The sequence below is a fragment of the Stenella coeruleoalba genome (assembly GCF_951394435.1).
Source record: "Stenella coeruleoalba genome assembly, chromosome: 10".
In the NCBI taxonomy this organism is placed as follows: Eukaryota; Metazoa; Chordata; class Mammalia; order Artiodactyla; family Delphinidae; genus Stenella; species Stenella coeruleoalba.
Genome location: NC_137156.1, coordinates 89,501,055 through 89,759,309, shown reverse-complemented (window position 1 = coordinate 89,759,309; position 258,255 = coordinate 89,501,055). Strand labels below are relative to the sequence as shown.

The 258,255-nt window shown below is 38.0% G+C and overlaps 1 protein-coding gene across 6 annotated transcripts; it reads right to left on the bottom strand.

Moving 5' to 3' along the window:
- Positions 1–14,714: 14,714 nt before the first annotated feature.
- Positions 14,715–227,452, bottom strand: CHL1 (cell adhesion molecule L1 like). Of its 6 annotated transcripts, none has more exons than XM_079934247.1 (27): positions 227,369–227,452; positions 98,826–99,006; positions 92,888–92,993; positions 89,770–89,957; positions 78,784–78,906; positions 77,557–77,727; positions 76,556–76,603; positions 74,410–74,530; positions 69,693–69,877; positions 63,000–63,131; positions 55,212–55,352; positions 54,782–54,893; positions 53,232–53,398; positions 48,682–48,847; positions 42,465–42,589; positions 38,717–38,818; positions 38,342–38,539; positions 36,734–36,804; positions 31,757–31,979; positions 30,394–30,509; positions 30,054–30,258; positions 29,691–29,813; positions 26,887–27,066; positions 23,403–23,564; positions 22,631–22,762; positions 20,898–20,970; positions 14,715–18,359 (listed from the first exon to the last, which is right to left on the bottom strand). In XM_079934247.1, exons 2-27 carry the CDS (start codon positions 98,914–98,916, stop codon positions 18,143–18,145), a joined length of 3,678 nt encoding a protein of 1,225 aa, XP_079790373.1. In that variant the 5' UTR covers positions 98,917–99,006; positions 227,369–227,452; the 3' UTR covers positions 14,715–18,142. The 6 variants fall into 6 exon arrangements, with proteins under 6 accessions (XP_079790373.1, XP_079790375.1, XP_079790374.1 ...); XM_079934249.1 differs by lacking the exon at positions 227,369–227,452 and adding an exon at positions 219,176–219,268; XM_079934248.1 differs by lacking the exon at positions 227,369–227,452 and adding an exon at positions 217,740–217,860.
- Between the last annotated feature and the right edge of the window lie 30,803 nt (positions 227,453–258,255).

The following is a 258,255-nucleotide window of genomic DNA, read 5'->3' as shown; positions in this document are numbered from 1 at the left end:
CTTTGATATTTTCAGTGATCTCTTGGTTATTAAGTAGTGTATTGTTTAGCCTCCAATGTGTTTGTAATTTTTACAGATTTTTTCCTGTAATTGATATCTAGTCTTATAGTGTTGTGGTCGGAAAAGATAGTTGATACGATTTCAGTTTTCTTAAATTTACCAAGGCTTGATATGTGACCCAAGATATTATCTATCCTGGAGAACGTTCCTTGAGCACTTGAGAAGAATGTGTATTCTATTGTTTTTGGATAGAATGTCCTATAAATATCAGTTAAGTCCATCTTGTTTAATGTATCATTTAAAGCTTGTGTTTCCTTATTTATTTTCATTTTGGATGATCTGTCCATTGGTGAAAGTGGGGTGTTAAAGTCCCCTACTATGATTGTGTTACTGTCGATTTCCCCTTTTATGGCTGTTAGCATTTGCCTTATGTATTGAGGTGCTCCCATGTTGGTGCATAAATATTTACAATTGTTATATCTTCCTCCTGGATTGATCCCTTGATCATTATGCAGTGTCCTTCTTTGTCTCTTGTGATAGTCTTTGTTTTAAAGTCTATTTTGTCTCATATGGGAATTGCTACTCCCACTTTCTTTTGATTTCCTTTTGCATGGAATATCTTTTTCCATCCCGTCACTTTCAGTGTGTATGTGTCCCTAGGTCTGAAGTGGGTCTCTTGTAGACAGCAAATATATGGGTCTTGTTTTTGTATCCATTCCGTCAGTCTGTGACTTTTGGTGGGAGCATTTAAGCCATCTACATTTAGGGTAATTATCGATATGTATGTTCCTATTACCATTTTGTTAATTGTTTTGGGTTTGTTATTGTAGGTCTTTTCCTTCTCTTGTGTTTCCTGCTAGAGAAGTTCCTTTAGCATTTGTTGTAAAGCTGGTTTGGTGGTGCTGAATTCTGTTAGCTTTTGCTTGTCTGTAACGGTTTTAATTTCTCCGTCAAATCTGAATTAGATCCTTGCTGGGTCGAGTAATCTTGGTTGTAGATTTTTCTCCTTCATCACTTTAAATATGTCCTGCCACTTCCTTCTGCCTTGCAGAGTTTCTGCTGAAAGATCAGCCCTTAACCTTACGGGAATTCCCTTGTGTGATATTTGTTGTTTTTCCCTTCCTGCTTTTAATATTTTTTCTTTGTATTTAATTTTTGATAGTTTGATTAATATGTGTCTTGGCATGTTTCTCCCTGGATTTATCCTGTATGGGACTCTCTGTGCTTCCTGGACTTGATTAACTCTTTCCTTTCCCATATTAAGGAAGTTTTCAACTATAATCTCTTCAAATATTTTCTCAGTCCCTTTCTTTTTCTCTTCTTCTTCTTCTGGGACCCCTATAATTCGAATTTTGGTGTGTTTAATGTTGTCCCAGAGGTCTCTGAGACTGTCCTCAATTCTTTTCATTCTTTTTTCTTTATTCTGCTCTGCAATAGTTATTTCCACTGTTTTATATTCCAGGTCACTTATGCGTTTTTCTGCCTCAGTTATTCTGCTATTGATCCCTTCTAGAGAATTTTTAGTTTCATTTATTATGTTGTTCATCACTGTTTGTTTGCTCTTTAGTTCTTCTAGGTCCTTGTTAAACATTTCTTGTATTTTCTCCATTCTATTTCCAAGATTTTGGATCATCTTTACTGTCATTATTTTGAATTTTTGTTCAGGTAGACTGCCTATTTCCTCTTCATTTGTTTGGTCTGGTGGGTTTTTATCTTGCTTCTTCATCTGCTGTGTGTTTCTCTGTCTTCTCATTTTGCTTAACTTACTGTGTTTGGGGTCTCCTTTTCGCAGGCTGCAGGTTCGTAGTTCCCGTTGTTTTTGTGTCTGTCCCCAGTGGCTAAGGTTGGTTCAGTGGGTTGTGTAGGGGACTAGTGCCTGTGTTCTGGTGGATGAGGCTGGATCTCATCTTTCTGGTGGGCAGGTCCCTGTCTGGTGGTGTGTTTTGGGGTGTCTGTGGCCTTATAATGATTTTAAGCAGCCTCTGTTCTAACGGATGGGGTTGTGTTCCTGTCTTGCTATTGTTTGTCAGAGGGTGTCCAGCAGTGTAGCTTGCTGGTCGTTGTGTGGAGCTGGGTCTTGGCGTTGAGATGGAGATCTCTGGGTGATTTTCGCCGTTTGTTATTACGTGGAGCTGGGAGGTCTCTTGTGGACCAGTGTCCTGAACTTGACTTTCCCACCTCAGAGGCACAGCCCTGACGCCTGGCTGGAGCACCAAGAGCCTGTCATCCACACAGGTTTAGATTTATGTTGAGTGACTGGGCACATGCAGTTCAGTTGAAGGATATTTTATCTGTGTGCTGGTGTAAGCTTTAGCGGGTCCAGTCTCAGTCCTGTAGACATTTCTGAATCCCAGGGTAAAAGTCACTTACAGTGTTCAAGTAGGGATCCATGCCACGGTGGCCAGGAAAAGGCCCTGACCTTCAACCCGGCCTCCATCCAGGCTCTCCCACTCCCTCCTGGCTGCCATTCCCTGCTCCTCCTCAAACATTTGTTTTAGACCTCAGTTTCTTCTTAAATTAAACGTGGGGGTGACTAGATCAGGAGTTCCTAAGAAAGGTGAATAAACTGGGCTTGAGCAAATTCTCTAAACCCCTGTTTAAATGGAAAATTGAGCATCTGAGCAGCTTTGGGCATCTGATGAAAGCTATTACAGATTTTTCCCAGAAAATAGACATGTGCAAATAGATTCCAGGCTTATATATATGTCAGAATAGTAACTCCTGGACTCTGAACTCCAAAAGTTTTCATTGTGACATTCTATCACTATAAAGTGCTCTCTTCATAACAGGTTTACTTGAAAATGACTGCTTTTAAAATTTGAGTTGTATTGCTATTTTTTCCCTTACAGTTGAATATAAATTGTAGGAAATACAGTGTTCTTAATTATATTTCTAGAGTATATTTTGGGACTTCTTCTACATTTTGATACATACGGCCAAATTGCTCTTTTAAAATGTTTTACCAGTTAGTGTTACCAGGAGTTATCAACAGTTGACCATCTATCTCCCTTGCTAACCCTAAATACTATGATCATTCTTCCTCTTTACCTATCCTGTGGAGACTAATTGTGCTCTTTCTTTAAATTTTACTGTTACATTTTTTGCACCCTGTTTGCATGTCTCAGATTTGAATTTGCCACAGCCACAGCCTTGGTTGTAAATCAAGGCAAAATCTGAGAATGAAAAATGTTACCCTCTGAACAGTTATAGTTTCAGGAAGAAGTACGAACATAGTTGCTTTCTCTCTGGAGTAGTGGGCTCTTGTGTAACTCTAGGAAAGTTCAGTGTTGGTATAATATGCATGTTTATTTTACCATGTACACTAGGCATCCCCATTAACTAAAAAACTTTCTAAAGATCTGTGAAGCAGAGGCTTGGAGGATCCTGGGAAGTAGGATAATTTCAAAATGGTTTACAGTAATCTGTTGTAGGCATGCACTTCTGCAGCCACTGGGAAGATAAAGAAATGGCCGAGAGAGGGGGGTAGAAACTGATTAAAGGTTTGGAAGGATTTAAGAAGTGTTGCTTATTCCAGTGCAAAGAGACTTTCTGCTCAGACTTGGAGAGAACCAAGAACTGTGAGATTGCTCTGCCACAGAACCAGAACAGACGCTGAAGCAATTTTCCAACCATTTCATAACTTCTCAGAGTCCCTCAAGAGTAGCTGTTTCATATGCTTAATTAAAAATATATATATATTGGGACTTCCCTGGTGGCACAGTGGTTAAGAATCTGCATGCCAATGCAGGGGACATGGGTTCAAGCCCTGGTCTGGGTAGATCCCGCATGCCGTGGAGCAGCTAAGCTCACATGCCTAGAGCCTGTGCTCTGCAACAAGAGAAGCCACCGCGATGAGAAGCCCACTCACCGCAACGAAGAGTAGCCCCCGCTCGCTGCAACTGGAGAAAGTCTGTGTGTAGCAACAAAGATCCAACAGAGCCAAAAAATAAATAAAACAAAGTAATTAAGTTAAAAAAATATATATATGTGTGTGTGTATGTGTGTGTGTGTGTGTGTGTGTGTGTGTGTGTGTGTGTGTGTATGTACGTACGTATAATAGGAAGTTGTGCAATTTATCCTAGAGCAGCATTTCTTGGGGTAAAAAAGAAAACATCTGTCAGCTATCCCAAAACATTGAAGATTAATATTACTTTGTTGTGGATTTTAGTCCGTAAATCATCAAGGGGATATGCTGTTACTTCTCATTCTGGAAGTTAATTTACTACTTGTGTGAAAAGAATATTCAGAGAACTGATGGAATGTAATTTTGTTCTTTCTAAATTTTTCTTTATTTTAATGGATTGTTTTCCAATATCGGCATTGTTGTAGGTCAGTTGTTCTCTAGGTGCCATCACCTGACCAGCAGGGGAAGCAGCAACATCTGGGAACTTTTAAACATGCAGATTCTTGGGTGCAACCCCAGATCTACAGAACCAGAAATTCGGGATGGAATCCAGCATTCTTGTGCTAACAAGCCCTTCAGGAGTTGCTGAGGGTGCCAAAGTTAACTTTTATGTACTGAAGTGAAAGTTCAACTTGAGTTTGAAGTTAATGTTTTATTTGTATTAGATGTCAACTCAGATTTCACCGCCTCACTTTTCTTAACAAGATAGTTTGCTTCAAATGGCACTCTTTTACTGCAGAATGATCAACATGATCATAACTACATTTTTTCTGTTAATAGGTTTTTTTGTGTTTTCTTTTGCGGTACGCTGGCCTCTCAATGTTGTGGCCTCTCCCGTTGTGGAGCACAGGCTCCGGACGTGCAGGCTCAGCGGCCATGGCTCACGGGCCCAGCCGCTCCTCAGCATGTGGGGTCCTCCCGGACCGGGGCACGAACCCGTGTCCCCTGCATCGGCAGGCAGACTCCCAACCACTGTGCCACCTGGGAAGCCCCCAGTTAACAGTTTTTAAAAAGTGTTTCATTAATAATGTCATCATGTGTGATTAGCACTTTGCATATGGCTGAGTTATTCACATATTTGAACTCATTTTCATCTTTACAACAGGCTGATGATACACATGTTACTATTAATTTAGCTATGCAGATGTTCAGCAGAACATATTGTATCTTTGTACCTCTCGTATTTATAAATTACAGATAAAAGGAAGAATAAAAGGAAGATAAAAGGATAAAAGGAAGAATTATCAATTTGTTTAGAAATAGATAATAATATAAACAAATTGGAGGTCACTTCTGTTTCTACCAGAAAGGAAAAGATGAAAAAGAACATATTTTTTTCATGTCCTATGTATTATAGCACAATTTCATCATATATTGAGTTGAAAAATCCTGATCCCTTAGAAAAGACCTGTATAACTGACAAAACTTGAATTAATGAAGTTCAATAATGACACAACTTAGAAGTGAAAGAGTAAGGGTAAAAATCTCTAAGTAATATATACACAATACATGCTTCAATCTCGAAAACTGCCTTCAAGGAGAAAAACACCTTGACTGTAGAATGCTTTCTACAGGGTATAATATTGTGAAACACTCCCACCTGGTGGTTGACTCTTTTAATTACATTTTTATTAAAATAGCAAAATTATAAGATACTTATACTCTTTAACTTCATCAAAGAGGCATGTGTTGGTATTTTAAAAATTAATTGTAAAACAGTAAATTTTTATACTCTATGATGAAATGTATTATCGTAGAAGTATTTGCCCTGTGAAATTATAAACATAAATTATAAATATTTAGTTATCAAAATCATTCTAATATACATTGTGCTACAGTTAACTTCTTTGTATGTAACTTGCTGAAATTTACCTCCCCCCCCAAAAAATGTGTATTGAATCTCATAAGTGCTTTAACTGATTTAATTACTGAGTTACATAGTTGTTTTACAAAACATTAAAAACAGCTTCTCCTGAAAGCACAAGACAGGGCTTGGCATCAGCTTTGAAAAAAAATTGTTTTTCCATGGTCAGGCCTGCTGTATGTAGTTTTGTATCTTTACTGAGGCACCTGTATATTCTTTTTTAAAACTGAGATATAATTGACATATGACATTATATTCTTTTCAGATATACAACATCTGACTTGATCTTTATATATATTTTGAAATGATCACCAAAATAAGTGTAATATAGTCTAAATATATGAATACTTATAAAATGCAAAATTCAGGTCAACAGGTTTTTTTTGTAGTTGTTTTTGAAGCATACTTAGGTAAGTTACAGGTGCACAACATAGTTGTTCACAATGTTTAAAGGTTAAACACCATTTATAGTTATTATAAAACATTGGTTATATTCCCTGTGTTGTATAATATATCCTCGAAGCTTATTTATTTTGTACATAATAGTTTGTACCTCTGAATCCCCTACTCCTATCTTGCCCCTACCTTTCCACAAGGTAACCACTAGTATGTTTTCTATATCTGTGAGTCTGCTTCTTTTTTGGTATATTTACTAATTTGTTTTATTTTATAGATTCCACATATAGGTAATATCATACAGGATTTGTCTTTCTCTCCCTGACTCATTTCACTTAGCATAATGCCCTCCAAGTCCATCCATGTTGCTGCAAATGGCAAAATTTTGTTCTTGTTTTTTCTTGTGTGGTTTTATGGTTGTTTTTTTTTGGCTGAGTAGTATTCCATTGTATATGTATACCACATCTTCTTTATCCATTCATTTCTTGATGAACACTTAGGTTGCTTCCCTATCTTAGCAGTTTTAAATAATGCAGCTACAAACATTGTATGTATCCTTTCAATTTAGTGTTTTTGTTTTTCTCAGCTATGTACCCAGGAGTGGAATTGCTGGGTCATATGGTAGTTCTACTTTTGTTTTCTTTGAGAAAACTCCATACTGTTTTTCACAGTGGTTGCACCAATTTACATTCCCAAGAAGAGTTAGGGTTTTCTCCACATCCTCTCCAATATTTATTATTTGTGTTCTTTTTGATGATAGCCATTCTGACAGGTTTGAGGTGGTTTAGATTTGCATCTCCCTGACGATTAGCGATGTTAAACATCTTTTCATATGCCTGTTGTCCAGAGTATTTCCTCTTTGGAAGAATGTCCATTTAGTTCTCCTGCCCATTTTTTAATTGTTTTTTTTTCTTTTATCTTGACTTGTATGACCTGTTTACATATTTTGGATATTAACCCTTTATTGATGATATAATTAGGAAATCTTTTCTCTACTTGGTAGGTGTCTTCTCATTTTGTCAGTGGTTTCCTTTTCTGTGCAAAAGCTTTTAAGTTTAATTGGGTCCCATTTGTTTCTTTTAGCTTTTATTTCCTGTGCTTTAGGAGACAGATCCAGAGAAAGATTGCTGAGATTTATGTTTAAGAGCGTTCTGCCTATGTTTTCCTCTAGGTGCTCTATGATTTCCAGTCATACTTTAGGTCTTTGATCCATTTTGAGTTTATTTTTGTATACGGTGTGATCCAAATATTCTAGTTTAATTTTGTACGTGTAGTTGTCTAGTTTTCTCAGCACTACATATTGAAGAGACTGTCTTTTCTCCATTGTATATTCTTGCCTCCTTTGTCATAGATAATTGACTATAAGTGTGTGGGTTTAGTACTGGGCCCTCTATCCTATTCCATTGATCTGTGTGTCTGTTTTTGTGTCAACTTTGTGTAGTATACTCTGAAGTCAGGGGGTGTGATTGTTCCAGCTCTGTTCTTTCCTGGTATTGTTTTCTATTCAGTCTTTTGTGTGTCCATACACATTTTAAAATGATTTGTTTTAGCTCTGTGAAAACTGCTACTGTTATTTTGATAGGGATTGCTTTGAATCTGTAAAATGCCTTGGGTGGTATCATTTTAACAGTATTAATTCTTCCAATCTATAAACATGGTATATCTTTCCATCTCTTTGTGTCATCTTCAGTTTCTTTAATCAGTGTCTTACAGTTTTTGGAGTACAGTTCTTTTGCCTACTTAGGTAGGTTTATTCCTAGGTATTTTATTCTATTGGATGTGATGTTAAATGAGATTGTTTCCTTAATTTCTCTTTCTGATATTTCATTGTTACTGTATAGAAATACAACAGACTTCTGTATATTAATTTTGTATCCTGCAACTGTACCAAAATCACTTAGGATCTCTAGTAGTTCTCTGGTGGTATCTTTAGGATTTTATATGTGCAGCATCATGTCATCTGCAAACAGTGACAGTTTTACTTCTTCCTTTTCACTTTGGATTCCTTTTATTTATTTTTCCTGTCTGATTTCTGTGGCTAGAACTTCCAGTACTGTGTTGAATAAAACTGGTGAGAAAGGACATCCTTGTCTTGTTCCTGATGTTAGAGGAAATGCTTTCAGCTTTTCACTGTTGAGTATGATGTTAGATGTGAGTTTGTCATATGTGGCCTTTATTATGCTCAGATGTGTTCCCTGTATGCCCGCCTTCTGGAGAGTTTTTATCATCAATGGATGGTCAATTTTATCAAAAGCTTTTCTGCATCTATTGAGATGATCATATGGTTTTTTATTTTTCATTTTGTTAACATGGTGTATCTCATCACTTGATTTGTACATATGGAAAAATCCTTGCAGCCCTGGGATAAACCCCATTCGATCATGCTGTATGATCCTTTTAATGTGTTGGATTCAGTTTGCTAATGTTTTGTTGAGAATTTTTGCATCTATGTTCATCATTGATATTGGCCTATAATTTTTGTGTGTTATACTTTTGTCTGGTTTTGGTATTAGGATGATGGTAGCCTCATAGAATGAATTTGTAAGTGTTCCTTCCTCTGCAACTTTCTGGAATAGTTTGAGGATAGGTGTTAGGTCTTCTCTATGTCTTTGGTAGAATTCACCTGTGAAGCCACCTGGTCCTGGACTTTTGTTTGTTGGGAGCTTTTAAATTACTGATTCAGTTTCTGTACTGGTAATTGATTTGTTCATATTTTCCATTTCTTCCTGGTTTAGTCTTGGGAGATTTTACCTTTCAAGGAATTTGTCCATTTCTTCTAGGTCATCTATTTTATTGGCATATAGTTGTTTGTAGTAGTCTCTTATTATCTTTTGTATTTCTGTGGTGTCAGTTGTGAGTTCTTTTCCATTTCTGACTTTATTGATTTGGGCCTTCTCTTTTTTTGTGTGTGTGATGAGTCTGGCTAAAGATTTATCAATTTTTTTTTTTACAGGTTTCCTTGATTGATTGATTGGCTGCATTGTGTCTTCGTTGCTGCATGCGGGCTTTCTCTAGTTGCAGTGAGCGGGGGCTACTCTTCGTTGTGGTGCGCAGGCTTCTCATTGCAGTGGCTTCTCTTGTTGCGGAGCACGGGCTCTAGGTGCACAGGCTTCAGTAGTTGTGGCACACGGGCTCAGTAGTCATGGCGCGCGGGCTTTAGAGAGCAGGCTCAGTAGTTGTGGCGCACAGGCTTAGTTGCTTCACGGCATGTGGGATATTCCTGTACCAGGGCTCAAACCAGTGTCCCCTGCATTGGCAGGCGTATTCTTAACCACTGCGCCACCAGGGAAGTCCCAGATTTATCAATTTTGTTTATCTTTTTAAAGAACCAGCTCTTAGTTTCATTGATCTTTTCTGTCATTGTTGTTTTCTGTCTCTATTCCATTAATTTTGCTCTGATCTTTATGGTGTCTTCTACTAACTTTGGGTTTTGTTTGTTCCCCTTGCTCTAGTTCCTTTAGGTGTAAGGTTATGGTGTGTATTTGAAATTTTTCTTGTTTTTCAGATAAGCTTGCATTGGTATGAAGTTCCGTCTTAGAACTGCTTTTGTGTAAGATTTTGGGTTGTTGTGTTTTCATTTGTCTTCAGGTTTTTTTTAAATTTCCTCTGTGATTTCTTCAGTGGTCCGTTGGTTGTTTAGCCTCCATGTCTGTGTTTTTTGCAGTTTTCTTCCTTGTAGTTGATTTCGAGTCTCATAGTGTTGTGGCTGGAAAAGAGGCTTGCTATGATTTCAGTGTTCTTAAGTTTACAGAGGCTTGTTTTGTGGCCTAGCATGTGATCTGTCCTTGAGAATATTCCATGTTCACTGGAAAAGAATGTGTATTCTGCTGCTTTTGGATGGAATGTCCTATATGTATCTATTAAGTCCACTTGATATAATGAGTCATTTAAGGCCAGTGTTTTCTTATTGATTTTCTGTCTGGATGATCTATCTATTGATAGAAGTGAGATGTTAAAAATTCTCTACCATTACTGTGTTACTGGTGTTTTTCCCTTTATGCCCATTAATATTTGCCTTATGTATTTAGGTGGTCCTGTGTTTTCAGATGGTCCAAGGTAGCTGACTGCAGAACCCCAAGGAGCCCCAAGGCTAGTGCTGGCTCACTCGTGGTGGACAGAGTCAGGTTCCAGAAGACTCTGGTGCAGTTGCCAGCCCAACGGTATGTGAAGCCAAGTCCTGGGGTTAGCACTGGCCTACTAGTGGGCAGAGCTGGTCCTGGAGTCTGGTTGCAGGGCGCAGGGGCCCCAGAGCTGGTGTCTAATTGCTGGGAGGGGGGTCAGTTCCTGACACAGTTGGTATGGGGCCTGGGGTGTCTCAAAGCTTGTGCTGGCCCAGTAGTAGTGAGGGTCAGGGCCCAGCTGGTCCCAGGGCAGGGTCTGGCCTGCTGGTGGGCATGCTGTGCCACTTGCTACAGGACTGTGGCTTTCTTATGTCTGCTGTCTGCCCCCTGGTGGTTGAAGCCGGTCCAGAGGCTAAAGCAGCCTTCCTGGAGGGCAGGGTGAGGGCCCAGGGGTTCTGGGGCTGGTGCCTGCCCCCTGGTGGGTGGAGCTGATTCCTGGGTTCTTGGGTGTCCAGAGGCAGCTCAGTGTGTCTGAAGGCAGCCTGTCTGCTTATGGGTGGGGCTGTGTTCCTGCCCAGTTACTTGCTTGGCCTGATGTATCCCAGCACTGGTGGCCTATAGGCTATTGGGCCAAGGTAGGGCTGGATCCTGGGGCTAAAATGCTACAGCAAGGATTCCACGATGGTGCTTGCCAACACCAGTATCCACATGGTAGGAGGAGCTCCCAAGAACGGTTCCCACAGGGTCTCTGTCGCCAGAGTGAGCCGCATCTCTCCCTGAGACTCTCCAGGATCACCAGGTAGGTCTGATCCAGGCTCCTATCCACTTACTGCTTCTGCCCTGGGTTCTGGAGTTCAGGAGAATTTGTGCACCCCCTTTAAGAATGAAGTCTCTATTCCCCCAGCCCTCTCGTTTTTCCAGAAGCAAGCCCCACTGGGCTTCGAAGCAAAATGCTCTGGAAGCTTTGCTTCCTGGTCCAGGACCCTTAGGCTGGGAAGCCTGACATGGGGTTCAAATCATTCACTCCTTTGGGAGAACCTGTGCAATGTAATTATTCTCCAGTTTGTGGATCGCCCACTCAGGGATATGGGACTTGAGTATATCACCAGTCTACCCCTCCTACCTGTCTCCTTGAGGTTTGTACTTTAGTAGAAAGTCTTTTCTGGTAGGTTCTAGTCTTGCATCAAGGGCAATTCTGCGAATATTTGTGATTTTGATGTGCCCTTGGGAGGGTCTTACTACTCTGCCATCTTGTTTGATCTCTCCTTAGGTCAGTAGGTTTTAATAAGCAGACTAATTTGGTTTTTCCCTTACTGTGATTTGTTGTTTCCCATTTGGTGTTTAGCTCATTCATTTACCCAACAATTATCTTTTTGAGATCTATTACAGGCTGGGGCCTATTCTGGGTGTCAGAGCAGGGAACAAGATAGGCAAAGTTGCTTTTCTCACGGAGCTTACATTGTAGTAGGAGCAGGGACGAAAAAAAATGACATAAGGATATAAATTAATACAGTAATGACTGCTTTGAAGAGAGAAAAAGGAATAAAGTAGCAGCCCGTGACTATTGTAGAGTTGATAGTCAGAAACATCTTGTGTGAAGAAGTGACCTTTAAATGGCCTATGAGCCAGTTTATATAAGATTTGGGAGAACATTTCAGACAGAAAAACAGCAATTGCAAATGTCATTAGGTAGAAATGAGTTTTCCTGGGCTCTAGAAACACAGAGAAGGTCAGAGTGGCCAAAGCATAGCTCTCTACAGAAAGAGAGTATGAGATATAGTCAGTATGGTAGGCAGGTCACTAAGATAGCTCGTATGGTCATGTGGTTAGGAATTTGGAATTTTGGCTAAGTTCACTGAGAAACCATTAATATAATCTGATTTATACTTTGTAAAGCTCCCTGGGATTGTTCACGGATTGCAGAGGAGGACAAAAATGAAGCAAGAAAACCAGCCCTAGGAAAAAGATGTCTTTTGCTTGGTTTAGGATGGTAGTAATAGTGGTGAAGAACTATGAAAGGGTTTAAAATGTATTTTGGAGTTAGAACTGATAGGAGGTGATGTGAAACAGTGAGAGAAAGAGCGGATCCAGGAGTGACTTTCAGGCTTTTGGCCTGAGTCATTCAGTGGATACTGGGGTCATTTTTGAAGACAGAAAACCCGGGGAAAGAACAGTTTAGCGGTGCTAATGGAGATTCTTTCATGTTTGTGGACTCGCATTTTTCTCAAGTGCATTCATTAGCTGGGATATGTCCTTGTGACTCTCATTCTTTTATTTATTTAACAGATATTTAACAAATGTCCATCAGATGTCATACACTATACTAGACAGTTGATGTTTCCAGTAAAAACGAAGATGCAGCCCCCTACCCTTATAGAACTGCTAAACTAATCAGAGAAATAGACATGGTAATTAAATAGGCATACTATAAAACTGCAACAGGGATTAGTGCAAAAAATGAGAGGTAAGTAATGTTGTGATACGCTAGAATAGCGTGATTTGACCTAGTTATGGAAGTCTTGGGAGGTCTCTCTTAAGAAATGACATTAAACTTTAAAACAGATCAGTGATCTTGTGAAGAAGGAATAACTGTAAGGGGCTCATGACAGGAAGAAATTGACCAGATACTTGGAGCTGATAAAATATGGGTCTTAGCCTGAATTCCTTAACAGCAGAGCCTGCAGCAGTCAGGATATGGGCTACTAATTTATTAGGGAGTAGAGTCCTCATAAATTAGTATTAGGCATTAAGGGAAAGGGAGAATGATGCAGGGAAAAAGTGAGAAACTATTAATAGAGGATGCACTATTCCACTGGTCACTGTTAAATGCAAACGACTGCTGTAATCCATGGGACCATCCTGTTAAAGGGTGGTGGGAGGGGACATGGGAAAAGAGAAAAGGTTGTAATCTATCCACCAGTTTCCCTGTCTTACTGTGTAAACCTTTTCTCCATGGGGTGTTACTTCCTCCATGAGCAGGGTTCTGTGGTATCTCATGCCATAGTAGGAAGGGAAAAAGCCTGCCGGCAGAGTTTCATCATGAGCACCCCACCACCCCGCCCTTAACCTCCACCTGGTTTTAGCCAGCTGTAGTCCATGCAGAGCCGCTCACTCCAGCAGCGGCTGCTACAAGGCAGACAGCACCCAGAGTATCCGAAGCAGGGCAGAAGAGGCATTTGATACAATCACTGTAACAGGATTGGAGGGAGGAAGGGAAGAATGGTATATGATGGGAGCTTAGGAGGAGTCTGACCATGCTGGGTATTGAAGAACAATTAAAGATTTTTGTCCCTCTCTCAAGGGCACTGGAAAGTCATTTTGGGGGATCAGAATAGGGATGAAAGTGGTCCAGCTAATGTGTTCACAGGGCAGAGCAGGGGGCTGATCCAGGAGAAACACAGGCAATAATCTCAAGAGAATTTAGTGTAGGTTGAGTGTAGGGGAAAGGAGAAAGCTGGGTATGAAGGATGATGCCTAGGTTTGTGGCTTGAGTACTTGGATGGACGCTGTTGCTTGAAATCACTGAACTGTACAGTTGCGGGGTGGGGGGAGGTGGATGGGAGCTGAACAGCTTTGGAAAGGGGCAATTGGCCTTCGCTTTTGAAACACTTCTCCCCCAGTCATCAGAGAGCAGACATCAAAACTTCAGCTATAAGAAGAATTCTGGGATAAAAATACCTTGAAGTCACTGGCCTGCATGTGACAATCAAAGCCTTGGATGGATGTGACACTTCAGGGAGACAGTAGAGTGGAAAACAGACTTGGAATTGAGTCTAGCAAGAACTTCAGGATCCGGTAAGTTAGGATGTCCTATTTTCTTCCTGGAGAATTGCAATGTAGTAAATGTTACCGCTTTTTAGGTTGCATACAGTGAGCTGTTTTCTAGATACAGTTTGGCTTGTTTTCCCCCATTATATGTTCTGACCACATTATCTTAAAACCAAGCAGTTTCTAAACATGATCAATAAGTCAGCTTTAAACTCAACCTCACCTTTCTAAAGCATTCCTAAGAGGAGTGAGGGAATAAAAAATATATACTGTATGTAAACTGCTTAGTACAATTAAAACACTTTTAAAACTCAGTTGTCCACAGATTGTCTGCTGAGCCACAAGCAGTGCCCCAATTACCCACTAGCCTTATTTGAAAGTATAGCATATTGGATGTTTTCTTGCAAAGCAAAACTTCTACAGTGTTCTAAAAGCAATCAGATGAATATACATTCATCTTCATTTTACATTATCATAAACAGAGGGTTTATTGGCATATTTGTTTGTAGACGTGCATGATGTTAGATGGTTTATTTGTAACTATAGTCATTCAGATCAAAATCCTTTATTCATCCCTCATTTACGCTCTACTAATTTATACTTCATTTATAGATATCCCAGGATCAGAGGCAACTGAAGTTAAGGTTGATATGTAAATTCTGATTGTTCGTATCTGGGTAGAAAAGCATACAAACGTTTTTAGAGTACATGAAGGCGAATGTTTATTTGGAAAGTTGAATTTCTTGTATACTGAAAATATTTTTTTAAACCAAACATATTCATAAGTGTAATACAGACACCACCTACAATACAAACACATTTTAAGCAAGTTCTACTATGAATATTAACCTAAGCCAACAGAAAATCAGGGAAACCAGTTTCTACATACCTTTTACCTGTTTGGGGTTGTAATCAAACAATTTAAGATATAAAGAAAGCTTTGGCTCAACCCTACTTATTTCACTATGGGCACACTGGGATAGATACGACCACAGATTACAAACCCAATCCCTTTATAATCAATGTAAAATTGTTACAAGACTCATATCTTAATGACATGTAAACATTTTTAGGGTTTCAATTGGCAATTATGCTTTAAACGCTTAGAAAATCACACCAACATTTTTCATTTTTGTTCTCTCTTGAGCTCATCTCTTCCATGAATATAAAGTAGGAAAAATATTATTTGAGAATGCCAGCATAATTTCATTGTGCTTTACACTTTTATAAACATGGATACATCTAAAATATCAGATGCCTTTACACCAAAAGAATAAATCCCCCAAATTCACATTTTCTTATAAATACACCTGCAAAATTCGTGAAAAACCCTTTTGTTAGCAAAGACCCTGCTTAATTATCTTCGGATTAATAATTTTTGATGGCATGTGCAAATCATTACTGCTCATGGAACAGTAGAGTGCGTTCCTGCAGATTTGGTTTTCTATAAAAATATATTTATGTGTTCACAGGGAAAAAGTTGAGTTGGTATGTGGGGGGTGATTTTCGACATATCATTAGATTATAGGTTTATGAAGTTAGAAGGCATCTTAGCTTTTATCATGTTCAAATTTTTCTTCATAAAAAAGAACACCCTGTGATGGAGAGAAGGTAACTGAGAGAATCATTAGCACTTTAGAGAGACAGTTTGAAGCCAACGGGTCAAGCAACTTGCCTACGGTTTATGTACAAAATCAGTGCTGGAACCAGGAAGAGAACTTGGATTTTCCCAGCCCTTGGACAGCTGTCTAGGAACTGATCCCCACCAACAGGCCTTGAGATTATATACAACCTATTACAATGAAATCCTATTGCCAGGAGACTAGAGAAAGTTAGTCATGGACCTATTCCTTCTGTGAAGCTTCCCGGTAGAAACCACATGCTATTGAGAAAAGGTAATAGAGAGTGATAGCAAAAGGCAGTGTGAAAGCAATCTCATTTTTCAAGTCCCTAAGTTTTGGCCGTTCAGAAAATATGAGCAGGAACATCCTTCTTACTCACGCAGTTAACGGAGAACTCTACGATCTAGGAAAAGCAAACATTTCATGATTTGTGTTTCCTTCTAACTTAAAGGTAATTAAATTGATAATCTAATCCTAATGCACTTCTGAGATTATGTCCATCCTGCAGGATTCCGTTAAAACCTTGTTTAGCTGATGACAAAGAAGAGCAAGTGGAATACTAGTGGGACTAAACTCAGAAGTCCTAACCTTGGCCTCATCGATAGCTGAGTACCCGAAATTCCTCCCAGGTAAGTCAAAACATGATGATTCTTCCTTGAGAAAAGTTGTGCCTTAAAATTAGATGGGGATGAAGCTCAAGGGGCCGGATGGGTGGGTGCGTGCACCCTCAGAGTGAGGGTGAGGCCCCACAGTAGTGTCTTCCCCCTTTGGGAATTCTTACTTCAGGGGTGTGTTCAAGTCCTGAGCCCACAAAGAATTGTTTTAAATAAGACCTTCTTTTGCCGCCTATCCCTTTTGGAGGACAGACAAGGTTTAAAACGATCATTAGATATTCCATGTGGATTATTGCGTTGACCATTATACACACTCCCTCATTTTAGTGCACAAGAAAGAGCGGGCTACATACATCAAAGTCAAGGGTTTAACAATATACACCGATGGGTACAGTTCAAAAAACAAAGTAAAATCTGTGAGTCCATTTCACTTAAACATAATTAAGAAATACACTTAAGAATGTTGAGGTAAGGTTAAAAATGTTTTCCATAAAATGAGAAGCTCCACACTGAATTTTACTGACAGACATGCATGCACCGTCCTTCATAGTATTTCTAAACCGTTTCCATGTATAATTTTAGAAGGACTAGTAGCTCACGTGCCAGGAAATAAATTCCCTGACTTTGTACTGGCTTGGACAGAAGGCGAACATAGAAAACTATCCCCCCCACAAAGATGTTTAAAGTGTGATACAGGCAAAACCTATGTATAGGAATTTCTACTGTAAACAGTTTTCCTTTTGGGGGGCTGGGGTAGGAGCACACTCAACAACAAAAATTTACTTTGAAAAATATGGAATCATTCCCCTCAATATTTATATGATGATATTTTATTTTGAGACGGTGGGGAAAAGCACATAAGAACAAAATCCAAATGCTTTGTACAAAAGTCTTCAGTTTGGGAACCTCATGTGATTTTGGTTGGAGCTTTGGAATGATGAAACATGGTGTATTACTATATCCTCCAGCTGCACAGACATGCCTGTTAATGTTCTTTTTCTCACTCCAAAATAAAACAATCTCTATTTTAAATTGTGTAAATATTAACATCATATTTACAATGCATTCATGAAATATATGGAACATAACATTATACAAACATAGAGAAAAGGTACAGGCAGTCAGTTTAGAATGGAGCTATTAAATAGATACCAGTTGTTAGACCACAGCATCACGGACACCTCCTGCCTGTTCTTTCATAAGATAACCTGACCACTGCTTCTTTTGCAGCTGAATTGAGTCCAAAACAAAAACACAAAAAACAAAGATGTTTTTTGTAGATGTGATGAGTGACAAAAATTACAAATTCACGTTGAAACTGAAAAAGGTAGAATTCTGTCTAAGCATGACCGTCTCTGGGCAAAGAGTTAGGCGCTCAATAAATACTAGTTGATCGTTCACCTAAGACTTCTACTACTCAAATTTTAAATAATAAATTTAGACTGTATATATTCCACGAACTGTTTCATTCTCTTTACATTTTAAATAACCAGTTTGCTTACCATCTTTTAACCTGTCAGGAAGCGAAGTCACTAAGACAGTTCTCCGAGACGGAATACACGTGTGCATACACAGAAAACCCACAAGGTAGCAACATCTCTGCAAACACAATGAAGAGTAAAACCAGGCAAATATGGAGTTCACTGGATGGATACTTTGGATTCAGGTGAGGTGAATCTAAATACAGGATTACATTTTGAGCACCTGAAAAAAAAAAAACAGGCGTGTAGTGCTAGGTGTTTTACTTTTTCAAGGCAGTGCTATTGTTCTCAACACAACTGCAGGAAGTTCGAATTCTGGATAAAGTCTTTTGCCACAATGTTTCTCTTCCTAGAGGAAAAGTTCTTGCTCCCTTGAAGCAGATACATATGGAATGTTGGTGTGCACCGCTGATGGGTTTCTATGCTCTGCGTTTACGCTCGGAGTGGAAATGGTGCTGTAGAACTTCCATTGCTTTCCACTGATCCTTTCTCCTTCGATCCAGCATAGGCGCCAATAAATGACCCATCCTCACTGAATAGACCGTGGTCACCTTCTCCATAATCGACTAAGCTGTCGGCACTTTCTGTGGCCTGCATATCCCTGTTAAGGGAGCGAAGGCTTCCTTTGAGAGGTTTTTCATCGCTGTCACTAGCAAATAAAAAAGAAGAATTCGACAAAATCTAAGGTGAGGTATTCACGTAAAGCAAGACTCATGCACAAGTGCTAATAGGTTTTTAACTTTTCCGGATATTCATATTAGCACTGAAGACGAGACAGGTAAATCCTGAATGACCCCTTTCACCAAGAAATGTTTAAATCGTCATTACCAAATTTGTGTCGTTCTGAGTAACTGAGAAACTCACGACCCTCCCGCTTCCCTTTAAAACTGAGACATGCAGATATCCAATCTGTTGATTACATAGAGAACCAATGTTATTTCCTTCCCTTTCATGAACTTCTGGAACCCTCGTCTCGAACTCAAGTCTCAGTCTTCTTTCTTTACCTTTGATCCTGCATGTTCCTCCAAATCCCTCCAGAAATGTCTCTTTGTTTAGGTTAATCAATCAAATTCTGTTTCTTGTAACCAAAGAACTTTCTTGAGTTCCTAAACTCAGGTTTGTTAAATGAGAAAAAAAAAAGCTGGCATTTATGCTTTGCATTCTATTCAACAAAAGCAAGTCTCAGTTAGTCCAAGGTCTATAAAATGATATAGTTTTCTTAATTTCTAGATGATGGGGTTTTTTTAATATCAACTTCCATCACACTAGAAAGCTGTACACCAAATTAGACGATTTTATAAAATTCTAAAAAAGGAAAATTTGGGAGAAAAATATAATTGCTGTGCTATTAGCACTTGAATGTGGTAGTCCCTGGTGCTGGTCATCCAATAGGTCCATATCTCAGCCTGCTGGAAGCGTGGCAGGATGATACTTCACTGCCCTCTGAGTTACTTAGGCATTGCCATGGGACTTGCTTTGGCCAAAGTGAGCAGAGGTGACATATGTCACTTTCCAGCCAGTACTCCGTTTGCCATGTTCCATTTCCTCTGCTGTGCTGACCCCTCAGTGCTCGCTCACCAGCCGGTGCTCCCAAGTGACCAAGATGGCTCGAGCCATCTGTGTTGCACACGCAACTTGAGAAAGAAAAATATATGGCGTTGTTTTCAACAGCAGCGTGACCCAGACTGTCCTGACTCATAGAGTGACTGGCTCCCGAACTGGGCTGCTACAGTTATAAAAGCAAATACGAAGAAAACAAAAAGACAAAATGTGGCATTACCTTAAGGACCAGGCCACAAATAGCGAGCAACTCTTACCAGAAGCTGGAAAGACGAGAATTCACGTTATGTAACTGTCTCCTTGCATAATTTTCCAGGTAAACATGTAGTTTTGGGGAAAGATGATGGAAACTGTATTAACTAACAGGATGCCAGGTGAAAGCTTGCAGGGGATGACTGTACCCGTCTTTTTACAGCAGCAGCAAAATATGAGGGAATGGGTTTTAAATAAGGCATGTCTTCGTTTTTTCCTCATAAAATCGAACCAGTAATATCTATCTTTCGAAAGTATTTTCAACAGTTGCCATAGGCTCTCAGTGATCCCTGCCTTGTGGGATTTGAGTCACAATTTCCTAAATTTGTATAATTCCAAGCTTTCTTTTTCTCTCTCTCCCTTCAGCCTTTAATGCTCCTTCTCCGTGGAAACTACCTCAGATGGAAGGAAGAAGAATAAGTATAGTGCAAAGTAGAGCCTAGAATGAGGCTCAGATGTACATCAGTTAATGCAGGATGGCTAATCAGAATACTCCACATCCCTGATTCTAGTAATGATCCAGGGTGAGGCCACTCAGAGCCAAGCAAGTCCATTATTTGATATGGACGCTGGTCTTGTGTGCCAACGGCCATATACGCCTGGAAACTGTAACAGCTCCTTTGGCTGCAGTATACAGAGGACCTGACTGAAAACAGTGGCATCCTAGAAAAGAACAGGTAAGAAAAGAAGAGGTACCTACCTCATTCCAGATTTCTTGCAATTTCTCCTACGTGTGACACACTTTTATACCTTCATAAGTTTGCTCTGGTAGTTAAGAGTAACGCAGTCTTTTTCATCCTTTCCTCCTTTGGAATGGACCCTTCCCACAACTTCTCTTAGGCAGAAATGGTTGCTCCCTTTTCCGCTCTCTTATTCTCGTTCATTAATTACAGTTATTTATTTGCATTGATACTTGTTTCCTCTGAAGACTAGGTTCATCTTGGGGACATGCTCTGTGACTCGATCACCTTTTAGGTACACACCGTAGGTGCACAGGATACAAGTTTATGGGTGTAAACTCCATACAACCTGGGTTCACAATGGCCACGGCGAGGAGAGACTACAAGCTGTTTTGGCTACTCCATCTATAGCTACTCAATCTAAATAACAGTAGTGTCCTCTGCATAACACCTTTCAAGAAAAGTGTCCTAGCACACACGCTACCTAGATAGCGGTTACATCCCCACCGCAGCACAGAGAAATTTGATTGGGCCACTTAAGGCCCTTTGTTTTCTTTTCTTTTTAAACAAACTATTCTTTATAGGAGTATTAAAATATAGTCCTGTAATCGTTAAGAAGAAACACTTTTTTTCTATTTGTAAGCTGATGATGAATATGTGCTCTGCTACATTTTTCAATGGAACGTAATGTTTACCTGTATTCACCAAAGGTTTCGTCTTTCACTGACTGAACTTCTGGGTCTGGATGCAGATCTTCCTTTTCTTTTACTGAAAAAAAGGGGGAGGGGAGTAATACAAGTAATTTTTAAAGACATATTGAACAGTGCTGTTGACAGTGAAAGTCAGGTTTGTTGTGGTTGTACCTATCACCCATCAGAGTTATCTCTGCGTTCAAATAAAAACAGAAAAAGGATTCTCTGGCTTGTCTTCATTTGCCATCAGAGTTGCAGGCTGCTGCAGATATGCACACACGTAATGTAGTGTTATGTGGGCAACACGTCGTACTGGAAGAGTCCCTAACTTGGTTATGGTCTCTTAATGAAGACCAAATTACTGTATATACATTTTACTAGCCTAAACTTTTTGAAGATGTCATTGGCTGATTGATAGCAGATCTATGTCATTACAAACGAAGGGGAATTAAGAAAAAGTCAATCATTTGGTGGTTCTCTCTCTCTCTTACTCCAAACTGCCTCAGTAAGCAGAATATTCAAGTCTATAATGACACAGAATAAATTAGATTTATTCTGCATCGTGGGAGACAGGCCCAGGAGGCTCTTGCTTCACTTTACCAGGAAAACTCAAGCTAAAACCCTTCTTCATGGCACCTTTTACTACTACTTGCCGAGACCTGGGAGTTTCTCTTAGTTGTCCTGAAAATGAAATGCTGACTTGTTTTTCTTTTCTGGGCACGATTTGAAGAAGCTTCTTCAGAATTGGGATAGGGCAACATTTCACAAATGACAATTCGTTGGGACACTCAAAAGGAAATGCTCTCTCTCTCTAAAGTTTCCAGTTAATTACCTAGAGCGTTCATGAGTCATTAAAAATCTAATTCCTAACAAATTCAGTCTAAACAAGAAAAAACAGGTATAATGGCATAAATTCTGTGTAACTTGACAATTTAGAAATTATTCTCTTGTTTGATTGTGCAGTATACATCATGGGCTCCCCAAAATATTTTGCTGGATGAATCGTAAGCCAGTAAAGAATTTCACACTGATCTGAACATCAACAAACGAATAGCACTGGGATCTAAATCTTTGCCCCTGTGTAAAAGCATCATGAATGCTAAGCAAAAATATTAATAGTAACAACAGAACATGTATATCTGAAAAAGACAAACGAAATTTGGAAATTCAATGAAATTAAAGCCAAGCCAGATATTAATTAATAATTAATTAATTCAAGAGGCAGTGTATCCGATATATGTCATGGTAATAAAAAGTGTGTTCCCAGCACTGGTTAAGTTCAACACAGTTGACTAGCAGAGCCAGTACTATTAGAATGGACTAATGCAAAACATCTCTGGGTCATGAATGTGTAGAGAGGCGTACTATAAATGGGTCCCTCTTTAGACATTAAAATATATGTGTGTGACTTAGTAACAGGTCTTACCAACATCTGTGATACTTTACAGATAGAAAATAGAAGCTTGGAAGTATTATATGTCTCCCTAGAGCCTATTTTATATACTAGAAACAAGAAAGCAACCAACTAGAGATAATATTCTAGACCCCACGTATTCCCTTCGGTTAGTTAATATAGGAATTTTTTCCCCCTCTCAGTATACTGTACACCTAATGTTCTAATATCAATTTGACTTAAATGTGTAATTAAAAAAAATTAAAGATGTCTCTGAAGACGGCCCCCGAGAAATTAAAGACAATTTAGTAAAATTCAAAGTCATATTAAGAAACAACTTTACCTGAGTACTTTCCACCTTTGTTCCTCTTCACAAAGCAAACAGTCAACAACATTAGGGTGAGAAGAGCAATCGCACACATCAATCCAATAAACCAGCCTTGCGTGGAGATGTCATCATATAAACCAGCATATTCTGTTGTACAAAGAGAAGTCACACGTTGAGCACTAGAAACGGTCTTTGGAATTATGCCCTTCTGGGGAAAATTAAACACCATTTTTAAACGTACAAAATAGCATCAATTTTATTTTTTCCTTGGAGTGACCCTAGAGGGAATGTGATTCGAAGGACATTTCATTGGGAGAATACTGATAAATCATTTAATCATTTTTTAGAAAGGGCCCTCTCAAATTGCGTTCGATTCTGTGGATGAAAACCAAAGACAGACAGTAGAGACAGATGCAGTTAAACACAGCAGCAACAGCAAGCAAGCAAAAGCACAAGCTGCCCCGGTTACATGCAGGTTGCTATGGAGACGCTGGGGTTTTGGTTGTGGTTTACTTTTGGGTTTCTGTTATTAACACACGTTAATTAGCAGCAGACATTTTTAGGCAACTACTCTGGTAAAAACAATAAGGGATAACTCGGACCTTGGTGAAACATTTTTTGTTTTGACAATTTTCAAATGCTATGCCAAAACAAATGGAAACTACTGTTGTTATAGCTAACATACTTCGTATTTTTATCTTTAATATAGGAAGTATGTAACATTAAATAATCTACAGAACACAGATGTATTGTCTAAGATGGCTCCAAACAGAGTCTCATTTCTCACCTCTCCCTCTTGTCTCAATTACATCTTCAAAAATGCTATTGTTATCAACCCAATTCTTAGTCAATAGGCGAACTATATGTTCAGCTCCCGGCTCAAATGTCTCTACTGGGTGAATCTTTTGAGTAAGATTTACTCCTTCTGATATCTTCCCGACACGTTTACCTAAGAAACGTACACAGTTAAATCATACGAATTGTCATCACTGAAAAGTAGGACATGAAAAGTAAAAAAGTATTGTTATTTGAGATGAATAAGAGAGCCCTTTGTAGCATTGTTTTCCTCAGTTTCTGAATTATCAGAAGATGAAGAAAAGCAACGTTTCAAGATTTTCTTTTTTAATATGCTGATATGGAGTAAATGAAATGAACTGATTCATGTCCTTTTAAGACAATGCACTTACTTATTAATGAAGTGATACTATAAATCCACCTGGTCATATGAATGGTTTAAAACCAAACACAGACTTCAAAAAACTATACAATGTCATCAGTTGCAATTTGGACTTTCACAAACCTAGCAGGGACGGAATATGGCAATTTTGGCTTATAAGAAAGCATATGGCATTAAAGTCTTAACTCTGTATTATTACTTCTTTTTGCTTTGGTTGTCTTCATAAATATTGGTGGAATAGCATCACAGTATGCTCATATATTAAATATTTGAAAATTGTAGGAACTTAAGCTGCATAAAAGTGCAGGTTTACAGGTACATTTAAATGAAATGCATTGAGATTTTCAAAGTGAGAAATTTACACGTTTCAAGAGAAACGTGAATATGTCAATATATTAATTGTAGAATATCAGTAGCAGATAAAAATATGACTCAAGTGTCATTAAAATATACATTTAATGTCTAATACTATAACAAAATACCTAAAATATTTTTCCTTTTGATCCATACTTTTGCTAAGAATTAACTCAATTAATGTAAACCAAGAAATGTTAACAAGTTATTTGAAAATGAAATATATTCCATGTTGAGAATATTAGGAGTCATTACACTGTTTTAAGTGAGAATGTGTCACACGTTAAAATTTAGTTACAACTTTTCACCACAGAGTAAAAATTGATTAAATAGTTACTGATAACACAAGGAGCGTTAAAAAATGGCACCATGGGAAAAATAAGACCAGTTATATTAGCTGAAGAAAGCCTTCAAGATTGAGCACCATTGAAACAAAACACAATTAATTTTGCCCTTGAAAAACAGAAATTTAGTGTTACATTAAGTAGCGCAAGCTTTTGAAAAATAGAGCAAAGCAAGTGTTTTATTCAAACCAGTAATGACACAAAAAAGAATATTTCTGATTAACTCCATTTTTTCCCCCAGTTAGATTATGGAATGTGAGCCACCTGAAACTCAGAGTGACAACCAGAAAATGATGGGGGACAAAAATGCTTGTGTATCAAATCCCACTCTCTGATTTAATGCCAGATGACCTTAAAATGTGCCATCTATGCAAAGAGAAGAAAGATACACAGAAATAATTCCAATTTGCACAGAAGTTATCATTTTTAGAGTATTTAGTGATAGCAAGATGGATTTCCTCAATAGAAGTGTATATATATATATATATATATATTATTTTTTCTCTTTTTCTCAAAGATCATGCTGAAATTGAGTGGCAGAAGGAGATTACAGTTTCTTTCCTGTAAATATGGCAAGATAGGCCTATAGAAGAAAAATCAGTGTCAACTAGGGAAGGGGACAGTATCTGAAAATGCAGGATCCTGAAAAAGAGCACAAACATACTAGTAAGAAACATTTTCAAATTACAATACATGAGTGAAGAAATCTGCTGTAAAACACTCAAGCACATTAGTTATATCTTTAATTTGCAGAAAAGATGTAGCGTCATTTATAAAACCACATAAACAGCATTTTCTACCCTCTGAAAAGAGTTTGTCAAACATAAACACAACCAAGCCCAAATTCTCCAAATATTTCCATAGATACTAGAATGCCTAACTATTGTCAGGCAATTTTGTGAATTTCTTTTCTTACATGCTTCAAATTGGCAGGAATGGGATTAGCATTTCTGACACAGACTATGGTCTTGGTCTTAAAAAACAACCACCCTCTCCATGCCCTAAATTCTGATTTAGAAAATACGAAAGTTGCATGTTTACATGACCACTATTCTGACTGACTTTCTTTGTGTTGAACACTTGATATCCGTTTGAACTCTTGAGAAAGAAGAACCTTTTAGTTACTAGAAAGTTTTCAATCACCATCTTTAAATCTACCTCTTAGGAGTAAGTAAATGAGTTCTTCATTTCACGTGGTGTCTAATCCATCCTTGGGAATAACTTGTGGGTTTTTGGGGAGAAACCATTTTGAATATATACATATATATTTTTTCCCCATAAAAGGGAGTTTGGAGTATTTAGGGAGTCTGAGGAAAACATAAGCTCTTCATTATTTAGCTACAGTAGGAACAAAATGAGAGGAAGAAACAAACTGACAATAAAGGTCACAGCATAACCATTCACACAAACCCATTGATTTTATACTGATTCACAAACTTTAATACATTTCCATATGTATCTTTTATAAATGATAGACAATTCAATTTTCTTCATTATTATTTTCTCTTTTTCCATAGTCTAAAAATTGGGAAAGCATCAAGAACACATAAATGACACATAAATGACTTATTTGTATTTCCCTTCCTACCATCTCCCTTCCTACCATCTCCCATTTCCTTTTGCCTGCCTCAGATATCCCTCTAAATCTGATGGACTTGAATTCTACACAAGGCCTTCTTTTTAAACTTATTAGTGTGTATATCCATTCCTCCAATCCATTTCCCTTTCTTGTTCTACCTTCTTATTTTCTCTCCTGATGCCCTGTTGATAACATAGAAAGCTTAGTAAAAATACCGCTAAAATCATAATTGGAGAAATAATTTGGGAAGGGAAATGGCCTGAGTTGGGGGAAAAAAAAAAGTGCAATTGCATTAGGAGAATTGTACAAATGAAACCAGAGATTTATGAGCCATTTTCAAGCTAGTTACTTGGCATCAACCAGTAGAGAGTAAAGTAAAATTGATATATGAATCAATGTATATATGAGTCATGACATGGAGGTGAAATGTCTTAGATCAGCGTTGCTGATCAGTGTTGCAAAATGTCTACCAGTGCAAGAGGCAAATATTTTCCCGTGTGGAAACATTTCCACAAGAAAAATATCCCTCTACTAATCTTACGAGTAACTTTTTGACCTTATATCCCCCTATTTTAATTAAGCAAAATTATAGTTCCTGACCTTATATACACTAAGGCTATAGTTTGATTACTGATGTGTAGAAGTTCATACATTGAGGCAATGTGAACTTTAGAAAGAAGATAAATTCTCTACGTCAGTGGAAAACAGAAGGTCAGACAGATTGAGATCACAATCATTTCTAATTTACAGTGACGAGCATGATGCAGCCCTTTCAGAGCAGTTTAAAACATAGCACGCATAAACCTCCTGTACTTACTCCCTTCTCCTAACGTGGAGCTTTCCTCGGTGATGGGTTTTCCACAGCCCTTTGAAGTGCAAGCCCTCAAGTAGAACTTGTACTTGGTAGTTGCATTGAGGTTTGAGAGACGCCAGCTGGGCTTTGATGGAGTTGTAATGTTGATATCATTTAGTTCTCCAATCTCATAGGTGTCATTTACTAAAGAAATAAACAGGCATATCAACGGCTCAAATTTCACAGCCTTAACCATTCAAGTTATGTTGTCTCTTATTTTTGCTTCTATGTACGCTTGTGGTCTGCAAGATATTATCTTAATTATTCAGAGCTATCAACTTACTTAATTCTCTGAGGTAGGTGTAATTATTATAATGTATTATACATGAGAAAATTAAGGTCTAGCAACAATAAACACCTTGCCTAGACCTAGAGCCACTAACTGGCAAACTGGGATTTGAATCCAAACTACAGCCTTTTAACTCCAGAGCCCATGTTCTTAATCACTATGCCATACTGGAAAATCACTCCAGCTTTACCACATCTATTTAAAAGGATGAACTTTCCCCCATTATTATATTTTCATTGAACCCTTAAGTATTTTTTAATCTCCCTCTGGTGTGATAATTTGGACAATAATCTACATGAGTCTTCTATAGTTTCTGGTTTAATACGTGGCACCAAATCAGTACTCACATATGTAGACTCAAGAAACTGATAAATTACATATTTTTAAATATCTACTGTATACTAAGCACTATGTAAAGTGATATATGGAAAAAGATGATTTAGATAGTGCCTTTCAAAGAATCTGCCACATAGCAAGATCATGATAGTTGTGCAAGGGCACAAAGTACTGTAAGATTGCCGTAAGAATAATACAAGAGATGAAATGGTACCAAAACTGTGCAGCCATTAGTGGTAAGAAAACGACTAGAATAAACACTCTTGACGCTCAGTCCAAGAGACCATAAAAAAATACATTTACTCTTTAACATAAAAATGCCTCCATTGGTCTATATAATGCAACGATATGAATGGAAATGAAAAAGAAACTAATAATCCAAACACAGGAAAGAAGAAAGTAAGATAATCACCATTTGTAGATTATTGGAGAGCATTCCTGTAAAATACCACCAATCAATTGAAAAACTACCACAGTCAACGTAAGAATTCAGGAAAGTACAGAGAGAGCTCTCATATACACACTCGACAACTATTTAGAACATATAAGAGCCACAAAAATATATAAGCCACCTAAAAATATTTCAATAACTTAATATTAATAGAGAGCAGAATAAGTATATAATCATATCATTTTATTAAAAAATCCACATATCAAGTAGTACAGTAACCACTGCAATTGTTACTATTTCAGCCTTTTCTCTATATATTCTAAGAACTTGTTTTAAAAATAAATTTATATATTATATACAGATCAGCATGAAGGTTAGAATTTAATGTTGAGTTTCTTCATTATGAGGATAAAGATAAGGCATATCTTTATCAAGCAAAGTGACATTTGGAAAGTCTTCAAATATTTCTTCAGTGCTTTCTACATGTTTGAAATCCAGTTCATGGCATAGTGTAGGCTTTACAGTTCAGCACCTAGAATGACTGAGCTGGGTCTGAATCCTTGTGTAACACTTATTTTACTGCACAGCTCTCTGTAAGTGAGCTCTATATGCTTCTCGTCCATAAAGTAGTGATGGTACATACCTCATAGATTTCCTCTTTTAATGAAAAAAAAATGCAGGGAGAATTCTTAGTACTTACTGATCCTGCTATATACCAAACACTCAAAGACCCTAAAATGCTGCCTCTATTAGGGTTATGGCTGTATCCATTTAATCATAGGTACCTAAAACAGAATAGGCCATCAGAAGCTAAAGCTGGTACCTGACCTGAATTGCTGCAAGCCTTGAACTGACTGATGGCAGTTCAGGGCTATGATCAAGTTGACTTTTGCAAGCAATGTAGACTGGGTTTCTATAGTCCTGGTGTTTTTTTTGTTTAGGAATTCATGTCTTCAAAGTTTAAATTTTTTCCATGAGCTCAGTCCCCTAATTTCCATTTTGCGATGATGCCTAGATTTGAAAACTATTGAAGATGGGAGGCGTTATCATTAAAATGAGCTGATTTCATCTAAACATGTTTGTTTGATTTTTTTTAACCTAACGGCACAGCAGCATAGGGGGAGAGCCTAGGGTAATGGTCCAAAGACAGCTTCTTGTTTCTCTCAATATTACATGACTGTACCACTGGGCTACCAATAGAGGATTCTCAAATACAAATAGATGCAGGGTTGAGATTGGAAACATGCACCAGAGACAGAACAGGCAGTGTAGTGTGGAAGTTAGTGCGCTTTGAATCTCCACTACGTCATTAAGTTTTTCTTTGCGTATCTCCTAATGCTCAAAGCCTCTTATATATACGTATTAAATGCATGTTTTCTGGTACCTATTAACATACTGCTTTTCTTCTAAAACAGGAATTGGCAAACCTTTCCGAAAAGGACTAGATTGTAAATATTTTAGCCTTTGTGGGCTATGCAATCTTTGTGGCAACTACTCAGCTTTGCCACTTTAGTGAGAAAGCAGCTATAGACAAATTTAAGTGAGTGGACATGGCCGTGTTGCAATAAAACGTTCTTTATACAAACAGGCAGCAGGCTGGATTTGGTCTGCCAGCCGGTTTACAAACCCTGTGCTGTAAAGGAAGTATGCCAGCTTACAAACCATGAATTGGATTCTCAGCATGGTAAACCAAGTACGCAACCAGGAAAAATGAAACATTACTAGGCAAATCCAGTTCAAATATGTACTTACTTATCTGGTACTGTAATAGATAGCCAGTTAAGTTTCCATTTAATTTCTTAGGTAGTCCCCAGGATAAAGTGGCAGTGTCTTTATCAACTTTGATGACCTTGAGAAAAGTTGGCTTTTCAGGTACTGGAAAACACAAGGTCAACAACAGACACTCATAAATTGGTAAATTCCTTTTAAAAAATTACAGTTTATTAAATTGAGAAGCTAACTCATATGACGTAAAGTACAGATTAACTAATAAGGGAGGAAATGTCTTGGCCATTGGGATATTTACTTGGTTATTTATTTTAAATTGTTATTTATTTAAAAATTGGATATTAAATTTATTAAATACATCGTTATTCTACATCGTTATTCTCTCACCTCCTTCTGGTGTTTGAAATATATAAGGCTCACTCTCTGGACCAGCTCCTTTGGAATTATAGGCTAAGACTGTTAAGTGAAATTCACTAAAGGCATCTAGGGAAGGAACCATTCCATAGTTTCTTTGTCCTGAAAATCTCAGAATGTTTACTTCTTTAGGATATGTTCTTCCATCCAACAGACTTTTTGTTTTCCACCAATTTACCTGCAATGAAAATAGGAACGCTTTAACACATCAGCCGTGGTGACACATTCTCTTTTGGCTTCTTCTGGAATCAGTTCTTATTTACAGGAAATCTATTAATTCCACAGTGAGAAGAAGAAAATCTATGATAAAAACCTGATATCCTTTCAGATGTCCATGTACTCTTTCCTTTGGAATTGTTGACCAAGTAACTTTAACTAATGTGCTGTTTATCACATCCACCCCATGGATCACTGGAGCTGTATCAGGATCTGTTAAGCACATAAGAAGGATTAGCTTTCAGTAATCTCCAAGCACGATCATTAAGATCATTTCCAAAAGGTGATCTTTCATGTTTTTTAATCTGAGGAAAACACTTGTCTCAAATCAATTGCAAATGGAACCAAGAGTTTCTCATTACAGAAGAGTTTCAGGGTCCAAATAGGTTTCTAGAGAAGAGGAGAGCCTGGACCACACTGAGAAAAGCCCCCCTTCAGATGGATACAGTGTGGGCAATGTAACTGGAAACACGGGCCAGTAAAATTTTCTGTGGGCATCTGCCTCTGGAAACATGTGAGCTAAATTAATAATATAACTAAAATTACTTGGGAGTTCGATGAATCTAATATTCATAAGAAGAGCTGACATTAATTGAGCATATTCTGTGTGTCAGACACTGTGCTGAGGGCCTATACTGGACTGGCTCACATCATTGTTAGAACCACCCTATAAAGTGGTATTATTATCCCCATTCTACAGGGGAGCTAACTACATGTGAATAAACCAAACCCACCACAGCCAAGACTAATATATTAGTTCACAGTGAGAAGTCCTGTGTAGTGAGAATTTAGGTAGCAGGTGAACTAGACCTTCTTCTATTCTTGGATCAAAATATTACTTTGGATACTGCAAGAACAATGAGAATAACTCCTACCGTGTACAGATTTGGAATGCAGTCTTTCCTTTTTCCAATAATTTATTTGCAGCTGTTATTATGGTATAAATATTTAATAAGATCATATCACCAGTACCTCAAAACTCTGTGTGTGTGTGTGTGTGTGTGCATGTGCTCACGTGAGATTCCATAGGCAAATCTGGGTGTGCACCTCATCTTCATTAGGAAAGCTCCAGCTCTGAGGCCAGGGTGCGACAGCAGACAGCTATTAGGAAGTCCCTGACAAGTAAGGGTAGATGTGATTGGAAACCTTATGACAGTTATGCTGCTTAACTGTAGGCACTGCTGATTCCAAGTCTTTGATTTTCATGATAGAAATAGCTTTTTTGGGAAACTGAATAAAATTAAACCTTTCAACATTCTTCCTTACCACCCTATACTGACTGATCAACTCTCCTGCGGTCAACCCTGGAGTAGAAACCGTGTGTTATATGTCTTTTTATCTCCTACAGCTAGTACATCCACTTTGCATGCAGTAGTCGCTCAAAAATATTCATCGACAGAGTGTAATATACTTGAGAGAAACTATTATTAAGTACTTGGGGTTTCAGGTGCACCACTTACAGTCTTCTCCAGAATACAGAATCACTGACTGAGGCTCAGGGCCAGAGCCCAGGTGATTGATGGCTTGGACCTGGACATCATATGGAGCATAGACAGCAGACGTCATCACCCGCAGGGTGTGGTTTGTGACTGTTTCTTCCTCCCACTCCACCGGGGCTCCCTGTGGTTTCCAGGTCACTCTGTACTCCAGTCCAGGTCCATTCTGCTCCATGGGTTTCAGAGGCTGAAACAGAAGGCCACACTCATCTCGTGTGATCACAGATATGCTGAGTCAGAGACACAGAAGCCACCCTAAGTGGCCCAAGAAACGTTGCAATAAAGGTATCATTTCTTGGGAGATCTTCAGTCCCCCTCTTTGGTTTGGAAATACTTGTGAAAAATGTTGTCATTCTGTAAATTTAACCTTGAAAGTTACTCCCTTACCTCCCCAAGTAGAGACTCTCACAATTTAGATGCCTGGATTATGCCTAACAGTTCACATATGAAAGAATTTACTAAGAGATTCCACAGAGGGTTTTAGCTTTTGTTTACACTTTGTTCTATATTCTGTTTTGGTGTTTTTTCCACTCGCAGAGAAGTTGCAGAAATAAAAAGGACATGGCCATGAATTCCAGGGATGTAAATGGGATTTTTTCCATGGCTTTTCAGTCAGAACTCTTTCTACCTGACTCCCTCCATCCTCCTCCATCTTCCTTCCAAGAAAAGAGAGACAGCAAGTAAATATTTTTGGATAATATGCATTTTTATACATTAGTACCCAGAAGATGTACTCCTCTCTACAATAAAATATTTCCCCAGCTCCTTGCCCATTCTCTTTCTCTTTCTTTTATGAGAAAGCGCTTCCCACCCTCCACTTTATTTTGCTTTATAGAAATATATAATGGAAGAATTTCTCATATAGGAATTGGTTATTTCCACTCCAGTTTTTAATCGAACAGTACTTTAATTCAAAAAACATCAATGTGATTTAAACCATCTGTTTAATATCATAAAAATGGGAATGTTCATTTAAGTGAATCAGTTACACAGAATACATTAAAAATGTGATTTTAGTCATAGATTTATAAGGGTCACTTATATAAATAGTAGTTTTGTCTGTATATGCAAGTGATTCAATAATATCATATATAGTGTTCTTACAGAATTTACAATGCTTCTGGACTCAGTCTGCTTTACTAAAATACTTGTTAGACGGATTGGATGGAATTAAGTTGAAAGTATACACTAAATCAGCAAAATAATTTCAAGTCTATGCTTATTCCAGGGCGAATACTTAAATTAGCTAGGAGGAAAAAATATCAAAACAAAAACTTCCTGAGATTTTCATAGTCATTGTTTATGTTTTGCTTTCCAAGTTTTGCCCCAAGATATCTTCTACTCTCATATAGATATAAATTCACTGGAGGCTTTAGCATTGCCTGGATAAATCAGGCCACAAGCTTTTAGTTCCATACTACAATCTGCAATTACAATTTCCTTTAGTCCCAAGTGACAATAAATGTGTACAAATACTATTATTCAATTTACACGTTTTGCTTCAAGAAAGATAGTTACATTTGATAAAGCTCTCTGGAAAAACTTAAAACTAACTGTGCCACCAGAGGCAACACTTTTAAGAAAAATCTTACCTAAATCGCCAGCCTCCTTGGTGCCTAGGCTCCCAAAGAAACTGCAGGAATACTTCGTATTTGGCTTTCAGACAGTGGACAGCAAAACCTCAGCAAATTCTCAGATAGGTCCCCACTAAAGATAACAGACCAGAGGAGCAATACGGAGCCAGGGAGGTGAGTGGTGGGTAAAGACCACCAGCCTCCCCTCTGCTCATGAAGCTGCTCGGAAGGAAGGAATCTCTATAAAAGAGGTTCTTAACTTGATGGCTAGGCATCTCTAGATGGGGTCCATGAGTGCCCTTCAAAGGGTCTGAAAAGCCGTGAAACTGTTAGGAAAACTTTCTATGTATAACTTTCTAGAGCAAAACTATACTTCTATCGTATTTTCAAAGAGATCTATGAACAAAGCAAAGGTTATAATGACTCATCTAGAAACTGGATGGATTTTCTGTACTGCCTAAATTCATTTGAAAGGTGGTGGACTTTCTTATTATACTTGCAGTAGAAATAATAAATCCTAGGTCCTTTAGGAGTGAAACAACTTGGCTTTGATCATATAATCAGGTAACTGAAGCAGTTCCTATTTCCCGAACATTAGTGAATTGGGTTTTTGTTTGTTTGTTTGTTTTGTTTTTGTTCATCTGTTTTCTGGAGTCTTTGAGATTAGAAATTTGCTATTTTATAGAAGTTCAAATTTAACATAAATAAATTTACATCTAAGAACAAAGGGAAAAGTCAAGCAAGACTCATCATGGTATAATTATTTAACCAATCAGGGTGCAGGGGGCTCTTTTTCTGTTTTGAGGGATAGGAATATTATCATTTTTTAACACTTAAAACATGTGAGTGAGTCATGACCTACCTAATATAAGAGAAGTGAATCTTAGAAGATAATGCTAACTAAAAAGACTAGTTCTATCCGTAAGTTCAAATTTAATACATTAAAAAAATTTTGTATCCTTAATATTTAATGTGACACATTTATAAAGATAATTCATATATAATAGAACATGAGCTAAATAAAATAAACTGAAATTCATTTTTGACTGTAATATAAGGTTCACCCATTCAATGAGTAAATGCATATTCATTAACAAGCTACATACAAAAGTCTGTATATTATTTTCCTCCACTGAATTTTTCAAAATGGTATTGTTTTATTTCTCATGTATTTGCTTATCGTCTGTCTCTCCAACTAGATTATACATTCCAGGAGAACAAAGACTTTTTTTTAATTGCCATAAATAAACCAAGGACCTCATAATACATTGCTTTTATTCATATTTAATGCTAAAAAGAAAACATAAAACAAACAAAAATTAGGGACAACTAGTCTGTTCCTATTTAACCCTTTTGTGAAAGTTTTTTTTTTTTTTTAAACAAATTGGTTCTCTCTGGTCATTATCTTGTAGACAGGAATTATTTTGTGAGTCAGTCTTTGGATGGGATCTGGTAATACGTTCACAGTGTGCGCTTGTCAACTTGGGGAATTATCTGGCATTTAACTCCTTTTTACACGATAATCGATGCAAAACAGTAACTGATGAGTAAATGTACTTAAACTTCACTGGTTGTGCTTATAGTTGTTAGATCTCTGACATTTCAAAATGATATGAAACACAATGGAATATATTATGAATATAATTGTCAACATAGTTCCAAATCTGAGTACTTTCTTCCTTTGGTCAATTAATTATTAAATTACATGTCATTTACTCTTCAAAGACAAATTGTAAACACTTTCATGGTATAATCCTATTCTTCCAAGAAGAGAGCATTAGTAATCAGTCTTATATATCTTTGGGGCGGGGGAGAAGAGTGATTTATGAATAAGATCATCAGTAAGAAGGACTGCAGATTCCTGCCCCCTTTTCATTACTGACTCAGGGCATGGCATCTGGATAAGGTCACTAAACTGACAGTCCCAGCTTCTCTGGACAGAATGTAATGCTGATACCATGGAGCTACTGTAGCCCTCCCAGAGGAGTGGTGAGGATTAAGGAGCTTATGTTAGTGGAAAATGGTATACTTCTTTGAGGATCTAACCTGCTAATGATACACTATTACTGTCATCTAATCAATCAGTTATATTATCTCTCTTACAGAAATTTCCATGGAATTTAAAAGAAGAAGTGATACTCTAAAAGAATAAGATACTACCATAATCTCAAATTCTAAATTAAATAATCATCAGGACAATGTGGTAGCAGCTATTTATGGCCACATATTCAAGAAAATAATAATATTCTTGAATCTATTTAGTCTCTGTATATTACCAATTTTTGTTTCAAATGTGTAAAACTTAATTTCACTGAAATGGGAATAAAGGGTTAGTTCTGACGTAAAATTACTGACTCCATATTTTGCAGGTATGGGCAATGTTGTCATATAAGACCACTATATGATGAAGAAAAAAGGAAATCAAACTTTGTACATTCTAAAATTATTCAGAAAATCACATCTGAAATGAGGTGTGGAAATAAATTAATATATTCCAGCATACATTCAAAAATGTTTGTAAAATTCAATGAATTCAATGTCAGAAAACTGTTATTAATCAGAATCTTTGGATGGGAATCTACTTTCAAGTAAGTTAAAATACTTGTTCATCAAACATGTCAAATAGAAGGGGAAAACAGCTTTCCACTATTACAGAAGAAATTTAGAAATGACATTCAAAAAAATTAAAGTCATCTGAGCAGATATAAGATTTTATGCCAAATTCAAGGAGGAAAGTCTATTTTAATAACTTTTAACAGAGATGTATATAAAGAGAAAATGAGTAGGATTTATCCAAAGATATTCATGTTGAAATCCTAGCTCTGTTGATTTCTAGTTGTGTGGTGATGGGCCAGTCTATCAGCCTGGACCTCAGTTTCTGTATCTAGAACAGAGTATTAATGATGCTCTCTTGATAACACTGTTCTCAGAATTTGAAATGAGTATGCAAAATGCCTAATAGTGCTTAGTAAGTGGTGACTATTCCTTGCGAGTCATCCTTTTGATATGAATAATCTTTATTAGCCTATGTACCAAAATTTACCGAAAGACTTTCAGTATTTCTTTGAATGGGAGACGATTTAGAATATTGGTAATAAAAATATTAGGAACTGTAAACTTTGGGGGATGGATTATAACGAAATCAACCTGTGTAACCTTTCTTCAATTATCTACCACTGTTAAACTCTATTTCACAACATTCTAATCATGATGATCTTTAAAATATACAAATAAAATATTTTTATAAAATATACAAATCTTAGCCCTTTGTTCTTAAAAGATATTATTCTATCATCATACTTAGCATGCGGACCTAAAAAAAGGAAAAACACACAAAGGTAATAAATAACACAGAAAGAATTCTCACCTCCCATTTGATAATCATTTCCTTGGGTTGAGAAGCTTGAACCCTTATGTTTTGTGGATTCTTGTCTGGAGCTGAAAAATTACAAGTATTAAAATTACTTTTTCCCACTGTATGGTCCATAGATAAATCATCATATCATCCCTCCTCCCACAAAAAACAGATTTTTAAAAACTTTGATTATATTTGTTTATTTCTATCTGGCCCAGTTTGAAAAAAGACTTACGGCAGTTTTCTTTTTTTCCCCAGCTGTACTGAGATATAATTGGCACATGACATTGTGTAAGTTAACACTATGTTAAGGTGTACAACATAATGATTTTAGAATGTATATATATCACATATATATAATATTTATATGTGTATATTGTGAAATGATCACCACAATAATGTTAGTTAACACATCTGTCATCTCACATAAGGCAGCTTTGAAATATATATTTTACTTCAGGGAGTAAAATCGTGTTCATGGAGTGATATAGTGATTATTCAATGGAGAGTGGAAGGTTTTCTTTACCTGTCTTCATTTTAACCCTGCTCTTTAAATTTTAAACCTGCTTTTAAAAATCTAAACCCACTATTAAAATATACATTTTTAGTTTTAAATCTGCTTTACTTTTTCTATTAGAATTATTGTTAGAAATTTTGCTGTGAATATTTGCCTCTAAGTGAATAAAATTAAAGATCATGTATTAATATCAACAGCCAAGTTTTAGGGGCATCAAATAGGGAACAGCAGTTAACGTGCCCATGAAATATATTCAGATGGATCCATTTTATAAAAAAGGGCTAAGTATGGAGTTTAGTGCCAAGATGAATTTATACTAAAATCATACAAGTACCTGATTCAGTTATTATCTCCCCTTGATTTTTCTCAATCCTAAAAGGGAATTCTATCCTAGCATATTTATTTCAGCCAGAGGAAAAAAAACCAGGCTATGACCACATTGATAACCAATCCCAATTCAGTAATACAAATGTCAGCGCTGTCATTATTTTTTTGGTTTATAACATTATGTAAGTCTCATTCTTACAATATTATAGTTTGAATTCTGTATACACTACTACAGCATGCTCATTCTTGAGAATTTTTTTAAAAAGCATCTTGGGAATTTAGATAGGTATTAGATATTCGTTTAGCTATTGAGATACAAAAATACACTAAATGGATAAAATTAATGACACTAGATGCAATGAAAATTTAACAAGCTGCCTATAACATGTCAAATGTTTTATTTCAGGAAGTTGAAATGAGGAGAAAAATAAAGAGAGAAAGTTGACTTTCTCCCTATATACTGAACTTCGATTTAGAACTTACTTTATGGTACCTGATTTTAACACAATACTTAGCTATCAGAAGTTACTCAGAGTAATGCTTGTTCATGTACCTCCTTGTAATATCCTGCTATCTATCAAACATTTACATACGACTTTTGAGACTGATGTACTTTAAATTGTGTGCTGTTAAGTTTACAGAACTATTCAAGCTCTCTACTGGGAGAAATCTAAAATCCTACACCAGGTTATCAATCCTTTCCCTCCCCCACCGCATTTGTTCAAAGATGCGACAGACTAAAACTTGTTAGGAAGTTGAGGTGTGAACTTACATACCTGCTGGGGGTGTTTCATGATGGTCTGATGGCTGGCTAGGCTGGCTTCTCCCTACTTCATTCACGGCTATGACCCTGAACTGGTATCTCACATACGGAGCCAAAGATAACATGACTGTTGTTTCCTCTCCTTGGACTCTAGTCAATTCTTCCCACCTTCCAGGTTCCTCTCTGTTTCCTTCAAATTCTATAATATACTCTGGCAGTAGGAACATACAAAAACACATTAGAATGGATTGAGAATGTTTAAGTTATACTAAGATTTATATACAATATTAAACATTTTAAAGGATGTTCTAAGGATAACCCACCCTTGGTGGTATTAATGGCTTTAATATTAACTCTGGAAACTACAGTTATCCCAAGTCTTCCCTACCGCTAATATTGCTGTTGTGATCATCTCCAGCCTCCCATGTCAGCCGAACACTTCTGTTCTGTCTTTCAGACAAGTGAAGGTTTTCTGGCGGATCCGGAACATCTGATTAATAATGAAAAATGACGGTGATGAGAAGGCAGATTATTGCCTTTGTCGATCCCACTTCCTCACTCAGGCACATTGCAAGCCCCCTTCCCCTCGGGGCCCCTGTCTCCACTCTGAACTGCCAAATCTCACCAATCTTTCTGGTTCTATTTCAAATGGAAGGAAGGGTGGGAGGGAGATGCAAGAGAGAGGAGATATGGGGATATATGTATATGTATAGCTGATTTGCTTTGTTATAAAGCAGAAACTAACACACCATTGTAAAGCAATTATACTCCAATAAAGATGTTAAAAAAAAAAAAACCCCAAAAAACAAATGCAGCTTCCTTCACATCTGTACATTCCTGCCCTACTGTATTTACCTCACTCTGTGGTGATTCCCAGTTCTCAAGGGGCCATCTTTGACCATCGGCATCAGAATTTTTTTTTTAGGAGTAGTTATTAATGATGAAGATTTCTGGGACCTATTTCTCTGGCTTACTGAAAGAGCTGGGCCCAGGAGTCTGCATTTCTAAACAAATGTCCTGGTAGATATCATGAACAATGAATTTTGAGAAACATGAACTTGATCAAGGAGACCAGTATCTTCCAGCTCATATGCTTCTTTATATGCCTGGTTCATCTCCTGTATGCGACTAAACGGATCTTCCAGAGTAGGAACCATATTTTATTAATTTTTTCACCACCCACAATGCCTTGCACATAAATGTTTTGTGACTAAATAATTAAGTGAAAAATATATTATCACTTCAACCATGCATCTAATTATCATATTAGAGCAATAAATTTAGGCCCTATGACTACAGGAAAATAAGAGAACATGAACTCAGGCTTTCTTTTCTACATGGTTTGGATTTTTATTTTAATTTGTAACAGTGAGTTATCAGTATCTTATAGCAACTTTTATACTCTGTTGGCCTGGAGTTCAGAAGAATAGGAAGGGCGTTTATACTGGAAGAGGAAGATATGGCACTGAATGTTGTGACAGAGACTAGAAAATTGAGTAGGCGATGACAAATTTTAAGTGCTAAAGTACTTGGAAATTTCTGGTACTTTAAAAATAAAAGGAACAGTAAAAAAAAAGTGATCCCTAATGATCCTAACTTCCAAACTTTGGTTTCAATTCTCCCATGTATTCAAGGACATTCATCTTTTCTCAGAGGAGACAATGAAAGTAGCATCTAATGGGGCCTTCTTATGGGCTCTTCTTTCTCCAAGTGGGAAGCAACATCCATTGCTCCTGCTGAGTATTTGACAATTGTTGGAAGTTTATACTGACAAAAAAATTGTTTTCAATTCAGAGGAGAATGTGTTTCTTTTAAAAATGTGGTCAGTGACTGCGTCCACACTGTAGAGCCTTAAATAAGAATTTATTTCCTTAACAGGCCTGAGGATCTCTGAGCTCGGAGAACTTAGGCTCCTCTTCAGCACTTACTAAGGCCACTCATTTCTGACATTTTCTGAACCAACCAGTGCAGCCTGTTGTGTCTGACATTAAAATCCGCTCTTTCCGAGAATCCCATGGAGCTACGATTGATGGACTGCAATTGAGACCTAAATGAATGATGCTCTTAAAGGATGTTTCTGGCAAGGCTTCTGAAAGTAACTTCTGTTTAAAATGGGTCAAGCATATACTTTAAAAGACTATTTTCCAGGAAAAAGAGTCTTTGAGAAATTATACGTGGATTTGTCATTTGTTACTGTCAGTTATGAGGCTATGCTTCTTAAAATCAGAGGCTGGCCTGAAAATTAGAATGTAAATGCCAAGAAGTGGTTAAGAAAATGCAGCCTATCTCATAGATTTTTTATTCTTTTCATTCTGAAAACATTTGGTAATTACCTCATAAGTAAATAGTACATGTAATCCTAGCCACTATTTATTTAAAATGATCAAAATTGAACAGTTCTAGAAGATGGCAGCCTCATTACAAGACAGATGTATTAAATTTCACAAGAAAATTTAGATGGCATGTACCAAGTGGTAGGGACCCCAGTCCCCTTGCCATTGCTCAAAATACTTGGGGGCAAAGGTCATGGATCCTGACATTTACACTTAAAACTGTCATGCCTGGGATAGACTCCAGTTTACCTTAGGTTCAACTATGTTGTCTGGAGAATTACTACTGGAATGATTACTAAGGATTGAACCTTTCTGCCCCTGAGGTAGCTGAAACGTATCACCTAAAGGTTTCATTCTTTTGAACCAAGTCCATACCACCTACCACCTGGGAGCTACATTTTTTTTTTTTTTTTGAAAACCCAACATGGTGGCCATTTGCTTCGCTTGAAAGATGGTGGTCATTTATCTCACTTAAAATATAGTGGCCATTTGCTTCACTAGGAGAGAACCTGCCTATTTACTCATTTTTCACCAGCCTACCTCAAAAGAGACTGAATTCTTTCCTCTCAGCCTGTACCCATGGTAGGCAACCTACCTGTGAATCCCAGCCACCAAAGCACTAAAGATACAGATACCTGTTAATAATCAGGATTAATCTAGACATATGGTAAAGGTGTTTAGGCCAAATCAAACCTCTTCTAAGAACTATCAGCAAACTCAAAGAAAACTAAATGGTGCCCACTGAAACAGAACTATGAGAGAAAACTGTAAAAATGTCTTTATCAGTCAGGGTCCCAGCACAGCAGAGAGTAAACAGTTCACACAAGTTAGGGTACTTCAAAGAGATTCTAATCAAGACTCTTTCAAAAGATGTGAGCGGGATATCCAGGGTGGGGGGTGAGGGGTGGGCAGGGCAGTTACTGGAATCCCATCAGAGAGAGCTGTGTGGACAAAGCCTCTGAGAGAATCAGTGACTTTGGCAGAGGGACACACACAACCAGCCTGCAGGGAGGGATTATCCAGAAAAAACACACTCTCCCCCAACCGCCTCTGCTGCCAGGGCTCCCCGGTGGCTGAACCGAATGAAAGCTTGAGGGTAGGTGGCTTGTTGGTGTCCACACAGGTCAGGTTTCCAGATTCAGAGAGCTGGTGGACGGTGAATCTGGAAGGGAAACTAGGAGAGCTATCCAACAGATGGTCTAAGAGCTAGCAACATGGGTAACTGCAGGGGTAATTGCATTGATTACACCAGTGAGGTGTGCACATTGTTTTCTAATCAGCATTATTATTTAAAAAAATCAGAGGCCTTTCTTTGCAGAAGAACCCTTGAAGTCCCTCCCTCCCCCCGTTCCTGGGACCCTGGGAGCTGAGCTCGGTCTAGGCCACTGGTTTAGGGCAGGGCCAGTGTTTAATCACCACTGGGCCCCTACCCTGACCCCTCCATGCTAGCCCGTCTCCATTCCTTAGCCACATTTCTCTGTGCACTAGGAAAGTGTAGCTCAAGGGTCCTGGGAACTCAAGCATGCTTCAGTTTTCTTTCTGCTGATAGCATCACCTACCTCCCACCGCTTCTGGCAACATTACCCAAGTAGAGAAAAGAAGTTAAGCGTCAATTAACTTCTTTAGAACCAGAAGAGGCGAAAGCATTCGAAAGTAGGGTCACTCTTTAATTGAAAATTTCAAACTAACAATAAATGTGTACGGGCTTAAATAATCATTGGTTTAATTGCCTAAGAACAGTGGAATTTAATCGGTAATGGAAAAGAACTGAACAAAGATTTCTTTATTCGTTAGTGCACTTACCAAGGACAGTTACTTGAGTCATAGCAGCAGTGCTATCTAGAGCAGTGTGAGCTGAACACGAGTATACACCTTGGTCTTCTACGGTGACATTAGATATAGTCAAATTAGCTCCATCAATAATTATCCTACCAGGAAAAAAGTGAGTCTATGATGAGGATGAAACAAACAGAAACAATAGAAAAGTAATCCTTTCAAAACTAAATATTCCCCATAGAAAGCAATTTAAGGAAGAATTAAAAAAAAAAAACTTGTCCCATAATGTAAATTTTATTAGAGAATGCCATACTTGAAAACTGGAAGTATTATTCAAGCACACACAAATGTCTACAAGCCATGAAAGGGATCAGGTTGGTTGGTTGGTTGGTTTTTAAATTGCCAAATCCAACCATCTGTGATTCATGGGTCAGTGATGGAACCGTCTTGCCTGGTGTGTCTGAAGAGTGTACCATACCTCACAATAGCTAAGATAAATTTGAGTCATTCTTAAGGTATGTTTAGGGAACCACCTACATAGGATCAACTTGGGTGCTTCTTACAAAGGCAGATTCCTGAATCACACCCCAGTTCTGCAGAACCACAATATCTGAGATGAAGTCGGGCAATCTCTATTTTTGACAACTTTCTCTTTTCTCCATCCTTCCACCTCCCACACTGAATGCACTTTAAGATGGGATAAAAAGTGAACTCTGTGACTTATCTGAACAGTAGATGGCAGACTAGTGCTTCTTTTTGCAAATCATTTGGCTTTTTATTATTTGTTCTCTTTTTGCCAATTTGTAATTGAGTTTACTATATGAATTTTTAAAAAATGAATTACACCTTTACCCTATGCTTATGTATTATTAGCATAACTATTCAAGGATTTTTTAAAAAAATAAAGTTCCATTAAATCTGAGATATATTCACAGCAGTGAGCTATTTAATTGAAATAAACAATGTCTTCCTTGTGGGGAGGGAGGAAAAATCTTAAGTAATTTGGTTTCTTAACATAAAACTCATATAGGCTGCTGAAAAGTTCGAGTTATAGAAAACCAATTAAAACTGTAGTAAAGTCAAACATGGTTCTGCCCTTTGATTATAGACAAAGTCGGCCCCTCCACCAATCACTGAATGATTTGCTAATCAATACTACTTGGTATTGCTAGGCAAGAATCTCACTATAATTCTAATGATAAAGCTTTGACATAGTTTCTCAGTTCATGTTAGTTATGTGTCCATTTGGTACAAATATCAGAATATTACGTACACTGACAAGTTTGCAAAGTTTACCTTCTTAGATGAAGAAATACAATTTAACCTCTTCAAGAGGGCTGTTTGTGTCCTGCACATCCACGAGGGCCCAGGGGAGCTGAAATCTAGCCTACAATCTTCTTGCCAAGATTTGTACCCCGGTGTGGGACTGCTTCACGCCAGAAAGAAAGGGCAACTTAAGGGCAACTTTTCTGTAACGCACTGTCTTTTAAAACTCACAAATGTACCTCATTTTAATCAAGGTAGAATGACCCCCTGGTCCTTGAAATCTGGGAGGTATGATGTACCCAGGGAGGTTATTAAAAATTTCCTTTGTTGGGCTCAGTCCAGTTTCCAAATCAGAACTTTTGGGAATAGGACAAGGGCCACTGCATTTGAACATGATACCTAGGTAATTCTGGCTCACATCAAAATCTGACAACTATTTGTGTTAGCAAGGATACACTCTGCTGTGCTGAAGTAACAAACAGCTCCAAATTCTCAGTGCCTAAGACCACACTCTTTATTTCTGTCTTACACTATGTTTCTATCATAGGTCAACTGTATTCTGCTTGAAGAAATCCTTGTTAAGCACATTATACATTTTAAAAATGGTTTCTACTCTGCATAGAACCTGTTCCCTGGCTTCTTCTTCATCTCTGTTCCTCTCAGTCTTTCCCCGTTTTTACCTGCTTAACTACCTCCCTTTGCCTTCATTCTACAACCTCTCATCCCCTTCATCTGAAATATCCAGTTCGCTAGTCCCCAAACCATGTTAACCTCCAGTGTTTTCTTGCTCCATTCCATCTTGTAACAAATTTCGCTCCAGGCAATATTAAAAACGTTGCTTTCTTTGGAGACCTGTGTCTGAGGCTCGGTTTCACCAACTATGACTTGTATAATCTTGCACAAAACTTGGAGCCTAATTCACCTTATTTAAGAAATGGGGATAACAGTATTTTCTTTCTTTTCAGGAGAAGTAAATGAGGGAAAACACATAAAGTGATTTGTGTATACAGCCTGGCTTACTATGTGCTCAAAGAGTGTTACTAATAATATTAATCAAATTGATTTAATTCATTGTTGGCTTGTAACTAATCACATTTCTTAATGCCCCCAACTCCCATTCCTCCTGCCTTTCTGCTTGAACAAATTACCTTAGTTCCTCTTTTCTTAGGAAGAGACCCTTCTCTATCCTTATAATCTCTGCCTAATCTAATGCCTTATAACCTCTGCATCCTTATCCCCCACCCTGAGTCCTACCCCATTCATCTGCTGCCACTTCTGAGGGGAAAAAGAAGCCCTTCCTTGATGCCAAGATAAAGCCCTCGCACTTGTGCTTTTGACACCTTTTCCCTCTCACCTCCTACTCATGGACACGTGGACACGTCCCATATCCCTCTGCCATCCCTCCTCCTTCAGGACTGGGTCGTTCACTCTGTCTATGGTCATGAACAGTCCCCATTACATTTGTTGAGGACAGTCTAAATTTTAAAAGTGGTTTGATAGCATATCCACACTCCATTTCATTTTTCATAACAACATTGTACTGTCTAGAGCCACCTGCAGGTTAGAAATCCACAGACAATTCCTTGAGGTCATTTCAGCCTTTGTAATAGGTTTACTGTGAGCACCATAGAGGGAAAGCATGTGTGGGAGGCACTAACATAACATGAGGCACCCAGCAGGTATAATGGTCCAGGGTAGCAGTTTCCAATACTTATCACACCCCTGTACCTAACAGGGGACAAAAGGGGAGAGAAGAAGGTATTTTACTTCTCATTTTCCTCTATGTGCCTTTGGGTCAGCAATCTAAGCACTTTCTAGGTAAAAGCTTCTGGTTCCCAGCCTAGTGATAAGGAGAAGGTGTCCCGGCAGAAGGTGAGAAATGGGAGCTTACTAATGGTTCTACAGAAGTTTAGCAGATACCTGTGATCTCAACTCCCTGCTACAATTCCATGTCTGCTCCTGGCTCTAGTCAAGACCAGCCTGCAACAGTCATTCCCAGCCCAGCCCACCCCAAATATCACTTCTGTCTTAAGGAAAACTAGAAGAATGTCTGCATTACTTAGGTGACTCAGAGAGCCAGAGGCTCAATTGGGTTCAGCCCCAGCGTCCTGCAAAAGCTATAAAACTGAGTCACACAAAGAGGCTGGTTGGAGAGTCTGGATTCAGGGCCTAAATATGCACGTCACATTACCAACCAGGCATGAGTCAGATTCCCTTCTTGGCTGTAACCCAGAGGTTATACGGAAGACCCCAAATAACTACACGGTTGACAAAACAGGGAGAATCGGGGGGGGATCTGAGCAGTTGACAAATCAACTCACACCTAACCAAAGGCTGAAGACCTCTGTTGCAACGTGTAGCCTGTCAGGTAGCAACAATTATTCTCCTTTTGTGTCACTGACAACTGGTTGCAGTACATATGCTGCCTTTCCACAAGCATAAAATACAGAGGAGGGATGAGATGGAATAAATTAAGTACCCAGGGTGAAACCAATCAATGCCTTTATATAGAAGCGGCACACACACCCACAAATACCAAAAAAGACCAAGCAGGTAACAGAAATGAGACAAGACTACCAGAGAAATGAGGAGAATGAATCATCACAGCTAAACTGGACTGAGTATATTCTAAGTGCTTGGTGTTAACTCCTAATAACCCTATGATGAAGTGACCTTAAACCATTTTTTTGAACTAAACTATGTTATAGAATATAAAACTAAGGCACAGAAAAGTTAGGCAGCTGGTCTAAGGTCACAGACCCAATAAGTGACAAAGTTGGGATTCAATCCCAAGCCCCTGGGTTCCAGTGGCCGTGCTCTTAATGATGACACTGCCACCATCTCGCCTAAGGAATGCAAGTCCTGTCTAAAGATCTTCAGATTTAGTTTTTCAGAATGATGAAGAACAAGACGGCGGGTGAGATTTGGAACAAGGATGGTCAAGTTTTAACCCCTAACTTAGCAACAATGCAAAAGGAAGGGGAATGTCCTCTGCTTCCAAAAGACAGCACATGCATTCATTAAATATTGACTGTTTTCTCTTCCTTTGATACACTTAACAGTGTTTAAATATAGTGCCAGTCAGCGTCTAGTCACACTTACTCTACATTCCCTCTTCTACACTTTTACATATCCTTTACAAAGAAGCTGGAAGGCTCAAAAATATACTTGTCAATAATTATCAATGGGAAGGATCTGAGATATGATTTAGCTTCTACCCATGAGATAAATTCCTATGAGATTGGGAGGTAGAAGAGAAATGGGCACCAGCTCCTCTGGGGCCTTGTGAGCTGACAGTGACTCTGGCAGATATAAGAGCTGGCAGTGCTGGACTCACCAGGAGAACCAGTGGGGTGAGGGGGGGCAGTGAAGACAGCAGCAATTTCCAGACATGTGAATTGCAGCTGCAATGCCACATCACCGAGAACCCAAAAGCTTAGTAAGCAGCACCCACAGACCCATCTCCTCCACTCTTTCCAACGGTTTTGTGAGCACCCAAGCCCATGCAATAAATATTCCTCAAATAACAGGAGCTGTTTCTGTTGCCTGCACTCACAGGACAGTACACGTTACATGAAAAATCGGTAGCAAAAATGAGGAGAGAAACGTGTGGAAGTGAAACAAGTACACTGTTTGACCTTTTAAATACTGCCTTAAAGACTGAAATGTCATAAGCAGTTTTTATATTTTAATTCAGTGTGTATACTTTTACAACTATTTTTCTTTCAAATGCAAGGTTTAATCCCAAGCAAATATTATGAGATACTATAATAGTTTACCATAAATAGGTGTTGTGTTTTGTTAAATTCTTTTTCTGCATCTATTGAGATTATCATATGGTATTTATCCTTTAATTTGTTAATATGGTGTATCACATTGATTGCTTTGTGTATATTGAAGAATCCTTGCATTCCTGGGATAAACCCCACCTGATCATGGTGTATGATCCTTTTAATGTGTTGTTGGATTCTGTTTGCTAGTATTTTGTTGAGGAGTTTTGCATCTATGTTCATCAGTGATACTGGCCTGTAATTTTCTTTAAAGACATACCAATTTCCAACAAACACGTGAAAGGATGCTCAACATCACTAATCATTAGAGAAATGCAAATCAAAAACACAATGAGGTATCACCTCACATCGGTCAGAATGGCCATCATCAAAGAATCTACAAACAATAAATGCTGGAGAGGGTGTGGAGAAAAGGGAACCCTCTTGCACTGTTGGTGGGAATGTAAATGGATACAGCCACTATGGAGAACAGTATGGAGGTTCCTTAAAAAACTAAAAGCGGAACTACCATATGACCCAGCAATCCCACTACTGGGCATATACCCTGAGAAAACCATAATTCAAAAAGAGACATGTACCACAATGTTCACTGTGGCACTATATACAATAGCCAGGACATGGAAGCAACCTACGTGTCCATCGACAGATGAATGGATAAAGAAGATGTGGCACATATATACAATGGAATATTACTCAGCCATAAAAAGCAACGAAATTGAGTTATTTGAAGTGAGGTGGATGGACCTAGAGTCTGTCACACAGAGTGAAGTAGGTCAGAAAGAGAAAAGAAATACCGTATGCTAAGGCATATATATGGAGTCTAAAAAAATGGTACTGATGAACTTAGTGGTAGGGCAGGAGTAAAGATGAAGTCATAAAGAACGGACTTGAGGACACGGGGAGAAGGGGAAGCTGGGACGAAGTGAGAGAGTAGCAATGACATATATATAGTACCAAATGTAAAATAGATATCTAGTGGGAAGCTGCTGCATAGCACAGGGAGATCAACTCAAGGTTTTGTAATGACCTAGGGGGGGGATTGGGGGGTGGGAGGTAGGCTCAAGAGGGAAGGGATATGGGGATAAATGTATACATTTAGCTGATTCACTTTGTTGTACAGCAGAAACTAACACAACATTGTAAAGCAATTATACTCCAATAAAGATTAAAAAAAATAGTTTACATACCTGCCATCCTCTGTGCCATTAATTTCAAAGGCTTCTCCATCTTTACTCCAGAATAATTTTAAACTGTATTTCAAATGTGAGTCACATTTGCTCTCACAATGTAATTCAAGTGTGTGTGATCTGGGGACACGAGGATTCTTAGGAGAAACTCTAAGTTTTGTAGCATCTGTTTTTACAAAATAAAGATACTAGTTAGAGCTATAGAACACAGCTTACTTTGCTCTCAAGTGCCTGCAATTTAATCAACCAAATTGGTCAACACTGATAGTCAAATCCACATGCAATGTTTGTCACACTGTTATTTCCTAACATCATATGTCATTACTATTTTCATTCCTTCCAAGCCAGGGCACCTGGCTAGAAGTATTATATTAATAGCAATTTCCCAAGAGTGTAAGCAAGCAAATGCCTCGGGATATTGAAAATAATATAAATTGTCTGGTGCTTCTGGACATGTGATCAAAATACTATAAAGAGGAAATCAATTAATTTTCTATTACCTTGTTTATTATTAACTCAAATCTGAGGTTAAATGGTAAAGCCCATGCATAGATGAACTAACAACATGAAGGTGTGGAACGCGAACATAAGCACCATGAACGTGGAGGCTTTGCTTGTTTTGTTTCATTCAAGTAACTCCAGAGCCCAGAAGGGAGCCTGCGTACAGTAGGTACTCAATACATATTTGTTGAATGAGTTACAGTGAGTCATATTTGGAAAGTAAATTAGTAATATCAATAATATGAATAAAATACCTAGGAATAAAAATAAAATACCTAGGAATAAACATACCTAAGGAGACAAAAGACTTGTATGCAGAAAACTATAAGACACTGATGAAAGAAATTAAAGACGATACAAACAGATGGAGAGAAATACCACGTTCTTGGATTGGAAGAATCAACATTGTGAAAATGACTATACTACCCAAAGCAATCTACAGATTCAATGCAATCCCTATCAAACTACCAATGGCATTTTTCACAGAACTAGAACAAAAAATTTTACAATTCGTATGGAAACACAAACGACCCCGAATAGCCAAAGCAATCTTGAGAAAGAAAAATGGAGCTGGAGGAATCAAGCTCTCCAACTTCAAACTATAGTACAAAGCTACAGTAATCAAGACCATATGGTACTGTCACAAAAAAAGAAATATAGATCAATGGAACAGGATAGAAAGCCCAGAGATAAACCTACGCACACACGGTCACCTTATCTTTGACAAAGGAGGCAAGAATATACAATGGAGAAAAGACAGCCTCTTCAATAAGTGGTGCTGGGAAAACTGGACAGCTACATGTAAAAGAATGAAACTAGAACACTTCCCAACACCGAACACAAAATAAACTCAAAATGTATTAAAGACCTAAATGTAAGGCCAGACACTATGAGACTCTTAGAGGAAAACATAGGCAGAACACTCCATGACATAAATCACAGCAAAATCCGTTATGACCCACCTCCGAGAGAAATGGAAATAAAAACAAAAATAAACAAATGGGACCTAATGAAATTTAAAAGCTTTTGCACAGCGAAGAAAACCATAAACAAGACAAAAAGAGAACCCTCAGAATGGGAGAAAATATTTGCCAATGAAGCAACACACAAAGGATTAATCTCCAAAATATACAAGCAGCTCATGCAGCTCAATATCAAAAAAACAAACAACCCAATCCAAAAATGGGCAGAAGACCTAAATAGACAATTCTCCAAAGAAGATATACAGATTGTCAATAAACACATGAAAGGATGCTCAACATCACTAATCATTAGGGAAATGCAAATCAAAACTACAATGAGGTATCACCTCACACCACTCAGAATGGCCATCATCAAAATATCTACAAACAGTAAATGCTGGAGAGGGTGTGGAGAAAAGGGAACCCTCTTGCACTGTTGGTGGGAATCTAAATTGATACAGCCACTATGTAGGACAGTATGGAGGTTACTCAAAAAGCTAAAAATAGAACTACCATACGACCCAGCAATCTCACTACTAGGCATATACACCACAGAAACCATAATTCAATAAGATTCATGTACCACAATCTTCATTGCAGCTCTATTTACAATAGTCAAGACATGGAAGCAACCTATGTGTCCATCTACAGATGAATGGATAAAGAAGATGTGGCACATATATACAATGGAATATTACTCAGCCATAAAAAAAAACGAAATTGAGTTATTTGTAGTGGGGTGGACGGACCTAGGGATGGTCATACAGAGTGAAGTAAGTCAGAAAGAGAAAGACAAATACTGTATGCTAACCCATATATACAGAATTGAAAGAAAAAAATGGATCTCATGAACGTAGGGGCAGGACAGGAATAAAGATGCAGACGTAGAGAAGGGACCTGAGGACACGGGGAGGGGGAAGGGTAATCTGGGACAAAGTGAGAGAGTAGCACTGCCATATATACACTACCAAATGTAAGATAGATAGCTAGTGGGAAGCAGGTGCAAAGCACAGGGAGATCAGCTTGGTGCTTTGTGACCACCTAGAGGGATGGGAGGGAGATGCAAGAGGGAAGGGATATGGGGATATATGTATACATGTGGCTGATTCACTTTGTTATACAGCAGAAACTAACACAACATTGTAAAGCAATTATACTCCAATAAAGATGTTAGAAAACAAAACAAAACAATATAAAGCTCAAACGTTGGTACCGTGGCTGTCTTGGAAAATGTCTGTTTCGTTATAATTGTTTCAAAACATATAATCCTTACTCTTAAGGACCATATTAAAGGCAGATATACTTTACCCCAATGTGGCACTTGGTAATCCTCTCAGAAGCTAAATCTCATGAGCTGACCTCCAACTCCACAATCATGTTCTAATATTTGCTATCTATATGTTAGTCAAGAAACTGATTAAAAATTGAGGTGTTAGTAAAATTGAGTTTTTGATATTCCAAGCATGAAATCTGAAGAGGTTATCAAATTGAATTAATTTCAAGTGAATTACTAAACATCCTAGTTCTAAATTTAAAGGAATCCATTGAATACTAATTGATACCATTTAATAAGCACTTATTTCATTTAACTAGACTCTGTGAAGAAGTTTACATTCATTGTGACATTTTACAACAATTCTATGAATATTAATATCTCTACCTTACCGAGAAGATAACTTAAGGCTAAAATGAAATTAAGTAAGGATACTAGTATTTTCTGACTAGTAAGGGACTGAGCTGTGATTTGAACTCAAGGCTGGAAGACGCCAAAGCTCATGCTGCATAGCCTCTTATTCAATTCCATTCCTGACATTCCATTTTCATATGTGAAAAGTATGCCCTTAATTCTCATGGATACGGTTCCTATATAACCCTTACATATACAATGGACATGAGAACAGACCAAAAGTTTATGAACGTGGCCTTCTCTCTGGCCACTAGCAGTTTTGAGGTCCACTTTGGGCCAAGCACTGTGTTGGGCAATAGGAATGTGAAGGTTCATCTGGATTCCAGACTTCACTCTCCTTATCTTTCACCTGGCGGAGTTGCTTATCTTTGATCTAGGTTGGTTTTACAAAGTATAAAAAGAATCATCTTCATTGATGTTATAAGAGCATTTAAAAAATTGCACATACCACTTGAAAATGCAGAGAGACATCCACTATAAGTAGGCATCAGTGAATATTAGTGTGCCTTAAAAATATAGTCCATGGGGCTGGCATGTTGGGTAACTTAGGGTATAGAAAAAAATACGATGGAAGAATAAAAGAAGGAAAGAAGGGTGTGCATGTGTGTGCAGAGAGAGAGACAAATGTTAAGGTAGCAGTGAAAACAGATGATTAAACAAATATGTACCTGTTATCTAAGCAGAGGTAGTAGCAGGCCATGACAGTGACCTGTCACAGGAAATACAAACCCTCCCTCCATTTACTATAGAATCTTTCTATTCTTTGTGTTTCCCTGAAAAGGGTTCTCTGAGCAATTTTAAAATCAAAATACTGCTGATGCCTGTGGATCTGGGTTCCAGTAAGCCTGAATCTAGGTGCTGAGATGCCCCTCTTTGGGACACTGACATATCTTGGCACATACTTAACTATGGGGAGCAATTACAAATGAAACAGGCTGCTTGAACAAGAGAAAAAATACAGAGCTGTTTATGACTCAAAAAGAGGACAAAACTCTGCTCACTTTGTCATGCCGGAGTCTTTACGAAACTGATCCTTTATGAGTTTATTTGTGAAATTTTTAGTTCAAAGAGTTGAATACTGGTGACATTACATTGAGCTGGTTACTGAAATAAAATAGAGTTACAGGAATACACCAAAATAGAGGACTTTTAAATATTGCTGGTCATCCATCACCAGGAACACCTAGTTCCCTCTTACAATTGTATAAAGCCATGGACACATCATCGACAATCCGATAATTCTTGTGAAGGTCGTTTAGATGAAACCCAATCTAGGAGTTTTGAAACAGTCTAAAGAAATTTAACAGATGCCCGAACTTAAATCATATTGTTTCACTTGGGAAAATGAAAAACTGAAGCCATGTGACAATTCATGCAAAGTAAAAACAAAATAAAATTACTTCTAATATCCAAATTGGCTGTGACTGCTGTTTTTCCTTTAGCGTTTTCTACCCAACAGGAGTAGGACCCAGCATCTTCTTCTGTGGTCTCACTGATCTGTAACGTGCCATTCTCATGGAAATGATACCGTCTGCCTTCAAGGGGTTTTGCTTCTTCCACCTTCTGCCTATAGAAAGTATAAATCAGTGTGGGTTTGATAGAATCCTATACTCTTTGGCAAACTGGCGGCTGATGTCATTCAGTCTTATCCCTTCTTCAGGAGCTTAGCAGACCTTATGAAATGTTCCATTAGAGTTCACAATTTTTCCACAAGAGGCGATAGGGTATACATCTTACCTGCCCAAATAGACTGTGACTGGAGGAAATCTGTGCCTGAGCTCTATGCTTCTGCTGTATTTATAACAGCGCTCAGTACCACTTTACATCTGTCCTCAGAGTTTAATAAATACTTTCTGCCTTATTGATGGTGAACCCTCCAGTTAGTCATTGCTTCAGGGTACTAAATGGGAAAGCTGGTAATTGAACGAGATAATGAACATTCTGAACCTCCTGCTGTCCTAGAGGAACGTTGGTCACTCAGAAATACTATAGGCCAGGAAGTCTTTCCTGTCCTGTGGACATGGATAACATTGACCCTCATCACCCAGAGTCATTTTCTCCTACATTCATCCATTTTCCAAGCATTTGCTGCCCAGCTTGATTCTCCCTATGCGTTTCACAGTAAGAGGCTCCCGGAGAGAAAAGATGCAAAGGACAAAGTCTGGCTGCTGTCCACACGAGATTTTCCAGGGCGGGCACTAGGGTAAGGCAAGTGAGGCGCTTGCTTCCGAGACAAAATTTAAGGGTTGCCAAAACAAAAATCTCAGTATAATCAAGATAAATATTTTAATGAGGTATTTCTAAAAATCAAAAATAATACAAAAGAATCCACAATGAACAAAATATCCAAATTTTAAATAAAGCTAGAATCTGACCCTATACTTGGATGACCTTGCCTTGCTCTCCTCATCCTAATCTCAGCCCTGCAGAGCCCTGGGGAAAATTATGTAAGACTAGTTTAACCAAGTTTTTCTAGTGAAGGAACAAATATGGTAGATTCATACAATGGTGTGTTTGAAGTTACTATACCAACTAATATATCGAAATTAAATTCAAAACACATGTTGACAAAGTTTTAAACATAGGCACTTGGAATGAAATGCAGACTTAATTATTTAGATAACACCCAAAACGACAACAGTAATGTATGACCTTAGATATATCCGTAATGGAGACCTAAACTACCTATAAAATTGTCTTAGCAATCACTTCAATTTTTTGCTTTCCTTTGTGAGCAAAAATGGCTCACCATATTTCCCCATGTGAGAGAATACTACAAATCTAGTCAACAGTGCCAGGAAAGGTAGGTAAGTAAGTTTGCTACTTTAGTTCTCAGAGGCGCTCGCTACATGTAATAACTTGACACAGTGCAGCCTGTCAAGTGATGGATGAAGAAACAAGGCACAATCTACAACTGACATTCTCTTAAGAAAACCGTGTAACAGCTTACCAGGACACAATTGCCTCGGGTGAAGCAAAGAACTCACAGTGTAAGAAAGCACTGTACCCCACCACCGTGGCATAATTTTCTTCATCTGCAGTTTGTATCAATGGACGGACATCTATTGGAAAACAATGTAAATGCAGTTTTAAATGTTCATATAATACAAGCAAATGTTTTTCTATACCCCAGCCATATTAATAAGGGAAAATAGTTGAATATCACAGTTCGTATTCCTGAATTGGAAAGTATCCCAATGCAATACATTTTTGGAAGTATAACTTTTAGTACGAGGTCTCATGCTCAAATGTAAGGTGAAAGGTACTTTGATTTTTCCCAACGTTTTATGTGCCAAGAATTCAATCTACTTGTGAGTATGACCGTGAACATTTTCCTGTAGAAAAGAGCAGACAAATAGTCTGCTCCCAAGTATGCTTACCTAAAACATCGATGTTGGCATTGGCAAGGATAGTGCCATGGACGTTCGAGGCTTCACACTGGTACACAGCAGTGTGATTCGGTTGCACATTGGTAAAACTGATTTCCCTGGGGGAGATGACGTCACCAGAAAATGGATTTCCTACAAGAGATGAAAGACTGTCAGTGTGATAAAAAATAGAACCTAAAATATTTATACACTATTCATTAAACGTGTCACACAGTATTTATATTTTAAGACCAGTTTAGGGTGAACAAGAGTTCATTGAAGGCAATTCTTTAGAATTTCTTAACATCAACCATGATTTTTTCTTTCCAGACCCTTCTGCAATTTCAATCGTCCTTCAAATAAGTATTTTTTGCCAAAATATGTGTTGATCTCTAGCTGTCTGCCTCTCCATACCCCCAACCACAACAAAGATTCCACATTTTCTGTTTAGCACTCAAGTCCCACTATGAACTGAATCTCACTTACTCTTGTCATTGAAGTCCTGATACTGCCCAGTGTAAACCACATGATCAACACAGCTGGATCCCCCCAGTCCACCAATATTGAGTGCTATCTTCCCCCTTGACATGTTTTTCCTGTTTCACTTCTCTGCCCTTCTGCGATTTTCCCATCTACACCATTCATTTCAATTGCCCTGCTTTGCTATTTAACCACTTCAGATAAATAGCTCATATATTTCATTTTCCCAGGAGGACTAAACTCTTCTTGAGAGCACAGACCAGGTTTTCTACCTTTTCGGCAATAAATCTTACCCCACTGCTTATCCATGTGTAATTCTGGAAATATCTTTTGCAAGTGAGAAAATCTAATATTTATGGTACTTTATATTTTTTTTAATTTATTTATTCATTTATTTATCTTGGCTGAGTTGGGTCATCGTTGCTGCACTCGGGCTTTCTCTAGTTGCGGCCTGCTGCACAGGCTTCTCATTGTGGTGGTTTCTCCTGTTGCAGAGCACGGGCTCTAGGCGCACGGGGTTCAGTATTTGTGGCACAAGGGCTCAGTAGTTGTGGTTCACAGGCTCTAGAGCACAGGCTCAGTAGTTGTGGCGCACAGGCTTAGTTGCTTCATTGCCTGTGGGATCTTTCTGGACCACGGCTCGAACCCTGTCCCCTGAATTGGCAGGCGGGTTCTTAACCACTGCACCACTAGGGAAGTCCCTATGGTGCTTTAATTAAGGGCCAGTGAACTCTGTTGGATACAGCATATGTGTTATCTCATTAACTCTGCTCAGAACCTGCAAGATCAGCGCCAGTATGGCCAGTGAGCAGGTCGGGGGGACTGTATTTCAGTCAATACCACATCCCACAGCATTTAAAAAAAAAAATTTTATTTATTTATTTATTTGTTGTGGTGTGAGGGCTTCTCAGTGTGGTGGCTTCTCTTTGTTGTGCAGCATGGGCTCTAGGTGCACGGGTTTCAGTAGTTGTGGCACACATGCTCAGTAGTTGTGGCACACGGGCTTAGTTGCCCCGCAGCATGTGCGGATCTTCCCAGAGCAGGGCTCGAACCCATGTCCCCCGCATTGGCAGGCGGATTCTTATCCACTGCGCCACCAGGGAAGCCCCATTCCCACAGCATTTGGCCATGTGTCAAAGCACGTGGCCTGCTCTGAAACTACAAACAAGAAGTGGGAAGAGAAACGTATTAGCTAGGAATGTTGAATAAGGGGCACAAATGTTAAAATTTTTCATTTATGGGCTTCTCTGGTGGTGCAGTCGTTAAGAATCCACCTGCCAATGCAGGGGACAGGAGTTTGATCCCTGGCCCAGGAAGATCCCACATGCCACAGACCAACTAAGCCCGTGCGCCACAACTACTGAAGCCCACGCGCCTAGAGCCCATGCTATGCAACAAGAGAAGCCACCGCAATGAGAAGCCCACGCACTGCAATGAAGAGTAGCCCCTGCGTGCTGCGACTAGAGAAAGCCCGCGGGCAACAATGAAGACCCAATGCAACCAAAAAAAAAAAAAAAAAAAGAAAAAGTGACGATGCTAAGTTTTAGGTCATAGAAAACATTGAATATTACATAATAAAATAGAAGATTTTTTTAACATCTTTATCGGAGTATAATTGCTTTACGATGGTGTGTTAGCTACTGCTGTATAACAAAGCGAATCAGCTATATGTATACATATATCACCATATCCCCTCCCCTCTTGCATCTCCCTCCCTCCCACCTTCCCTATCCCACCCCTCTAGGTGGTCACAAAGCACCGAGCTGATCTCCCTGTGCTATGCAGCTGCTTCCCACTAGCTAGCTATTTTACATTAGGTAGTGTATATATGTCCATGCCACTTTCTCACTTCGTCCCAGCTTACCCTTCCCCCTCACCGTGTCCTCAAGTCTGTTCTCTATTTTATTCATGTCCTGCCCCTAGGTTCTTCAGGACCTTTTTTTTTTTTTTTTTTTTTAATTCTTATACATCATTTTTCCCTCTGGGAGTGAGAAATAAATACATCTTTACACTTAACTGTGAGCTCCATGGGGGCAAGACCTTGTCTATGTCTTGTGCACTATGTTCCTAGTGCCTAAAGAGCAGCTATCACAGAGGAGGCAGTCAGTAAATATCTCTTGGAATGACTGAAACATTTTTGTTGGGTGGCATTTTACCCATGGCCGAAAAATAGCCCCTGAAAGATGGCCACAGTCTAATCTCTACAACGTGTGAACATTTTACCTTATGGGGCAGAAGGGACTTTGCAGATGTGATTAAGGTCAAGGACCTTGAGATTGGATGATTATCCTGGATTATCCAAGGGGGCCCAAAGGAATTATAAGGCTCCTTATAACCAGAGAACGTTTCCTGGCTATGGCCAGCCAAAGAGAGATGTGACTACGCAAGGATGGTCGGAGAAACGCAACGTTGCTGTTTTGAAGTTGGAGGAAGGGAGCCGTGAACCAAGGAATGTGGGCAGCCTCTAGGAGCTGGAGAAAACAAGGCACGGGTTTCTCTCCTAGAGCCTCCAGAAAGAAGCACAGCACCGCTGACACCTTGATCTAAGCCCAGGGAGACTTGCGTTGGCCTTCCAACCTACAGAATTGTAAAATAATAAATGTGCACTGTCTTAAGCCACTGAATTTGTGGTAACTTGTTATGGCAACAATAGAAATTTGATACAATACCGTAGGACAATGTATCTCTTAAGAAGCATCAAGATGAGTAGCTCTTACAAGTTTAACGTTAAAAAGAATTGTGTCTTTGATCTCATCCTGTACTCTCACACCCTACTTCGAATTTAACAAATTTCAGAGTAAACCCCATCATGCTGTTCAGTTCTTATACCATTTGCCCCATGGTAAACTGAGTCTGCATAGCATTACAAAAAGAAGAAATGAGACTATGGCCTCCTGTTTGGGTGACAAGTAATTAAACATTGCTCCAGGATGCCTTCTGGGATAGGTATGGAAACTGCAGAGTATTGTGGCATACAGACTTCCAGGAGCTTCCAGAATTCTAGAAAAATTCTAAAATTCTTTATCACACAAAAACCACTAGTCCTGACATAAGTTGTCTTTGGTCAGCTCAAAGGGCAAACATGCAATATAGGGAGAGAAACTTCAGCTCCGGAATTAATCATTTCAGTTCCATTTATGGCTCTAAATTCACTTGGGTTGTGTCCTCAATCAAGTAAGTAATGTAATCTCTGAGCCTCATTTGCCACATCTACAACCTGAAGAATAAAATTATCTCCTTTGCAGGGCCCACTAGGAGGCTCAGAAATATTGGATGCAAAGTATTTGAAAAAGGGTAGGCTTGTAATCAATAATAGTAATCATTTTGATTTGATTTTCAAATATTCTATGTAAAGGATATGTAATTGCTAAAAATATAAGCTTAAAGAGATTTCAAACCCTTTAGTGATCCACTGTCATCAAACATCCCAATTATAAATGGTTATGACCTGTTGGCAGGGAAGCAAGGAGAGCTGTGGAAAGAACACGGAACATGGGTCCCAAAAATGTGGCTTTGGTTCTAGGTCTGCCATTATCAGCTGTGCTATCTCGCATTAGTTTGTCTTCAGCCTTGATGTGCTCACCCATCAACAAACATGTTGGCTCTATTTTGTATATAAATCCATAACCTACCTGTTACTACTACCAATCTAGCCCAAGGGCCCAGTATCTTTTAGGCAGCTCCTAATTGGAGTCATACAATTGCTTCTCCATTCAGAGGCCAGAAAAATTCTTTGTTAATAAATTAGATCCTGTCACTCTTCTGCTCTGAATCGTCCAAGAGCTGCCTACCTTACTCACAATAATATCCCAAGCGCCCTTCTGGACTTTCCCCTTTACATATGATGTGGTCCCTGCACCTCCGGACTAATCTCTCCCAGCACTGCCCCCTCCTCACTCACTCGGCTTCAGCCATACTGCAGTCCCTGCTTTTCCTCAACACTCCAAACATACCTCAGGTCTTTACACTCACTGACCTCTCCACCCTGAAAGCTCTTTCATAGGTAGTTGCATAGCTGCATCACTCTCCTCTTTCAGATCTCTACTCAAAGGTAAATAACCACAAGGATCTTACTAGTATTATCCTAAAATCGGAGAGCAGCTCTAGGTCCTGGACTCTCCTACACCCACCCCTTCCCCAGCTACTTTTCACTTTACCACATTGATGTGTTTATTCTTCTATTGCTTATCTCTCCCTACTAGGATGTCCGACTCATGAGAGCAGGGACTGTCTGTTTTATTCACTGCTATCTCCCAAGCAACAAGGCCAGTGCCTGGCACAAAGAAGGCATTCAATAAATATTATTGAATGAAATAATCAATCTGTTAAATATGAATAATCGTACTCCCTTTAAAAGGCTCATGTGGGGACAAAGCAGTACGTGAAAGTTCTTCGTAAACAGCCAAGTGCTATTCAAATATAAAATTTTATGATTTTATGTTCCAGAAAATCTGCATTTTTTGTTTTAGCACCCTTAACATTCTTTATAAACAAAAGTTGTTTTCATTTCTGATTTACCTGAAGTCTTATTTTTCATTTCTTATTCTGTTCTCTAAAGAGATGAGGAAAAATGTCTCAAATTGAGGAAACTAATAATGAGGGCTGAAGTGTCATCAACAGATGAATGAATAAAGAAAATGTGAGATAACTGCTGTATTTAACATGGACAACCAACAAGGACCCACTGTAGAGCACAGGGAACTCTGCTCAACGTTATGCGGCAGCCTGGATGGGAGGGGAGTCTGGGGGAGAATGGATACCTGTATATGTATGGCTGAGGCCCTTTGCTGTGCACCTGAAACTATCACAACATTGTTCATCGGTTATACTCCAATATACAATGAAAAGTTAAAAAATAAATAAATAAAAACAAGACAGATTCACAAAAGCAAAAAAAGGTAGAAAATGTGAGATACATATATATACATATATATATCACACATATGCACACAATGGAGTATTATTCAGCCATAAAAATGAAAAAATCCTGTCATTTGTAACAACCTGGATCAACCTTGAGAGCATTATTGTAAGTGACATAAGTCAGACAGAAAAAGACAAATACTGTATGATCTCACTTATATGTGAAATATAGAAAACAAAACAAAACAAGCTCATAGATACAGAGAACAGTTAGTGGTTGCCAGAGGATGGGCCAAATGGATGAAGCGGGTAAAAAGGTATAAACTTCCAGTTATAAAATGAATGTCATGGAGGTATAATGTACAGCCTGGCAGTAATAGTTATTAATACTGTATTGCATATTTGAAAGTTGCTAAGACAGTAGATCTTAAAAGTTCTCGTCACAAGCAGAAAAATTCAGTAACTCTGTAAGGTGACAGACGTTAACTAGACTTACCGAGGTGATCATTTTTGCAATATACACAAATGACAAACAATTATGTTGTACACCTGAATCTAATATAATGCATGTTCGTTATGTATCAATCAAAAAAAGGAAAGAAAAAAATTTTCAGAACTGTTCATTGTTTTGCCAAAGTATTTGTATTTTAAATAAGTAGGCACATTCTTTCTTCTGAAAGCTATAACAAGACAGAACTGAAAGTGATTTTGTGTTGTTATCTGCTGAGAAAGTAGATATGGTCATACTGTTATTTGACAATTTCTAGATTAATAGTCATAAGCTTGTGTGAGTAATAGATATTTTAAAATAACTATCATTTTAATTTTCAATCTCATCATCGAATATGTTCAGTTAGTATTTGCTTATCATTGACACTGTACCTATTGTCATACGAAGAAAAATGAAACAGATGCGTTTCTCAAAAATAACAATGAGCACTAAGGCTTCCTGAGTATTTGCTACGTGAAAACAATAGTAAACAATACTTTGGAAGTGCTTTTTGCATGGCAGTCACTGTGCTAAACATTCTCTGTGTGTGTCATTTAATCTACATAAAAATCCCCAATGGTTGGTGCTATTTTCATCCCCATTTTACTGATGAGGAAACAGGTTTTAAGAGGGTCAGTAATACACCAAATCACACAGCTAGTAAATGGTACAGCCTGAATGCAAACAAAGACCCTCTGGATCCAGAGTTTATAAACTTTCACAATGTTCTACAGATAAGTAATATCCTACTTGGTAGACTCCATCGGTCTCTTTCAATTACAACCAACTACCATTAGTTCCATTTTGCAGTTGAAAACCTAAGCTTCAGGAGATTCCCAGCTGTATGATCTTGAGCTGTTTAGTCAATCTCCCCAAGCTTAGGTGCACAGCCTAGTTGGGACTCCAGGTCTATATGTCACCAGGATGCCTGCCCTGATACGAGTGGGTCTAGGGCAAAGGAACTAATAGAATCAACACACATATGTCTCCATATTATAAATGCTCTAAATCAAGCTGATCAATTGACCAATAAGATCTGTTCTATTATCCTACTTTAACAAAGACATTCAAAATGACCAGGGACGGGACTTCCCTGGCGGTCAAGTGGTTAAGACTTCACCCTCCAGATCAGGGGATGCAGGTACATCTCTGGTCGGGAAGCTAAGATCCCACGTGCCTCGCGGCCAAAAAACCAAAACAGAAAACAGAAGCAATACTGGAACAAATTCAATGAAGACTTTAAAACTGGTCCACATCAAAAAAATCTTAATGAAAAAAGACCAGAGCTCTGGGTTCAAATTGAGGATTTGGGACTTCTTGGAGCTCTATGCTGCAACACAGTGGAGTAGGGAGATTAGGCATTCAGTTCTGGTCCATCCCTTCTTTTCCACGCCCAGCCCATCTGGGAAGGGCTCAGAGCTGACTGCGCAGGGGATTTTTCTGGTCTTGGGTTACTGAAGCTTGGTCGAGAACCTGCAGTGAGCCAGATTCAGGCTTTGCATGTCACTTTGGCCCTGCGGACTTCTCAAATCACGGAGCTAGGCATGCCATAGCAGGTCCTTGTAAAGAGCAGAACCCAGTGAGGAGTCCCTGTTGCCTGGATCCAAGGGAAGTCCTAAATTCCAGTCTGTGCTCTCAACCACTAGGTCCCTGTTGCTGTTTCTTCTCAGGGAGAGGAACCTTCCTCCTTGGATGCATCCTCTATACCACTCAGTTGTCTTATTTTTTAAACCTTATTTTTATATAATTAACATAATAGCCCAACAAATATTATTTATGGCTTTTCCATAAATCTCAGCATAAATCAAATTGCTTGGAAAGATGCAATTTTGGATTCCCTGGTTAGATCTGTCTTGTCAGTCCAGCCACTTACCAACTCCACTTTAGCCATAACGAGGGTGTCTAAACACTGTGTCCCAGCAAACCACTGCCTTCAGCAGTGCCTCACAGTTGGCGTTTTCACTTACTCTCAATTGGGAAACCATTGACTCTCCACTTGATTGCGGGCTCAGGTTCTCCTTCAGACTCACACAACAGGATACCACTGCTCCCAGTGCTGTACACGCCACTCTGAGGTTTCTTTGTCCAGCGAGGGGGCTCTGGAGATAAACTGAAGAGCTCATCAACATTTTCTATATCACAGAAGGTCCAAAAATGTTAAGGGCTGTATTTCTAGTATGCACCAGCAGATGGCAGACACAACAAGGTGTTTCACACTAGCTGTTTTTCATAAATGTTCTCTAAGGCAAGATGGGCATTGTTTTTGCCTGGAATAAGGTTTGTGTGTGGTTATGTGCTTTTATGAGTGTGTGTGTTGCAATCTGGAATCTTAGCATGTGTAATAAAATCAACACACTAAAAGTAGTTACCTACAGTCACTGTATTTAGCTACAACGAGTATCTATCTCATTACAGAAAATGAAGGAGGGGTAAACATGTGAAGTTTATTGAGTGCAAGGCATCTAAAATGGCTGATATTCAAAAATATATTTTGAAAATTTTTTAATGAAATTAAAATGTTCAGCCATTATTTAAAATATTTCTTAATTAATGACTCTATAGCATTTATCTTTCCATATGTAATTATCTATCTTAAGAATTTGGGAGACATTACTTCCTAGAATTTTTTTTTTTTTTTGCAAGGGGGTGGGAGAAGGAATCCTAAAACCAATATTTACCTTTTTGCCTTCAAAACAATGGAGGAAAAGATAGATTTAAATCATACACTTGTATCTTTCTATGCCCTAACGCTCCAATCTTATAATTCTAAGTGGTGTGTCTCAGTATAGAAGGAGACATTCTTTAGTGCAAACATTACTGTCATGTTTTGTCACCTTAAGTATATTACTATGTCAGGAGTGAAGAAAAGATTCATATTAGAGCGTGGATGGTTTGGATAATTTGATTTCAGAGAAAACTGCACAATACCGGTAGGTAGTAATTCCCATCAAGTGTTGCTTATAGTCCAAATTATAAACTGCACATGACCCTCCGAGGTGAAGGGTTTTAGCTTTTGTGTGTTTGTCTGCATTTTTTATGTGAGTGTTACTTTCTTTCGGTCTTTTCATATAACCACAGTGAAATTAAACATTTGAGTTAGAGAAAAAACATGAAATTTTTCCTATTCACAGTAGAAAACTAAGACTATTGCTTTCAGAACAGGTAAAAATACAGGAGATCATGGGGATGTAATATATAGCATGGTGACTATAACGGATAAATAATACTGTACTGTTTATGTGAAAGTTGCTAAGAGATTAGATCTTAAAAGTTCTCATCACAAGAAAAAAATTGTAACTATGTGGTAATGGATGAAAATGACACTTATTGTGCTGATCATTTTGCAATACATACAAATATCAAATCATTATGTTGTATACTTGAAACAAATGATGTAATATGTCAATTATATTTCAATAAAAATATTTCAATAAAAATAATAAAGGATACCATGTAATTATGACCATTCCCTAAATCTTTATGAATAATAAAATCAAGATTTCCATTTCTATTCTCATCCTACAAATTTCATTAATCCTTCGGTACGCGGGCCTCTCACTGTTGTGGCCTCTCCCGTTGCGGAGCACAGGCTCCGGACGCGCAGGCTCAGCGGCCATGGCTCACGGGCCCAGCCGCTCCGCGGCATGTGGGATCTTCCCGGACAGGGGCACGCACCCGTGTCCCCTGCATCGGCAGGCGGACTCTCAACCACTGCGCCACCAGGGAAGCCCTTAAATGACCATCTTATCCAACCATTTCACCTTACAGATGGAGTACTGAGCTTTGGAGAAGTCATCTAACTTGCCCAGGGTCACCAGGAAAAGAAGCTCCACTTTCTGTTCTTGCCTTTCCATGGACCTGCAGACCTACTGGATGATCAGCACCGAGACTCCGAAGTAAACGTGGTGTTATTTCTAACTCATTACTATTTCACTAATTTGGATCACAGGTAGGAACCAAGGCTAAATAGCTTTAACAACTTTCACTCTGTGCCTCGAAATCCACGCTTCCGCAACAGCTATCAACTGACCCAAGAGGTTTTGCGTATCCACTAGAAATCATCGTTAAACTGTACCTGAACCCCTTCTCATAAGCTTTGTTTAGAAATTTGTTTTTATGCTTTTCATCCCTGTTTCTTCTGAAGAATTAATCTGTTCCTGAGCAAAGGTAGAATTGGCCATGCAATGCGAAAGGGACTTCAAGCCTGTCTTCTTCAGAGCATCTTCTTCTTGGGCCTGTCACACCACTGCTCTCAATTCCAGCCCAGACTGAGAACCTCACAATTGGGATCTGTAGTGAGAGCACCTAGACTAGATCACCAGATGAGTGATCTCTGAAGAACCAGGGCAGAATTGCTCTCTTTCTGATGACTCCTCTGCTTTGTATAGGGGAACAAAATCTGCCACCCCGAAATATTTCTTTGGCATGCAGATTACTTTGAGCTGAAAATAATCAAGGCCCAAAAGACTCAGGAAGAAACTCTGACCTCCCCGCTAACCGCCTAAGATAGTTTAGATAGAAGGCCTGTTTCTGGAAGAGAGCTACTACAGAAATATCTGCGAAGAACATGGGCCAGTTGTGGTAGGGGGAGCTCTGCAGGGCCTAGAGATTAGAGTCCACTCTGTGGCCCAGCAAACATCTGCGTACCAAACACTTGCTCTACCACCTCCAGTCTTCCTTGGAGATGCTGTCCTGTCCCCATCTGAAGTCCCAAACATCCTCTTTTGTCTTTAGCTGAAGACGGTATTTAAGATGAGGCTTGGGCCATTTGGGTGAGTTACTCAGTTTTTCTGGCTCTCTCCCATGTATACATATTATTACACTTTTGTTTTATTTTCTCCTGTTAATCTGTCTCATGTCAATTTAATTCTTAGATGAGCCACAACAAAATAGAAGGAAAGAGGAAAATTTCTTTCTCCCCGACACTGGCACAATGAGAACAGATGCTCGTGGGGTAATTTTCAGTTGAACTGAAATGACTGATCCCCAAAGACTCCAGTGAAAAAGGCACAGAGAAAAAGGAAGGGGCCTTGGACAGGAGGGAATCACTGACTTCTGGTCATTCACAATCTCATAATTTCATACCTTGATTGAACATATTTACCTCGTTGCTACTTTGTTGACAATAGGACGCATGGTGAGCCTGAGGACACGGGTACAGGATAGGAAATGTCTGGTGGCTGAAGTGAGGCTAAGGGCATGCAGGGACAGAGAACAGATTTTTCCAGAGGTTGGAACATGCAACCCTATTCCTGACAGGTAAGATCTATTTGAAAGGATGAAAAAAGGGCTCAAGAGAGAAGAATGATTAAAATGGAAAACTCTGAGAGAAAACAACATCACTGAACTCCAGTCTTTTATCTATTATCCTAAAATCTATGGTAACTGATAAGGGCTTCCCTGGTGGCGCACTGGTTGAGAGTCCGCCTGCCGATGCAGGGGACACAGGTTCGTGCCCCGGTCCGGGAAGAGCCCACATTCCGCGGAGCGGCTGGGCCCGTGAGCCATGGCCGCTGAGCCTGCGCATCCGGAGCCTGTGCTCCGCGACGGGAGAGGCCACAACAGTGAGAGGCCCATGTAACGCAAAAAAAAACAACCAAACCAACAAAACAAAAAAAATGTTAGCTATGGTAACTGATGAAAGCAACTTATGTTGAAACTTTACTCATTTAGTCATAATTGTAAATTAAAAAATAAGATGATAAATTTCTCTCACACTGCTCAAAACTGAGATGCAAATGTCTGAACATGTAGAATGTGATAAGCAAGCTAATTAGAGATGTTTTTCACTAGACGGAAAGCAAAATAAAACAGGAAATTTGGTACCTATGAAACATACAACACAGGTTATTTTCTTATAACAGATTTCTATAAAATATCTATATCCTAACAAATCAAAAATTATTAGGTTCAGCAAACGAGTTTCATTGCAGCTTTCTGGAAAAAAATTTATTTGAAAATGAGGCTTTCTTAAATAGACCAGTGACTGAATTGCATTTGAGTTCATAACATCTTTTTAAAATGCAGTAAAATTATGGGTATATAATTATGTATAAATACTTTCCTATTATACTTACTAAGTTTCAAAAGCCTTACATGATAACAATGTTTGTGCTGTAAACTTTCGTACCGTGACTTTATTTAATCAGTGGAAATGCAACTGTGGTCATACTTTGATTTCTGGATTTGGAAAGTTTTAGATGCCATTTTAATAGATCTCTTTTCATTGAATGTGTAATATTATATTTAGACCATGGATTCCTAGAAAGGATAGATGTGCCTCAGCAAGACATCCCGGCTGTTGTTGCTTATACATATTATAGGATTTGAAAGTGCAGTTTGTTTTCCTATTTAGAATGTTGTAACCTAAATTACAGAGTTTGATTGTGTTTAGTAATAAAGAAGAAGTATCACAGATATAGAGAATACAGTAAAATACATGCTTTTACTTAAGCACAATGAGTGTTTTCAGAATGGGCTGGATTTTCAAAGTTCACAATAACATTGCTCTTTTCCTATATGGCTAATCCTTGTTATTTAATTTGAGTTTCCAAGCAAGAGACAAAGAAAGGGAAAGAAGAAGGTGCAGCAAGGCAGAAGAAAATTGAATGAAAGTGAACTCATCCGTCCATATAAATAATGAAGGATATATTTACTGCTTTCACACTTAACAGAAAAAAGACTTCTTGAGCTCAGTTTGCTTTTCACTCGCATGGGTGAAGAAAAACTCCTAAAACATACAACTGAGGGCTCATTTAGTAGTTTCTCATTAAGGATAAAGGATTAAACGTTCCTCATAAAAACATTATTTACATCTCAATAGTGCTAATAGCTGTTTTATGAATAGTGAGGACAATTTGTTCGGGAAACCTATATTCCTTTGGAGTCCTATAGTCAACCTTTTAAATTGTGTAATTAATTTTACATCCTTGATCTATTTTTCCCTTTTGCAACCTTTGCAGTTCTTTTGAAAGCTTCAGTCTTCTAGTCAAGAAAACCATGGCCAGATTGTTAAAATATTCAGCTACCGTAGCAATGTTCCAGCCATCTGGAAGGATTTCTAATAGTCAGCAATTCGGAGTACGAGCAGCTAACAGTGAGACCTGTCTGGTTCCTGGGTATGTGCTGGCGGGGACGGGGGCGGGGTCAGGAGTTACAGAAACACACCCCTGTTGCATGGTATAGCCATATTATGTAGAGGCATCAAACGATGACTAAAATTAGAGAAAAAAAATAAATCTCTCAAACTCTTCCTCTCTGAATTTCTTAGTGAGTAATTTAATGTCAGAGGAATATGTCACTGTTGGCAAATGTTGCTATTTATCCATAATACGAGGCTTTCTCCTATACAGGTTTTGCTTGTGTGGAACTAAGGGAAACGATATTCTCATCTTTGGTTCTTCATTCTTCCTAACTTAACCAATCACACACGTTGAGAGAGGTCTTGGAAATACGCTGCTCTTCCAAACAGCAGCATGATTACAAGTTATCTTAACATTTACTTGTGAATATAATTTGTGTCTGAGTATTTTTTTTTCCACTAATTAAAACTGTGGCCCTTTACTTAGGCATTCCTTGTGCAAAATGAAGCTTTAAGAGGTGAACTTTATTGGAATAAAAATGGAAGCCTTAGAGCACCAGTTCATTAAATGGAAACCTGAAGGAGACCATTCCTTTCAATAGTTAAGCCTACACAGCACTAAATAAGTACAAATGCAGTCATCATCCCATTAATTTGATCAATACAGTCAAGCAAACCATACACAGAAACCTCAATGTGATCAGAAGCACAGAAAATAGCCTGCATCAATCAAATTCACAGGATGACTAGGCAACCTTTATATCTGCCCAGCAGGCAGAATCCTGCTATCTACATATTGGGGCTTACCATCTTTTTAAATGGTGACATCATCACCTACTTATTTCTATGAGTACAACGAACAAGAGCCCAACTTCTATTGCTCAAAAGGCTTGTTTACAGAAAGATGACTTGAATATAACGTGTTTTTCTGGACCTTTTGACAGAGAAATAACACTTACACCATACTGTCTATGTTTCTTTCCCCATTAGTAACATATTTTTTTTCCCATTAGTAACATATTAAACATCATCTGAACCCAAGATATAGACCCCAAAATAAGAAAGAACTAAGACAATAATTTGTCTGACTCCCTCAATTCATTGAAGAAATGGAGGTTCGGAAAGGTGAAGTAAATTGCTCAAGGACACAGGACGTTAATGACAGGACTGGGAAAGTCCAAGGTCTCTTCCAGGCCCATCATCATACTTTCTCCCATGGTAAGGCTTACTTAAGATTTCATATTATGCAGTGTCACATGTATATTAAAATAAATTTTTCTTCTCATAATATGGTGATATAGGAGATTAGGTTTAGTGACTGTTCAAATAAATAATGGAAGTCATCTGTGTTCAGTCCCTAACCAGAGATCTTTTCTTGTCATTTGTCCCTTCTATGTGGTTTTGTGGGGTAAATGACAAACCTGATTAATTGAAGTATAATATATTCCATTGCTTTCTCTAGAATTAAAAGTTGAAACAGCTTACTTGTTTTAACATATATGCATTAGAGGTCGACTACATATGGATTCCTTTTTTTTTTTTTAAATAGAAGAAAAATAAATCAACGTGGGAAACGTACCTTCTACTATAACATGAAAATCATGAACGGCTGATCCCAAGAAATTGTTGGCTGTGCAGCGATAGTTTCCTTTGTCCCGATAGGAGACATTCTCTATCTTCAAAGTTTTGCCATAATTTTCTTTTGTTTCTCTTCCCTTTGGTAAATCACCTCCCATTTTGTTCCAATCAACCTGTGGAGTTGGTCTGTGAAACAATACATAAATGATAAACATTTATTTTAAGTGAAAAATAAAAAGTAAAGAAATCCACAGGACACATCCCTCACTGTGGTGCTTTCAGGTCTGCACTCAGAGTTCCACTGAAAAACATCAGGCTTCCCAGTGCACAGACCTGCCCACCACCATCCATGGTGAACATCAGGGTTGGATCAAGTCTCTTTCATTGCAAGCTCCTTCACTAAGCTGCTTCCTCAGAAAGCCTCTATTTCCTCTACTGAGAGGGCTAACTCCATGTAAGTGCTGAATAGATACGGTTAGATGAATGACAGATTACTGGGCCTGTAGAAATATTACAAGGTATTTTTCAAGTGTGCTATCTCCCTGTGGGTGGTTGGAAAGGGCCAGAAATAACGGCCCTCTTCCCTAGAAGAGTTTGAAAAACACGATGAAGTAAGGCCCAACAGCGAGCAGCGGGAAACTGTGGTACCCCCTTTAATCCTTATGAAGCTGATATTGGACAATAAGACTCAGATGTAGGGGCCCAACGTGCTGTCTGGAACAAGGAATAGCTCATTATAGGGCAAGGTGGGCTCTGCAGCACAGACCTGGCCACCCAGGTAGCTTTCCACCCTGATGGGGAATACACCAATAGAGGAATGAACCAAATCTCCCTTGCTTAGAAAGATTAGATCACCCAATCAAAACAAACAAGTGATAAAAGAACAAATCAATAACCAGACTGATAACTTGTCACACACAAACACAGTAACATTTTTCCACCTTATTTGGGTAGAAAACAAGAAGGAGGAATCAAGCCAGCTGCGTTTAAAACAGAAAAATCCCATCTCATGAAAACCAGACAATTGGGAGAAGTGGGACCCTCTAGACTTTTGTGATTTAAAAATGATGTGGAAAACACTGATGCCTGATTTTAACTGATGGATTTTTTTTTTTTTCTCCTCTTCACTTGGGCTATATGACTGAGTGGAAGACACTTTTGTTGCTTTTATTGATGATTTTTTTTTCCTTCCCACTATATTTCTTTTTATCATTAATACCTGAAAGTTATTGAGTATGTTCTAAATGTGGTCATTATTATCATCATTTTACCAGTGAGGATTCTCAAGTTCAAGAAGTTAATTTGTTTAAAGTCACTGGGGTAATAAATGACACATTAGAACTTGAATTTGCCTGACTAAACTTGTTCTTTTGATCAATGTGTTCTATTTTATTTGTGCTTTTCCAACTTTTTTTTTTTTCCTTTCTAACCACGTATTCTTGGAATATAGGCTTGTAGTGAACTTAGTTACTAGTTAATAATTGAACAATTCATATTGTTTGTGTCAATTATCTTAAATTGTATTGTTAGGCGGTGGTTAAACTAATTCAGTTATTATGCAAAAAATATTAGAGGTAAAGATGAAGGTCTTTTACACACATCTAGTCTCTTCCCCTTCCCTCGAGGCTCAAGTACTTACCAGCCTTACAGATCTGGAACCACTACCTTTTATTTTACCAGGCTTACAGTCCATGGCACACTTCTGCAGCAAACAGTAACGATGCTCAGACAGGCAGTTGTGAGAGTATGTTAGCCGTTGGCTTCCTGAGCACACCACCCAACAGGATGCATAACCCACGCCTCCTAACTGCTTGCTTTGCACTCCATCTGTCAAAATGGCCATTTGCCAAATTACAGGGTGCTCTGGACCTCAGTTGCTCCAAATCAGGAGTTTTTCGTGAGTCCATGCTTTAATAGTACAAGCATCTCACTTGCTGTAAAATCTTTTTTTTTTTTTTTGGTTAGGCCTTGGAAACCAGTCTGATCCTCTAATACCTATTCTTTGAAAGAACAGGATAAAATGATTATCTGTAAGTATCATATGACTATGAGACATAATTCATCTAAGGACACATCTATACCATTGTAAGAACGTCCTGCGATATTCTTGCTAATTTTTTTCTTTTTTTTAAATTTAATAAGCATTTACTAACAGCACTAGAACAATAAATTTTTGAAGGAAAATATATTGCTTAATCCATTTTTATACATAAATATACACCATGTCATCATCTCAAGCTTTTGTTCAGGTCTTTGCCCAGCCAACTTTAATTCTTATACTTCCTTTGTTTGCAAAAGAATCGTACGTAGCTTAAACTCGTGAATTTACAAAACAGAGAGAAAAGAGAAAATTTGAGCCCAACAGTCAGCAGAGGGAATTTGCCTTTAATCCTACTGAAGCTTTCACAGGGTGTGACTGAGTGTGCACTGGCCCATGAATATGGTCTTTTCCACTGAGGGACTCACTGCACTTCTTCTGGGGAGGGAACGCTTTTCTTTTCTGAATGAAATTCACAACATCATTTTAACTATTCTCAGTTTCCACCTTACAGAATCTGTAGAATCTGAACCCTTCAACCTTTCCCTGTGAAAGCCTTCCCATTTTACTTAATAGTATCAATATTTTCATTATTAATAGCCATTTTCTGAAACATCTACTATAACCCACTTCTTTAGATTCAGGGGTAATGCCATCCTTTGTTCACCCTGGCTTTAACTGAACAAAACAGTTCATTTGCTTGAAATATGCCAAAGAAGTTAAATTTAGAGAGAGTTTAGGAGACAAATAGGATCGAATCCCAGCCTCCACTTCATACTAAGTGTAGAGAGGTGAATTCAACTCTCTGGCCTACATTTGCCTAAGCTGCAAATGGGAATAACTGTCATGAGAAACAGTGAGGATAAAATGAGCTAAGGTACCTATGCCAATGCCTAGAGGGGTGGGATAGGGAGGGTGGGAGGGAGACGCAAGAGGGAGGGGATATGGGGATATAAGTATACGTATAGCTGATTCACTTTGTTATACAGCAGAAACTAACACAACAATGTAAAGCAATTATACTCCAATAAAGATGTTAAAAAAAATGAGCTAATGTATGTAAAGGGCAAAACGTACCGTCTGACACATAATAAAGAGGACAATGTCCTCGTTATAATTATATTTGTTACGGCACTTTAAAACTTCTAAGGAGAAAATTTTTCAGGTACTCTAAAAGTTTTACAATGTATCACCTTCACCTGAAAGGCAACCAGATCAGCCAGGATTCCCAACCCAAACCCACGATGAGTAAGAAGAAACCACTTCAGGTGAAACTCTTCTGACAAGGCATCAGGCATCCTCAAGTTCCCAAACACAACACATATTGACATTCACTTTCTTCTTCTATATTGCTTCATGACATTGCATTTTCCAAAAACCACGTGAGAGCCTTTCTATTATACTGAAGACAATTCATGTAGTTGCCGGCACACTCAAGAGGTAAGTTATAGCATTTGTGAGAAATACTGACATATTCTCCCTGCCCAAAGAGTCAACCAAGAATAGTGATGAACCCTGAAGGAATTTAATTTCTACCACTATAAACGCATATGAATAAGAACAAAAGAGTAGGCAGTTACCAACATGATTCAAACTGAACCTGAGTCTTTCATCTCCTCACATAATACAGAGACCAAATTCCCGAACAGAGGCCATGTCCCTGCACGTCTAATTAATTTACGATCATACACTTTGGCAATTTAAGACAGATAAGCAACCTGAATATTTCTGCTGGATGGAAAGAGAAATTTACAAAGCTTAGGAGTTGTAAAACCATTAAAATCTGCTCCTTTTCTTCATAATCCAATTTAAAACCACCCATTCAGAATATACACTGGATTATGAATGAGTATGAACTTCAAACTCTAGTCCATGAACTAGATGCCCAACTATGCAAAGCCCTTAGTTTACGAAATGATTTTGTAAACTTGGGTGCTAGGAAGGTGGAATGTATTTTCTCATGGTATTCCCAATGGCAGGGATGGGTATGTGGTGGTAAGCATAGAAGGATGATGATAGGAAAAAGGTGACCTTGTATGACCAAGTATTAACTAAGATGGTCCCTGTTTACGTTGACTTACGGTAGTTACTCAATAAAGTCACAATTTCAAGAGGTGACCAAGTGAAGACTCCTTAGCCTTTACTTGGAGGATTTGGAAAAGTGTTATTTCTTCAGTCGTGAAAAAAGTGTGGTTCATGAGTTCTGATGTAAAACTCTCTTAAATTGCATGATCTGGACCTGCTTGTGTGCAAAGGACAGGTGGGTGAAATAATAGATAAATAGGGCTCCGTGGAACCTGAAAAGACATTAACAAGCAGGGGCAGGACAAATACAACTGAGAGACACAAACCTTGCACTAATAGTGATGGGCGGACTCCTATCAACCTCATGCTCTAAGGATGGCATCCCACTGCTGACTGAGCCAAGGAGAATGCTGTCACTGACACCTCCATTCACACTTTCACCAACTGACAGAGAGATCTAATTATAAATCAATCTCAGTCACAGCCTGAAATCTGCAGAGTGAAGTGCAGATTACTTTCTCCAGGGATGTAGTAACAGGATTTTTTTTTTTTAAAGAAATCATTTTTAAAGATGCATGCAGGCACATCCTTCACTGCTACCTTATTCTTTACAGAACAGAACGGAAAAAATCAGGAACGGGGTCAAGTTACTCACAGGCCTTCAGCAAAACACTCGAGCAGCAGGGTGTCCCCTTTGAGGATGGTAACAGACGACTCACTGCCACTCTCGGGAGAAGGCAACAGTAGTCTGGGTTTCCTCTGCTTGATTGAATTCGCTACAAAGCAGAACAGAAAAGGCTCAGATTTTTTTTTTTCAAACTAAGAAAAGTAAACTCCTTTGGCACTCAATCTTTCTTAAAAAATATTTAACCATATGGACCTATGTGTGTGTATGTATATTTACACACACATTTTAATTTATTTTCACACATTTACTTCACATGTTTTTCACACATTTTAATATACTCCCATTTAAATAGATTCCACTCATACCACGAAGCATGGGTTGCCCTTCAGATGCATTAAGTAAGTGTTGCATCAAGTTTTATGAAGGTTATGATTTAACCCACATCTTCAAATTCAGAAGTTCAAACACTGTTCAAGATAGTTAGTTTCTTGATGAAAGCCCTTAAGTTAATTGACAGTCAATGGTTTTATATTCTACATTTTAATCATACATGTTCATGTTTGATGGCCATGTGTATTTTTCTAGAATTTAAATGTGCCTAAATATTTGACAAGCTTCCTGGGCCCTGCACCCAGAAATTCTGATTCAGGAAGCCTGTGGTGCACACCAGGCATCTATGAATTTATCAAGCTCTTTAGGTGACTCTACTTGCAGTCTCAGGCCCTCAAAGACAAACACTGTTGTAGGAAAGACTCAGAAGCATTCTCAGTAACTGGGTAAGGAAATGTTCCATTTCTTATTTTCCTAAGAATACTTTCAAATACAATGGAAAATGAGGAAACTTCCATTTTCTTTTTTTTTTTTTTTTTGTGGTACACGGGCCTCTCACTGATGTGGCCTCTCCCGTTGCGGAGCACAGGCTCCGGACGCGCAGGCCCAGCGGCCATGGCTCACGGGCCCAGCCGCTCCGCGGCATGTGGGATCTTCCCGGAGTGGGTCACGAACCCGCGTCCCCTGCATCGGCAGGCGGACTCTCAACCACTGCGCCACCAGGGAAGCCCGAAACTTCCATTTTCAATGCAAACTTTGATTTCATTTCCAAGTGTTCACACAAATTATGTTTCACATCCAATATCAATGTAATTTGACGCGATATGCAAAGAGTAAACAGGTGACGTGCTGTTGTCAGAGTAGAAGAATGAAAATTACTGGCAGCTCTGTGTACCCTGCTGTAGCTTCCTTCCAAGTGTATATTTCTTGAAAAATAATTTTGCACATGCAGGATGTGCAACGATTTTTACTGACTGCTGGAAAGATATGACAATATATGTTTGTGTTATTGACCTCAAAGGAAATGATGTTGGCCATATATACCTAGTCAGTCCATTTTCAAACTGAGGGTGTACCAAGAGGAGCCCTTATCCAGCCCTGCCGATGTTACCGGTATATTAGATATCTAAGCATGGAGGGTTCAATGCTGGTGCCAATTTTAAAAGGAATATTTGTCACATTCAAACAAATGATTCTTTTCTTTACAGAAAAACAGCCTACTATATAATTCAGGTTTACTCAGCCATCTTCCATAGAACACGACTGTGGTAAGTGCTCTGTGGGAAACACAAAAAATAAAAACCTTTTCATAGACAAATGAGTTTGGAAAATGCTGCAACCTATATTCTTTCTCAGTGAGTCACAATGGACAGTTGTGTATTAAGTACTCCAAGAGGTCTTGCACGGAAAATAACCATCTAACTTTCTTACACCCAACGCTTTCCCTATGTCTGTTACACTCGACCAGTCCTTTTTCCTTTTCTTCATGTAACAGCTCTGAACCAAACTGCTGATCAACCAGGAGAGACATTTTGGGAGACCTATAATAATTACTCCATTAAAAATGTGTTATATATGTGTATTTACTTATGTTAATTATATCATCTATAAGTATATAGGTGTATTTATATAGTTATGCATTTATAAATATCACTCCTTTTTACATATATTTAATGGGGATGGGAGGAAATAGAACCCTCTACGCTAAGCAGTTTTCCTTACTAAGAATATTAGTATTTTAATAAACTCACGACGGTATTAAAGGAAAAATTCAAATTCTAAGATGACAATGAGCTACCGTAGGTGAAAATAAATGTCAACATTCTGCACGTCATCAACTTACCCTTGGAACCAATTTCTGTGGATGAACTTGAGTCATTAGCATGCTTTACTGAAATAAAAAAATGGAAGAAAAAAACTCACAAACATAATGGTAGATGCAGATACCAAAACAGAATGAAAAGCCATAGTTTTCTCTTAGAAAAATTACAAAATGAGATATAACCATGCTTCACTAGAAAAGCACCTTTGGGGATATAGTTGAAAAACATTTATAACGAGCTTAATCTTGAACTACTACAGATGAAATCCAGGTGGAAAAGATACAAATTATAGCTCCATTAAAGAGAACTGAGGTTGCCAAAAGGATGCTATAGTGAAGCCCTGGCATAGTGAATCTACACACAATGATGAAAAAATTATGAACCAAATTAGACAATGGAATGGTCATGCCAACTTTTGACTCCACCAGAGCCAATTACTCAGTCAGTGAACTGCTGGAGATTACCTCCGCCCTTTGAATCTATGGTTCTTTCTCCCACTAATAAGGACTGTTTTCAAATGTAGGAACCCAGACTGGCATCTGCAGAATTAACTAGGAAAGAGGAGCAATTCAAATAAGTTTGCCAATTTGGGAAGGACAAAAAAGCTTGATGTGATAAAAATCGTAATACTGCTTCTTTTTATTTTTGACTCTGTTCTTTTCTTCCACGTTGTCAGCCTGCCGGTTTATCCAAAATCACAGAGATCCAGAGCCTGAGACTTGCTTAGAAAGTCCCTGGAATTTCCTCGTGTATTTCGCCCAGGGGAAATGACTAGACCTTCCAGACATCAAGTGAAATACATTTGTACTGTGAATTGAGATTTGATTTTCTGGATGCAGGAGACAGAGCTACCGTCGATGTACAGCTGCAGATGTCTCTTTCATTGGGATGACGTCTCTAGAGTTGAACTAAACACTGGTGGAAAATATCAACCCAGCTCTAACTGGCTTCAACCAGAATAAAATTATAGACACATTTGTATCCCCCATTCATGCTGGCACGAGAAATTATTTGGACTTACAACTGTTAACTGTTAGTTTCATAGGCATTTTCTGCACAATAGTCCTTAATCTTGGGAATGCAGCGAAGCAACAGTAATCATTCCGACTGTCTTTTTCTTCCACATTTGCGAAGTACAGATCTCCCTTTTGGCTCATGTATACTCTTTCATCTTGTTCGATGTGTTCTAATTCTGGAAAAGAAATATCTTGTCATTAAAAGGGGCAACTGTCCTTTATCATGTCTCATCTCCTTTTTTCATTATCCTTTCCTTTATATTAATTTTATTTTATTTTTCATGTCGGCTCTTCCTATTCCTCTCAAGTCCGGTCTTACTATAAAAGCAGTTAGTGAATAAGAAGTAAAATACAAAAAATAACAAAACCCTTGGGAGTGCACTTATCAGTCTGGGCATTCTACCTCCCCTGACCATCCAGGACTCTACCTGTGCTTTATGGGTCTGCACTGGCTTATCTGAAAACTGGTCCAATTCAGATAATGGCCTAATTATCACTCTTATTTTATTAGGATCATATATCTTTAAAACAAATTTCCACAAAAGTGTGTCTGAGATATTAATCTCTCTTCCATGGATGCAGCCTGGAAAGTTCTAAGATGAACGGAATCTGCAACTTGGGCTGCAGCCAAGAGTAGCTTCTTTTGCTTTCTTTCAAATGCTGTACGATTATTATTTTTCTCTGTGGGACACAATGGGAAAACATTTACAGAGCGCTGCTAAGGCACATGCCAGAAGTAGGCTTTACAAGAAACTGGAATTCCAACTCAAGAATTGGTAAACGTTTTTGACAAATTAAACACAAAAGTTAATACTAATTTCTATGTGTGTCACTGTACGAAGTGGGTACAACATTATTAAAAGAGAAATTTAAAGCTAGCAACACAGATACAAGCCATCCTCAGTTTTGACATGGATAATATCCCAAAGGTAAGTAAATTGTTTGGAATACCAAAAGTATTTCCTTCATAGACATACTTTATCACATCAATAAAATAAATCCTCTACTCTTTCCAGATATGACAAAATCAAGAAACATATTTAGTGGTTTTCTAGTGCTTTCATGTGTATTTAGAACTTAGAGAAGACAACAGATAGAAATAGTTTTTAAAATCTACTTGATTTCACATTGACAACCATATATTAATTTTTTATCTTTAATTGCAGTATGTTAGTTTACATGATGCATGAAATTAAAATGTCCCCTTATGGATACAACAGAACATTACTTACCAATATTCATCCAATAAATGTGTAAAGGTGGGAGGCCTTTGGGAGGGTTGCACGGGAGGACAATTGGATCACCCTCCTCCACTTCAAGAGGGTCAATTTTTTCTTTTGGGAATTTTGGAACATCTGGTATAAAAAATCATTTAAAGACATTATTTAAAATTTATGTTACAAGTAATGTTTTAACGTTACAAGTAATATCTTAAAGCGTTCTTTGTAAAAATTAGAGCATTTTTAATAAATTCAACACCCCAAATCTTGGTTCTCGTATCTCTCCTGCAGAGGAAAATACTGTTAAAAATATGTGGTGCATCCTTATACAACCTTAAAAATATTTCTGCATCTGTAACTGTAGACAACAAACGTTTTTGCTCTGACCAATAAGGCAACAGTACGCTTGTGCCTATTTCTCTGTGCAGAGATGTAAGCTGTGAGTCACAGGAGTCGCTCGTTTTAAGTTTTGATAGATAAGGAATCTTTTTTCTCCAAACCCTGTGATTTATTTTTAGGGAGATACTTATTTTCTGTCTTTTGCTTTATTGTAAAGCCCTTGAATGTGATTGGCAAATATTCCATTCAGAGCATAATCGAACTAAATAAACAATTCAAAGCCCACGTGGGGAAAACGGTACGAATGCAATGAAAAGCCAAACATGATCACTATATGTTGCAGAGAGAGTCATTCACATTGAAATCACTCCCAGTAAATGAAATATTAAGTGAAATGGAATTGATGTAGGAAAGGAGAGTTTGCAGTATTTCAGCATATTGTTTCTTTCCCATGCTGGAATCAATTTCCTAAAAATCAATGCATTGGGACTATAAGTCACAACTGGGTAGAAGTTGAAATCTGACACCAATGCTTGATGTTCTTATGAAGTGATTTATAAAATAGTTTTAGGAATATTCAAGATATATTCTTCCTCAACATTATTTGTACCTTTCCACTTCGTTATGGGAATTTGCGTTATAGAATTACTCAGACTCTGATGGACGAAAAGGACCTTAAGAAGGTACTTATAACCTTCCTGACCTGATGGAATTTATTAGCAGGTTTTCCGTCTCTGTATTTCATTCTTAAATTATGGTTCACAAAAGATTATCATTATTCTTGGGAGTCTAAAGATATACTCATTCATTGTAAAATTTCTTCTTGAGAAGCTTTGTGCAGTGCCTGTATATTTGTTCCCTTGAGCCTCACCCCCTAACCTAACTCTTTAGTGATTGAGGGAATTTGCTGACATTTCTTATCGATGCACTAGCTGGTTACAGTGAATTGCTTTTTGTCTAAATTCAAGGACCTTTCAAGGCTTAACACTGCAGGCGGCAGTGTGGTTATTACACTGCCTTTGCCAGTTCAAAAGGCAGGCATCAGTCATGTGACAGTCCTCAGTGGATTCCCTGATGGTCAACTCATTGTAACAGATTTCTCCTGGTGAGTCTGGAAATACATTTGAGATGGTAACTATATTGGAATCATCCTTTTGCTCTAGGTAGCATGAAATTTCCATCAAAAAATGAGAAAGAATGCTGAGTACGTTCCCTACCTTTACCTTGTAGATAAAGTATCAATACCACCTATTTGGTAAAGACTTAGCTTTGACGGACAAATGTTATGCAAGTCATTTTGCAGAAAGTATACCTTATGCAAGTTAAGTAGAGTAACTTACAAAACTAGTATGTACCCTAAGCTCCAAATTCAAATCAACTTTTACTGAAGCTTGCTATAACTGAAGCCCGGTGTTTGCTGGTATTGAAGTTAGCTGTGTTGCATGGCAGTTACTGAATCTGTTTATATACAGATACGAGCAGCAAAAGAGGAAGGGAAACATAGATTAGGAACTGGAAGGAGCATGTAATCCTGTTCTATAACCAGCAAACTTTACAGTGCCAAATATGAATATACAGTTTTCTGGGTGGTATCTATTGTGAAGTAGCTAATGAAGTTGCACAAAGCCCTAATTGGAAAGCCTCCTCTTCAGTAAAAATTTAATAATTCAAACAGAGAGTATCGCCAGTGAAGCACTATCATCCTTGCCTTAATTAAATCTACATTATAGAATTCTAATTACAAAAATGTAACTACGTCATTCAACTGGCTTCCAAGGCATCAATAATAAAAAATAAAATAAAATAAAATTTAGAAGTCTACAAAACCTTTATCACACACACACCATAAATCTTTGGAACAGCTTTAACCAAAGATGAAATTAATACCTGGAAACAAGGAAGAATATTTATATATTTAATAATTTAAGGTCTATGAATAAACACTGTAAAGGACATAAATTTGTCAGGTTTTCTTAAGTCTTACTCTTTGACTCTGAAACTATTTAGCGAGCCTGATGCAAAGCTAAAAAGTGAACATGTTAACATCCACAGATAAATGTGAAATTTAATTACTCCAACTTAACAGCAGGCATGAAGTTAATTCAAATAAAGAAATGAGTCTATTTAAAAATAACTCCAACCAATGACTTTTGCTAATTGTGTTTCTCTGGTATAAACATTAGCATTGTTGAGTCTGGACAGATGCAATACTTTAAAAAATGAATTGTAAACAATTGTTTTTCTTTTGCGTGAGCCAACTACCCTGCTTTAGCTTACCAAAACATTTCAAATAAGTGCTCCATCATCACCAAAAACAAAATAATTTGTGTTTCAGTAAGACTGGACTTTACCATGGAATGGTCTCTTTGCAAAGGGATCAGAACCAACTTCGACATCAGCATCTACCTAAGTAGGGCTTTAAAAATGTTTGGAAATCCCATAATAATCAAGTCTAGATGAAGCTATAAACATTTTGTCCCTATCAGTCTACCTGCATCAGAAAATCAAGCAAATCATAGCACTCATCTCTTTACTGTTCTCCAGTAACTTTCCACATTTATTATTCAATGTAGCAGACAGATTTCTAGTAACAACTCCAAGGGTACAATTTCCTGAAAACCCATGTAGCATGAAAAACCTTTCCTAGAGACAAAGTAGCTGCATGCTAGTCTTCTTATTGGAGCTATCAACGCATGGCAAACCTGCAAATACAAACTCTCTAGCGGCTCTACAACTTGAGGTGCTGACAATTGGTTTTGAAACTCATCATCTTAATTCTTTCAACTTAATATACTGAAAAAAATAACATCTCTGTACTTGAAATACAGAAGACTTCTGAAAAAAGTATTTTTTATCTATAGGATAGCCTACAGGATAAACTAGGCTCTAGCCCAGACACTAAAACTAATGGCTATGTAGCTTGAGACCAATATCTTTACCCTTCTGTGCCCCCTTTTACTTTTCTCTGGCATCCTAGAATCCTTTCAACTCATCTCTCTGGAGTCCTCAAAAGTCTCACTAGGTTAGAAATTTCTTAAGAGCAATCTGTAGAGTCCCACCATTCCAACACACTTAACGGTAAAGAACTGTAATGAAATGGCATCAGAGTAATTTAATTAAATACAAATCTTTCTAACTAATCACTTCAATGAAAAGATACTGGTGACTGAACCACCATCAAGTTATGTAAACTACAGATTATCTTTCTCTGGCACCCAAAGAATAAAATCAAATCTCCCTATATTCTCTACCTCTCTGGGAGTCTGATAATCACTGCCAAGGTATGTTCAACAAAGAAGTATAACGCTTTCTAACTCATCTAGAAGATGTGTCAACAGAATGATCAAAGCATAGGCAACACTGTGTAGCATCGCGTTATACACTGCTCTGGAGCCAGCTGCCTAGGGCTGAATCCTGGCTTCATCACTTACTATGTGACCTGAACCTGTTACTTAATGTGCTTCAGTTTCCTCACTCATAAAATGGAAACTGTCATGACATCTAATACATTGATTTGCATCAAAGTTTAAATAAACAATTTCATATAAATCAATTAACATAGTGCCAGGCACTTAAAAATCACTCAGTATATGTTGGCTCTTATTCAAATGTTTTCACTTTGCATGGTACACCCAGCCACATTGTACAGAGATGAGTTGGGCAAAGAGACAAAGAGCTTTCCTTTGCTGCTGTTTCTGGTTTTTCGTGTAGCCTGTATCATAACAACTTCTGCAATTTTATGCAACTATTTGGAATTAACTTTATTAAAGAAACTAGGGAGGGGGCCAGAGGGAAGAAACACTATATATTTCACGGAGAACCTATGACTTGTTTAATGAATTATTCTGTACTGCCCTTCCTATGCCAAAGAACTTTATCTATTTTGACTTCTCACTGTTTACAGGACTGGCCTGGAGAGTTTTTGAGTGTGTTTCATTTCCCTTGAATGTGCTCGGCAAATTGCTTACAGGCTGGCACCGTTATCATGAATGCATGCTACTGAGCTCACATGCTGTATCACCCTTAACTCCAGTTTCTGTCTGCAAAGAGATTTAATTGATTCCCATTTCCTATGGTGTACCCCATTAACCCACTTAGAAGTACAGAGAAATAACATTGCCTTTCAGTCTATGAATTCACAGTAAGGAAGGACAACCAATTCAGCCCATTTCATTCTAGTCATTCACATACTCTGACGGATGAGAGCAAAATCCTGGGCCTTAATTAAACCTTTAAAACTCTAAGTTGCACTCTCAACTGAACAAATTGATCTTCTTTGGTTGGTTTGCATATATTAGTAGAAGAAGTTAACATATGCTACTGGACCCCTGCTTTTGCTAGCCCTCCCAAATCAGAGCAGTAAATAGCCAAGGTATGTCTTAAGGAAATTGACCTGAGGAATCTGAGGAAGCTGTACAAATGTAGAAACCCGGCACATTAAAAATTCAAGTCGGTTTCCATTAAAACAGTATACAGATGATTTCATCCCTAAGCCTGCCATTTCTTACATTACTTTAATAGTGTGTAGATATTGCATTATTACTTTTATTCATTCTCTTATTCTTTAGTCTATGAACTAATAAGTCAATCACCGATAATATGCATTCATGCAGCATCAAGACAATGTAGAGGAGGAAGAATAAGACAGGATGCTATCTTTCTCACTTCTAAGCAACCTGATTAATCATGTAACACTCAAAACACTCCCCCAAACAGTAAATAATGCTTTTAAAATTCCATCGAATTTACACATGGATATTCCTAACACTACTAATTATTGCTAATGTGTCTTCTTGTAATAGTCAAAAGTTAGAAACAATCCAAATGGCTATCAACTGGTGAATGGATAAACAAAATGTGGTATACCTGTATCATGGAATATTATTCAGCCATAAAAATGAACACACTACTGATTTATCCTACAACATGAACACATCACAAAGAACAGGCTAAGTGGAAGAAGCTAGATGCAGAAGATCATATATTGTATGATTCCATTTACAAGACGTGTTCAGAAAAAACATTTATAGAGGCAAGAGTCAGACTGGTGATTGCCTGGGGCTGGGGAGAGAGAACACCTACAAATGGGCACAAGGAATCTTTTGGGGATGATGGAAATGTTCTAATACAGGCTTTTAATGATAGTTATACCAGAATTTTTTTATGAAAAAAAATCCCCGATTGTGTACCTAAACACATAAAATTTATGATGTTAAATAATACTTCAAAAATTATTTGAAGAATACAAGGTAAGGAAAATTAGTATAGGCTAAGACGGACTGAGAATGCTAAGTGGAGAAGGCTGATCTGTGCCCTGAAGGATGCATAGTACTGAACAGCCAAAACAATTATTTATAGCATCCTTTTAACTCCACCGACGTCTGTCATAATGAAGGCAAGAAAACAGCTCATGTTCTCCCCAGACCCACTCACCACACCCACAGGATTTAAGTTTCTTGGTACAGGCTTTGTTTTGTTCACTGCTATATCTCAAATTACTAGAAGAGTGTCTGCCACATGAAGGGAGCTTAATAAAGATCTGTTGAATAATTCACTAACTCTCCATGCCATATCTTGGAAAATCCATTTAGTTAAATGATTTTCCCCATGTTTGAAAACAGCACGTTGTGTTTGGTTGGTTGGTTTTCTTTTACTCTTTCTTTTTTCAGCAAACTCAACTGCAATTTTGTTAAAAGCAGAAAAGTAAACATTGTGTATAAAGGTCTGTTTGTAGGGAGTAATAACCAGATTTTTAGCTACTGTACTTGTGTTCAAACTTAGGTGGATCAAGCCTTTAAGGTTGGTCTAAAGAAAAGTTTAAGAAATGAGAGATACAAACTCTAAAACTCAAATTACAAAGTTTAATATAAAAGAAGAATCAATTCTTTACAGCTTAAGAGAAGAATCAATTGATAAAGGTCGTAGGAAGCTTTAAATGGTCTCTGACCATTTGTCTCTGACAAATTCCTAAGAATTGGGGTGGCAGTCCTATTCAACATGTAAATGATTACAGAAAGCTGTTAGATGATGAAGTAATTTCAGGAGGGGCTGGAAATGATGCATAAGAAACCTAATTTATTTTGCTCTTTTCTATAGCAGCAGAAAAGATGGAGCAATTACCCACTACATAGCTCAGATTCAACTCTTCATCTCTTAACTACAATACTGGCAGATTCTGAACAGAATTATCCTTATATTGTTCATGTTTTCACTTGGTCTGCTTAGATAATGAGAGAAAACATTTTTTTTAAATCCTCGTTGTAGAATCTTATACTAAAGTGTGCCATTTCCTTCTCTGCAATAGGTCTAGCAACTGCCTTTTTCCTTTGTGTTTCCATAGCAACCACTAGAATTCAGGTTAGGGATCACCCTCATGCCTTGTCTTCTACAACAGATTTTTAACATCTCCCTTTCTCTCCCTCTCTCCCATCTTATTTCAGTCAATTAGACATATATTGTATAGTTACAGTTCTATGTTATAGACTATAGTGTAGTTATATAATATAGACTGTAAGTATAGCTGTATAGTTATATGATTTTATGATTCTCAACCAGTTTTCTGACCCAGAATTCATGAACATTTCCTACTATCATTTCAAACCCAAACTCCAGAGGCCAATTTTCAACACTGTATGCCACTGCTCTGTCCATTATTATTCTATAATATCACACTTAATAACCGAGAATATCTAATTAAGACAAATCAGTATGCTACATACTTATTAATTTTATATATATTAAAAGGTCATTTATAAAATAAATGTAAAGAACAAAAAAATACAACACTCTACCTACCACCCATCATAAGAAAAACATAAAATCACCATTATCTTTCTGTTTGGTGCAGATCCTACCCCTTCCCCATTCCATCAGAGGTAACTACCGTCCTAAATTTTGTTTTCATCATTTTCTTGCTTTGCATTATAATTTTACCACATGAAATGACACTCCTGAACAATATGCTATTAATTTTTACATATACTGACCGACCTTAAATAAATAAAATCACCCTTTTTTTCTAAGATTTACTTTTATTGTTCAACATATTCTTAAGGTTCATCAATTTTCACTGCTGAGTAGTAATTCTTGTATGAATATACCACAATTATTTCATTCTATCACGAAAGAACTTCAGTTTTTTCCAGTATATTTAAAAAATACAAACAATGCTACCACAACTATTGCTGGTGCACGTGGGTAAGGGACATGTGCACGTGAACAAAGAAATGGAATTTCTGGGTCATAGGTGAGAACTTCTTTAATTAAGGAGGCAGTGACAAATATTCTCCACAGTCCAAGCAGTAAACTATTCTCATCAGTGGTGGATACGTGTTTTGGTAGCTGCACATTCCCACCTAAAATTGCTACTCTCAGACTTTGTTATATTTCCCAATTTTGTGGGATCAAATGCTTTTATTATTTGAGTTACAGTAAATCTATTTCTGATTACTAATGATATTAAAAGCATTTTCATATTTTTATTGGTCATACCAGTCTGAGGTGCAAGTTCATGTCTTTTACCACTTCATTTTTTGTTTTGTCCTTAGAGGATGGTAAAATTATTTATAAATACATTAGTATTATCTTTAGTTATATTCATTGGCCATGATTTTTTTTTTCTGGGTTGTGGCTTACCTTTTCCCTTTTGTCCTAGGGTCTTTTGATGAAAAGGGAATCTAAAAATCAAATGTAGTCAAATTATCCTTAATGGAGATTTAATTTGTCTTAAGTAATCTTTCTCTACCCTGATGTCATAAATACTTTGTCCGAATCACTTTCTAAGTTAAAAAATTTTTTTTCCTTGCAAAGTTAAGCCTTTAATCCACTTGGGATGTATTTTTTTATACGATGTGACCTAGGACTTGAAATAAGTGTGTCTCTATGTGGATAATCAGTTGTTCCATACCATTTAGGGGGAGGGAGGGAGGGAGGGAGGGAGGGAAGGAAGGAAGGAAGGAAAGAAAGAAAAGAAAAAGAAAAGAAAGAAAGAAAGGGAAGGGGAGGGAAGGGAAGGGAAGGGAGGAAAGAAAGGAAGAAAGAAAGCCCATGCCAGCTCTTTCACACTACTTTCACATATATGAGGGCTGGTTTATGGGTCCCCCATGCTGTTCCACTGGCCCATTTGTCTAACGCTGTGCAAAACCATAGGCTTCAGTACATTTTACATTGAGTTTTACATTGAGTCTTGTTATCTGATAAGACCAACACCTCCTAACATTCTCCAAGTTTCTACCAAACCTTGCACTGTGTTCCTCAAATACATTTGGAAATCAAACTGGTCACGTTTCACAAACAGACAAAAACCAAACTAGAGAGTTTTGACTTTGATTATTCTATACATCAAGTCATGAAGAATTAAACTTTTAGCTTTACTGAGTCTTCAGATCAGTGAAGATGGTATTTTTTTCCACATCTATATCTTTTAAAAATGTTTTCCAATAAATATGTGTACTTTTAATACCTCCTTCTTGGATTTATTTTCTGCTTCTATACTATTGTTCCCCTTCGCTCTCTTTTGAAGTTTAACCTGTTATCTAAAGATAACTTATTAGGTAACAATATTAAGATGAAAATGAAGGAGATAAGATTATTAATTTCCATCCCTTCTTCTTTTCTAAAGTATTTTGAAGATGAAAAAAATCTCTCTCCTCATAATACTTTAGCTGCCTCAAGTCTGTTTTGTTAAGCATAATTTCTACTATCATCACTTCAAAATACATTCTATTTTCCTTTGCCATTTCTTATTTGGCCTTTGAGTTAGACATGTTTTAATTCTGAAAGATATAAGACTTTTTCTAATTTTCTTTTTAATACTGATTTCTCCATTGTATTTTGGTCATATTTACTTCCTAGCTAATATACCATCAAATATTGAAAAACATTCTGCAGCTTTAGGTATAATGTTCGATACATGTTCATTAGCTAGAGCTCGTAAATGGGTTCTTTAAATCTTCTCTGGGTTTTCTAATGTTTCCTCTGCTTGAGCTACCAAATAATGGAACAGATATGTTAGCATCTCTCATTACTATGGTAGATATTTCTCTTTCCCCTTGTAGTTCCTTTTCCTGCTTCAAACATTTTCGTATTATATATGCCTAGTACATTAATCTCCAGGAAGCCTTTATAAAATAAAGTCTATTTTGACTGATATTAATATAGCCATACCTACTTTTCTTTTGAATAGTATTTACCTAGTCAAGATATTTATTCAAGATATCTATTTATGTTTTCAAAAGATGGGACATGTTTTCCGTCCTTTCAGTTTCAACAATTCTATTTTCTTGTGATTTAGATGTGTTATATGGTAAATAGCTTATAGCTTTTAAAACATTTTGGAGCATTTAGTCTATCTACTTTCACCTTTAATGAGTGATATATTGAGATTTATTTCTATAGTTTTTTCTTTCTTTTTCTCTCCTTTCTTGCCTTGTTCTTCCTCACACCACATAGTTTGATAATCATTCACATTTGCTCTGTACATTTAATGTAATTATTCTGTAAATTTTAAGATGCATATTTTACCTGTCAGAGTCTAAATTTGAGCTATATTCTCTCCTCTAGAAAAATATAGAAAACTTAAAGAAATTTAAACCCAGTTCCCTGTCCCAACTTTGAGGATAACGCACAGACATTTTTCATTATTTGTTTTTCCAAGGCTTGTGTACATTCTGCTCCTCCAGCATAAACTGTCCATATCCTGGAAGGTCTACGACTTTGAGTCTCTTCAGTGTCTAGAACTCTGCAAGAAGAAATTTCTAAATAGCAACTCTTGACAGTTTTATACCTAAGATTTTTTTCTGTAAACGCTTTGGTTAGAATCAAGTAGTGTTGGATACCTTAAAATCTGGGAAAATAAATGACCAAACTTGGAAGTCAGTCATCAGAGATCCCATGCTGGAGAGGCCAGATCTGATAATGAAGAAGTTGCTCACTCTTTGGAATAGTTATTGATAAATAACACTCTTAAGAGTAAAGGAGCTTGCAGTTTTCCATGATCATGATTTATGGAAAATATTACTACAATATACTAATCACTGGTTCTCCTCTCCTAGGGGGCACCCACAATATTGAACTTAAGTGGGCCCATGCCATTTGCTCTGCCCCCACCTAACAAACTGTGAGTAGCAGCTGCCTGTGTAACTTGTTGTTGGAAGCAACGTTCTCTGTCCTCCACTCTTTGACCTAGATGGCACAAGTTTCACATGGTGCTGACACAGGATGATGGGTACCTCCATTAGCTTGGATCGCCCAGTGGCTGCAAGGAGAACAGCTGCCCTGAAGAGCTCCCTGACCCACAGCAAACTGCATCATCAAGGAATAACCTTGGGTTAACACGAGGGCTTGGGGATTACTTGTGACTGCAGTATAATTTAGCCAAATCTAACTAATATATTTAACTTTATCCTATGAGGCAAAACAAATACTATTGTTTTCCCATGTTACATATATTATTACTGAAACACAGCAAAATTATGTTGTTTTCAAGGTCATCCACTTCTAGTGGATGTATCAAGATCTGGAAGACAATTTCCCTTATAAATAAAATATAAGGCCTATATAAGCTGATTAAAGGAATAATCTGTTATTTCACTGCAGCCCAGTATAACGCCTGCTAAACTTCATTAAAACATTAAATGAAATCGCCACTGTAATACTTACTTGGAACTATAAATTCCATTTCTTCTGACATGGCAATTCCCAGTTTATTAGAAGCAAAGCAGCGGTATTTCCCTTGAAAGTGAGATATGTGCCCCTCATTCGGGATCCTGAATGTTCCCGAGTTGTTAGATACAATTATCCGAGGGTCAGAGAGATCAAAAGGCTTGTCATCCTTACTCCACGAAAATCTGTAAGATAAAACTAAAACTAGTAATCCTGAAAAATCGTATTTCTTACTTATAAACAAATGTACAGAAATGAGGAAACAGATCTTTTATAGCAAAAAAAAAAGTAAATATTTACATATTTAATTGAATATAATACAAAAAAGGGTCTCTGAAGAATCTGAGAAATCTTACAAACTCCTACAGACTGAAGGTTTATGTCCCCCTAAAATTCGTATGTTGAAGCCTAATTCCCATTGTAATAGTATTTGAAGGCAGGGCCTTGGAGAGGTGATTAGGTCATGAGGGTGGAATCCTCACAAATGGGACTGGTGTCCTTATAAGAGAGACCCCAGAGAGCTTTCTTGCTCCCTTCCATCATGTGAGGTTACAGGGGAAAGACCGCTGTCTGTGACCAGGAAGCAGGTCATCACCACACACTATATCTGCCAGTGACTTGATCTTGGTATTCTCACCTCCAGACCTGTAAGAAATATGTTTATTGTTTAAGGCACTCAATCTGTGATATTTTTATTACAGCAGCCAGAATTGACTAAGAAACAAGCCATGAAAAAGCTGTGATAACTGACAGGAAAAAAAGGTGAAAATAGGGTTTGTTCTGTTCTTTTTAAAGTTATATTTTAAAACTTTTCCAATTAGAAAGATAATGCAGGATCTTTACTAGTATTTTAGAGACTGCAATATTTGGAGACTAAAAAATATAAATATACAATATGTCACTGTGTGTGTGTGTGTGCGCGCACGCGTGTGAAGAGCTCACTCAAAATTCAAAAACACACAAGCAAGTGCTATTAAATTTGGTCATATATGATCAATATTTTTGGACATAGCTGTAACATATTTGAGAACACAATGGATGTATAATTTTTCCATGTGAGTTTTTCCAATTATTACAATGTTACTAAAGACAGATTTTATTACATTATCTCCTGTCTTACAGTTACTATTTAACTTACTTAACTATTTCCATTTTTCCCTTTTATGAACAATTTTGTTACAAAAAACCCTACATATTTATTTTTGGGGGTACTTATCCAAATATTTCATTAGGTTAATTCCTTAAAAATGAAACTGATAAACCAATAACATAAGAAATATTTTATCACTTTTGATAAACATTGCAGAATTGTATTCCAGAAAAAACATACACAAATTCCTACCCCCATATGTAACAGAGTCACTTCTATGGACAAGGCTGTAAAAAGCCTTTTATTAAATCTTTATCAATCCAACAGATATATAATGACTTCCCAATTAGATTTTGTTTAGTATTTTATATATGAATTACCCATGCAAATTTAGGTTTGCTTCAGGACAACACAGTCTTACATAATCTAACATTCTTTCAAAAAGAATAACAAAATTTCACGAGACACATGTTTTTCTTCGGAGCATGCCTCTCTCCTGACAACAACTTTTACTTCTTTTCTCTCTCCATGTTTTTACTGCTTTAACTTACAAAAGAACACATAGAATCTGTTCTTTAAAATTCCAATACATTGACTAGGATAACTCCACATATTCAAAATTAAGCATTTCCAATTGGTGACATGTTATATCTTTCCATTCATTCAAGTTTTCTTTTACCCTACTCTGCAATGTACATGCTAAACAGTTCATATTACGTTTTGTTGATATTGCTGTTACTATTGAAATTACTGGATTTGCTCCTTTTACTATTGTGATGGGATATTTCTTTCTTGTTTTCTAATATTTTCTGTTTTGTATAGGCATTTAATGACACCTTGAAAAAAGAATAATGATTGACTGCTTAATTCGTATTTGTAAAATCTTGTTTTTTGCCAGTGAATAATGACAATTTAACATGTTAATGATTCACTAATAATTTTTAAAATATCCAATTATCAGGCAATAAAAATGTTATTCACATTACAATTTTAAATAATCCTGATCAGGTAAATCAATAAAGGTATGTAGGTTTGCTTCCCAGAATCATTTAGAACTTTAAAATCTTTTTTTTTTTTAACTTTTATTGGAGTATAGTTGCTTTACAATGTTGTATTAGTTTCTACTGTACAGCTAAGTGAATCAGCTATACGTATACATATATCCCCTCTTTTTTGGATTTCCTTCTCATTTAGGTCACCATAGAGCACTGAGTAGAGTTCCCTGTGCTACACAGTAGGTTCTCATAAGTTATCTATTTTATACATAGTATCAATAGTGGATATATGTCAATCCCAATCTCCCAATTCATCCCACCTCCCCCCCCCTTCCCCCCTTGGTATCCATACGTTCGTAGAACTTTAAAATCTTGAATTCTCCCCACATCGTTTCCCTCCTTAATCTCAATACACGCACATTTCTTTCTCTCCAAACTGGGAGATACTTAGAAAAAACTTCATCAGTGATTACAATTACCTACAGTAATAATTGTTTCACTAATAATAAAATACTAGATAGTAATATCCCATGTCATTTGTATGCTGCCATCTAGGATGAGTCGACATTTCTATGACAACTTAAAATATATCAAGTAACAACCTATTCACTGAATACAATATGGTTACATTAAAAGACATGCAATAATAACTATGTATAGAATATCACTTATAAATATATTAACTTTGGCTTAATAAATGCTACCTTTCACTCATCAGAATAAAGTATCTTCTGTTTTCTAGCTATCTTGTTCACTCATAAGGTAAAGAATTGTTTAATATTTCCACAATGCCAAAGTCTATGCTAAGTATTTAACGTAAGACATTTTATGATAAAAGTAATTTTAACTGGCAAAAGAACATATGTAAAATAACTTTATTTTTATAGACATGGCTATCATTCATTTGGAAATCTTTACTTTCAATCATATGTAGACTTATAGTCCAATAAGCTTATACTGATTAGAGTAAAAATTAATATAAAGGATTGTATACATTTAAACAATTATTTAGTTTGAAGGAAATACTCACGTTGGTTCTGGATTTCCCTTAGCTTCACATTCAATTTGAAAATACTCATCAAAAGGAAAGGCAACTTGTACTTTTGACTGTTTTATGATTGTTGGAACCTGTTGAACTAAATATTAAAATATGTATTTAAATAACATGCTCTCCAATAATTGGGTGAAGTTAGTTTAGCTACAACAGAAATACTTTGAAATAAACACACTTTCTATATTGGTAAGTACAAGGATTATAAAAGAATGAAAATTATCGAACAAACCTCACTTCCTCTTCGCAAAATGTATTTAGTTGTAGGGAATATACTTCACTGCCATCAATTCATGTTGCCATATAACTTATTTAATGCCAGAATAACGTAACAGTGTAACAACTTTAAAACATCTATGTTTAAATTATTGGCATTTCATCTATGTTGATGTGTTTATACAGTTTTACTTGGTTCGGTCATTGACAATTCTGTTTTTTATTTATAGTTTTGTAAGACATTATAGTTAATTTACTACTTCTGTATGGTTTCTTCCATTGGTATTTGATAATTTATTTAATAATTTTATTATTGGACATTAGATTTTTTTCATTCAATAGACAGCCTCAAGCATACAGATTTTTCCTTTATTGAATTAGTGACATGATAAATTTCCAGGCATGGACATAAATGGTAATGACTATGGATAAATGTTAGTATTTCACAAGGGGCTAATTACCACACACATGAGTACATTGGTTTCCCACATCCTTGCCGCCAACGAACAATAGCATTTTATAAATTTTTTTATCTATTTATTTTTGGCTGCGTTGGGTCTTCGTTGCTGCGTGTGGGCTTTCTCTAGTTACGGTGAGCGGGGGCTATTCGTTGTTGTGGTGCGTGGGCTTCTCATTGCGGTGGCTTCTCTTGTTGCGGAGCATAGGGTCTAGGTGCACAGGCTTCAGTAGTTGTGGCACGTGGGCTCAGCAGTTATGATTTGCAGGCTCTAGAGCGCAGGCTCAGTAGTTGTGGCTCACGGGCTTAGTTGCTTCGCGGCATGTAGGATCTCCCCGGACCAGGGCTCAAACCTGTGTCCCCTACATAGGCAGGTGGATTCTTAACCACTGTGCCACCAGGGAAGTCTCAAGAATAGCATTTTAAAACAATAAGATACTTCATTAATAATTAGCAAAAAAACCCAAAACCCTTCTCCTCTTTATTTTTATTTCCATTTATTGCTTTTGTTATATTTTTCCCTGAGCTTGTTTATTTGTAACTTCCCATTTACACACATTTTTTAATATCTTTTTCCTACTTGGAAGCTTGAGGGTACTTTTCCCCCTTATAGAATTTAACACTAATAATCATTAGGATAAAAATAATAGCTAATAAATGATGGTTTCTTTTAAAAGGATTCCACATATTCAAATATTCCCTCATTGTGATAAACATTTTTAGTGTTTGACAAGTTAAGTACCTTCCAGACAAATTTACAAAGTATGGGGTGACTTTGTCTCTCGCCAATTCAAGCAGCTGGATGGCATTGCCGAGAATTATGATTATAAAATAAATGTACTAACGCTGAAGATACAAACTTGGATTAAGTTTTAAAATAGGACACAGATCATGATATATGTTAAGATCTACTGTCATGGAACACTCAACAGTTTTCAAATTAAGACATTACAATTTTAGTACAGTTCTAACAACCTCTGTCAGGGGACAGGATTGAATTCACAAGGAAATATAAATGGCTCAGTAGCAGGAATCTGATTCTGGCAAACATACTTTGAGAAAAGCAATTTGCAGAAAGGCCCTGAGTGTGATTCACATGGGTAATATTCCACAGCGGAGTTACAAATAGGCCCTAAACCCTGTGACATTGAGCCAGGCCCTGAACCACTCTGTTTTCTCATTTGTAAAATTAGAGATTCAAGCCAGGTAAATAGATTTTTTGGTCACTGAATGCCTTGACATTCTTAAAAATTATAGGAAATCCCAAAGTGCTTTTGTAAACGTACATTTAATAATATTTACCATGTTAGAAATGAAAACTGAGAAATCGTCTAAATATTTACTAATTCATTTAATACTATCATTTGTTAAAATAAATATTTTATCAAAAATACTAAGTATAATGAGAAAAGTGGCCTTGTTTTACATTATTGCAAATCTTTAATATTTTAATAGATGGCAGCTGGATTCTCATATCTACTTCTGTATTCCACATGTTGCTGTAAGTTGTTTTGTTGAAATAAATGAGGAAAATTCAACCTTATACAGATATGTACTTGAAAAAGGGTGACATATTTTATAGTCCTTTCTGATTATTGTGGGCATTGTTTTTGGATAGTACACCGAAACTCACCAAGTGGCAGTTTCTTAAAGGTTTACTGCAATATGGAATCTGAAACCATATAGATAAATTTTCATATTCTGCCATTAAAGTGTTTTATCCATGGGTGCTTTTTAATTCGTGCATGATTTTGTAACATCATACAATATTCATCTGGAAAAAAATATTGGTTCACCGAGTTATACAGATCTTCCAAATACTGACACATATCACTATACAATTTAAAAAATTCACATTTGTTAATATCATCACGGATCTAAGAAAAGCCTTAAATGTGGGGAAGCTGTCAATCTCACAGTGTAGGATACAAGTTTTCCACAATTCTCATTTTCGCTTCAACAGCCAAATTTGATCATTGACAACCTATATTATCAGTTGTTTCTCTTGAAGTGACAGGCTCACTTGGTTCGTTTTGGGGAAAATATCCATGAAAGTAATCAAAGTTTGTCTGTCAGTTGTACTTTTAAGTAAAAATGGTATTTGGCTTGGCACTCAAATAATGACACAATCAAGGAACAGAGACTGTCATAGTACTTTGTTACACAGCAGAATTATTTTATGTATATTTCACAGTTCATCCCACAGAATATTAAGACGAATGTACTCAAGGACGAAGATTTTTAAAAATCAATAATGTTTAACTGTTTCAACAAGGACAATCTTAAGCAAAACTTTGCTGTATGTTTTTTAGATGTTTTGTTGTTTTGGTGTGAGTATACGGTCCTGAGGAAACCCATGAGTTCGGTGTCAATGCCTTGATGTGTGCTGGGCAACTGCAGTGTTAGCACCACTGCTTTTGTGACATCAGTGCAAATGTCAACAGGATGGAAAAGGAAAAATGACACTTTAGTATTACTATGAAACATGTGATTGCATGGACTGCCTGAACAAATCTCCGTGACCCTGAGGGGTCCATGAATCACATTTTGAGCACTGACGGCCAGCCTAGAATAATAACTCAACAGCCATTTCCCATTTTAAACTTTTCTTTACTTTTGCCTAGTAAAATTTTACTAGTTAAGTGACAATGCAAGTGCAGGCTTCATATTCAGAAACATTTTAAAAACATGCAAAAAACATTCATATCTTCATTGACATTTACCTTGTTTCTGATTACCACTCTTTCTCAGTAGAGCAGATCTTGAACTTACTGCAAATTCACATACTATTTAAATGTTATTACAGTTATAAATGGTGAGGGATGGTGCACAATAGCAACAGTCCCTAAGATACCAGCTAATAACTTGTGAACAACTTGTTTATTAGAACATTATTCTTTCTTAAATTTGCTAAGGTTGTAAAGTCTCAGCCATAACTAATTATTCAGGGAGTGGAGCTAATAACCTTTGGGTGTTTATGAGAATATGTATCCTACATTATAAATCCTTTCCTCCATAATTAGGCCAATTACAGAGACACCAGACTCATTGACATTCAAATTGAATACCTGCCTTACTTGCATTTGCTAGTGAGAGCTCTAGAGTACTGAAATAAATGGGTAGTATTCAGATGTTCTGAAAACATGTCATTAATATTTTATAACAATTGTTGTCTAACGACATTAGAGTGTGAAAAGGCATAAGTAACTGAGACAACCAGAATAAAAATGTGTCTTATGTACTAATACAAAATTTCCAATCACCACTGGTGAACTAAATGAGAAAAGATGGAGGGAAAATGTACATGCTATGGTCAGAATGTATATTCTATGGTCAAGAATCTGAATCAGGAATCCCAGTGCATCTTTGGTGCTACTGGGAAGAAAATGTAAAATTATTAACCCTTTTTCCCACAAGGATTGCCAAGAACTGTGCTCTTAATTTGGCACTGCATACTCAAAACCCAAAGAATGTACTTAAGATGAATTATTTCAGGCTCTTGACCAGTGTTTGTACAAATAGGCCAAAATATGTGTAGGCTAACAGATTTCACCTTGACTAAAGCAAAAGTTTAAATCTGAGAACATGTAAGTGAAATTCCTTAAAAGGGTGAATATTGACACAGAGACTTGAGGGCAGTAGAGAAAAGATTCTTACCTTGGGGATGAAATACAAATGCAGGGCCACCCAAAGTGTGTCATGTGAAACTGCTACATCAAGTATTTAAAGCAGCCCTTAGAAAATGGTTTTAGAACATATTATATACTCAGAGAATTATTTCCTTTTCTAGTCACACTCAGACTGTCCAAGTACTTCTGAAGAAAAGTTTCAGTTGCGTTAGCACCTCTCCAATAGTTATTCAACTTTCTGACGTCAAGACTAGTCCTTTGAAATTTAGATGATCTGCACAGATCATTTCCAATGCTAAGGTTCTAATAAACATTCTTATCTCTTACATTATAGCTCTCCTAATTAGGTATGGAAGAAATAATAGGGATTAATTCTTCAACTGTATGGATAAAAATACCTAAGTAATCTCTCAATGGTCTTTTTTAAAATCTTATGTGCTTATAAACGAGAAATTCCCCAAACCTGTACATTAGTTAATACACTATTACATAAATTGTGTTTGCACGTGTACTGTTTTTTGAACTAATTACTATAACTTGTTGAAACTGATTTATGATAGAGTTACATCCATTTTACCAATATATGTTAAGATATATCACGACTAACATTTTGATATGAATTCACCCTAGACAATGCTCTAAATTTGCAGAGGTGGTATCATTTTACATTTTTAGTTGTGTACTATGAAAACGGCTTTTTAATATTGTCCTAATTGTTTTCATTCTTAAATATATAATTAAAAAAAATTTTTATTGGAGTATAGTTGCTTTACAATGTTGTGTTAGTTTCTACTGTACAGCAAAGTGAATCAGCTATACGTATACAAATATCCCCTCTTTTTTGGACTTCCTTCCCATTTAGGTCACCTCAGAGCACTGAGTAGAGTTCCCTGTGCTATATAGTAGGTTCTCACTAGTTATCTTTTTTTTTTATTTTTATTTTTGCGGTACGCGGGTCTCTCACTGTTGTGGCCTCTCCCGTTGCGGAGCACAGGCTCCGGATGCGCAGGCTCAGCGACCATGGCTCACGGGCCCAGCCTCTCTGCGGCATGTGGGATCTTCCCGGACCAGGGCATGAACCTGTGTCCCCTGCATCGGCAGGTGGACTCTCAACCACTGCGCCACCAGGGAAGTCCTAGTAATCTATTTTATACATAGTATCAATAGTGTACCATTCTTAAATATATAATCATTTTGAAAATAATACAAAGTTTAATCAGTTCCTTTTTTGTCCTGATTAGTTGAATGCCAGTAACTTCTGGAGTCACATTTCTCCCTAAAATAAACTAATCTGATACATAAAAGTAATAGCTGTTGCTAATATTGCAGATTATCTTACGTGGTGAAATAGCACCTGATCTATAGGTTATATTTCTTGTTATGTGCCAAGTTTGCCTAAGAGGCTAAAAGCTGCAAAATAATTAATTATAGCAAGCGGCCAAATGTAAGTCTTCTGAAAAATTTAAAAGGAGAACATGAATTCTGATGATAGATTGCTGTAAAATCTGTAGAAATATGGTAGAAAAATCACATCCTTAACATATAATTATTCTACTTAAAAATCAAAATGCAAATATGGACTTTTATAAGTAGGTATTGAATGTTGTCACTTTACCTGAAAGTGGTATATCAACAGCTGTTGAGAATTTTAACAAGAAGAAAATTAGAGATGTGATTAATCCTCTTCCACTTAACAGCATCCCCATTGTTCTTCAGGAAGGAAGCAACCCAGAAAGAATGAAAATCCTAATGTCTCTTCTTACTTTTGGTTGAAAGCTGAGAAGAATGTGGTTAACCTGGAAACAAACAAAAGACTAACAAATTCATGTACTGTAGGGATTCTAAGTTCATGTACTATAAAAGGTCAACATAACAGCAATTGAATACATTTTTCTGTTGGTAATAATTTCCTCCTTATGAAAGTGTTCTCAAATAACTCCACACGAATCTTAGTTTTTCCTCTTTGTATTTAAAATAAAAGACAGTTGATAAATGCTATATGGTAAACCAATAAATCGTATTTTTTTGGTCAGAGGAATTTGTACTTGGAAGGTACTCTAGTATACTCTAATGAATGTCGGTGGCTATGAGAATAACCTCATTTAGGTCATTTCATTCAAAAGGTGACTCTTTCAATCAATTCTTTATATCAAGCATTCAACCCCATCTAAGTCATTCATTAAGTATCACAAATTTAACTTTTAATTTTCCTGGCAAAATACCTTTTCATGTTCAAAATTATCACACTAACAGATGGTGAATAGCAATATACAGGGAAGGGATAAAGGAAAAACAAATGGATAAGGACTGGCCATGTCAACTAAAATTTCCAAATCTAGGCTTTACTCAAGCAGAAGATAAGAGCATCAGTTACTTTCCACTTCAGCAGAATGTTTATTCACTCCAATGTTGACATAAATAGAGTAAGGATTAAAATATCAATTTTCATCAAACTACCACTGGCATTTTTCACAGAACTAGAACAAAAAATTTCGCAATTTGTATGGAAACACAAAAGACCCCGAATAGCCAAAGCAATCTTGAGAACAAAAAAAGGAACTGGAGGAATCAGGCTCCCTGACTTCAGACTATACTACAAAGCTACAGTTATCAAGACAGTATGGTACTGGCACAAAAACAGAAAGATAGATCAATGGAACAGGATAGAAAGCCCAGAGATAAACCCATGCACATATGGACACCTTATCTTTGATAAAGGTGGCAGGAATGTACAGTGGAAAAAGGACAGCCTCTTCAATAAATGGTGCTGGGAAAACTGGACAGGTACATGTAAAAGAATGAAATTAGAACACTCCCTAACACCATACACAAAAATAAGCTCAAAATGGATTAAAGACCTAAATATAAGGCCAGAAACTATCAAACTCTTAGAGGAAAACATAGGCAGAACACTCTATGACATAAATCACAGCAAGATTCTTTCTGACCCACCCCCTAGAGTAATGGAAATAAAAACAAAAATAAACAAATGGGACCTAATGAAACTTCAAAGCTTTTGCACAGCAAAGGAAACCATAAACAAGACCAAAAGACAACCCTCAGAATGGGAGAAAATATTTGCAAATGAAGCAACTGACAAAGGATTAATCTCCAAAATTTACAAGCAGCTCATGCAGCTCAACAACAAAAAAACAAACAACCCAATCCAAAAATGGGCAGAAGACCTAAATAGACATTTCTCCAAAGAAGATATACAGACTGCCAACAAACACATGAAAGAATGCTCAACATCATTAATCATTAGAGAAATGCAAATCAAAACTACAATGAGATATCATCTCACACCAGTCAGAATGGCCATCATCAATAAATCTAGAAACAATAAATGCTGGGGAGGGTGTGGAGAAAAGGGAACCCTCTTGCACTGCTGGTGGGAATGTGAATTGGTCCAGCCACTATGGAGAACAGTATGGAGGTTCCTTAAAAAACTACAAATAGAACTACCATATGACCCAGCAATCCCACTACTGGGTATATACCCTGAGAAAACCGAAATTCAAAAAGAGTCATGTACCAAAATGTTCATTGCAGCTCTATTTACAATAGCCCGGAGATGGAAACAACCTAAGTGCCCATCATCGGATGAATGGATAAAGAAGATGTGGCACATATATACAATGGAATATTACTCAGCCATAAAAAGAAACGAAATGGAGCTATTTGTAATGAGGTGGATAGACCTAGAGTCTGTCATACACAGTGAAGTAAGTCAGAACGAAAAAGACAAATACAGTATGCTAACACATATATATGGAATTTAAGAAAAAAAAAAATGTCATGAAGAACCTAGGGGTAAGGCAGGAATAAAGACGCAGACCTCCTAGAGAACGGACTTGAGGTTATGGGGAGGGGGAAGGGTGAGCTGTGACGGGGCGAGAGAGAGTCATGGACATATACACACTAACAAACGTAGTAAGGTAGATAGCTAGAGGGAAGCAGCCGCATGGCACGGGGATATTGGCTCGGTGCTCTGTGACAGCCTGGAGGGGTGGGATAGGGAGGGTGGGAGGGAGGGAGACGCAAGAGGGAAGAGATATGGGAACATATGTATATGTATAACTGATTCACTTTGTTATAAAGCAGAAACTAACACACCACTGTAAAGTAATTATACCCCAATAAAGATGTTAAAAAAAAAAAAATATCAATTTTCCCTTACTTTCTCTTATGATTTTCCTTTTCTTCTGAAACATTATGATAATAGACACCCAAACGTTGTTTATAATGTATTGTTTTTCAATTAAATCAAAGATTCTTTAAGCTCTAGAGTAATTTGCACTTTTTAAAAGTTTCACACACATGATTTCATGTAATCCCTTAATAACCCTTTTATTCCCCTATCCCTAGATTACCCTTGCCCCAGTGATAACCATTACTTTGTTTTCTGTATCTGTGCATTTGCTTCTTTTTTGCTTTATGCGCTAGTTTGTTGTATTTTTTAGATTCCACATATCAGTGATATCATACAGTATTTTTCATTCTCTGCCTGACTTATTTCACTTAGCATAATGCCGTACTAGTCCATCCATACTACTGCAAATGGCATAATGTCATTTTTTTTTATGGCTGAGAAATATTCCATTGTATATACAATACCACATCTTCTTTATCCATTCATCTGTTGATGGATATTTAGGTTGCTTCCATACCCTGGCAATTGTAAATGATGCTGCAATGAAAGTTGGGGTGCATTGTGTCTTTTGGGGTTTTTTTTGGATGTATACCCAGGAGTGGAAAGCTGGGTCCTGTAGTAGTTCTATTTTTAGTTTTTTGAGAAACCTTCACACTTTTCCACAGTGGCTGCAGCAATTTACATTCCCACTAACAGTATATGAGGGTTCCCTTTTCTCCACATCCTCTCTTATTTGTGCTCTTTTTGGTGATAGCCATCCTGACAGGTGTGAGGTGATATCCCATTGTGGTTTTGATTTGCATTTCCCTGACGATTAACTATGTTGAGCATCTTTTCATGTGCCTGCTGAACATCTGCAGTTCCTCTTTGGAAAAGTTATCTATTCAGTTGTTCTGCCCATTTTTTAATTGGGTTGTTTGGGTTTTTTTTAATGTTGAGTTGTATGAGCTATTTATATGTGTTGGATGTAAAACTCTCCAGAAACTGGGCATAGAGGGAACATACCTCAACATAATAAAGGCCATATATGACCATCCCAAAGCTAAAATCATACTCAGTGGTAAAAAGCTGAAAGCATTTCCTCTAAGATCATGTACAAGACAAGGATATCCACCCTCACCACTTTTATTAAACATAGTTTTAGAAGTTGTAGCCACAGCCATAAGAGAAGAAAAAGAAATAAAAGAAATCCAAATTGGAGAAGAAGAAGTAAAACTGTCACTGTTTGCAGATGACATGATAATATACATAGGAAATCCTAAAGACACCACCGAAAACTGAGAGCTCAGCACTGAATTCAGTAGAGTTGCAGGATACAAAATTAATATAAGAAATCTGTCACATTTCTATACATTAACAATGAAGTAACAAAATGAGAAATTAAGGAAACAACCCCATTTACCATAGCATCGAAAAGAATAAAATACCTAGGAATAAACCCAGCTGAGGAGGTAAAAGACCCTACTCAGAAACCTAAGACACTGATGAAAGAAACTGAAGATGATACAAGCAGATGGCAAGATATACTGTGTTCTTGAATTGGGAGAATTAATACTGTTAAAATGACCATAGTACATAAGGCAATCTACAGATTCAATGCAATCCCTCTCAAAATGCCAAGGGCACTTTTCACAGAACTAGAACAAATGATTTTAAAATTTGTATGGAAACACAAAAGACCTCGAATAGCTGAAACGATCTTGAGAAAGAAGAACAGAGCTGGAGGAATCACACTCCCTGACTTCAGAGAATACTACAAAGCCACAGTAATCAAAACAGTATGGTACTCGAACAAAAACAGATACATAGATCATTGAAATAGGACAGAAAGCCCAGAAATAAACCCACATCCTTATGGTCAAGTAATCTACAACAAAGGAGGCAAGAATATACAATGGAGAAAAGACAGTCTCTTCAATAAGTGGTACTGGGAAAACTGGACAGCTACATGTAAAAGAATGAAACTAGAACATTCTCTAACACCATATACAAGAAAAAAAACAAACCCTCAAAATGGATTAAAGACTTAAATGTAAGACCAGACACTATACAATTCTTAAAGGAAAACACAGGCAGAACAATCTTTGACAAAAATAGTAGCAATATTCTTTTGCACCTGTCTCCTTTAGCAAAGGAGATAAAAGCAAAACTAAACAAATGGGACCTAAGTAAACTTGCAAACTTTTGCACAGCAAAGGAAACCACTGACAAAATGAAAAGACAACGTACTAAATGGGAGAGGAAATTTGCAAATAATATAATGTATTCATAAAAATGAATTGGCTTCAAAATGTGATAATTAGTTTCTTCAGGTACATAAATTTTTCCATAAAAATAATTTATTCACTTACAACTAGTAGAAAAATTAATTCCATACAGTCAGATAAGACATCAAATTTATATTTAACTCCAAATATTTTGAGTTTTTTATTTCACCTCAAGTTGTACCTCAAGTTATGGACTGGTACTTTTCATATACTTATGCAAGTAGGTAAAATTTAAAATAGTAACTAATGCTGCTGTTTAGCTGTTTGAAAATTTTGAGAGTCTGAAGAGACAATAATCTCATTTATATTTTAAGAAAAGTTACATTGAGCACTAAGGAAAATACTGCCATCCACCCCACAAAACGTTGTGAATGTTTGTTCTTAAATTAGAGTAATGTCATTACTCTACTTTGTCTGACATCAACTGACCCATTTGTAAAATGGGAATTGGAAAAAACAAAAACAAAAACCTACCCTTGGGCTTCCCTGGTGGCACAGTGGTTGAGAGTCCGCCTGCCGATGCAGGGGACACGGGTTTGTGCCCTGGTCCGGGAAGATACCTCATGCCGCAGAGCGGCTGGGCCCGTGAGCCATGGCCGCTGAGCCTGCGCGTCCGGAGTCTGTGCTCCGCAACGGGAGAGGCCACAACAGTGAGAGGCCCGCGTACCGCAAAAAAAAAAAACCCAAAAAACCTACCCTTGTGTGGTTCAGAATAATTCCTAAAATAACAAATAACTTACATTGGTAATTAAAAATATTTTCAAATGTGTCATTATGTTAAACGACACCTATTTTCCTGGTGAAAGAATTATTCCAGTCAACAAAACAAAATGTGAAAAAAAATTGCTTTCATTATAAAAAGCAGAACATTGCCTAAGGACAAAAACTCAGTTCTGCATATTTGTATAAACTTGGGGGATACTGAACCATTTAGCTATTTCTAAGATGAAAAGTCAGAAGGAAATATTAATGCTGTGGGCTTTGAATTTTCCCTTTCCTTCTCTCTTCTGAAACACTCTGGTAATAGTAATCTAAATTCATTGTTTATAGTTATATATCACTCTTTACCTGCTATCTCTTATTTAATACTCTGTTCCCTTAATATTCAATGCTGATTTAAGGGCATTTCATGTATTTGTTTAATGAGCTGTCCTCTATCTGTAAGGAATAAGGCTTTCAAATGCTATTAGGAGACCGTATGTCCAGATTAATATATCATCCTACCCAGAAATAGAGAAAATACCAGACAATCAAATATGTGAGAACAGGCTTAATTTCAATTAACCTACTGATTTGGGCTAGTGAGCTCAACAGTCCCTAATTGCCATATTAAATAGCTTATAGATATGAATTGTTCAATAGTGATGATATGACTTTTGTAATTTTAATGATTTTTAACTACATGGTCTTGATGCAAGAAATTCTCTCCCATAAAAGTATGTCACATTGAAGCCTTGGCTTAAAATAAGCCTATAAATTAAGCGCCATAACAAACACTGATGACACCAGCAGTTTCCAGAATATGGATAATGGTTAGTTTGATATCTGACTTTATCTCCTGCAGGGAGTAGCTTCAATTTACCTGAGACTTCTATGTTAAGAGGCTGTTATAGAAAAGTCATTGGAAGTTAAAATGTGACCCCCTACAAGCAAGACTCCATTATGTGATGATGATGACAGCCCCAAATAGCTTTCCTATTGAAAAGGAAAAGTCAGTCATAATCTCATTGTCAGAATGCATAAAGGACATACTATTTAGTAATTATGTTTTACAACAGTAAGATAGCAATAAAATTATGGTAGCAATAAAATTATGTTCTCACTTGTCTTTCATCCAAGAATATGAATTTAATGCCTCACACCAGACCTCAAGATAAAAGCTACTATTGGAACTCAGGATGGAGCTGACACTTAGACAAGAAAAAAATGTACTAAACTATTTTTGAGGCACAGTCACATAAAACGGATGTCTGAATGACATTAACTCAGATCCAAAAAAGAATCAATGAATTTTCATGAATCTGGACCAATTGGGTTACATCTTCTTACTATGCTAGCTCATCCTCGGAAAGAAGAAAATCATCCCTGACATCTCACTCAAACGGAAATAGATGTCTTCTTGTCATTAACATCTGACTCTTCCTGATTGCTTCAGCTTCTCCAGGATGACTAGAGTCACAATGATTAAGAACACATTGGTTTAGAGACAGCAACTGAAACATGGACAGGCATGCATACCACATGAGACACTTCCAATACAGCAGTAAGGAAATGAAGCTCTTCGTTTCTCCAAAACAACAGCCTCTAACATACACACATCAACAACATTAGAAAGTGACCTCATAGATCCTTCTCATGTTCTTAAAATAGCTCCACTCTGGTAAATCTAGAAACAACTGACTCCCTTAAATTCATTTTCTGCTTTAAGAAATGGAAGAGAGTTGGCTTAGCCTTTTCATTCCACCTGGCCTCCACAAGTAAATGTCAAGACTGTGGCCTGCTGACCAGCCACAGAAGAGCGTGGTATGTAGTAAATAAGAACATGGAAAACGGAGTCAGTTTATCATGACCTCAAAGCCATTGCTCACTAATTATGTGGCCTTGGGCAGTTCACTTAACCTTTCTCATTCACCTCTATAAATGAATATGAGTTGCTGCCCTGTAAACATACTTATGAGTGTTAAGTGAGGCAATAAATGTTTAGCGTACGTGATAGGAGAAAAAATGAAATTTACTACTAGTGATAGCGATGGTCACTTTGTTGTTAGTGGTACTCGGGATATAGCCTCTAGTAATAATATTCTGATTCAAAGAGTATAGATAACTTGTATGGCTTCTATTTAATAAAACTGTAACGACCAAAAAATAAAACACTTTTCACTGAAGTATTCAATGGTGAAATGATATTAATTGATTTAAAACACTCTAAAAAAAGACTTTTTAAAAGTGTGGGGGGACTGTGATAAATTTTTTTTTTTTGACTGTGATAGATTGATAACAAAAAGTCTTCAATTCTCCTTGATAACAAAAAGTCTTCAATTCTCCTGCATCCACATGCATTGCAAGATGACTTTACAGGTACTTCCTGACTTCTTAAATCTGGCCAGCCTTTGACCAATCGAGTGAGCTCTGAGCTAGGGCATTGCGTGTTTTTATTCTCTCTTTTGGAACTGCTCAGTGTAGACTGCACTAGCCTGCTGGAAGATGCACGACATCACCCATCACCCTCTGAAATCCTGGCCAACAGCCAACCAGCCACCAGTGTAAAAGGACAGCCATCCTAGACGAACCAGCCCCAGATACATCAGTTGGCCACATATGCAAGAGCCAGCCTGACCACTATCAGCCCAGACTGGCTAAGATCAGCAGAACTGCTTGACAGGTTTCAGGACACACTACCCCAAAACGTGATACTTTGGCATACTGAATATTTTAAGCTGAAGGAATTTTAGGAATGGGAAGACTCTTTGACCTTCCCCTGAAGCAAATTCATAAAACCCTCATGTAAGAGTTGCTCTCCCTATACAGAGAGGAAAAGAAGCATCCTTATCTCCAAAGATGGAGGGATGCTGTCAAGAATCTAAATAAACAGACCTTGCCAACTTTCTTGCAGTTTACTATACTTAGCTCAGATCCCTTTTGTTCTACCGTATTTCCCCACGACTTTTCGTTCTTTCCCAAACCTAGCATGAAAAATACTCAGGTGTAACCACCTCTTCAGGTCTTCCTTCACTTCCTTATGAGGGCTCCCATATCACATAAAACTTACATGACATAAAGTTGCATGTTTTCTGTTCATCTGTCTTTTGTTACAGAGACCCAGCCAAGAGAGTAGAAGGAAAAATATATTATTTCCTCCTCCACACACCCAAACAGACAGACCTAGGAACAATAATAAATGGTTCTTGTATGAAATCAATCTGTTTTAGCATGGTTTGCAATGCAGAAAGAGCTAACTGATATAGTGCACATAGAATAAAAAAAAATTGACACAATATTGATAATTGTTGAAGCTATGCAATAGATATACATGGAAGTTCCTTACACTATTCTATTTGGGGGTATATTTTAATATTTCCATAATAGAGATATTTTTAAATGTTTATTCAGTTTGTGGATATCAGAGATTAGCCTAAAATATTCCAACAGCAATAAGGAGATTATTTTAGGCAAAACAAAGTCATGAGAACTTCCACTGGCATACTTCTTTAACAAAAACAAAATCATAGGCAGAAAGATTCCTTTAAGGCTACCATGCTAACCAGACCTCTTTTGTTTGAACTAGATTCAGAAGAATTTGGGTCCCTTTAACATAAGTGTATCTGTTCCACACATCCTGCACAACAAATAAATAATGTAACACAATGTCTGTTCCTTATTGTTTTATGGGTTTGGAATGTCCAACAAAAGAAAATATAAGCCCAATATATATAGTAATTATTTTAATCTGGGTAGCTGTTAGTATATATTTGATGTCTTTTGATATTTCTTTCATGCTTTCAGTCTTACCTCACTGACTTTGCATTGTTTCTGTTGGAGTCTGTTTTAAATTCCATTAATGAAGTATAAGAAAGGCAAAAAGGAATAAAAGAAGTGAAGATTACATCGTCACCTTGGACTATTATATGCTACCTTTCTAAATCAAAGAGAAACACAAGTATTTTAAAATGAAAGGTCTCAGGCTATCGTTAATATATTCTGAATAATAATCGTTCCCTAATAACCACTTGTTTTTTACACTTAACAGTAATGGTGTCATGTTTACTCAAAACATTTGATACTATTGTTCTCCAAGGTCCTGTTGAATTATAAACACTTTTCTTTTTCCTTGAAGGCAATAATGTAACACAAATTCATATACTTGAATTTCAAAATAAAGACATTTCTACCTCATTTTAAAAGGAATACAATCTGACCAGTGAGGTGAATGAATCAAAAGCAGCTTAGCAAGCCAGCTAGTTCAGGATAGTAAAATTTATCTTGGTGGTATTTTTCACATTCTTGGCATTTTCTGTCAATAATTATTCACAAACATGTGCAGGTCAAATTTCTAAACAGAGACTATTATAAAGCAATTCCAAAGGGAAAAAACCCCAGCTCTTACTATCACTGTTTCTAAAAGCCTCATTTCTGCTGCAGCAGTTACACAAAGCAGCCGTGTCAGCGGCAGTCCACGTGCCATTTCTAAAGAAGGCATAGAAGGTAAACGGTCCCAAAAAGTGCTGTGCTGACATTCCTTTTCACTAAGACACAGCATTGAGTTGTTGTAGCCACTGTGATTTCTAGAGATCAGAATTAACTTCGGCACACTAAATCATTAAACATTTTTCTACTCGGGAAGCTTGAAATAGATCAGCAACCTTTATTATAGTCAGCAGGAAGGGATGTATTAGGACACTGGTGTCCAAATTGTGGTTTTAAAAATAACTCATTGGATTTGTGTAATAGTCTGGGACAGTGCCACAACACAGAATTATTTAACTTTTATTTTCTTTTCACACAATAAGGGCTTCAGAATCAGTGAGCTGCAACAGCAAGCGTCTTATATAAGGCTATCTGACATTTTCATGATGGGGTGGATGTCACCCTCACTTCCCTGTGACCTCAAGTGTCCCTTTATGAAACTCCTTTTTACATGCTTGTCAAGCTACGGCCAACTATTCCCCTGATTCAAGAATTAGGTCTTATGGGGAGGAAGTCCAGCGTACTTTGGTAAGACTAAAGTGTGATCTGAATCACTCAACACCTTGAAACTGGGAAAGGATAAACACAAAGAAAATGAAAAGGCTTTTTTTTCACTGGCATGCTTGGCTAATACCATAAATCAATTTACAAGTGGCAGAAACATGTTAATCCCGAAATAACTGCTAATGGCATTTCGCTCTGAAAACAAAGGAAATATTGTACATTATGGCCAGATCCATTCAAATTCTGTTTCATGTCACTGAAGTGACAAGACAAAAGAATTGCTTCGAGTGGTAATTCATCCTCCCTACAGAAGATCAGAGAAATGTAGATTTTTATTATAAGCAAATTGATGTTCTTGGAAAAATGTCAGCATTAATAATTATGTTGAATAAACTAACACCATTAATAATACCAATTGTTTAATTAAATAGCAAAATACTGTGCTTGAGCTCTGACAGGAATATAACTGACTATAATATTTTTTTGTTTTCCCCTTTAGTTACCTACAGATCCAAAATTCTTACCAGGCAGTATTCTGAAGTGATATCTAATTCAAATTCTTTCAACATGGAGAAAAACAATACCACCGTATTTCAAGGTCACTTGACTATAGGGATGGAGAAATTACGCTTCCACATGTAAGTCATGTTCTGAGTCATTTCTCACAAAACTCATGTATCAGTGATGATCACATAGTCAGTTTTTTAAAAACTGAGGAATAATACAGATGTACTAAAATACACAGAACTCAGGTGTACAGCTCAGTGAATTTTTACGTATGTATAAATTCATGTAACCACTTTTCAAACTTTTTAAGGAGTTCTAGGGACACAAGGCATTACATTAGCTTCCTTCCTAGAGGATTCCAGATGGCCAGTTCACAAGAAAGCAAAACCGGTTTGTGTTCCTCTAGCCTACTGGATCCAAATGTGGGTGGCACCTGGATTATGTGTGTGTGCGTAGAGGGGGGCAGTTTTGGTTGTCACAATGACTGGGGAGTGCTGTTAGCATTTTCTGTGCAGGAACCATGGATCCTAAATGACCTGCATTGTTCCATGAAGTCCTGCCCAATGAACAACTGCCTTAGCTGAAAAGCTCCCCCTCCACCCCAAGCTATACTTGTGTTTAGTGTGCTTGGTGAAAAGAAGGTTGTGTGCTCAGTAAATTAGGGATATGCTATATGCTCTATTATATGCACCTGTGAAAATTTTCAGTGCATATTAGCATATAAAGGCTGAGAACCTTATTTTGCTAAATTCAGGGTTTCACAAACTTATTTGACTATGAAAATCTGTTTGTGTATTTGTGTGTGTGTTTGTGAAATTTTCATCAAAATCCACACATGGAAGAAACTGCTTCATGAGTCATCATCAGAATAACTGTTAATGATGATATCAATAATAGCTATCAGCCTTTAAACTTTACTGAGCAGTTTTTATGTCATAATTCCTTTTACGTTTAATTCTCATATCTGCATGATGTAGATATTACAATGACATCTTATTTTATATATAAAGAAACTGAAATACAGAATGCCCAAGTCTTACAACTAAAATGTTGAGTTGAAGTTACAACCAGTGGATTATGTTTCTAGAACCATTATTCTTAACTATTACATCTACAGCCATTTAGAAATAATCTTCAAGATTTCAAGACAATTACTGACTATCAGAATAAAACTAGAAGAAAACACATCAAAATAAGTAAGAAATATTTGGAAAGCTACTATGGAAAGTTTGTTACTGAATAATTCCATCAGGTCTTGAATAATATCGCCTAGAAAAATTGGCTAAAATACACTAATAGAGCATTTCCTTCATAGAAAAAATTATCTCCAACTAGATAATCTACAACTTTATATCACTCTAAAATTATCTCAACCAAGAAGAGTCCATCACTTCTAATTTGAGTGAAAACATTTGTGGATTATAGTCTCATCTAAAAACAAAAATCACTTTTCTAAAATAAGAGAATCGAAATACATAAAGAAATTACAACAGATTTCTGAACTATAATCAAAGATCAACTCAGGATATAAGTTCATAAATTAAAGAAAGCACCCTTACAACTCCATTTCCTTTTTCTATCTCACTTCTAGCCCCACTTCACAATACCTAAAATTCCGGAAGATTGCTAAGAGCTTTTAACAAATAAACTATTGATATCCAGCTGTCAATTAGATCAAAGCTCCATTTAAAAAATTTTTATCCTCCCCTACTTTTCTCCTTTCATTAACTACTATCCCCTCTATTTATTGCCTCTTTATTTACTCGTTATATATTTCAACTTTGCTCGGTATCAATAAAGACATTTTCAAAAAGGAAATGGTCTACCCCCAGGTAAGTTAAAAACTCTCTTCCTTATCATTTAAGACCAATGACATAAACATATGTGAAAATAGGTTTCATTGAGTCTGGAAATCAATGCTAAAAACCAACCATAAGCAAGAATTTTATAATTTTTTAAAAGGATAAATTATATAGATATAATATTTGATTACAACAAATTATTACAATTTTTAAAAAAGAAAACTGATTAAAAAATATCCCTAAGTTTTGGATGGTTTTAATATGGTTTTTCACTTTTCTGTATTAGTCAAATGCTTTTCATGTGCATAGTCTACTTATAAAACTAAAAAACGGTTCTCAAGTTGTTTTTGCACCTGCTTCGTGCACGGATTTGTAAGAGATTGTACATTCCTTGAGGCAGGCACCAGATGCTATCTGCCCTTATTTTGCATGTCTAAAATGTAGGAGAGGGACTCCTCAGATGGTGCAGTGGTTAAGAATCCGCCTGCCAATGCAGGGGACACGGGTTCGAGTCCTGGTCCAGGAAGATCCCACATGCCGCGGAGCAACTAAGCCCACGCATCACAACTACTGAGCCTGTGCTCTAGAGCCCGCGAGCCACAACTACTAACCCCATGTGCCACAACTACTGAAGCCCGTGCACCTAGAGCCTGTGCTCTGCAACAAGAGAAGCCACTGCAATGAGAAGCCCGCGCACTGCAAGGAAGAATAGCCCCTGCTTGCAGCAACTAGAGAAAGCCCGCATGCAACAACGAAGACCCAATGCAGCCAAAAATAAAATATAAATAAATAACTTCAAAAAATAAAATGTAGGAGACACTCAATAAACCTTTCTGAATAAATGAATGAATTTCATACACATGTTCACAAAATATATTCTGCATAAACATGTACAATGTTGATAAAACCCTACACTTTTTTCTTGTTTACCCAAAGACAACTCAGAAATTAAATTTTCTGAATTACTTATTACAGTAAATATGGATTTGTGTATGTAAAACATTGATCTAAACATTGCTAGGCTTGTTCCAATAATAACAGCTAGCAGAAATAGAACTTCCAATGAATATCAATTTTATCAGTGTCAACTTGAGGCCAACTATATTCATAGCTTTTAGTGGCTCTGACCATTGCCAACAGAAGTGAAATATTTTACTTTCTAAAATTTACTATAGAATACTTCAACATAAACTATGTTAGAGCTGCATAGATATGATGTAATTTTAATCTATCCCATGGTGAGTTTAGATAATATTTGAAAGGTTTTAATCATAACTCTTAATTTCTAATCAAATGTAGCAGAATTGGCTACTACAAGTACTTCAGCTGTCTTTGTTTTCTAAAATATCAGATGGCTTGTTAATCACCAGGAAAGATGTTAGAAGAATGTTCTATAGTAAAACAAGTGGTGTTCAAGATACAGGTGGCCTTGCTAGAAACGTTTGTCCCGACACAAGCGCCGTTGCATAAATGGGATACAAAAGTCAAGCAAGCCCTACTCCAGACAATTTCACTGCACTCCAGGCTAAGGATCCTACTCATTCCTGCATTCAGAGTGTTTTCCTCACTCTCCAACTTGAAGGGTAGCTGAATCCAGCAGCTAGAACAGCAACTCAGCTGCCTCTACAGAAGCTTTCTTGCAGAGTTCTATCACAATGCCTCAAAGGTTTAATGGCCAGGACTGCACTGAGCTGAGAGAGCAGAGGGTATAAGTGAGTGTAGTGTGCACGTGTGTGAGCACACATAGGTATGAGCACGTGTATTTCTTTGATGGTTAATAAATATTGGGTTGGCCAAAAAGTTCATTTGGGTTTTTCTGTAACAAACTTTTTGGCCAACCCAGTATTTATTCTCCTGGGAAACTTCAGCCTAAGACAGTCCTTGCCCCATAGCACCTGATAGCCAGGTTACGAGAAAGGACAAAAACCCTCTTCTTCCTCTAAGTCCTGGAAACTATCAGTATCTAGAAAAAAAAACTAATGATGAAAAAAATGAATTGGATTAGGTCAAGATGCTAACATCAAGAAATTATTATATGCTGTAAGCTTTCTATAAGGAGGCACTTTCAACAAAGATACTTATAAGTCTGAAGAAGTTATACACCATTGCCCTTAACCTTATTCTATTTCAAACTCTTTAAGGAATAAATTCCAACAATTGGTACTTGAGTGTGGTCTTATTTTTCTCTAATCTTCGAAAGGCACTTAAGAATCTTATAGTGACTGGGAGGGTCATCACTGTTAACAACTTCTAGTGACTATTAAGCACAGGAACAGGTCACTACTAGGTCTTTCAGGGAGGACAAGGCTGGATGATGAAGGTAACAGGTCCATGATTTGGGGTATCTTCCTTCTGATTTTCTGTCTATACTATCTCACAAGCACTTGTTAATTTTTTCATTTTTTCTGTTTTGTCCCATTTCTTTTCCCATTTTCTGAGGCAAAAGCATCCGAGGCAATTTATTGGTTAAAAATGCTAACGGCCATATAGTAATACTAAAACCTTCGACTTATTTTCTCTCTAAATTTGTAGTTCATAAAAATATCCCTCTTGTCAATTCAAAACTTTTAGGTGGGATATAGTGAAGCAAATCAACTATGATTAATGAGATCTGGGGCATATTAAAGAAATAATATTTTTGCATTATCACAGTCTATGGGTTGTCAAAATGGGATTTCTTTATTTATATTTATAAAAAGGTGTATTTTTTTTGCAAATAGTCTGATAGATGTGTGAATGCCTAGCTATGCTAGAAATTTTAAGCTTGTCCCAAACAAGTCCTAAAAAGCAATCCTATTCAATTCAAGTCATAAAATTCAAAGGATGATTTCTAAGTACTTAAGAGAAATTTATAAATAGGTTATAATTTCCTTTGGCTCATCATTACTCTTTTGTTTCCTTCACCCAAAAGTTAGCTATTTTATTTTAATTTTTTAACATATTTTTTGGAGTATAATTGCTTTCCAATGGTGTGATAGTTTCTGCTTTATCACAAAGTGAATCAGCTATACATATACATATATCCCCATATCTCTTCCCTCTTGCGTCTCCCTCCCACCCTCCTTATCCCACCCCTCTAGGTGGTCACAAAGCAATGATGGCATTAGAGCTAACAAAGTTCATTCATCATTCTTTGTACTTTTATGAGAAGAATTAATGCAGAATCCTGGGCCCATGACCTAGATCTCTAAACCCTTTATATCTTGGACTCACTTTCCATGAATAAGAACAAGAAAGCAATATCACCTTATATGTTGTTCTGAACTGATTACCTTGTTTTATTTGTGCAGTAACCAGTTAGATACAACTTTCTGTGGTAGAGTTATACAGCTTTCTTAATACATATGTTAACAATATGAAACAATCTTATGCCTTTTGATTCTAACACTAATAATACTTTTAAAATTGTACTTGGTATTATCACATACCATTTTACATTTTTTGTTGTTTACCTATTTTATAAAAACATAACCCTGTGAAATTCTAACAGAAAATAACATATTAATATATAATATTAAAATAACAATTAGATTAATATTTAATCATAATAATTAGATTAAAAGATTACATACCTCCCTTCTCCCTCCACCCCACCCAGCCAACAATTAAGGTATGACCACTTCCAGACATTTTTCTATGGGAACATATATACTATAAGGATATAATTTATCTGTTGTTACATAAATGCTATCATATATCTAGGATATTCTGTTAAGTGAAAAAGGCAAGCTGTGAACAAAGAAGAACAAAAGAATGTTGGTCTACCACTCAGTTCCACAAGGGTTAAGTCATAACCCACTGTCTTTGCCCACCCACTGTGTCACCTGAAAGAAATTCAGGATGAAAAACAGGGTGGGGCCCTCTGTGCTTTGGATATACAGGCCCTTAGATAGTTAGATGCATCTCTCAGGAAGAATTTTAATGACCCCAGATTCTTGCATCTCCCCATAAATAGAAAGGCACTAAAATCATTAACTTGAGATATCTGTTCTTTGTGATTAGCAGTAATCATTTACCAAGATGTATTCTTGACTGCATTTATTTCCTAGCCAAAAAAATACATACGTACATACATATACATATGTGTGTATGTATAGATACACACGTGTATATATATATATATATAGAGAGAGAGAGAGAGAGAGAGAGAGACAGACAGACAGACAGACAGACAGACTTCTCTTCTACTGCTTCAGAGCAGCTTTCTCACAGCTAAGTGAGTGGCTGCCTCCCAGGTTACAGTCACCAGTAAGGTCCCTGAATAAAACTTAAATCCACAACCCTTATGTTGTGTGTCTTTCTTTAAGTCAACAAAATTATAGAGTGATATTTATAGAACTAAACAACTGAAGACCATGGGGCTCTTCCTGGGAAAGTCATTTCTTCTCATTTCAGTTTAGAAAAAGAATGACTGAAGGAAAAGCCAACATTTTAAACTTCTCCAGCTATAAATTATAATGAGGACATACGTTGCTGCCAGTATTATGAAAGTTTTTAAGTTCATCAACATTCCCAACATTAATTCATTCGTTGGATATTTCTAAGTACAAAGAACATTCTGTCTACTATAGAAAATTTTCTTTAGTATTACATTTTGTGACTCCAAAGACAATACTATATGCATTGTGCCAACTAAAAATTGGCACTTGCCATCTGCCTCTACAAGGATTAAATCACAAGCTTCCTTGTGACTGCAGGGTGGAGATCAGGAACGAGGCATTCGGTGCTCTGGGAAAAACTGGCAGAACAGGACTTTGGATAGTTAGATATTTTCGGTAGACGATTTTATGAGCCCAATTCTTCATCCTCTCTTATCTAGAAAGGTACTAAAATCATAAACGTCGACATCTGCTCCTCGTGACTAGCAATAACCTTCTGCAAAAATGTGTGCTTGACTGCATGTATCCCCTCTTCACCAAAATCACGTATGCACTGATCTCCCCTCCTCTTTGAAGCAGTTTCTCAGAGATATCTGAAATGCTGTCTCCTGGGCTATGGTCCTCATTTTGCCCCCAATAAAATTTAACTCACAACTCTTACATTGTGCATTTTTTTCAGTCAACGATTGGAATATCCTGAGTCACTCTCAGATGACAGTGACAAAGAAGGTGTCTCCTAAATGTTTTAATGAAACTTGATGTGAACTAAAAGTGACTTTTAGCCATGATAATATCTTCCTTGTTAGAGATCTTTCCCTTGAATGAGAGATCTCAAACTATCATCCTTTGCTACTAACATACCATTAGCCTTAATAAATGATACGCTAGAAGTATGCTTCTTTCATTAATGTTGTGGTTTGTCACACAACCTGAATTCAACAGATCTAAAAGAGTCAAAAAGGAAGTAACATTTATCCATGATCAGGTATAACTACCGTGTAATTTATCAGAGAGTAATTGATAAAGCTGCCATCCAACCACCCGAAGCGGGACTTCTCCGTGCAAGAAGATCCCAGGCAAGGAGGCAATTTCCATATAGTAATCACACAACAAGGGTAACTACTGTAGGGCAATGATGTATCTTTTTACAAGTGATTTTCACAGCATGATTTCTGCATTTTGCTCCTTACACTTTTAACTAGACAATGCTGAGTCTCTGCAAAGAGCTAGGCAATTGCAAAGAAATCCATTCTCTGAGCAACCAGAAATCACCTCCATTATGTATTGAATCATTCAACAGAGGATAATGGTACTCAGAAGATAACTGCTGACTCTGACAAGTCACTTTTGCTTATTTCTTGGGTTACAGTTGCCACTAGAGGCTGGCAATCAATTCTCTGAAGCAGCAAAAAGTGTTCTTTTGCATTCTCCTTATTTTTTGGGGGGGCGATGTATAGCTGGAACAATCTAGTTTCTCCAGACATGTGTCATTTGCCATCTGAAGCACTAGGTGACACAAAAACGTGGTCTGTGGACTAAGCCGGCCATGCCTGTTCGTGCACGCAGAAAAAGCTGTGGCGAAAGCTTCATGAGACTCCCCCCTCTCCTAATGCAGACCCTCTGGGGAGATGATGATTTCCTTCTATTTTGCTCTGGTTCCACAGCACTCCCTACCTGGGCTGTATTATCCAGGTAAAGAAGATGAAGGTTAACAATTGTTTAGATAGGAAAACCTAATTTGGTATCTCACTCTTAGGAGACATATAAAAGTCTTACCTTGTTCTCTCAGGAAACGGTTGACGGAAACCACCTGCCTTGGCCAGGCACGATGGTAACAAATTACATGAGTTGTTTTGCAACAAGAGGTCCCAATGAGGAACAAGGTGCTGCCACCGAAAACTAAGCGGGAGAGTTCAGGAGGGGCCAAAAGGAGGATACAGGAGACAACACATCCTGCCACCTCCCAGAAACCCTCTCGCTGGAATCCGTCTTGGCTGAGAGATGCACACACCACCAAGAAGGACGCTGAGACAGAACAAATACGGGCCAAGCAAGATGACTGGCGAGAGACAACCAGGAAACTAATCCCATTACCATAAAACCTGAGACTGCAAGCCACGTGACAGAGCAGTTCTCCTGGCTTGCCTTACCCTGCTGCTCTCCACCGGGGAGCCGCTTCCCAATAAAGTCTTTTGTTTTGTCAGCACGTGTGTCTCTTTCGACAATTCATTCTGAGTGTTAGACAAGAGCACACTCTTGGGCCCTGGAAGGGGTCCCCCGCCTTCCTGCAACAGTTCCACAAGTTCAGAATGGTCTAGATTCTGCACACATCTCTCACTGCTCTCTCTTTCGCTCCTAACTTCCCAAACACTCCAAACTACCTCTTGCCACAAGCCTCTACCTCAGTCTGGATCACTCTTCACTTCCATCACCTTTTGCAGAGACAACTCTTTATCTTTCATTTCCCAACCCGCCTTTACTTACTTAGAAGACCTTTCACTATCACAGGCTTCAGTTACACTGGGGTTTTTCCCCCCCCCAGAAGCAAGACTTTTCCCATCAGAACATGTATACAAATTTGTAAGTACACATTCACCGGCATGATATCTGATGATATTTATCTCTCACTAGACTATAAACTCACGAGAGCAGGAATCATTCAGTCTTTCTCATTGAATGTGCTTTCCCCTTCACTCCCGCGAAGACAACTGAACCACGTCACTGAAATCCGTGTCTTCTCCCCCAGGGACTCTGCTTCAGATCAAATTCCTGCCTGCCTATGAGCTATCTCCACCTGAAAGACCCAAACCTCAACCTTTAGATTCCTCAAACTCAGCAAATCCAGAGGTGCATTTATTTTCCTCTCATGGCAGTTTATATCTCAGCACCGTCACCCCCCACCAAGCCTGCCACGATCAGAGTTAAAAGCTTGAGTCCCCTCAGTGCCCTAAACAAATCTTATTAGTTTTCGTTTCTGTCAGTTGATCTATGGTTGCCTCTCTAGAGAGGCAACTCTTACTCTTACTACCTTATTGCTGTCCGTTATGGCAGGCTTCTAACAATTTTCTCTAATTCCATGTTCTCTAAGTTTCCCACTTTTTCCCTTCCAATTCTTGACCAGTTTGTTTTTCTGAAACCCAGTAGTGATCCTGTCATTCCCCTACTGAAATCTTCTAGGTAGATGAGCTTAAGCATTTTGTGTTAAAGTGGGACCAGGTGCTGCGACCTGGATGGAAGGCAAAGGGAAGTGGACTTTTTTTTAAATGTCGTATTTCCAAGCAAGCTCACTATTTGCAGGTTTCTGTGTTACCATGGCTGTTCGCAGAGGCACACAGATGCAAACTATAGATGGGGACTAATTGTCGTCCTGAAGCCACCCATCATTGCTGATGCAGTTTCACTGCTTCCCAATCAGGTTAGTACAATGTGCAACCTCCAAGCCTATGGGAGCGCAACATATAAACCCATTCTCTCACCATGTGTAAACTCATTGAAAGAGAATGGGTTTTCACCAACACACTTCTAATTAGCTGTTGGACTAGACTGTCATTTATAAAATCAAGACACTATGTCCTCCAAATATGCTATGAGCATTCAGCGCTGCAACATTTCTACCTAATATTTTACCTGGAACATAGCAAGTTCTCAAAAATTGGTAGCAATATTGGAAATTTTTATTATAATTTATTCCTATCGACATTATTTATCACCTGGCCTAATCTACTTACCCACCATTTTCTCTCCTTATCACCCAAAATGGAACCAATGGTAAATATTTACAATTCCTTGGGCCCACTGCGTTCCCTTATACTTTGCCCATCTCACTCCCCTTCTCCTCCCCCAACCCGCTGAAAGCATTTTATCTTCCTGCTTTACCCCAGCAAGTGCTGATTCATCTCTCAAGATTTAACTTGTACCTTGATTCTGCATTTCTGGAGATCAACTGTGCTGCTCTTCTGAAAGATAACTGATAAATTTTTCAAAGCACCCTTATCATAATGTGTTTTTTTTAAAAACACTTCCATCACCTCACATAATTACCCATTTTTTGTGGGGTGTTAACATTTAAGATCTAGTCTCTTAACTTGCATGTATATAATACAGTATTGCTAATTATAATCACCCTGTTTTACATTAGATCCCCAGAGCTTATTCACCTTTCAACTGTAAGTTTGTACCCTTTGACCAACATCGCCCCATAGCACCCACACCTCAGCCCCCCTTCTACTCTCCATTTCTGTGAGTTCAACTTCTTTAGGTTCTAAAGATAAGTGAGAATATACACAATCAAGTAAGAACAGTATTTGTCTTTGACTTACTTCACTTAGTGTAATGCCACAATGTGTTATTTATTTACCTGGCTATGTTCCCTCCAAGACCGAAAGCTCATGGGAAGCAGGAATTCTGTCTCATCTATCCTCCTATAGTGTCTGGCACATGGGAAATTATTCAATAAATGTCACCAGAATGAGTAAACTTGAAACATGTACCAATTGCGTTATCCACTAAAAACCTTATCCTTCTCACAGTATTTAACCATGTTATAGCACTTCACCATTGCACTGTTCATACTACTTTAAAAAAATCGCTATCTGTTGAAAGACTTGTTCTGTGCCACATACCATGTTTGGGGTTTTAGATTCCTTATCTGTGATGTTAGTTTTGTGTTCCCCTCATTAGATTGTAAAAATATTTGAGAGCAGGGGCTGTTTCATTCATCTCTGTAACCACATCACTGAGGAAAAAATTTAGGAAGAATATGGTTAAACAGCAGGTCCGCCATTCAATACCTCCCTTTACCAAGAGAACACCTCTCAGAAATAAATGAGGTGGCCCAGTCCAATCTCCAGCTAATGGAGATAATGACAGACTTCCTTGCAAGTAAGTCAATGGCACTGACTAGTGAGAGAGTCCTTATCTGTGAAATGTTGACTGTCTAACACTGCCTATGGTAAACGACCCGGGATGTTAAGGTTAGTGGGGCATAGTCTATTGAAAAAAGTGGTGTTATTATCTGAACATAAAATGGAGATTTTTATGATCAAAATATTCCTTTGTACAAGTAATGAGAATGGCACACATCACTTAGAGACCTCCTGTGTGAAACTGGGCAGCATGCATGCTCTGAGGCAGCAAGAAAGGACGTGGGAACTTCACCGGAAGTCAAGTACTTCTCCCTCAGGTAATCACAAGGCACAAGAAGCAGGAAGAAGCCCCCAACCTCCAGTGAAGTTCCCACGTCCTTTCTTGCTGCATGAGAGCATGCAAGGGGCCCAGTTTTACACAGGGCTTCACCTTACCTGTACCCTTAAAATTACTAGTCAAAAGAAAGAAGTCCTGAAACATGCTACAATGTGGATAAGTCTTGAAAAAGTCATGCTAATTGAAAACAGTGGAACACAAAAGTCCATATATTGTGTGGTTACTGTACAATTCCACTTATATGATATGTCCAGAATATTTTAATCCACAGAGACAGGAAGTAGATTAATGGTTGCCCGGGGTGGGGAATGGGGAGGGGGATAGGGAGTGATGCTAACAAGTACAAAGTTTCTTTTTGTGGAGCTGAAAATGTTCTGCAATTAGTGTTGATAGTTGCACAACTCTGCAGACGTATTAAAAACCACGTAATTGTACACTTCAAAGAGTAAATTGCATGGTATGTGAATTATATCTCAATAAAGCTGCTGTTTTCTCTTTCAAGAAGTAAATATATACAAATGTTAAAAAAAATTATTAGTCAAGATATATTTGGGTCAGATCTGTGATTCACAGGATTCTGTTTTTAACAATTCAACCCACTATATTATCTCAACCTCCAATAGATATTGCCTAGAAGAACACATTTTTATGCCTATTTAGCATACCGGGCGGAAATTCTGAGGGAGATCTCATTGGATATATCCAACCAACATTCACAGGCTGATACACTGTTTCTTCCTGGGACTCATAACCACTGAAAACAGTGCAGAAGTTCGGTTGTATACCCTCCGATGGAAGTAACAAGTCCACTTAGGAGTCCATTAACATAATCACAGATGATTATCAAGTGGGCCACCTAATACACGCTACCTCTGGACCTTAGAGCTATAACAGACCTACAGAGTTAGTTTGTATTTTGAAGTCTAATTCAGCTCTATAATCACTAGCCCACTGAGATGGCCGAGACATTTTCTGCATCAGAGTAAAGAAATCACAATATTAAAATCAATTTGGTCTCCTGTTGTTAACCGAGGGTCTGTTTCTTCAGTCCCACAGAGATGAGGCAAGAATGGAGCTCTCTTTGAAGCTAACAAAAGCTTAAGGTCAGATCATCTCCATGGGATACAAAGCAAACCCAGGGAGAAGTAACAGCCAAATGATATTTCAAGCATTCTATCAGAAGGGGTACTGCTATAATGCACAGCATTCAGGCACGACTGGATACAGTTTTGTTCTCTCTTCAGTGTCTGAAGTATTGTAGGATTTTAAAATATATGATGTTCTATCTCCCATTGATTAAAAATAGCACTACTTAAGAATTGTTATTATTACACTGGTTCACACCATATTGAAAGGCATTTTGTAAGTATGAAATCAATGTCACCCACAATCCCCGAAGTATAATATGCCTCCTAATAATGCCAAAATGTTCTACTTGCCAACGAAGAGCAAATGCAAAGATGATGATGAAGATAACAATAATATCACTTTAATTTTCTTACAACAAAGGACACTCTTTTGATCTCTTGTCTTCCCTGTGTCCATCTCTGGTCCTTTTCTCTCATTATCTTTGGCTCTCGCCCTCATATTTATCACCCCATCCTCTAACCATGTCTCTGTTCTAATCCTTTTGCTTGGTACCTCTCCCATCTATGCCCCTCTCACTAACTTCAGAATTCCCAACACCTCTTTCTGTTCTTCCCAATGCACATATTCTCCTCTCCACACTTGCTATCGTTCACCCTGTCCCCCCGACTTCACTATGCACTTTAAGTGCCGTCATTATATACGTATATATTTCAACAAACCTAAAAAAAATCATATGTACGTTGCTTTAACTATTCTGCTCTGATTTAAGTCTATATTTCCCCCCTTACAGTGCTTTTGTCATGATATGATGAACAGCTATTATGTGTCTATAATCCTACCTTTTTTTTTTTTAAATAACTTCCCACGCATTCTGTCCCAGGTGTGGCCTCATGGTCTAAGGTGGGGCATCCACAGCCCCTGACTTCTCCAGGTCACTGTGATATATGAATGTGTGGCCCAAGTGTGAGTAATGATAACGATACCCTGAGAATTCCCAAAGCCTCTTTTCCCCTGTGGTCATGAATTTATGAAAGCATGGACCAAAAACTGCCAGTGACCATGGTTCTAAATTCATGGATAAGTCAATTTAAAGAGAAAGTGAAACGTACACACAAATAGAAGGAGAGACAGATATGAGAGGTGAAAGCATCTGAGTCCTCGTATCAGTATCTGTAAGGCCAGATCCATCCATATTTCACAGTTTTCTTATATGAAATAATAAATTCCATATTTGACATTAACTAATGTGAGCTCAGTTTTCATCACTTGCAATTTATCTGTAAAAATATAAAAATCTATATATTGGAGTACAGATCTGAACTTGATGACAGGCAGGTGTAGTTTTCAGTTTGGAGAAAAACCAAAACATTTATCAAGTAAGGAATTCAGTGTATAATGGGTTGCTAAAATAGAAATTTCAGCTGAGACACCAAGACACTCAAGAAATACCTTCCAAAGAATATGATGGATAAATCATAGCATTCACCAAGAAGGGTCCTAACCTCCTCACCACATCAAAGACGTAAAAAGATGGTGAGCTGATGAAAATTAGACGAGTGTTTCTTTAGAGACTTGTGCAGTGATTCCAACTCCCATCCTCCCCCAGGTAGGAGGCGTGCTATGGGTCCATCTTCTAAACTCAAACCAAATGAGGGAGAGTTAAGAGTTGGCAGATGATTGTACAAATCTACTTATGGTCACCTAAGCCTGGAACAAGGGAACAGAGCATACCTCTTCACTAGACAAGCAGTCTGCCATTCGGTAAAGAGCAAATAGTAAAGGAAGTGCAAAAGAAAAGCCACCGTCATTGCTTTGCTTCATGGGCCCTTTTCATGTGCTTAGCAAATTGTGTTTCACTTGATAATACTTCCAAATTCAACTACATCACCTAGAGGTAGAGAACTGAATTTTTTTCATTCTCTTAGAATAGGGCTAACATTTTCCTTTATGTTTTTAAGGACTCTGGTAGAGATGGATGATTCAGAACAGAAAAAAGCCTTCCTTTTTAAGGGGAACAGAACTTACCAGGCCCAAATATGCCTCTTTGGCATACGGATCATTTTAGGCTGATTATTTTAAGAAACAGCAAACACAGGATAAGTTCTAAAAACTGAGTAGAAGTTACTCTTCTGTGAGAGATAGTTACACTATTTCCATTTATGAAGGTAATCTTCTCATTTCTAGGGTGTCTCCCTCTCTGTACCAGGAAGAGAAGAATGACTGTAAAACTCTAGAAACTCCTATTCATGGAGAAAGCAATGACTTAAATGGACACGATAAACTTACCCTTGTTCACTGTGCTTTTTCCTCATAAACTCACTTAACTGGCTTCCTCTCCTACCTCTAAATATCTTCCTTTTATCTTTGCTGAAGACGGTTTAAGGTTATCACTTGGGCCATTTTGGAGAGTTACTCAGTTTTCCTGGATATCTTCTATATATATAGGAGATATATACATTATTAAACTTTTGTTTCTTTTCCCACATGTTGATTTTTCTCTTTTTTTTTTTTTTTTATTACAGGGGGTTCTCAGCCAAGAAACTAGAGGGAAAAATCATTTCCCCCCTCACACACTTTCAAAGAACAAAACGTGATAATTCTGCATCCATGACCCCTCTCTTCTCATGATTTAATGCTACTTTTTAATATACTTTTTGTTGGTGGTATTATTTTTGTTTTAAGACTTACACATGTAAGTCCCATGCAGTGCTTTTGCCCATTAGTCAAAAGGCAAGTAATATTCAAGCAGCTGTTCCTTTTGTGGCTCTGGGGCACTAATAACTCTTGCAATCAAACACTGTGTGCTCTTTGACTTCTTCCCTAGCTTCTTTGAAATGATAACCATTCATGGAAGGACGGTGATTCTGTATGGACCTTTAGCTCCTTATCACTCTTATGGGCCCTCTCAAGAAATGTGAAATCCAGCTCTCTCTCTAAACCCTTGGGATCTCCAAACTGTTGGGATGCGGATTAGAAGGAAGAGTGTGCTTACAAACAGAAATGACTTGGTGGAATCATATTTATGGCTATAACACCCAAAAAAGAAAGTGTTAAAAACAAACAAACACAGGCCCAACATGGAGTCACTTATGCTAGGCCACGCTGCCTAATTAGAGCTTAATACCTAACCTAACTGAAGCTGAGACCTCCCCCAAAAATGTAGTCCTAACTCGTCAATCAAGAACTTTCTGGTTAGCATCAGTGAGGTAATCTGTCATAGGACCATCTCTAACCCCCAAAGGAAGGTGACAAAATCTGCCACACAGACTGCTTCCCCTATAGGTAGGTTGCCTGAGCCTGAAATCATCTTTTTTGTTTATGACTTCCTTGTCTTGCCTTTAAAATCCTTTCCCTTTCTGTAGCATGGAGCTCCTCTCTACTCACTAGATGGGATGCTGCCTGATTCATGAGTCTTTCATTAAAGCCAATTAGATCTTTAAAATTTACTCAGTTGAATTGTGAAGTTAAAAAGGAAGGAAGGAAAAAAAAAAGTCAAAATTTCATCTATAAATTATCATTTTAGTAAGTAGGATTACAATAAGCGATCTAAAATATCTTAGAACAGCATTACAGTGTCTGGCACAGAGTAAGTATCCCATAAGTGTCTATTAAATAAATAAAAAAGAATAAATCAATGACATTGACTCCCTACCATTTAGACATATATTGTCATGCATTGTCACGGTGAGTAGTTTGAAAGGTGAATTCTGGTCAGCTTCACTTCTAAAGGTCAAAATGTGTTCTGTCCTGCGATGTGGTGAATTGAATTTATTAACTATGTTGATTTAATTATTAGTTCCTACTTGGTGTACTGTTATTATTAATTTCATATTCAGAAAAAAAAATCTGCACCCTCCCCATGTTCACTGCAGCATTATTTACAATAGCCAAGATATGGAAACAACCTAAACGTCTATCAATGGATGAATGGATAAAGAAGTGTGTATATACACACAATGGAGTATTATTCAGCCACAAAAAAGAATGAAATCTTGCCTTCCGTGACGACATAGATGGACCTCAACAGCATAATCCTAAATAAAATAATTCAGACAGAAAGATAAATACTGTATGATCTCTCTTATATGTGGAATCTTAAAAACAACAAGCTCATAGATATAAATATGGAGAATATAGAGAAATGGGTCAACTGGGTTTTCTTTAAAGTTTCAATAAATTGAAAATTTTTTAAAATAAGAATTATTTTTAAGGATTTAATGAATGGCTACCTTTCAAAATACAGTAACAATAGTAACGTGAAAAAAAAAGAAAGAAAATGGACGGGTTTCTCTTAGATGCCTAATATATCATGAAGAATCTTGGTATAATTTGGTTTTGGTCATTGTTTTTAGAGTAACGCTCACAAACTACAATCCTACTTTGCTTTTCTAAGCATATGTAGCTAAATAATATTACATGGGTAATGTGAGTTCTGATAATTTCTTTTTTATTATTAATTTTAGTTTTTTGGCCGTACTGCATGGCTTGCAGGATCTTAGTTCCCAGGCCAGGGATCAAACCTGTGTCCCCTGCACTGGAAGCACAGAGTCCACTGGACCGCCAAGGAATTCCCTCTTTTTCTACTTAGGTCAGTGGACTCAAAAATAACCTCCTGATTCTAACATTTATTGTTAAAAATCTCGTACAGCCTTTCCTCGTATCCATGTTACAAAGCACAATGTAACACACAAACATGAATTCAATGATATCTTCAAGTCAGAGGGGCTGAGAATAATCATTTGGAAACTTTGAGAGGAGCACAGAGGTGAAAGATGAAGAGGAATAGCCAGTATCTCAAACATTAGAACATATCCTGCCTGACCTTTGATTTCTCAACAAATATTCCATATTATTGGCTTCTGTTTATTTTACATTTGCTTTTTTTTTCTTCCAGGAAAACTGGGAAAGATCCAGCTAGTTTAGATATCCAATCTATTTATTTTCCAGCTAAAAAGTTTCCATTTACATTTCTACCTCAGCATTTCTAAATTTTAATAATGCATCAACAGTTCATTATTTAAAGGAAAGATAATGTCTTATAAACTAACCTAAAGCATTATGCTGTATCTATATACTTACATCCAAACAATCAATAAACATTTATTGGGTCTTCCCATAAACCATAAGTCAGGTTGATAAAAATCATTAAAAAGCATTGGTACTTTATTTATGCAAGAATATCAATGTTCCTCCCAACAATATTTATCTCCTGGGGCGTGGTGAATCAAACTTACTAATTATGTTGGCTGTATTAATTTCTACTCTAGTGCTGTAGACAACGTTTCTAATATAAAAATTTTATACTTAGAAAAGAATTACTTTAAAAGGATGTACTGAATGAATGACTTAAAAAGATGACTCTTTATTTCCGTAAGTAAAATAGCAATAAATAAGTATACAGTAGAGGCAAGCAAAACTTTGTCATTAGATATGTGCACATATCACAAAGTCAGTGCCTAAAAGATTAGGACTCATTCAAGCAACATTTTCGCTGTTTGCAGTAACAACACAAGCTTTTACAGTCCTGACTTAAAGCATCTTTGATGAAAATGGTGCGTGTGTCATTTAGATAAGTTTATAGGACTTAACATATGGAGTCAGCATTGCTGGATTGTGAATTCGTAAGAAACACCTTTATCATTTCCAGAGCTCGTACATAGCAGAAAATGCAATAAAGAGTGACACACAAATAATAGTTTTAACATTTATGAAAAATGCAACATGAATCATTGTGAGCCTTTCTTTCTCCTGTTTAACACTGCTATCAAAATAAGAACGTGGATTCAAAGGTAAGTGTAAATACTGCCTCAGGAGTATTTCCAAACATGCAAAGGTTTCATAAGCTGAACTGCAAGAGAATTTCCCTGCTGTGAGGCTCTACAGGACCAGCACAGTCAGCAGGATGTTAAGAATCCTTCCGCAAACATATGTTACCTAAGCTACTGGACTGATCCAAGGCTCATTATGTTTGCTGACAATCATTTTGAAAAGGCATAGGTCTAACACTTCTAAGGCAGCCAGTCATCATTTCAAAAAAGAATCAAAAGGTGTCCTTTAAAAGTCTCTAATTTGGGGCTTCCTGGTGGCGCAGTGGTTGAGAATCTGCCTGCCGATGCAGGGGACACGGGTTCGTGCCCCGGTCCGGGAAGATCCCACATGCCACGGAGCAGCTGGGCCTGTGAGCCATGGCCCCTGAGCCTGCGCGTCCGGAGCCTGTGCTCCGCAACGGGAGAGGCCACAACAGTGAGAGGCCCACGTACCACCAAAAAAAAAAAAGTCTCTAATTTGAAGAATGGTTAATTGAAAATATCAATATTCCAAAAAATTTCATACTTGACTGCTTAAGTAAACCAATTACTTATGTTGTAAGTTTTTATCAGTGCCCTTAAACACTGTTATAAGAAAGTCAAGGGGATGGCCAGAGTGATTAGGCCATCTTTCCACTGCTGGAATATTTAATTCCCTCTGAGGAAGAAAAATAAAAAATAAAACCAAATTCAACATGAAGAAAATTATATAGTTTATTTATTCAACTTGTTTTGCAAGGAACCTCAATAATAAAAAGGTGCAGGTAGAATTTATTTATAAAAATAGTGAAACAGAGTTAGGCTGATATGTATGATACTATTATAAATTTACATTTATGTTTTCAGAGGACAATAGGTTTGAAAGTCCTTCCTCTTTATGAACTGCAAAATTAACCTTTTGTTAACCAATCCTTCCTCCTGCCCTTGCATTAAGGGAGCCACTAATTATTATATTAAACATACATATTAAACAGGCAATCCCTATTTTATAGCAAAAATGTCCTATAATAATGTGTTAAACTGTATATCACTTATAAATTCATCAAGATGCTAATTACCACGTTATTAAAAATCGTTACAATTGTCACCATAGCTAACATTTTTGCATGTGGTTACAGCTACACTCACCTTATTGGCATTTGATGTTAACATCAGTTCCACAAAATTCCTCTTACAATGAGGGAAGGGGTTCATGCAGTCCTTTAAGCATTAATTGAATGCCTGCTATGCTCCCAGAATAAGGCCACGGGTTGGGAAGGAGAAAGGGGTGAAGACATGCCTCCTTCCTAAATTGTATTAGTCAGGGATGGTTAATTAGAATCTGCCCCTCAATTAAGCAAATCAGGAATGAAGAGATGGAAGGCAATACTAAAACAGTCTTCCATGGGCTCATCAAGTGACTAAGGGGAGCTAGTTTTCTCTTTTCTAACCTAAGAAGCATATGCAGGTGGCCCTCATTATTCGCAGATTCTATATTTGCAAATTAACCTAGCTACTAAAATTTATCTGTAGCCCCCAAATCAATACAGTACTTTTGTGGTCATTCACAAATATGTACAAAGCATCAAAAATTTTTGAGTTGCCTGATACAAGTGTTTCCAGCTGCCTTGAACAAGGAGTAGCTCTGCCTTTTTGTTGCAGTTCTCATACTGTAAAGAAGTGTCCTTCTCACGGTCTATTCAGTTTTTCTTGTATTTAGGCCTTTTTTCTTTTTTGGCCACACCACGCAGCTTGCTTGCAGGGACTTAGTTCCCTGACCAGGGACTGAACCCATGCCCTTGACAGTGAAGGCACAGAGTCCTAACCACTGGACCACCAGGGAATTCCCTCGTTTTAATGCTTTTTGTTGGTGATTTCACTATATAAAATGGCTCACTATTTAAAAGTGTGGTGCTCAAGTGCTGTTTATCGTTCCTAAGTTCAAAAAGGCTGTGACGAGTTTGCAGCAAAAACACATGTATTAGGTAAGTTTCATTCAGGAATGAGTTACAGTGCTATTGGCCCTGAGATCAATGTTAATGGATAAACAATATATATAATGAAGCGTCTTAAAACAGAAACATACATACAACAAGGCTATGTATTGATTGGTTATAGAAAATGTTGTGATCAAAAGCTCTAAGAAACCTAACCCTGTGTTTCCCCTTAGGAACAATGGTTCGGTATTCCATCAGTATTTGCGGCAACTTTATAGAATATAACTACCCTAAATAATGAGAATCAGCTGTAAATATTATTGTTTTTAATTATATTTTATAGCATCTCTCATATTTTTGAATTAGTTTGAGAAAAATCTTAATCCATAATAAAAGATTAAACCAAAAATCCAAGGATTAAGTAACCTATTGTCCATAATTTCCTTCACAATATTAATTGTATCAAGTTTCCATGTGTTTAAGGTAAAAAGAAATGAACTTTGCAGCAGTGAATTTTTAATCGCCAAAGTATTACATAAACATTTGTTCCACAACTCCCTTTTAAATGAAAAAATATTTTTTAAGATCATGAAATTAAAGCAAAATAAATGATGCTTATATGTATATACACATATGTAAATATATATATATATATTTTTTTTGCTTGAATTCTAGGCTTTCAGTTCACACATTTCCCCTAGATTGCACTTCAGTGTCATTTAATCTGTGTTCCAATGGAAGAGCTATTGATTAAAGGTATTCAAAAGAATGGAATAGGTATTCTGATAGGTAGGTATTCTAAAATGCTTCTCAGTTTCACAATAAAGCTTATCCCCAGCTCTTTTTAATAACCTGTCTTCTCCATATAAAGATGGTATTCATGGTCCTGTTGATTTTTAAAAAAGTTTAAGGTCCACCCCTGTGAACACAGCCTGACACACAGAGAATGCAAAGATGGAACCCCTCCAACGTGCGTGCGCACACATGCACACACGCACGCACACAGGCGCACACACACACACACACACACACACATTTGTCAGGAAAATGCTGAGAGCCCTAACCAGTAGAGGCGGGGGGTTGGCAGGGAACTGATCACATCCTCCTACATGGCCCCCTCTGGTGACAAACAGCATTTGTGAAATAGCAGCCCAGGGGTCAGGGTAAAATCTGTGGCAATGGAACTGGACCAAAAAATAGACTCAGAGGAACAGTAGATATGTAACCTTGGCCTCATTAGTAGCAAACAGTAACCAACTGCTAATTACCTTATGGCTATATTGTAAACTGATAACGTGTGTATATAAATTGTGTATGTTTGTATATAAATTGTGTATGTGTGTATGTAAATTGGGTATGCTTGGCACCTAAAATTTGCAAGAATTTAATATGATTTAAGTTAGGGAGAGATGGTACTAGATTAACCAACACCCTCTAATGGAAAATGAAGGTTAAATCTTAAAGTAGTGATGAACTTTCTGGTGGAAAACATACTAATTGTACCAAGTATATTCACTTAGTCACATTAATTTAGCTTTGTTCTGTCCTGTATTCTGAGGAGGAGATAATTCAATCAGAATCAAAGTAAAATGAAGCTAGCTAGCTAACGCTTACCAGTAAAATAATACGTATGTTCTTCAAGAACAAAAATAATTCTTATAGTAGGCACATCACAATAAAAAGGATGCTGTAGTAAATGAAACAGTTTCTTAGAAATCCAGCTAGTTCCATGTATTGAATATATAACCTGAAGGATTAATTATATCAGAGCAGAGAGTGGCATTTATAACCTCTACAGAAGAAACTTTAGGATAGATTCTAAGATTACAAAGAGATGTCTCCCTCATCTTCCCCAAAGCACAGTTTTATAGCAACAAATAACTACAAAGCCGCATGTCTTTAATGTCTCCGTTCAAGTTTATACAAGAGACGGTGAGAAAACAACCCAAGATATAAGCCTACCAAGTGGCAATTACGGTTTGAACAGAAAAGGAAAGATCTCCAGCATCTAATACATATTGAGTGTCTATAAGTGCCAGGCACAGAGCTAGCATCCAGAGACACAGTGAAAGACAAGACAGACTTCATCACTGACTTAGTAGAATTTATATTTTAATGATGGCAAAGAGAAATACAAATGAATATGGTCATGGTAATGCAATGGTCATGGTAAGCGCCATGCAAGAGACAAACTGAGTGACGTAACTGAGAATAGGGTAGGCAAGGACCTCTTAGGGGGCTTAAAGGAGGTCTCCCTTGGGATATTTATGTTGGAACCAGAATTGTGAAAATGGGGGTAATGAAATTTATGAACTACGTTCATTGTGAATTTTGTTCACACGTTGCTCATTATTATAATTATATTCAATTATGAAAATGGGGAGGAGAAAAAAAACTGCCAGAGAGACACATAATGAGCAAAACTATATAAAGTTTCATCACAAGTCTGGAAACACTGCCCCCTCTCACTGCAACCATTTTTCTTTCTACCTCAAGCACCAATGCAGAGTCACATAGGTTCATAATCAATAAAGACCACAAAACCAAGAAAAGAAAAATCCCACAGTTTCTGTTGTTAAGTCACTTCCAGAGGATATAGGCTGCTCATAATAAAGCTATTATTTATCAAGCCTTGGCTATGTTATACGCATGCTTTGTATAGTACTTCATTTAATCCTCACAAGTCAAGAAGGCAAGCATTATAAACTCTGTTCTGCAGTTGAGTAAACTAAGAGTCTAAGTAATTTGTCGGCAGGTACACAGCTGTGGAGGAGTCGGGTTTGTATTCCGAAGCACAGTTGGACCTGTCAGACTGTGATTTTTAACTACTATGTTAGAAAGCAAAATTAAGGAAAGAATTGAAATGATTATCTTCTCTGGCTTTCTTTATTCATCCAATCATGTTCCCACTGACTGTACTGAATTTTGCACTCAATTACTTAATTGCAGTATAAAAATAGACTTTGGCTTCTCTGGCGACACAACTTTTACATGCCAGGGATACTTGTAGAGAGAACAGTGGGAGGGACTTCAGATTTCACTGAAATGCCCGAATCAAACAGCTGTAACGATACCTTCCTCAGATAAGAACTATCTTACCTTGTAGTCTGTATTTTTGTTTTGTAGAATTCCACATTTCATCAAGATGCCTGAATGGCAGCTTGATCCAGTTTTGACTTGATCCAGTGTGTAGCATAAAAGATGAAGATGTGATAGTGAAGTCATCATTCTAATTAATATTTCAATCATGCTTGCTAACAGCCTTTTACTTCCAATAGATAAACCAGCTTGCAAAAGGCGAGCACACCCCAAAAGATTTATCTAGGATTTCTCTTCAAACAGGAAATACAACCAGTGTTCAGACTATCTTATTGTGATTGGTCAAAGAGTGACATAATAGATTCTGTGATATTTTATACTTAATTTCATTATCTACACTAATGGAATTATAAATGAATCCACACACTCATAAGTTCATAGTTTTCCATTACCACAACTATATATAATTATCTAAAATACAGCCACCTTATTCAGTTATGCCTGCCTTAAAATGGGTATTTCAGTCCAATTCGAATTTAAAGAAAAATTAGGAATGTCTGATTAATGATTTGGGGTCTAACGAAGTTAGAGAGAAAAGTCATTCTCAAGATAAACATCATTTCCCTGCTTTCTTTTAAATCTATCAGGCCAGGATTTTTTCTTTTTTTTTTTTTTTTTTTTTTTTTTTTTTTTTGCGGTACGCAGGCCTCTCACTGTCATGGCCTCTCCCGTTGCGGAGCACAGGCTCCGGACGCGCAGGCTCAGCGGCCATGGCTCACGGGCCCAGCCGCTCCGTGGCATGTGGGATCTTCCCGGACCGGGGCACGAACCCGCGTCCCCTGCATCGGCAGGCGGACTCTCAACCACTGCGCCACCAGGGAAGCCCCAGGATTTTCTTTCAGCAATTTTCTCTGGTCACCCCCATCTCCCCAGTTATATACAATGTCAAGAAGGTAGAAATCATATTTGTCATGTTCTCTGAATAATGTCCAGCTCTGGTCACAGGATGTTTTAAAGTCTGCATATCTCATGTGTTTTTAATGGTCCAGTATTCATGGCATTGTTATGAGAGTGAATATCTTTACATTGGTAGGATTATACACCGTCATTTAAAAATGAGCCAGACTTCAATTCGTTTGGAACAGTTTCTAAAAATTTCCATACAAATATTCCAGTGTTGTTCACATGTACAGATAAGTCAATATGCCAGCAAACGATCACCTCTTTACACTCCTAACATAAACCTTGTGTGAATAAGACATACGTCAACATGACTGAATAATTCATTCACATCCTTGCTTTGCTGTCCTCGTACTACTCAGGGCTCACATTAAATGTCACCTCAGACAGTCCTTCTTAGTTCACTAATCTAATGTTACCCATCACCCCCTCACAACCTCCTGCTTTATTATTAACAGAATACTTATCAGCGATAACTTTTATTTAGGCGTTTGTTCTTTTTTTTCCCCCTGGTTCTAACCAAGGCCAGTAAACAGCATAAGAACAGAGACTTATATTTCACAAATCATTACCACTACCTAGCAAAGTACTTGCCACATAAGAAGTATACAATAGGGCTTCCCTGGTGGTGCAGTGGTTGAGAGTCCGCCTGCCGATGCAGGAGACACAGGTTCGTGCCCCGGTCCGGGAAGATCCCACATGCCGCGGAGCGGCTGGGCTCGTGAGCCATGGCCGCTGAGCCTGCGCGTCCGGAGCCTGTGCTCCACAACAGGAGAGGCCACAACAGTGAGAGGCCCGCGTACCGCAAAAAAAAAAAAAAAAGTACACAATAAATGCTTGTTGAATGATATGTGAGTGGATGAATCAATGTGTGAGAATGGAAACCTGAGAAACACATATGGAAATACATTCATTCATCCGATAAATACCCCATCTTTAGGCATCATGTAATACTGATTTTTAAGAACTTGCATATTATGATGAAAGAAGAAAACATGTCTTTTATACCAGTGGTTCTCAACTGAGTGCAGAGGGGAAGGACATTTCACAATATCTGAAGATGTTTTTACTTATCACAACTGGCAGGGTAATACTGGCATCTACTGGGAGGCCAGGGATGCTGATGCTAAGCGTTCAACACTGTGTAAGATAGCCCCCTACAAAACAGAAGTACCCAGCCCCAAACTTTAAGAGTACTGATGCTTTATACTATTCTCTATTCCTCATAAGAATTTAACTTAACACATATTTATTAGGCAACTACCATATGCTAGTATCAAATTGAATTTCTGTGAAGAAAAAAAGACATGCTGTAGATGGATTACAAACAGATTGACTAATAGATAGTTGACTTGCTAGATGGAAAGATAGAGGGATATATGGCTGGATGCATGGGTACTTCATAGATAGATATATGCATATATAAACCAAACTACAGCAGTCACAACACTCCGTGTTGGACTAAAATAAACCATATTAGTGATTGCTAATTGCAGGACATTTATAGTCTTGCTATCATCTTATTGTATCTCCATAGAACATGTTCTTTTTAACAATAAAATATTGGACTGCATAAAAAGATGCACATGAGTTTGGGGAGAGACTGTATGGTCATTCTGGCATTATTGCTAATGATATTTGTGAACAGATTGGCCGTAAGTGAGAACCGATCACCAGTTTTTAGTTAGGTGCCCCATGAAGTAAATATAATGTCTTCTTCAAATGAAAGGCATGTGTCTCTTTCCCAAAAACAAGCATCACTGTGACAAGTGAGAAATGTATTAACTATGTAGATGGAATGCTTCTGCATATGATTCGGTAGCAAACTGGAATCTAGGCAAAGACTTTGAGCAGAGGCTTTTCAAAAACAGATGCTCCAATAGTGGGGATTATACTTAGATCACTGGATAGAAAAGAAAAATTGTATTTCCTTGGAGGTCCTACATTTTACATAGCATGGCCCATAAATCAGGTTATGAGTAGCAAAGGCAGGATTTATAAAAAGATAGGGAGTAGAGGTAGCTTCCTCCAAGTCTTCCTCATTTCCACTATAGTATGGAGGGACCCATAGTGTATGCTTTGGAAGCTCATATATTAAAACTGAAATGATACGGAGAAGATTACCATGGCCCCTTTTTAAGGATGACATGTAAACTTACGAGGTCTTCCACATTTATCAGTGGGATGACGTATTCAAAGTGCTGATGATCAACCAAAAATTCTAAGTCCCTCAAGACAATTCTTCAAAATTAAGGAGAAATTAAGACATTCCCAGGTCAACAAAAACTTAATTTGATGCTACCATATCTGTCCCACAAGAAATATTAATGTGACTCCTTCAAGCTGAAATGAAAGGGCACTAGATGTTAAGTTGAATTTACACAGGGGAATAAAAAGCACCAGTAAAGGAAAATATATGACACTGTATATGTATTTTTTTTTTTTTTTTTTTTTTTTTTGCAGTACACAGGCCTCTCACTGTTGTGGCCTCTCCCATTGCGGAGCACAGGCTCTGGACGCGTAGGCTCTGTGGCCGTGGCTCACGGGCCCAGCCGCTCCGCGGCACGTGGGATCTTCCCGGACCGGGGCACGAACCCATGTCCCCTGCATCGGCAGACGGACTCTCAACCACTGTGCCACCAGGGAAGCCCTATATGTATTTTTTATAGCTCTTTTTTCCTCCTGATTAAAAGATAATGACATGAAGCAATAATTATAAAACTGTATTGATGAGTTTACATTGTATAAAGATGTGATTTGTATGACAGTAACAGCACAAAGCAGAGAGGAGATAACAGGAATATACTGGGGCAAAGGTTCTGTATACTACTATTTAGTATTAATCTGATACATTGTTTTAGGTCAGACTAATTGTAATCCTCAGGGCAACCATTAAGAAAATAAAATTTTAAATACAGAAAAAGAAGCAACAAGGGAAGTAAAATGATACACTAGCAATTATTTAACACAAAAGAAGGTACTAAGGGAGGAGTAGAAAAACAAAAAAATTGACAGAAAAGATAGCAAAATGCTAGATGTCAATTCTACTGTATCAATAATTACATTAAATGTAAATGGATTCAACACTCTAATTTGAAAGCAGAGCTTAAAGAAAATTTTCCAGCCAGATGCTGTTCAGAAGTGAAAAACTTCTGATTCAAAAATGTTTATAGGCTGAAAGTTAAAGGAAGAAAAAGTAACCGAAACAGATCTTGGGTGGCTATACTACCATTAGACAAAACAGACTTTAAGAAAAACATTGTTACTAAAGACAAAGAGGGACATTCTTTAAAATGCTAGTAAGTCAACCCATCAGAAGATATAACAATTATAAACTAAGTGTACCTTAAAACAGAGTCCAAATACACAAGATTAAAAATGGACAGAAATGAAAGGAGAAATAGACAATTCAACGATAATAGTTGGAAATTTCAATACTTCACTTTCAATAATGGATAAAATACCTAGGCAGAAGATCAACAAGGAAATTGAAGATCCAGAAGTTTCCATGGGCTTTTGTGGGAGGACACAGGAAGAGCTGAATAGAAAACCACAGAGACACTATACCAGGATGGAGTAAACCTGTATTAGTATGAGTTCTCCAGAGAAAAAGAACCAACAGGATATGTATATACGCATATAGATGTAAATACAGATATACAGGGATTTATTTTGAGAAACTGGCTCACACAGTAGTGGGGTTTCTTAAATCCCATTTGTGCAGAGTAAGCTAAGAGGCTGGAGACTCAGGAATGAGTTGCAGTTTGAGCCCACAGGCCGTCTGCTGGCAGACTTCCTTCTTGCCATCAGGCAAGGTCAGACTCTGTTCTATAAAAGCCGTCAACTGATTGCATGAGGCCCACCCACACCACAGAGGTCAATCTGCTTAATGTTCACCAATTTAAATGTTAATCGCATCCAAAAAAATACCTTCACAGAAACACCTAGAATAATGTGTGACCAAATATCTGGGCACTGTGGCTTAGCCAATTTGACACATAAAATTAACCATTGCAGGCTCCAGTGATGAGTTGGACAGATGATATGGCTAAGACTCAGAGAGGCCTAGCACCACGTATGGCTGTTAGCACAACTGAAGTCATCTTGGGCGCTTACATTTTCTCCTGTGCTTCCTCTCACCCTACCCAGGACTGTACTGGGCAGTAAATCACTTCTGTTACAAAGGGCTTTGTAGTTAATAGGTATCATTTAATAATCATTAGGACCAGATGGCATCAATGCTCTGTTAGTACCGTTAGTCCCCAAACTATGATGACAACTTGTACTGACTATTCCCCCCAGCCACAAAACTACTGATAGTTACCCATTCATAAATCTTGACTTACGAATTCACGTCCTGTTTCCAAGCACCTATCCCTATGCCCTAGCTTAACTATAAAATTATCCCAATGGCCCACTGGCAGTGTGGAATGCAGCTGCAAATGCTTCCAGATCTGTGTCTGCCCAATCCCACCCTGTGAGTAAATTACCCTGCCTCATTTTTCAGTCTCATGATGCGTGTCCAGTTTGGTGGGCACTTTTTGTTCCCCCTGTCCTCCAACACACCACTTAACAAAACTTGAGGTGGAGAATCAAAACCAGAGGATTTCTGGGCCCTGGTAGTGCAAAAGAACCAGCAGAATCACAATTTTGCCAGCCTCATAATTTACAACAGCCTGGGGTGCTGGTCATGACTGGGTGACTTAGACATTAAATGCTAACCGCAGGGCATGATGGTGAGAGCAAGAAGGGAATCAGAAGATAGCACGGGCCTGATCACTTGGCTATGAGCCTCTTTCTATCCACCCATGGAGTCATGTAAATTCCCAGGCTCTTAGGCAATTTCTTGGGGAGTAGAAGTCTAAAAAGGAATATCTGAAGCACTGAACAATTGCTAAGGAGACTAAGTTACTCAAAACGGTTAAGGTTTTACAACCTGAACACTACTGAAATTTTGGACTAGATAATTCTTTGCTTTCGAGAGATATCCTGCGCATTGTAGAACGTGTAGGAGCATCACTGACCTCTACCCATGAGCGACCAGTAGCACCCTTTCCTTTCCCAAGTTGTGACAATCAACAATCTCTCCAGACATTGTCAGATACTCCCTGAGGGGCAACATCACTCCAGATGAGAACCACTAGGTTAGAGAATGTGATATTCTTAACTGGAAAATTCTCTAGCCAAGAGTTTTATATATAGTGTGTGTATGTGTGTATATACATCCGTATGTGTGTGCACACGTTTGTATGTGGGTGTGTATGAGTGACAGGGAGGACGGGCACTTACTATTAGTTAACTCCTAAAACCAGGGAGGAAAAAGATTGCCATCTATAACCCATGAGAGAAGAATATGTATTAAACTACCCAGCTAACCAATACACCAAAGTTCTTGTAGTTCAACTCTTTACCCTTCACTGATCCCTCACAGGAAAAGTCATTGAGTTGATTATAGTCGAGGTGACAGTTTCCATCACCCCAACTCTCGCCTCTTGTGCCATTCTTGAATGCTTGCCTTTAGACAGATTCAGGCTCTCTTTCTCAGATCCTGCTCGCATGTAGTAAATATACCAGAAGGAGTTCTGAACCAGCTTTACCAGTAATGAAAATATTTCAGCATTTTAATTCTTATCTAACTTATTTTGTAGGTCCTTCAGTTTGCCATTAATGATAAAATGATTTGCCACAGATTATGTTCTTCTTTTAAGAAGAAAATTATTTTCTTTTTTTCAGAAGACTGAGTTTCAATTTTCTTGACAAATTTTGCTAGAAAAAGGTTTATATACCATCCATGTCAACACAACAGTCTCTTGAAAAACCCCTGCAAAATCTCCCATTCTTTTAAGTACAAATTGTCATCACTGTTGCTGAAATTAAGTCTTAGTCTATCAATAACATTTTAAAATCTATTTTAAAATTTTATCTTAATTCTGACTTAGCAAAGATATTCCATAGACACATAGAGCACCAGTATAGACCTCTTTTTTATTTATTTCTCTCTTTTTTTGTCTAGTGGAAATCTGATTTTATCCCAACATAAGCATAGTCAGCAGTTTAGAAAAAACACTGGGCAATGTGAAATAAAGGACTATATTTTTATGCAGTGGTTTTATACTCAGTAGGAAAAAAACCCAGTAGGAAAAAAAAAGGCATTAACACATTTTCAAGGGACTTCGCAAGTGCAATTTTTTTCCCTTGGCTCAGCATTTCATTTTTACAGGATCTATTAATCAAGTCTAAGCAGCCTTTAAATCCCCAGTCCCTACTTCAGGTTGTTTCACAACTGCTGCCCTCTTCTCCCTTTGTCTCTAGTACTATCTTCCTCTTTCTCTATTGTTTTAACTCAGCTCTTTGCTCTACTCCTTCAATCATCCCCATCTACCATCCTTTGAGAACAGCAGCCATCAATTTCCAAAACCATACAAGGACTAACGTTTATACTTTTGAAGGGAATTCACTGAATAATAAAAATCATTTAAGAAATGCCAGGAAAAATTGATCACTCCAGAACTTAGAGCAACCAGTCCAGACTGGAGAGAGAAAAAAAGGAAAAAGATGACAAATTAATCTTTGTTATTTATTGTATTTGAATATTAAAACTCACAGAATCTAAGAAGTATTTAACTTAATTGAGAAGAGACCAGCTATAGAAAATAGCTCCCCCTTAATTACAGTAAACCTTTTAAGAAGCTAAAGGTATGTAAAAAGATGTATAAGATTAAAAAAATAGTACAGCGATAAAAGGAACCACGTACCTCCTTCACTAGGAAATTGTTAGACCAAAATGTTTTCACTAAAGTGGAAAGCCAAGTAAGTGGTTGGCTATTTTCTTGTCTGTCCTTATCCTTAAAAGTAACTGAAAAATTCCCAAGTACCTAAAGGCTAAACATCATTATACTATTTTTCCTCAGATACCTGTCATAATTCTGAATGTTGTTATTCTATAGGTGCATTTTATTCATGTCCCCATAAAAATACTAAGATCTGGGCATGAGAAATACAGAGAAATCAGAGCAATCCCAACTTGATTGAAACCATTTAAAAGCCAAGGGCAAATCCAAGCTTCCTGTTTTTTTCTTCCACAACAAGACTCAAAATAATGTCATTTCTTGCTTTGTTCCTATCCTTGATAGAGTTCAGCTACTAAAACATTACTTCCTGTCTGAGATTTGCAGACTGCCATTCATAACATCATAAAATACCGCTTTTATTGAGCAACTCTGTGTGTACCTCTGCAAGGAAACAGTCTCTTCCTTAGGTCCAATATCCCAAATCTACCATCATGCTTCTTGAAGTGACAGAAAACTGCTTTCAAATACAATCTCTACCCCGCCTTTTTATAGATACTGTAAAAAAAAAAAAAAAAAAAAAAAAGCAGCAAATCAAAGGGGAAAACAGGTTAATTTTATGCCAATCACGAAACCTGGTGACAGGTGCTGCCGTATGTTGCGACAAGATCTCTTGACCATGGGTCATCGCTTTGAAAGCAGCTAGAGAATGTCTTGCAGTACTGTGACACACAGAAAGGCCCCCTGGGATCTCATGCAAAGAGACGGGTATGAAATTAACTCGTGGCATCATGGTATTTTCCAAACATGACAGCTCCCAGGTCAGTAGCCAGTTAAGCACAGTGGGGATTGTGGGCGGGTGGGGGGGGGGGAACTTCGGCATCTAGTAAACGATTTCAGTGGAGTCTCTGGTGAGACCTAAGAAAAAACCATCCCCAGAGAGATGTCTAGAAAGGTTAAAATCATAGAAGGCAGTGGGCAAATATCAATACATTAAGTTAAGCTAAGTAACTCTGTTTTGGACAGTCTCCTAATTTTACTTTGCTTCCTGGACCAGTTTCCACAGAGAAGACGAATAAAGTATTCAGTATGATGATTTTGAAGAGCTCTTTGTTTCTTCCCTGAATTAGAACAAGAGTTTCAGTCATGAGTTGAGGAAGTACTGAAGCAACCACGCTTCCTCCCAACACACACACAAGCGTGCACACGAATGCGCGCACGTGCGCGCACGCACACACACAAATTCCCAAACTGGAACTTTCACAATTGTGTTACATGCGCAAATGTAAAATCTCATTATAGAAAATAAAGATGTTAAAAGAGCAAAGCAAAACACTTGCATCATATAATAAATGCATCTGTCGCAGGCTTACTTTACTGACTTCTGAGTTAATTCCCTTTCCTACACCATTTCCAAATGTCACGTCAAAGGTAATAGGTGGAAATGGGCAAATACAGAGTAGGAAGAATAAGCAAATTTAGCATCTAGAAATATAGCCACCTAAACCAGGTATTTATTTTCTTTGAATTCCTAGTATAAAAACAAGACTTTTGCACAATTTTCATAGTACGTTTTAAGAGAAACAAATCATAAGCACAGTGATTGTAGTTTGAAATGCAAGCAATTTTTGGTCCTGAAAGCATAAAAGTTACATAGGAATATGAATGTGGTAGGGAGCGAGAAATTACATGGGATTGAATGCTATGTTCTTCTGTCAACAGGCAAATTAAGTGTATTAAGGTTATGTGTGTATACAAAGAGAGACTATTAAACTCTAGTTTCACAGTCTGGGCACTAGTTACTAATGCCTAGTTCTTTACTTTACTTTTTTAAATACAAACTTTCCTCAGAATGACTTTATGATCATAGTATGTGGACCTTACCATTTAATTCTAGGACTGGGAATACCTTAATTATCAAATAATATCCTTCAATTTCCAAGCAGTTGTTTAACACATTTTAAGACCAGTAAGCATTCAGCATATAATAATTGATTTCCTGGAATGATTATATATATGTAACCAATACTATATAACACATACTATGTGCCACGCACTGTTCTAAGAACTTTATAAGTAATTCACTGAATCGTAATAGAACAATCCTCTGAGGTATGTACTATAATTATCTCTAACGTTCAGATGAGATAACACGGAAGCAGAGAAGACAAGCCATTTTAAACACATCTACAGCTAATATGTGGACTACTCTACAACTGAACCAGAATCCAGGCTCTTAACCTCCATGTCATGATGCCATGAAAGTCCTTTCCAGATCAGGGCTCAACAACCTTTCCAGTCATGATGTTTTCCCTGGGACTTAAGTTCTTTTTGTTATCACCATTTAAATTTCATGGACTAAGAGAATGGAGTCACTGAATTCCGTTAGTTGTAACTACACCACCAGCGTGATAAAACACCAACTTTCTTTCAAGCAGGTTAAATTCTTCTGCATCTCCAGCCCACCATCGCCCCCGCAAAGTCTCCAAAGCAAGACTCTAACAGCCTTAATGTTTTAACGACTCCAGCCTTCAGAACAAGATGATTCATTCAACATATTTTATTAACAACAATGTATATACATTATATATATATTATATGCATTAAATAGAGTAGTGAATTAAACAGACATGATCTTTACCTTTCACATTTTATTTTGGTGAGGAAAATATATATTCATTGTCATGATTACTTTTATAACATAAAATTTATTTTTAAAAGAATGGTATAAATACGTGACTTATTTGAACTTTGAAGTTCAGTAGGTCTTCAACTCTAACTCCTCTGATTACTAGGTTTTAGAACTTGAATTACTTTCTTCACCTTTCAAATTCACAGTTTTTTCAGCTATAAAAAGGGAGTAATAGTGCTTTAAAGATGAAATGAGATTAAGTATAAAATGCTTGGCATTTTATAGAAAATTAGAAAATTGCTTGGCACATATATATATATTCAATTAATAGTATCTTTACATCATTGCTAATAATGTTTAAATTTTACACATGCATCCTTTTATGTAAGTTTATCTTTACACAAGTGTTCTTTTCAGACTAAGAACTATCCTTTTGAATAGTAGTAATGGCCTTTTTTCAATTTCAGGAAATAAAGATTTCTCATGATAAAACAGTAAGTTTATTAAATTCCCCATTCAACAGTCTTATGAATACATAAACAATTAGACTACTGAAAAAAAGGCAACACACCTGGTCTCTAGGTGTCCACTGTTCCCTGTCCATGACACCATGCAAACCATCTGTTGGCTTTTTCTGCAGCAAAACACTGAATATTTCACTACACTAATTGACAAAATTGTGTCATTCTACATGGCAACTAAAACAATTCATAACATACGTTTTTTATCATAGACATGAAGCAAACCTGGACTCACTCTTGCCATCAATACACATAAACAGAAATAAGAATGTAATATTGTGGAAGTTAAAAGCACTCACAAATAACTGGAAAGCAAGTAGGATATTTGCTTTTGTTCTGCAATGATAGATTTATATTTTCAATCGGACAATGGAAATCTGACCAATGAATAGTAAGTTTAAAAAGCAAATTAGGGCTTCCCTGGTGGCGCAGTGGTTAAGAATCCGCCTGCCAATGCAAGGGACACGGGTTCGAGCCCTGGTCCGGGAAGATCCCACATGCCGCGGAGCAACTAAGCCCGTGTGCCACAACTACTGAGCCTGCGCTCTAGAGCCCGTAGGCCACAACTACTGAGCCCGCGTGCCACAACTACTGAAGCCCACGTGCCTAAAGCCCATGCTCCACAACAAGGAAAGCCACTGCAATGACAAGCCCATGCTCTGCAGCGAAGAATAGCCCCCACTCGCTGCAACTAGAAGAAGCCCGCACACAGCAACCAAGACCCAACGCAGCCAAAAATAAATAAATAAATATTTTAAAAACCAAATTATTTTAAGATAGCAAAATACATTCTTAGGATATTAGTATGATGCTACATAATGAGTCATGCAGTGAGCGAGAGCCTGGCCCAGCCCTACGAGCCAACAGCTAAGTAAACTTGGGCCATCACTGATCCTGCCTGCCCTCCCCCAATCTAAGGGGTAGTTTCATTATTAGCAAATGGGTAGAATAATCCCAACCAGCACCTACTGTGTGCACAGTGCCATGTTAGGCACTGAAGATACAGTGGTGAGTGAGACCAGCCTGGAGCCTGTGTCAACAGGATATACTATTTAAGTTGCTTAGTCAGAAAAGGGAGGTACTTCTTTCTCATAAAATGCTGAGGCTAAGTTATATGGTCTACTAGAAAGACACATGAAGATGCTACAAGGATCACAGCGGTTTACACAGAAAACTTAAGAAATTAAATATCAGTATTTCTTGCACATTAGCAATTGGGTAAATCCTCATATAAATGAAAGAAACACAGAAAAATTGGGCATTGACTGAGGCAAAATATACCTGTACTTCCCCAACTGGAGGAAAAATTTTTTTCAATTACAGATGGCTTAGATACTCCTGAAAATGGCCCAAAATATTCTATTTAAAATTTGAAAACCACAGTAGGGGAATCTAAAACCAAATAATGTGCTGTTTCCAGTGAAAGGGAGCTATTGGTAGCATGTGTGTCAGCCTACCTCACACTCGGGTTAAAAAAATAAATAAACCAAACAATGATTTCAACAGAAAGTTCTATTCCAGTATCTGGGTTTAGAAGCTCGTGGGTTGGTGAACTTGAAAACCAGTTCTTTCCTCATTTAACTCATTTGAATAGTGGGTATATTTATTCTGCTTATCTAAAGACAGCTTTAGTTGGCTTGATAGTTTTGAATGTTAATTTGAGCATGGTTTAACCTAGGCAAACTCATTTATATTGGAATAGTGATGTATACAAATAGCACCCAAAATGTATGCGTGTGTGCACAGTGCTTCACAGGGATCAGAAGTTCCATGTGAGACAGTACTCTGTCCAGATTTGCGCTTTCCAAAATGGTAGCCATTAGCCACATATACTATTTACATTTGCATTCATTAATTTTAATTTTAATTAAAATGAAACAGAATTAACAATTTAATTTCTCAGTCAGTCACACTTCAAGTGCTCAACAACCACATGTGACTTCAGGTTACCATGTCGGACCAGGCAGATACAGAACACTTCTATCACTGAAGAAAGTTCTATGGGGCAGAGCTGGTGTGGACATTCGTTTATTTTCATTCATACATTCATTCGTACTCATTTTGGGTTCTTTGCACCACAAATATTAAGTACCTACCATGTGTCCAGCCAAGGGCTAAGCCCTGAGACACAATGGTAAGCAAATATATTGTTCCAATTACCACGGAGCTTACATTCCTATGGGGTGAATAGACATTAACTAAATAATCACACAAATAAAGGTAAAACTGAAAATATGGTAAGTGCAAAGAAGGAGATGGAAGAGGTGCTATTTTAGAGGGAGGAGATCCATCTACCCAGCAAAGATGACTCTGAAGTGACAAGTGACTTGAGCTAAGGTAGGATGTCCAGGAGCTAGCTGGGCAAAGAGGCAAGAGAGTGTAGTGGGCACAGATACATGAGCATGTGCAAAGGCTCTATGGTCAGGCGGGTCTGGAGAAAATGAGGAAGGTAAAGGTCAGTGGATGGGAGTATGTGAAGAGAGGGCAGATGTGTTCACAGTTGAGCCTGCAAGTTACTTAGGTTTGTATTACTGAAGCTTTGCAAACCATGTAAAGAGCTTGTCTTTACCCAAGATAATAGAAATTAATTTTAAGGCACGCCAAGTAATGTCAAGCAGAAGGATGGTATGATTAGCTTTGTATTTCAGAAAGAATCTCTATGTAGAGTATGAGGAACTACCATATGGGCAAGAGTATATAAGAACAGTTAGGAGACACATCCATGCATATTATCATCCTGCCACCTCGAGTTTAAATATAGACAGATTATAATTTAAAATCAAGATGCATCCATACTTAGACAGCTAAATTTTTGAAAGATGTTATTATAATAGAAAACATAAACCTAACATCAAACTCATGGATCTGATAATTTCCTAACATACGCAATTTCACCCATCCACAGAAGACAACGGGAGAGGGAAGCGACAGGGAATAATGTGAATATGCTGAATTTAGCTCCTACCAGTATCGATGAGGCTTAATGGCCGAACAATGAAGGTGCAGAGAGGACCCAGCTCCTGAATGAGATTAAAGGAGATGAGGGAGCCTGAGGAGAAAGTGATGAAGCTTCGGAGTCATAATTATCTCAAAGAAATTAAAGAGCTTAAATGCTGTGGGGAAAAGGCAGCCAAACTAAAACATATTGATTCAGGTTCTTGGAGGAGGAACTCTGAATGTGGTCACAGGAGGGGCAAACTCTTTTCGGTCGTGAAAAAGCCACTAAGCAAATTCTAGCTATTGTACACTCAGCAACACCAAAAAGACTGAAAAATGCACAAACTTCCATGAAGTGCTTGATTTACTATGACCTCCTCACTGTTCCTAGAGTATGTGCCAAACTTTCTTTCCTAAAATCTTTGCCACTGCTGTTCACCTCACTGGAATAGCTCCTTCCCAGATACTCACACAGCTACTACTCTGATCCAATGTTATCCCTTCAGAGAGGCCTCCTTTGGCTATCATATTTAACAGTGGCCCATGTCCCTGCTTTTACTTTTCTTAATAGGAAATATCACCACCTGACACTTTATTACCTACCTCTTCATTGGTTTGGCTATTTGATACCTCCCTAGGTTAGACTATAACTCCCATAAAGGCAGAAATCTGTCTTGTTCATCTCTGTATCCCCAGCACCAAATGCCTGGCAATCATACGAGTGCAATAAGTACTGGGTGAATGAATGCTTGAATGAATGAGAGGATGTGTTGAGTCGAGAGTACAAATCCAGCGGTCAGTCATCTTTGGAATGTTTATCACAAAATGTGCTGATTGCTACTTTGAACTTGTTCAACATAAACTCTTGCCTGATCTTGTAACATCTTTTCCACAATGCAAACAACTCCATAGCCTTTCTAGTTATGAGACTGAAAAGTCTCTCCTGCCTTTGTTGGCTTCTTGCGGTTGAGTGTCATGGCTAACACGTTAACTTCCTACATAAGCTACCTGAGGGAAGAATCTATGTCTACCTCATCTTCTTATGTCCGCAGAACCAAAACACAGCATTTTGTAATGAAAGGAATTTGTGTTGTTGAAATGTTTCTGAGAGGGAAACTGCAAAGGGGAAATAAAAGAAGGCTTGACATTTATGAATTAGAAATATATCTATTACTAGGACTTCCCTGGTGGTCCAGTGGTAAAGAATCTGCCTTCCAATGCAGGGTACCTGGGTTCGATCCCTCGTCAGGGAACTAGGATCCCACGTGCCATGGGGCAACTAAACCCATGTGCCACAACTACTGAGCTTACGCACCCTGGAGCCCGCGCGCCACCACTAGAGAGGGAAAACCCTCACGCCACAACTAGAGAGAAGCCCAAGCAGACCGCACGCCATAACGAGAAGATCCCACATGCCTCAACAAAGATCCCATGTGCGGCATCTAAGACCCGACACAGTCACAAAAAAAAAAAGAGGAGAAGTGTATCTATTACTAAACCTAAGACTTGGAAGAAGACCATAAAATCCATTCAGAAATGCCAAAGAACAGTGTACTGATAGGAATAAAAAACAAAATTATGAATTGGAAATACATATATCACTACCCCTAAGGTTTGGAAGAGTACAAGAGTACCTGCAAATTTCACAAAAAAACAAGGTAATGAGAGAAATAAAACAACTACAGCAACAAATATAGATACATCCTGAGGCTTTGAAAAGAATAAATTTCCCCAATATTTTTGGTATTGATACATGTGCTTGTACAAATAAAATTTTTTAAATAACACTAGCAATATTATGGTAAAGTAAAAAGAAAAAACAATGGCAATTTAAAAGTAATTAATAGGTGTAAGAATTCCGTGTATTTAAGGCAACTGGTAAAATTATTTATATGCATATTATTTATGAATATAAAATTGCATTTGCCCAATTCTGCTGAAATCCTGCTACATTTGCAGAAAATGTCTACCGTATGATTTCACAGCTAGCACATGTCAAAACAGAGTTTTATCACAATGTGATTTTTAATAGCTAGAGATATGACTCCCATATAGAAATGTCGCAAAAACATGATCTCCACTTAACATGAAAGACGACTTTCATAAGAGTGCTTCGAACACAGCACGCATACAAAAGGAAGAACCACGATGCATCCGTAACACACAATACTCACCACATTCAATGTTCACTTTGATTTCCCTTTCCTGTCCCCATTGTTCCTCTTCATCTCTTTGTCAGATAACGTTATCACACATTTCCCGATTTCTACAGCTTAGCATGAAAGTATCAGCCTTAGCAGCTCTGCATCCCTGGATTTCTATTTATGCCAAGGTCCATTCAAAGTTAAAAATTGTGACAGTTTCTCCATCCTCACACATTCCGGGTATTTCATCTCATGGGAATTTCTACTTGGTAAATGTATCAAGTAGACTTCTGTAATCTCCCTGTCAACCACTCTGCCTATGACTAGCTAGAAAAAAATCAGTGGGCACAAGGGGTCTACGTGCAGGGAAAAGAGAATAGGAGGCCTCACGGAGTTCTCTAATCCAGCTGTGATTGGTTTATCAAGGATTCTCACCTAGGTTGGAACATTAGCATGAAATGATTTCACTTTTTTCTTCAAACGTTGCTTTCAACACTACTTTGCCAAATTCTGCTTCCCACCACTCTATGCTGTCTTATTCCATAAGCCTCAAGTCACTCTTTAACACTAAATATCAGGCTGGTTCAGAATGCTCCCTCCTTCCCCACTTCTGGCCAGCACTATGCTGGAAGGAGTTGGAATGAGGAGAGTAATGTCATCGCTTCTTTTATTCCTCCTCTCTCTCTAGCATCCTGGAATTCGAACTGATGCTTCTAGACTGGATCTTCAGTTGTGTCGGCTCCTGAACAGGCCCCTGGCACTCCCACCTCTACCCAGTTTCCACCCCTAAGTACAGAGCCCAGACCCTCTCGTTGCTGTTGTCACCGTGCTCCTAGCCACCCCCCAGGGTGAGGTACCAGCTACTTAATACAATGTCTGTTTGATAGATGGGACATTTCAGGCACCCTGCTAGGCCCAATGGTGAAAGTCTGGACTGCTTTACCGGGTCCACCCTACCCTCTCCCCTCAGTTTGCTCCTGCCCTGCTCACATCAGCACAGTAGGAGATCAGGAAGTCGTCACTGATTCAGGTAACAGGGAACAAACTACCAGTCTCCCACCTTTCAGGAATATCAATCTGTGCGAATGTGTCATTGACCCCTTCACTTGGCTTTACAAAGGCAAAAGCGCTACAGAGAGAATCCCCTCTTACCACCGACAGTGTACATTGCGCAAGGCTAAAACATTTCAAAGAGCCACTCTCACCCTCCTGGCCCTGAATCGTGCTGTGTACAAGCTGGGCAGCTGAGGTAATGGTTGGGGAAATCTGGCTTCTTCTTTCAGCTCTTGGGAACCCCCTGCGTGGTATACTACTGTAACAGAGCAGGACTCTGTGACGCCTTCCTACAGTAGACCCCCACTCATGTCCTCCACCTGCCTTTTGTTTGCTAAAAAAAAAAAGATTAGTCAAAGAATAAATTTAATCAGAGAAATAAGAAAATGCAGAAAGAAAGGGAAACAGTCAAGAAAAACAAAATAATAATACTTTAGCCATTAAACAAAGTCAAGGACCTTTAGTTCCTCCTCAAGGACTGTAGATGATATTCTAAGCCGTGTCCTTTGAGCTGTTTTGCAGATACTGAAACCCCCACCAGGTGGAAGAAGTTAACTGTCTGCCGCCCACAAGCACGTAGACCCCAGACCAGCTGGAAGCAGAAGGTTGAAGATGCTGACTCCCGATTACCTCACCACTAGCCAATCAGAAGAATGTCCACGGAGCTAACCACGCCCTGCTCTGTGAACACTGTAAGACTCCTCGCTACCCTCTCCAGGGCTGGACACACAGTTTTGAGGGCATTAGCCCACTGTGACTCCCTTTCCCTGGCAAAGCAATAAAGCTATTCTTTTCTACTCCACCCAACACTCTTTCTCCAAGTTTCTATCAGGCAGCAGTGAACAGAGGCCAAGTTCCAGCAACACAAGTCTCCGCTCTGCTTTCCGCTGTGGGTTCTAACTACCAACTTGGGAGCAACAACAACAACAAAAACACTAAGTCTCACTCAACATCCTTTCAACACTCATTACCAGAGAAGTGTAAATTACGCTAATATTTTAGCCACCACCTGAATTGCTCTTTGTCTTTATACCCTCTGTTCTAGAGAAGCAGAGCGAATTATTTCCTAAAACTGACTCCTAATAATGGACACAGGATCTAAATCCAAATCGGCCATTAAGATTGTGTTTTAATTGTTTTCTGTATGCTAAATAAAACTAAGATTTATAGGTGCCTCTGAATACAAAATTATTAAATTTTGTAACATATTTATGGCATGTATAATAATCTTGAATAAAGGAAAAGGAACCTGTATCAACAATTCCATTAATTATGAAATTGAATCCAATATAAGCACAATCTAGTCATCATTAAATATACTTTCCATGTCACTGTTGTAACTTCTACAAAATCTTATACTTTATTATTCCAAATTAGTATTTGAGTCACTGTTTAAAATAAAATGTAACATAGAAGCTTGGGAAATATACTGAAAATCTGCACGCAAAGAATTAAACCTATTGAACATGTGCTGGGGCAAAACACATTTAGAGCAAGAATAAACAGAAAATGTGATAATGACAACAAATATGAATGGAATAAACTACCAGCTGTGATTAAAAAAAAAAACAAAGCAAGTTTTTTTTCATAGGGAACACACCATTTTAAAATTGACCATCACCGGCACAGGTGATTAAACTCACGGCTAAAGGTGAGATTCCTGACGCAAATGCATTTCTAGGATAATCATTAGAACTTCTCCTTAAGAAAAAGCGCTCAATTTGCATTTACTTGTTTCTTGGAATTAGTTCACATGTTAAATCTATTTTCTCAACGAAATACCTCTTAAATCAGAGTTTGCCAGAAAGTTATATGTACTCTTCTTGAGTTTTATACAACTTAATGGAGAAAATCAACATGAATCTGGCCTTGCCTTTGAGATACACAGCAGAGTTTAATTAGGTGTTAATGTTAAATCAGTGAAGATCATAAAATATAATGTATAAGGTGATTTTAGATTCTCAAGACAGGAAATTTTATGTATGGAATGCATTTAATTTTAATTTTCTTCTGGCAAAATAAAAACAAAAAATTTTCAGTTCTCATAATTTTAAGGTAATATCAGCCACTAGAAACTTGTCAATACTACAAGTTTTTAGAAAGTGAATACAATTTTAAAGAGAAGTAAATAAGAACAAAAATACGAACATAAAATACAGGGAAATGAATAATCCCAACCTGCCCTAAGCCTAAAACACCTCAGGGTGGTGAATTTTGATCGTCTGCTAGTAAGTTGCTACCAGGGCAAGGAGACAAATTCTCGTCATACTTGGAGCCACAAGGGAAATGACAGCACGAAGCCTCTTCTTAGCATAATTTTGAGAAGAGATCTTGCTGCCAAGTAAACGTGCCTTAACAAAAATGGTAGCACTTATTTTTTCAATTGTTCAATAGGCATTTATTTAAATCCTGGTGTATACAGTGAAAGGGTACAAAGTAACAGGAGCGTAGGATCCTTACCACTGTGAAATATGAACAACATACTGGAAATAGCAGGTGAATGCAAGGAACCAGGCTCACCAATACGAAAAATGAGGACAAATTATGCTGGTAAATGCTATGGAGGTGCAGACACATGACTTGTTATCAGCCAGCTTCCCGCAGACTCAATCCCTAGCATCTGAAGTAGGGGGAGAGTGAGATGATTTCCTGGATGTCTTAGTCTGTTCAGTCTACTGTAACTGTACCATGGACTTATAAACAACAGAAATTTATTTCTCACAGTTCTGGAGGCTGGGCAGTTGTCCAGGACGAAGGCGTTGGCAGAGTCAGAGTCTGGGAAGAACACGCTTCCTAGTCACAGGCGGCGGTCTTCTTGCCGTCTTCTCAAACGGTGGCGGAAAAGGTGAGAGAGCTCTGGGGCTCTTTTAAAGAGGCACTAATGCTATTCATGAAGGCTCCACCCTCAGGACCTAATTGCCTCCCAAAGGCCCCACCTCCTAGCCCCATCACACTGGGGATTCAGCTTCAACTTAGGCATTTTCAGGGGGTCATAAATATTCATTCTATAGCACTGAACCCTAAGATAATCAGGGAACAGCTCTGATTAATAACTACTGTTTTAATAACTACTGTTGTTACAATATGAAGTGTAAATAACTGTGTCTTAGAGTTTCCTAAACTGCTACTCCCAAGTGTTGCCTCGCTGATTTAGAGAATCCCCATCCCCAGGTGAGAGCTTCAGTGGCCACGCTGTGCTCACAGGTGTTCCAGGACTATCCAATTTGCTCCTACCTTATTTGTTCTAAGAGAAATCAACCTAACTTCTTGATGCAGGAAAACCACATAATCTCTCTCAGACAGGTTGCCACTGAGGGGGAGCGATGTATGCCACCCCCAAATGTGCCATTTTGGCATGTGGATTGTTTTGAACTGAAGCCAATTACGACCCAGCAGATTCAGGAAAAGCTTCCTGCCTCTCCCTTAACTGCCCAGAACAATATATTAATAGATACGGAGCCTGTACCAGGAAGAGAAAGCTATTGTCAGAAATAACTTTTTATATCAGAAAGATTTATCTGCAAGGCATGGCAAACATCTGATTACTAAATGGGCTCTTCTCACATTCTGTGACTTGTCTCCCACCCCTTTAAGGCCCCAGTCTCCCACCCCCTTCTCCTTAGCTCAGGATGGTATATAAGCCTCAGCTGCCTGACCGTCCGTGAGTCTCATATTTTTTTATGGAGCTCCCTAGGTACAAAATTGTTTTTCTCGCGTTCATCTGTCTCATGTGAATTTAATTATTAGGCCAGCCAAAGAAGATAGAAGGGAAGGAGGGAAAAGTTTTCCACCCCATCACAAAGCAAGCCTCTACCCTGATGTTACTGGCACCAAAGCCAAAGCTTAACATTTTTACAAATAAAGAGCAGGCATGGTGCCAACTTATATCTCAAGGAAAGGGGCTAATTCTTCCATAAGTTCCATCAACTCCAAGACATCCCAAAGAAACTACAATCTAAGTAAACATAGCGTGCCTGTCATGCACATAGAGCTTCAAGGTCAGTCCCTACCCCACTTCTCAGTGAACCTCCTCCATGTAGAAATTCTAGAGCTGCCCTGAGTAAAGACACGCCCTCTTTTTCCATCTGCTGGTGTCACCTTTGTAGGTGCCTATTGGTGCCACCTGTAGCTCCAAAGGAACTGCGGCTTGAGCTAAGCCACCTGCTCCTGTTGTTGCCACAGCTGCTGGTAATATGTCCCGACTAAGCCATGTAATTCTTCAAAGTGCAAGAAAGAAGGCTCTTTCCCCAGGCATTTATGCTTAACCGAGAATGCTGCGCAACAAAGTTGGCCACGGTTACTAGACTTACCACACTTTGTGGAGCTTTTCGCAAGTGCCCTTGAGAAAATGATCTGCTCCTAGTGGACGAGGTATGCAGACCCAGAGCCGCCACCCCCTTTAAAAAGCCACTGGTCCCATTTATTTCTCTGCATGGAATTGTTTGGGGCGGGGGGGTTGGTTGGTTTGTTTATTTTCCTTAGAAGGCTTGTTATTTTGACCAAAGCTCCAGAGATTTCAAGAACTTCGAATACTGAGGAGAAACCTCTTCCATTCCAGAAGATTCCTGGGGTGTTTATCCAAATTTACCACCTCATTTTCCATTGCACTCCCCACCTTAGAGCAACCATCAAGTTTAAAAACCTTAAAATTCCACCTCATTAAACCCTCTGCTTCACTGTGAATACTTAAAAGCCTCTTTCATTGCATTCCCCACACCTCTCTCTCACACAGGTTTTGAAAGAATGTGGGGATAATATATTATTGTATAGAATTTGAGAAACATTCTGGGTAGGGGCTACCCTCTTCCTCGCTTCCGTATATCATCCTTCTCCTGGGCTTGGGGATCAGATCAATCAGAGTGTGCATTTCAACTGAGAAACTCAGTAGTTTTTGACTAAAAAAGTTAGTGTGAACCTCAATTCCTTATCTATAAAATGAGGATACTGAGAAAGCACAATTCCTTGAGTTACAGAGATCAGTAAGTGATATCAAAGTATCACAGTAGTAGATTTACAAACTATCTATATCTCATTTACAAAATATACAAAAGTCTGTATCTCACTTGTAGTTCTTTCTTAATACCCAAAGTAAAGTGCTTTCAAAAATGCTTGGGATTATTAACCAGGAAGCAAAGACTGGAAAGTACTGTTGACACAGAGTTGTAGACGTCTAATTCACCTAGCACTCTGGTCTTTTAGGCAAATAGCCCATTATAAAAAAAGACAGAAGGTCTTTGTATTCCAGAATGATACATTTTCCCTACAACCCCAAGACTATTTTATTAATCAGAATGTTCTTTGTTAAAAGAGCAAGGATCATTCATTCAGAGAGTTAGATAATGACCAGACTCAAACCCCTCCCCCCGCTCAATTCTGAGTATCTCAAAGACAGGAAGTGAATCTGCCTCTGCAATCTTCATTATGGCACACAGTAGGTCCACGATACTTCCATATCCTGCATACAGGTCAGGGGCACTGTGCTAGTCTGACAGTCCTGAGTTATTAAAGATGAAAATTGCCAGCAAGCTTTCTCACCGTTGATCTTTTGTAGTATTGTTTTCAAAACGACTTCTCCCTTTCTAAGTGATCTGTTTACGTGAAAACCTACGCAGTTTTATTACTACCGAGTTCTTATTTCCACTGGAATACAAATAGGGCCTCTACACGTTCATTCTCAAAATGATTCCCTAGGTGTAGGAAAGAGAGCAATAAAGGCAGGGGTTATGAACAGTATTATTTACTACGTGGGCTTGTTTAAAAAGTGCAGAAAGAAACAATTCACCTGTCCTAGTCATGTGGCAATGAGTTTAGTGTCATTTGAACAGAGTACATAAAATGAATCATTCAACTCATTTAACTACTAATTGGTTATCCTTATAGTAAGGTCTGAATGACAGTGCCAGAGCGAAGCACCCAAGGGAGAAAGAAACTAGAACAAGAAACTGCAGGCATTTCTGCAAATCTATCCTAAGACAGTGATAGTGCAGCCTGTCAACACCATCCATCTTAGATAAGCTGACACTGGACGGGAACACACAGGAAAAGGTCATTCTTTTCAAATCAATATTGACACTTTGCACTACCATCATGTGGCCCCGCACATGGATATATTCAAAATAGCTTACACAACTGTATGCAGCTAAGAACAAAGCAAAACAACTGTGGCATCCTTAAAAATCACTCTTTAAACACCCACTGACCCAACACAAATATGGTGAAGGCCCTCTATGTTCTAGAGCCTGTAAAAATCTAAAAGTAAGATATACAAAAGCAAATACATGCATAAATAAAAATAACATAATTCTTGTCTGATTGATTTATGGAGAAACTGACTCCATACATCAATTATGTGAATCAATCTTAGCTAGATGGAGAGATTTGGAGCAGTGACAAATGCAAGTGGCAACAAGGGACTTCTTATGTTTTGTCTAGAACATCCCATCACTGTAAGTTTCCAGTAACAAATGAGCATTTCCTTTCTCCAACATTATTCTTTCTTAAAAGAAAACAAAATAACAAACAAGAAACATGCCACAACAAAACAATGAAGAAGATGTCAAAATTCAGAACCATCACAGTATAAAATGACAAATTTTCAGTTAAATGTTCAACATGTCCCGTGCATTCTTTTTTCATTAACTACTCCAAGAGCCATAACCTCTTAATGCATCAATACCACCCTGGGGATGAGACTGAATTAGCTCCTTCAAATGGCGAGGAGTTCATCTGATGAATCACCACAAGTCTCAGGGCACTAGAGCGGACAGAAGCTGGTCGATAGGGCGGCTCATTCCCATTTCTGAGGAGCTTAGCTGCCTGGGCATCTGGATTCTACTTCAGTGCAAATCATTTAGCAGGGAAATTGACACAAGAATCTACTCTCCGAATTTCCCTCACTTTGTGCTACGTTTTGGACTGAATATTATACGGTCCTCGTGTTTCAGGGCCATTCTGAATTCTATGGGGAAGGATACTCTTTAAATATCTGAACGAGATCATAAAAGAAACTGTCATTAAGGATGGACAGCTGATAGCAATTTACCTGGTAGTTGAAATGGGTAGAAGGCAACTCAGAAACCCTGGAATCAAAGGGGGGTGGGGGTGGGGGCAAACTCTGCTCACAGGTGTCTTTGGTTTACCTTCCACACAGACTTTTCTTGAAGGCCTGAATTAGCTTCCATTGCTTAAACATTAAGCGTTTTAACAGTAAAATTCAGATTTCTGTCCTTTCTCTGAAAATGTAGAAAGTCTGACAAGACTAGTCCTGCTTTGGCATCTGGCAATGATCTTCCAGGACGTGAAATCAAGGGCAGTCATCAGTTAGTTCCCTTAAACTATAACTTGCTTAATAAATACTATGCTGTAATCGGCCTCCACTGACTAAACTCCTTTTAATTGTTCTTGCAAATTGCATACCCTCCAAACTTCACACAGCTTACTTAGACAAAACATCACAGGACTCCTTTAACTGCCCCTATAGATAACACCTCTGACTGGTGGGTTACTATAGTAACAACTGCTTAAACTGGAGCCAGTCTTGCCCAGTTCAAGCCGGTGGAGACCACTGACCTGTGTGAGTGTCCAATTGTCCGTCTTTCGACAACAGACGGCTCAGAACCCCCGCCTCAGCTCACATTAACTCTACCACTTTCTGAACATGCATCCCATGAAGATGTGTGTAACTCGGATACACCTGCACAGAACACTGATTACTTCACCATTTTCTTGCCTCCAACCATCCCTCCCCATGCCCAAGACCACCCTGCTTCTTTATCCCATAAATATCCCAAGCCCTTCATCTTTGAGGACCCTTGTTCTCCCCTCTCCTCACTCGTCTGCCTCATGAATAAACCCTCTGTCTGTGACAAGCCTCGGCGACTCAGTGTTTGGCTTGTTGCACATCGGGCAGACAAACCTCGTTGGGTAACAAGTAGAGCAGAGGTCTCCAGTTTAGAACAACCTGGATTCTCCAGGGCACCAGTCCCCACTCCTCCCTATCGTCTTCTACCTCTCCTGATACTCACCCCTTAGCATTTAAATGTGTGGCTCATGCCCTGTAAGCACTGCAGATCTTGGCTGTGAATGTACTTAAGCTATTAAAATTCTCAAGCTAAATTATTGACCTGAAGAAGTTATGAAGAATACATATTGTTCAATTTCCTTGTATTAAAATATTAAACACTGAATTATACTCCAGCAATAGTGGCACTTCCCATTATTATCATTTTATTCAAAATTTACTTTTCCTTCTAAATTTGATTTAGGTCTTTTAGAGCCGATTCTTTGTGTCTCATATTTTTAAATAATTATTCTATTCTTTGTATTTCAAATTTGACAGATACGTTAAAAATCAAAGAGACATATAGTTTTTAAGGCTGGAATGTTGCTTCAGTATCCTTCAGCTCCAATGCATATATTTTACAAGTAAGAAATCTTAATAAATGTGTGACCTTTTGAGGGCACACAGGTAGTGAATATGATATTCAACCACGGAATATGATTGCCCAACCTCAGTAAACACTCAACTTTAGTAGCAACTGGCCTTACCTATTCCATGGTGCTTCACGAGGGAGAAAAAAATACCGTTTTCTGAATATAAGAAGTTTCTCCCATTCTCTCCCCCATCTCCCTCTCTTTTTTCTATCTTTTCTTCTTCCTTCCCCCCCTTTCTTCTCTCCCTTCCCTCTCTTCCTCCTTTCTCCCCCTTTTAAAGACCCAATATTTAATTCTTACCTCCAAGGAAACTAAACATCATGCTAAACAGATAACATTTTAGTGGAGAGCAGTATTGGGTGATATTTGTATGCAATTTTGTTTCATTAGGCTTGTATTATGCAGTACTGGACCTTCTTTTTCTACAATGATCAAAATTAAAAACATGGGTTGTGTCCAGACCAGCTAGCTGAGAGGCAGAACTAAGTGACCAAACCATTGTGGGATTTAACAACTTAGCTCATCGTTCAGATGATTCACATTTCTTTCTGGAAAACAAATTCAGTACAATTAATTTAATAAGTGAAAAAGGGGTCAGACAGAATGGTTTCTCAAACTGTCACAAACCAGATTTCCAACAAGCTGGTGGTTGCAGAGCTGCAGAGACCTCGTGGAAAAGTTTGGGAAAAATAATTTCATTTAAAAACCATTTTGTCTTTCCTAATCTTGTTTGTTTCTTATTGCTCTTCTCCCTTATTTTATTAGTCATGCAGTTTATAGGAAAATAAGAGTGTCTCCTTCCGTGGAAAGCTTTTACGTAGATCTTTTCCTTCCACCATCCAATGCGTTGAGTTTTTGAGATCAACATTTTTAACAAGTGTCACAAACTACACCCCAGTGTCGATGAGGTAACTTTTATAAATGATCTCCCTGTCTTGTTTGTTTGGTAAGCTACAGTAGTCTGCAAGTACCCATATATGTATGGATCTGTGCTGTCATACTGGCATGAGAATGTGATCTAGCAAAATATTATGGTTTGGGAGATAGTGATCCCATATTGGACATAATATGCAAATGACTTAAAATGTAAGATGGAAGTGGTTATTTCTAATGGCGTTATACAGATTTATGTCTTCTTTTAAGAATGTAAAGGAGAAGAACCATTTTTGGATATTTCAAAAATTTACTTTTTATATTTTATTTACAGTTTTTGGTGTATTAAACATTGTGTGCACATATGCAAAAACAGCCCTGCTAAAATTTTAGAATACAGATGAATTCCTAGAATCCCGGGCCCCCGCAGCCAGAGTGGGGCCCAGGAATCTGCATATGTAATTAACATCCCAAGTCATTCTTTTACTCATTTATGCAATTATTCATTTAACAAAATCTTGTGACAAATATTATGCTCTGTGCTTGGTAGTATGGATAGACAAAGCCCCTGCTTTTGTAAATTGTTTTAATACGTAAATAAAAAGATATAAAATGCCTGGTAGCCACAAGAGCTACGAACAGAAATCAAATTGGGCAATAGCAGGCAAAGATGGATGAGGTAGCAAGATGGGATATTCAGGCAAGACCTCTATAATAAGATGTTGCGCATATAAATGGCTCAAGGACCAAAACCGGAGAAAAACTTCCTTTGAACAGGCTAAGGAAAAATAAAACTGATGTCTTGCTTTTCAGCTTACACATGGTGTCCGATATTTCATACGTCTTCAAATGTCTAATTTCTCTTGGTACTTAACAGTTTACTCTCATTTCCCTGCAATTCCTATTTCCTGCTACACACACACAACACAAATCACACATATTTTTATTAGAAAGACATTGGCATAAGTTTAAAACAAAGAAGGTGGGGCACAATTGTAGTATTTTTAAAAAAAGACAGTTAATGAATGATATAATAAAATTGCCAAAAAGTTGGTAATCCTAGGATATAGTAAAAGAAATACGGTATTTAGAATAAAGAATGTGATTGTCACACTTTACTTTTTTTCCCCTAAAGGAACACCTAGACATTTTTATCCAGGCTTAGGTGCTTAAATTTAAAATTGATTCAGACAATCAATGGACACCACCTCGTGGAAAGAAAGGCTGAAGGAGCTGGGGATGTTTTCCGGGGAAAAAAGATAACTCAAGCGAGACATAAAGCCTCTCTTCAAACATCTGAGTGTCACAGAAAGGAATTCGATTTTGTTTTCTAGGGGCCCAATGGGCAGAACTGGGAGAAACAAATGAAAATTCCTGGGAGAGAGATTCGAGGCTTGGAGTTACACACACATGGACTTGGAAGCCTCAGGAAGGAGCCCTCTTTTCAGAGGAGGTGAAGTAGAGGTTGATGACCATGTATGAGAATGGTAATGCAAACGCCTTCACGTCCCAAAAGAATGGTTGAATTAAAGGACAGCTGAGGTCCTGCTGACTCCTATGACGCATGACTCAGAATTCAGTGACTCATAATAGTAGGATTGACTGCCCAGTGAAACAATAGTCCCTCTTACTCTCACAGGCCTCTCAAACTAGAAGGCATGTTGGTGCTGCCTGGACAGATACCCATGTGAGAAGAACTGAACATCTGAAGTTGATGCAGTTGGCCTTTCAAAGGGCCCTACGTGTCCTTCCAGGACTTGTCCACCCCCTTTGGGGGGCCGCCCTCTCCCAGCATCCATCATCATCTCCCAGGTGGCCCCAAAGACATACAAACACATCCCCAGAACATGCTGCCTCTTTCGGAACCACTCAGCCTGGGGGTCCCCAAGAGTCTCTCTTCCTCAAGGGGAGATATCAAACTAACAAAATAAACAAATTCAATGTTTCTCAAGCCATTCAAGTGATACATTCGTGATTTTTTTTCATATGCATGCATTACTTGCACTTATTTTTAATTGACTTACTTTTCTATTTAGATTAAAATATCTTTTTTTAACATCTTTATTGGAGTATAATTGCTTTACAATGGCATGTTAGTTTCTGCTTTATAACAAAGTGAATCAGTTATACATATACATATGTTCCCATATCTCTTCCCTCTTGCGTCTCCCTCCTTCCCACCCTCCCTATCCCACCCCTCTAGGTGGTCACAAACCACCTAGCTGATCTCCCTGTGTTATGCGGCTACTTTCCACTAGCTATCTACTTTACGTTTGGTAGTGTATATATGTCCATGCCACTCTCTCACTTTGTCACAGCTTACCCTTCCCCCTCCCCATATCCTCAAGTCCATGCTCTAGTAGGTCTGTGTCTTTATTCCCATCTTACCCCTAGGTTCTTCATGACCTTTTTTTGTTTTTTTCTTAGATTCCATATATATGTGTTAGCATACGGTATTTGTTTTTCTCTTTCTGACTTACTTCACTCTGTATGACAGACTCTAGGTCTATCCACCTCACTAAAATATCTTAAGGTAATATGTTCTCTCACTACTACAGAATGGGAAATCAGCACCACATCCCATAAAAATAAATACATTGAAACCTAAACAATTAAATTCTAAGCAGACACTGTGACCAGCTGAATCTTGGATTTTGAAGTCTGGTCTCTTTTTATGAGAAAGAGATGGTAGAACGTGTTAAAAATGTATAAAATCATGCACGCACAAAACTAGTTTTTGACTTAATCCGAAGCACCAAAAGAGAATGAAAAAGGAAAAATATTTGATTTATATGTCTGCTATTTACTTATACTTAATCTTAGATTATCTATGATTATTTTTTACTCCATCAGTGGTACTCATCCCATAACTAATCAAAGCTAATAACCCCATGTTAGAGGAGACATGAAGCCTTAACCCCTAAAATTACCCAGGTGGACAGAACTTTAAGGTGAGAATGCCAGGCACCATGGAAAATCCATGGAGAGATCTTTAATCACCTACATATTAAGTCCCCCCTTGAACTGGAATTTCCATGTAAGGACAAACACAGACACAGGCAGGACTCAGTTCTTGTTTCTACTGTAGTTCCCTTTTGCCTAGATACCAGGGCCAACAATATAAGGTTGTCCAGTCCAAGTCGTTCACTCATTCAATCATCCCCAAAATATATTGGGCAACCACCATATGCCAGCTGTTCTTCTAGGCACTGGGAATACAGCACTTAAAAGACAGATGAGGGGCTACCCTGGTGGCGCAGTGGTTAAGAATCCGCCCGCCATTGCAGGGGACATGGGTTCAATCCCTGGTCTGGGAAGATCCCACATGCCACGGAGCAACGAAGCCCTGTGCCAGAACTACTGAGCCTGTGCTCTAGAGCCCGTGCTCGGCAACAAGAGAAGCCACTGCAATGAGAAGCCCGCGCACCGCGATGAAGAGTAGCCCCTGCTCACTGCAACTAGAGAAAGCCCAGCGCGCAGCAACAAAGACCCAACACAGCCAAAAATAAAATAAATAAATTTATATATATAAAAAAAAGACAGATGAGGTTCCTGCCCTAACCTCCGAATCTGCCTGGGAACTGAGGACATTTCTTCCTTTGTCTACTCGCACACTCTCACCTTAATTCCTGGGATCTATGGTCTCATTTCCGAAAGGACAGTGAATTAATTAGAACTATACAGCAGCATTCATCAATACTGCTTTTGCTTCTTCACTTTCTTTGGGCTTCTGCTTAGAACTAAAAACATGTTAAACAAAGTAAGAGAGTTCCTTGCCTCGGTTTGTGTGTATGCATGACAGAGAGAAGAAACTACAAAAGAGAAGCAATATTCATGAATGCAGTTTAAAAATATAGTAGACTTTAAGTATTCTATATCCTGGTCCTTTATTAAATCTCCAAATATATGTATATCACCAGAGCATGTCATTTCACCCATTACACAGTAAAGCAGAGCTTCTCCTTTTGAGTGATGTACAGCTGTTGTACAACTCGAAGGAAGAACTCTGCATAGAATACAAATGAATGATATTCCCTGGAGTTGTACAAGGCAGCATTCTTGCTTTGGTTGTAGGGAAGGAGGCCTTACTTAGAGCAGTGGTTTTTCAACCAGGGGTGATTTTGTACCTTCCTTATAGACATTTTAACAGACCAATGCTTCTCAACGCTACTCGTCGAATAAAATCATGGGTAGAGGTTGAAAAGAGCACCCACACCCACCACTACAAGAAATAGCTATCTGGGCTTCACCTACAAAGTTGGAATGGCTGCCCAGAGAGCCTTAGATCTAAAAAGTGCCACAGTAAATTATGATAGGCAGTCAAAGGTGAGAACTACTGTGCTAGTTTGCCAGGAAACACTGGGGAAAACAACGCAAGAAGATACAGCTTGCAGTATATATATGAATCATTTATCTCTGCAGTTTCCGTATTTCAGATACTAAGCTTCTTCCACCAGGCACTGACACTTGCCCAAAATAAATGAAAACCTTTAGCGTTTACACTTTTTCCCGAGAGTATACCTAAATAATTAGCGTGTGTGTGTGTGTGTGTGTGCACGCGCGCGCACACACACACACACACACACACACACACATACACGCCAGTTATCAGATACAAAGATGACATGGTGCCCATCTGTGCCTCTCTGTGACCTAGAAGTTACTGAATTCTAAAGGTCATTTGAATGACCCGAATCGTAAATCAATGTGGTATAAACTATAATCACTTCAAATGTCAGAAAAGGTTTTTATAATCTCATGAAACTCTAGGAAATATTCCCATTGCCTTTAAATCATAGCAACTGGAACTCTAGCCTTTTTAGTGGATAAAGAAAGATATTTCTTAAGCTACACACAATTGACTAAGTCACAACTAATAGCTCAAAACATCCTTTTCCCAGAAAACAACTGCTTTTTGAGACTATAATTATAGTAGCAAGCCAGTGAGAAGGTTAAGAATGAAAAGGTCTATAAATAGCATTCTGAGAGAAAACACAAATTCAAGTACAATTTCATAGGGCAGAAATGGGCTCCAAAGGGCGGAACCATGGTAGCTAGAGATAGGGGGAGGCGAATCCTGGTGCATGAGCAGAGAAAAGGGTAGAAACAATTGAAAATACAAGTCTAGCTTCTCTGCATGGCTTACAAGGCCCTGCATGGTCTGGTGCCTGCCAACCTCTCAAGCCTCTCTCCTCCCAGCATCTTGTGTTCTAGCTTTACAACGGTCATTTTTAAGACCCTAGAAAAAATCTAGCTCTTTCTCTGCTCAGACTTCAGAGCTATACTTCCCCCGGGCCTGAGGGTCTCAGCCAGCTTTAGCTCCTCAGAGAGGCCTCTTCTCTAGCTGGGGACGAATCTTAAGAAGTTACCATAGAAGATTTGTTTCCCTGGGAAGCAGACTCTGGTCTATTAATGAGCTATCTGAGATCAATGCATGGGGAAGGGATAGCAAGGAAGCAGAAGTGGACAAAGGGAAAAGCTGAGCTGTGACACAGCATAAAGAGACTCCTCAGCCCACCCTACAGGGAGTTCTGACGTGGGCATGATCCTTAGAGCTGTCCTAATCTGGGTTAGGGTCCTGGGTCTTTATCCCTCTACATCAGGCAGTAGATGTCTCCCTGCAAAGGAGCCATGACCTTGAGCAAGGGGGTACTCTCTTCATCTGAGGCAATCGTGACCCTGACTGGGTGCTTACATGTGAGGGCTGGCTGCTGGCAGCACTCCAAGCAACAGACAGAACCCCTGGTTCTCAAAGGCTGATCTGAGTGGAGCGTTACAGAATCTACCACTGTGACTTCATCTCATTGCTCCTCCATTCTCTCATTTGTAAAATGAGGTTGATACTAAAAATCTCAAAAGATATACAATATCTAACATGATGAATGACTCAACAGTAAGTTCTCAATGAATGTTAAATTTGCATCTTTACCTACTCTATTCAGGAAAAAATGTGGATGCAATTTTGACTAGGGAGCATTTTTTCAAAAGATGATTCCTTTCTTTCTCCCTTCATCCATTGACTCATCCAATATTAACTGAGTGGCTCCTAGGTGTTAGGGATTTTCCAATATGTGAGGAAAGAGTGTAGTAGGTTCTTGTCCAAATGGAGTTTACACTTTAGTAACAGGAAGAAAGAAAATAACCATGTAAATAAATAAGTAATAGAACACTGTTAGGAGTAATAAATGTTAACTGAAGGTTGAAGAAATGTGTTTCTTAAAAAGCTGTATTATTGGACTCATTAATGGGTCACATAAACCCAAATCAAACTAACTTAATTAAGGGAATTTATTAGCCCACAAACAAAAAACATACAAAAAGCAGAGGGAGAACCATCACCAGGGGCCTCTGAATTCTGCAACCCAAACATCATCAAGCCATCGTGCTTACTCTTACTTCTGTCTTGTTTGTTTGCAGCATCCTTCTCTGAGACTAGCTCTGTTATTCCAGCGTGAGTTCAGTAAATCCCCAGCGAAGGATGCTGAATATAACCAAACTGGCATTACCTGTCCCATCCTCTAAGACTGTGGTGCTAAGGGAGGATGACTGGATCATAATTCGATAGGTACACAGCCTTGTAGCCAGGGCAATACAAGTCATGTTGTTAATAATTATCGAGGCCTTGCCATGTAGAAAATACAATGCATTTACATAATTGTATCTATTAAAAAATAAATTCTGTAAGTACTATTATCTCCTCTTTACTGAAGAGAAAACCAAAGCTCAAAGAGATTGAGTAACTCACAAATGCACATGTTATTAGTAAGTACTGAAGGTCAAATCCAAACCCACTTCAATCAGATCTCCAAGGCACATGCTCATAACCACTAGGTAATTAGGCCATGCTAATGTTGGTTACTATATAGTTATATCATAATCAGTGTAATTATTTCATTACCTTAATTAATCCATGCTAATCGGTCTTCCACCTAACATGAAGGCATGATAATTGGACATTCACAAATGAAGAGCATATCCACACCAAGGCCAATAGAATGGGAAATGGCATAAGAAAAAAAGAGCAGAGGAAATCAAGATGAAATACCATTTAATGCTATAATCGTTGAGGCCAATCAGACAATGATTGACCAATTTAACCATATCTAATTCATGTCAGGGGTTTGCATGCTTCCATTAAGTTGGGAGGAATCTATATTACATTGGCAAATCAGTGAGGCACTGTAAAATGTACACGGGTCTAGAAGCTAGGAGATATAAGATCTAATTCTTATTCAGTAAATATGAATTTGACTTTGAATGAGTCAACATCTCAGTTTTCTAACCCATAATTTAGGGACAGTAGTCCCTAGGCTGCCTATTTAATATGTTTACTATGTATTCCCTAAGGGTTAAGATAAAGAAAAATACAAAAGAACTTAGAGTATTTATCACACAAAACATGAGGGTGAGTTTTTAAAATACCAGGTAGAAAAAACATATATCTGGATTCTTTCTTATATCTGTAGCACTAGAAAAAAAGATTAAATGTTTAACATAATACAGACGAAAGTAAACTTTGCAAAGCTGAAACATAAGTAAGTGAAGCATAAACAGACTGAAGAAGATGCTCCAATCAAACCAAACACTTATGTACTTAAATAAATAACGAGGTGTAAACTGAATCATTTTCTAGATTTAGAAATGTCATAGAATTTTACTTTGACCAAAATAATCTTAGAAGTATTCTTATGCATTTTATAAGAAATAAGAAAACACTTTTCTGGAGGTATTTCTACATGTTATAGTGGTTGAAAACTTTGGCCTGAAAGTTTGTTTTTTATCATTTGATTTTACAGTCCTAGAATTTCAATTTCCAACTCAGCTTGACATTTTTAGTTGGAAAATTAAATTCATTTTAAAGAGGACTGTAAAAATGTGACAATTACAAAGGGAATGATTTGAGAAACCAACCATAATGGGAAATTAAACATCCCACCAAAATCCTTTAAAGGCTTTTTAGCAGAAGAAGTATGTGTTATAAAATGTAATCTAAGATAATAGAAACTTCTAAAATGTGGATTATAGAAATGTAAGTAAAGTTGCTAAAAGGTGGAACTGTGCTTCTTTTCAAAATCTACTTCCCTAAAACAATACTTCCCCTAACCTGCCAGCATATAGACTTCCCATATCCAGAATGAAATTTCCAACTTTAGATTTGCCTGAAAAATCATGGAACCATTAGAACAGGAAGGAAGCTTGCAACCTAAATCCAACACCTCCATTTTATAGAAGTATGAAGTTGGAACTCAAAGTAATGAAATGATATGCCTAAAATCACACTACAGACCAGTGCTAGACCTCAAGGTTATGGTGGTGATGATGATGACGATGACAGCTACCACTTATTGAGACAATTCTGTAATGTACGGATTATGATCAGAGCCTAAGGTTTGGAGAGGTTGACTAATTTGTCAGACCCATTCTCTTAATCAGTTTACTATCTACTGCACTGTCCTCTGCCCTGTATCTGGACCCATTTTCCACCACCACTTCCCTTCCAAGAAAAATGAAAGCGTGTTAATAAAATTCTCTAATCAAATGGATCCTTCTTACCTTCCCTTCTTGCCCAGTTTATTTCCTACCTCTGATCAGGCATCAGTTTCTCAGAGAAGCTTTCTCTGACCTTCATAGGTCAAATCCCCATTTAACACTCCTTAGTAGCATTGATCAGAGTGGCAATTTCACGCTTTTTTGCATGATAATCTGATCAATCTGTGTCTACCCTAATAGAGATAAGCTTCATGAGGGTAAAAACTGCCTGTTTTAGTTTGCTGCTGTATCCTCAGCCAAGTGTCTCTTAACAGTTAAACAAAAATAATTGTTGAATAAATTAATTTTTTTTAAATGTTTAGTTTCTACAAATGAATGAAGCATCCTATATTAGACAACTGTAAAGTGATTTATAAGATTTATTTTGCTTTTACTGCCATTTTCCACGTGGCACAGGTTTAAAATGTTAAAAAGTATGTAAAGTATGGGTGACAGGAGAATATAATGTATAGAGATATGGTACACAGTTAAGGAACTTGCTATACTCACAACATGGAGTGAAACACCAAAAATCACATAAGGGTTGATGAACCGGTTAACAAGAAGTTAACAGCATGGTAACATGGACTGAAGTCTCTGACCCAGCCCAAACTCAAAAGACAATAGTTACTCAAATGTAAAATAATTTGCCTTGTGTTTCCAGTTGTGAAAAGAACCCTAATATAGACAAGAAAGGGCCGCAAATAACTGGAAGCACAGCCTAGAGTCTGTTTGCAAGTAAGTTACTTAAGCTAATGGTGCCAGCTACTCTCGATCTCAAAAGCAGACCTCAAACATACTATTAAAAAAAAACAACAAGATTCATTTGTACTTTTCTAATAGTACGTGCTGTCCTTAGGAAAGGGAGTTTATACTGTACAGTGTTCTTAGAGAGCTTTGATGCATTTCTCCTTTTCCCTCCTTCTCTTGCTTTTTGTAGGGCAGGGAATGTTGTGGTGTCTGTGGAGGCCCCAATCTTTGATCTCTGTGCACAAGGCTTCTTTCCATGGCAGCGTCACTCATGACAGGCTAAATTAGCCTTTGATCAGAGGCTTTGATTTCCTTCCTACTTCCCAGCTTCATCACCAGGCTCTCAGATGCGCCTGCTAACTCTGTCCTCCCCAGCTCAGGTGGTGACAGAAGTGATGTATTTCATTGTTTTGCTTCTTCTCCAAGGCCTCAAATATTTGCACACATGTGCAGTTCAACAAAATCTGCTATTTAGGGGAGATGCCTATGATTTGTCTCACTGTTATACATGGTATTGTTCCCCAACATGGATTTCCTTAGGGCAAAAATGGCATTGTGTTGAGTAAACACAGTTTTCTCTCTTCATTGGATTTTACTCTAAGTCATTGTTTGCTGGTGCTACATATTTCCATGGACATTTTATTTGTGCAGTAGGTCATGTTGCTACTTGAAAAGTCCTTTTAAATAACAATATAAGATCCACAGTGTTTATTTATTAAAAACATCACCAAAGTTTTGCTGGGTTTCAGTGTCTTTTTGTCTTTAATTTTTTTTTTTTTTTTTTTTTTTTTTTTTTTTTGCGTTACGCGGGCCTCTCACTGTTGTGGCCTCTCCCGTTGTGGAGCACAGACTCCGGACGCGCAGGCCCAGCGGCCACGGCCCATGGGCCCAGCCGCTCCGCGGGATGTGGGATCTTCCCGGACCGGGGCACGAACCCGTGTCCCCTGCATCGGCAGGCGGACTCTCAACCACTGCGCCACCAGGGAAGCCCTGTCTTTAATATTTTTATGGTCATTTTACTTCAGTCTTTTCTCTGCAAAGGAATAGCAACATTTTTCCTATTGAAAAAAGGCTCTGCCTTCTGCAATTGCATAGAGAAAATAAGTAAATGATTAGAAAATGGCTAGGAAGACTAAACCCAATCCTATTAAAATCTTACAAACCAACAGACTGGCAGTAACAACAAAAACCTGCAAAATGATCACAACGCTTGGCTTTAAAATAAAATTCTTCACATAGTGCTCATTCTACAATCTTTTGATTTTGAGACTCCATTTCCCTAGTGACTTAAAAATCTACCTGTAGCATTTTAACAACATATTTGCGTATCTCACCTTCCCTCTGGAGCCCTTACTGCGTTTTCATGCTTTAGAGATCGCATTTATTTGTGTACGTGATTTGAGTAAAAGCAACTGTAATAAGACTCCAGTTGAAACAAACATGTTTTTGGCACCTAGATACCAAAATTATGTGTGCAAACTGGAGGTAATCCAAAGAACAGCCATGAGAATGATGGAGGGAATGAAGTGCTTGGCTGAGGAAGAAATGCAAGGCTTCTGAATGTCTCTAGAGTGGATAAACAACAATAGAGGAACAAAACAGCATATAAATATTTAAAAGGTGTAAACATCAACTATGGAGAGGAATGATTAATTCTGGGACAAGGGCATGGAGCTAGTTCTGATGCTCTTATATCACAGAAAGGAAAAAAAGAAAAGAAAAAGGATACTGTTTAATATCATCATTTTGAAATATGCAATATTAATTACTTATACAAAATATTTTAGCATCCAATGGAATCTTTTTTTTTTTTTTTTGCGGTACGTGGGCTTCTCACTGTTGTGGCCTCTCCCGTTGCGGAGCACAGGCTCCAGACGCGCAGGCTCAGCGGCCATGGCTCACGGACCCAGCCGCTCCGCGGCATGTGGGATCTTCCCGGACCGGGGCACGAACCCGTGTCCCCTGCATCGGCAGGCGGACTCTCAACCACTGCGCCACCAGGGAAGCCCCAATGGAATCTTATCGTCTCTGAATGCCCTCTTTCAAGAGATGCTGAAAAATCGACACTTAATTATTCAAAATAGGGGAACTTCTTTCTGAGGAGATCAATTTTACTCAGCTTCCACTTAGGATTTCTTGAGGAGAGACTTTCATTTTGGGTTAAGACTCACTCAACAATTCCTCACGCTTTTATTTCAGAATGGTCCTGAAGTGAATTAGCCATAGGCAATGCCAATCCGGGGCCTCTTAGCCAGGTGGGGATATTAAAGACAGAAGAGTTAAGGGAACATTAGAATTCATCAGAAACCAAGTTTGAGTGAAACTAGAAACTGCTAGCAAGATTGCCTAGACTATAGGACCCAGAGAAGCAATCAGAGAATTTAGCCCAGTAGGTGTCCAAGGAGTGACCTATCAGGAGAATCTTTCCCTCCCTCTGTCCTTCCTTTTAAATCTCCCCATCCCCTACCTTTATAAAGCATCTAGTGTGAGCTAGGGTCTATGCTCAGTGATAACAAAGCAAATATATATTTGAACTGGGCCCTGCGCTCAAAGACATATTACTGAGACAAATGTGTAAACAAATAATTGAAACTTAGTGTAAGGCCCGTAAACAGAGTTAGAACAGAGAGAGGCAGGATAAGCCAAACAAGTTGCATTTGTGCAGTGTATTCATCAGGTTCTCCAGAGAAACAGAGCCAATAGCATATATATAGGGATAGAGAGAGATGTATTACAGAAATTGTCTCATGTGATTAAGGAGACTGAGAAATCCCATGGTCTGCTGTCTGCAAGCTGGAGAACCAGTAAAGCCAGTGGTATAATTCAGTATGATTCCAAAGGCCCAGGAGCCAAGAATGCTGATGACAGAGCAGAAGACAGGTGTCCCAGGTCAAACAGAGAACAAATTCCCCCTTCCTCTGCCTTTTTATTTTCTTCAAACCCTTGGTGAACTGGATGATACTCACTCAGATTGGTGAGGGTGGTCTTCTTTATTCAGTCTACTGACACAAATGCTCATCTCCTCTGGAAACACCCTTACAGACACACCCAGAAATGATGTTTCGTCAGCTATCTGGGCATCCCTTATCCCAGTCAAACTGGCATTTAAAATGAACCACCACAGGCAGTAAATGCAGCACAGTGCACTGAGAATATTTCAAAAAGGACAGGTTGTTCTATCTTGTTCCCCCCAGAGTATGGGAGCCAAGCCCTGATGTAACTGAGCATGCAGAGGGCTCTCTGAGAGGAGACATGGATTTCATTGGAAAATAATCAATACCTTTAGGACAACTTCACAGACCAGCAAGGGAAGGCAGCTATAATCTTCTCTCACATAATAGCACTATTCTAAGATTTAAAGGAAAATACTACTCTCTCTTACCTCCTCTCCAGACATGCAGCTTAGTCTTTGATATAAAAGAATATTCACCCAAATCCATAAAACAGTAGGAGGAGCTGTGTGTAGAGATAAGCACCATCAACCAGTCTCAGCACGTGACCCAAGGCGACTCACCATATTTAACAGAGCACACTTTTTATGTGACCTTCTGCTATAAAAATACAGTCTCTATCATTCAACTACTTAAGCCTTCTGTTAAGATGTATGGAGAGTATCATCTTCAGATAAAGTATACATAGGTATGGAAATGATTAAAATGTATAGATAAACCTATGTTAATGTGCTATGCACAAACTCAAGGTCATATGACCCACCTCCTAGAGGAATGGAAATGAAACCAAAAATAAACAAATGGGACCTAATGAAACTTCAAAGCTTTTGCACAGCAAAGGAGACCATAAACAAGATGAAAAGACAACCCTCAGAATGGGACAAAATAGTTGCAAATGAAGCAACTGACAAAGGATTAATCTCCAAAATTTACAAGCCGCTCATGCAGCTCAATATCGAAAAAACAAACAACCCAATCCAAAAATGGGCAGAAGACCTAAACAGACATTTCTCCAAAGAAGATACACAGATTGCCAACAAACACACGAAAGGATGCTCAACATCACTAATCATTAAAGAAATGCATATCAAGACTGCAATGAGGTATCACCTCACACCGGTCAGAATGGCCATCATCAAAAAGTCTACAAACAATAAATGCTGGAGAGGGTGTGGAGAAAAGAGAACCCTCTTGCACTGTTGGTGGGAATGTAAACTGATACAGCCACTATGGAAAACAGTATGGAGGTTCCTTAAAAAACTAAAGATAGAACTACCATACGACCCAGCATTCCCACTACTGGGCATATACCCTGAGAAAAGCATAATTCAAAAAGAGTCATGTACCACAATGTTCACTGAAGCACTATTTACAATAGCCAGGACATGGAAGCAACCTAAGTGTCCATCGACAGATGAATGGATAAAGAAGATGTGGCTCATATATACAATGGAATATTACTCAGCCATAAAAGGAAACAAAATTGAGTTATTTGTAGTGAGGTGGATGGACCTACAGTCTGTCATACAGAGTGAAGTAAGTCAGAAAGAGAAAAACAAATACCGTATGCTAACACATATATATGTAATCTAAAAAAAAAGGTTCTGAAGAACGTAGGGGCAGGACGGGAATAAAGACGCAGACATAGAGAATGGACTTGAGGACATGGCGAGGGGGAAGGGTAAGCTGGGACGAAGTGAGAGAGTGGCATAGACATATATACACTACCAAATGTAAAATAGATAGCTAGTGGGAAGCAGCTGCATAGCACAGGGAGGTCAGCTCCATGCTTTGGGACCACCTAAAGGGGTGGGATAGGGAGGGTGGGAGGGAGATGCAAGAGGGAGGGCATATGGGGATATATGTATATGTATAGCTGATTCACTTTTTTATATAGCAGAAACTAACACAACATTATAAAGCAATTATACTCCAATAAAGATGTTAAAAAGAAGTATAGACTGTGCTGTAAACAAGTTCAAATACATTTGAGTGTTGAAAAACACAACAGCAAAATCAGTATTCATGTATTGTAGTCTATTCAGAGTCTTGGGGATTATTTCACCCCATATTTTTAATTCTTGAGAGGTTGTATGTGGGGGACTCTCTAAATCAGAGATTCTCAAAAGAAAATTAATGCTGAAGTATGTGTGTGTGTGTGTGTGTGTGTGTGTGTGTGTGTGTGTGTGTGTGTCTATATCTCCTAGGACTATGATTCCCTAAGCACTTTCTGGAAGCTGCATAGTTGAATTTCTCAAGCTCTACAACGAAAATGGATGGCAAGGGAACTTATTTTGTAGAATTAAATAATGATTTGGTTGATTATCAAGAGGAACACAAGAAAATAAACATAACTCAATAAAATAAAGAATGCATTGTTATGAGTCAGCAGTTGTTTTGCAGGTTGCCATCCATTTTCATGATGTCAAAAGACACAATTATTAATACATCATCATGACACAACCCTAATTAAGGTTCCTCATGGTAGCATGCTAACATCTTTTTTTTTTAATTTAATACCCCAGACATTGTAATTTCATCCTTTAATTTCTGAAAAGATTTACCTAGGTTTCTTAGGATCTAGAAATTCATTTAGGATGAAATCATAAAAGTGTTTTAACATAATAAATGTACTCCTCATAACCAATCATCATCAAAGGATTTGATTAATCAGATTTCAGGAAGAGTTTTCTCTAAGAATATGAGTATATATCGCAAATGCTTTTTAATCTTCTAATAGACCAGCAGATTAACTGGAGTTAGAAAGACTGCACAGAGTAGCCTCTTGCAGCAAGTTCCAAAGGGAAGATCTAAATACAGTGGACGGGCAAAATCACTCCACTGAATGAGACGGAGAGCACAAGTTATTCAGAACACACACACAGTTTCCTCATAGACCTCTTCTTGGAATAGCCCCACATTTGTTTAGAAGGCCCCTCCTGGTTAACAGGCAGCAGGTAAGCTAGCAATGACTCAGAAAGTCAAGGAGTTCCACCTCTTTCCACATTGTCTTCCTTATAGCTACTAAGATCCCAATATACAACGAGCATATAGAAAGATTTTGCATGTACCCCAAAACATCTTAATTGTACAGGAATGCACATTCTTTTGGTAACAAAATGTGCTCTTGAGAAAGTAAAAAGAATATTATTCTTTCATTGAAAAAAATACCATTTTTTTCTCATACAAAAAACGAGTGAACATAACAAAAAAGCAGTGGACTCACAGATATAGAGAACAAACCAGTGGTTACCAGTGGAGAGAGGGCTAGGGGAGGGGCAATAAAGGGGTAGAGGATTAAGAGGTACAAATTATTCATATAAAATAAGCTACAAGGATGTATTGTACAGCACGGGGAATATAGCAAATACTTTATAATAACTATAAATGTAGTATAACCTTTAAAAATAGGGAACCACTTATGGTACACCTATAATATTATGTATCAAGTATACTTCAATCAAAAATACTGTTTTTTTCTCAAATTACTTTGTCTTTAAAAACTAATAATGTTAGTAAGGGTTGACATTTACCGAACAATACTATGGACTCAGCACAGTGCTAATAGCATTATCAAAATAATCTGATTTAACCCACACCTACAGGAAATTACAACTATTATTCTAATTTTATGAATTTGGAAATGGAGGTTGAAAAGGGCTAAATAGCTTCCCCACAACCAGATCCTTGTGTATCTGGCCCTTAAACGTAGACTTTTTCTCACTCTTCCAAACTCTTTGAAATTTGTTACAATTCAGCCTGGTACCGCACAAAGAATTTGAAAAAGCTCCAAAGGAGGATTCAGGTCAGATTTCACACTGATCCAGATCCAAGGGACAGTTACTGAAGCTGAAAGCCCTTCAGACCATGAAGGGGTGAGCTCTGTTTGACTGATGAAAATATAGGTTTTCTCACTAAAACTTCAAGCCGCCTAGGAAGCCAATCTGCTCAGATCCCAATGGAGAAATTCATTTTTCTATTAAAAATGATATTTAGGTAAATATCATCAAGATGCAACTTTCAAATATGCCCAGAGGTCAGCTAACAAGAAAAATAACTTTTAGTTATTCTGCTCTTTCAAAAATAAGCCATTTTAATGGAACTCCAAAAGCAAAAGACAACTCACATTATATATCTGGTCCATATCCTGGGTCACTCGCTATGGCTATATTCTTCTACCAAGCATTGCAATAATTAAATGCATTCAAGATGCATAAAGCACCTGATTAAGGAAAATATTCTTACAAGGAAATTAAGTTCCCTTTAGTTCCACTATGATATGTCTGCAGAATTAACACAGGGTTATTGTTTGTAGTTTACAGCACCTAGAGACAGATTAGAAAGTTGTCATTTTAGAGATAATTCCCATCTAAGGATTCACTTTTAATTTTTACCTTTTCCCTGTTTAAGAAATTGATTTCATTTTTCTTTCTGTTCACCCCTCAAAAAAATTCCCAAATACCTAAACAATAGCATTGCTCTGTCGCTGAGGATAAAACACATCCTCTAGACTTCTATCTATGAATAAATGAAGCAGAGATGCAGAAAACAGCCACATAATTACTCTTCTTATTGAAAGAATTATTGACGTGTCTTTTCTCGCGGATTCAAGTATTTTGCAACAGACCACAATTTGTGCGAATTTCTACTTGGCAGTCCTCCATGAACTGTTTTTCACAATAACCATTTGCTTTTGTCTGAGGCTGTGACCAATCTATCAAAATAAAACTGTATAGTCTAAAACGATGAGAGCTCTATCAGGAAGCACTCTCCAAGATCAGAACTCTATGAATCAGAGTTAACATAAACCTTCCATTCAAGAGGCCATCTCTCACCCAGGTGTGTTATCATCAAGCCTCCCATCTTTTAAAAAATCAACATGTGAAATGAAGGAAGTGTTTCAACCAGTATATACAATCGTTTTAATGTTATTTCCCAAATCCTTTGAGGATTGGCTCCCAATCTCTAAAAGACTATTTATAAGCTTTTTTTCTGAATGCCATCCTAAGAGTACATCTATGAAAAGCTAAGATATTCTGTTGAACATAAGGACGGTCAAAATAAGTCAAAGATTTTTCTCATACCAGATGTCTTAACTTAATGAGCATCATTCAGAAGAGCTAAATTCCATCTAGTAATTCTAACTAATTCCTGTAGAAACTACTAATTAAAGAGATTTATAAAACTACCATATCTTTCGCCTTAAGAGAAAGAAGGATAGCTAAAATATTCAAGCAACGCACTTCCTTTCTGTGCATTAATTGCCAACCTCTTTGGCCTTATTCCAAAAGCTGTTGTCAGAAAGTTATAAACAGATTGCAATGCCTCTGGAGAGAAACTCACACCGATACACTGAAAAGAAAAATTCCACCCTGGCAAGTATGAGAATAGTCCCTACTGCTTTCCAATTGACCAAGTGACACACTGCACAGACTGTGGCCCGTATACTTCTGTTTAGTGACCTCATTTCAATCCCTTTAGGCCGACTTCTGACACTGTTATAATTTGCCTTATTACAACAGAAAGAACTGTTTATGGATGACTCACAAAGCGCAAAACATTTAATATGGCTCCTAACCAGTGGGTTCATGGTACACTTAGCTTGAGTATAATTGTATCTATTGAGGTCTACAGGCTAATAGAAGCTTTTTCTCTAAATACAGGAATATAATAACTGGCCATCATTTGTTGTACCCAGCATCCTCTGTGTTTCAGTAGCCACCCAGTGGGGAAAAGAAAAAATGACATGTTTCCACGTGTGGATTCCAAATTAGATATGCTGACTGCCCCGCCCCATTTACTGAGGCTAAATTTAAATGATATAATATAGGATGTCCTCTACTTATCCCAGTGATAAAGAATGTCATAAATTGGGTACATTCTACAGCCAGGGAGCCACTTTTATGGTTCCCATATTAAATCTAAGACACCTCTTCAAAACCCACCCATCTCATATAGCTACTGCAGGTGGCTCTTCCCAGTGGGTCTCACCTTTTTACCTCTGTCAATGACACCCATGACAACAGGGATCAGTGCCTGTGCTGAATTATCCACACTCTCGCTTAGCAATTTCAAGATAGTTGCTTGGCATCAGGCATGGAGACTGTAGCTACTGATCAAACTTATTTGTATGCTCACAGCAGCAGCGTATGCCTGCTGAGCTCTCATCCGCTTCATTCAACTTTGGTTGAGAAGGTACTCACATTAATCACGGATATAAGTTCTAGGCTGCTAATCCAGTCATTGTGTGTGTGTGTGTGTGTGTGTGTGTGTGTGTGTGTGTGTGTTTGGTGTTGGTGTATATAAAGAATTATTTCTGTACTATTAGGTCTCCTTTTATTCCTTCATGTTGTATGTGTATGATCTTCAAAAAAGGGTACGCAGACAATCCCTTAGAATGCAACAAGTAATACTAAAACATATATATGTATAACTGATATTGAACATATATATTAAGGCATATAGTTTGATATTAAAATATCCATATACACATATATGAGCATATATGTTATTTTTATCGCATTGTATCGCATTCTTTTAAATTTCTGTCTGCTTTTCTGTTTTCTTATGGTAAATATTAGCACACTGTGAATCTGTACAATTTGGGATATACATATGTTGGAAGTATAGGCTCAAATATTATTATGAGAAGGGTACACACATACACACACATGCACTACACTACTGAAGTCTAAGAAAATATCTTTCTGGTTCTACTTTTATTATATTTAGCAGGATACATAATCTTTTGAATTTGTTTGTTTAAAGCCTTTACCCTTTCTCCTATCACCAGATATTAGTATCACAGATTCTAATAGCTTCTTTTCCATTCTTAGAGAAAAGTTGCTTGTTTATTTTTCAAAGCCCCTAAGTTTTTCTACTTAAGAGATATTAATAAACATACCTACCAAATGTTCAGGGAGGAATGAGGAATACTGAAAGGAAATCTGAAGAATTTAGAACCATAGTAAAGTAAAATGGGCATTTGAGGCCTTGTTGGTTGTTTGCTTTTCACTGAAAAAAAAAGGACAACTGAAAGAAACTATAGTGTAGACACATCAGACTAATTAAGTTAAACTCAACTCACTTAAGGAAAAAATAACAGAAAGAGAGAGAAAGTACACTAGAGGGAAAAAAAAGAACTTTTTCAAAGTAAGAGGCAGTTAAAAAATGGATTGGGGTCCACCCAGTGAACAGTGAACCCATGGCAGGTATAATACAGGAGCTTTGAATCCGCTGAAATCAGGTCTACATGCCTTCCTGATATGAACATCTTGCTGCTCTGAAGTTATTTAGAATGTGAAAATAGTATTTTTCACACAGTGTGTCCCCTACAAGCAAACCTATGACTTCATAGGTGCTCAGCAAAAGAAATGGTGATCTCTTACAATGCTGGGGGAGAGCTGGCTATATAAGAATTATTTAGAGGCAACATGCAATTCTTCTACATGGCGCCATCCTGGGATACTTTTAAGGTGAATTCTCCTTACCACCGAATTTACAACAAATCATATGTAAATTGTAACTGCATTCTAGACAAAATTAGCAAGAGACCAATGGCTCTCATAAATATTCCTGCTAGCTTCCACTCTGTATTAACACAGTGAATCTTGAGTTCCATAATGTCAAACCTTGATTGCGGCTGTAATCCCAGTGCCACTGATTGGCAACATAATGAAGCTTAAAAAAATACATTTTGGATGAATTAGTGATTGAATGTATAAAAGCTACACATATCAAAAATTAGTGGCACTTCAGTTCTTTAACCTCACAGTCATAGGTGTGAATGTCACTGTGATAGAGGCAGAAGGAGCACATTAACCACTGTATTTGGCAAAACAGACATGGAAGCATAAGGAAAAAGAGCCAGAGGAGCTAAAAATAAAGTGACTGTGCACTTACTCACTGTGTGATCTTAGGCTAATCACATAACCTTTCAGAACTCTACCTGTCTCATCGGTAAATAAGGGATAATAGTATCTACCTTGCAGTACAGGGTTGAGGGAGAGGACTAACATGTACAAATGGCTTAGCTCAGGGATGGGACCTAGAAAGTGTTCAGTGAGCAGAGGGGCAGCACAGATCTCCATCATCACCCAGAGGTAGGCAATGAGGCTGGGAGGGGCACCTGATCAGTGCCCCCCATAAGCTCAAACTCAGCCAATAGGTGGAAACCACATCCTAGCATAGGCACCTTGACAGCTGCTGTATAAGCTACCTGTGTGGACAGGTACATGCCTTATTCTCATGAGACAGAAAGGGATTTCTTTACAGTATTTTTTTTTTTGCAAGTTTGTGAGTTCCTCAAGGCCAGGAAAAACACTTGTTTTATTAATTTTTGCCTCCCTCAGACTCAAGCACAGTGGCTGTCAAGTTGTCAAACACTGGCTGCTTATGAAATGTACATCGAATGAAAATGCTTATTTTGGGTGTGTGTGCGGGTGTATGTGTGTGTGTGCGCATGTGTGTAGTGTATGTATTTGGAATAAAGTGGATATTTTTTCTTTTCTTTTTCCTTTTAAAAATGTACCTAATCTCGGGCTTCCCTGGTGGCGCCGTGGTTAAGAATCCGCCTGCCAATGCAGGGGACACGGGTTCGAGCCCTGGTTTGGGAAGATCCCACATGCCGCGGAGCAACTAAGCCCATGCGCCACAACTACTGAGCCTGCGCTCAAGAGCCCGCGAGCCACAACTACTGAACCCACAAGCCACAACTACTGAACCTGCATGCCACAACTACTGAAGCCTGTGCGCCTAGAGCCCGTGCTCCACAACAAAAGAAGCCGCTGTGATGAGAAGCCTGTGCACCTCAATGAAGAGTAGCCTCTGCTCGCCGCAACTACAGAAAGCCCCTGCGCAGCAATGAAGACCCAAAACAGCCAAAAATAAATAAATAAAATAAAATTTTTTTTTTAAGTACCTAATCTCAATCTTTAACCACTGGAGAGTTTCTAGTGCTTTATAAAACAGACTGAGAGCACCCCAGCTTCTAGTCAATATTTGGGTCAATATCCTTAAGACGTTGTTATCGACTGACATTTACTTGGCATGAATGAGCTCTTGATTCAAATCATGGAGGTCCATACCCTCAAAAATGTGTGCCAAGATGCTCGATTCAATTCTGTTGAATGAATATAGTATCTTTTAAAAAGCAAGTGATAGGGCTTCCCTGGTGGCGCAGCGGTTGAGAATCTGCCTGCTAGTGCAGGGGACACGGGTTCGAGCCCTGGTCTGGGAGGATCCCACATGCCACAGAGCGGCTAGGCCCGTGAGCCACAACTACTGAGCCTGCACGTCTGGAGCCTGTGCTCCACAACAAGAGGGGCCGCGATAGTGAAGAAGCCCACGCACCGTGATAAAGAGTGGTCCCCACTTGCCGCAACTGGAGAAAGCCCTCGCACAGAAACGAAGGCCCAACACAGCAAAAATAAATTAATTAATTAATAAACTCCTACCCCCAACATAAAAAAAAAAAAAACAAACAAGTGATATGTGATGCACATACTATTCTCTAGGATATAAGCTGGTGGTACAGTAGAAATGAACACACAACAGATATTCTTCAATATGCCTAACAAAGAATGCACAGTAAAATGAAAACAAACAAATGTTTGCTTTTGGAAATTATTTACAAGCAAAACCTTACACAAGCAATATGAAGATGTTGAATTTGTTCCTACAAACACTTCTGGAAGAATACTCTGAAAGAGTCCCTATTCCTGATCATTGGTTTTAGTATTTGTTGACTAAAAAAAAATTATTGACCCCTTACTAAGGAACAACTGAAGACATACTGGATGCTGGATGCTGTGCTAAGCAATTTGTGGATTATCTTATGTAACAGAGTGCCCTCCAAGTTAGGTAGCACTGACCATAATTTTATAGATGATTAAATGAATTCAAATAGGTTAGTTAGCCTACACAAACTCACAATAAGTGGCAGAGCCAAGACGTGAACCCAGTCTGTGTAACTCCAAGCCCATGCCTTTACCTACTAGCTTACCTTCCCTACGACATCATTCATGTCAAGTGCCATGAGTTTGAGAAAAGGACTCCATAATAATTATTTCTCTAAGTTCTATCACATTTTTTTTGTCCAATCACATTTTAAGATATACATTCAACTGTCCTAAAGATGCTAATAGCATAATATGGTGAAATTAGCAAAGAATATTCCAGGGCAATCTGACGACCTAATAAATATTATTCCTAGCTCTGTTATTAACATTGCCTATTAAGCGCAAGTTTTTTAACCAGTTTGGGTCTCAGTATCTTCATCTACGACATGAGAGTGCCAACAGTGATTTCGAGTTTCTTTTTGTCTCAGAAGTCTATAATTACAAGAAAAAAATTCTCTGATAATGGAGTTGAAGGAGGTACACAGAAGATCAATTAAAATATTCAAGAGGCTAGGATCATGAGACATACAAGGGAAGACTCAAAAGGTTAGAAGTCTTTAGTGTGTAAAGATGAATACACAGAACAGATAGATCAAAATAAATAAAACCTTGAAGGATACAGGAGAGGTGAATACAATTGTCTTTTCTACAACTTGGACTGTTAAAACTTAAAAGCGAGGAGATCCCTCAGAAATGAGGTAATTCATACAGAATAGAATTCTATTACTATGATAGGCCATATATGTTAAAGAAATAGTTTCCAGAAAGGTCAAGTCATGTTTTTGGCAAGTGAACTCATAGTTTATTCACAGAAAGGAGGGCTTATATTTCAGCATTTGAGAACATCATGCAGAACAAACACACCTTCTCAAGAACCCCTTCCTTCCCTATAGATGGCTAGTCTACAAGGATCTGGAATTAGCCAATGATATCGATTATCCTCAGGTACTCTGGATTTTGACTCAACTCCATCATGTAGCACACAGGAAGTCATCAATAAATATTTGCCAGAATGAATGAGTTCTGTCACTTACTAGTTGTGTCATCTTAAGGAAATTACTTAAGTCCTATCTTCTCTACAATCAAATGTGGCTATAATTTATTCCGTTGACTATCTGAAAGTAAGAATCAACATGACTAAACTGCAGGACAAATTCTCAGAGGTGAGGTTTTCTGCCAAAACTCCTAGGAAACCAGCTACAGCCAAGAGTTGAAGGCAGTTTGTTGTGCAGAACCCTGAGGTGGAGGAACAGGACCTGTTACTTTGGAGTATGATAGGCAGGGGCATTCCCCGTTTTCTCAATATGTCAAATGCATGTAAGTATTAATAGAAATCATTTTTGAAATGGTTTTGAAAGCAATAAGCAAAGAGTCAATGTTTTAAGTTAAGAATAAATCAAATAGATAATCTTTTAGATCTCAAACAGGATCTAGCTCTGATTTTACATTACTTTCTAATGCAATTGGAGACTGTCTCCCCAGGTAGTAGGAATGTCCATTACAAATTTGCAGTAGCAATTCTGAAAACGATTGAGGAGCACTTTGCTTTTATATATGATCCAAAATGTGTGTGACAAAAATCTCATATATCAGAGAAGCGAGGCTCCTTTGACAAAAGCCTATCAAATCAGTTGATCATGGGCAAGTTAATAGCAAAAGCAGACTCATTTAGTGATGATAAGAGGATATGTTTATGTGGGGCTTGCTGTATGCCAGGCATTGTGCTAACTATTCTGTACTTTATGAATTAATTTCATCTGTACAACTCTATGAGGTAGACACTTTTTGTTTTTAAGGTCCTCATTCCAAAGATGAGAAACTAAGGCAGAAAGAATTTACATATTGCCTAGGGTTACAAAACCATTTCTCCGGAATGCAGCTTTATAATTTTGATAGCCTTAAATACTGCCAAAGATATTACTGCAGCATCAGGACACTTTTAAAGCAGACCCTCGTTCTTTAGGGCTTCAAGCTTAGTGACACAAACATTTCAAATCATGATTAAAGAATGGAATTACAGACCATTAAAAGTCACACTGGAAAATGTACTGAAACTGCCTGAGAATCTTTCAGGCACATTTAGGTATGAAAGAGAGTTAACGTGACTATTATTAGGACTTTCTGTCCCAAAACATTGCACAAGGGGTCGTTGTTTATTCATTCAAATATTTATTACTTGTCTACTCTGTGTCCTGCACTGTGGTCAGGCACACCCATGAATGGGGAGCCCTATGTTCCTGAAATAGGAACTTGTCTAAACAAATCCGATCCCAGGATATTATTCCCAATTTCCTGCTTGAGCCATTCCACCTGCTGCTTTGGTCAGAGCATTTGCTCAAGCGGTTTTCAACCCCTGACTGGTCTCCACTGTTCCTGCACCACTGGCTTGTGGACCTCAGACTCTACTTCCCTCTCAGCTTCACCGAAGCACACCCGAGCTACACTCTCTAATCTGCCCTTGAAATAAGACTAAATTTCAATAATCTGTCCACCTTCCCCAGATGTTTTCAGCACTGTATGTATTTTAGTCTTGATAGCTACTTAAGGTTTCACATCACAGGGAACCTTAGGAGACAAAGAACTTTCAAGTGGTTTCACTACTCCATCCATGAAGAACTCATTTTCACCCATGAATTCATGTTAGAAAGGCTTCATAGGAAATGACAATTGGTTAAGGTGGATAACTGTGTGGGGTTTTTTGCTTTATTATGAGTGTAATAAATGTTCACTGTAGAGATTTGGTAAAATACAAATGTATATGTATGTGTGTGTATATATAAATATATACATATGTGTATACACAGATATACATATAAAATAGAAATCATCTGCCAAAAATAAATATTACTAACATTTTAGTGCATTCCCTTCCCCAATTAATATATCGATATTCAACTAGTAGTACAGCTACACACACAAATATACACACATACATGTATGTATACTAATGAATATCTAAAAATCATAAACTGTTTAGCTATACATAACATTATGAACATTTTGCTTTATTGAATAACCTAACATACCTTTTCCTCTCACTGATGTGGCCTCTCCCGTTGCAGAGCACAGGCTCCAGACACGCAGGACCAGCGGCCATGGCTCACAGGCCCAGCCGCTCCGCGCCATGTGGGATCCTCCCGGACCGGGGCATGAACGCGTGTCCCCTGCGTCAGCAGGCGGACTCTCAACCACTGCGCCACCAGGGAAGCCCCCTAACATACCTTTTATGTTCATATGCTTGGGCCAATATTCACATAACTGGAAATCTAGCCTGATTTAGATTAAACATATGAAAAAACACTCAAACAGTAATGTAAAATGTTTACTTCCTGTAATTTATAACGATGAAATTTTGATTAACAACCTAAATGCTCAGAAACAGAGAAATAATTAAGTACTTAGAATATAGCTATGTATTAGAAAAGTTTGTAGGTTTTTTTAAAAATGTATTTTCAAAGAATATTGAATGCTAGAGAAACTTCTTATGTCATAATATTGGGTGAAACCAACAAAATTTTATAGAGTTTGAGCTTGATTTTACAAAAAAATTATATGTATCTATATCTACCTGGGCAATAACATTGGAAACAAATACATCAAATTACGAGCATTGCTTTTGGGGGGAAAGGGGCAAGGAGAGAGTAAATATGATCTAATTTAATAGGTATTTTTTAAATAGTCATGAATTATTTTTTTGCACCAAAATGAACATGATAAGAAATGAAAACACTTTTCTCCCAAAGGCTGCATAGTTATCTGAACTAGGTAAGTAAATGGCCCAATTTATCAAGCTGAAAAGAAAGAAATTGCGTTCCAGTTTTAGGGTAGAGGGTGGGTATGGGAAAGCAAGAGAGGCAGCTGAGAAGTCTAAGAAAACAGAGCAGAGTCAAGAAGATAAATGAAGTTTGGGGAAGCTAAAGATAAAGACAAAGAAGAAATAAAAAAGGGATGAGGCTGAAAAAATGTAATCATTTCACAATGTATATCAAGTTATCATGTTGTACACTTTAAATATAAATGATTTTGATTCATCAATTATACCTCAATAAGGCAAGAAAAAATAAAATTATGTTTCTATTTAAAAAATAGAGATAATGTGTAACATGATGATCATATTTTATATACACTCATTGGCAAATGGAAACTTTGTTCTATAAAAAATTTCTAAGTGCAAAAACCTAACTGTGAAAATAAATAAGTAGCAGAGCATGGAAAAGTTACTCTGATAAACTCAAAAAAAATCTAAAACTGCTACAAAGAGATGTCATAAGATGTTCAAAAATTAAAGTAGGCTATTGTTATTTACAGACTTTAAATGGTATAGTAACTATTTAACTTATAAGTTATTAAAATAAAATGCTAATTCTAATTAATCGTAATGCAGAAGAAAATATACAAATTCAATGACAACTCTCAAAATACTTTTAATGGGAACCAACTCAAAATAATTCTGTATGAAGAGCTCCAGGAAACTGTGTGCAAGAAGAATAATATACAAACATAATTGTGTCACTCAAAAGACCAAATTAATAATTTCTAACAACCCGCCAATATGTAGACCTAGACCATGATTCCCCAGTGCCTCTTCACACTGAGCTCAGTACAAGGTAGATGCCAAAACCACTGAGTTAAAGAGATAAATATGCAAATTCCCAGTATGACTTTCTGGTCAACCAGCAGTGATTGCCATGACTTCCACTCCTACCAAAAATTGATCAGTGAATCAATGAGAAATATAAGGGGATCAGAGATTTCTGACATGAAGAGATAGAAAATCACTAATGATGCTTTAAAAAATATTCATTAAAATAAAATTTATTTTGGGCTAAGTAAGGCAAAAGTATAGTTAAGGATCACACCAACACATTGAGGGTGAGATACATTTGGGGTGATAGAGAATAAGAAATAAAGTCGAAAGATACAATTCTGGTTGAAAATTTCAATTAACATTAACTTTTTAAAATATCAAAAATCAACATTTAGAAAAAAATATTTAACGCAATCCTATTTTGCAAAATTTCAAATTTGGTCACCTAGGGCTAGGCCTGTTTCAATTCTCCATGAAACTGTGCATCTGCAATTACCTAAGACATTAAAGCAAAAGAAAAAGAAAAGACAGCAGTGGTGGTAGTAATGATGGTGGTTGTGTTACTGTAAAAAAAAAAAGAGAGAGAAGAAGGAAAGAAAGAAAAAAATCTGCCTTAATTATGGGAAATCACCAAAGTAATTTTTTATTTTTTATAAATATTGGGGAAAGTTATTCAGATCTCCAATCTGCATTGATTTTTATCCCCCAGGGAATGTGAAAAAGAGATAGTATAGTAAAACATAATGCAGAATTTCAGTTAGACAAAAACTCTAAGTAAATATAAACCAATATACTAAATTCACTTTTCAGGTATCCAATCCTATAGTAGTAGGACTACCAATTAATGCGAAATGAAAATTAGTGATGATTATCCAGTTAAGAGATTCTTAACCCCATTAGAATCACAAACACATTTGAAAATCTGGAGAAAGCTGACTCTTCAGAAATATACACACATATTCATGCATTAAATATACTGAACACAATTATAATGGTTTCAAAAATCCCCTCTGGGGCTTCCCTGGTGGCGCAGTGGTTGAGAGCCTGCCTGCCGATGCACGGGACACGGGTTCATGCCCCGGTCCGGGAAGATCCCACATGCCACGGAGCGGCTGGGCCTGTGAGCCATGGCCGCTGAGCCTGCGCGTCCAGAGCCTGTGCTCCGCAATGGGAGAGGCCACAACAGTGAGAGGCCCACGTACAGCAAAAAAAAAAAAAAAAAAAAAAAAATCCCCTCTGATCTAGATCATTCAAACAACTCAAGATAAAGTTCAACATAAACAGAGGATGTTCAGCCTTAAAATAGGGAACTAAAATATATCATAATTGTTTAATCAAATTTTATTGCAAATTACCTATCTTATATAACAATATAACATCTTACATTTTATAGCACTACATGACTTTTTTATTTAATCCTTGAAATAACTTTGTGAATTTTATCAGGTTCATTTATATATCAGGAAAAATACAATCCAATGAACTAAGTTACTTCTTTAATTTCGCACATAGTAAGTGACAAAAGTCAAGTGTAAAAACCATATTGTGATTCCAATTCTAGTACTTTCTCAACAGTGTCATAATCCAGTTTCTAAGCTAAAAAAAAAAAAGTGGTTTTTATCTTGTGAAGTTAGACAGTTTAAAATAAAACAAACTCAATCCTTTACTGTGAAAGGAAAACATTTTTTTTTTTCTCCAAATCATCAGCTGGTGGTTGTTATGACCCAGTGAGCAAGCTGTGGACCAGAGCTTTCCTACTTGGGATTTTGTCAGTTTAAAGCCTTTGCTTTCATCTATTTCTGTTTAACGTGATAACACAAAAGTCTAGAGAACCACCACCTTCCTTAGCTTCTTCACATAATCTGGGCTCATACAGGAGCTTAAAAGACATGTTTTATTCTCTTCATTATATACCGAATGCTCCATATTTATTATACAAGAAGAGATCCTTTGATCCTTCAGAAACAAGCTCCTTTTTGAAGCCCTGGCAACATAATGTTCAAGAGGGTACCTCCAATAGGGGCCAGTGGGTCACCCAGCACACATTCTTAAGTACTTACTTTGTACAGCTCCTTATTAGGTCTTTATAATAAGGCAGAAACTCGGGGTGGGAGGATGCATCCAAAGCAAAACAAAACAAAAGCAGCAAACACTAAGAGGGGTTCAACTCCTTCCCTTAGTGAGCCCTCAGTGAAATGGAGAGAGGAAATTTTATCTAAGGAAGGCTGGGATGGTGGACGGAGGAGGGGTACAGGCGCGTAATTAATTTGCAAGTTCAAGACCAGAAACAGATTAAGGCTAAAATTGCATGCAATCAACGTTATTTTCTGTTTTCTCAAAGCCACCTAAAACATTACAAAGTATAATCTGAGCCCAGACATAAGGATCACACAGAAATCTCAATAGGCATTTTATAATTCCACAAGAGTGAAGAAACTAGTAGCTGAGAGCTGAATTAATTATCTGGAAAATTCAAGCAAAAAATCCTTTCCTCTAATACTTCCATATCCACAAATATTTCAGGAAATATTATGCTCTAGAGACCTATATATTCTAGAAAATGGACTAATTTCAGAAAAGCCAACTCTACTTTGGACATTCACATTCTTTTGGTTAGGAAATGTAATATTCTCAGGTTATTTCTTGCATTAATTATTCACTTAGTGTACTTGCAGTGGATGCCACTGAATTCGCTTCTGTGTTTAGGGCAAAATTTGTGGAACTTATGGATGGACACAAGGGGAAAACTAGCTGGTCAGTGAACGTTTGGGGAATAGCATTTTTTCCTGTCATTTTTACACATCAGTGGTCAAAATTAATGAAGTTTCTGAAGGAAATAACAATTAGAAAAAAAGATTAGGACAGACTTTTAATAAATTGTATCAGACATAAACCAAGTTGGGAGAAATTATAATTAATAAACGGTGAAATGTAACACCGCCTTAAAATAGAAAGCAGAATCTCCTTAGAAACAACACGCAGGCTAATACAAAAATCAATGCTCACCGTGCTGATTGTTTGCAAAATTACACAATTAATCCTGTGTAAACTAACCTATCAGCAATGCACACTGCAGGATGCCTGATAACTATTAGGCTGCACAATGTATTAAAGAAAGAGAACTTTAATGAGATCCCATGAGAACCTAATGATTTAAATCACTTTTTCCCCCCTAAAAGAACATTCTTACGCCACTTAACGGACATTATTTTCCATATCTAATACACATATGGTCAAATCCACCATTAAATCAATCACCAGGAACCAGAAGACAGTCTATCTTGAGTCTAAAATATGCCATTAAGCTTATTTCAAAGTAACAAAGGATTTAGAAATCTACATGAAAAAGATGCCACACTTATCTTCTTAGATTTGATAGTAATCTACTGCTATCCTATGTCAGTGGGCTCTCACAGGGGCTAAGGAGCCATTACAAAATCGTATTACCACATGATATACCACTCGAAGATATGTAGTCTTGTGTGCATTCAATTTATGTAAATTATAATCTGGCTTATTCCACTACAAAAATAACTAGAAATAAAGTAAGCATTTAGGTATAATCATTTTAAAGATATTAAAATGATTATACATGTACCTGTTACACATGTACTTACACTTACATGAGCATATAAGTAAAGATGTTTACATTCATCTGTAGGTATTCCCTTGAACACTTAACAGATAAATAGACAATTCTGCACAGTTTAATCAGAAAAACAGTTCAATTTTTTTTTTTGGGGGGGGATGATTGGGGTAAGCCTTTTAGGGACATTTTTCAACTCTTAGATTGAATGTAATTCCATCCAAAAGCATATCACTTGGATAGAGGCAAAGTGATTCTTCAAAAACTGCCCTGTGCCTTCATTACATACTCAAGTGAATTGAAATGCCCTTGAAGAAGACATATTATTGTTAAATATTCCAACAACCTCATTAAATTTGGTCTTAACTTCTTCTGAGCCCTGATTCTGTAATCCTGACAGCAATCTTGTCATAGATGAAACCCAGTTAGGCATTGTCTACCTCTATACCAAACCTGCATGCCAAAATAAATGGATGCATGGATTGATCGATATGTCAATCCATCTATAGATCGATTAATACACAAGGGCATTAATTGCAATAAGCGAAATTGAGAAAAAGAGAAATGCTGTCAATCATCTTCCTGGAGCCAGTGTGGACATCCCAGGGAGCCCCAGGTGCACTCACAGGTATTGGCTGGTTTCCATCCCTTTACTCCACTGTTGGAATCAAACAGAGCAAAATTGCCAGTGGGAGGTCAGAAGCAAAGAGTACAGGTATCTTAAAGAGTAGAAAGATGGGGAAAAGTGAGGAGAGACCAAAAGAGGAAAATCCAGGAGGAGAAAAGAATATAGGCGCACAAAGGAGAGCAATTTGCCTGAAAGGCTGGAAGCCTCCAAAGCAATAAAGACAGGCTACATTTCTGCAGTGACGTGTCAGCACAAAAACTGTAGCAAGGGCCCACACGTGCCAGCGCCGTGCCACATGTCACCTACTGTCTTTCAAAATGACATGAGCCTTTTAGCTCTTATTTTCATATAATAATAAGAACGTTAAGAAAAAAGACAGGGTTTTGGTTAGTTCATTTTTTTTTCTCATTTAGCTCAGAAGCACAATACTCGCCTACTTAGTCCAAGGAACTAGCGCTGATATCTCAGCAGCATCACTAAGCGGAGCACACACACCCAGTGCTACTCTAGACCCCAACTTCAGGTCTTGCTTCTCCGGGTGGATGTATCACTTCCTGTCTCCTTATGTTTCTTCTCATATAACTTTTCTATGAACACAGTTAGGCAGAAACAAATATTAAAAGTGATCTACGAGACGGCTCCGTACTTGGTTTTAACAGATGGGCATTCATAGGTGGTTATTAAACTAAAAGTAAGATGAACATGGGGTGGGAAGGAGATGTCTACCATTTATGGTCCTTATAAACCCTGGTAATATCTACTGGGTTGGCCAGAAAGTTCGTTCGGTTAGTGAATAGGGTGTTCAATAAAATCCTTGGTGAAAATGAAAATTGTGTCTTTTTACTTAAAATCGAACGAACTTTTTGGCCAACCCAATACACCTGCTACTTTCTTGTATGATATAAATATTAATTTTACCATGAAGACTCCTGGTGAAATTATTTTCCTGAAATAATAGGCATGAATTAATCTGACATGCATTTCAGTGTTCACCAAAACTTTTCCATTTTCAACAAGAAAATATTTTGACAAGGACTAAGACACGCTTCATAAAGGACAGTCTGATACCCTGTATAGCTTCCATCGCAGCACTTATTATTCATCTATTCATCGTCTACCTACTGAGCTAGACGGTAGGTTCTTTTAGCGTAGGTAGCAATCCAGTTGCTCACTATTGTTCCTGAACTTAATGGAGAAGTTGGTATACACTCAGAGCTCAGTATTACACGTTGAAAGAATAAAAGGTTTATATACTTAATCCTCTAGTCAATTAGTACCTAACACAGTCCTTCTGAGTTCTTTCAATCAATTTTCTGCACTTTTCTCTCCCACAGAACTCTGCAATTTGATGTAACCAACATGGTTTTTGATACTTCACTGGATCTAATAATGTTCACAATTGCAGCAAATACATTTTTAGCAAATGCTACATGCTGCTCACTGTTCTAACAGTTTTTAAAAGAATAATCCATTTAGTAATTGCAACAATCTTCACAGATAGGTCTTATTCTTTATACGTGATACAGTAGCAGTTTCACTACAAAAATTGACCACGTTTTGAAAAGCAGATTAGTCCCAAAGAAAGATGGTATAGCACCCATACAAAAGTTAACTCTATGGGTCAACACTTAGAGGACATTTACCTTCTAATATTAACATCACCATGCATATTTGTTTTCCTTTAACAGTTCACTTAGGTATCACTGTTTTATATCATATGACAGTGATGGACCATAAAGCTTTCACCCAAAGGTCACTTAATATTATGAATCTTTCAACCAGAAAATAGTTTGAAGGGTGGTATGTTTGGCTGAATAATGACTCCCAAAGTTGTCCACATGCTAATCCCTGAAACCTGTAAGTATGTTGCCTTACATGGTAAATGGACTTTGCAGATATGATTAAATTAAGGATATTGAGACAGTGAGATTATCCTGGATTACGTGAATGGAGCCAATGTAATCACAGGGTCCTTACAGGGAGAAGGTAGGAGGGTGAGAGTCAGAAAAGGGAATAAAAGGACAGAGCCGAGAAAGAAACTAAAAGATGCTATACACTGCTTGCTTTGAAGATGAAGAATGGGGCCGTGAGACAATGCAGGTAAACTCTAGAAGCTGAGAAATGTAAGAAACAGATTCTCCCCTAGAGGCTCTAGGGGGGGCACAGCCTTACTGACATCTGGATTTTAGGACCTGTAGCCTCCAGAATGGTAAGAGAAGAAATTTAAGCCACTAAATTGGTGGTAATTGTTAATAGCAACAATAGGAAACTAATGTAGGTTGTGTATAGCAATATGTAGATAAGAACTCACATTTTAATTTTGAGGGACAGTTTTTGGTACTTGTTTTGGGTTCATACAAATGCTGCCTTCATTCTAATTATTTTATAAGAAGATGAAGTAATATTATATTTATAAGCCAAAATTAAAATGACACTGCTTTTTACAGACACTTAAGTCTTTAAATAAGATTTGTCATGTAGATAGTCTCATATTAATCATTGAGCACATAAAATATTTTCATAAATTAAGCCACTTAATATTAAGGTAAAATGGATTAATATCTTGTATAAGTTAAACACAGCATCGACAGTCTTATTAACTTAATATGAAACAAGTAATTTAAACTCTCTTCAGTGGTGTGCTCATGTATATTCCAAGATAAGATAAGAACACTTACAGAACTGAGAAGAACACTGGGAAGATTATCTGATATTGCAAGTATTACTAAAGTATGTCTTTGAACTTTGTGTAAGTACTGGAATGTTACTATGTAGATCCCCTCTACTCTTTTAAAGAAGAGACTGAGTTGATTTTTTTTTTGCCTAGTTTTTCACAACTACCATGTTGAAAGTGGAAAGGCATGAGATTTCCCTTAGCTCTAAGCAAGTGAATCTTGGAATACGTTTACAGTCTAGTACAGGTAAATACTCTGATATGCTGGCATTGTAATCAGGAGCTGAAACAAACTCATATATCAGTCTTCTAACGATAATGTTTCCACAACTGAGGACTCAAAACCACTAACTCTGAATTTTCAATTTCACAATGTAGCTTAGATGTTTTTGTGTTATGAAGAAATTAGAATACAGAAAAGTAATACAGAAATACCTATATGATTGCCATCTGGAATTAACAAATACTAATATTTTGTCATATTTGCTTCATAACTCAACTTTTTAAATAAATAAAATACAAGAAATCAAGTTGAAGCCCCTTAAATTTCTTTTCTAAGTTCCACTTCCCGACTTCCCTGGTGGTCCAGTGGTTAATACTCCACACTGCAGAGGTAGTGGGTTTGATTCCTGGTCGGGGAAGTTCCGCATGACGCATGGTGTGGCCAAAAAAGAAAAAAAAAAAAAAATCCATTTCCCTTTACTTCCAGAAAGAACCAACATAATCCACTTGGTGTATAACAATACATGTTTTATATTTTTCTACAAAGACAATATAATTTTGTATGAGTTTTTTAAATTCACATAATTGGTACCATCCGCAAGGTGTCATTCTGAGACTTGCTTTTTTTCAGGTAAACTGTTGTTTTCAAAATCTACATTTAGATTTAGTTCATTCATTTGAACTATTCTATAAAACTCAAGATCTATATATTAAATATTTTATATATGTCAAATTATTCATTCCCTTTAGAAGGACATTTAGGTTGGCTTGTTGTTTTGCGGGGGTTGTTTTTTGGGGTTTTTTTGTTGTTGTTTGTTTTTCACTTATAAATGGTTGCATGGAACATACTTGTATATTTCTCCTTGAGCACATGTGTGAGCATTTCTCTTGGGTGATCATGTAGCAGGCATGTGGATGAGCATGTGGCTGGACATTGCAGGGTGTAAACATTTTCAACCTTTCTAGCTCTTGCGAATTCCTCCTCCAAAACGGGATTATGTCACTTTACACTCGTACCAGCAGAGTATGAATGCTTCCACTTCCTGGAATCTTCACAACATTCAGCACTAGAGGTTTTCATTGTTGTAGCCTAATAAATGTTAAGCAGCTTCCCACTGTGATATTTTAAAAATCAGCTTTATTGGGGTATAAGTCACATACCATAAAATTACCACATTTTAAATGAACAATTCAACGGGTATTGACAAAAGCATGCCGTTGTTTAAACATCACTGTAATCAAAATAGAAAATATCCATCTCCTCACCTCCAACCCCCACCCACCAGTCCCTGAAGTCACTGATCGTACCTCTGTCCCTTCAGTTTTGCCATTCCCAGAATGTCATATATCGATAAACGAAATCACACACCGTTTGACTTTTTGTCTGACTCCTTTCTCTAAGCACAATGCTTCTGAGAGTCATTTCTGTTACTGTGTATATCAGCATTCACTATTTGTACTGCTGAGTAGTAGTCCATGCTGTGGATGAACCACAGTTTGTTTTCACTGTGATTTTAATTTGCACAGTCCTGATTACTCAAAAAGTTAAATATTGTTATATATATTTTGAGCCTCTTTTTTCTGAAATGTGTGCTCTCTCTTTGCCCATTTTCCCATTGTGTTATCTTTTTTTCTTATCAATTTAAAAACTATTCTTCGTTCTTTCTGTCATTCTCAGCATAAGTGATAGATATTTTTCACATAGATTTGAAAATAAATACCCAAAGTGTAAACTTTAATCCTCCTAGAAGAACACATTTAGCAGCGTTTGACATCTACAAGCCAAAAAATAGGGTAGGCATCTGGATTAAAGTCAGTGTACTTTATTTTCTATTCAGTAAACCTTTAAACGGTAGAATGGTTCTTTCCTAGGAAGGAGGGAGGTGGGTAATGTGTCCTATATTGACTTGGGGACACTTAATATGAAACATTAATATATAGCAAGAGAAAAAGATATCTAAATTATATTTGAAACAATTATCTCACCATTTCAACCAACACACATCATGCTTATGATCAATAATTGAATGGAAAATGTCTTCCATCTTCTACCCCCAACACAAAACTGCTGTACAAATTAATAAGCAGGTTCTCCCAGAGTAGTGTGCATGTACTCTTTCTGCAATTGCATGCCCTCATCCAGACCAGAAGCTCACTAAATGTCACTCACCCCGGCCCTGAGCCACCCCGGGGCTCATACAACTCACTCTGCTACTAAGCAGCATGGAAACAAATATCTTAAACCTTGTCATCACACAACTCCTTATTCTTTGGTTGTTTCCTGTGTAGGTTTTCTGCCTGCACGGGCTGTGTGTTATTCCTTATAACAAGCCCCAAACCACCCATATCATCTTATTAGAAGTACAATAAACAGTCTCGCTTACAAAATCCCCTCTATCACACCCTGGTTCAAGTCCAAATCGTCCTCATCTCCCATGTAGAAAACCAACAGATCTTGCTCTCCATCATAATCTCCTCTTCACACAATAGCAAAAGCGATTCTTTTTTTTTACAAACATAAATCAGATCAAGTTGCTTAAACCACCTGAATAACTGAATAGACATTTTTCCAAAGAGGAAATGCAGATGGCCAACAGGCACATAAAAAGATGTTCAACATCGCCAGTCATCAGGGAAATGCAAATCAAAACTACAATGGGATATCACCTCACACCTGTCAGAATGGTTGTCATTAACAGGAACACAAATAATACACGTTGGTGAGGATGTTGAGAAAAGAGAGCCCTTGTACACTGTTGGTGGGAATGTAAATTGGTGCAGCCACTATGGAGAACAGTATGACGGTTTCTCAGAAAACTAAAAATAGAACTAACACATGACCCAACAATTCCACTCCTGAGTATATATCCAAAAAAACCCACAAACACTAATTTGAAAACATACATGCACCCCAATGTTCAAAGCAGCATTATCTACAACTGCCAAAATATGGAAGCAACCTAAGTGTCTGTAAACAGATGAATGGATAAAGAAGATGTGGTATACACGTGCACACACACACACACACACACACACACACACACACTGAAATACTACTCAGCCATAAAAAAGAATGAAATAATGCCATTTGCAGCAACATGGACAGACTTGGAGGGTATTACACTAAGTGAAATAAGTCAGATACAAAAAGACAAATCCTGTACGATACCACTTATGTGTGAAAGCTAAAAAACACAACAAACTGGTGAATATAACAAAAAAGAAGCAGACTCACAGATATAAAGAACAAACTAGTGGTTACCAGTAATGGGGCAATATAGGGGTGGGAGACTGGGTGGCACAAACTCTTGGGTGTAAAATAGGCTCAAGAATGTATTGTACAACACAGGGAACATAGTCAATATTCTGTATTAACTGTAAATGGAAAGTAACCTTTAAAATTGTATAAATGATTTTTTAAGTTGCTTAACTGCCTGGATTTTTTTGAAGTTACTTAAAATCCATATTCTCATGCATGACCTAGAACGCCTTATGTGATCTGCCTTAACCTCACCCGTGCCAAGCTCTCCCACGCTCACTGCACTCCAGGTCTCAGCCTTCTGTCAGTTCCAGACGACGCCAAATTCGTGTCTTCCACACTGCCTTTCCACTCCCTGCCCCTCTGCCTGCAACTCTGCTCTTCTGGCTCTTTTCCTATTTGCCTTCTCCCCTTTCTGGCTCAGCTTGAAAGTCACCTTCTCAGACAGCCCTTGCCAAAGTTAAGTTCCTTCTCTCATTTTTCTCTACCACAGTCCTTTGTTTCTTTCCTGTAATGATTTTATTGTTTATTTATTTATTGGCTGACATTCTCAGTAATGGCAAACTATGAGAGGGCAGGGAATCTGTCTTGACCTTAATGCTTAGCACAGTGCCTGGGATTTATAACAGCTCAATAGATATTTGAGGAATGAATGAATGACTCCTTGAAATCAAAACTACGCACATACCACACACACACACACTTCACTTGAAGACGCTGGTTCTTCTGTCTTCTATTTGGGAGCATAGCTACAGCCCCATAGGTAAATTTTTCTGATATGGTTCCTTGCCAGCATCAATCTGGTCAGACCAAGTTGCACAGAAGACAATTCCTCCCCTGATGCACACAGGACTGAAGGGGGAAAAAATCAAGCTAGTAAAAATTCCCTTCCTCTGCAGACTTGTAAACTGCTAATCAGCACAAGCAGCTTGTAGCAGATTGAGCTCAAAGTGTAGCTGAAATGGCACATAACTAATTCCAGGTGATTTAATATCTTACATGGCCCTAGTGAAAATACTGACAAAGAAGAAGAACACGATTTGGAGTCTTTCTGCACTGCTGAATTTGCTGTTAGCTTTGGAGCCTCTATCAAGGCATTTCCATTAACCAGCATTGCTGAAGAAAGGAAGTCTGGGTGTGGCATGCAGAAACCACTGCCGAATTGGGAAAATGCTAGAAAACGGTAAAATGCTAGTTATCCAGGTGTGAATATTTAGGAGCCCTTTCTCAAAATGTACGGTCCCCTTGGTGAGTGTCAAAGTAACGTCCAGCAACGCGCCTTGAGCGGTCGATGGCACGTGCCTAAGGAGGAAGTAAGTCTCCTGAGTATACTGCCACTACTCACAGGCAATTACCAGCGTTAAGGGAAATATGACGTTGAGATTCTTCGAGCAAAGTCACATCTTACTAGTGCCATCTGTAAGCACAAACTTTCTTTCTTTTTTATAAACGGGTCTGATGGAAATTGACTACTCTAGGGTTCAGAGATCATTATTTTATTCATAAAAGCTTTCTCTAGGGACTTGCCTGGTGGTCCAGTGGGTAAGATTCCGTGCTCCCAATGCAGGGGGCCTGGGTTTGATCCCTAGTCGGGGAACTAGATCCCGCATAAATGCTGCAACTAAAGATCCCACATGCCACAATGAAGATCCCACATGCTGCAACTAAGAACTGGTGTAGTCAAAATAAATAAATAAATAAATTTAAAAAAAGCTTTCTCTAGTGCATTATTTCAGAATTCACTCTCCTTAGCTTTATAAAAGGTAATAGTCGCTTTAATTCTTCTCCTGACAACATTAAAAAGAATACAGGGGCTTCCCTGGTGGCGCAGTCGTTGAGAGTCCGCCTGCCGATGCAGGGGACACGGGTTCGTGCCCCGGTCCATGAAGATCCCACGTGCCGCGGAGCGGCTGGGCCCGTGATCCATGGCCGCTGAGCCTGCGCGTCCGGAGCCTGTGCTCCGCAACGGGAGAGGCCACGACAGTGAGAGGCCCGCGTATCGCAAAAAAAAAAAAAAAAAAAAGAATACAAAAAGCAGGGAGATTTTTTTTTTTCAATTGTCATATAGGAGAGTCAAATTTGAAATCATGGGACATCAAAAAGAAAAACAAAACTGTAGTATTTAGAATTATTGTGCCATATACCCTCAAAGATACATTTTACCCTCAGTGAGCCAAAACTTCAAATACCAGCAATACTATTTCTCCCACAGTACTTCAGTTTAAAGCTGTACCATTAGACATCAGATTTGAAATATCACCTGATCAGTAGTGTCCCTCTAAAATACAGCAGTAGTTTTTAAACACCATATTTTATTTACATATTCTGGCAGCTAGGTCTCAGATCCTAAATTCTTAGGTTTAAAATATCTCCAAATATATATATTCTCGCTCAGAACATTCATTATACCAAAGTTCAAAGGTTTAGGCTGGCAGTTGACAAATTTGATAAAACGGACCGATCCATGGAGCCAATAAATGAAAAACGAGTGGAAATGTTGAAAGTCAAACAATTTTAGAAATCATAATATGGCAAACCCAGAGGTAAACTTCACCATTGAATCATTCAACAGATGTCAATGACACCGTTGTCAAAGCCAAGTTGTAAACCTTTTGCGAGAGATGGTTCAATGCACAGAACAGTTTTATAATTAATCACCTAGCATGTGGCCAAGAAATAGATGTCACGTTTTGCCCTCAATAAGCATACAGTGGCATAAGCAAACCCACTGACAATTTTAAGAGGTTTTCACTTTGCTGATGAATGCTTTATGAGAAAGCATAGCCTAAGAGAGTGAATGCAACATAAGTGAGGTTCTGTAGATTTGCAAAAGAGCAATTACATACACGTATGTGAGTATGTGTGTGTGCTGGCTGTGTTTAAGCTCTCAACTTTTAATCTCTACATTATGCCTTGACACTGTTACTTAGTAGATGCACATAATTATTCATTGTAAGGATATGTCACATCACTGTAAATACTGCTTTATAAACTCTACCAACGGAAGCACTTCTTCCAAGAGAACTCTGGAGTTTTGTGTATTTCTAGGTATGAATAAAAAATTCATAGCATTAACACAGGGTGCATTATTCAGAGAGCTATCAGAAGGAAGAAGATCCATTACTAATGAATATTGTGGGTATTCATTTTTGTACCTTCTTTAAAAAGTAAAATTACTTAAAGTTGTGAGATTATACAAATAAACAAGAATTTAGAGAATCCTGATATTTCATAGTCAGACCCTAATATCTGAAGTCCTTATCATTACTTTCCTGTTTCCCCTTTTTTTCATTTCACATGCATATTATGTTTACAAAACTGACCACAGAATGACCATATGTGCATTATCTGAGCTTCCATGACTAAGAATGAGGTCCTAGAAAAGACTAGCGAACGCAGAAATAGCAGTACTCTGAAACATGGAGGAGAAATTAACCCAACTGCAAAAAAAAAAAAAAAGATAGTGCTGTGTTTTTCTACTGGTTTCCTGGCCATCTTAAAACTGAAAATCACTTCGCAAGGCCACTGGCACCAAACATCCCTACGATGGCTCAGGATGCCCATACCCCTGACCTCTCTGCCAGTCAAGCAGGCATTAGGCTGGCTCCCTAAACGCAGATGCTGTGACGGTACCGTCTTCCAAATATGTTTGGCTTTCTGTAAGCCCACTTCAAATTAGGGAGGGTTCTTTTTTTATAATACGTGGGAAGGTCTTTCAGAACTTGAGAAAGGTATTCAGATCACATTTTAACACTTCAGATCTTCTCAAACAGCACTAGACTACACTGTGACAAACACTGCTAAAAATCAAATGCTCATTAAATAGGGCTTGAACATGTATTTTGTTTCAGAGAAATGATAACTGAAATGGAATTTTGTCTTTGCCTTTCAAAAGTTCTGCCTTTTCCCTGACACCTTTTAGTAGTGCACAAGCTGGAAGGAACCTTTCTCTATTTTGACCACACATTGTCAGTACATTAAATGGCATTTATAATCCTTTATTTTGCAGTATACTTATTTGTGTACTTGTCCCAGCTCTTTAATTAGACATACTCAGATTAATAACATTTTACGGGCATGTATTCAGTGGTAACTGTAAGCATCTTCAGGCCACCAACTGTGTCTAATTCATCTTGGAATTTGTCCATTCAGCGTAGTGATTTCCACACAGCAAGAACTTCCTAAATTTTCACGTAAAGATTAAATGCAGGAACATAATAGAATAAAGAGAGAGGAGGACTGTGATGAATTTTTCTTAGGGGTGTCTTCACCCTCCTGCAGTTGGGTTGCATGTCCTAGAGTAGTAGTCTCAGTATTGAGACAAGCTTAGAAAGTGCCTTTGGGCAGGATGTAAGTGAACATCCTTTCTCTTTTAATCCTTCTGACTATAAAAACCTGGAAGTCTCAGGTAGGTTCTAATATATCATTAACAGCGCTTTAACTCTTCTAATCTTGCTGCTTCATAAAGAGGGAGCAGAACTTAAGCCTGGAGACTTGGTCAGGCAATAGGACCTCGCTAGAATGTAACGACCTTGGGTTGTTTTCATTGTATTCACGTTTGTAGTGACCTTTCATTATTTCCCACTGACACTGGTGTTTCATTGATAGTAGTGAAATAAAACTTACATTTTAAGTCAGTGTCTTTTTACAATGAGCCAGTTAAAAATTTAAGTGAATTATGGTAGACGGCACAAAGATAAGACAAAAATCATGACAATCGTTACATTTCAGCGAGTACAGTCTTAGAGAATTGTAGATTACTGAGTGACCAGTGACTTTAAGAAGAAAGGACAGCAGGAAATGTGTCTGAGAAGACAGACAGGAGCAACGAGCTGGCCAGTAAGAGGAGGGGGTCTCTAAGGATACAAGAAAGAAGAGAGGAATCATGAAGCCTGAGCCCAGCTGGATGTGGAAACCAAGTATGACAGTTACTTGGCCCGCAGAGCAGTGGGGAGCCAGGGGAAATTTTCAGGAAGTAAGTGACATTATGGTCAAAGTGACAAGCGAGAAAGGGGATTTTAACAGTGATGTTTAGGTCTTAGTGGAGACGGGCGACAATAAAATGCAGAAATCCAGTGAGAGAAAGGTTGCTGTGGTCTAGTGATTAGAAGACTGAACAAGGAATTTTCCGGGATAGCTCATGAGAAATAAATCTCAGTGTGTCAAGGAGAAAGCTGAAGCAGGTTTTCCGGTTGTTTAAAGTAGAGAAAGGTTAAAGAGGACAGAAAATGGCAAACTGCTAAAGGGAGATGGGAGAAAAGATGCTCTCTGCTACAGTAAAAATGTATTTGCTATATCAAAAAAAAAAAAACTGTGGGGAAACCTACGATTGCTTGTGTTTCAGTAGTCCCAATCATTTTTTTAAGTACAAAGTCATTATAGAAACCTCAGTTTACAACCACCATCAATTGCTTCCATTTCTTTCATTTTTTTTCTGAGATCCAAAAGAGCAGAATTTAAAATTTATAAGGTTTTAGGTTATATCACTGAAAAATGAAACCTGTTCAGAAAACTTGCATTTTCTGAATAAGGAAATCTTTTATCAGTCACAAATGATTTGCCATTAAAATAACTTTAAGACAAAATCAGATGACCTGATTTCTAGTTCCACATTCACACATATGAGTTCCATGAGTTCCCTTAACCCTCTGAACAGGATCAATACCTACCTTGTTTAAATACTTAGCCCTTACGAGTATCAAATTAAATGTACATACATTGTGTCTTTCAAAGGCAATTTAAAGCATTACCAGTATAGAATTAAATACACCGTAGCATAGCCTTTTAGGGTTATATATATTGCATTTTGCCTGTTGACATAATTTTTGAAATATGAAAAATATAGTGCAATACTCTGCTGGTGCTTTCGGCAAGACTGCAGGAGAAACACGTCTACTCACGTTTATCAGAAAGGTGGGAGTCAGAGGTATAAGGAAAATAGCATGCTTGGCTCCCAAGTACTTAGAGAAAAAATGACAGGCTATAGAAGGAAGAATATGATGGGAGGATTTGAGAAAATAGAAAGGCAGAAGCAATGAGAACACAAACGGAACCTACATCAGGCATGGCGGTAGTTGTTCTTCAGCCACTCTCAGTGAGCCCTTGAAGAGAAAGAAATAGTCCAAGAAAGCTCCCCGGCTATATATTCTTAACCTGCTTCTTGTTCTATGCACAAGAAGAAATAAGAATAATGTTGGTCCTCGCTCCCCATTAGCGCCTTCCCATTACAGCCATGCTTCTGAAAGTTACAGGTAAAGCAGGGCTGCAGCCAAACGCACAATCATCATTTCAGGCCAAGAAGCCTGCTTTCTTGTCCATGTGTGGCTGTAATGGACAAATAGAAGGAAATGGAGCAGCTCTTCTCTCTCCCTCCTCAAGCCTGGTGCCTTATGGAATCTCAGCAGTCACCTCCTTGATTCCTGGCCTTCGGGTTCCACCTTGGCCCTTCTGACTCTCAGGAGGTACTCCTGGTTCTCCCACGCCCAAGCCATTTCCAAGGTAAATGGGGAAGAGTAAGGATAAATGTAAATGGATCAGAAGACAAAAGCATCAGAAAAGCCTATCCCGCTGAAGAATCTTTAGGCAAAAGTATTCTTGGCCAACTCATCCCTCCCTTACTCTCAACTCTAGCCTCTCTCTCCAGACAAAACCACAGGCACTTCCATGGAGCCCAAGTTCACCCTCTTGTCACACTCCCTTCTCAAAGGCATTTGTTTTCCTGGGCTTAAGATATTTAGGAACTGGGGAAGACAAAGGAGTATCCCCTTGGGACAGAGAGTAGTTCTACTTGTTCCATGTTTCTTCCACTTTTTAATCAATCGTGTATGAAGTACATGGTGTTACAGTGGGCTTGATAATCCTGTTATTAGCATGTCTTTGAAAAAAAATTTCTTCCTACCTTGTCTACTAGAATCCTCCAGCAAGGTAGTTAGATGAGTCCTCCCTTTGAATCTAGAATAGTCTTTGATGGCTTGGACCAATGGATTACAGAAGAAGGGCTACTCCACCCCTGGCCTTTAAGACAACTGACAATCTTCTAAGTTTAGCTCTTGGAGCCCTGAGCCATCACTCAAGAAGTCCAACATCTATTGCAGAAACCAGTGAAGAGGCCATGTGACTACATGAAAAGGAAGAGAAGCCCAGATGAGCTCAACCCAACTGGCTAAAACAACGGACATGCAAGTGAAGCCATCTTGGGGCCACCAGTCCAGCTTAGCCACCATCTGAAAACCACGAGGTGACCTCAGTTGTTATGAGGTGGGGCTAAAGAAATCACTTACCCCAGCCCAGGCTGAATTCCTGACCCACAAAATTATGAAATTTCATAAAATGGAGTTTTAACTTGTTTAAGTTACGGGTTAGTTTGCCATGTAGCAATAGATTTATGGGACAACGTCCCTTCACATTTTACATGAATTGCTACATGGTCACATTTCTGAATCGTTTTTCATCATTTCCCCTCTTAGCTACACATAAGCTCCAGGTATTTTTCTTCCAAACAATAAGCAGCTTGTGTATTTCCCCAAGAATCTAATATGCAAAACACGTATCTACTGAGGTCTTAAACAGTTTTAAGCCATATGGTGAATTCCCGGTACACAATTCAACAAAATAAATGATGAAAATAGCGTGAACTCAATTTCAGAAGTCAATGGAATGGTGATAGTATTTACACAGCACAGTCTCCCTAAGTGATGGTAATAAAAAAATACACTGTGATTTCCCTATAGTGGGCAATACAACATCTTATCTGCAAAGAATAGTACCTTGGATAGTTATCAGTACATTGCTTCTACAAGGACATCTTGTAAAAGGTTTGGAGGTTTTATTATTGCTCTTTTGTATTTGTATTTAACATTCTTAAACAGCTACATCACTAGTTAAGAGGGTTTTACGTGATTTTCAGATAAATGATCTGTACTCCTATACGTGGTACATGAAAATTTATCTTTTCTATTCTAAACTATGTTGTAATTTCTTAATGACTCAGAACCATCCATATACGCATGATTTCTGAGTTGTCTTTTTCTAGCGTTTCTATCTTTATCCCTTGCTGAAGAGATGTTAGCTGTAAATTCTTTTGTCTGCGAATGAATCTGCAACATTTCCTTCATCTGCTCTAACTTGCAGTTTATCCTGTTGTCCGCTAAAATAAAACAGACAATTAAGCTTACTGAGATGCTTCTAAATTAAGAGTAAATAGTCATCGAATAAGGCTGGTCTTTCCACAATAAAATTATTGCAGTTTGGTGAATTTTTGCAGAGATTAGATTTAGGTTGCTATGATGCCTCTTTTGTTCAATTTTTAGATACTAGCTTAGGATTTAAATACTGGAGTTACCTGGTGAGTAAACTCCAAATGAATACCTATCATTACAGTCATTGATTTATTTGACATTTTTACTCTTATTTGTAGCAGTAAAACAGCATGGAGGAAAATGAGCATTGTTTTGGCAATCGGTGAGAAATATTTATTTTTAGGACATCTACATAGGTCAAAATAAATTCGGATTGAAAGTATTTAATATGATGTGTTAACTACAGATTAATAAACTACTCTGTATTATTCAAGGCTTCCAATTTTATTTTTTTAATATTTATGGACTGGGAGTAGCTGTGTAATTACTTCAGCTTTCCACTTCAGTTTTAGCATGAGTTGTGAACAGTGCACACCCTCCTGCCCACCCCATGCACGTATACACTTACAGCCACTCACATAATCTTGTTTCATTTATGGAACCAGTTGTAAATAACCAAAACCATATTGGTATGCAATCTTCAAAGACAGTAAGTGCGATGTAAATCCAGTTGAATAAAAATCTAGAACAGGGCCTCCGTTCCCTTCATAGGACACAGAACCAAATGGACAGCCAAATTAGCCTCCCATTAAGGACACATTCTAATTTTCAGAGGAGACAATCAAGGGACTCTCCACCAGAAGCATTCAGTCTGTTAAACCCATTATTTAAATGAACTTGGGAAATGATGACACAAACCTTTCTGTCCCTCCTCATCAGCTCAGAATTTGGAGGGGCAAAGGAAGCGGAATGCATGCTTAATTGAGGCAGTAAATGCTAGGCTGTAGCAGACTGTTACACTGTTAAACACAGCAATGGGTTTTTAATGGCTGCTGTCCAAAATTACACTGGAGATAAATGGTTTATTAGTAATAATAATAGCTGGCACTTTTATCCTCAAAACACTTAACAAATATTAGCTCATTAATCCTCCAACTGCCACTGGGAGGCAACAGTAAATGCTTCTATCCTCAGTTTACAGCTGGTGAAACAGGGAAATAGAAGGTAGTAACCAAGTTTTCAAAAGGAGGTTTTGTATATGGAGGTCAATTTCCAATTCAAACAACTCATGTCAATTTTTATACATAATTGGATGGTATTCCCTCTAATGACTGCCAGCCCTTTTTTGAGGGGCCAGTGATTAAGGTCAAATCCAATTTATTTGAACTTGACTCCCATGAGTTGTACCTGAATTGCTCAAGCCTGGTCCTTTAGCATCATTTCAAGCAAATCAATTGTGTTCAAAATCTATTCAGCCCAAATCAATTACATGCGGAAACTTGTATGCATGGAAAAAGGTCTCTTGAGATCCTTTGAAATCTAGCTCCACTGAGAATTGCTGGAGGTCACAATGTGAAACAGGGTCAAGGTCAAATTTAAACACCTTTATTTTGGCTTTCTATTTTTAACCATTCACTCAGATCTCCTTTGTGGAAAACAGTATATGTCTCAAATTAGTGAACAATAACGAATAACCCAAAATAGTCCGTTATTCATTCTGGTGTAGTCTATAGATGTTAAAATTATTATATTTTTCTTTGTTTACTTTTCCATCATGGACAATGTTTTCAATTTCTTGCCATTGTATAATGCCTTAAGTATGTTAATTTAATGAATGATTTCTCTGCTGAGTCATCAGAGGCACTGTACAGAACAAGTTTAGAAAGTCTCTGAATTTATAATACCAAAATAAGTTCATTTCTTGAGGAGCTAAGTGCTGTACTCTAAAGAAGCAGGCATGGATCAAACAAAAGCCTTAAAGCAATTCCACTCCATATAGTCCAAGGAAATGGGATCTGCTCTATAGACAAAGCAGAAAGCAAACACATTTTTGCCACTATCTATTATATAAAAAAGAGCCTTTTGGAGTCAGTGTTTGAGAATGCTACTTGTATTTTGCATATTAAAAAATGTACATTTTTTTCTAAACACCACACACCAAAAAAATCAAACACCTCTCAAAAATCCTAAATATATTGACCATGCCTATAATAGAGTTGATTTCTTTTTCCCTCCAAAGCCTTATCTTAACTGACAGCTGCTAATAAAGACAGCGCCGTCGTTATGATAGGTGTCATTTTCAAGAACAGTCAGGCTGGGATATGGCATCTATCACTGCCGACTATTTCTATCTTAATCGGGAGTGGCAGATACACCTTTGTGGAAATGTCAACCGTGTAATGCAATTGGTTACATATAATACCCAGATATGAAGGAAATCCATGCATATTGATACTATAGAGCATTAGAAACATTCCTGCCAAGAAATAAGAAATGGTAATGAGGGCAAGCAAAAGCTTTGGTGAGGGTGAAGGTTGATTTTTACATATACTGGTGCCCAGGACACATTTCAGGAAGACTCAGACACCAAACACTTTTATGACATGATTTTGGAGAAAACACAGATGTCCTCCTTTCCCAATGTATCTCCCACATGGCAGTGCCTCACAATGAATCTTTGCAACAAGAATTTTAAATCCACCATTTTAAATGCCACCATTCCTGGTATAAACATACAATATCATGTAATACCTTAGGAGGAGCCCTTATTATCTACTTTTCCACATGTTTACCTGAGGTAATAAGACACGGAACGGGTAAATCTGGTTGGACAACGGGGATGAGTGCTGGCCCTTGATGAAGACCATAGTTAGAGAATCCTACTAATCCAGGGGGGTACTGACGGACATTGCACACATGGGAAATGAAGTCAAAGAGAGAAGAGAAAGGGTGTGCAATGGACTGAACGTGTGTGTCTCCCCCAGATTCGTATGTTGAAACCCTAATACAGATGTGATGGTATTTGGAGGTGTGGCCTTTGGGAGGGAATTAGATCATAAGGGTAGAGCCCTCATGAATGAGATTGGTACCCTTATAAAAGGGAAACTGGAGAACTCTCTTGGGCCCTTTCTGCCGTTCTCCCTGTGACAATACAACAAGAAGTCAGCAGTCTGCAAACAGAAGATGGCTGGCACCCTGATCTCAGGCTTCTAGTCTCCAGAACTGTGAGAAATAAATGTCTGTTTTTATAAGCCTCTCAGTCTGTGGTACTTTGCTACAGCAGTCCAAACTAAGAGGGGGTGCTGAAGGGGTCTGCCGGACTCAAAGGCAGCATAGTGTAGTAGTTAAGATCTTGTGGCTGGGGAGCAGATACTTCTGAGTTTAAGTTCCGGCTCAGCAACTTCCAGGCCATATTGTGTGAGCCAGGACAAGGACGCCCCTACGTCTGTGACACTCAGCGTTAAATGGGTATTATCATAATAGTACTTTCCTCAAAACACTGATGCAGAGATTGCAAAATGCATCATAAACATTTAATAAGTGATAGCTATTTAAGTGTTTGCCTGGCACAGCCTCAGTCCTGCGCAAAGCAGTTATTCAATAAAAGTTTTTTAATGATTGGTCACTGTCAATGTCTCACAGAACATACAATCAATCAATCAACTAATCAATCAATGTGCACTGGAATTACGGAAGCTATGTAAAAAAATCTAATCTCTCTACCTTTGGGCAGGGCTATATTCAACCTTGGAAATATAACTGGTGAAGTTTTCAATACTTCCCCTACATTTACTGCATCCCTCAGCATATATATTAACTCTGAATTTGTTTTTAAAAAAAGAAATCAGCTATACGATAGTTCTCTTTTTTTTTTTCAAATAAGGAAATCTAAAAGCTGTAGAGTGGATTATGAACTTGGTTACATATCAGGGTATCTGCACTTTAATTCTGGTTTCACCACTGCCCAGCCCGCTATTCGACCTTGCTTCAGTTTTTTTTCCTCTATATAATGAGCTAGCAAACCTGTCACTTTTTGTCTGCCATGTTGTTGAAAAAGTCACATGAGATATGGGGCTTTTAAAACTCTTTAAAAAGCTCAAATAAGTACTCAAATAATGCAAGACATGGTGATTTTTAAATAGAAATATTCAGAAGGAATCTTCCAAATGGATGGAAATGCAGTGTCAAGTGTCAAGAGTCTCAGAAAAGGTCAATACTTATCTTCCCCTTGAACCTTTGCACATGAGAGGTGTTATTTCCTTTGAACACATCAATATGTAAGACATCCCATAGTAAGCTGATAGTCTATCACATTACATTCTTTAGTGGAGGTCTTCAACACAGAACAAACTGAATTCACAATCAACTCTAATAGCATCAAATCATCAAAAATCTCCACATTTTTCTCACCAATTTACCTTCTATTACACTGACTACGTCCCTTGGCCAGGGAACATACAAATTTCTCACATCAGGATGCTACCAATGCATCCCTGATCTATTTCCTCATCCTCTTTACCCTGACACCACTACACCAAAGAGAGGTACCCTCCAGAGACCCAAATATCCAGGTCGCAGTGACTTCAGGCTGCCAGAGGATTATTTGAGGGTGTCTCCACTTCCTGGGTACGACACCTGCAATCTCTAGAGTTAAAATCACCACTTACAGCAAAAGCTTTTGTTAGGGAGGAAACTCTGCTAAAAATGCAAGCCTGTTACCTTAGAAGAGAGAATACATCTTTTGCATTATTCTCTCTGCTGTAAAGCTCTCATCTTGGAAAGCAGAGATAATGCAAGGGAATAGACAAGTTTGTTTTGAAGTTTGAAGGCTGCAACTGAAACTCACCTCTGGCCATGAGCATGCCCACCTGGGGCAATGAAAGAGGAGCCGAGAAAGGAACAACAAAGAAAAAGAGGAAAAGATAGCCCTGAATGCAAATTTAATGATTCTCCATCTTGTCCTGCTTTTGGCGATTCGAGCTTTCTTCCTCCCCATTACCCACATTCTATACATTTGAAGCCTTCAAGGTGTGCTTCATATTCTTCATTAACCCCCCAGATTCAGATCCCTTCTCCACCTTTCTCCAGGCTGCTCTGTGCAGAGGGATCCAACTTCAGCAGGACACTTGCACCAGGCTCCCTTGTCCACTGCCTGCTGGTGGGTACAGCCACCGCGAGGAAGGAGCCGAAGATCTTGGGGTAGGAGACCAGTGTCCTGTTACTCAAGAATGGCTATGTTTCTCTAAAACCACAATTCCTGTCTGCAGCCTTCCCCAAAGCTATGGCTCTCACCTTCCAGTAAATTTTCTCTCTTGTCGTCCCACTGGACTAAGGGCAGTAACAGCCCCAGGGGTGCCTCTGCAGCCCTTGTTGGTTTCCCTCAACCCTGCCCAAAAAGATGTGGTCCCTTCTTTAAATGCCCTTCAATTGCCCCATTTGAGTACTACTTATATACAGGAAAAAATCAAAGTGAAAGCAAGAGAGTGCCAGATTTTATCCAGAGAAGATGAAAAACTCTGGGTCCTTTAAGACTGCCAAGGGGACATGTTACCCAGTTCCAGCCAGTGGTACTCTCTGTCACCTGGGCATTCAGGTCCAATATTCCAAGAACATCAAGTTTTCCAAGGTAAGTCAGAAATATGAATTTTATGTGAAATATCTGGGTTTTAAATATTGGCTCAAATATTTCTTAAACATGCCTCAGGCCAAATAACACATATATAGGCTGGGTTCAGTCCAAGGGACACAGGGTTGGATCTTAAATAGACTACGGTGCCTCTTCTTAAAAAAAAAAAAAAAATCTGCTTTTCCTTATAATGCAGAATTATAACAAGAAAGGTAGAAATTCTCATCTATACAGCTCTTTCCTACTCAATTATTTAGTCCAAAAACAACCACCTTCCCTCCCTCATTTGAAATCTCAAGGCGAAAAGAGAGAAACAACCAGAACTCAAAAGTGACAGGAATCTTGATATCTGGGTCTGTTCTAAATGTATGAATCTAATCAAATTATTTAATTTCTGTATGGCTCTCTCCATTCATCCACAAAATCAGGATAATGACTTTTTTCCTACCATCTTCACAGAGACATTTGGCTGAAAAATGAAATACATAGTAAATGAAAAGCACATTTGAGCTCTTCAGAGAATAAAGTGCTGTCTAAACCAAAGGGATTAGTAAGAAAAACCTCAGAGGTTTATCAGAGCTCTTCTTTTTCAACCACATTTCATTATGCCAAGGTAACTGTGAGTCAATGCCTCAGGCCAACATGATATTATAGAAGACCCACCCAAATCTAAGGCAGTGGCTCTCAACTCTTGCATCAGAATCTCACCGGAAGCTTTCAAAAATCCACATGCCTGATGACCACCTCCAGGGATTCTTATTGAACTGATCTGGGTTGCTAGTTTTAAGAAAAGCTCTCCAGGTGATTCTCATTTCAGCCAAGCCTGAAAACTACTACTCAGGATCTTTCAAAGATGTGAAACAATCACAACCAGTATATGTGCAGATAATTGATGTATATGTGCATAAAATTGATGTAGGTGTCAACCCATGTTCCATACTTTTAATGATAATAATATAATAAGCTCATACTTATTCATATACATAGATACACACTTATGTCTATCTCTCTTTTATCCATTCATACACTGAGCATGGAGTAACTATTATAATAAAAAAGCCAGAATTTACTGAATGCTTAATGAGTTCTAATAAGTTGTCTACATAGACTGCCCCATATAACGCTCATAATAACACACGTGAGCTGGGTGTGGATATTACTCCTCATTTCCATAGATGAAATCAGTCTCAGGGAGGTTAAAATGACTCAGCCAGGGCCACACACTGAGGAGTTCACAGAACTGGATTTGGAAGCCTGGCAGCCTGACTATTACAGCCACACCAGTCTGCTTCCCACTGTGCCAGAATCTGTAGGGTTTATGAGATGCATAGAATGAAGCATGCGCCCTCAAAAGGTTTTACCATCTGAGAAGGGAATTACGATGCACACTAACATTCACAGGCTGAATAGGAAAATGGTATATGGTAGTCCCTGGAGTCAGGGAGAGGTGGACTGAAAGATGGGCAATGGCTGGCTTTGCTAAGCTCCTACTTCACAACTACAGGGGAAATGAGATGCACGCAAACATCTGAGGAGAGAGTGTGATAAGACCACCTGGAGAAGAAACCCTGGTCAAAGAACAGAGTGCATTTATATATCTGCCATTCAGCACATTTATTATTCTGATCATCTCCCAGTATCACTTGGATTGAATGTTTATGCCCCCCTAAATTTACCAAATTATCATGTCATTCATGACTTTTGAAGACTTCACCTCAGTTCGAAATTTATTTCTGATTCTTACTGAAAAACTGTGTACACACAATTTTAACATACACACATACACACACACACAGACACATACACTCCCAATAATTTGACTTCCAAAGAGGTACACAAGTTGCAATCTTTTGGTAGTAATAAACTAATGTGAAAATTAAGTAAACAGTTTTTACGGAAAATTTTTAAAAACTGAAAACAGAATATTCTCTTTGTATTTTTACTATCTAAACACAGTGGAAAGGTAAGCAGGATCATTTTTCATCCACAATACATAAAATCTAAATTAGTTATGGTCTATTTGTGCACTGACTAAAAACATTCGTTAACAAAACAGAATTTTCTAGTTTACTGGATAAATATACCAGGAGAAATTGCAGAATAATGTTAGGTTGCCAAGCAACCACTGCTCTACTCCCTCATTCATCAAGCTTCTTATCCCAGTGCTAGAGAATTCCAACCGATTTGTTTCTTGGGAAAATTACAGTGACTTTCGGTAACACAATAATACTTCTATTCTCAGAAGATAAACTTAGATGTTCTTTTGATCAAAGAGATGTGTTAATTCATTATTCTCTACATGGTGCTAATGAGAAAGCTATAATTAACTAACTATACTAGTGCGACACATAAAATAAACTGCAGTAATTAGTAATGTTTAAGGTTTTAACCAGATTCCCAAATCAGAAAATACAGAATCTTTCCTCCAATAAAGATGTAGAGAAAGGAGAAATCACCATAACTAATTAAATTGAGAACTGTTTCCATTCTCTACCCTCTCCCCCCCAAAAAAGGGATAGAGGCACGGGATTGCCAAAATGTGAGAGATTTCACTTTAATAGCAAAGAAAATAGCTCAATGACAATTCTACTTGTAGGTAGACATAAAATGCCGGAGAATACTGTAATCTTTTCTTTGAAAGAATGCTTAGCACAATATTTTTCCAGGAATGAAAAGAAAGAATATTAGGCTTTCACTCATTAGCCGTGTTAATTTAGCATATTGTATGTAAATCACCATAATAATTGCATTCCCTTCATACGGAATTAGTTAGAATGAAGCTGTAATCAAAATGTTCATAATTGAAAATATAGTATTCTCGGTCTCGTTTTGAAAAAATAACAAGGAACACTGATTGAATCAGATAATACAGTACATCATTGAAAACAGCCTTGGTATAGAGACAGGTTGGTCCTCTAGATTATACCTTAGCATGTCAATTAGCTCCCCAGATTCAGGACTCAACACTTCTGGATCTGTCATGGGTTTTTATTTTTACCCTTTGTCTTCAGCCTAACTTAAACTTTCCATGTGCATTACTGCTTAAATTTTTAGGGAAAATACAAAATAGTGAAAAGCTAAATTTTGTTTCTAAAAAGTATTAGACTCTATGGCACTGCTGGCTGTCATAAGTCAAAGTGCAAAATAATTTCCAATAAATGAAACATTTAATGCCAATGCTCCTGGGAAAGAATGTGTAAATGATCACATGAATTTCAGGCAAGCTGTCACACTAATTCCTCAAGGCACCCTTTAAAGATGACATATTCACTGTGAAGAAGGGGGTGTTGGTTGTCGTGCAAAAGTCAAACTTGACTCAATACTCTGCTATCTGAATTGATATTCACAGAGCTTCCTGACACTCATTTCTTCAAATCTAATGCCATTAGCTACCCTCTATTACTTAATTTTCTTTTATGAGATAAAAACTAGTAGAATCTTAAATCAGTCTTAAATCATTACTTTTATTTATAATTCTCCATTAAAAAAAAATGAATCAGGCTAAAATATTTCAAAAAAGCAATTTTGGGTCAAACAACCTGCTATCTTCAAAGAATTCAGAAGTTAACTATAAAAATCAAGCTCCTATCCAGCAAACATTTTCCTAGGTGAGGTCTATTTTGTAAAATCATAAGGAGCTTTGTGACGGTGACATCTGTCTGGTTTTACTTGCTTCAGCTTCATCAAAACTTGCCAATATTTTAATAAGCAAGTAATTTAAAAATGAATTTAATACTACTTCATTTAATGAGATGAATTAACTTTAAGGTAATAAATACATTATGTGCAATATCAAATCCTGTCAGACCTGTAATTAGGTCAATGGGGTGTATAGTTTGCTCATCACCAGATATGTTGGAGCACCTATATAACCAAGAGTAGTAATAAACGTCCGTAGCCTTTTCTTTAAAGGGAAGGGCCCATAAGATGCAACAGAGAACAATCTGGAAAACACAGATTAATCATCACAGTCCTGCACTTCTGCAGTGAAGAGTACAAACATGCTCGGAAAGAGATTTTAATGAACTTTCTTAGCCAGTACTCACACCTGCCCAGACATAATTATTTGTCTCCATTTATTCACTGACAGTATTCAGGAGCTTGTGAGGAATGATTATACACTGTGTGCCCTGCCGTTCCTAGAGGTGAGTCCACTGCAGCACTTCGGGCCATAAAATGGAAAGCCATGTTACACACTAGACTCTACAACCAAGTTAAATTTTGAAAGCCACAGGGTGGTCCATTATAAAGAGAATGAAATTAAGACAAAGCCAATTGCAACATTAGCAGGTGAAAGAGGAAACATTTTTACACACAAAGCGGTAAAAGCAACTGTTTTTTTCTTGTCACTAAAAGTTTCCCCCAGTAGCTTTCTAAGCTTCTCTCTCCATCCAGTTGGTCAGTTTATATCTTCCAATCTGCTCCAAAGCAACGCTTTGTAGGAGTAGGACTGGCCAGTAATATTAATGTCAATTGATGGTCTCCAAAAGTAGAAATTAGTATTTTGCCTTGAATAAAAATGCAGAGTAATGAGAACACGCCGTATCTAATTGAGGACTAACTTATAATAAAAGTAACGGCGTCAGCAACCATAACTTTTAGTGTTTATTATGCATCAGACACTGAGCTAAACTGTCTACTGGAATTATCTCATTCCAGGCGCTCAAAAACCCTAAAAGGAAGGTACTGATATTATCCCTATTATTCAAAAGGGGAAACTGGGGTACGGGGTCGATAAATGTCTCGTCCAAAAGCACACATCTCAGAGACCATGGACCTGAAATTCGAACGCACGTGAGCACGGCGAGAGCCTTTGCCTTGCACGAGCCCAGGTGGCTCACCAGTTGCCCACCTCCGCGCGCACGCGCAAATGTGCCCCCCACCTGGGGCGTTCCCGTGAGCGCGCCATCGCGCGCGCGCGTGCCAGGCGCCGCTTGCCAGCTCTGGGGGCTCTTTGGGAGCTCACGCGGGCGGGGCTGGAACCCCGCGCCCCTCGAGTTGGGCTGGACCTGGATCTTCCTCCCCGCCTTGCCGCCCTGCTGTGTCACTACACACCCGCCTTCAGCCGCTCACCTCCCACCCCTTCCCCTGCCCGCCCTTCGGCGGACAGCCCGACCACCCACCCTGCGCTCGCCCCAGGGCGCGGCTCCGGGCGTGGGTACCTGAGCTAGCGCGGCGGAGGCTTCTTGGGCCCTGGCTTGTCGCAGGAATTCCTCCGTCCTGCCCTTGCATGAGAAAGTGAGGCTCGCAGCGGGCAAAAGGAGTGGGAATGAAGAGACTGGCTAGCGTTCCCCAGCCTCCTGGCTCCAGTCTCTGCTCTCCAAATTAATCACTTTCTCCCTGCTCCCTCCCCACGCACACTCTCACTCAAAAAAAAAAAAGAAAAAAAAAAAGGAAGGAGGAGAGGCACAAAGAGGAAGAAGGGACCTTCCATGACTGGCATCTCTAGCTCCCTCAGCTTCGCTACCAGGGGAGCCATGGCAACACGCCCCCAGCCTGACCCCTCGCCCCCTCGGTGGCCTGGGGAGGTGGAGCTCCTAACCCTCCCAGTTTTCTCGCCCCCCAACCCAGCTGTCCACAGATCTCCCTTTTCCAGCTGGCGTCGCGTACCGAACCCCAGCGGGATCTGGAATCCTCCCCTGAGAGTGGGAGCAAGACAGTGGGGCGGGGGTGTTGGCGGAAGAGAACTGAGCCTTACGACCCAAGAGATGGTAAGGGGCAGAGAGGAGTGAAGCCAGGACTGACCCCAAACCCAGCTGGTCCTCGCAGCCCCCTCTCGGGAGAGGGCTGGAATCTCCAGGAGGGTCTGGAATCCTCTCCAGAGGGTAGGAAGAGATGCTGGTAAGGGAGGTTGGAGGAAAGACAAGAGGGTCAACCTACCCGTGACCAGGCGGAGAAAGTGGGAGCCGGAGGATTCGAGGACCCGTTTACTCCGTCCGACTGACCGGAGGGGTCTGAATCCAGCCTCAGCCTCCAGGGGGCGGGGCTGGGAAAGGGGGTGTCTCTAACTGGCTTAAGGCTGAGGGACCTCGGACCACCCTACTTCGTGCAACAACGGAGCCCTGATTGCACACCATCTCCGACCCATAAGGAGTTGACCCCCTCCCCCCAGAAGCAAACCACTTACCCTCCTGCTGTCTCGCTCAAAGATTTGGGGAGCCCCCAGGGCTAACGAAACAAACGCAAACTGACCCTCACCCCGGACACACCTGAGTCGCTTCCTGCACCAGATCCGTTCGGTACCTTCCCTCGGGAAAACCTCTCCCTCAGGCTGGCTTGGAACGGCAGAGGGACGTGGGGGTCCAGTAGCTCCCGGCAGATCCACGGGAGTTTCTGGCCGGCCGCTCCCAGCTGATCTGCACGCGGGTCTGCCCGCGGAGATACCGCCGCGCCCCGCCCACCGCCGGCAGTGGCCGAGAGGACGCGGACCTGTTCTGGCTTGCGCTCCGTTCCACGCCCACCCGGTAGAGGCTGGTTCGCGCCTCTCCTCTCTCCGCTGGTTCTGCTCCGCTACCCCTCACCCACGCCGCTTATTTTCCTTCCCTTTGCACACTCCCGTGGGACAGGGAGAGTTACAGGCTTAAGACTTTTATTTCATGGTGAAAAGCAAGGGACGAAGCCAAAACTTTGCTCGCCATTTTCCACATCTATGGTCAAAGAGGTCAAAAGATCGCTGCCCCTTTTGTCTGGAAAAAAGAAATTTTAAAGAAACCCCTCCTCCTCCCGAGAGTTCCAGTCAGTACATATTCCAGACACGGGTCGCCAGTCTGGTTTTCTCTCAGTGCTGCGTGTTGAAGGGGTGTGATGCCATGGACCTATTAAAAATAATTCTTTTTGCTTTCCTTCCTCATTTAGAGGCGTGATGGGGCGTGCTATTTAATTTACAAATGATGCTACTTCCATAAACTGCCAAATTATTGTATACATAAATTTACGCACCTTCTTCTGTTACCATTTTAAAAACATTGTTCTAACACTTACGGTCTATAATTTTACCATATTGTTCCCTAACATTTTTTTCCTATTTATTCTGTATTAATTCACTATTATAAAGTAGAAGAAAGCCCTGCGTGCTTATTTCCATTGCAAAAGGCCACTTCTGATGCCTTATCAATTCCACCAAAAAAAGCAAATTTTATTTTAGGATTCCAAAATTAATCTGGGAAAGTTACAGTCCTTGCAGTATAAGTGGTTTATATACCCCTTTCATTTTTTTCTCCACCGTGATCATATTTTCCAAAATTTTCACACAGTACTACGTTTTTTTTTAAAAAAATCCTGTTGAATTTAAGTTCTCTTTGATGGTTAGAGAATCATTGACTTCTAATTTTTACTCTAGTAAGGCAGTGAGATTGACCTTACAGTCTGGTTTTGTTCTCATCTAGTGCATTGAACAATGAGGACATTTAGAGCTGTGAGCTACCCTCAGAGCTGGATGCCGCTATAGTGAGCAGCAAGGGGAAGGCAACTCAGGATTCAGCTTCAGAAGCAACTGAATAAAATATTTTGAAAAGGAATAAATGAACTTTTAATTTTAATAATTGCTAACCTTGAAGCCCCAATTCTGTCAGTTCATGTGTGGGCATAGTTCTTACTGACTGCATCGCAAATTGCAAATGCAAGTGAGGGCAGGATTTGTCCTGAGTTTAAATTGAACTGCTGGAGTAATTTCTTTGCCTGAGGCCTCATTATTCACGTGGCATGTCTTCTAAAGTAGAAACAAAGATAGAATATTGAATAAAATTCCAACAGGGAAAATACTGTGTCTGTAGGAAAACATTTCCAAGGTCAAGGAGACACAAAGCTAAGTTGATCTCGGGAGTTTACCACCTTCTGGATAAACATCTGCTGAGCAAAAGACTCAGAACTCCATCCTGGCCAAACCAACAGAATACTGAAACATACTGTTCTTCTTTTCTCTATGATGAGTTTGCTTGACATCTGGATCATTATTTTAAAAACAAATGTTTATTGAGCACCTACTGTTTATCAGTCATTGTCCTAGGTGCTAGGGTACAGTGGAAAATTCAACAGGCAAGGCCAGTTGCGTCTTTTTAAATCAACTGCCCAAAGATATATAAAAGAATACCAAAGTATAATACCTGAAACAAGAAGATGAAGTGTCAGCTCTTAAATATGGGTTTTTATTGAAAGGAAAATAACAATAACATACTTCTGAGCCTCTGGCACTGCATATAAATTAGGAAATACCCAAAGAGTGAACCCGTGGCTTACCAGGGACAGCCATTAAGTCAACATATACACAAAAAACTTTACTCCAGGCAGCTACATTTTAAGAAGGAAGTGAGAAAGAAGAAAAAGATAGCTAAGGAAAAGGGAAGAAAGGGAGGGACAGACGGTAGGAGGAAGGAAGAGAGGGAGGAAGACAGGCAAATGATTAACCAAGAAAGGAAAACAGTATTGAGAACAAGAAAGTATTTTAGCCAACTAAAGGAAGTTTTTTTTTTAAAGGAATACAAAATGGAGGCAATGACTTAAACTTCCACATCCAAGAAACACCTCATAGCTCTTACCTCCAAGGATAAGTTCTTATTTTTAATACATATTTAAGGGCAGGCAACCAATCTAGGCTTTCCTGTCCCAAGAAACTTGCTGCTTTGAAACCCTCTCTTGGCTCCCATTCTCCTGTCTGACACTTTATTCAGCACATTTCCCACTCTACAAACAATCCTAATCTATCAGGCATCACGCCTTTGCACGTGGGTGCTGCAGAAAGACTAGATACTTATGTCACGTAAAAATTTGATTGCATTAGCCTTGAAAGGTGTGAATTGCTCTCTCACAATGGAGGAACACCACGTAAAATAAAAATTCAACTATTAAATCACAAATGAAGGGGAGAAAAGGAGTTCTTTCATGAATAGAAGCAGAAGGTGAGAGCGATAGGCCAGTCATCTGGAAAAAAGAGAAAAGGTATGAAAAGCTGGGGTATTTTTTAGCTTTTACTGCTAATTTACTACTTACCCCGGCCTGAACCATCATTTGGTATCATTCCCGGAGTAGGGCCGTTGGAGGAATACTGCCTTTTGGCAAAGCCCAGTAGCTAGGGATATGGCATCACTCCTAGAAAAAAATGTTTAGCAGAAGAGCTGTAGTTTTGGAAATGGCATTTCAGTCTATCAGTTCAGAATAGTCACAGATCGACAGAGGTTTTCTGGCCAACTGCTATAAAAAAGGAAAGCCGGATGTTCCACTGAGGGATAAACCCTCAAAGGCAACCTTGGAAGTACAAAGCAGCCACCTTCGGCTTAGATATTAATCAAGCTAAAGAAGACCGTATTAACTCTGAGGACTTAAAATGACAGAGTCGATACTCCTTTAACCTGTCCTTTAATGTGAGAACAAACGACATGTGTTAAAAATCAAAGGGCAATAATTCTGGAACAAATAAAAAGATAAAATCTTGTATTTCATTCTGTGGATCATTAATATGTGTGATTCACCCTTAGGAGGTCATGGAACCAGATACTTTAACTGGATTCTAAAAGGGCTAGCTAATGTTATGGTCATTAATAACATTATACTTACATAGCTAAGACATTGCTTGTATTTTGCCAAATCTCAGGCTTCAGGGCATTTGTTGATTTCTTGTGGAGATCAGAAAGATTTCCTATCCTCCAACCAGAAACGCCCAACTGACAATTATGGCCAGCTCACTCTCCTATTGGTGATTGCCCTAAAGTCCTAGTCAATCAAATTTTGTCTCAAAGACCTGTGAACTGTGTTATAGAATGAATTCACATTTATTGCGGGAAAACACTGGTATTTTGGGAGGGTGGGAATTTCATCTAAACCTCTCTACTTCCAACATAATATAAAATCTTTTCAATCTGATAGGGACCTCAGATAAAATATTCTCCTACAACTTCTTTTTATATTGATACCTGAGATGGGTAAGGTTCACAAATTTTCTCAAGGTTGTACAACCGGTTAGTGGCCTAGAAAAAATTGAAAGATCTCCTAGTTTTTAATCTTGTGTCATTTTAGAATATGACAAGTCACTGCCATCTTGGAAGATAATTTTATTTATTCCAATTCTGCTACAGCAAATAAACGTAGGCTGAATAGTCAAATGGTGAGTGATACCACAAGAATAAGGGTATTTGTCTCTGACATTTACAGAGACAAATAGTTTAGTCGAAGTAAAGGACTTAGTTTATCCTTTTTCCCTGTCTATTTTGTCCAGTTGATTTTGGACAATAGGTTTTACCACTGTCAACATGAAGTAAACATGTTAGAGAAAAAGGAGAGAACCAGTGGCTCTCCTTAATGTAAGACCTTGTGGCAGGGGACTTCCCTGGTGGCACAGTGGTTAAGAATCTGCCTGCCAGTGCAGGGACATGGGTTTGAGCCCTTGTCCAGAAGGATCCCACATGCCACAGGGCAACTAACCCCGTGCTCCACAACTACTGAGCCTGTGCTCTGGAGACCGTGAGCCACAACTACCGAGCCCGCGAGCCACAACTACCGAGCCCACGTGCCACAACTACTGAGCTTACACTCTAGAGCCCGTGCTCGGTGATAAGAGAAGCCACTGCAATGAGAAGCCCGCGCACTGCAACGAAGAGTAGCCCCCGCTCGCTGCAACTAGAGAAAGCCCATGCGCAGCAACAAAAACCCAATGCGGCCAAAAATAAACAAAATTTAAAAAAAAAAAAAAGGACCTTGTGACAGGATGTTGTTTGCTCTCCTCCCTTCTCCTGCCTCACCCCCAAATCTGTTCCTTCTGTTTTTTTTCTTCCTGGGCACATGGCCACCTACCAAAAGACTACATTTCCCAGTTTCCCTCGTCACCAAGTTTGAACCCAAGACTAAGTTCTCACTAAAGCGACATGAGGAGAAATGTAGTTGGCAACTTCCAGGTCATCTACTTAAAAATAATCTAGCTTCACAGCTCTTTTACCTTCTAGCTAGCCTGCAGTGGTAAAATTTTTATGTTGAAGAAGACAAAAAAACACCCCTTAGCCTGAGTCACTGGATGACTCCATGGATTGGAGCCCACTTCTTACCAGGAAATGACTTTATCTCTTCTTTGAGCCAATGTCTTTTGGGGTCTCTTTATTATAACCGTTTAACCTTTTCCCTAACTAATACAATTGTGATCTCTGTCATCAGAACGATTTCAGAATAGTAAAGGAAAATAAGAATGGAAGCTGCAGTGGACAGTGCTATTTTTTTGTTTGCCTGGTATTTATCTGCATTCATAGAGCTCAACCAGCTTTAGAGAATAACATCCCCCTGTGTTTATATGGCTGAGTTGAGGCTAAGTGCAATGCTTCTTATCTACCTCTGGTCCAGGTGACACAGGCATGAACAACCAATATTTTCTATCCCTCTGATCAGAGCAATGAAAGGCAGATTCAAAAGGAGCCAATGAGAGACCTACCTTGGACTCACTCTGAGCAATGGGGATAAAACCTGAGGATTGCTCAGCAGGCATGAGGTAAGTGAGGCTGTTTTTTATCAACACTTAGAGCACGCCTGACAATGAAGGCACTGCAGGGAGAAGAAAAGGAGAGAGACAGTTACTTGACATTCTTATTTGAAGACTTAGATCTTCAAATAAGCTGAAAGTTCATTGTTTATTAAAAGCTGAAACTGGAATACATCTTGACTCTGTAGCTAGGTGAGTGGAAAAATATTTTACATAAAATAGTTTGTATTGGTTTCCTGTTTCTTGTGATCGAAATCATTTTTATTCACTATAAATGCCCAAGTAAGATTATTCTCTTGGGATAAGTTGTTTAGTAAAAGGGATGTGCATGGCAAAGTGTCTTCCTTTCACGAGATCACCGATCTGATTGGCAATGACCCCCTGAAATACTCTGTCCAAAGGATTCCACCCTATATCTGAGTTCAGCAGGAAAGGACAAAGTGATCTATTAATGATGCCTGTCATTGATATTACACAAGAAATGATTCTCATGTGCCACAGGTATTTGTCATCCTTGTTTTAAGTCATTCTTAAAGTTTGGCATAAATCTAGATGTATGTGGACTTTACTTTTGTAAAAAATTATGACATAATAGTACATTCTCTGGGAGCACATTTTTAGCTCTTTAAAAATGAGCCATGGACCAATTAGTCCTCTCCCTGTAGTGTTTAGTGGCCATAATTCATGCTTTCATTTGACTTTTTTCCTGCAAAATAAACAAATTAATTAGCAGAGTTGCATTTAAAGCACAAATTGCTAGTATGTTATACTGTGTTAGCAGAAACCATAACTCAGTGATTTAGTCATTGCACTGGATTTATTTTCTTTCAAGGGTTAAATGAGACTTATCAATCGATTTTTTTCATGTTGTTTTTCAGAATATGATAAACAGACAAACTCAGTAAGGCATTCCAAACCCTATGCCACAGTACAATAAGCTCACAGCAAGGATTCTGAATCCCGTTTGTATTGACACAAAAGATTTGCCTTATCATATAGGCATTAGTTCTTCTATCTTCCGCTGTATCTTTTGTGTTTCTCACTCAGGTAGTTTTTTGCCAGCTTATGCTAAAACATTTAAGGACACAGAACTACAGGCACGAGTGTTACATAACCCTTATATTGCCGATATATAGTGTTTCCTCCAAACAAGCAAAATTTATTGGCTTATATTCTTTTTCCTATTGCTCAGTCCATCACACTAATACAAATGGGAAACATGGTTAAAATTTTTCATATCTTGTATAAAGAAGCCAGCATAAAAGTTTCCTAAAATTAAGCAGCTTTTAATATCCTCAAATATAAGTAAAGGAAGAAATTTGATGATGCAAGTCTGGAATATTCCAGGGTCCCTAAAATATTCTGATACAGTATCCAAAGAAGACATACATGAATTGACAAGTACCATGAATATATGCAATGTAGATAATAACGAACAACCATAGCACATAAATCAAAGTAAATAACTTGATAATATTTTGGCTAATGAAAATAAACTAAACAAAACAAAAAAGCAAAGCCCAAATATAATTGCATTACCCAATTTTAGGACAGACACCATTTTAGACACCATTAATTCATGTAACCATTTTAGGAAAAAATAATTACATTATGTATTATTGTTTTAAAATTAAATAATAAAATTAGCAATTATACTCAATAAGTTTAAGGATGTCCATAAATTTGGATCCAGGATTCCCACTTCTACGGCTCTATACAATGTAAATAACCTGAAATACAGGTAACTCAATATGCCCATAAATACTCAATGATAAAATTAATCATAAATACATGAGAACATAATTACCAGGTTGAATTATATGAAATTGTTCCTATGTCAGTCCTGCAAACATGGTGATTTCACACTGTTCAACCTAATGAATTATTCTGCAACCTTATGATGATTAAACAGTCTAAAATTATATTTTTAAAGATTTGTAATGTAAGAAATTCTTTCCAATGTAAAGTTGTGGAATTCTAGTTATGGTTCCTTTCAGGACCAACCCTCCTGTAGATAAAAACTGTAAAGAGGGCTTCCCTGGTGGCGCAGTGGTTGAGAGTCCGCCTGCTGATGCAGGGGACGCGGGTTCGTGCCCCAGTCTGGGAGGATCCCACATGCCGCGGAGCGGCTGGGCCTGTGGGCCATGGCCGCTGAGCCTGCGCGTCCGGAGCCTGTGCTCCGCGGTGGGAGAGGCCACAACAGTGAGAGGCCTGTGTACCGCAAAAAAAAAAAAAAAAAAACTGTAAAGAGTGCTCGCTTCGGCAGCACATATACTAAAATTGGAACGATACAGAGATTAGCACGGCCCCTGCGCAAGGATGACATGCAAATTTGTGAAGCGTTCCATATTTTTCTGTTTAAAAAATTATATATATGTAGAACTGGGGGGTTTGAATACTCATTAGATATTTGGTAATATTAAGGAATTATTGTTAATTTTGTGGTTGTGATAATGATATTGTGGGTTTTTTTTTTTAATCCCTATCTAGAGATACATGCTGATATATTTAAAACAAAATAATATGATGTTGGGAGCCATTCAAAATAATCTGGGATGAGGGGTGAGTAAGTAGCATTATTGTTGAAACAAGATTGTCTATGAGTTAACTGTTGGAAGCTGGGTGACAGGTCATGGTGGAGGGGGTCCTCAAACTCTTTTCTCTTTTGCTTATGTTTGAATTTTCCATAATAAAAACTTAAAAATAAAATAAAAACAAGCAAGCAAACAAAAAAACTGTAAAGAATGGATAGAATATAAACGTAATAACTGAAAGCGCTGGAAGGTTTTCCCAAACAGGCAGATGCTGGAAAGGGTAGAAACCCAGAGGAAGGAAACAGCACTGGATGAGTTTCCTATTTTATAGCTTTTAACCAGAGGGCAGGACCCAGTCTGTCAGCTAGATCAACAGAAATTTTCCAACCTCAAAGAGAGAGACAAGATTGGAGGGAGAAAAATGAATGCAGCTTCAAAATACTTAATATGTGTATAATTGGAGTCCCAAAAGAAGAGAGAAAGATGGGGCATAAAATATATTTGAAGAAATAATGGCAAAGATTTACCGAAAGTGATGCAAGTCAGAAATGTATAGATTCAAGGAATTCAGCAATGCTATAGCAGAATAAATACAAAGAAAACCCCACCTAGAGCACAGTAATTAAGCTGTTAAAAAACAAAGAGTAAAAGAAAACCTTGAAAGAAGACAGAGAGAAAAGCAACACATAACATACACATGAATAGCAAGCTTAAAGTGCTAAAAGAAAAAAAAAAAAAACCCCTAGAAGTCTAGATCCAGTGAAAGTATTCTTCAAGTATGAAGGCAAGATAAAGATAGTTCCAGATAAAAGAAAACTAAAGAGGGTTATCACCGTCAGAGCTGCACTACAAGAAATGTTAAAAGTAGTTTTTAAGGCTGAAGGGAAATGATACCAGATGAAACTAAGATCTTTAGAAAGAAATAAAGACCCTGGAAATGGAAATATGTGGGTAAATATTAAAGACTATTTTTTCTTCCAATTTATTTAAAGTATACGTGACTGTTTAAACAAAAAGCCCTAGCTCTTACTTCCAATAAAACTGAGACAATTCTCCCAACTCAAGAGAAAATGCACATTATTACACATACAAAAAACTACCATATATATATATACCATTTCATATATAAAGATATGTTTCAATAATTTATATTCCTGAACAAAAATATAGCATCTTTCATAATGTAGATTTCATCCAGGGTTTTATTATTAGCACAACTGCAAAGCCTGCAGAGATTTTACAGAAAGATCAGCCCAATTAGATAAAAATGAGAATCCTCTTTTCAGATCTAAATTTTGCATCATTATCTCTCTAGGAAGAGATCATTAAATTATGATTTAGTCACAGGGCTGTTTACTGATTAGAATGCAAAACACTTAACCATTTGCATTTGAAAACAAAGTGGAAGATATATAGCTAGTCCACTTTAAAATAAAAGAGCTTAAAATTTATCTACATTTTAATGAATTGCTTAAGAGGAAGTACAAAACAACTCTCTGCCCAGTATAGTGTGTTTTTTCTATTATGCACGCTCAAAGGGCTGATAAATTGATAAATATCTTACACACAAGGTAATTAACAACAATTCTTGTATACCAAACATGTTTTCTTTGCTTCATCCAATGAAAAATACATTTGGGGGAAACTTGTTTCTGTTTCTCAAAATTAGACTGATGTTTATTCCAGGACCAGATACAATTATTATGAACCAAAAAAGTATTTATCTTACGGTGTTTCAACCAATATCATATCATGCAACAATTGGTTATCATGAGCAGAATAAAAATCTTTTTTATTTTTCATAATCATCTAATAATCAGAAATTATGAAAGCATAATGTATAATGCAATTTTTGTGAGTTTTCAAGGCACTGGTAAGTATTAAGTGTCAAGTTAAAAAAGAGGACAAGACAGAATAAATAAATGTGAGTTTGTTTTATATTCCTAAAAATTTTTCTTTATAAAATAAATATTTGGAGGATACCATGTTTTTAACACACATAAAAATATGACAAATCTAATGTACATACAGAAAACACAATTTTCCACTAAACGCTACTGAAATAAATTGCAAATAATGTTTTTATAAACTGATATTATCTGGCAGCCTAATTATGTCTTTAATTCACACACTCACTCCAAAATTCAGATATAGTGAAAAGATAAAATGCTCACCAAGGGACTTCCCTCGTGACACAGTGATAAGAATCCGCCTGCCAATGCAGGGGACACGGATTCGAGCCCTGGTCCAGGAAGAACCCACATGCTGCAGAGCAACTAAGCCCGTGTGCCACAACTACTGAGCCTTTGCTCTAGAGCCCGCAAGCCACAACTACTGAAGCCTGCGTGCCTAGAGCCCGTGCTCTGCAACATGATATACCACCACAATAAGGCGGTGCAGCTCAATGAAGTGTAGGCCCTGCTCGCCGCAACTAGAGAAAGCCCACGCACAGCAAAGAAGACCCAACACAGCCAAAAAAAAAAAAAAAAATGCTCACCAAGATATCTAATGAAGGATAATAGTAACCTTTTGAAAAATTTAAAATGCTATTGAAATATTTTCATTTTGAAAGTAAGCTAACATATTTACTAGGGACAAATTGCAAAGCCTTACTGACTAATTCTTACTCAAATGATTTAAATATCAAAGACTGTTGCCAGATTTTGAAGGTGATAGCTGGCAATTAACTTCTGTGAAAGTTTGTGAATAAAGCAAGGCATATGTTCCACACTTGACGAATTACACACATCCATTATAAGATCTAGAATAGAAAGACAGTCCCATGCCAACCTTCAAGCCTCAACAAGAATTTATTCAAGCCATAACTCTACACTGATGACAGAGCAAACCAACATAAAGTGGGGACTTTACCAAAGGAATCGTTTATAGAAGGTCAGAAGAGGTTTCCCGTAAAATGCTGTGGAAACCCAACTGTTTTGTTCTATTTTATACTTACCATAATAAACTCCTATCCTTTAAGTTATAGAATTTTCTCACCATCATGTGATCTAAAATGTAAGGTGAAACAGGCCCTTGTTGGAATTATCTCAAAGAGGGAAAATAAAATATGGTCTCTGAAATGGTGACTGTGGTTTTGTTCATATCCTTTGGCAAATGAATTAGCCTCCTCGGGAATTGGTAGTTAAATGTAATTCTGGTCGTGGAGATCATCACCAATTTTGTACTTACTTCCATCAGTAGGTGTAATCTTCTATATTTGTTGAAGATGGATGACTTTGTCTGTGCTCTTGATTCCCCAGAGATTGAAATTCTGTAAAAGAGTACAGAAAGTGTCATTAAACGGGGCATCTATGGTGCACATTAAACTCAGAAAAGTGCATAATAAAGTCAGAAAAATAACAAGCCTAAAACACGAGCAAACATTGCTTCCCTAAGTAAGCAGGAGCAATGGAGAGAGACAGAAAGGGAAAAACATAAATCGCATAATGCATACTAAAAATGCTTCCTCTAGAAAACACATTTTTATACCTTTATTTCACATTCTTTGAGAAATAAATAACCCTATCAATAAAATATGTGGTATTCTAGGGTCAAAGCGGTAAACTGAACTTAAAAGGATCATTCAGATTTTAAAAGGGAATTGGAAAATAGGCATAGGCACGTAATTGACAACCAGATGCTTTTGTGAACCTTAGACTTTGCGAGCATTTCAGAGGCCCTCCAAGTGAAGAATACAGTTAAATTGTATAGTGATACCATTGTTCATATAAATTATCTTAGGAGAAAGAAAGAGTCTGTAATGCTACCTGAATCATTATCTAACACATATACACATAATCTGCATATGGGAAACATGTAACATGGAAACTTCTGCTTGAACCAGAATAGTTAATTTTCTAATATTTGGAATAAATGGAACTTTAGTATGTTTTAAAGACCACCTTGAATACCTTATGGAAGCAATAGGTCCTTCTTGTATCTAAAGTTGGAGAGATTCACTGCCTTCATAACAGCCTAATCCTTACCAAGGGATATCCTGTGGAGATGTTCAGTATCTGCCATAATAGGGATTCCTTTCATCTGAAATGTAGCTCTGATAACAGTGCTGCTTACAGGATACTCGGGAAGTGAATAGAAGTGGAGCATCCTGCTATGAGCTAGAAAGCACAGGCAGGATCTTCACCACTCTGCCAGGCCAACACCAAGGCTCCAAAAACAAAGGGCTCTTTCCTAGTAGAGGTACACACAACTCAGTCCAGGTGAAATGCATTCCCTAAGGCTGATTTGTCTTCCCTCCATGCATCAACGAGGTTATAGTCCAATTGGTCCAAATGGCCATTTCATTAAGGCTCTCGGTAAATACTGGCTTGGCATAGTAGTTGGCCAAGTTTAAAAACAAATATGTTTTATTCTGAGAGGTAAACTATTTAAAATAGCTCCTTGGTCTTTACAATCACAGTATTTGATCAAAACAGCAAAACCAGCAAAGTAGAGCCAAATAAGATGTTTCCATCTAAGTTGATTTTTTCTCCCGATGGGGAAAACAGGGGTGATGTTCATATATAAGCAAAATTCTGTAGAATAATCAAGTTCTTAATCATTCTGAAGAGTGTATCTCAGAATTATAATCAGTTGATTTTGTTCTCTAATTTTACATCAGTGGAGATGACTTGGCTGGTGTATCTACAGACTTTTTGTCTTGTAACAAAGCACCACATGCATTTTTAACCATAAATTATCCTTGATTTGATAGTACTGAATGTAACCATGGAACAAAGTGACAACGTGAATATATCTTCATAAAATAAAGTGATCTGAGAATTCCTAAATCATTTGCTTCAATCAAAGAAGATATATTTCAGTAAATGATCAAGTATTTGCTGAATACTTATTATGTACCAAAAATAAAAACTCTGAAATAATGCATAGTTCATTCTTACTCCACTTGGGACAATGCAATATATAAATGGGGATAAATTATAAAACTGGCCTTTATAAGGGTCAGGCATACAGGAATAGGGGATCATTGTAAGATTTTAAGTTATTTTAAAACATTGATTCCATCAAATTTTTCCCATACTCAAAAATCTAAACTGTCTCCCCATCATGAATAGGAGGAAGTCCTCATGTCCTGGGTTATTACTAGAGGCCAACACCAATCATACTCAGTCCTACCAGCACCACTCACAAGCACACAGTCTATGTTTGTGCTGGGATGTTAAATAAACTGATTCCACAGAGACCGTAGCTCACCCATGACCTTGAATCACCATAACTCTAGATGACCCATCTTGGCTCTTAACATGTGTGGCCTTATTGTCGCAATTATCCTTTCATTTTTCATTAATAATAATAATGACAATAATAAGGGCTAACACTTATTGAGGGTTTACTAGAGGTTTGCCACAGTGCTAAGGTTTAGATATGCCACCTCCTAATTTGTACTCACAAAACATCTCTCAAGGATGTACGATGATTATCCACATGAGAAAATGAGTCATGGTGAGGTTAAGCAAATTGTCTAAGGTCAGAGAAAGTGATGGAGCCACGACTTTATCACAAGACAGTTTGAGTCCATAGTATAGAGATGTGATCAATATCTAGTGTTCCCCAAGAGAAGGTACTTTTTGAAAAGCTAGGAGTTGTCTGATATTTCATGTATCACTCACAGTGAAGCCTGCAGACTATTTGGCCCATAGTAAGGCCTTAATGATTGTTGAATCGGTGCATGGATGGATAGATGGATGGATGGAAGGACAAATGGAGAGATACTAAGGGCAGGAATTAATTCAGGGATGAGGCCTGAGGTTCTTTTAAACAGATGGTGAAGATAGGATATTTGGCACGAAGGACAGGATTTGAGAACCGAATGAATATGAGAGGAGAAGAAGTAGGAGAGTAGAACATGACTTAAACGTTGTAAGACTGGGAAATTGAAGCAATGGTGGCAAGTTAGAAAGATGAATCAAGTTTCAGACCACATATTCAGTTCGGTTTGGGACATGCTTTGATATGAATAAGATACTCATGGAAATATCAGCTAATCGTAAAGTTGCAAATGAGAGATTTTGAAGTAATGAACCTAAGGATTTTGTTTTGTTTTGGGGGTTGTTGAGAGTTGCTGCTCTGTAAGGGTTCTCGAGAGTGTGAGCTGCGGGGGGGCGGGGGGGCACGTGCGGAAGGAGTACCGGAATAAACCACATCCACCATCACATTTTAGGAGGCAGAGAAAGAAAGCCACCAAAGCACATGAAGAATAAAGTATAAAAAAAGTAAAAGAAATACTAAAAAGTACAATGCCATGATCATTACAGCAGAAAAATATGTCAAGGAAATGGTATTTAACAATATCAAATGAATAAAGGGTTTGGAGCCAAAAAAAAAAAATAAAGTAACTGTTGACTTTGCTGAAACATTGGTAGACTTATGGTTCTAGAAATCTTATTTCATTAAAAATCGGGTTATTGAAAAAAAATTAATAAACTGTTTACAAGGGATTACTAGGTACCAAAAACTGAACTCAGTGGTATATATAGACTAACATTTAATCTACACAAAAACAAAGCTCTGAGTTTGATACTATAATTATGCCAACTTTAAGAATGAAGAAACTGGGACTGAGGGTGAAGTGCTGAACCCCAGGGCTAAAGAGTGAAAGATCAGGGACTCGAACTTGGATCTGTGTGATTCATACATGCTTTATTGCATCATTTGGCAGATCTAATTAGAAGAGACAGCAATATCTCAAGAAGGCACTTATGATATAAAGGAGATAGACTGGTATAGAAGGATAAAGTGGAGATGATTGGTAAAAATAAGGGTGACTATGAGATTCCTCAGGATTTAAGAAATAGTGAAATCAAGAAAAGTTATCTCGGGCTTCCCTGGTGGCACAGTGGTGAGAGAATCTCCCTGCTAATGCAGGGGACATGGGCTCGAGCCCTGGTCTGGGAGGATCCCACATGCCGCGGAGCAACTAGGCCCGTGAGCCACAACTACTGAGCCTGCGCGTCTGAAACTTGTGCTCTGCAACTGGAGAGGCCGCGATAGTGAGAGGCCCGTGCACTGTGATGAACAGTGGCCCCCGCTTGCCACAACTAGATAAAGCCCTCGCACAGAAACGAAGACGCAACACAGCAAAAATAAATAAATTAATTAATATACTCCTACCCCGAACATCAAAAAAAAAAAAAGAAAGAAAAGTTATGTCTACAGGCAAGAAAAACCAATCCTTCCTCTAAGACAAATCAAAGTTAAGAGGAATTCACTATAACATCTAGCTGTGTTCCACCACTGTCTTCCCCTTGTCACTTCTCTTTTCTTTCATAACCAGATCAAGTAGTTACCTTTGATTCCAAGGACAGTTTTCACAAAGTAACTTTGTTCTCTCCTGCTACAAGTGATACTCCCTGTGGTCTGACCAGGTAAATTCCAGCATAGCAAAGCCATATTTTGATGTTACTGCTGGGCAGTCCCCTATGCTCACTGTCTATGCAAAATTATCTGGGCATGAGACTGAAATTCTTGCAAAATAACAGATTACCCAATATGCTGGCTGAAGGGTCGCCAAACCAAGGCCTGTAGGCCAAATCTGTCCTGCCACCTGTTTCGTAAATAAAGTTTTATTGATGCATATTCATGCTCATTTGTTTACCTATTGCCTATGCACGATTTTGTGCTACAATGACCGTTGAGTTATTTCAACAGAGACCATATGGCACTGAAAACCTAAAATCTTTGTATCTGGCCCTTTACAGAAATGTTCTCAACCCCTGTCCTGGACCTTTGGGATTGCCAGCAAATGTTTACAGTGTTAAGAGTAAATCCCCAAATCCAGATGGTCTTCTAAGTTATCCAGATAGGCATATATACTATAACAACTTAACTACTCCTTTTTCTCCTTTTCCATTATATATAACTCTGCAAAATAGAAGTTTGGTAGGCCACGAGGCAGAGACTACAAGTGTCAATCAATACTCTGTTCTCCTTTTGTTCCTGGGCATGCAGTTGAGCTAGTTTTCTCAGGATCCCTTGCAGCTGGGTGGAATCATGTGACTGAGTTCTGGCCAATGGAATATGGGATGGAGAAATATGTGCCCCTTCCAAGGATGGTCATAAAACAATCTTTCAAGTTTGCTCTCTTTCCACCTTTGGGGATGAAAGCAAAGGGGAAAACAGCTGTGTTTCAAGAGAGAAAGAACCTGGGCTCTCTGCATTAACTTTTAGAGAAGAGACACCTAACCTGGAACACTTACAGTGAATTTATATGAACAAGGAAAAGGTTCTGTGAAGCCACTAGGATTTTGGAGAAGGGACAAAAATTTCGTTATATCAGCAAGCATTAATTGCTCTAATAAGGCCCATAAGATATAAGTTTTCCACCAAATAAAATGATAGTATTATGTTTTTAACCTTTATAATATAACCATCAGATCATTAGAAAACAGTTATTAATGATCTTATTTTACAAAGCCTGAGTTATGGTAACATGCCCCTGTTAATACTAATTATCTGCATCTATCTAAAAATGTTGTTTCTATATTCTCTATTTCTGTGAATCACACTGTGTTAGTTTGCTAGGGTTGCCATAAAAAAAATATCACAGATTGAGTTGCTTAAACAACAGAAATTTATTGTCTCACAGTTCTGGAGGCCAGATGCCAATATCAAGGTGTTGTTAAGTTTTGGTTTCTTCTGAGGCCTCTCTCCTTGGCTTGCAGATGCCTGTCTTCTCACTGTCTCCACACCTGATCTTTCTTCTGCATGTACACATCCCTGGTCTCTGTGTGTCTGACTTTCCTCTTCTTATAAGGACACTAGTCAGATTGGATGAGGGCCCATTCTGAGGGCCTCATATTAATTTAATGACTTCCTTAAATGCTCTATCTCTAAATATAATCATATTCTGAGCTACTGAGGTTTAAAGCTTCAACATATAAATTTTGGAGGGGACACAATTCAGCCTATAACAGGCACCAAGAATCATTCATTACTTGACCCTTGTTCCTTTCCCCTGCGTCACCTCATATATTTGTCAAGTCTGATTAAGTTTATCCCAGAATTATCTTTCATTTCTGTCCCTTCATCCCCATTTCTACTGCCACCGAGTCCATAACCTCATTTCTTTTAGCCTGAACTTCAGTAAACTGTCCTTCTGTATCTACTTCCCTGCATCTTCATACCATCCCACTATCTGCTCAAAATTCAACAAAGGTTTTCAACTACCCTATGAAATAAAGATCATACTTTTAGACCTATCATTCATAGAAGATTATGTTTCTAGCCTTCTATCCTAATACCTGCTTTCATTCAAATTTGACATTTATTCCCCCAAATCTAATCTGGTTTTCTTAACACTCGGCATTTAATTTCTCTACTCCTTGCTCCTGGAAAACCTGTGCTGTTATCTTGATCTACCTTAACTGAATGTATTTTTAAACTCTCCAACAGAATGCTTCTGATCTCCAAAGTTATTCCACAGAAATTCCCTTCTGAACTTCCATCACATCTTCAGTTTCACTTACACTAGTGGAACTCCATTTTGTCTTATCATTACTGTAATAATTATTACATTAGGTACTGTGCAAAATGCTTGACATATATTACCTCATTAATCTTCCCTTTCATCTTCAATATCTGTAATTCTTTCCCCCATTTCACAGACAAAAAAATGAATCTTAGAGAGTTGAATATCTTCCTGAAGTTTACACAGGTAAAAGTGGCAGAGCACACACTTGAATCTAAGTCTGTCTGCTCTGGTTCCAGTGATTTTAAACACATAGTATATTACCTCTGCAGACTTACACAGAAGCTTTTCTATCTGTGAGCATCTCACTTATGAACTTCCATGGATGTGGTCAAAGCCATTCCCAAAACAGAAGCATATCAACTCTGTCAGCTGCCAACAAATGGCATGTGATATAGGGTCACTTTCGTCTCTGCCATTATGCTCACATACAGCCCATTTTCAATTATGGGTAGAATCATTCATATTTTAGTCACCTTTGTAAGCCATAGCGTCTACTACCTGGTGTGTCTTGCGTATGTATATGCTACACAAAATGATGCACAAATCAATTGGAAAAATGAAGAGTATTATCAATTTCAACCAAGAAGATCACCATATTCTCATGTATGATGGATTGCCATCTATTAAAAAAAGAAAGGAAAGGAAAACCTATACAGAATTAAAGTTTGTGTTATATTTTTCTCTGGATCATTTCTCTCCTCTTAGGATGTCAGACATATATGGCTTTCAAAATATGTGGCACCCTTTTTAAACAGAGTGAACAAATTAAAGTACTTATAGACACTAATTATATAAACTATTCACATTTGCTTGATAATATATATGTGCATATATATATTTCTCAACAAATTAGAAATTTGGTGTTATTTAAACTAAATAACAATGTGTATTTATTTTAAAAATCATGACCACTCATTTTACTACCATGACTTAAATCATATCTACACCAAGTAAAGTGAGTAACTGAGGTAGTCATCCAAATAATTCAGATCAAATCAACTTTAGTACAAAAATTCAAGCAATTTTCCTTTCTGAATTATTCTGTTAATTGTTTGTACTCTGAACTTCACTCTATTTGTGAAAAAACAGAATTATTTCCAAATCTCTGTTACTATTAAGTCTGGATCATTAATTAGTAATACATTTTCTGAGCTCAGAAGGAAATCACACATGAGGCAGTGACCATGGGCATAAGGAGTTGACTCTATCAAAAGACTAATTTTATGATCAATGCAGTAACAAAAAGAAATCTCAGTATGATCATCCAAATTGATTTAGTTGAAACAACAAAACTATATCTGCATAAACACAGTCTGAATTTCACTTTTTCCATGGTATTCTTAGTAGGTTAGCAAGTACAAAGAATCAATTCATGAACCTTCTTTACCTCAGGTATATTCTGGGCAGTCTATAGAAGGAAAAATTAGTCTCTGGACCCAAATTTCCAATGCCCTGTCTTAGTTTGACAAAAACACATAAGGGCAAAGATGTATGTGGGCTAGTGCCGCAAGTTCTTCAAAATGAAGAAATGCTTACAATGCATTTAGAAAGCATGTTGGTGACAGGCAAATGAGACCTAAATTTAGCTTGAACTGTGGTGAAGCGGATAAAGAGTGATTATGGCTGTTTGTTCTGATGAGGTTAGTAGCCTGGATCATGACCTCTTGAGAAAAATAAGATGGAGTGTTCTAATGGATTTTTCTTAATCTAATGTAGAAATGACATTGAATGATGGTTCTTAATTAGCATCTTCCTCTTCACCAGCATTTGGTGTGACATCCCCGCATTTGCTTTGATAGTCTGAGTAATACAAAGCTAAGTCTCAAAAGGTGAGCTCCTTCTCTCTGCACGGAGGACATGAGAACGACAAATTTAAATTGGTACCATGCAAACGAAGAAAGAGACGTTGCCTCAAATTTTCACAAGTAACTCAAATTTGTATTGCAAAGTCATAAGAATGCTGGCCAATGTTACAATATAGCACTTCTAATTCCTTTACAGAATTATTCACTCTTGACTCTATCACTCAACGGATATACAATGTTAAAAAACACAGCAGAAAAAGCATGGTGGTGGATATTGATCGTTTTCAAAGGCTTTGGGCAGTAATAGCCCTTGAGAGTCTATGCACGGTAATTCATCCTATGTTTAACGATGTAACAAGAGGGTGCCAGATTTATTTTTTCCTTACTGCTTAAAGAAACAGCCTGTTGTTCAACATCCCCTCTCTGAAACAAGAAAAAATAAAAGGAATATAAGATTCTGAAAATCCTTCCTCAATTAACCTAGTGTCTGACTCCTGTATTTTGGCTAACATAGTACCTTACCGCGAAGCATGTAAGTTTCTTCCAAGATTTTCCTGCAGGAAATCTACTAATGACCTCGGAAAGAAATAGAATGTTTGGTGGTGGTAGTGGCTATGGCGGGTGGGGGTGGGGGGGCACAAGGTGTGAGGGCTTGCTGTCTGACCCATGTTTTAAGATAACCTCATATCAGGAATTAAATTCAACATTCAGAATCCATTCCAATTCCTTATCTTTAAAACCAATAGAGCTGGTAATTCGGAAAAGCCGGATGGATAAATGGAAAACCAGACTCTGATTTCCTCAGGAGAATCAAGCTTGCAAATCCCTGCTGAATCATGGAAATTAAGCATTTCCCCAAACCAACCTTTTCTTTTGCCCTAGGATAACCTGATCACATTTCTTGGCTTCATTTTCTCTATTGGGCTAGCAGTAATATGAAACGCAGAGGCCCTGTCAGGCCTAAAGCCAATTTCAAAGGAAAGCCAGTTCCTTGGGGGAAAGGCAGCCATGCAAAGGCAAGATTGTGCTAATAGTTAAATCCCATCTTCAAATGCCACCAACTGTCTTAAGAGAAGATGAAATAGGAAGAGAGAAGAAGAGAGAGAGCCAATATGAGGAAATAAAGCAGCAATGAGAAGGAACAGCAGAAAATGGAGACAGAGGGCAATCAGTGGAAGAAGGCAGTGAAAAACAAAAGCTCCTCCATGTTTTAGGAAATGTTCTATCTATCCTGGGATCTGCAAGCTAAATGCAGACTAGTTCTTCTCAAATAATTTGAAACGTTCTTCATGCTGATTTGTTACGTGAAAGAATTAATTCAAAGTGATATTTCATAACACCTTTGAAGCTATTTTACTCTGATGACTATTTGGGTAATAAAATGAGAATCATTGGGGAAAAAAATAGCTATTTATTTACTTACTTTATGATACTACTTTATAATAGTGACTTTCAAATTCTTCGTGATTTTGGAGAAAATTTAGCTGATACATTCTGAGAATTATTAGGTTTTTTACAGTATTGGCTATTACACTTTATTATTGCTGCAGATTATATTAAATATTGGCTATTATAGACTATGTCCAAGTATTATAAATAGAGGTGTTTGAAGAAGAAATTTTTGGTATTACATGTATGTTGGGTAAGATATTATTATTGAGAAGTGGTACAGAATAGAAATATTACTATTTAATGACCTTCCTTACCTGGTCAAATTACCTTTGAATTAACAATTCGTAAGGTGTATGAATACTAATCAAAACAATGTGCATTGTTAACATGGAAATTACTTAACAGCAAGTCATCTTTTTTTTTTTTACCCTGAGCGGCCATAAATTCAACACAAATTCAAATTCTAAGTAACATTCATGTAGAAATTATTAAGAACATTGTTCATTTAGGAAGCTTCTGAGCATAGTTTGCTTAAGTTAATTTATTCTGAAATTTTCAAACAACAAAAGGAAATATGAAGGTTTATTTTCAATTATTTAATGAGCCAAGCTGAGTAATATGCAGAAGACACAAATCACAATTTCATTCCCAAAGACCACTTACTTCCTCATGCTTAGACCAGAGATATTAAGATTTGTAATTCTTTATCTTTCTTAGTCCCACATTTGGATTTTAAGAAGCTCCTGTTCCTTTGCTTTGCTAAATCACTATCATGATGTAGACATCATAAGGAAAGCGTAAGAAATAATTTTTGCTCTAGGTTTGAGGATTTAAACAGGTACATAGGAGAGTAATAAGTAAAAGAAACAGAATTATAAGAATCCAGGAAAAAACAAAAGGCAAATGAAGATAAACAGAGAATGAGATTGCATGCAGCAGAAAAAATAACAATAAACAATTTCAGTAGTTCACGTTTATTGAGAACCTACTATGTGCAGCACACAATTAAGCAATGTGGTTTCACAAACTTTCCAGAAGAACAAACTGAGGCTGAAAGAGAATACATAACTCAGCCAAGGTAACACAGCTACAAAATTACTGAGCTTGGATTCAATCCAGGACAACAGAATGTACACTGCTCTCTCTCACTGATGGCTCTATTTCTGAATAAAATTAGATTTGGATAGAATTTATTAAACTTAATTCAGGAAAAAATACACCCTGAACTACCAGGATTCTTTATATCTTATATATTTAAATAATTCTTTAATAATGTCCTGAAAATTTGAAATTTGTAGTCTCAACTTGTAATATGGAATTCCTCCAGAAAATATACAGACACATTCAAAGTTATATCCACAAGAAAGAGAAATTTCTTTAGTACTTCACCTTAAGTTCAAAATATAAGCCCAGAACAGCATTAGCAATAAATCAAATTAATGAACATTAATAAAATCCTAGTGATATTGCTGCAGTCCAGTGTAAAATACAACCCCAGAGAGTACTGTCATATTTCAAAATAAAAATACATTTTGCTAAGTTGGTAGGAATGAGATGTATATCTTATTTCATAGCTACTGTTTGAAGACCAAAAGGTCTGCTTTCAGATTGAGGCACGCCTTCTCTAATGTCAGATAAAATGTTAAGAACTACCCTTTGAATTTTCAAAGAGGTATCTTATAGTTTATCACCTCAGAGTTCATTTGCTATCGGTTAGGGCTTTCGCTCTAGAAGCCTGGAGCTGAGAACAATTCAAGGTCACTCACTTGACAAGTTAGAACTTGGAAAGAGAGTACCACATGCAGTGAATCTGGTTCAGATTAAAAGACTCAATATTCAGCTATGTCAGTCCACCATCCCAGAGTACACTTTATAACACTTGAGGATTTTATAAACTTAAAAAAATTACACCTTTAAAATTTGCTTTCAGATGGAGTGAAATTGTCTCTGTCAATAATGACTTTAATATTTTTAGTACTTTAAAGATCATTTTAGATTTGTCTATATATGTTAGATCCAAAGATATCAAATGCATACTTTACAAATGTACCCTGCATAGTGATATTTTGCATAACATCTGCAAACCATGAAAATAGTCCTGAAGACTCTAGGAAGAGCTTATGTGCGAAAAGTACCCAGAAAAGGAGATTTATGGTGACCTGTTGATGGTTTTGGCTGTGTATGGACAAGACAACCAGTCCAGTGAGGGAATGTTTTACTTTGCATCCTGTAGCACTGTCAACTCACATTTGCAAAGATCAAAGGGTCATGACATCAGAAGGATTCAAAGAAGCTTCGTACCAATTCATTAAAAAATCAATTTGCAAGCACAGATAGGATATCAAGGTATTGGTAACAGCCAAATCTGATTTATCAAAAATGAATCAAGCTAAATAAATACAACTTTTATCATATCAAAGAACTCACACTGCAGGTAGGAAAAATTTAGAAATAAGAATGGATTTGATTTTTCTTTTGTTTTGAACCTACACTCACATGAAGTTTTTATTTACAAAATGGTGAAGGAGATTACTTCCGGAACAAGAATAATTCAAAGAAAGCACACATATGCTCGTATGCTTGTATACAAGTATATACGTAGTTGTATATATGAATGCATACTTCCATGGAATTTTCCATGCAAACTTCCTGGAGTTTTCTGGCATTTTCACTCAGTTTTTCAAATCCAAATTACCTGCATTGAGGATGAATAGAATTTAGATAAGAAAGAAATATATTAATATAATATATAATATAATCCAGTGGTGGGAACACTTAAGCAAATGCATATAGATGGGCATAATTGTAGCTTGTTTATCATACATTGAGAACAGTGGGTCATCCGGACTTAAGGAATGTGTTGGAGAAGAATGGTAGCAGGAAGAGACGCAGTCAATGATGAGTATTCAAAGAGAGGCAAAGGAGTTTGGATTTATATGTATTTAGATGTAGGAACCTAGCAAGGATTTGAGCAACAGCAGAAATGGCATGGCTCCAGAAATGTGACCTTCAGTAGTGAGCAGGATGGATTAGAGGAGAGAGACGAGCTGGGAAATAAGCTAGGAAGATATCACAATGATACAAGCATGACTGTGATATGGTGGCCAGATGGGGTTGGCAGGGGGTTGGTGGTGTGACACTTCAAAGACAGAATCGGGGGAACCTGGTGTCTTTACCGCCCGCATACAAAACCTGAACTAAGGATTCAATCTGGGCATTGGGGAAATTGGGAGAAAAGTCTTTGTATAAACACCAACTGTGTGATCTTGGGCTCATTATGTTTTCCCTTGAGATTCAATTTCCACATCTGCAGGTAAGGTTATCAGTAGATGCTTTTTCTCAGCTCAGAACTCTATGCTTCTACAATACAATACACTGAAAGAATGGCCACAGTAAAATGGACTGCAATGAGATAAAGAAAAAAGTAAGAATGGATAGTTGTTTGTATATAAAACATACTAGAGCACTTAATATGGATGAGGAATTGTGTTAATTATTTCATATTTAGTTTCTTGTTTAGGTCTCATAGCAAACCAGTAACTCAAGAGGTAGATTAAAGGAACGAACAACCAGCCAATAGAAATGCATGTCGAGGGAGGCAGCAAAGTATCCTCTGGGGAAAGATGGGCTAAACTGACAGGGTAGAAATCTGAGGGTGTTCTGGAATGAAGCAGTCTCCGTCAAGTCTGGCCCAAGTGGCCTGGGGTTCAGTTTAATACTAACTCAATGATATCTCTTATTTATTTAACTCCCAGTGGCCCATCTGAAAAGAAAGGGCAGTGACACCCATCTTAGTCTACATTTACCAGCAGGCTGTGAATCTTCTTCTTTTCGTACTTGCCAACCTCAGACCACTAAATTCCTATAGCTGCCTTGTTACTAAGCCATTTCAGCATCAAATGCATTCCTTTTTGGCCTCTCCTGACCAGGAGCAAAGTAGAGAACAATTGTTTAGGTGACATTAACACTCGAGCTTAGATTAATGATGCCAAATCTGATTTATATTGTCTCTCCTCAGCCATATGATCTAGCATTCTCTGTGCCCTTTCACTGCAGTTGCACATTAAGCTGCATGCTTTAGAGGTTTTCTGCAACAACTCCCAGACCACTTTCCTAATCAGTATTCGCCAGTATCTTTCCTTCCAACAGAAGCACATTACTTTCTTCTCCCTTTGTTCTTATGTTTATTCTTGTAAGGTTTGTCAGCATCAACTTTACAATTTATTAGTCTGGTTTCAATAATGACCGAACATCCTATAAAAATATATATTTACTTTGCTTGATAGAAAAGTACACCAGCCTGTTTATAGGAAAATTACGAGGTAGCATTTATGAGGAATGCCTAAAAATAAGACATCTTTCTTCAACTGGGTAATCAAATATTGACAGAATTTTTAAAGTTTTAAGATTTATGGTGGAATCTTGGTTTAGGTCTTATAATAGATGACATATTTTATCTTACTGTGTGTAAAATCATTTTGGTCAAAATATGTATAAAGGCGTCAGTTTGTTTTGGAAGAGAAAGAATGAATGCATTATGAAACTGTTACAAGACTTTATTTTTCTTTAAGCTCTGGTATGTAATTTTTTTAAAAGGCAACTAATTGCAAAATGTTATTGAATCAATCTTAGATATAAGATTTTCAGCTTATGTATTTTCAGCTTTCTTGACACAAAAATGTGAAAAGCTTGATGAAAATCAGAGTATGAGATGCTGCTTAAAGATAATAATCTTTTCATTCTGGGCTCACAGACTGTGCCAGGGAGAAAGCACAGGGAAACAAAAGCATTAGGCCCCAGGCTTCCAAAGGAGGAACAGACAGGATTTCAATCCGTGGGTTTATTCAAGTGGTGGTCACTGTGATTCACTAGCTGAATTCTGGCTCTAATTGCCATTACTCAGAGTATGCCTATTTATCCCCAGACAGGACAAAATGGCTGTCTTTGTAGCCCAGCTTTACAGCAGCACATTAACAACGATCAACACTTACAATTGTTCTTTATTCATGCCTCTAAGAATACAAATTGCACTGAATGGTGAGAAGTAGCAAGATGAGTAGTGCTTATGTTTTAAATCAATCAGGTTATGCATTCATTCATTCACTCATTCATATATACATACAATATATATACTAGACATGGTGCTAAATGCTGTGAATAAATAGTGAAGAAAAGCAGACACAGTCCCTACCTGCAAGGAGCTTACAGTCTAGTGGGGAAGGGGGTGGAAAGAGGCGATGTTAATCAAAACATCACACAAATGACAATTATCACATAGGCAGTGAGGGAGAGGTACATGTGTACCAGAGCCCATAAGAGGAGAATACACACCACGGTCAAGAATCTCCGTGAAATTGTCCCAGAGGGAGTAACACAGCACTGTGATAATGTGAAATGATGGAGTAAATTAACAGGGTGAAGAAGCAGCCGAGGCAGAAGAAACAGGATGGGTAAGCCCCTGGTTTGAGGGGAGCTTGATGAAAGGAACTAAAAGGGCAGCTTTGTTGGAGTACAGACTGAGAAGTTTTAGCATCGCAATAAGAATCCAGTTTTAAAAAGAGTCCTCTGGGCCATAACATGGAGTTTTGTTTTATTCGGTATGGAATGGGAAAATATTAAACTGTTTCAAATAGGGAAGGCATAATCAGATTTGCATTATAAAAGAATCGCCCTGGCTTCAACGTGGAGAATAGATTATAAGAGAAAATCAGAAAATCCCCAGTACTCTTCATGGTCTGTAGTGCACACAAGTGATGAGGCAATTACATTCCCATTTTGGCTGTACTGAAATTAGAAAGATGGCAGAGAAGATATACTTGGACTAAGCTGACAGGTTAGATTGTGACCCAATTGCTCTGCAGAGCATGGTCTGGTCTTAGAAACCTAATGAGGTTGGAAACAAAGTTCTCCATCAACCTCTTCACTTCCATGACCCCCAACTCTGGTTCAAGTCATAGATCGCTCTTTTGCTCCTCCAATGGCCTCTATCTAACTTGGAGTAGAGGATACACTTGTCACAAAATGGCTTTCAATGCCCTAAGCCATCTTCACAAGCTCTTTTTCTTATCCTGCTGTTAAGTCTTTAACTTCCTGTGCTCCCCCACCCCCATTCTCTTCTCTCCAGCCATGCCAGCCACCTTGCTGTTCTTTGAGCAGGCATACTCTTGCCTCAGGATTAGGACCTGCTATTCCATCTGCTGGAGCACTCTTCCCCCCATATCCACTTGGCTGGCTCCCTCATCTCTTTCAGCTTTTTACTCAAATGTGCCTTTCTCACAGAGACGTAACATGGCCATCCTATTGAAACTTGCAATGACCCCTTTCCTCAAGTTCTCCCTAACATCTCTCTCCAACCCACTTTTATTTTTTTTCTCCAAACCATGCATTATAAGCATAGAAAAGATGACTTGCTTTATTTGTTGCTTTTATTTCTTATCTGTCCCTTCTCACTGAGATTCCTTTTGGGGTTTTGTTGTTTTCTGAGTTCCCAGTGTCTAGAAGAATGCCTGTTGCCTCATGGGCTTCCAGTCCATACTTGTGAAACGAATGAATCTTGGGCCATTATCCAGTGCTTCTGTCCAAGCAGTCCAACCAGGAAATTTCTCTTTCAAACATTTTGTTGCTAAAGCAAAGCTTATTTATTCTCTAATTACACAGTGTCCTCTCCATATCAGCCACTTTTTTAAAAGATTTGTTTCTTCATTCCAGTTGTATTAATGCAAAAAGTATTTACAGGGCATCAACTCTGAGATGAACTCCATGTGCTATGCTGGGACTATAATCAAAACGTATAGATTTGGCCCTCAAATATCCCCATCCAGATGAGGGCTTACATATAGGTCACAGGTGTAGAGTAGTATGCAAAGTGTTATTTTCAAGGTCAGTCTGCTGCTCCTGGAGAACACTTAAGAATGCTTGGGCATTTAGGAAGGACTCTATGGTGGAAATTATTTTGATCTAGGCTCGCAAACTGGCAGTCAGCAGGCTGACTCCAGACTGAGGTTGTATTTAATGTGGCACATAGAATATTCTCTGCCCTCATCAAAATAAGCAAATGAGTATATACATACATACACTATGATTTTAAAGTGGGACTTCATATTAAAATCTGGATCCCTTATTACTCTAGAAAAAGAATCTTTTTTATTTATTTATTTATTTTTTAACATCTTTAAAAAGAATCTTTTAAGGAAATAGAAGATGTGAGAGTACTGTAGCCATCTCCTTCATGGCAGTGATGAGCTTAAGCTGATCATTCTGTTTTTATCAAAACAAGAAGACAAAGAAATGATCAAGAATGGAGAAAATATTAAGAAAAATGGAATCAAGTATATCTCTTGCTGCAAGTGTCATTTCTGTGTTTAATAGGTAACTACCAGCACATTCCCCTCATTTGCATTATTTCCCTGGTCCCTGTAGGCCAGGGAAATCTGAGATTGTATAATGTGATGCAGACCTTGAAAGATGAGTTGGGAAGGACATTGCAGGCAGAGAGAGCAGAGAGGTAGAGAAGAGGATGTGAGCTGCTGGAGAGAAGAGCGTGTAGAAGAAGTGGGGAGCCAGGCCATAGAGGAAAGCTGTGGCCAGATTATGAAGGTTCCTTTATGAAATGCTAAAATGTTGAGATTACCCTGTGGGGGAATAACTGAGGCAAATGTATTTTTCAAGCTGTTGAATGAATTATTCATTAATCCTGTTACACTTGTGAATTAAAAAGGAATAAATAAAACTGAAAATGAAGACCTGAGGGATTTTCTATAAATTTAGCTCCATGAACTTGAATACAATTCTTTCAGCTGCTCAAAGCTGTTTACTACTTTCCAGTTCATGAGTATGTTGTAACAAGTTTGACGTTATGGGAAATACGATCTCCAGAGGAGTTTTTCTATTAAATTTATTGTACTAGAATGAATTCAAAATTTTATTTATAAACTTCAATTAAGATACAGTAAAGAGTAAGATACAAAGAAATGTATGCACCGTGTGCACACACGAATAACATAAGCTATAGTCAACCCCAGGCTCCCTTGCAGCTCCTGCACTGAAGTTGGAGATGAATAACCACCACCCGCCTCCACTTCCAGTTACAAGAGTCTAAGTGACCCAGTTATGGCCCAAGAGACATAAACAGAAGTCTTCCAGGGGGACTTAAGAGAAAATATTTGCTTTCCTAATAAAAGGGAAAGGCATGTCTGGCATAGATGCTCTTTTTCTTGTTCTTTCTTCTTCTTCCTACCAAATGCCAGCAGGTAACTGCCATTCTGCTCCTTTCTTGGAAGTCTCGAAAATATTCAGTTACTGAACCCCTCTCTGGCTTCTTGTTATGTGAGAAGGATAAATGTCTCTTTCTTTAAGCCAATTCTCATTCCTGGTTGTGGTACTTCTAAGAAGTCCCTCAATGATCTCACTTCCTGGTATTCAAATCCTTGTGTCATCTCCTCCTCTGGAGGGTAGGTGAGACCTAGGTATACTTGCTTCTCAGAAACAGAATACACCAAAAGAAAAAGAAAAACAATGTCAAAAGTGATGGGATATCACTTCCAAGATTAGTTTACACTCGACAGTAAGCTCCATTTGGCTTTCTCTCTTGCTCTCTTGGGAAACCAGCTGTCATATTGTGAGGTGCTCTTTGGGAAAAACACCGGTGTCTCTGGCCAACAGCCCACAGGGAATGAGGCTACAACAAGCACATGAGTGGGCTCAAAAGCAGATTTTCCCCCATTTGAGCCTCGAGATGACTGCAGTCTCAGCTGACACCCTGATTAGTCTTTTTTTAAAAAAAAATATTTATTTAATTTATTTATTTTGGCTGTGCTGGGTCTTCATTGAGGCACTTGGGATCTTTTAGTTGCATGTGGACTCTTAGTTGTGGCATGCATGTGGGATCTAGTTCCCTGACCAGGGTTCGAACATGGGGTCCCTGCATTGGAAGTGCAGAGTCTTACCCACTGGACCACAAAGGAAGTCCCCAACCTGATTAGTCTTAGGAGAGAACCTATGCCAGAGGTACCCAGCTCAGCTGCACCTAGATGTCTGACCTGTGAGATAATAAAAGTTTGTTGCTTTTAGTTGCTAAGTTTTGAAGTAACTTGTTATGTAACGATAGAGAATAATACACGAGCAGACATTAGAATGCCTAAGGGAGCTTTTTTTTTTTTTTTTTTTTTGCGGTACACGGGCCTCTTACTGCTGTGGCCTCTCCCGCCGCGGAGCACAGGCTCCGGACGCGCAGGCTCAGCGGCCATGGCTCACGGGCCCAGCTGCTCCGCGGCATGTGGGATCTTCCCGGCCCGGGCCACGGACCCGTGTCCCCTGCATCGGCAGGCAGACTCTCAACCACTGCGTCACCAGGGAAGCCCCTAAGGGAGCTTTTTAAACATACCTGTGCAATGGCCCTGAAAGAGACCAATTTCATCAGAAACAGAAAGGGCTGGGGCCCAGGAATCAGTCATTTTAAATAATGTCTGGGTAATTCCAAAGTCAGCCGTACTTTAGAACAACTGCTTCAAACTATTTCTGGCTGGTTTTCCTGTATCTTGCAGCTGAACAGGTTCCTAACTGTTATGACTTCTAATGTCAACTATATAACAAAATATTTTAGATTTTGTTCAAATTCAAAATATTTTAGAATTAGATTTCTTAACCTAATTCTGGTTTTTCTTTTTGCATTCAGTAAAGTGCTGAACTTAACCTTTGTCGTTGCCTTATATCATTACAAGAGTTTTGATTTTCTTTACCTATTATTAATTTTAACATGTCAATTTTGGGAGGAAGGGGAAACCTATTCTCTTCTCCTAACTATAGTTGCCTATGTTCTTAACCTTCTAAGTTCAGAATAGATATAGAAAGAAATGTCAAGTTATAGGACCGTATCAGGCACTACATAAAAACAGCATAAAAACCCTGTCTCTATGTTCCATTCTGTGAAAAGACACCATAGGAGTCACATCTGGATACTCGGTCCCACTTCTGTCCTCACTAAGCAAGTCACTGTTTCTGTGGTCGGTGCATTTTTACAAAGCATTCAGGCAAAGTTTGCTTTTTAACTTTAAATAATTTTTATACATTTGAGGTAGCACTTACTGAAAGTACCTGAACTGGGGATCCGGAAAGAATTGGTTATGAATTCTTATTCATTTACCAACTAATTCATATTGAGTAAATCTGCTCATATGCTGTTCAATTTCTTCATGTATAAATAGGAATAATGATATATAATTTACAGAATTATTATGAAATTTACACAGAAAAATATAAAGCTCAGATAGATCCTAGACACTTCGTCAGTGCTTGGTAAATGCTAATTGCTATTATTGTTGATATTTTTGTTTTTAATAAACAAAAGAACAGTTACATAAAATATAATGTCATGGTTAGCTCTCCAAGGATAACAATAATAATAATTCTATATCTAAGTTTCTGGAAAGCACATAAAAGAGGAGGATAAAATGTTTTTAAAATTCATGTCTAAGGGTAAGCTGGGACAAAGTGAGAGAGTGGCATGGACATATATACACTACCAAACATAAAATAGATAGCTAGTGGGAAGCAGCCGTATAGCATAGGGAGATCAGCTCAGTGCTGTGTGACCACCTAGAGGGGGGTGATAGGGAGGGTGGGAGGGAGGGAGATGCAAGAGGGAAGAGATATGGGGACATATGTATATGTATAACTGATTCACTTTGTTATAAAGCAGAAACTAACACACCATTGTAAAGTAATTATACTCCAATAAAGGTGTTTAAATAAATAAATAAGCAAAATAAAATAAAATTCACATCTGTAGAAATTATTACCTTGTAAAAATGTTCTAGGGCATATACCTTGAAGAATTTTGGAGGTGGTACATAACCAATGTTAAGAGTTCATGGGTACTTTTAAAGCTTGAAAGAACCTAATAGGAATTAACAGGTACTATATATTTAAGTGAGGCAAGGGAGCTGGACTAATGAGTCCCGTGAATACATTTTATTAGGATTTATGCTCTTTCTGTTTGGATCCTGCCAAAGCAGTATTCCCACATTGGAAAGTAACAAGTTAGACTACAATGTAACAGCAAAACCATTGGAGCGTTTTCAGGTAACATTCTATAAGAGTTGCCTGAATTCAGTTCATATTGCATCGTAAAATTAACCACAATCTGGACTGTCTAACATAACAAATCTAGAAATAAGGGTTATAAACATTAGGTAGTAATAAAAATCAAAGAAGAAAATAATGGAAAGAAACTTGAAAATACTGACATTTTATGGGAATCAAAGTAGGCTTTAGATATTGGCAAATATGACCAAAGTTAGAGTTGTCCTGGGCACAAGAAAGATCAGTAAAACCAGCAAACTTGATACCTTCATGAAGCTTAGAGTCTAATGAGAAGACGTAAGTGGAATGAATAATGCAAATGTGTTCAGTGTGACCATGAAGAGGTATAGGGTGCTGGCTACAGGAACATATAATAACCATACCTAACCAAGGTGGGGAGTTAGCATAGGTTTTCTGGAAGATGAGTTTTAAATTCAGATCTAAAGACAGAAATCATATTAATATATACATATGGAAGTCACAGGTATTGTGACAGCCTTTTGCTATACAAAGAATTACTAAAATTAAAGGAACGTCAACTGCAAGAAATCTGGGATATTCTCCCTTGCAGATAAGAATCATGAATGATATGCCTGGACCCAGAAGAAACTGTCTGGTAACAGTGTTCATGCAGTGGACATAGTTACAGAGAGTAATTCGAGTGGCAAAGCTCAAGAACCTTCTTGCTCAGTGCCTGGGGTAACTAGAAGAAAATAGATATGAAGACATTGTTTGTGAGCTTGGTTACCAGGTTGTTCCTCCAAAGCCCTTCCTATGACAGTAGTCTGGCTTTAAGATAGCATCTGGTCTTCTCTGTTTCAAACTCTTTAGTCTCATGAATATTATTACTGGCTAAGAGCTTTTTCTTTCTACTCAGTGCAATTTTGTCTAGGTGGTATGAAAAGCTGTGTAAACCTGGACATCAGAATGGAGTGTAGGTGGGCATGAATGAGAATTAGGGAACATGGTGATTTATATCTAGGCGCTGGCTACAAACTGCTGTTTAGTTCACCAAATCGCTGAGCTTCTAGTAGCAAATACTAAAGCCATGCTTATAAGACTACCAGGTACTTACAGTGCACCAGGAATTATTCTAAGATCTTCACATATGTCACCTAGCTTAAGCCTAGGTTGGTAAACTGGGGTTAAATAATTTGCCCAAGGTCACACACTCAGTTAAGTGTGAAAGCCAGAATGGGAAACTGGAGGTCTCTCTGCACTACCTATGCTCTTAAGCATCTCAAAGGACAGGTTTTGTTGTTGATTGTTTTGTCTTTTTCTTTTTTCAATAGGTAGATGAGATGTGGTCTGAAAAAGCAACGTAATAATTATCTATGGTGATACGAGGGGCACTAGAGGGGTGAGTCATCTCAGGATTGTGTTGACATCCTTGGGCTCCATTAGATGCCTGTGCAGAGATGATGCCTGCCTGCAATTCAACTCCTCCTGGCCTAAGACAGAATTTAAACTCTATAGCTCTGCAAAGCAGAGCTGCCAAAGGAAGCCATTGATTGTGTGGATCAGGGAGTTACGTGAGGCCAGGTCTCTAGAACAGGTGAGACTACTATTAAAATATATGGCCAAAGTCTACCCTTGGTATGTTCTGTTATAAATTTCAGGGGTGGATTTAAAAGGCACAATTTTAACATCACTTGAAGAAACAAACCCTGGGGTGTACGGTGTTGTTATTCTCATTATTATTTATACAGTTATGTCAGGCAGTATAATTATTATCATTATTCTTGATGTTTTGATCCACACTGCCTCACAGATGTTGCCCTATCATGAGAAGGAATGCATCTGCTTTGCTCACCGCTGCAGACACAGTGTCTCACAGAGTTCAAATTTAAAAAAATATTTGTAAAATAAATGTATCTTAGTAGAGAGAAATATTTACTTTAAATCCACATTAATTCTGGTGGGTTATTTATAACACATGATAAAGTTAAACACTCAAGAACATAAAATATGAATTAAAAAAAGATATCCAACATGCACACTTAAAAAACACACCAAGAGGAGAGGGAAATAAAGAGTTGTTTAGTGGGTACAGAATTTCAGTTTTGTAAGATAAAATAGTTCTAGTGATTAGGTGCACAGCAGCGTGAATATCTTTATCATTACTGAACTGTACACTTAAAAAATGGTTATAATGGTAAATTTTCTTTTTTAGCACAATTACAAACTTAAAAAAATTGTCATAAAGAACACCTGCAGAGTAAAACTAAAATAAATAACCAGGTAAATTCAAACAAAAACTTATAGATTGTTTAGAAAACAACATATGCAAGGCTATAAGAGCTGTGAGTCCTTGATATGCTGATAGTAATTTCTTTTGCTCCTTATTTCCTGCTAAATTTTTGCTGCTAGAATTTCCCTTCCCTACTCTCAGATCCCTTATCAATGAAATGAAATCTATAATTGCAAAAACTTTGTCCGATATTCTTAGGAGAAAAGGTCTCTATAATTGTAAGTATTCGTGGTGCTTATAGGGGAAAAAAAAGTCTTGCCTGCTTAATTGTAGAAACTTTACAAGACCATGTTTCTGTACCCTACAGCTCTTCTTTACTTAGATCCTAAACTAGAATCATGCTAATGATTAATTTGGATATGCTTAAGACTATTCTCTACTTGTAGTGCCAAGTGCATTTTTTGCCACTGATGACCTGCTTTGGGAGAAATACCCTACTGTGTTTATTATTATTATTATTATTATTATTATTATTATTATTACTTCTGACCATTTCCGAAGGCTTACATACAGAAAAGATTAAAAAAAAAAAAGAAACTGCTATAGATGCAATGTTTGTACTTCCCTAAAATTCATATGTTGAAAACATAATGCCCAAGGTGATGATATTAGTAGGTGGGGTCTTTGGAAGGTGGTTAGGTCTTGAAGGTGAAGCCCTCATGAATGGAATTAGTGCCCTTTAAAAGAGGCCCCAGAAAGCTCCCTCCCTCCTTCCATCACATTAGGCTACTATGAGAAGTCTGAGACCTGGAAGAGGGTCCTTGCCTGGCATGCTGGCACCCTGATCTACTATTTCCAGCCTCCAGGACTGCAAGACAAAAATTTCTGTTGCTTATAAACTATCCAATCTGTGGTATTTCATTATAGCAGCCCGGATGGACTAAAACATAAACAAACAAACAAACCAACCAAGCACAACATTGCTGAACAGGCAAGATCACTGAACTTGGAAGAAAACCATCTGCATTAACATCCAGTTGGCTTTATGAACTAGTTCATATTCTTGCTAAATCTCATTTTTTTTCCCCCCAAACAGAAGAGCTCTTCAAACCAGATTCTATTGTTTCTCTGACAAATGTATTCTGACATCTGAAGTAGCTGCCAGGAGATTTTCAGGGTTTCATTTCTCATTTTGCCAAAAGACCTTTTTTTTTTCTCCCCCCCGCCCTTTTTTTTTTGGCATGCACTCCTGTACACTGCTCATGCATTATGCATACACATAGATAATTTTGTGTGTATGCAGTAAGTGAGAAGTGGCCCGTACACTGAGATTTCAAGAACTCTAAGAAGAGCCCTGAATTCCTGGTGTCATGACCTGAAATGCCGTTCTGCTCTTGACATTGCCTCTGTAAGAAACCAGACATTTAAGTAAATGACATTTATTCCAACTCCATAACCCATCATGGTCTGGGATAGGTCAGGGCAAGGAAGACTAGGAAACAGAAATCTATTGGCAGCATTATCTGAAGGTTCCAGTAGGAAGCAGAGTCCAATCAGATAAGGTAAGGAAGGAACTATTTACAGATGTGTAGACAGGTTAAAGGAAACCACAGTGGATGTTCAGGCCTGGAGCCTAGCAATGGTAGGACACCATTAGCACACTTGAGCTCGAGGTGAGGGGAGGAGGAATAAGGTAAGAGTGAGATATAACTGTGCAGCAACAGAAGATAAGAGCTGTAATTATGGAGGCAAGCAGCCTCTGGAAGAAAATGCAGCCCGAACAAACAAGCAAGCACAGAAAAAAGAAACCTACTACTCTCTCTGTATGTATGTAGGTCTCCTGCCAGTGCCTGCCACCAGTCAAACCCTGTGGCACTGCTTCTCACACGATGGTGATGTAGCTGGTATAGGGACCCTACTCTGAGAAGCATGGAGGTACAGGAAGCCAGCCAGCAAGAAAGCCCAGGGGATGCAGTGCATAAACAGTCACCCTCCCCAGACAGGCACAGAGCAGAGGAAGAGAAAATATGATTCTCAGGATGGAAATGGAAGATAGCCAGCACAGTGAGAGACCATCAGCACGCAGGGAAGAAATCCAGAAGGCAAATACAATATAAAGTTGGCGGGTAGACAGCAGGGAGAATTCCAATAGTGAACGGAAGGCTTAGCTCTTTGAATGAACTTGGGGAACAATGTGAGATCCCAGTTCCTAGACTGGGAACAGAGGTAAGGATCAGCTGTACCAAGAATAATACAACCTCAATGTAGGATCCCAAGTGGTAATATAAAGGGGAGGGGGTTGTGCAGTGAGTTATAAGCAACAAGGCAAGAGCTTACAGTAGAAATGGATCAAGGATTCCATGATGCTCAACTTTGAGCTACTGACTTGGACTTCTTAACCTTCCCCACACCACTGGGCAAGATTGGTCCCAGTGTATGGTATGGGAAGTTCAACAGTCCCATTTGTAATTGAACTGACAAGCTAGGAAGAGAGATCTGAAAAAATGAGTAGAAAGCTTTTTAATAATATAATTTTGCACTATGGCTTAAATTAATGTACTCCAAATGTAGAGGGAGGACTTGTAGCATCAGCATCACCAGGGAGCTTATTAAAATTGCAAAGTGTCGGCCCCCCTACTATAGAGGTATTAAATCAATATCTCTGGGGATGGGGGTCACAAATCTGTAGTTGAACAAGTCAAAATCACTGGTCCTCAACTCGGTGGCACATTGGAGTTACCTAAAGTGTTTCTTTAAATATCATTGCCTGTGTTCTACCTCCAGAAATTCTGATTCAGTTGGAATGAGACGTATTGTAGATTGTTCTCAAAGACTTGAATAATCTCCCATGCCCCTATGGAGGACTATTTGCCACTCCACCTATCAAGAGGTGGAGTTTATTTCTTCCCCCTTAAAATCCAGGCTTCATGATGTGGAATGTTTTGTCCACTACATTAATAGCAGTATGATACAAAGAGTGACTTAGAAAGACTTGCACATTAGGGCTTGCTCTTTTCAGCTATTTTTGGCAACCTGAGATCATATTGTGAATAAACCCTAATGAGGCTATTAGAGAGGCCACACAAAGGGGAAATGAGGTGCCCTTGCCGGATGATTTGCCAAACACCAGGCATGTTAGTGAGGCCACATTCAGTCATTCAGCCAGATGACTACACGAATGACCATAGGTGAACGGAATAGAAGAAGCAGGTGGCTGGGCCCAGCTCAAACTGCAAACAAATATGTTTTTATTTTAAGACCCTAAGTTACAGGATGGGTTGTTATGTAGCACTATACACTGATACAGGGTATGAGCTGAGCATTTGAGGTTTTAAAAGCTCTCCAGGTGACTTTGATGTGCAGCAAAGTTAAGTACCGCTGGTATTAAATCACCTGTTCTTCCATATGATTGTAATTGGAATCATCTGGAAAGCTTTTACTATTGATGTCTGGGCCTCACCCCAGGGTTTCTGATATAATTGATAAAGGGTATATCCTAGTCATTAGAATTGTTTAAAAATTCCCAGGTGATTCTAGTATGCAGCAAAAGTTGATGACCACTGCTCTTATAAGGTATTTTTGTTCATATGGAAATATATAATCATTTGTACCAACATCTTAGTTGTAGAGGCACCATGGGTGCAAAGGATAGTGAAAAGAGAGGTAAAGCCCTATTAGGCCAAGAACTAACCCTACACACACTTACATCCCTTTTACACAAATGTCTATAGATCCTCACCCTCCTTGGGATAAACAGTTCTGATAATGAGAATGGTTGGGGCCTTCAGATAAGCTTGCTAAATACCAACCTCAAGGAGCATGCATTCTCTCTACCTATGGCTATCATATAAATCAGAAATTGTTTGTTCTTCATTGTCTATAGACTCACTGTTTGTTGACTGGCTAGAATTAAGGGAAAAAAAGCTTTAGTTGAATATTAAAATTGAGAACTTTCACATAAAAATCAGGATATCCTGTGGGTTTTGAAAAATCACAGTCTTGGAAACACTGATCCTCTTTCTCAAAAGGCAATAATTTGAGTGAAGCAGAATTGCTTGTAGACACTCCCTTCAGATGGATATTGTGGTCTTGAGTTTACAGCAGTTCCCCTTTTCCCAGCTCCTACTTGCATCCCCCCTCCTGCCCTACCCTCCATGTCCAAGAACGGCATCTGCTTTATTGTTTAGGTTACTTGCCAAGGCCCCTGTGGACAATGGATATTTTGCATTCTCTGATCATTCTTTTCTTAACTTCCCATTACATTTTGCTATTTAATTACTTTCTTCCTTATGTGGTTGTCTTTTAGTTTACATGGTCAAATCTTCCCTATCCAACTAGACTGCAAACTCCTTGAAGCCAGAAGTACTGTATGAACTTCTTTGACATCTCTGAAGGAAACCAGCACAGTGTTAGATCGACAGAAGAATGCTTAATAAATATTCGTTGAAATACATTTGAATAACTTGGAAGAGAGTGGTCATTAGTAACTTGAGTCAATTACACATCCCCTTAATTATAATTACTATTCAAGATTGAACTGATGGTTCTGGAGCTTCACAGAATTACCATTTTAGAGCAGCCTGAATTTGGGAAATAAAAATCATTTCTAAAGGAGAAAAAATGATTCACACTAGTGCTTCTTAGGGTTGTTTGCATGTCATATGTACTATGTTAAATTCTGGTAAGGTATTCCCTGGTACTAACGTAATTAATCTTGTTCTGCATCTTCTATCACTGCTTTCAAATCATATGTCGTAATATATAGTTTCCCTGCACTACAGGTCAAATAATAAAGTAAATTCATTAAATAGCAGCTTCGTATGCTCCTAAGTGTACCTCTGCAAGAGAATCTTAATAATCAAAGAAGTTGCTGATGTAGGGTTATGATAAATTGCTTTGCTACAGGGTAATATAAACCTCAACTAGTAGGATGAATACTTATGCTTCACAAGGAAAGCTGAAATGCTGGAAACTATTTAAATATGTGCTTCCTGATACATGAAGACAATCGTCTGCAAATATTCTAGACGAGACACAATATGACTTCCATATTAAAGTGAAATGTCTCCTTAGGAAAAAAGGCTCAAAGAAAGATGTTTTGAGAAAGGAAATAGACCCACGAAAGAATTTAATATCACCAGTGTATTTTGTGGAAACATCTTTAGATCAACGATTTTTAAAAATTCTTTTTCCAATTTACAATTATCAAACTTAAGAATAATTGGTTTTCAAAATTCTTTCTGAACGCTAATTTTCATGGCTGATAATGAAGAAAGGGCTTTAGCAACTGAAATCCTCAGGGTTTAAAAGTAATTAACACAGAGGACACTTGTTTTCTAAGCTTTCCTCATATGTTGATATTAAAATATGACAAGAAATACCAGCTGAGGGGTCACCATACTTGCTTTTGTGTAGAAGAAATAGGACAGCAATATCCTGAAATCTCACGGAAATGTGACCAATGGCACCAGCAAACTCAGTAGCTGGCTGGAGATATTTGGTATTTTTTCTTTGTCAATGTGCAGCTGTTGTCTCATACTCTTTTTGGGATACCCCTTTTACATAGTGTAATTAATTTTTGCTTTTTCGTTTATTAATGCCTCCTCCCCATTTGTTTGATTTTCCTTTGTTGTTATCCTACCTTCTTGAACTGTATGCTTACTTCATTTATTTTTTAATTTTTTCTATTATCTGTGTTTGATCTTAAGTTTATAAGTGTTTCTCCTGATGTCACCTTGGCTTCATTCTGCAGGGCCTAATGTAGTGTTCTTAAAACTTTACATTTCTAAACCATTTGCAGTTATAAGAAAGTCTCCAACTTAAAATGGTTCAACTTCCAATTTTTTGACTTTACAATGGTGCAAAAGCAATACGTGTTCAGTAGAAACTGTACGTGGAATTTTGCTCTTTTCCCAGGCTAGCAATATACAATATGATACTCTCTGGTGATGCTGGACGGAAGCGGCAGCCACATCGCCCAGTCAGTCATGCAATCACAAGGGGAAGTAACCCATACATTTACAACCATCTGTACCCATACAACCATCATGTTTTTCACTTTCAGTACATTGTTCAATAAATTCCATGAGATATTCAACAATTTAGTATAAAACTGGCTTTGTGTTAGATGATTTTGCTGAACTATAGGCTAATGTAATTGTTTTGAGCCTATTTAATGTAAGCTAAGCTAAACTATGATGTTTGGTTGGTGGGGTGTATTAAATGCTTTTTGACTCACTGGAGTTTCAACTTACCACGGGTGTATCAGAATGTAACCACGTCATAAATCAAGGAAGATCTATCTATACTTATATTTCATATTCTCTTTTCAAGGCTTATTTAGAAGTGTGGCTTGTTACAGTCTTTCAATGAAAGATGTTTAGGTATTCTTTAATTCCTACCTGTCTAACTTCATTACCTCTTGATTCGATTATTTAAGCTATATAATTTCTGCTTTGGAGACTGTATTGAGACTTTTATGTTTGACCTAATACGTGAGCATTTTTTGGTTCCTGTGTTTAAAAATATGTGTTATATCTCTTTTTAGAGTTAAAAATATCTAGATATACTTATTAATCCTTTAAAATTTATTAATCATATTATTCGTGTTCACTTTCTTTACTCAATGTCAACTTGATGTCAATTTTTAAAAGGGAAATGATTTTCATTGTGATTTGGGAAAGTTCTTTTATTTCTATTAGCTTTACAGAGAATATTTTAATTTTATGTGTTTGTGAAGAACCACATTATCAGTGGGATATAAAAGTTAAAAAAAACAAACTCGAAAACACTGAGAGGAAGGTAAAGGGAAATAAAATAACTCAAAAACTCACCATGGGGACTTCTAGTGGGTAAGACTCCACACTCCCAATTCGGGGGCCCGGGTTCAATCCCTGGTCCGGGAATTAGATCCCCCATGCATGCTGCAACTAAGAGTCTGCATGTCGCAACTAAAGATCTCGCATGTCACAACGAAGATCTGGCACAGCCAAAATAAATAAATAAAATAATAAATAAAAATTAACAAAAAAGAAATAGGAAGCAGGGTGGCACAGTGAAAAAAGCAGTGCACCTTGGCGTTGAATGCAGTTCCCTTACACACTAGCTGTGTGACCTTGGGCAAGTTGCTTACATCCTCTGAGCCTGAGAGTCTTAAACTGGAAATAGTAAAGCCTTTCTTATAAGGTTGTTATAAAGATGAATGAGGTAATCTGCGTAAATAACTTAGTGAAGTGAAAGTGTTTGGGACATTATAGGTAGTCAATAAAGGGCAGTCTCTATCATTATTGTAGTAAAACTAACAATACTCATATAATTTAATTATTGTTCATGAAGCTTCTAAGGGGAATTAACATTCAAATCACGATGTGTAGTTCATTAGTTATTTATTGCTGCATAACAATATTACCACCAACTCAGTGGCTCAAAACAACATACATTTATTGTCTCACAGTTTTTGTGTATCAGGAATCTGTGCACAGCTTAACTGGATCCTCTGCTTTAGGGTCTCTCACAAACTATTATTACACTGAAGGTGCCGGCCAGGAGTGGGGTCTCATTTCAAGGCTCATAGGGGAAGGATCTGCTTCCAAAATCATGTTTGTTGGCAAAATTCAGTTCGTTTCAGCATGTTGGACTGAGGACCTTGATTTCCTGTGGGCTGTTGGTAAAGGCTACCATGTGGTCTTCTCTATAATGTTACCCACAACCTGGCAGCCTGCTTCCTCAAAACCAGTAAGGGAGAGAGGCTTCTAGCAAGACAAACGTTACAATCCTATATGCCATAACCACAGAAGAGACATCCCATCATGTTTTCTGAATTCTTTTGGTTAGAGGTTACAGGTCTCACCTACACTCGAGGGAGGAGATTACAATGAGGGTATGAATACTAGGAGGAAGGGAAGATGGAGAACATCTTAGAATTTCTCCACCACAGCTAGAAACTAGAGGGAGGGGCGTTTGGCTTCATTTAAGAAATACTTTAAAATAATTAGGACTATTCAAAGAAGAATGGGCCATACTATGAAGTGCTCTCATTGACCAGATGGGTTCATCAAAGATATTAGAGATTAAATGTGGCATGAGGGAAATTCTGGACAGTGCATTTTCAAGTTACCTT

Excerpts from the sequence above, each read along its gene's own strand:
- CHL1 (XM_079934247.1), bottom strand. The coding sequence starts at position 98,916 with ATGGGGATGCTGTTAAGTGGAAGAGGATTAATCACATCTCTAATTTTC. Across the intron at positions 76,604-77,556 it reads GAAACTAACAGTTAACAGTT|TAAAGCATGCTAATGACTCA; the intron begins GTAAGTCCAAAT and ends TTTTTATTTCAG. Across the intron at positions 31,980-36,733 it reads AAATGATTATCAAATGGGAG|CCTCTGAAACCCATGGAGCA; the intron begins GTGAGAATTCTT and ends CTTCTGTTTCAG.